At 42.1% G+C, this 288358-nt stretch overlaps 1 protein-coding gene across 1 annotated transcript; it reads left to right on the forward strand.

The window, feature by feature from the left end:
• The first annotated feature begins 46487 nt into the window (after positions 1-46487).
• Positions 46488-161905, forward strand: LOC148011692 (putative apyrase 5). The gene is made up of 10 exons (XM_087670036.1): positions 46488-46873; positions 47085-48120; positions 68875-68987; positions 69452-69559; positions 71729-71783; positions 72237-72428; positions 72789-72886; positions 122243-122439; positions 160737-161008; positions 161110-161905. The coding sequence occupies exons 2-9, from the start codon at positions 47436-47438 to the stop codon at positions 160999-161001; spliced, it is 1713 nt and encodes a 570-aa protein (XP_087526162.1). The 5' UTR covers positions 46488-46873; positions 47085-47435; the 3' UTR covers positions 161002-161008; positions 161110-161905.
• The last annotated feature ends 126453 nt before the right edge of the window (positions 161906-288358 follow it).

The raw sequence follows: 288358 nt of genomic DNA on the forward strand, positions 1-288358 counted from the left end.
AGTCAAGTGTTCAAGTTCTAGAAGGCATTTGATCCAAGCTTTTGTACCTTCCCAATATTTTGTAGCTATGATATGAAGACTTGGAATAAGAAGCTCGACTAGCATAGCCCAAAGTGCATCCATGAGAGGTTTTTGTGATAGTCAAACAGGTGTGTGCTAATGAAGATTCATACATTATCAAGTGGGGGTATTGAGCAACTCTTTGAAGAGTGAAAATTTGCTTTGGTTTCTCACAAAAGCATGGCTACTATGAGGCTACCATGAGCTCAATAGCTTGAATAATTCAAGCATCTTTGTAGAAATTGCATAAGGGGAAATATGGAGTTAAAAAGGGCCCTTTAGGTTAAGAGTTAAGAGACTCTCCTAATGAGAATAGATTTGAGGTGGACCTCCAATGGGAAAGGGGGTGGTGTATATATTTTATCCACTTCCTTTTTTCCCTTGTCCCTACCACTTATAAGCTTGTCCCCCTATGTTCCCTTTACCTCCCTCAAACCCCCTACTTTTACCATGCTATGTTAGATGTATCCCAATGGGCATCCAAAAAGGTGACCAAAAATTTGAAAACCCCCCCTCTCTCTAAAAATTTGTATTTTTCCCTCAAATCTTATTCGCATGTCATGTATAGTCAAAAAAACTTTTTTTTTGTGTCTTTCTACAACAAATACTTCTAGTTTGGTCATTCTCTTATCTCAATTCCACAAATCTTCTCAGCTTTCTATGCTCGCATATCCATAGCCACACAGCCCCTAACTTCTCCCAACTGCCATAGCCACAAAGTACCCAACTTTGCTATTTCTTCCATGGTCATTCTCTTACCTTGATTCTACAAATCTTCTCATCTTTCTATATTCACATAGCCATAGCCACACGGCCCCCAGCTTCTCCCAGCCATAGCCATATGGCATCTACCTTCTCTCTTTCTTCCATGGTCATTCTCTTTCTTCTATATAGCACCTAGATTCTCTCTTTCTTCCATATAGCACCTAGCTTCTCTCTTTCTTCCATCTCCATATCTACCACCAATATGAAGTATTCTTACTTGCATTTCTCTCCTTGTACATAGAATTATTCTCAAATCCATTCCAATGGTATCTAGATGTCAGCAAAGGCTACCCTATGATTCCATATCTACTATCTATGTACACAATATAAAGGATGAGCATGGCAAATGGGAAGGAGCGTTGTTCAAGAAGGATTCAAGGGTTTACATGCAGTCTTCAGTAATAGGGTCTCATGAAGTTCATCATTATGTTGTACTATAAAATCATTAAAGGGTAGAGTGAGTGGGTTTTGGGAGGCTTGAGATGATGGTCTTGTTGCATTAGTTCAACATGCATATAGTGTGAATGACTTGAAACTACCTCTTGGGACTACTTGATAATTCTTTCCCTCGAATTGTAAGTCACTATTTTTATGTTCTTGACTTTTCATACATTATTGAGGTTTTTAGTTCTTCTCTCCTATAAGACATTTTCCCATCGAATCTTGTTGAAGTTTAGCCTTTGAGAAGCTTGTTTGGGACATACAAAGCTCTACATGTATATGTGGATGAGGTAATGATGATCAAAAATTCATCGCAATATCTAGATTGTAAGATTTTCTTCTATGTGTTCATGCTTATAGTGTTTACATCAGTTAATTCATATGGTTATCTTGGATTGCATCATTGTTCATCTCTCAATTCTTTGGAATGGCCCATTCTAGATGAGTGGATACTTCAAATATTAAAATTGAAGATCATACATGACATTCATAGCTTGCTAAAAATTGGGAGAGCTTCAACATTAGTGGATCTTTCATAGTTTGTGCTAATTTATATTTTTGCATATATCTTCAAAACCACCAATATGCATCATTGTCCCTCCATGTTTGTTTGTAAGGACATGAATGAGGATTTTCTTAATTCCAGTTTTGAAGAAGGATAAAATGAGATGGACTGGGTGCATAGAGGTGATATCTTTTTGTTTACAATGGTGGTCCCTAGTATTACCTTCTGCTACTTGATTGTACGTTCATCATTGTACAAACACTTACCAATGTTGGATGGAGAAAGTAAGCCAATGGTTTCCCTTAGAGTTTACTGAGGACATGGGATAAGCATTTAATATTCAAATTTATATGCCAGGTAGAATGATTGAATCGGTCATAGTGAGCGAGTGGTGGAGTCTTCTTGTATTGATGGAAAGCATTTGCACAAGGAGCTTTAACTTCCATATTGGTGGTAGAAAGATAAGCTCGTTTAATTTTGGAATTTTTTTGTTTTGATTGGAACACTTATATTTTGAAACTTATTAAGTTTTTTTTTTAAAGATGGGCAAAAGAATCAAGAAGAATTATATGGCATCGAGTGCTTTGCAATAAATCACAATTTGTGTAGAGATAGGCGATGTACCAACAATTCACGATCAATAGATAGAGGGATTTTATTTTTTGATTTTTACACATGTTTTTTATTCAATAAAATTGTATATTTGGGATTTTTTTGTATATTTTTTAACTTTTTAAAAAGTTATTAAGAATTTAATAGATTTCGTAGAAACTAAAACTTTAAGTCCATTTCTTTTAGAGGCCATTCACTTGGCCTCATTTTCATTTTCTAACTCTCCAACCACTTTTTCTCTCTTAAACACCCTTGCACTTACCTCCTATACCCCTTCTTCCATGATAGATCACACTTTTACTAACTTCATGCAATTCCTTCAAGGCATGTACTTCGTTTATATCAAACATCTATTAGAACTTTTGTCCCAATACCAAATATTATGATACAATATTGTAGCATGGTCCAAGCTTGCAATATCCTATCGAATACATGACTATGTACCTTTGAGAGTTTACCATTAGCTTCGAGGATTCCATCAAGAAGTGGGTGCCCTACAATACTTTGAAGTACATCAACATCACATAGGTGAGACATAGGCATCTCGCAAATGACTACGTTGTTTTTGTGCAAATCTCACCCTCGCCTACTTCAAGCACCTCACTCCTCGAGAGGCCAATGAATATGAAATTGATCAACATATCACCAACTATCTCTCCTAGATGGCCACCTTTGTTTTATTACTTAATAAGTTGAAAACTCTCCTATAGTCATAATGGGTGCCAAGAGCACATGGGAGGCTTGCTAAAATATGTCTTTGACCCGAAGCCTTCACTAATCAATGATGCCAAAGAGGAACTTGAGGTTGAAAAAGAGGTAAAAGCTCTAGACCTTATGATTGATAGAGCTATACTCACTATGAATAGTACCATAGAAAGTTACTCAAGTGAGTAAGAGGATGCACCACCTACCATCGATTGTCACATAGATGGCATGAGCAAAGTCTTCATTAATGGTAAAGAATTTATATTTCTTCATCATATGGAGTGATTTTTTGGAGGGAGGGAGGATGAGGTGTTATCAATCTTGGCAATTACAAATAGATTCTCCTCGTGTCTAATGATCTACTTGTGGAGTACAACAACCCGAAGCTTGAAGACGTACAAGGCACACTCATGACTCTTGGAGATGCCATCGACTTGGCAGAGTATGTTATAGTTGGCACACAAGAGTTTAAAGTAGTGCAACTTGGCTTGATGTCAAGGTAGGTGCCTCTAGAAGAGCAACAAGCCCCCTTGATCAATGAATCTAAGTCAACTAAGTCAAGTATAGACTTGACCAAACCTCAGAGGTTACTACTGATGTTGAATAGGAAGTAAGTGTATCAATAGTTTGTCTAAACATTTTTTTTTACTATGCAACTACTTTGAGTTAACTTCTTGATAATGTAGGTTATGCTTGACATCAATGGCTTTGCGAGTCACCAAAAGGGTCGAGGAGCATTTGGTAAGTAAGAATGCCTCAATAGACCACTAGATTGGCCAAATCTTGATTGACAACATAGCCATTGTACATATTATTGTCACATTGAACAGATGGGCTCGACTCTCTATCTTGAGGGCTCTATCAAAGGTGCTATATGCTTTCACCATCACCTTGAATGGATACAAAATAATTCTTGTGAAACATAAGTTAGTGAAGCTTGTATTTGAAACATGCCTATGTGGAAGAGTGTTGCGAGCCATGGGTATTGGAAGAGTCATAAGTGCCAGCTACGCAACCATGTAGAAGAACATCAAGGTTGGTTTGCTATTGGAGGCTAAGAAGAGATGCAAGCAGGCCCATGAGAAAATCAAGTCCCTAAAAATGGCCTAAAAAGTCATATTGAGCCCTTAATACCAAGAAAAGCTTGTTTTTTAAAAAAGCCCATTGTACTCTCTAGTATAACACTAATATATTTTTATTGTAGTCTATCTCTTGAAACTCTTTTTTTTTTTTTTTTGTTCAACTATCATAGTGTTAAAGTGTTTTGTGAATCATTGTTACATGGTATATATGGTAATATTTTTAGACTATGAAAGATGCTAAAAATATAATTAAAAATATTATGGAAAAAATTTATTGTTTGACAACTTAGATAGCTTAGTTTTAGAGTTCTCAATTGACATTCCAAACAAAAAAATAACACCATCATATACAAATACATTAGACATTCAAGGTTTAATAAATAGTGAAGGTTTTTCATTACATATCAAAGTTCTCAAAGTGCATTTAGTACATTGTGTACTACAAAAACTCTAGGTCCTTGACATCAGTAATCTCTCTCTCCTCTTATCCTTCTAACTAATTGCATGTCTCTCTACATGATGGTCATGCGCTTGGTATAAATTGCAAATAAATATGTATTCTCGAAAAGGGAAACAAGGTAAGCTTCTACAAGTTCCTAGATAGCCTCTAGTGCTCTTCCTTGTAAGTGAAATCGATCTCTATAAGAGTGAAGAATTTCCTTCACTAACCATACAAAGGGAACTTTCTTGATCAGTAAGTTTGTGGTCTTCTAGTACTTTCGGATCTCTCCAAGGACTACCAAATGATAGTTATTTCTCCTCTTTAGCATTTACCATGGAACTCCTCTAACTAGACCTTACAATGGTTGTCTTTACGCTTATTTGGGTGGAGGTTGGGGCTTTGGGTTGGGATTGCTTGACAAGGGCTAGTTCTAGAGTGCATAGGAGGGGTACTAGAGGAGAAGAAGAAAGAGCTCTAGGTCTCTTTATTGGTAGCTTGGGACATCACATGGGCCCTTGACACTTGTTGAATACCCCTCAATTACATCTGCACTAGGCTCAAGCCTATTAATCCTACTCTGGGACCTATTGATATCATCATCAATGCTACCCTGAGCATCATTGGTGCCACCTTCTTCATCTATAGAAGTATCACCCTTAATGTTGTCCACTAGTTGTTGTCACCTTCCATATCTTCACTTACTTATTCATCTTCAAATTGGTCTTCTTGCACACCAACTGTTTTTAAGGTCTCCAAGGCTGATCTACTGAGGAGGGTCTTTGAGCCTTTAGATGGATCAAGGGGAGGGATGGGGGACTACAAGAGGGCTAGATTGTACCATTTTTTGGAGTCATCCAGTCATCTAAAGTTGGGGATCTCTTTGCCTTGCCATGGTGGAATGGTAGTGGATGTGGTTGCATGATTTGCTTGGTACAGGCCGTGAGGTGAATTAGAAGAGGAGAAGAAAAGAAAAAAATAAAAGTATAAAATAGGAAATGAACTAAAAGCGCTTTATTTATATAAAACCTAGTATTAGGGTTTAGGGGGTTCACACACAATTTTATATATGTCCATTTTGACCTTTCTTTTTGCCTTGTCATGCACCATGTTGTATGTGTATTCATTGCAAATGTGTTTTGCCACCTTTCCTTATTACATGCTTGAATTTCTTACCTAAGAGATTTGGACAATGGATTATAAGCTGAAGTTAATACCAATTTTATCCCCAACCATGAGAAGAACTCATGAGCCTCATCTACATCCACTTTCCCTCTATTATTAGTAGTAATCTTACCAGCACATCCATATCAACAAAAGGCCCCTTCCAAGAGAAACCTACATACATCCTATGTAGTCTTAGTGCTTAGAGCTCTTCCATCCATCTAATTTGTCAAATCCTCACATAAGAGCATGGGGTACCTCATTTTCCAAATTCCTATAAACATAGTGACCAAATCTACCACCCATTTGTAATGAAGAGACCAAGGATAGGTTGATTGTAATCCATCTCGATGTTTCACAATTGAGTATACTTGGCAAGTATTGCATGACTCCACAAAGTGTGCAATATCCTTGTACATCCACTATCACTAATATCTTTCATTAATCCTCTCAAATGTGCCCCAAACACCTCTATGACTAGCCCAAGACTCTCATGAAACTCTGACATTCCTTGCAATTAAGTAGCTATCACTAATGACTCGCAATGGAGCCCCTTTCTTATTCTTTGTATGCTTCCAAAGATATCCATCTTTCAATAAGAACCCATATGTCTTTCATTTAATCCTTTTGTACTCTTCTTTTGACCACTCATCTTTCTTGGATAGTGTGTTGAGATACTACCCTATTTTCAACCATTCACTTGAATATAAGTCCTCCAAAAACACCTCCATGATTGAAACATAACACCTATAATGTTTTGTCCCTGATGTTCAAGCTTTGTCAATTGTTGAATACACTTTATTTATTGTTGACTTGATTGTGACAACAACACTTCTACTCAAACCCCTTGTTTATTTAATATTGTCCCTATAGATATACTTGCATTTATGATAGTTGTACTTGCATTTAGAGCAGCTACCACTATAGTTCATGCAATAAAACATGCATTTTCAGTAGCAAAATCACCCTCCTCTTCATCTTTCATCATTCCCCCTTCATCCTCAAAGTGTGCTCTTGATAACATGTCAACAATTAGATTGCCACTCCCTCCAATGTGTGCAACTTAGGATTATGGTACTTTATGTAAGCAATCCATCATAACATGGCAATATCCAGAGTTGTACAATTAGCAATCATCCCCAACAATGGTAAGCAGTCCATTTCTATAATCATAGGCACACCAATAAAGTACTCTTAATCGCACTTGAGAGCTATTACAACCCCCCATAACTCTCTTTTCACTTGTGGGTACCTTCTTTACCTCTCATTCAACACATTCACACCAAATTTAATAGCATATCTATTACCCTCTTCATCATCCTGTCCGATTGCCCACCCAATATCAATTGTGCTTGTGTCAACTATAAGGATAATAAGTATTCATTTTGATAGTTTTCCTCCTCATACCAGTGCAGATTTTAACAACTTCTTCATAGCTTTAATGTGCTTCTTTTCCAATGAAACTTCTACCCTTTCCTCAATAGCTAATAGAGATCATGAGCCACACGTGCAAAGTGAGGAATCCATAGTTGTGTTTATATTAGTTTGTTGGTTAGCTATTACTAGGTTCTCTTTTCTTCTCTCTCTTTCTCTCTCTCCGATTATTCTCTCTCTCTCTCTCTCTCTCTCTCTCTCTCTCTCTCTCTCTCTCTCTCTCTCTCTCCTCTCATTCTTTGATATTTACATTTGATATTTTATATTTGATATTCAGATATACGCAATACACTGAATTTTGAAATCAAACCATGCCTATGTTGATAACCATTTCTATGGTTGCATGTTTACTTTGTTTTGTTTGTTAGTTGGAACAAATCAATTGCGCATGTGTTTATAACTAAATTCTCTATCTCACCAAAAAGGCTCTCTCTCTCTCTCTCTCTCTCTCTCTCTCTCTCTCTCTCTCTCTCTCTCTCTCTCTCTCTCTCTCTCTCTCTCTCTCTCTCTCTCTCTCTCTCTCTCTCTCTCTCTCTCTCTCTCTCTCTCTCTCTCTCTCTCTCTCTCTCATGGGCGTCTTTATAGTCAGATACATTGACTGGGCTGCAAGTAGCATTGTTTTGAATACATTGACTTGGTATTGTGTGTCTTGACATTTAATATTTAAATCTTTAATATGCCTATACATGTATGCTGAGCCATGCCTTCGACGAAATGTGTTGATAGTGGATTCTATGGCCATCCAATCAATATGGGATATTCGCATCGAGCAACTGGTAGAGATTATGCGTTGCATGTTCGTAGGGGTGTGCTTGCCTCCACAAGGTATGAGCAACAACAGATTGCTAGGCTCAGGGCTCGAAAAGGGATTTTAGATTATAGCAAATCCATTCATAGGGATGTTGAAAACCTATCTTTTCATTAAGAGATTCCAAGTGGTTATCATTAACTAGGCCAATGACAGTTTGGTATAGACGTGGCTAATGGTTTGCCATCGATGGATAGAATCATTAGGGGATTTCAAGCCCAACAACAGTTTAGATGAATGATGTGCCATCGGTGAGTGGTTGCAAGGGCCTTAATCATGTGATTATCAAGTCACATGTTAATAATGTTTCGATGTCTAACTGCCAGAATGGGGAAAATTATAATGGAGTGGTTTGTGAGAGTGTGTCTCACCATATTGAAATTGTAAATGGGGATAATGAGCCAGTTGAACAACATGTTGGTATAGATTTGGCTATGATCCATGTTGATCGTGTTGTGCCTAATATTTTAACATTAACAAATGGTTGTGATGTTGGGAATCACCAAATGTGGAAAATTTTGTAGCTAATAAGTCACATGTTGATAATATTGCTATTTTTAATCCCAAAATGGTGGATTGTGCTCTATTTTCCATGCTTTGCTTGCAACACAACAGATGTTCATCCAACGACAACGGTATTGCTATTTCAAGTGCTGGATGTGCATTCCATAAGGAGTCTTTCTAAAATATGTTGGAGGTGTTTAGCTAAGTTGTGGAGATGCGAGACTCGGGTGCAAGGGTCAATTTTGTTTGGAAGGCACTGCTGTCGAAATGGAAAAGTAATATTGCCATCGTTGCAACGTCCACCACAGCCATTGCATGATTTGTTGCATGGTATATACCCTTAAAGCATGATATTTAAATATAACATATGAACATACAATAGTGCTCTTGCATTTGTACCAATTTGAGCTAATGTTGACGAGCTACCTATTGTTGGGAATGGTTACACCTTTAGAGTGCATGGCTTTTTTTATCACCATGTAAGTATTCTGCTTCCTGATGTGCAAGGCCAAGATTTGCACAACTCTATGTTTATGATACCGAGCATGAGTTATCGATTGGGGTTTATGCATGATTTGTTATCAAATTTGATAGGGGAGGTTCAATGTATGATGCATTGACAAAACATATATGCATAGGCTTTTAGGTCTGTGGGTTTGCAACTCCAAAATAATCCCATGCAAGAACTAAGAATGAGTATTTTTGGTGTTCAAAGAACCAGCAAACAGCACTCTGCTCCTGCAGCACAACTGAGGTTATAGCTGTCATGCTGGGGCAGAGTGACAAGAATACTCTTGATCGTCGGGATATTCATGTTTACTCTCGGGGTGGTCGATGTGTTGATATTTCAAACTTGCATAGAGTATATATGCCAATGTTATATGTCCTCCTTTTTTCCATGGTAGATGATGGTTGGCATGTAAAGGGTCCTTACAATAATGTCAATGTTCTTATTAACATATATGAATTGTCTAATAAAAATTGTGTTACCCGAATGTAATTTTATGCATTTTGTCTTCAAGTGCGCGAATATACTAAGGTGTGAATATTGCGCAGTGGTTGACTATTACAATGATTTATTGATGATGCTTCATCGAAATCAATCAGTATTGCGATCAAAGGCCTACAAAGGCTTGGTAGGCATGGTGGGGGCAAGTGATAATAGGCCAATGCAGATTGTTGGTGCCTCAGTTAAGCAAGAGGATAGTTTTGTTGTCATCATTCACGGGTGGGCCAAGGCACATCTATCAATTATATTAGGATGCCATGGCTATAGTGCAATGCAAGGGAAAACCTGACCTTTTTATAACAATGACATGCAATCCAAAGTGGTTGGAGATAACTAATGTTTTGTTGCCTGGGCAAAGTGCTTATGATTGTCCAGATTTGATTGCTTGCATGTTTCATAAAAAACATTATGATTTAATATACACGTTGTTGTAGAAGGACCTCTTTGGAAAGGTTGTGGGCCATGTTACTGTGATTGAATTCCAAAAGAGAGGGCTACCACATTCTCATACTTTACTGATTTTAGAGCAGTCTTTTAAGCCTTCTCAAGCATGTCACTATGATAGACTTAAGTTTCCAACCTTATTTGAGACAATTTCAAAGTGCAACATTTATGGCCCTTGCGAAGGATTGAACCCCAAGAGTCCTTGCATGGATAAGGGTAGATGTACTAAAGACTACATACGAAAATTAATGGGCATGACAATGGTTGATAGTTCTGCCTATCCCATCTATCGAAGATGAAACTCTGGAAACTCTGTGATCATAAATGGTAATGTTATTGATAATCAATGGATTGTTCTATATAATCCTTTCTTGAGTAAGAAATACAATGCACACATAAATGTGGAGGTGTGCTTGATAATAGCGATTGTTAAGTATGTGTACAAGAGGCATGACTGTGCAATTGTCAAATTTTTTGTTGGGGTTGATTCAGCACAGAATGGTGGCAATGTTCATGAGGTCGATGAGATTCAAAGTTATTTGGATGCACGATATGTTTTTACCTTTGAGGCATGTTGGCAGATCTATGATTACGCATTACATGATGAAAAGCATGATATACAACATTTGCATGTGCACTTACCTAGTGAGAATTGTGGTGTTTTGAGATATAGGTAGTATACCAGATGTTGTGAAAAATGAAGACCTCCAAAAAACTACTATTACTGAATGGTTTGTGTGCAATCACATTCATCCTGAGGCTAGGGCTATTGACTATTACGACTTTTCGGTGTACTAGGTGTGGAATGCATGACATTAGACATGGACTAAGAGGAAGTGTGGGAATACATGTGGTTGGATGTATTTTGTGGTGCCTACCTGTGGTAAGCTCTACTATTTGCAGATTCTTTTAACAGAGTGTTGGAAATGTACTTCTTTTAAAGATCTGCATACTATTGATAATGTGATCTATGATACTTTTAGGGATGCTTACATTGCAAGGAATATGTTGGAGAGTGATGTGATGAGTATGTTGTGTGCTTAGAAGAAGCAGCCTCTGTGCAAACCACTCCATATATTTGTTTGTTGCAATTTTGGTCTTTTGTGAGCCAGCTCGGCCTAGCCATCTATGGGAGATATTTTTCTACCAATGATAGAGAATACCATATATAGATTGCAGTTACAGCACATGCACACCTCTCTTAGTGTCCTACAACATGAGACATCTAACTTTACACCGTGTAGGGCAAAGACTCTCTGATTTTGACGGGTTACTTGAACCTCATCAACCAAACTCACAACTACATCCTAACCTCCTTTTGCAAGATGAATATGCATACAATACATCAGAACAACATAGAGTTTTTGAATCCATGGAGGAAATGTTGAATGAGGGACAAAGAATTGCATTTCATGCAATTATGGATGTTGTTGACACAACTATTGGGGATATATTCTTTTTGGATGGTCCTAGTGGATCTGGGAAGACTTTCATGTATAAATGTTTACTTGCGAAGGTACGTACTGGTTGCCGTATAACACTAGCAACATCATCATGTGGCATTGTTGCCTTGCTTCTGCAGGGTGGTCGTATAGCTCACTCATGATTTAAAATCCCAGTAGAATTAAATAATCAATCCGTTGAGAAATAAGGCAAAAACCTAAGCCTTATTCATGGTTGTAAAGTGTGTGTTAAAGACTTGTAAAAAAGAAGATTGTAGAGAAGATAGTATGAGGAGAATAATGAATAAGAGGAGAGCATGTAGCTCCTGACCTCTGCTTGCTCCATCCTGGTCTCCCTCTACTTGAAGTTTGTCGATTGGTATCAGAGCAATCTGGGCAATTGCAATTGTCCAAGGTTTTGCCATTTAAACCTTAGCATTTATGTTTCTGTGAAAGCGTTCTTTGGAATGGGTCGATCACTAGGTGTGTGACCATGAAAGTAGAGCAAACCACAAATGCAGTTACGATGGACTAGCCAAATGTCTTGTTATGCTACTGTTGGCAATGGCTGGTCCTAATTGTGTAGCCACTTGCATCGAAGAGTAAGGTGTCAAGTTGATTGATCAACTGTTACTCAAGTCATGTTGAGATTTTGATGTGTCTGGTCTGCCTGTTATGCGGATCAAATCAACAAGAGGCCCAAAGGCAATATGAAGTTCTTCCTCCTTGACATCCGCTTTTGTAGAATTTTGTCGTCTATGTGCATGCCTTCTCCAAAACATATTCGATGTCCCTCATCCAAGGAGTCCAAAACCTGCTAAAGGGGGGAGGTTAGAAGCCAAATTGTTTGTAGGGCAACAACTCCTGATGTGAAAAGTATGAAAATACATCATGATGCATGGCATCCTAAGCTACCATTTGAAGAGGAAAAGCTGATTAATCTCCATGCATCTACTACTTCAGATAGCAAAGGAAAGCCTGGAGTGTGAGGGAGTTTCAAAAATGAGCACATGTCTTTTAAGAGGTACTGAAGTGAACTGGCAGTAGACCTCAACAACGGGGCTATGGAAGGGCCTTCAGTGTTCTTGGGTGTTTGTAGCATTGTACAAGGTTCTATTTGATCAAAGGAAAGTTGTACTACATTAATGTCTTGCAGAGTTGAAGTGTTTGGTGCCACTATGTGCTTTATGATGTGATAGAATGTTACCATCATATATGGAGCCATGAAAAGAAGAGCATTGCTTCCCTTGCACAGCGATAGACCTTCAGGCCACCCCGAGTCCAGGAACAACACTCAGCTTTCTCCATTTTGAGCAATACTTAGTGCCAGTACCAAATAATGCTCACGAATCTTCCAAACAGGCCATAACTTTAAACGACTAATTTGCTGGAAATGTTCAGAGTATGAATTCATGGCTGAATTTTCTAACCAAGGTTTGTGTGAAAAAAGGATCCCATATGATCATTCTTCCGAGATAAGCCTAAGCCTATTTATAGCACCCTACATGAGTAAAGTAAGGAGTTGACCTAGCTATTTTGTAGGCCTAGAAGGTCGATTTTATGTCATTTGTTTTGGGTGTCATTTTGGAGGCAATAAAATTATAGAAAAATTTTGGAAGATTTTGCATAGCTTCGGCTTGATTGGGACTTCATTCTTAGCACAAAAAACTGCAGAAAAACAAGAGCAAAATTGGTCGATTTTAAGCCCATATTTTGATGCTTTTTGGGTCATATGAGCACCATTTGAGCTCCATTTTGAATGTTTCTTGTTGTATAATCAATGTATGATGTATGGGCATCATGTATGAATATACATGACAGAATTTGAGCTTATGTATAGCATCCATTCTCTTGGAAGGGAATTTACATGAATTTTTTGGGCTATTTTGGTACTTTTTTGGTCTTGGGTTGACCATTTGAGGCAGTGGATTGGTTCCTGCTATTGAATGCTTAATTGAGACAGCACATATTGCTGGTGTTTCTGAAATTACAACCATCAAAATGTCAAACACAACTCAAATTACCTAGATTGTTGGAGATAAACTAGCCAAGGACAACTACAATGTTTGGTCATACAAGATGGAGAACTTTTTGATGGGAAGAGGTCTTTGGGACCTCATTACAAGAGAAGATGCATGTCCAGAGCTTCTTGAGGAGCCCACAAAAGAGCAAAAGAAGGCATACAAGGATTGGACCGGAAAGAACATGAAAGTTTTGCATTAGATCTTTATATGCATATCATAGACTTTAATTCCTCATATCAAGAAGGAAAACACTTGTAAAGAGGCATGGGAGATCATTGAGAAAATGTATGGGACATGTACAGAGGCAAGGAAGACGCAACTTAAGCAAAGATTGCATGGAGAGGAAATAACACTATTAGTGACTATGATGTAGAGATCAAACAGGTTGCAGAAGATCTTACATCTATAAATGCACCAATGGATGATGATGACTTGGTTTCAGTCACACTTAATGGACTTGGCCTAGCATATAAATCTTTGGATACCTCTATTTCAGTCAGAGGAGGCTCTATGCCAAACTTTGAAGAATTGATTGCTTTGCTACTTACAGAAGAAATAAAATTGGATTTGAATGCATCTAGTAGCAGTAAGAATACAAGTGGAGATAGTGTCTTTTATCATCAAAGAGGGTGTGGTAGCCTACATCTAGATCTAGAGGCCCATCTTATGGCCATGGTGGTGATAACTTTGCACATGGCTGATGTATCTTTGGTCGTGGTGGTTTCATGCCTAAAGTAGAGGTAGAGGATGATCTATTCCTCCACATAAAGATGGTGCATGTAATTATTGTGGGCAATATGGACATTTTGAAATGGAATGTTATCACAAGCAAAATGCTATGCCTAGGGGTTGAGAAAGGAATCAATATAACCACTATGAAGGTGGCTATGGAGGTGTAGGTTATGGACCTAAAGGTGGCTCTGTTAGAGCCCATTTATTTGCCATGGAATATGTATTAGGGAGCATGGCACACCCTCCCAATGAGGATGATTGGTTTTTGGACTCACGGGCTACAAATCACATGACTCATCATGTTGAGTGGTTTGACACAAAATAGCAAATGCAAAATGAAGAATATGTGGCTATTGGGGATGACACTTTGCATAAAATTACTCATATTGGTAGTGTGCCACTTGTCACTAGAGATGGAGTTGGAAATAAGCTTGGGGATGTACTTTATGTACCTACAATCACTAAGAACTTAGCATCAGCTGGCGACCAAATGGCAGACCAAGGAATGTAGGTGAGATTCAATAGATAAGGATGTTTCATTGAGGAATTTCGAAATGGAAGGCCTGGTAGATTGATTGCAAAAGGAAAGAAGAAATGCACGTTATTTGCCTTGGATGCAGGTACTCCCGTCATTCAGAATTCTATATATGTTGAAAGTGAGCATAGTCAAGATAAGGATGTTGAATTATGGCATAGAAGACTTGGTCATGTACCTGTAAAGATTGAAATAAATACAAAATAAATAGGTGGTTCGTGGTTTGCCTCATTTTGGTTACATTAATTATGATCATGTATGTGAGGCTTGTCACTTTGGCAAGCAAGCTAGATTGCCATTTCCAAAGAGGGGGAGAATCATCAGTTATCCATTAGAAATGGTGCATTTTGATATTTGGGGTCCATGTCAGAATGTCCCACTGAGTGGGAGATGCAAGTTTTATATTACTTTTATTGATGACTTTAGCAGAATGACTTGGGTGTATTTTATGCAGCATAAAAGTGAAGCCTTTGAAAGATTTTTGGAGTTTAAAGCTATGGTTGAAAAACAGTTTGGTTGTTAAATAAAATGCTTGAGGTCTGATAATGGAGGAGAATACATGTCATATGAATTTTTTCAGATTCTTTGAGAGATCATGGAATCAAAAGACAGGTGACATGCAAGTATACACCTCAGCAGAAATGGTGTGGCAAGTAGGAAGAACCGTATCATTGGAGACATTGCTAGGGCAATGATGAATCAAATGAATATGCCATTGACATATTGGGCAGAGGCAATGCATATTGTAGCACATATCATTGTAGGAAGAAAATTTTAGCAAATAGTAAGCTTGAAAATCGGCACTTAGAAGATATGTCTGGACCTTAGGAGAATGCAAAAAGCAGTGGCAGCTATAGTCCATGGAGTGGTAGGTTGAGGAGTTCACAAAAAAGAGTGCGAAAATTGCAAAAGGCAAGAGGCCTATGGCTGAAAGTTTGGAGGATGAATCTATGAATGATGAGTATGGCATTCCTCATGTAAAAACTTCGGCTACTAGAAGTGTAGGAAAATATGTGCCACCACATGCAAGGGCAGTTGAAACTCCAAGTAGTGCACCTCAGTTTTTGAGGAGATCATAAAGGGTTAGTGTGGGAGCTTTTGCTCAACTGCCAAGACCCACGGAATGCTTATTGTTTCAAGCGTTCCAAGCCGAGCACTAGTGGCTACCTCTCACATAGCTGACACGCCATCCATATCTATGGGTGTAGTGAGCTTACCTTCATGCCATTCGAGTTACCTCCTCTCCTGTGCACTTCGGTAGCTCCACGATCCAAGTGCAAGCTTCAAGCAAGCTTGATCCTCCCGCTCCAAGCTCCAAGCTCCATCGCCACAAGCAAGATAAGAGAAGAGAGGAGAAGATGGAGAGCTTCTCCACCCCACGGTCCCTCACCCTCACACTCTCACTCCCTCACACTCCCTCTCTCAAGCATAAGCTCAAGCAAACAAGAACAAGAAGAACAAGAAGAAGAAGAAGAAGAAGAGGAGAGCCACTTTTTGCCACACACAAGAATGAGCTTCTCATTCACTTTTCAACTTTATATACAAAACCCTAAATCCCTTTTGGGCGGTCATCCCCTTATCCCCTTTTTTACATGCTCACCGTGGCCTAGGTCCTTTTTCCCATTGCCCTTTTATCTTCCTAGCTTCCTTCCTACCGCCCATCTACCTTTACAAATTGCACGGGTGAGAGCCCGGCGCTCTTTAAATTAAACCATGATGTGCTTGCGCTCTTTTACAAAAGTATTGATTTGTGCTTTTTCTTGTGCGCCCTTTTCCTTTATTTAGGACTTTTTTGCATTTCTTGTGCTTCCATATTTTTCTTGGCGCACCTTCGTCTTCCGTTTCACTTTTGCCTTGGCCTTTGTCTTTTGCTTTAGCTTTTTTAGATTTTTCACCTTGTTCTTCTAACGGTTAACATCCTGGGGGAGTGCTAGTCCCATGGCACTCACCGTCGTATGTAGCATGCAGAGCTTGCACCAAAGACGTGGGTGGAAGGAACTGTTGTGGTTTGCCTTGGAGGAGTTTCGATGTTGGTGCGGATGAAGGTCGTTGGTGGCACTTTGCTATTCTTATTAGCTGGTGATATGATTGTTATAGGTGGTGATAGGGCTACTCTTTGTTGGGAATGGTCACTCATAGTTGGCATGGGTGTTGGTGTTCTTGGGATGCTCATGGTGGATTCTGCTCGTGATGATTCTCTGGTGGTCTTGCATGATGAAGTAAAGGACAAGAGTTCAGAGTTGAGTGTTGATGTAGAGGTGATGGAGCTTTCGTTGGAGTCTTTAATACCTGCAATTGGAAAACCTCTCATGTGGTCTCTCCCTAAGGGGTAGCTAGTCTTCTCATCGTGCACAAGACATATTTTGATTAGTTTGGGAGACAGGTCGAACTCTAAGCAAGCCTGGAGTATTGTCCTGCACTTGAGGACCCAAATCGTGTATAGGTTATAGTGTGAATATTAAGTGAGTACACGTGCGTATTTAGGTATTACTTAGTTAGAAGACTATCGGCTTGGTTCCTTGTATAGCAATGGGTCAGTGAAGCAAATGGCTAAGTTGATAGAAAAATTTGTCGATGAAGACAGGGAGTACACTTGAAGATTGCTTGAGACATCATTATGGTCTTGTCAAGGCAATGTAGCATAATTGAGCTCCCTGATGTCTTAGCTTTTGGTAACTAGTGGCTACTTGTAGTGCTTGAAAAGTATGGTGTACTTTTCCATTATCTTTCATGCCTTGCTTACCACTGTTGATTGTAATGGCATTGAGATGGAGTGCAAAAGATTTGTGCAAGTGGTTTAGGGTGACAGGTCTAACCATAAGCGAGGCGAGCTCCCTAGGTATGTCCTGTCCTTGACGTGCCCTGAACAATTGTGGGGGATGTACAAAGGGCAAGGGGATTAGGGATGGAGCCAGCCAACCAAGGTCACTGGACGTACCTAATTTGAGGACCCCTAGGTGCGGTGTTGTGATCGTGTGTGCTTTTTTTTTTTTCCTTTTCTTTTCTTTTTTTTCTTTCTTTTCTCTTTTTTTGGTGGAAAAAATGAATACAATCAATGCCATACATTGAGGCTGTTAGCCTTTCATTTGGATTGAGAAATGTTGAAATTCAAATGCTATGAAGAATGGATATTACAGAGATGATTGTGTCACCAACCTTGATGTTAGAGGAACTGTTATTTAGATGAAGAGATACACTTGAGATTTTGCAAACCTCTTTGTAACATGTGAGACATCGAACAATTGAGGTAGCACTTGGAGTGAGCTATGCATGGACAAGGGCAGAGCTTCTTGCGAATTGAATCCTGGATGATGAAGAGACGTTCGCCCTTGTTGAGAGTGTGGCTCCTACCCGAACATAGAGTTTGGCCAAGAAGGAGGAGGTAATCGATGATTATGCTTTGGCCATGCTCAGTTGCAATATGTGCTTTCTGCAGAGGTGTCCTTGGGTTCTTGTCCAGTGGCACTTCCGTCATGGCTTTTGTTTCTTGGTATTCTTGTCACTTCCTCCATAATGGTTCTTTGTGGGGTTGGTGGTCTTGTGGTGACTTGGATATTAAACGCTTCTAGGCATTGACCTGTGTCATTCTACATTCACTTGGAAAGGCGTGAGAGTACATGCAAGTCACATGCTTCAACCATAATAAAAATGTCCAGCTAAACAAGACATCGCCAACCTGAATCCCTTAGTTTTGACTTGATGCGTATCACCTGCACTTGGTCATCATTGCTCATGGGGTGTGTTGGCCTTTGCTTCTTTTGGTATTATTTACACAGTCACAAAACACGTTGTTTATTTATGTACATGTTCATGAAACCATGTCACTCTGAGAGGATAAAAACCAATTGTAGAACTCAGGATTGTACTCGAGTGTGGCACACATATCTAGCTTCTGTGGTAGCCTACTTAGCAATAATAAATATTTGGCAACATCGAGTAGCATGGTGCCTTATCCGAGTCTACTGGAAACATGTAGCTCCTCCTCAATGAGAACTTTATCAATCAAAGGGCTCTCTAGGCTAGTTCCAGCTAGGTCCATACCTCGAACTATAGCTAGAACTCGAAATGAAGTTGGTGCCACATAGGTCGGGTCTCTTTGGAACCACCATTTGGCTAGTCGCTCCTCTGAGACTGTCATGATTTGGGCTCCAAGTTCGGCCATTGTAGCGCGGTTTTCAAACCAATGTTTTTCAAATTGGCTTCTACCCTCTGATTGTCACTTTAGTTGCTCTATCTCTAAGAGATTTGGCTGGCATAGCATTTCATTAAATGTCACGGTTAAGCATAGTTCGTCAGCCTCCTCGTCAGAGATGAGTGGCATCCATTCATGTAAGAGCTTGTCATAATGTTCGTCAAGATATTCTTGCTCTTCCCATGATAGCGGATAATGCAAATATTCCTCAAGCTGCTCCCTAGGGAATGTGCCCATGTCTGCATGAACATAGACACGTGCAAATAATTTGAGTTTAGTGTCCCACTCGGTCAAGCACTCTCCGACATCTCTATGTTCTATGAGGGCTTGCTCGGTTGCTATCTCATGCAAAGTTCTAAGGGTTTCCTTAGGCTTTAGCATAGCTGGGGGCTCAGGCCTAGATGAGCAAGATTGATCAATGCCAGGATTGCTTATGCCTTCGAGGTTTTCATGTTTCTCCTAAGGCTTTACGGTAGTTGTGTCATGGTTCTCCTCGAATGTGACCGGCGTGGTCTTAGCATCCTGTTGTGACAGTGTTTATCCACTCTTGATTGATCAATGCGAGTTTCTCTATCGGTGGATTGAGTGTCGTAAGCAATAGTTGATGGTAATTGTTGCTTTGATGTATCAGAACACATGGATGTGTCTGAGATCTCACTGCTGTTAGGAGAGATGGCAATGGGTTTATCTATGGATGAACCAGACACTTTGTTCATCATCTCTTCAGTACTCTTGGTCCTAATCTTCTTGTCGTCTGCAGTAGCTTGCAACTATCGTTGTTTTCATTATTTTCTTCTCTTTCTCTTGGGCACTAGAGGTGTATCCTTTAAGGACTCAGGATCCTAAACTAGATCAATAGTTGATGTGCTTGGTTGGGCCTTAGCATTCTCTTTTTGTGGCATGTCATCATGGGATTTTGCTACGGCCTCACTAGGCTAGACAAACTTGCTAGGTTATGAGGGTTCAACTACCTCTCTTTTTGGAGAGTCTAGCTATCCAGCTAATTCTCCTCTGTTTAGCCCCGCATTCGATTGCATTGACAGTTGCTCTTGGTTAGGCATTTGCTCTAGATTTTTGTCCTTATCTATTAGAACCCGCCTCCATTGCTTCTTGTCAAGGTGAGTGTTGTGTTTAGAGCTGTTGTTCTCTTGCTCTGGAGGTTTGGGCGACTCTAGTGTAGAACCATGGGATGGTTTAGAGTTTTTGTCATGTAGGCTTGGAAGAAACCAATTGAAGAAGTCAGGGTTGTATTGATGGGAAGCATAGAGATCTAGGATTGCAGGGTCTTGAGTGAGGCATAAGACATATGCACTGACATCAAGTATTGTTAACCCCAACACGAAGAAAGCAAAAGAAAGCGGAAAAGACGCAGGGCAAAGGCGGAAAAAAAGGTAGCCCGACTGAAGAAAGAAGAGGAAAAAAGACCAAAAGTGCAAGGGCAACCTTAAAAGTCCAAGGCAAATGCAAAAGGGGAAAGGCGCATTTTAAAATAAAAAGGCGCACCCTGAAATCTTGTAAAAGAGTACCGAGCTCTCACCCATGCAATTTGTAAATGTAGACAGGCGGTGGAAAGGAAGCTAGGAGGATAGACAGACAATGAGAGAAGGGGCCTAGGCTAATGGCCGGCCATGTAAAAAAAGGGGGATGACCGCCCATGGAAATTAGGGCATGTATATAAAGTTAAAAAGTGAATGAGAAGCTCATTCTCGTGTGTGGCAGAAAGCTTCTTCTTCTTCTCCTCTTGTTTCTTGCCTTCTTGCTTGTGCTTGAGAGAGGGATTGAGAGAGTGTGAGGGAGTGAGGGAGTAATTGTGTGAGAGTGAGGGATCTTGGAGAAGAAGCTCTCCATCTTCTCTCTTCATCTTCTCCTCCTCTCTTCTCTTCTCTTGTCTCGTGCGTGGCTATGGAGGATGAAGCTCATGGGAGAGGGATTGAGGTTGCTTGAGCTTGCCTCAAGGATCGTGGAGCTGCCGGTGTGCAAGAGAGAGGAGGGTACTCGATCGAGCATCAAGGTAAGCTCACTACACCCGTAAGGTAGGCATTGCGCGTCGGCTATGTGAGAGGTAGCCATGGCTGCTCAGTTCGAAACACTTGAGCAATAAGTGGTCCGTAGGTCTCGGGGTAGAGCTTGAAGAGCTCCCACATTTTGGTTCCGTTGCCGGGACCGACGGAATTGAGCTTTGAGCGCCGCATGCATCAGATCGAGCATGGAAGTAGGGTTTGTAGCCTGAACCAGTGCTCGAGATAACTAGGAGACTTAGGAGGGTTTAATCTGAGGAAGAGGTAAGTATTTGGGTTTGTTGGAAGCATTAGATTAGGACTACTGTTCTGCATTTCTATTTTGCATATTGGCTGCACTAGATTAAGGTTAGATTAGGGTAAGACCAGAGAAAATAGAGGTTCTAGCTGCTGCTGGAAACAAGAAAATAGGGGACCAGATTCAAGTTTCTGGGTGAAACAGGGACAGGAAACTGGTTGTAAGGTGTTGCAGTGCTGGGAAAGAACCTTAAGAGGCCTGGGAGGCCAGGACAGACCTCATTTTCTTAGTTGGCTTTGTTTGTGTGTGTGTGTGTGTGAGAGAGAGAGAGAGAGAGAGTTTCTGGTTCACAGGACGAGGAAACGCGACTCCGATTCTAGGTGCATTCATTTCGTTCTGCTTCAGGTGAGTCCAACGTGTTCCATTGGCTCTTTAATCGATCATGGGAAGTTTGTGGTGATGAGTGCAACAGGCATTAGGAAGGATTCAAACATGCCGGAATCGCGCCCGCCGCCGATGCAGTCGAACCAACCTACAGTGGTCCGATCCCCAAAATCGGACCACTCAAATTCTGGAGTCGGACCGTCCAACTCCCAGGATCAGACCATCCGGCTGAGAGAGAGTCGAACCAGACTGGTCTGATTCCCAGAATCGGACCGTCCTGATCGGACATGCCACGTGGCACTCGGACTGCTCCTTATAATCGGACGCTCAACCGTCTGATCTAACCATCCTTCGAACCACTTGGACTAGCCTGTCCGATCAAACACCTCGTCCGATCGAAGAAATCGGACCCACCCATGTCCGAATCGGACTAGTCCAGAATCGGATAGTCGGACCAGACTGGTCCGATTGCCAGAATCAGACCGTCCGACTCTCAGAATCGAACCATCCGACTCTCAGAGTCGGACCATCCCGGTCCAATTCCCAAAATCGGACCATCTTGCCAAAACACAAAGATAAGGATCTTTTGTTGACCTGACCCCAGGACGCAACCTTGAACACCCCCAGAACCCAATTTGGCCATTAGAACCTCAGAGATTAATCGAACTCAGGGTGCGGAAAGACTATATAATAGTCGGGAACCGAGTTGAAAACTCAAATTAGGCTAAGAACGTGGGTAGAAACAAGGTGGAATTTGCATTAAACTCTTTCTGCATCGGCATTTCACTTTTGTGCTCCACTAAACCTGTACAGCAAGAAAAGAGAAAAGCCTGTTTTTGCACCAAGCACCATGAAAGCACTAAGCACAACGTCTAAGTAAGGATCGACGCTGCTTTCAAATAACAAGGAATACATCTGGATACCTAATAACATTAAGGAACCCACTAGTAGGAGGAGACCCCAAGACTTAGACAGGTGCCTGAGCGCCCTACTAGTAGTACCTGGAGAAAACACAAAGACACGGGAAGCAATAAGATAGAGGAGTGGAAGCTGCTGGAGCTGATTGGATTCATCGACAATCTCGTGGAGCTGGAAGTAGAAACAATGTCGAGATTAAGAGGCGATCAAGGGGAAGACCAATTAGACTTAGGAGAATTTCCAACTTCGGTCCAGGAACTGGTACACGACTACGATCTACTCACCAGGACTGAGACCCAAGGTAGACCTGTAGAGGAAGTGGTGGCTAACCTGGAAGAAGAGAGAAGAGCTATCAAGAGAGCGTTGGAAGGCATAATTGCCTACAACCATAAGCAAAGGGCTAGAAGGCTGCAACAAGACGTGGATATGTACGAGGCTAGACGAGTACTAGACCTAGCTAGGGCAGCCAAGTCTGGACCGAATGTAGAGGGAATGGGCAGCAGAGGTTGGCATGACATTGAGTGAACTGGTGGCAAAGCGACTCATTCACAATACATCCGTGGAGCAAAGTGCTACTGCCCTAGCCACCGCGCTACTGTCAAGATTGGGAATCATGCAAGGGGCTAAAGGGTAGGCTAGAATCCCCATAGTAGCGAAACAACTAGCTCGATACGAACCTAGCAGTGACCCGTACAGCTTCATGGAGCAGTTCAAACAAGTATGTGAGGCGAACGGTCTTACTGACCCTGCGCAACGAGCTCAAGCCTTCGGCCTGTGATTAGGCGACAAGGCAAGGACCTGGTAATCTAGTTTGGATGATGCAGAACGTACAAACTTCACTCATCTTAAGGGCCTCTTCATCAAGTGGTTTTCGGAGGCAGGGTATTCGGACAACCTCATTGTTAGGTTGATGAATATCAGTCAAAGGGAGAAGGAGGACGTTACGGATTACGTTACCCAGGTGCGCAGTCTCTATAAGAGAATCCATGCTAATGAGTGACCTACCGAGAGGGTAGTGTCTACAGTATTCATGAACATGATTCGAAGCGAGGAGCTCTACAAGGCTTTGGCCATTAACTCCACCTTACAACGAGACATGCTAGCTCGAGTCTTCAAGGAGGCAATACGCGTAGATGATCAACTCAGGGAACGTAGCATGAGAATTACCAACCGAGATAGTGTGAGCCAGAGGGACCCTGAGAGATCAGCCATCTTAGGGGAAAAAGTAACTGCTAGCGCGCAGGACAAGGGAAAGAGTGTGGACCACGACCAAGGGATGGCAGAGATGAGAATGGAGATTGCGCAATTGCAAGAGCTCGTTAGAAAGCCTATGAGATTGCATGTACAATGTGTATACTGCGGTGGCAATCACCTCCCAGTGGAGTGCCAAGATCCTAGATCTCGACCGTGCTCAAACTGCGGTAGATTCGGACATGATGTAGCGCATTGCAGAATCCCGAGGAGACTCCCATATACGTAGTAGTACAATCCTCCATACTTAGGTAATAGGCCACCTAATTTCTTTGGCAGGGGAACCCAGTTAGCTCTTCCAGCACCAACTGGCCCAAGACATGTCGTGCCTAGGTTGGAGATGAACCCAACTGGTATACCCAGGCCACCAGGGCCTTTTGTGACTCACCCACCTAGCGATGCTCCTGTTCACTTTATGGAGGAGCCTAATGAGGAAGAGACATATGTCAATCCTTATGTATCCTACAACGAGGAGGGCAACCCAGTCCTGATGGACTATCGGCCAGTGCCGGTGATGGCTTTAAGAAGAGGACGAGGCAGAGGCTTTGGAGGGCCAAGCCAGGATCCAGTCACATGCTGGACTTGCGGCCACCCAGGCCACATTTCATCACGCTGCCCAGAGCGGGAACAAGCTAACAAGGACAAAGCGGATCTCCGATGCACAGAGTGTGGAATCACACATCTGTTTCCTGACTGTCCTAGGCGGAAGCCATCAACGAGCACTGCCAACATGCCATCGATGCCTTTGGGGCTCTTTGGAGTTGAAACTTTCGGTAGTGAGGATACGCCCATCCCACTACATGCTATGACGCGAGCTCAAACGAAACAAGCAGGCATCTCCTTTCCAGGGCCAAGGGACCTTGATGCAACCTCGATAGGGAAGAAAAGCTGGAGGAGACGGAAAAAGAGAACTGATGCAAAGATAACCCTTAAAACCGAGGAAACGACTACGCTGGTAACGAGAAAGAGGGTCACAGACGCAGAGGCATAGACCTCGGCTCCTAAGACAGCAAAGCTAGGGAGTTCCAAGTTAGGGGAATATCCCCATCCCAAATGGCAACTCGAAGCTATAGCCAAGGTCAAGGAGTGGGTCAAGGACGCCCAAAAGCACCTCGAAGATGCTGAACCCATATTGGAAGACCCTATGGACGACTTCTCCAGTGTTAGCACACGAGTCTCACCCTCAAAACCATAGGCTGGGATCATGCCTGCACCACTAGGAGCGACTCAGCAGCAAGGCCGGGGGGAAGCTTACCAGGGCAGACAGAATGCATGGCCTAGAATTGCCAGCCTCAGAGGAAGACAAGGGTCCAATAGCCTCCTCACAACTTTGCTATCCACCCCAGTAACTCTAAGCCTGGAGGATCTGCTTAGGCAAAATCACTCCTTGTGGCAGGAGTTAAAAGACTCGATCGAGGGACACGCAGAACTTGCGGGTACTGATCCGCAAGATCACGATGCAGTTATACAGATCCCAAGTCTAACTCTACACGTAGATCCTAAGTCTTTGCACATCAATGCTTTTTGGGAAGGCACTGAAATGCACGCAGTTTTGCCCGTCCTAGCCTTAGGAGACATGACTCAGAAAGGAATTGTAGACACATGTGCCGGTGTTAGTGTGCTAAACCATGTGGTCCTAGAGGCATGGGGAAACCCTCCCGTAGAGACTGCTAGATTCAATGTCACGCTAGCAAACGGAATGAAGGTAAGACCATTTGGAGTCTTAAAGAATTGGCCGGTAAAGATTGCCGGTGTGCAATTCTCGGTAAACTTCATTGTCATGGAGTGGATTACGACATACTATTAGGCCGACCTTGGATGAGGAATGCACAAGTCATAGAGGATTGGGGCAATGGATTGATTTTCCTAGGGAACAGAACTAGTGCAGTGAGGGTGGAGATGGACACTTGGACGACAATGCCTGTTGACCTGGCTGCCATCTCCGCCATGCTAAAAGGTGATACTCAAACAACCAAGCCCTATGGATCGCTAGCTAGATATATTCCTTGCCCTAAGGATGAGAGGGATTGGATCCATGTGCTGGCAACCATTGACCTACCATTCTCGAATGAGGAAGGACCACATCAGCAGGCTGCTAAAACCGCTACCGTGCCAACTGAGGAGCCAGTTGTGCCGCTTTGCATGATGGTAGGAAGCTCGCTCAACCCAGGCAAACCGGCCTCGTCCTGCATCCCCAACAACAAACTAGAGCTTCAGGAGATCGTAGAGTATCTGACCGATAAATTGAACGGCAATTTGGCCGCTAACTTAAAACCTCTCCGTGACCTTTTAGCTAAACCAGAATGGAAATGGAACAAAGTCCATGACCTGAACTTGTTATATAACTGGGCTTTAGTTACTGACGACAAGGAGAGTGAAGAGGGAAGCTTAGGGGATGATGAGCAGTCAGAAGGACAGGACCCGGACGATGAGGAGTATGAGGACTATCGCTCTACGTCAAACGCACCAAGGGAGACTTGCCAGTCCACCTAAGGTGCAGGAGGCTAAAAGAGGAGGCCAAGAAGCAAGCAAGGGGCTCGAAAGCGGAAAGGCAGAGGAAACCACAGGATCTACCCAAACGGTTTACAAAATTTAAAAAGGGTGACAGAGTGGTGGTCCTGCTAGGTGCAAAAAGACAAGGTCAGACTAGTGAACCGATAGAGGAACCCGCCAACGTCAAAAAGGTTAACTTGGCTGGGAAAGGCGAAAAACCAAGACCGATGTTCGTTGCAGATGACTTGGCGGAGGAGGAAGAGACCAAATTTGTTGCGCTCCTGCAAGAGTACATTGACGTGTTTGCCTGGACATTGGACGCAAACTTAAGGGAGTCGACCCTAGGGTCATGACTCATAACATCCCAATGATTCCAGATGCAGTGCCAACAAAACAACGGCCTTACCCCATGAATCCTAAAGACGCCCATGCAGTGAAGGAGGAGATTGATAAACTCATGAGGGCAGGTTTCATATATGAGATCGAGCACACGGACTGGGTGTCACCTATCGTGATTGTCATGAAGAAAAATGGAAAAATCTGAGTGTGTGTAAATGCCACTATGAAAAGGGATAATTATCATTTACCTTACACTGAGCACATGCTGGAGAGGTAGCAGGGAAGGAAGCCTATAATTTTCTAGATGGTTTCTCGGGTTACAATCAAGTGCAAGTGCACCCCGACGACAGGCATAAGACTGCCTTTGCCACCGAATGGGGCGTATTCGCCTACATTGTCATGCCTTTTGGGCTAATGAACGTACCTGCAACTTTCCAGCGCCTAATGTGCACTATCTTTAAAGACATGCTTAGGCGCGAACTGGAAGTGTTCGTAGACGACCTATGTTTACACTCTAGTTGGGACGAACACTTGAAGAAATTGAGAGCTGTCTTTGAAAGGTGTAGGCTGTACCACCTCTCGCTAAACCCCTTAAAGTGCCAGTTCTGGGTAAAACACAGATGCATCTTGGGGCACGTAGTGTCAAGGAACGGCATTGCCACTGACTTTTCCAAAGTCAGAGTCATTGTTGACCTACCGCCACCCGACAACTACAAGGGAGTTTAGTGCTTCCTGGGACACACTAGATATTATCGACGATTTGTGCTAAATTATGCATTAATAGCTAGACCTTTGTACAAGCTATTGATAGTGTTTGAGTGGACGGAGGAATGCCAGCATGCATATGAAGAATTGAAAAAGGCTCTTATGACTGCACCAATCTTGCGAGCCCTAGACTAGAACGTAACGTTCCATGTGCACATAGACGCCTCTAAGTTTGCTATTGGAGCCGTGTTATGCCAGCCTGGTGAGCATAACTTGGATTACCCGGTGAGTTTTGCCAGCAGGCAGCTCACATAAATCGAGATGAACTATTCCATGACAGAAAGGGAGGGGTTGGCCATGGTATTTGCGGTAAAGAAATTTAGGGGCATTACCTGTTGGCCACTCCCTTTGTCTTCTTCGTTGACCATCAAGCCCTACTGTATCTTGTGAACAAGCCTTGCGCTACGGGGCGCATAGCTAGATGGTTACTCCTTTTACTGGAGTTCGACTTCTCTCTGGTTGTACGCAAAGGAAAGCAGCACTACATGGCTGACCACATGTCCCCCATACCCACAGGAGAAGCTGTTGGATAAGGCGTACCTGATGATTTACTGGACGTCCATCTTTTTAACTTGTCTAATGAACGAGAATTGTTTAGAGCGGATCTGACGCCATATTGGGCCGATGACATAGTGCAAGTGCTAGAAAAAGGACTACCAAAGCAACCCATTGAGAAGGCCAGGCTGAAGAGACTTATCCTGAAAATTCAGCCCTACCAACTGATAGTTGGCCAACTCTACAGGCTGGGACAAGATGGTTTATTGCGCAGATGCGTGTGTGAGCATGAGATGCATGACGCATTAAACGAAGCACATGGCGGAATCGCTGGAGGACACTTTAGTGGGGACACAACAGTCCGAAAGGTGCTACAATCCCAACTATGGTGGCCCACCCTATTCCGCGATGCAGCTAAATTTGTAAAGCACTGCGATGAGTGCAAAAGGACCAAAGTGCCTATGCAAAAGGACAAGATGGAGTTGACCCCTGTCATAGCCCAACAACCCTTTGAAAAATGGGGCATCGATTCTATTGGATCTGTTAGTCCTACATCACAATATTCCCAAGCTCGATACATCATAGTGGCAACCGACTATTTAACGAAATGGACAGAGGCACGAGCCACGAGGAAGAACGATGCTAGGACCACCGCAAAGTTCTTGTGGGAGCATGTCATTTCACGGTTTGGTTGTCCAATCGAACTTGTAAGCGACCAAGGCACACACTTCATTAATGAAGTGATTACCCACTTGCTCTCTACTTTCCTAATAATTCATCGGAAGTCCTCTCCCTATTACCCTCAGACTAATGGCTAAGCCGAATCCACGAACAAAATCCTAGTCAATGTGCTTACAAAAGTTGTGTCTACTTCGAGAAGTGACTGGGACAACAAGCTAATGGTGGCCTTGTGGGCCTATCGCATGGCTTATAAAATGGCTAATCGCATGGCTTATAAAATGGCTATAGGATAGACGCCCTTTAGGCTGACTTACGGAACTGAAGCCATTTTGCCCGTAGAATTCTTCATCCCTAGTTTGAGGCTAGCAGTCGAGGAGCGTTGGGAGGGAAGAGAGGCTTGGATCAACCGCTTAGTAGAACTTGAGCACTTAATGGAGACCTGACTCCTCGCCACTCACTCTCTGATTTGTGAAAAGGCTCGACAAAAGATGTGGTTTGACAAGCACGTCATGCAGCGAGACTTCAAACAAGGGGACCTTGTTCTGCTATACTCGGTAAAAGGACATAAACAGAAGATGAAGTTTCGGGGACTAGGGCCTTTCAGAGTACACGTGATCGATAGGACCGGGAATGTCGAGTTAGAGACACTTGACGATGAGGGAATAGGCTTTTTTAATGGCAGCCGCATTAAAAATTACTATCCTCCTTCACATCCATTACATGAGCCACCCATGCTAGAACCCCCACTGAACGTCCGCATGGCTACTGTAACTGGCCTGACAGATCAGGACAAAGAAGCAGTGGCACCGGCATACCTGCAGCTCACAGTTGCAGCAGGAGCGGTGTATTCTTTCGATGCCTTAATTGATGAAGGTGCTGACTACAACATCCTAACACATGACCATTGGACACACATTGGTCAACTGCAACTACAGCCCACTAACGCTAAACTCACCCCATTTGGGGGTACCGCTTACCCACTCCTAGGGAAATGCAAGGTGGTTGTTTCCATCGAGTTTGAAAGTTTACCAGCCTTCTTCCATGTGTTACCTGACACTAAGGACGCTGGTAATGTATCACTATTAGGTCGCACTTTCAAGAAACAAACCAACTGTAATGTGGATTACAACCTAAATCACATACATCTTGCTATCGGCAATGTGCGCATAGTGACGACTTTCAGCAAGGGCTGCCCTAACTCCCCCACTTTTACGAAGCCGCTGGTAGAAACCCCTATGACCACACTTCAGCCCGAGTCTAAACAGACGGAAACTACGGCCTCGTGCCAAATTCTCAACCCCAGACCCATGCCCACCAAGAGCGCTCACAAGGCCAAAGAGTCCAAGTTTCTATGGGTGCCGAAACGGCAAAAACCACATCCAGGTAAACCACCTAAGTATGATCCTAAACATCCAAATTATCAATCGTCCTGACCTAAGAGGCAGTCTAGGCGCTATTGATGTAGACACACAACCACGCCGCGTTGGATTCCCAAAGGCCTCTTGCGGGCACAAGGATACCACGAGGGCAATCCCTGGATTTGGGTGCCTAAAAATGGCCAGCTAAGAAGCTCATCTACAAGCAATCTCACCCTAACGAGAGAGGTTTGCACAAGTGGTGCCCAGAACACAGTTAACAGGCCAGGGCCAGTGGTGGCTAGCAAGCCTCAGCTCATCTATCCACCAAAGCAAATGCCCCAGGCCTTAAACCTACCTAATCCTGAGAACTTACAAACCACGATGACTGCTTACTCAGAACCGAGTACAACCCCCATGCCTCTAGAGCTTCCTACAGCATCTCAAAGTGCTTCCCATTGCGAGGCCCGACCCGTGACACCGATGAGAAAGTCACAACTATCTAGTCCAGTTGCACCAGCCCCACCAGAGGGTCTTAAATCTTCGTACGCAATATGACCTTTCCTCTCTTTGGCTAAGGACCTTGCCGCAACTTTTGGGGATGATTTAATAACCTGCATTAAAATGTTAGATGAAACTTTCACTACATTTGCTAGAAGCTACGAGAGGCTAGACCTAGGTCTTCTTGACGAAATGCTTGCTTCGGATGTTCGTGCATTACCATGCACTTGGGAGGAATACGAACTTATGACCACTAAAGTTTCCAAAATTGCTGTCGAATTGATAGCAAACGATGAAATCTCGAAGGATCGGGCTGCACTCAAAAGACTTATCACTTCTTATCGTAAGCCTCCACGTTCTGCTCTTGAACAGGAGCTGCAAGAGCTCACGCAGATGGCAAGCTCACCTTCCATATTCTTGCAGCAGTGGTTTATGCTAAGGATCCAATGGGAGAAAAAAGGTTGTTGCATAATGACCAATGCTGAGCAACGCATGGCAATCAAAACTATCGAATATGACCCCACTTACGTGGCACCTATCTCGTTTAGGGTCTTGGCCATCACCCGTGATCAGCATTTGGACGCCCACCCCTACATTGACCAATTCCTCACCAAAGAGGAATTACATGTTGCCAGTCGCCTCAGTACCCGAGATCTCTTCCACGACGTTTTGACCTACATTTCCCAAGTCTCCATCCAACCATCTACTCTGGATTGTCATGCCCAACTCAAATACAATCCAAACTTCTATGATTGGCTATTGGCTAGGTAAGTCAACCCATGCGAAACTGTGCTTACCTCGCCCTTCCTGTGCTAATCCTAGGAAGGATTCTTTGAAAGATTCCTAACGGAGGGGGAAGCAAGGTGAGCAAGAGCAGAGCAAGGTAAGCAAGAGCAGAGCAAAGATGAAAAGTTATGTTATCTAGCTAGCAGATTGTTATAATTAAGAAAGTTTCTATGGAAGAATATTGCAGAATAAAACAATAGCAATGGTCAAGCCTCTAAGCAATTGTACCCACTTTGGGCCCATATATTTTTCTCTCAAACTTAGTTCTAATTAGAAATAAGCCGATTGTTAGGCATTAATGTTGGCATGGTGTGTTGACAGGTCACCACCATGGCAGGACAGGATAAAGGAGACAAACTACCATCCTCAGAAGAGGAAATGACCAAATTCGGCATCACCATCGAGACGCACGGATTCAGTCACTTCACTTTCAAGCACACACTGAATTTGGACGAAGCCATCATGGAGGAACTCGCGATCAAAGACTTAGTGGACAGATGCCATCTCCACAAGTATGTGGAGAAGGTGGGGCAGGCGATGGATTACAGCATGTGCGCAGATTTCCAGAGAAATTTTGACAAAAGTAGGAATTGTGGCACCGTCACAATAAGGACAGGGGAGCAAGAAAGGAGAATCGAAGTGCCCCTCAATGCAACAATCGTAGAAAAGGCCCTGGGGCTTGTGCCAAAGAAAGAGAGAAGGCCAAGGCGAGACGTTTACACCATGCTAGGGGTCAAGAAAGAAGCGGTGCATACTGTGGATGGAATCAGCTTGGCTGACATCGCAGACCCAGCGGTGAAACTACAAGCAAAAATGATCCATACCCTCTTCTCGGGCCAACGTTACAATGCGCTGATGAACATGATCGGGGTCCCACTATTGGAAAGCATAGCAGCAGGAGCCCCTGAAGAAATAGACTGGAATGGATTCGTACAGAAGATCATTCAAAGTTCAGCTGCCCTCCTCACTCCAATAGAAGCACCAGCAGAAGGAGAGTCCCCTGCCTCAACAGCGCGCTCTGCAAGGAAGAAACCTGCATCAAAAGCAGCTACAATCAGATACGGGGGCATCCTGCCAGCCATCATAGATGAAGCAATAAAGAATGAGGGCGTCATGGAGGAGGAAGTGGCGCATCAAAGCTCAGCTCACCACGAAGGAGGGGAATCAAGCGAAAGAACAGTAAGCGACAAGGGAGAGCAGGAAGTGCCGCCTCCACGAGCGACCAAACCCACAGAACAAAGCAAAAGTGATAGGAGACAGAAGGAGAAGAAAGAGAAATTAAGTAAGGAAGAACGGGCTGACATCAAAAAAGCTAAAAAAGAGTCTTGAAGGGCCGAGGAAGAAAGGAGGAGGAAAGAGGAGGAGGAGCTCGCCAGAATAGGAGAGGAGTCAAAGAAGGCGGAAGAGGATAGGAAAAGGAGGGCAGAGGAAGAAGCCGAGGAGCAGCGACTCAAGGAACTGGCCGAACTGGCAGAAGCTACCCGAAGGTCGGTAGAAGAGACCCATGGGGGCAGAGAACTCGAACCCGCAAGCCCTGGCCATAAAGCCGAAGCCAGCACAAGTGTGGAAGCAGCACCGGTGGTCATAGGCAAGGGCAAGTCCCTCCTACATCCACTCCCTCCCTCCTTTGTGCCAACAACAGCTGAAATTACGACCGCAACCGCTGCACAACCCACGCCTCCTCTCGACGCGGCACAGCTCATGACCATGGTGTAGATGCTAGTGAGCAAGGTGGCCGAAATTGTCCCTGAAACTTGATTAAAAAGGCCCGCCACCGCGCAGATGTAGAGTCACGGCAAGACCCCAAACGACAAAGGCTGGAGGCTCGACCACCACGCCCAATACTCCCATACCTGTCGTAGACTATGACGCATATGTGGCCGAGTTACAGACACAACTGGACAAGGCAAAAGAAGAAAAGAAGGTGGCCCTGCTGGAACTAGAGAAAGAAAAGGAGACGTCAGCGGCCCTCAGGCTAGAGGTCTCAAGGCAGGAAGCTGACAGACAGAGAGAGATAAAGGCCCTGCAAGACCAGCTAGAAGAGAAAATGAAGGAAGCCCAAACCAATGAAAGCCGCCTTAGGCAAAGGTTAGAGGATGAGGAGCAGAGCCTGGTGGCGGAACAAAGGAACCTAAAACTATTGATGCAGCAATACAGTGATCTCCAGCAAAGGGTGGCCCAAGTGGAAAAGCTCTACCGGGAGGTTCAAGAAGGCGAAGCCACTATTCCACAAGAACTTACCGTGGAGCCCTAGTCATGGTATGAGCAAGAAGAACAGAACAGGCTAATCAGGGAAATTGAATTCCTGAAAAATGAAGGGCCGGGGGTCTCAGCAGAGCTGAAGCAAAACAACTGCAGGATGAAGTGCAGAGCTTCCAAGATGCGCTGGAGACCTCCCAGGAAGACGTGGAAGCCCTCATGGCCATGACCTTTAATCAGAAGAGGCTGTTCCGCGTTGAAATCTAGAGCCTAGAATAGTTGGTACAAGAGAAATTAGAAATCCTGGCCGAAGCGCACCACAGGCTCAGCATTGTTGATCAAGCAAGAGGGATCGCTGAAGAACAGCTCGCTCAGAAACTAAGAGAAAGAAACCACTTATGGTTTTTATCAAATGAGCAGCAACATGTATTAACCACCCTAGCGGGCCAGCTAGAGGAACAAAGGCAAAAGATGGAGGAGAGAGCCATGGAGTGGGAAAGAAAGAACTTTGACAGGGTGAGGGACTTAACAGAACGCCTTGCGGTGGCAGAATGTGAAAGAATGCTGGCCGAAGCTAGGGTTGAGGCTGCAGAGATAACCACTAAGACCCAACAACATGCCTTTCTCAACACGGTGCTCCACGTGACACAAGCCGAGGGCGATGATACAGTGGAACAGGTAAAAAGAAAGTTGGAGCTAAGCATCCGGGCGCTAAGATACGGCCTTTAAGAGTGTGAGCTTCCAACAAGTACAGGAATAATTAAAGAGCAACAGTTCTACTACCTGCACTGTACGGGCCTTTCCACTGCGGAGCTCAAGGAGTTGGGTTTTCAGGAGCAGGAGCAGCCACCGCCACCACCACCAGTTGTTCCTCCTATGGTAGAGCGAAATGTCGAAGAGGGCCCGGACTTCGAGCAAGATGATGGCGAAGAGCCACAAAGGATGCCGAGTCCGCCTCAACCCGAGATCCCACAGGAGGAACCTGTCGATGCCAAGCTACCTGAACACATAATTGCAGCAAGGAGAAGGAGGCAAGAGTTAGCAGAGGAGGCCCAACGCCGAGTATGCGTACTTCCACGGCAACTTCCTAAGGAGCCCATGCCACTGAGAAATGATACACATCCTGTAGATTGGCCCCAGGAGTTGGTCATATGGTGCCAGAGAGAGCTACATAAGAGGCCATTAGAGCTTTCATTCGCTTTTCCACGCTCCATGGACCGGGCCCTACCTTTAGGAGTCATAGCCAAGATCAAAGATCTGGCTAACGAACTCGCAAACAGATGGATGGAAGATAAAAGCATAATAATGACCAGGTGGAGACAAGAGCCACGAGAATACTGGGAAGACAAGGTCGGTCTGGTTTCCAAATCTGTCCAAGGCTACGAGGCACAGCCGAAATGGCGGAGGAGGATTTGGGACACCAATTTTGATGCCTGGACCACATTTTGTAGCTCCCTCCCCGAAGAGCGTAATGATCCCATCTACATGCCCTACCCCCGTAGGCATGGAGTGGATTACAACAGAGATTTGCATGGGGATTTTTACTTCCCGAGAATCTATAATGTAAATGCTAGAAGCCCGGAGGAGTGCTTAGTATTTAGGGTAGAAGATATGCTTCCCTCCATAAATCGTTTCCTTGTAGATTTCTCTTCCTGCCCCGATCCAGCATTCTTAACCGCTTGTAATTACCTCCGACTTCTCAAATTCCTGCTACTCCAAAAACCTGCAGCAGAGAAAGCCCATCTCCCTCCACTCTTTTTTTATCTTAACCTAGGAATAAATAGTAGAGCCATGACGAGGTTGATGATGTGCGCTACTCTCCTCCCAGCCTTCTACTTAGGGCTATTAGAAAATATGAGTGACACCCATTTTGCAAGGTGTAATCACCCCTTTTTGTCCACCACTCCTCTAAGAGCTAGAGCCGGTATTAAGGAATACCTACAAACTCGCGCATTTTTATGATAATGCCCGCGACCGCCCCGTGACTAAATAGGTGCCCCATACCTTGCCCGATGTACTCTCTCTCATTCACCCAAAAAAAAAAAGAACAGAAAAGAACAAAAAACAAGAGAAAAGAAAAGAAAATAAAAGAAAAGAAAAGGAAAGAAAAGAAAGTGCTTGCAGTCTTCATTCACTATTATGGTGCACCATACTCACTGCATCTAGAGTCCTCTCTAGCCCCTCCCCCACTTCACACTTAGGGCACATCAAGGGCAGGACTTTCAAACCTGTCACCCTGAGTTTTGCACCGCACCTCAGAAGCCGCACAAACTGGGTCCTCAAGTGTGGGACATTACCAAGGGCTTGCCCAAGGTTAGACCCATCTCCCAGTTCCATTGGCACGGGCACCATGCACTACACAATGAGACAGACACACCCCCTAGGAAGTGCACCACTTTTCTTGCAGGTTATGTTCATGTTTCAAGAACGGGCTGCTTGGCTGAAGGCGATCATCTACTACATCCTCCAATGACAATGAATTTTTCCAGAAGTCGGACATGACTCCATTACTGCAACTTCAGGAGCTTCGCTGCGAAGGTCTCAATGGCTCAATAGATTTCATGTTGACAACCATCCGCCTCTACTGATGGGCTGCCATTGGCATAGATCTTGGAACCTCACCGTCCGATGATCCATGCCCACTGCCTCAAGATCTACGGATCGCTTATTAGCACCACAAGCCTGAAGACTTTCAACTCAAAACTAAAGATCCTCTACTCCCAGATAAGGGTTTTTAGCCCAGGCCACGGCTTTTCAAGGCAAACAGCGTTCAGGGGGTTTCTCCAGAATAAATCCCTCCAATACCATCCTCCTAAAGGTTTGCTTATTGTTTCAAGTGTTTTGGATACTCAAAAGACGACCGGCTCCATAGGGGCGCCAGAACAGTGAGAAAGATGCCGAGAATTGTCAGAAAGACTAAAGCACGCTGGAATCTCTCCTAGTCATCGTCATCAAACTCCATCACCTCTCATTCACAAGCCTCAGTGTCCTCTACCCACCAGTTACACCTAGCAATAGCATCATCTATCCCACTACTTCCCACCGCAGTGCCATGGGACTGGCACTCGTCTAGAAGGGGGGTAATGTTAACCCCAACACGAAGAAAGCAAAAGAAAGCAGAAAAGACGCAGGGCAAAGGCAAAAAAAAAGGTAGCCCGACTGAAGAAAGAAGAGGAAAAAAGACCAAAAGCGCAAGGGCAACCTTAAAAGTCCAAGGCAAATGCAGAAGGGGAAAGGCGCATTTTAAAATAAAAAGGCGCACCCTAAAATCTTGTAAAAAAGCGTCGGGCTCTCACCCGTGTAATTTGTAAATGTAGACAGGCAGTAGAAAGAAAGCTAGGAGGATAGACGGACAATGAGAAAAGGGGCCTAGGCTAATGGCCGGCCATGTAAAAAAAGGGGGATGACCGCCCATGGAAATTAGGGCATGTATATAAAGTTAAAAAGTGAATGAGAAGCTCATTCTCGTGTGTGGCAGAAAGCTTCTTCTTCTTCTCCTCTTGTTTCTTGCCTACTTGCTTGTGCTTGAGAGAGGGATTGAGAGAGTGTGAGGGAGTGATTGTGTGAGAGTGAGGGATCTTGGAGAAGAAGCTCTCCATCTTCTCTCTTCATCTTCTCCTCCTCTCTTCTCCTCTTGTCTCGTGCATGGCTATGGAGGATGAAGCTCATGGGAGAGGGATTGAGGTTGCTTGAGCTTGCCTCAAGGATCGTGGAGCTGCCAGTGTGCAAGAGAGAGGAGGGTACTCGATCAAGCATCAAGATAAGCTCACTACACCCGTAAGGTAGGCATTGCGCATCGGCTATGTGAGAGGTAGCCATCTTGCTTGTGCTTGAGAGAGGGATTGAGAGAGTGTGAGGGAGTGATTGTGTGAGAGTGAGGGATCTTGGAGAAGAAGCTCTCCATCTTCTCTCTTCATCTTCTCCTCCTCTCTTCTCCTCTTGTCTCGTGCATGGCTATGGAGGATGAAGCTCATGGGAGAGGGATTGAGGTTGCTTGAGCTTGCCTCAAGGATCGTGGAGCTGCCAGTGTGCAAGAGAGAGGAGGGTACTCGATCAAGCATCAAGATAAGCTCACTACACCCGTAAGGTAGGCATTGCGCATCAGCTATGTGAGAGGTAGCCATGGCTGCTTGGTTCGAAACACTTGAGCAATAAGTGGTCCGTAGGTCTCGGGGTAGAGCTTGAAGAGCTCCCACAAGTACCATGCTCCCTACTCCTAGCCTGCTAGCCACGTGTAGATCTTCTTCTAGAAGCACTTTATCATACAAGGGATGTTTTTGGATAGTGGTAGAAAGCTGGACATCATGGGCAGTTGCCAACACTCTCAATGAGGTCGGGGCAACGTACATGGAATCCTGTATTGATATCCAAAGGGCTTTCCTTTGCTCAGCAAGTGTCATTAGTTGGTGGCCAATTTTGGCTACCAAACTTTGGTTGGAGTACCAATTTTGTGCAAAGTTACCTTGTCCTTTCCCTTTTCGTTTGATTGCTTCAAGCTTTTCCTTGTTTGTCTCACATAGAGCTGTATAAAATGAGGGTATCAAGCGTAATTCTCTAAATGTGGCTTTTGGGATGTCCTTCATGACTTCTTCAACAATAGCTGCATAGCAGAAACAAACATGTTGCTACTCATACCAAGTTAGTGGTTCAGCTATGAGCTTTGTGTACTCTGGTGTTGGCCTTCCAATGTCCACATGGATGTATGCAAGTGTGATGGCTATTAGCTTGTGATCAAGCTTCACCATGCACTTCATCTCTAGTTCATTGGTCAGATGCGCCATTTCTTTGGCCAAGTCTTCGAGAGATTTATCCTCAAGCCTAGGCTTTAGGTGCTTTGGAAGGATTGGAGGTGTCAAGGATGTTTGTTGTGACATCTCTTCCAAAGGTGAATTGCTAAGGACATGTTCCGCAATGGGTGTTGTCACGGCCAAAGGTTGTGACTGTTGTGGTCCCTGATTGGAAGTAGTGGCGGCTAGTTCAGTGGACTGGCTACCATTGGTAGACTGCGGTGTCAAGTCCTTAGACAGATCAGAAGTGGTCATGTCTTTTGTTGCCCTTTGCGCATTCACTTGTGCAGGTTGAGCAGCGGCACGAGGCTGCTACTACCGTGCTTCCCATGTCCATTTAGGTGAAGAGGATGTAGGAGATTTGGGACTCCTACATGGGCTTGGCACTAACTGGAGAATTTGCTCGTGATTGTTAGACGATTCTGTCATTAGCTTTGTTGAGCAATTAGCCTTATCATGAGCAATGTTGTGCCTGTGGTGCTCATTATCCTTTTGGGAAGTCAAAGGTTCCTTGGGCACTAGTGGACCTTGTGCACGCTCGACAGTTACCTTTGATATCTGCTGGCTAAGCATGCTAGGCTGAGGATCTACTTTTTGATAGGTCATGTTTGGTTTCTTGATTTCAATCGTGAGGGGCTCAATCACTCCAATATTTTTGGTTCGAGACTTGGATTTTCGTTTAGGTTTCCTCCTACGCCTCTTTGCTTTTGACATAATTTGGGCTTCTGACAGAGGTTGTTTAGCAGGGGGTTTTGGTACCCAAATCCTTTGGTTGCCTGTATAATACCCTTGAGCACGAAGCAACGCCTTGGATATCCATCGCGGCGTTGTGCTAGCTCTCCATCGATGCCTTCGCCTATAAGGCTTGGGCTTCTTTCGTGGTCTTCTACGATATTTGTAAGTCCAAACCCTATCCTTGGCCTTGTCTCCTAACCTTTTTGTTTCAAGTATGGCCTCGCTCACTAGTTCTCTCCGTTCAACCTGCGCTTGTATCAACTCTTTCAACAACTCCTTGCTCTCATTACTAGGCTTGCTTGGTATATCAAAATGCTCCTTGCCCTTCCCTTGAGGTTTGGTGAGGTCACCCTTACTAAAGGTCGTGATTATCCTCACACCTGGTAGTGTTAGGTGTATCCTCTGTGCTATATAGTTGGCTTCACAATTCATTGCCTTTTTGAAGGGCCTTCCTAGGAGGATTTCCTTTCCACAATTCTCGCTATTTAGAGGAACATAGAACATGGCTGGCAAGCTTTCTGTTTCAATAGTTACAAGGATTCTGCACTTCCCTAGAAGTGCTTGTGGGGGTTTCCTGTAAGGATTAAGAGTTGCATCAGTCAGTTTGAGCTCTGGTTGACCTAGTAGAGTCCATGCTTTGTAAGTTAAGATATTGAAATCTGCTCCTTCATCAATGAGAGCATCAACACTATACTCTCTTTTTGCGGTGAGTTTGACCCTAAGATAAGCAGGTGGCACTATGTCTTCATCTTCCAGGTCTTGGTTTATAGCTTCAAGCCTTCTGATACATGTCTTTGAGTCCCTAACTGCACAATCAGACGTGGATTCTCTACTGAGGTCTTGGGTCGTCTGTGCAGCGCTGCTCAAGGTACATCTATCGTCAGGACTGTCATGTCTAGTCATCCTCGCATTGATAGCTTGATGATGTTGCATTCTGCTTTGAGTAGACACAGTTTGAACACAATGTACATGTGTTCTTGTGGTGTGGCCTTTTTTCCCTTGATGGCTAGATTGGCCTGTTGAGGTTCTAAGGTCTTTGTTTGTCTTTGTTTGGGTATGGGCTTCTGTTTGCTACTTTGCAAGTAAAGATCTATGCTTGTGTAGAGCCATTACTACACTAGGGCCTAATCTGGAGGACTTGTTCCGGCACGCATTTTCTCTCCAGCCTATCGGGGGAGGTGCGGAGGGGGGAGAGCCCCCTCTGCGGGGGTCCTGGGGGGGGGGGGGTGTCCCCCCTGGCCCGAAGGGCCGTTATAGTAAATACCGTGCATGATTGGGAGGACATCTAGTAGCTAATTTTTGAACTATTTGCTATGGATTTTAGCCTAGTGATAGATCTATGATGTGCCTTTGGCTCTATACGATTTATGGAGTCTATTTTGGTGGTGGCAACTTAGTTTCTAGTCAAAATGGAATTCTGGAAAAATTGCAGTTTTTGGGCCAAGTCCCAAACTCTGCCGACTGAGGGCCGAGGGCCGAGTGGGTGTGGGCCGAGGGCCGAGGGTTGAGTGGGCCAAATGGGCCGAGTCAGTCGGGCTGAGTGAATTGCTTGGACGGGCCGAGCCGATATTAGGGCCGAGTTGTCTGGGCTGAGGGCCAATTCTGGGGTTCGACCCAGAATGGCCGTCACTCGGACGGGCCAAATGCGGTGCAGTTTTGGCAGATTTGACGAATAATGCTTCGTTTTTTATGTTTTTGGTCTTGCGGGGTCACACAAACTTCCAGAATGCAAGAATAGACATGAATGAAGGATTCTATACCCCTGGAATAGCAAACAATCTCCAAAGTACAAATTGGCAAGCAAATCAAACCCTCTTTCCATATTTTGACTGCAGAAACCCTAATGCTTATTTTCCTCTTTTTTTTCTTTGTTTTCTCCTACTCTAATGCATCCAAATCACAAAGTAAATACCTACACTACTCCATCTCACAACATAAATCTCAAAAAAGCAAAAAACCTACTTGCCAAGGAGATTGAATACCATCTTCAACCCCCTCACTTCCTATCTATCTCAAGCACCGGTTCGAGGAAAACCCTACTTCAATGCTCGATGTGAAGCGGGCAAGCACTCAAGGCTTGAATCCGTTGGTCCCGGCAAACAGAACCAAAATGTGGGAGCTTTCGCTCAACCGCCAAGACCCACGGACCGCTTATTGTTTCAAGTGTTCCAAGCCGAGCACTAATGGCTACCTCTCACATAGCCGATGCGCCATCCATATCTACGGGTGTAGTGAGCTTACCTCCATGCCGTTTGAGTTACCTCCTCTCCCGCGCACTCCGGTAGCTCCACGATCCAAGTGCAAGCTTCAAGCAAGCTCGATCCTCCCGCTCCAAGCTCCAAGCTCCATTGCCGCGAGCAAGATAAGAGAAGAGAGAAAAAGAGAAGAAGAGAGGAGAAGAGGGAGAGCTTCTCCACCCCACGGTCCCTCACCCTCATACTCTCACACTCCCTCTCTCAAGCATAAGCTCAAGCAAGCAAGAACAAAAAGAAGAAGAAGAAGAAGAAGAAGAGGAGAGCCACTCTTTGCCACACACAAGAATGAGCTTCTCATTCACTTTTCAACTTTATATACTACAAAACCCTAAATCCCTTTTGGGCGGTCATCCCCTTATCCCCTTTTTTACATGGCCGACCATGACCTAGGTCCTTTTTCCCATTGCCCTTTTATCTTCCTAGCTTCCTTTCTACCACCCATCTACCTTTACAAATTGCACGGGTGAGAGCCCGACGCTCTTTAAATTAAACCATGATGCGCTTGCACTCTTTTACAAAAGTATTGATTTGCGCTTTTTCTTGTGCGCCCTTTTCCTTTATTTAGGACTTTTCTACATTTCTTGTGCTTCCATATTTTTCTTGGCGCACCTTTGTCTTCCGTTTCACTTTTACCTTGGCCTTTGTCTTTTGCTTTAGCTTTTTCAGATTTTTCGCCTTGTTTGTCTAACGGTTAACAGTTAGATATCCTGTTGATAGATTGACATATAATGGGTTCATAAAGATGCATTATGCTTATATGATTTCTTATGTACAGTATGTGGAACCTACTTGCTTTGAGGAAGTAGTGGAAAGCAAAGATTGGAGACAAGCTATGGACGAGGAGATGGATGCATCAAAGAAAAACAAGACTTGGGATTTAATGCAGTTACCTCATGGAAAAAAATCAATTGGTTGCAATAGGGTGTACAAAGTCAAGTGCAAATCGGATGGTTCTCTAGAAAGGTATAAAGCAAGGCTGGTTGTAAAGGGTTATGCACAAACATATGGATTGGATTATGAAGAGACATTTAGTCCAGTGGCAAAGATGACTACAGTGAGATCAGTGATTGCTTTGGCTTCTATATGTGGCTAGAAATTGTATCAAATGGATGTGAAAAATGCATGCTTGAATGGGAATTTAGAAGAGGAAGTGTACTTGGATCAGCCGAAGGGCTTGTGAATCCTAAATACCCGCATGATACATGCAAGTTGAAGAAGGCATTGTATGGACTGAAACAAGCACCAAGAGCTTGGTGTGAGAGGATTAGCAGATTCTTGTGCAGCATGGGATTTCAGCAAAGTATGGCTGATTACTCACTCTTTGTGAGATATACAGAGGATGGTATGGTTGTGATTATCATCTATGTTGATGACTTCATTATTATAGGTACACTTGAGAAGGAGATTGCTGAAGTTAAGCATGGTCTTCATAAGGAATTCGACATAAAGGAACTTAGTTTGTTGAGATATTTTTTGGGCATTGAGGTCATTGATACACCTCATGGTATTTGGTTGGTACAAAGACAGTATTCCTTGGATATGTTGGAGAAGTATGGCATGACAGGATGTAAGCTAGTGGATACCCCCTTGGATCAGAACATCAAAATAATTGATGATGGGCAATATGTGGAAGATGTGACTATGTTTAGAAAAATGATTGGTAGTCTTATCTACTTAACCATTACAAGACCAGATTTGAGTTATGTTGTTGGATTGATAAGCCAATTTATGCAAAGACCATGCAAATCACATTTGGATGTGGTGAGGAGAGTTATAAGGTATGTGAAGAAGACAGTTGGATTTGGCTTATTCTATGAGAAGGGAATAAAGCCTACCTTGTTTGGGTATATTGATGTAGATTGGGTAGGTAATCTTATGGATAGGAGATCCACAATTGGTTATGCATTTTCATTTAGATCAGCCATGGTAAGTTGGAGCAGCAAAAAGCAACCTACAGTTGCTTTATTAAGTATAGAAGCTGAGTATCGAGGTATTGCATTGGCAGCATGTGAGCAAACATGACTGAGATTGGTTTTATATGACATGGGGATTGAAATTGACGTTGGAGTCATCATATATTGTGATAACATTAGCATCATTATGTTGGCAAAGAACCCAATCTACCATGCCACAAAACACATAGAAGTGCACTATCACTTCATTAAAGAGAATATCATTGATAGAGAGGTTGACTTGGTCCATGTCAAAACAAATGACCAAGTTGCTGATATCTTTACCAAAGCATTAGGTAAAGATAAGTTTAAGTATTTTAGGAGTGCACTTGGAATATTATCTTTGCAAGCTCATTTTGAGCTTGAGGGGGAGTGTTGAGAAATAAGGCAAAAGCCTAAGCCTTATTCATGGTTGTAAAGTGTGTGTTAGAGACTTGTAAAAAAGAAGATAGTTATGAGGAGAAATGAAGAAGAGGAGAGCATGTAGCTCCTGACCTCTGCTTGCTCCATCCTGGTCTCTCTCTACTTGAAGTTTATCACGATCCATCTATAACATTATTATTCAAAGTAACCTTGCTTAGTTATTGAGAAAGTCGAGCCTTATTTTGTGGGATGAGGCTCCTATGACCCATTGATATGCATTTGAAGTGGTTGATAGAACTTTGAGAGATGTTGTGAGTTGGAATAAGCCATTTGGTGGAAAGGTTGTTTTATTTGGAGGGGATTTTAGGCAAGACTTGCCATTTGTGATAAAGGGAACATGTGAGGATATTGTTAATGTTGCATTGTGTTACTCTGATTTGTGGCATTACATAAGGGTACTAAGGCTATCTAGGAATATGCGAGTGTCAACAACTAGTAATGTAGTGGACAATGGGTTCATCTATTGGATTCAACGAATAGGGGATATAGTGGGTATTACCAAAAACTGTGATAAGTTGTGTGTTACACCTAGCATGGTGTTGAAAGGCAATCTATCGAAACCTTTGATTGGTAGTGTCTACATTGATGTGTCCAATGTGAGTGACTACATAACGTATTTTAGTGAGCGGGCTATACTTGCCTCGTGGAATACAAAGGTGGCTACTTTGAATGATCATGCATTGCAACTAATGCCAAGGGAGGTTAGACAGTATTATAGTGCACATTCAATTGTAGAGGCAGATGACTCATTTTTGTACTATGTTAAGTATTTAAATACATTGGACCTTGGAGATGGATTTTCTCCTAATTTATTATTGCATAAGATAAATGCACATATTATTATTCTTAGAAACCTAAACCTAGGCAGGGGTATGTGTAATGGTATGCAGTTGATATATAGGGCTTTCAATAGGAAAGTGAAGGATGCTAAGATAATAACAGGGAAAAATGTGGGCCAACAAGTTTTTATTCCTCGGATTACTTTTATTTCAAATGCTACATAATTGCCATTTACTATGAAATGGAGGCAATTTCTCATCTAATTGGCATTCGCTATGACAATCAACAAGTCACAGAGATAGACTTTGTTCATTGTTAGGCTTTATCTAAAGGCGCCAATATTTACACATGATCAACTGTATATTACATTTTCAAGGGTAAAATCTTTGCATGGTGTGAATGTCCTATTGGGTGAAAAGGATGGGGATATGACTACAAACATTGTATACAAGGATGTACTTTGAAAGGTGCAATAATGTGCATTGTTTCTTTGCGGAGATGTAGTTATTAATGACCATGTAGGGACATTAGTTTCGGCATACATTAGAATTGCTCTCGGTGCCATATTTGGTTAGCATATACTCTCTTGAAAGTGAATTGTTTTTCATATTTCACAATTTATTTGACTTTTGTAGATGCCTACCCTAGAGTGGGACTATTACCCAACTTCTGACTATCAAAGGGAGCTACAATGCATGTTGCACACAGTAAAACGAGTGATGATATCGTAAGGACGCTTGCAAGAGTCATTGAGCATTTATATGATGATGTTAATATTGACATCAAGCTTCTAGTTTTTATTAAAGTTGTACATTGTAGGTACATACAATGTTTTCGGGTGCATATGTACGAGGTTGACCATAAGAAAAGGTTTCAACGCTCTCATACTAGTAAGATACCGAGGCATTTGTTTAAGTATGGATTTAAGAATTTGGGTTGTTTTGTGATGCTACATCAACGTCTGAAGTGTTTTGCTTGATGATGAAGATTTTGCTAATGATTCCTAAAAAAAGAGGAAGCTTTGTTTCTATTAGGCATCTTGGAGACATTGTCTTTTTTTGTTGGTATCAACCATTTACTTGTGATGCTTGGAAACAATTGCATGCCTTATACTTGGCCTTCGTGGCTTGCTAATGGAAGGTAGGATGTCTTATACCTTCCCATCATATCATGATTATGGATAGAGGCTAAATATATTGAAGCTTGGCTTTACTTTACTTGTGAGTGTCTTGCTTGGAGATAAGAATGATTCCTAAAAAAAGGAGCTTCATTTTGACTAGGTCTCTTACATAAATTCTTTTTGTGGTGCTTGGTCTTTGTTTCAATTATGACCCATTTCAGTATAACATTATTGTTTCTAAATATCGCACAAAGCAAGCATGTGATTCATTACATTCATGTCAAGAGGAAAGTTTGTAAGTATGGTTTCTATGTCTGGCATTCTATATTACAAATTTTATAAACTACTTTTAGTTTTAAGTTTGATGAGAGAGAGAGAGAGAGAGAGAGAGAGAGAGAGAGAGAGAGAGAGAGAGAGAGAGAATAAAATAAAACAAAAGGCAGAGATGGAGAGAGGAAGAAAGAAGATTTATAGAGAGGCCGATTACACGCTGGGCTAAGAACGGACAGGAGGTGGAAAAAGAGGCGTCTGTTGCAATACGTGTCAACAGGTCATTAGATTCGATCTTCACGATCGGTAGACACTTCTGAGCGGGGGATCTCCCCCGCCCTGAAATTCGAGCGTGCCCAATGCACAAGAAGACAACACATTTAGTTCAAAAAGAGAATTGTGAGATTGATAAGACTTGAACCCCCACCAATCCCCCCACACCTCAACCTTATTACCAATGGTCCAAGTCTGTTTTGGTGTAATTTTTGGGCGTAGTTTAGTGTGTAACCAAAGCAATGGACAACTTGCACATAATCTAGCCGTTTGAGGCTATGTGTAATCGTCTAGAGAACTGGGGGAAAATTGAGAAAGAACGAGATAAATAAAATATATTGGAAATGGAGAAGGGAAAGAGGAAAGAGAAAAAAGAAAAAATAGATTATTAAGCGGCGACAACTTCTCTTGCTGCGAAGTGTGTGCGGAAATTGGAATGCTAGTATTACATTAACCATATTGATACTTTACCAGAACCATCTTACTACATGAAGCATGTCTTAAAATGGCGGCCCAACGCTATGCGAAACACCGACCGATTTTACTCTCTTTGTCTTAATGCGATGCCATTTATGGCACATTACGAGATAGCGTCACAGGTAGAGCATGCACATGTGTGTTTGCGTGTTAGAAAATACAGGCGTGGGGCGTCTCTCGGGAGGCAGATTGAATCATGATTGGTCGAACTTATGCCGAATGACATGAGAGAGAGAGAGAGAGAGAGAGAGAGAGAGAATTCAGCCTATGAAGAGGAAGAGTGAGGAAGACATCTGCACAGCGACGAGCGATTGTGCAGTCATGGGTTGATATAAATTCTGAGTGGCTGATCCGCCCCAACAGAAGAACCCACAGGCCTTCTTTGGGAGGAAACGCAAACGAAAAAGAAAGTGGCGTGTCTGATGAAGAAAACGCTGCGCAACATTTCTTCCCCCTGCTCGCTAGCCTAAGACATAATTTGGTATTTCTAAGTTCTTTCCATGTCGATCATTCAATGGTGCACGTAAATTCTCAGTTCTCATCAATCTCTGTCTGCTTGTTTGCTTATATAATCCGCCAGTGCAAATCATGCATATTACTGTTCGCAAATCTGTTATGCATTATGACATGCTACTGCAAATCTCTCGTGTTTCTTTTTCAATCACGGTGACATGCTAAAACTCTGATTCCAGCTGAAACCAAGTTGGCACGGGGAGACATTTTGCCCTCTGTTTCTTGTGAGCAGAATCAGGGCAATTTTCGTTGACGACTTGGAAACAGGGGTGCTCTTGTGCATATTCAGAGCTTTGAACACAGTAAAAGGTCGATTTTCTTTGATGACTTGGAAACAGGGGTGCTCTTGTGCATATTCAAAGCATTGAACACACAGCCTGAGCAAAGGAGCTGGGCACTGGGGTGGAATTTGACAAACGAATTTGTCTCTGTCAAGTCCTGTACGTTCCATTTTGTATGCTAGAGATCTCCAATCAGTTATTCACGTCAAGGATTTGCCTGGAAGATGATGATGTTGAGAAATTAGTTCCATGCGCCGCTCAGCTTCTGCCCTTGGTGCTGCATCCTCTTCCATTACCTCCTCCCCAAAGCATATGGATTTTAATAAGCCGTCTAAGTTCTCTCCACGCATCGGATCACATAGTAGCCTCTCTTTCCCTTTTTTACCCCATCCGACACAACTTCCTCCACGGGTGTCTGTTGCAAAGCCTTCGAGCACAACCAATAGTGGGCGTATCACATGTATCTGCACTGCTCTTCTTCTCGTCGTCTGTTTTTCCATTTACACCTTTTCTTTTTCAAGAGGACTTCTATTTTCCACCCACTTCCAAAGCTTTAAGAACCGGGGATACATGATCATTATTGATGCGGGCAGCTCTGGCTCTCGGCTTCATGTGTTTCAATATGTCAATGAAGGTCCTCTTCCGTTAGTGAGCTTTTCAGGACAAGAAGGTTGGTCGTTGAAGACAAAACCTGGGCTATCAGCTTATGTCGAGGAACCAGAAAATGCAGGTCAATCTCTAATAGAGCTTGTCAAGTTTGCTTCAACAAAGGTGCCTGAAAGGGAGAGGGCATCGACAAGAATTTATTTGATGGCAACAGCTGGTTTAAGAAGACTGAATCAGGAAATTCAGGATGCCATTTTAAATTCTTGCCGCATGTCCCTCAGGACATCTGGTTTCAGCTTTCGAGATGAGTGGGCATCTGTGATAACAGGTCAGTTAAATGGCAGTTTGGCCTTACACTCCTCCTTTTTTCTGAAGTTTTTATATTTTTATGAGTTACACTCTTAGTTAAAATTGAACAGCCTGGTCATTTTTCTCTTACCTCTCTAATTAAGCAATCAGGTAATTCTTGTGGTCTATGTGCCACAAGGTCTTGGCCTCAAAGGCAGTCGTAGTCAAACTTGGCCTTCTTGAAAATATACACTGTCAGTCCCACCAAAAGATTGTTTTTATCTACAATAGAGGGCTTGAAATGTAGTCATGATAATTTATAATCATTGCTTCACATGTCAAAGCTGTTCTTTTCTGGGAGCTATATCAACATGATCTTTTAGATGTCGGGGAGAGTGGTGAAAGCCATATGGGTGTCAAATAATGATATAGAATCTGCCTATGGTCAGTGGGAGAAAATGATATGCATTGTCGAAACCTCTTTGGCCCGATGCTGCAAGCCCTAGCCCATGAGCATAATGTCAAAGCTGTTTTTTGTACCATATACTGCCCTAAACATTGGCTTAAGTCATTTGTTAGAAGGTTAGTCATGGCTAGTAAGACCTCAAAGCTTTTTGAAACCTTTGGGTAGACATTTAGTTAAACGTTCAAAGATCTCTAAATGGATATGACTCAGTGTATGTTAGGTTGGGCCTTTGAAAGTCCTTGTAACCATGTCTATGTACAATTTTTCTCGGACTCCTAGTAAATGTATTTTACTTTGGCCTACTTATGCAAGTTGGGCTCCTAGTAGATGTGAGATGTTTATAGTGCATGCAACATGAAACAAGAGGTTCATCTTGGTCAAGACATGTTGAATTAGTCTACTCTAGGCCTTAGTAAATGCCCTCTACCTTATGGAGTTAAGTTGAAGGTCTTGTCTTTCTCTCCAAGATAAGATTGCAAGAATCTCCTTAGCTTTGAGGGTATTGCCTTTTGTCCAAGATGAGAGTACAAGAACCTTATGAAACAGCCTTGAGAGTTATATTTTCTTGTCCTTAGGAATACAAGAACAACCTACATGCTACAACCAATATTGTATGGGCCATGTGGCAAGTAGGCAGCCATACACTTTTTCTTTCCAAGTATTGTGTTTACATAATCTATTGCATGCATGCATAGTTTCATTGTCCATGGCTGCTTTGGGTTGTAGTAAATTGTTAGCAAGGTCTAATTTCTTGCCAATACTTCTCAATGCACATTGAGGTTTTGGAAATTTTATGCAACCTTGCTTCCATGGCAAAAAAGCTGAGAGCTTCCACAATTGTTTGACACATCTTTCACCTCATATGTATCATTTGTAAAACCAAAAGTTGATAGTCACCTTATTGTGTTAAAAAAGTGGTTTTCATTAGGAGCTGTCCATATTGATAGTTCCTAGAACTCAAAGCAATCTCAAGGAAATATTTGTAGTGTAGAGTCGATCTATGAGATCATGCATTTTGGGTAACAAATGTTTATTCTTGATGATCATGTTTTAAGACCTTTCTAATCCATGTAGAAGTGTATAGTGCTGTTCTTTTTTGGTGATAAGAATTGGCACACCCATAGAGACTTACTCGACTCAATAAAGCACTACACAAGATAGTTTTGTGATTGCTAGCTATCTTGTTTCCCTCCTCAAGTTGAGCCTATAAGGCTGTTGAGAGAAGATAGCTACTCAAGGTGCCTATCTTGTGATGTAACTTTTCACAAGAGTGCGAAGTGCCATTGAGTAATGTAGATGGAAACATGTCATCATATTTGTAAAACAGTGGATTCATATACATTTATATAGTGGAAGCTAACTCATTATTGCTAGCTTCTTATTATTGCCTCTTGTTGTGCAAAAGGGCGAACAACATTTCATTTGAGATTACTTATCACAAGTGACCAATGGCAAAATGGCCATAGGAGTTGATGATCAACTCCTTGATGCTCCACATATTCCATACTTGCTAAGAAGCTTAGCTCTTCAAGGCTTACTTATTGCCTCAATGGGCTAGCAACATAGCCCAAATCCTTGAAGAAGGTCTACTAGAATGACCAATAAAGAAAGTAGGACTAATGCCGCATAAGGTTGTAGAAATATACACGGGTGCAAAGAGAATATTTGCGTATTTCTCCACCTCGAAGATCTCAGTCTTCGTCAACCTCAAGGGCAGTCTCCATGGTCTGCAACGTGAAATTTGTGAAAACAATTGTTGAAATCAGGGCCAATAAATAGGCTAGGAAAAATGCCAAAAATAATGCAGGTTCAATGCAACCAATTGGACATCAGCTGTCCGACTATAGCAAATTGGCCGACTGTGCCATGTGGCACTTGTGCTCCCTGACGCTTAATATACGGACTTAATCCACGCGGACTGCTTCAAGAAACTACTACAAAACTTCTCAGATATGAAACTACGTGTCTAGGGAATACTAAACTCTAACACCCCCTCTCAGATCCTGGATACGGTAGAAGGCTAAGGGATTTGGAGTGCTATCGAAGTAAAGCCTGGGGAAATGCCTTGGTAAACAAATTTTCAAGATTGTCCTCTGTCTTGCAATAGACCAGGGAAATGGTCTCATTCAGGATCTTCTCCCGAATGAAATGGTATTGGATCTCAATATGCTTCATCCGAGCATGAAACATAGGATTCTTGGCCAAGGCAATGCAACTCTCATTGTCGCATTGTAGAACAATAGGACATGTTTGCGGATAGCCAAGCTTTTCCAGGAGCTTGTGAAGCCACATTGTCTCACATGTAGTAGAAGACACTATCCGATACTCCATCTCAGTCATCGAAGAGAGGGAAACCGTGGGTTGCTTCTTGTTGCTCCATGAAGCAGCATCGGCACCCAAGGTAAAATAATAACCTATCGTGGACCTCCGATGATCCATATCACCAACCCAATCTGAATCACTCCAACCTGTAAGAACCAGGGCCATAACACCTATACCAGCGAGATAATAGACCCCAAGATTAGGAGTCCCCCGTAGGAACCGTAAAATCCTCCGAGCAGCTTGTCAATGGACCATCCTGGGCTTAGTCATGAATGCGGCCAACACACCTACAGCATAACATAAGTCCAACACAGGTATTAAGAAGCTAGATCAAGGAGCCAATTGCTTATATTGGGTAGCATCCGCCAAAGGAGAATCGGAATAAGCTGTAGCCTTCCAATTCGGATCGATAGGAGTTGTAAGAGACTTGCATCCCTCCATCTCACACGTAGTCAAGAGCTCCTTACATACCGCTGTTGGGAAATAAAGATCCCCCTCAGAGTTTGATAGATCTCATGACCTAGAAAGAAGTGAAGAAGACCCATATCTGTCATTTCAAATTGCTCATGAAGTGCTGTCTTCGTTTGCTCGACCATCTATGTATGGTCACCTATCACAATAAATTCGTCCACATAAAGGACAAACGACACACGACCTCCACTTGAGGTGTGTACATACAATTGGGGATTAGCTTTGGAATGCCGATACCCTAATTTCTCTTGGAGAAATGAGTCAATCTTCTCATTTGAAGCACGAGGAACCTGCTCAAGGCCATAGAAAGCCTTTTGCAATCTATACACCTTACCATTAGAATAACTAAATCCGGGAGGTTGCTCAACATAGATCTCCTTCAACTCCCCATTCAAGAAGGCAGACTTCACATCTAGCTGACAGACTGGCCATCTCCTATGGCTAGCTAAGGCAAGAACTACGCGAATAGTGGCTATTCGAGAGGTAGGGGTAAAAGTAACATGGAAATCAATGTCTAGGCACCGTGTAAAACCTTTAGCAACAAGGTGGGCCTTGTACTTGTCCAATGTGCCTTCATTGCGGTACTTAGTCTTGAAGACCCATTTGACTCCAATGATTTTCTTATGAGGAGGCATGGGCGCAAGATACCAAGTGCCATTCCCCTCAATGGACTCCAGCTCTCGCTCCATTGCTTTCTGCCAATGATCATATTGTAAAGCCTCCTTCACGGAAGTGGGCTTTCGATCCTACATGACACGAGCATCAAACAGTAATTAGTGTAAACAAGCTCAGTGTGGTGTGCTTGGTTCCTCCGAGAATGCTGCGGGGCCATCCTGCGGCTCCCACTCCTCAGGGACCCCTTCAATCCTTGCATCACAAAGAGTGTCACGAGCCCAATGAGAGGAGGAGGCCGTCGCTTTCCATCTGTTGAAGTTTCGGGAAGATCCACGGATGGCGGGGGAGCAATTGATGAATTTGGTGGCTAAGAACTAAGCTCCCCATTCGAAGAAGGATCCTCAAGAGGCACAAGCTCCAGAGGAATAGTCGTTGGTGCTCAACTATCACCGGGATCTCCAAGAACAGGGTGCTCCTCACCCCCCTCGAGGCCGGAACTTCCACGAACTAAACATCACGACTCGAGTAAACATCCCACTTAACAAGATCATACAGTTGGTACCTTGAGATTGTGAGCTGTAGCCCACAAACACCTGTTGTTGTGGAAAGCTACCTCAAATTTGTCACGTAGTGTCTTCGGGTGGTGAACATAGGCATCACGCCCAAAAACCCTGAAATAAGAAACATTTGGCTTAGACCCAAAGTACGCCTTATATGGAGTCATACTAACAACAACGGAAGTAGGAGAATGACTAAGGATGTGATTTGTGGTAGCCATAGCCTCAGCCCATAGACACTGAGGTATCTAATGATGCTCCATCATGGTACGGGCCATCTCGATCACACTGCGATCCTTCCGCTCCAAGATGCCATTCTCCGTAGGGGTATTTGTATTAGCAAACTCTTGGTGAATACCAAGATTTGCACAAAAAGGAGCAAGCTCATTAGAAGCAAATTGTCTGCCCTTATCCAATCATAAGGTCTTTAGCTTTCGGCCTGGTCGGTTCTCCTCAAAGAGCCACCAATCCTTAAAGTTGTTGAAAGCCTTCAACTTTAGCTTCAAGAAAAAGCCCACATCATCCTGTTGTAAACATCCACAATTAGCATGAAATACAAGCTCCCTTGAAGGGACTCCGTTCTCATCGTTTCATAAAGATCGGTAGAAACAAGCTCCAAGGGTGGTAAAGACCGCATCGAAGCCTTGCTGGGAACAATATCATGAGTTTGCTTCCCACGGATGTAGGATACACAAGGCTACTAGCTCACCATAATATCTGGCAAACCTCGAACAAGCTGTCCCTTGGATGCCTTTTGAAGGTAATCATAATTGAGGTGGCCAAACCGAGCATGCCAAAGCTCGGATTGAGTTTGTGAGGTAAAAGAAGAAGAGAAGTCAAGGCAGAAGAAGACCGCAACTTGTAGACTCCATTTTCCTCATAATCTGAAGAAATAACCTGTCTCGATCCACGATCAAGAATCCGAAAAGAATCCTCATCAAATTCGACCAAGAGGCCGAGAGCACAAATCTTGTGCACCGAAAGTAGATGATACCCCAAGGCTGGCACATAAAGTACCTTGGATGTATGGGTACCACCACGTCCATTTGGAATAAGATGCATGTTGCCCCGTCCTTGAATAGGAATAGAGGAATTGTCACCAATGAGAATTTGGCCATGTGAAGGCCACAAATGAGCAACACCTGCTGAAGGAGTCATGTGCCATGAGGCACTACTGTCAACAATCCACTCTAGGTGTATGGGGCCATCAATGTAGCATTAGAAGCCGTCAGGGTTAAATCCTCAATCACCTCCAAGTGGAGGTAAGCAGTTGATGAGGGAGTAGCCACTGCTTTGGAATCCTTTGAAGATTTCTCATTCTTCTCCTTCTTCTCCTTCTTCTCCTTCTTCTTTTTCTCCTTGTCGAGGCTATCCTTCTTCCAATGACTTGTTTTGCCACAGATGTGACAAGTAGACTCATTTTCTTTGTTCTTCTTAGATTTTTCCTCCTTTTTCTTCTTTTGGTCCTTCCTCTTCTTCTGAGAGAACTAACCAACCAAGGCCTTAGATTGAGAAGCAATGGTCCCTGTCAATTGCTCCTCTTGGTCCAAGACCATAGGAACCAACTCTGTTAAAGTTACGGGATCTAGAGCATGGCAGTGAGTTATGGTGGATGGAAGGAGAAGTGTGGACTCATGATGGAGAAGACAAAGACACTGTTTGTTACACAAGTGAATTAGGTTCCAAGATTGAGACTTGGACTCATAAACACAATCTTGCGTATGTGGACAATGACACTGACACTTCACTGGAAAGAAAAGAGTACTATCATTGCTTAAGAAAAGGAAGCAAGTACAATGCTTTATAGGAAAGTAGGAAACTGCAGTAGGCACCACTGTGCATATGGGATAGGTTAGCCTGCATGTCCTTGGCTCTGAAGCTCCATACAAAGAGGGTGTTTAGTGAGTGTGATTGCTGATTCTCAACACCCCTCCTCAATCACAACTAGAAAGGCACAAAGTGTGTAGAGGCTGTAATGAGAACCACCTGCAAAGTGTGGGCACACCACAAACATGGTAGACACCAGAGGCTATCGTAGAAAAGGCTAAGTGTGGGCACCAAAACATGATGGACATCCAGAGGCTGTAACAGGGGCCTCACAAAGTGTATAGGGACTGTAATGCCAAGTTACATGAGGAGTTTACAAAGCTTATGGCAGGAAGCATTAGGGCAAGGAAATACAAAACTAAAAAAGTCTATCTGAATAGAAGGACTGATGAGGTTTGTCCTTCTCTTGGTGGTTTTCTTCTTCTTCTTCTTCTTCTTTTTTCTTTGCTCCATTTTCTTCTTCTTCTTTGACTGCGACTAGATAGGCCTTTTGGGATCTCTTTCCTGCGTGGCAGAACTTCTCGGTGTGTCCGGTCCTTTTGCAGAAGTCACAGAAGAGCTGATCCTTCTTGCCTTTGTACTTGTTGCCAACATATAATGCATGCTCATCTCTAGAGGTACTTGGTTCTTCCTTAGTTTTTAGCTTCTTTTCCTCTTCTAATAGTGATGCTTGGATATCAAAAGTTCAGGATTTGGCATGTTGATTAAAGTTGTTGATACATTATTATATTCAGGAGGCAAACTCTTAAGTAGAACATCGATGCAAACATCTTCGTCCATTTTAATGTTGATTCCTGCAAGTTGGCTTAGGAGTCCTTCCATGTAATTTAGATGTGTGGCAAGTGACGTGCTGGACTTCATTTCAAGCCTGAAGAACTCAATCAGGAGACCATACTTTGATGATTTAGATTGTGCACCGAACAAGGTGTCAAGTCTCTTCCATGTATCCTGTGAAGTCTCACAGTTATCCACATGGTGGATATAACTGTCGTCTAGCTCGAGTTTGATAATGGCCTGGGCTCTGTCATCATTCTTTTGCCAAGTAGTTGCAAGGTCCACATCCCGAGGTTTCTTCTCTTTGCCATTTGTGATGGCCCAGAGACCCTTTTTTATCAAGATGAGCTTGATGCGGGTTTGCCAGGTGTGAAACCCGACTCCTTTGAATCGAGCATTTGGAGAGTCTTTTCCCATGTTGAGGTTGCAAGATCAGCAGCAAATCAACACCAGAATTCTGAGATTTTATCAGTAGAAGAGCAGATTGCAATGTGTCAAGAGACACAGTTAATGACAGTGTGAAAACACACTATGTCAGTGTTGATGTTAAGCTTGATTCTTCTTGTTCGGGATTGTTCGGTCGTTCTTCAATCTTCTCAGGTCCTTCCCCTCCTTGATTTGGTGCTGGAACAGTAGCTCAGAGTGGCAGTGGGTTTCTCCAGGTGGCAGGAGAGAAAAAAATGATGAGATTTTTGAGCTTTGATGAAACTGGCTATGGCTGACAGTTTAGGGTTTCAGATAGGGGCCTGGTTTTTTTTGCAGATTGCAGGAGCTATGGTTGATCATTTCCAAAACTTTTTTTATGGAAATGAAGCTTACTTCAAGCTCTTCAAAAGCCCTATCCTCCTCGTCAAGATCGTGGCCTGTACGGCGCGCGCAGAGTGGACGAACAGGCACGATGCAGTTTTGGGCAGCGATGTCGAATGTCTGCAATGCCAGGGCTGTAGATCACCAATGTGGTCGATTGTTGTGCCAGGAGGGAGCGCCCTAAGTAGAGGAAGATATGTCTAGAAGAAAGTTCATGAAGATATGGTCTACAGAGAGAGATATGAAGGCTCCATGGAGGGTATGTCCTGCAGGTCACAGTTGAAGACTATGGCAGTGACTGGGAATTTTCACAATGCTGAGCTTCAGATAGCCAAATGTCATGGATTGATGTGATACAGGGAAGCTTTGTGAGTTGGGGAATACTTTTCCAGAAGGAAGCTCCAAGAGATTTGACCTGTGGAGTGAGATATAAGCAGCTCAATCTGACAGGGTGCTGCTGGCTATGGCTGCCATGGAAGCTTCAGTGAGGGTAGAGTTGGGAGATGAAGTCATGGGATGGAACTAAGCTGACCAGAGATTAACATGAGCTGAGAGAGAGCAGTTATGGTGGATGGAAGGAGAAGTGTGGACTCATGATGAAGAAGACAAAGACACTGTTTGTTACACAAGTGAATTAGGTTCCAAGATTGAGACTTGGACTCATAAACACAATCTTGTGTATGTGGACAATGACACTGACACTTCACTGGAAAGAAAAGAGTACTATCATTGCTTAAGAAAAGGAAGTGTGAGAGCAGAGGATTGAGGTACAGCTAGATTCAGTAGACAGTGTGAGAGTGAGAGACAGAGTTGAAGCACAACACCCAAGAGAATAGACTAAATGAGTGTAATCTGAAAGTACAAAGTACAACCCTTAAACCTTAGGGTTGTAGGGGGGTGTTGACACCCGACACACACTAAGTGCCCAAATGTGTGTAACATAAGCACATAAGTACATACGATAATAAGACCATAAGTCTGGGGGAAAAAACCTCTCCTACCGAGAGTAAAAAGTGCCCCAGTGTCCTACTGATCACCGACACTCCCATATGAGCATAGGCGTAAGTAAGGCGTGAGTAAAATACCCAACAAACCCCCTTGGAGTGAAGAGTGATCAAGAGTACAAGGATCATCCGCCACCAAAGGATATCAAATTTAAAGCATCGCGAAATGCTTCAAATTTGTCACGAGGAAGAGCTTTGGTGAAGATGTCTGCCACATTACTGGTGGTAGGACAATAGACAAGGCTGATATCACCTGCATGTAGCCTCTCTTTGACAAAGTGATAGTGAATTTCAATGTGTTTCGTGCGAGGATGAAACACTGGGTTCCGTGCCACTGCAATGGCACTCTGACTGTCAGTGAACAATGGAGTAGGCTCAGTAACAGATACATCCAAATCAGCTAGCAAGTGTCTAAGCCATACGCATTCAACTGTGGTAGTGAAAGCTGCCTTGTATTCAGCTTCACATGACGATGTGGCAACAGTGGATTGTTTCCTGCTAAGCCAAGAAATGCAAGAAGTGCCAAGAAAGAAACAATTGCCACTAGTAGAGTGACGCGTATCATAATCACCAGCCCAATCAGAATCACTGTAAGCATGTAACTGCAGTGGTCCCCCCTTGGCATAAAGCAACCCAAGAGAACGAGTACCCTGCAAGTAGCAAAAAACACGCTTGATAGCTTGCCAATGTGACATACGTGGCTGATGCATATACCTGCTCAAAGCTGAAACTGCAAACTGTATGTCCGGCCTAGTATTGCATAGATAGATAAGACATCCAACTGCAGGAGCATATGTATGTATATCAAACAAATCACTGTCATCATGTAATGACAGTTTCAGTCCAGGTTCCATGGGAGTAGTAACTGGCTTGCAATCCTGTAAGCCAAATTTCTCAAGAAGCTGCCCAATATACCTTGACTGTGATAACCCAATACCTCGAGCATTATGTATGAACTGGATGCCCAAGTAGTAATGCAAAACTCCCAAGTCAGACATGTCAAAGGTTTGCTGCAAATTTTGTTTGAATGCTGAAATCTGATCAGCATGTGTTCCAGTGAGCAAAAGGTCATCAACATAAAGACATAAAATCAGCATAGATCCCCCTTCTTTACATACGTAAAGGGTAGACTCAGATGAGCTGTTTAGAAACCCCTGACCAAGCAAGAAAGCATCTATCTTTTCATACCAAGCTCTAGGAGCTTGTTTTAAACCATATAGTGCCTTTTTGAGCTTGCATACCAAATGTTCTGAGCCTTCAACTGCAAAACCAATGGGCTGCTGTACATAAACTTCCTCCTGAAGTTCCCCATGTAAAAATGCAGTCTTGATATCTAGCTGATGGACTGTCCAACCATAATGTGCAGCCAAAGCAATCATAGACCTGATGGTCGTCATACGGGAAGTAGGAGCAAATGTCTCCTCATAATCAATGCCCTTTTTCTGTGCGTAGCCTTTAGCTACCAGCCGTGCCTTGTATTTATCAATGGATCCATCTGCTTTTCTTTTCAATTTTTAGACCCATTTTGTTCCAATGGCTTTCTTCCCAAATGGCAAGGACACCAAATCCCAAGTTTGATTCTTAGTAATAGAATCTAATTCAGCTTGCATGGCTGCCATCCAATGCACACTGTGTTGTGCATCCTCATAACATTCAGGCTCTTCATTATCAAAAGTACTTGCTGCCATAATAAACTCCATGGTATGTGCTGAATCATGCAAACGAGTTTGCCTTCTAGTACGACCAGTCATGGGTGCATCCAAAGGACTATCTTGCATAGTCTGCAAATACCATCTAGGTAGCTGTCTAGCATCCTGGCTGTGTGCAAGCTCTTGCTGAATTTCTGTTTCAGCATGATGCTGAATATTCCAATCAGCCAATGGTTGAATTTCTGCACTTTCCATAGGAGCAGCTAGCTGAACATTAGGTTCATTTTGTGAACCTCCAGCTGAATCACCAAAAGTAATGGGCAGCAGCCCTTCAAAAACATCACGGGCAGCCTGATATGTGTCCAAACCAACCAAGGATAATTCTGATTTTTCATCAAAAACAACATCCCTGCTGACAAAAACCTTCTTCGTAACGGGATCATAGAGTCTGTAGCCTTTGCTCTCATTGCTATATCCCATAAAAATGCACTTAACAGCCTTGTTGTCCAATTTTCTTCTAAGTACCTGTGGAATATGGGCATAGGCAAGACACCCAAAGGTACGAAAGTGACCAACAGAAGGTTTACGGCTGTTCCAAGCCTCAATTGTTGTGATGGTCTTCAAGGCTTTGGTAGGGTATCTGTTCAAAATATGGCAAGCACACATGACTGCTTCCATCCAAAAACTATGAGGCAAGCTCTTTGCCTTCAGCATACATCCGGCCATCTCCATGAGTGACCGATTTTTCCTCTCTGCTACCCCATTCTGCTGTGGAGTATAAGCTGTAGTATACTGATGTACTATGCCCTTCTGCTGCAAAAAAGAATTCAGCATAGAGGATATGTATTTCCCCCCTCGGTCCGAATGGAGAGTCTTAATGTGGCATCCAGATTGGTTTTCAACAAGTGCACTGAAAGCCAAAAATGCATCATACACTTCTGACTTCTTTTTCAAACAATAGACCCAGCAAAAACGTGTGAAGTCATCAATGAATGTCACAAAATAATAACAACCACCCAATGACATGGTCTGCATAGGCCCACAAACATCTGAATGCACCAAGTGCAATCTGGTTTTTGCTCTGAAAGCAACATCACGAGGAAATGAGAACCGATGCATTTTCCCCAAAATGCATCCCTCGCATAAGTGCTCAGGAGGTCTCTCCAAGAGAGGTAAGCCATTCAACATCTGAGTATGCTGTAAAAGCATCAAGCTGCCCAATATACCTTGACTGTGATAACCCAATACCTCGAGCATTATGTATGAACTGGATGCCCAAGTAGTAATGCAAAACTCCCAAGTCAGACATGTCAAAGGTTTGCTGCAAATTTTGTTTGAATGCTGAAATCTGATCAGCATGTGTTCCAGTGAGCAAAAGGTCATCAACATAAAGACATAAAATCAGCATAGATCCCCCTTCTTTACATACGTAAAGGGTAGACTCAGTTTACATGCCCTAAACGAGCATGCCATAACTCTGCCTGTATCATAGCAGGAGTAAGAGTGGATGTTAAGTATGCTGACTGATCTACTGAAAGAGCATCCAACTCATATAAACCATGACACAAAGATCCTGTCAAGACCAATGTCATGCATTCTTTTTCTCGAACCATGCAACGGTCATCATCAAAAGTGACCTGTATACCACAATGTGCCAAAGAAGAAATAGAAAGCAAATTCTTCTTTATTCCAGGCACAAACAAAGCATCCTGCAGGCGGAGAATAGAGCCATCAATGGCTGTGAGCTGAATCTCCGCAATACCACGAACAGGGTATGATGCATTATTGGCACACTGTACCGATTTCCCAACGGGAGGTGCACTAATTGAAGCAAACAAATCTCTGCGAGATGTGATATGTCTAGAAGCACCACTGTCAAAGAACCAAGTGTCAGCATCCTCTGTAGAGCTAAGTGCTCTATCGGCCCAAGAGATGTCATAACTGCAAGTGTAAAAACAATAGTCCCTGTCCACAACAAAGGACGCGGACTCACTAGCAGTGGAAGGAGTAGTAGAAACATACATTCTTGACTCCTCCTTCTCTTTGGCAATGCGCTTTCTGCACTCAGTGATATAGTGGCCGGGCTTCTTACAATAATGACATTTTCCTTTCTTTGCTTGCGTCTCCCCTTGTGACTGATTCTGCGATGTGCCCGAAGTGCCAGAACTCTGTGGAGCATTTTTCACCTTGCTGTTCTTGCCTTTCTGTCTTGCCACAAAAGCCTGCTCAGAGACTATAGCATCCACACCACTATTTTTCCGTGTTTGCTTCTCCTCTAGAAGCAAGCTAACCAGCTGAATAAAAGTGAGTGGGTGCTCAGCAATCCTCATGGTGAGGTTCAATGCAGTATGAAAAGACAAGTACGAAGGAGGTAAGGAATTCAAGGTGGTGGATATCAACTGTGCATCCGAAAAATACTCATCTACATTCATGAGCTGCTCCCTCAAGTCCTGAATCTTGTTTAAGTGATCCTGCATAGAATCACCTTCATGCATCTTCAGAGTTTCCAACTCTTTCTTCAAAAAAGAGATCCAAGTCTCATTCTTTCCTGCAAACATATGCTCCAAAGTCAACCATGCATCTCGTGAAGAAGATGCCGAACGGATATGAGGTATGATGGACCGCTGAACTGCCAGAGCAATCAGCGACAAGGCCTGTGCATCACGGGTATTCCAAGCTTTTTGAGCTGCAGTTCTTGGAGGAAGTGGCTGAGGTGGAGCGGGCTGAGGTCCCCGTTGTCCACGTGCGCCTTGGGGAGGAGGAGTAACGGGAGCCACAACTCCCGGTCGAGTTTCCTCTCCACTGACATAATCCCATAAATTCTTGGTCACTAATACATTTTTCATCATGAATGACCAAAGGGAATAGTTGTTTCCGTCCAGTCTGTCCTCCTTGGATACATACGTAAAAACATCACCTCCCTGATTTGCCATGATGACAAATTTCCAAAGACAAAATGAGCAATGTCAAAGCAGTACGAATTGGAAATCTGCAAATTTCCTGAAATTGCAGCAAATACGTTTCTGCAATTAATGTGCAAGGACGTACTCTGTCCGAAAACAGTCTTTTAATGCACGCTTCCCAAGGTGCAAACAGTGCACTGCAACACTGTTATGTCAAAATCCCCAAAATTTTTGCCAAAATTTCTGTCAAAAACAGTCTTTCTGTGACTGTATCAGCAGTCCAAATGCAACTGTCTTCCAAATACACAAAAGCCCCAAAATTTCTGACGATCCAGTCCAGAAATTTGCATGAAATTTATCCCTGCACTTGTTCTGTGCTTGCTGTGTGTGAACCTCCGCTTCCAGAACTGTGTTCTGGGCTGAATATTAAAAAAAAATTTATTGAAAATTTTACCTGACGTGGTCGTCAAACAAGCAGGCTGCACGTGTGGTCAAAACGATGGTCTGACGGGCGCCGTCTGACGAAGTGAGCAGGACGTTGACTGGCGGGCCAGTGTAGAAGGTAGCGACTGACGTAACGTTTTAAAAACGGTGGCAGGCGGGCAGGTAGGCTGCGCGAGGTCTGACGGGCGTCGTCTGACGAAGGGCTGCTCGTGGTCAAACAGGCGACGTAGGTGCTGACGTGGACGATTGCAGGCGGACTATCGAACAATCTCGAGGAGGAGTCAGGCTGTGCAAACCGTATGACGTTGACGGGCGGACTGTCTACTACGAACTTCTAACAGTACTGACGATGGGCTGTCAGGCGCTGACGGGCTGACAGACTGGCCACTGGAGCTGGCGACTCGGGGGCAAAACTGGCGGGGACCCCTGGCTGCTGACTGAGGACCGCTTTGATACCAAATGTGAGAGCAGAGGATCGAGGTACAGCTAGATTCAGTAGACAGTGTGAGAGTGAGAGACAGAGTTGAAGCACGACACCCAAGAGAATAGACTAAATGAGTGTAATCTGAAAGTACAAAGTACAACCCTTAAACCTTAGGGTTGTAGGGGGGTGTTCACACCCGACACACACTAAGTGCCCAAATGTGTGTAACATAAGCACATAAGTACATATGATAATAAGACCATAAGTCTGGGGGAAAAAACCTCTCCTACCGAGAGTAAAAAGTGCCCTAGTGTCCTACTGATCACCGACACTCCCATATGAGCGTAGGCGTAAGTAAGGCGTGAGTAAAATACCCAACAGGAAGCAAGTACAATGCTTTATAGGAAAGTAGGAAACTGCAGTAGGCACCACTGTGCATATGGGATAGGTTAGCTTGCGTGTCCTTGGCCCTGAAGCTCCATACAAAGAGGCTGTTTAGTGAGTGTGATTGCTGATTCTCAACAAACTCTTCCCACCAAAGAGTCTTAGATCGCCTTGAAGCAATCAAGGCAAAATAAAAACCATTGAAACAGGGCAGTAACTATGAAAGAAGAGTTATCGTCATGTTTTTAGAAATGATCACCTTCTTTGCATTTTAAACCTGCATTTGAAGCTCCCTCAACTTGTTGATATGCTCCCGTATAGAAGACTTGTTGACACTCATGGTTTGCATTTACACTTCCAAAGAAACTTGCTTCATGACGGTCATCCGATTGTATATTTGATCAAGCTCTAGCCATCTCTCTTAGGCCATCGTTAAATGCTCAATATGAGAGAGAACAACTGTAGTACATGAGAGAAATAAAAATGAGCAAATGCGAGCATTGAGTTTATCCCAATGTGCCTGAGCCTTTGCTAACTCCACCTTAATTGGAAGAGAGTCTTGACTCGTCTCGTGAAGGACAATGAATAGCCTCCGTAACAAGCTCTGCCAAATCATAGGACTCCAGAATGGCAAGCATCATGACCTGCTAGATGCGGTAATTCTTGCCATCGAGCTTTTGATCTGATGGAAGAGTCGGTAGGAAGGGGACCTTTTGGTCCATGATTGCCTAAAACTCTGTCTTGGCCTTAGAAGACATCTTCACCTACAATGCTTGCACAAAACACAAAAAAGCAGCCCCCTCTGATTGTGAAAATACAGCGTGCTAGGGCTTTTGTTCGCTCGTCTTGCTCCTCCTTCACCCACCGGAGGCGAAGAAAAAGTAAAATCTGCACTTGAAGGCCCAACATGCAGCCTCTTCCTTCTCTAACAGCAAAAACCAGCAGCAACTTCAGCAAATCTTCTCCTTTCTTGCACACCCATGCTCGCCTTAGCCTTGTTCTGATGCGCAGCCCTCCTGCTCACACTTGAATGCTGAAAATGCAGCCTTGGGTCATGCTGAAATCTCCTCTTCAGATGGGTCCACCTTAGTCTTTCAATGCTTTGATACCATGCCAGAGTGAAGCAATGTGGAAGCGAATGATCAAGACAAAGATGAATAGAGAGAGAAGAGAGAGAGAAAGAGAGTGAAACGTAGAAAATCTGCAGTGAAGTATGCTGTATAAGGATGCAGAAATATACATAGGTGCAGAGAGAATATCTGCGTATGTCTCCACCTTGAAGATCTCAATCTCCGTCAGTCTCCACAGTTTGCAGCCTGAAATTTGTGAAAACAGCTGTTGGAGACTGCTGAAATCAGGGCCAATAAATAGGCCAGGAAAAATGCCAAAAATAATGCAGGTTGACTGCATTTAATGCAGCCGACTGGACAGCAGCTGTCCGACTGTGCCACGTGGCACTTGTGCTCCTTGATGCGTGCAGTATGGACTGAATCCACATGGACTGCTTGGAGAAACTGTTGCAAAACTGCTCATATCTGAAACTGTTCGTCCAGGGAATGCTAAACTCTAATAGATTAGGCCACCATCAATCCTTGTTTTGCCTTGGTCAGACTTGTATACTGCACTCTTGTTTATCGTGTTCATTATTTGGCAACAATGATCTTGATATTGCCTTGCTTGAAGATGACCTCCATTAAACAAAATACAAGATTGGAGTTATTATTGTTGACTAAGGGGTGAACCATGTATCAATGGTGACCATGATCTTTGCATTTAATAGGCATGTGTGAAAGACTAGTTGATTGTTGTGTTGCTCAAATGTTGTGCTGCTTGATTTTAGTCTTGGCTTGTTTTGTCTTGTCATCAACTGGGTGACTAGATGTTAGATTGCCATTTTAGCAACTACGATTGCAGTTGTCCTTGGTCCTACTCTCTTCCCCCTCTTTTCCCACAAAAAACCTTGCTAGAACTATGGCTGTTCTCAACTGCGCTACACCCATTCAAATTTGAGTGTACAACCAGCCTCTTGATGATTGCCACAAAGCTTCTAGTCCATGGGAATTGATACTTTAACTTTGCATATTTACCTTCTCTCTAGAATTGTCTTTATTCTTAGAGTATTGTCATTCAAGAAAATTGGAGAGCTTGATTGATGCCACAAAGAAGACACTTAAAACCACCAATCAGAAACGACCTTGTCACCTTGTGAAGAATTGTCTTTGCATCTTGAGATCTGATTTGAATAGAGGCATGCAATTGTGGATTGGAGAATTTCACCTCCATATTATACACCTAGTTTGTTAAAATAGTAATGAAGATTAGTAAAAGAATGACTAAGACAATGCACAAACTATAAACAAGAACAAGAATCCACTATGATAAACAAAGTGTACAAGGATTGAGCTCTAGCTTGTACACTCCATAGGCTTTCTCTCACCACATTAAGATCTAACAAGTATAAGGCAATGAATTAAAAAGGTGGAACGACCTATAGTAACTGATGGAGTCTCGAGAAAAGTTTCATATGAATTAGAGCTTGGGGACTTGGCCGTCTATGAACTTGTGAAATGACTGGTAGGAACTATAGGCAGTAAAGAATATCATCAGTTACTTGAATGACACTAGGTCTATGTGCATATATATCGGAAGGAAGGATGCATTTGTTCTTAGATGTATAGAAGCTGATTTTGCAAGGAGTGTAGACTCTAGGAGGTTTACTATAGGTTTTGTCTTCACTTTTAGAGATGGTGCGATATCTTGGGTTTCTTGATTGCAGCTATGTATGGCTTTACCCACCACTAAGATTGAGTATGTTGTAACCATTGAGGCTTGCAAGGAAGCTACATGGCTTACTTGTTTATTGAGAGACTTGGGCATTATAGGAGAGGTGCCTACATTATTGCACTATGATAGTTAGAGTGCCTTTTAGTTAGCATAGAATCTAGTCTTTCAAAGTTTCATGCAATAGAGAAGCACATTGAGGTAAAGTATCACTTCATTAGGAAGGTTCTCAAGGACAAGTGCATTGAGCTTGCCAAGATCTATACAAATGATAACCCAATAGATCTTCTTCGAAGAGTTTACATTCTAAGCACGTTGCACACTGTAGAGTTTTGATGGGCATTGGATAGTATTTTCACTTTCTTCTTATACTGTCATAAAGGTGCACTAGCCTTAAAGTGGGAGGTTATTGGGGTAAAGGCTAATGGCCAATAGTTGGGTGTGTACTCATTGTAGAAGTACACAATGTACAGCTGTATATAAGTGAAGATAACAAACAATGAGGGTACCATTTATTTTGTACCCACATAACTCTCTTGTATTATCCTCTCTCAACCCTCTTGCACTCTATAGCATCTACCTCGCATCCCATCATTGCTTCCCCGGTCATCAAGTTAACCATTGTGCACCTCTTATAGCCACACAATCTCCATGGATGGCTTATCATGACACTAGAAATTTTCCACTAGAGCATAAGCATGCTGTTTGGATCTTCCCATGTGAGAGCACATGAAAGCATCATGTTGCTTGTCCCATAAGGAACTTGGGTTGGACACCCCAAGCCATGGTTTGGAGTCACCATAACATGTGGGCTCGACAATGCACATCAAATCCATTGAACACAAAAGAGCATTATCGTGGCCTCTCTCCACCCTGTACTTTACTCCTTTTTGGCTAGGAGCATATGAGGCTGTATAGCATCACTATAGCCAAGAACGATCATTCACTCGAGCTATCAGTAGGCTAGAATTACCTCCTTGTGATCTCATGCTCCAACAAGTTTGGGAGCAATGACCATAGTTGTTTTGAGGTGCATATAATATACTTATCAGAAGTCTGCAAACTTGGAGTATGTTATAGGGGTCTAAGATGTAGCACTTTTTAATGGTAAAACATTAATAAACTCCTTGAATATTCAGTAAAGTGCCATTTTGGTGTGGTACTTTTGTGACTCGTGCTCCATGTTTTAAAAGAGCCTTGCTTTATGTCTTATAGACTGTTGTTGCCAGCCTGACCTCATAACTTGTCTGATTGCAGCCTTATCAGAATCGCCCATGGGTAAGCTCTCTCTCTCTCTCTCTCTCTCTCTGTGCGCCTTTAGGCTACAATTGCAGAGTGCAGTGAGTCATAACCAACATGTATTGCTAAGACTTCCATTTCATATTACTTAGTCAATATCTCTTATTGAGCAACCAAATCCTCACATGAATTAACACTTAATTTTGGCATTCATTACTCTCACAGTCATTTCTCATTCAGATCAAATTATCTTCACTCATCTTCAGCACTCATCCTCTCGCTGCCCACAACCCAACTGGGGGACATCATTAGTTTGGCTTCTTCAAGTGTTGCCCATTTTTTGCAAGGCTTTCATCAGCAGGCACCAGGTTTGGAGGACCCCTACTGCATCATCTTCATCATCGGGAGTCCTCCCAGATGCCTATGACCTTTGCCCCAGGCCCCGGACTGGCGACCTGTTTCAAACCCCTGTTTCTACCTTTACATGGTCAACTTGCTGCCTAGCTGTTCGAGGTGATCTGCGGACGTCATATACCTCAGGAACTGTGTTTTGCTGCAGTTACAAGCCGCTCAGCATACCAGCACTCCTCTCAAGCAGTCGCCTTCATCCATCATTCTGCATTTACTGTTTGCAGGGTTGTACTTGCTGTCATACCTGTGTTTTCCAGACAGGCATGCTGCCTTGCTGTTTGGCCTAGCAAGCTGCCTTTGTTTGGAGCATTGATGACATCAGATCAGCATATTTTGTATTTCCAGCATTCAAGCCTTCATGTACTGCTACCATTCAATGAATGTGCACATTAGGGCCTTGAGTCCTATAAATGAGACTCGGCTGCCCTAGTCCCAGAGTGTCCTTAGTGCATTCGCACCAAGTCACTTCATGACCACTATGACCAATGCTACTAGTGCCCATCTGGATGTCCAAGGATGTAACACTTTCCCCCTTATGAATGATCGTTGTCCTCGGTAATATTCTTAGGGATGAGGTGAGGGAAATGACTCTTCAACAAATGTATTGATTCCCAAGTAGCCTCCACCTCTGGGTGGTTTTTCCACTTGACCAGATACTTGGGACAAATAGTCTAATGGGATCATTTAGTCCTAAGGTCCAGAATGAATTTGAGTTTGAGTGGAATATATTGAGCGGTATCCTCGAGCTGCGGGACTTCCTCAATTGGAATAATCCGTTCACCTTGACCTAATCGTTCTTTCAAATGACTCATTTGGAACATAGGGTGAACTCGGATCTCGGAAGGTAAATCTAGCTCGTAGGTTACACTACTTATCTTCTTGGTAATTTAAAAAAGACCACAATACCATGACGGTAATGTATAACACTTGCCAATAGTCATTGAATCCTACATGCCCTCTTGGAGGTCTTGAGAGAGTATAGTGTTGGTCAGCATGAAACGTGGCATGTTCTTGGGCCATTTTAATACTTTCCCTAGTAGTTGTCAACATCTTTTACATATCGTACAGAAAATCGACCATGGACTACATTTTCATCTGCTTGAGTGCTACAACAATTGGTGGTTTTGGCTCGTAATTGTATATAAGCATAGAGAGGCTATAGCTAGTAGTTGAATATTGAGCATTGTTATAAGCGAACTCAATCTAAGAAAGATGATGCTCCCAATTGGATTGCCTATGGGAGACATGCATGCAATATATCTTCCATGGTTTGATTTGTCCTTTTGGTTAGTTCATTGATTTCAGGTTGCTCCAAGGATAACATGGATAATTAAGTTTCTAACTTTTGGATAATTGTTTGCCAAAAATGGCTAGTAAACTTAGGATCCTTGTCATTGGCTATTTCATTGGGTGAACCAACTATTGCCCCTGCGACCTGAGAATTTGGTCATGATGTGTAGCAGATCTGACTACTTGAATTGAGTTGCATCAGCTTACAGTTTTAGAGTGATGGACAAAATCATTAATCTTGTAAGACATTTTCGGTAAGCAAGGTGTGGAAGCTGTTTGGTGAGGTTTCACACACTTCCAGCCTGATTTTCTGTTTCTAATGTGTGTAAATGTTTTGCACTTTATTTGGGTTTGAAAGTATTATGGGATCAGAGGAACAAAAAGGCATGTTTTTCCCAATAAGGTGACATTTGTCCCTCCAAACAGGAGTAGATGAAGGGGTCTATGCTTGGGTGGCTGCTAATTATGCTCTTGGAAGTCTTGGAAGAAGTCCACAAGATACTACTGGAATAATTGAGCTTGGTGGGGCTTCTGCTCAGGTTTTCTCTCTTGGCTTGTCCTTTATTATTCACTCTTTTTACTTGTGAAAACAGATGAAAGTAGGAAAAGCATGGCCTCACATGGCTAGAGCAGGTCAATATGCATTTGATCGTGAATATTGCATTATTTCCAACCTAATTATTGTCCAATCTTGAAACATTCAGTGTTGACCAACTAATTGTTTTACAAGATGACAAGAAGGCCCTTTAGGAGCTATTGCATTTTGAGAAATAAGACTCTTATCATGTAAAATAGCTCTCCAGATACCTCCGTTCGCTTGCTAGCATACCCGATTTTCTCTTTTGATTTTTGTATTTCATTGCTTGTGAACTTTGAGCTGTAACAATTCATCTTGTTGAAACTAGGGAAAAGTTAGTGGCAGTTTCCAATTTTATGCAATAATGTTATTGTTGACTCGATCTACACTTAGCTGTAATTCCTGTAAGTTGAAATGGCTTTGCAGGTAACATTTGTACCTGAGTTAACCCCACCCCCTGAATTTCTGCATACCTTGGAGCTGGGGGGGATAATTTACACCCTCTACACACACAGCTTTCTTCACTTGGGCCAGGTTTGTCTTCCAACTTCTGGGATAGTTTACCCCCTGTATATGCACAGACTTGGTCAGGTTTCTTTTCTTTAGCATTATAAGGTAGCATTGAAGCAGATTATTTTGAAGAAATTTTGCATAAGGTGGTGGCTTTAGAGCCATGGACCTGAAAGGACAGTCACTGACCATGTTTTCTTAATATAAAGAAGAGGGAGAGGGAGATGGGGGAGAGGGAGGGAGAGTGTGCTAGATGATGGCATTGAGGTTTACCACAAATTTCAATGCGGGACTTGGATGCTGGGCCCACGGCCAATTGGCTGTTTAACTGGTTCTTTATCAATATAGTATGAGTTGTCACAAAAAGAAGACATTAACGACTATCAAAGGCTAGAATGGCTAATGAAACCAAAATGGTAAATACAGCTGATCCATCGTATATGTTGTCATGGCTAAAGAAATTAAACAAAAAGTAGAGACAGCTGTGTATACAAGAGTTCTCACTTCTAATGATATGCTAAATGTTCCACCAAGCACATCTATAATGGCCATTTTCTGAGGTGCATGTCTTTGGAAAAATCTCGTTGTCACGCGCGCACGCGCGTGCACACATTTTTTGGTGAAACGAGTTGCATGTCTTATGTATCGTACAATAAATATTATGTCCAGTAAGAATAAACACATGAAGCATAGAGAAAAACTTGAATTCGTTAGTGGCCAAGAGAGAGAAATCAAACAAAGACTGCTGAATGATCTTTGAAAGAAAGTGTAAGTGCAAAAGATGGTCTTCAAAAAAGCAATGATTGTGAGGATGCTAAACTGCCCATAATGCCACTATCTCATCCAATCAAAGGAGTATAAGTAAGACCTCAAGGCAACATGGATAATACCAAAGAGCTAGAAGTACTTCTCTAAAGCACTAGTGGGAAAGTGATCTCTCAAATATTCTGGCGTATAGTTGAGGAGGGACTGAGAGGCTGGATAGCCCCAAAGAACACGATGTGCTGGCTATGTGGTCATGGACATTCTGTCAGACAGATTGTGCGGTCTATTGAATGTCATACTTCTGACACTCACCCCTGTACATATTCTGCTTCAAATTTCAGTCTTCAGCATTCATTCTGTTCAGTGACCCTCCCACCCTGCCTTACTTTCTCCACTCTTCATCTCAGCCTGTGCATCCGCTTCTACAGTGTTGCACTTTGGCATTAGATATCATCCAACAATAATATGATGAAAAGGGCTTGAAACAACTAAGTTCTCCTTGAGTTCCTGTGAAGTCCAAGCTCTTGTATGTTGTATTTGTAAATGCTGTTAATGTACAGAAACAGTTGATCAGAGAGGCAAATAGCTACATTACTCTTGGAAATGGTGTTTGCCTTGTTCTCTTCACTTGCATCCTTTGTTCTGAAGTTTCTCAATTGCTATTCTACAGACTACACTAGCTAGAGCTTTGAGAACTTTCTCGAGCATGAAAGCAATGTAACATAGGCCAATACCATCATGGTCCCAGCAATATGGAATCTCTGAGAACCTCTTACCATTGAAGTACATAATGTAAGGTGGTATGATGTATTCGGTCCCATTTCACACAGCCATAATAGAGCTACTATAATGCAAGGAATAACATGTGGAGCCTGGAGGACTGATTCGCGCTGAATGGATGATATTATTGAAGCACAAACGTACTCAGATGTGCCACTGCTTTGCATGTGATTCACTGTTGCTGCTCTATCTTGGTGGGTGCAATAATGTATAGTGGTTAATGAGGCATTGAATCTTGGGAGATAAGGGCCAGGAAGATGTAAGCATATCTAGGATCTTAGGAGGGGTATTGTATGATTTTTCGAGTAAGCCCTAGTATAATCCACATTATGGGTCTGAACATAGGTGATGTGCTGTGCATATCAATAGGGCAGCAGCATGGCATGGCAGGACATGATTATACTTACTAATGACATTCTAAGGTACTACGCTTGCCTAAATATCATGAGATGTGATGTGAATGCCTATTACAGGTCACTTGAGTATGAAGAAGATGGGTATAGGTTTCAGTTTCTTAGCAAATGTCAAAGCATGGGATGCATTAAGCAATATGAATTCAGCAGTGGGGAGGTTTCTGCCTTTTAGATTAAGTTATTTCTTTCAGTTTTTAAAAGTTGCAGCTATATCAACTTTGTTGTATGAATGCAGGAAGCTGCTTGGGATGGCCTTGTACAGCTGCTCGCTTCTGGAGTATTAAAACCATGTATGACAAATGATCTACGGCTACTGTTTGCTTGGCCTTTTTGACATAAAAATTTCCAACCTCTGCATGGAGGATTAGGAGATGAGAAATTGACAGTTTTTTATTTCTTGTGTGGGAGTTCCAAGAATTTATGCAAAGTAGGAATGGACCATTTTTTAGTGGTGAGAAAAATTGTGAGTTTCTATCCAATAATCAGTCAGTATGCAGGAAATATCACACTTGCTTACTTGATGGAGACACCAAAGTTGGAGCCTCTGTTCTATTTAAATATGATTTAATATTGTTTAGTGTACCATTTTGGGTTGCATAAAGTTGATCTGAAGCCGGTAAAGTTGGCATCTTGTGAAGTTTCAGATTAAAAAAAATCAAATGGTTATGTTCAGATTTAAATGGCATCTTGTGAAGTTGCAGAGAAAAAAATAAAATGGTTATGTTTGGATTAAAATGCTGCAGCCTTATCATCTGTTGAAGGAGCTATTGTTGATCCATGTACCCCGAAGGGGTTTGTCATGAGCCCTGATGAGCTTGCAAGGATGTCAGACACATTGATTGATGCAGATCATATCAGAGTTTCTTCTGTTCAGTCGGCTGGAAATTTTTCGGAATGCCGCAGGGTTGCATCTAAACTACTTCAAGTTGGCCGAGGTAACTATGTCACCTATCTATTGTTGCTACATCAAAAAGAGAAGTTTGTACATAGAAGAATAACTAGATGAATTTTTAGGATCAACTCATCTAGCCTTTAGAATGTGTTCAATTGCAATCTGTAGTAATACTTAGTATCATGGTCACATGCTGCAAGCTTTACATGGAAATTGTCATGTTTTTTTTCTTATGCCTTACTCTTACTTTGGGGCACAAAAGGCACGGGTACATCTGTCAGTAAACTAGTTTTATGATACATGGCTAGTTGGTGGTTTGGACTTTTAACCATTGGACTTATCTAGAGTCCTGTTGTTGTGAAGCTTTGCAAGCAACTTGAACTTTTCATGGTCTGTGTTGTAGACAATTGCTTATATCAACGATGTGCTGTTGGAGCCATATATGTGCCAGAGTTACGAGGAAAATTCTTTGCAACTGAGAACTTTTTCTACACATCACAGGTGCTTTTAAACTTTTTGGAAGGAAAAGCTTTTGATATTGTGTAGTAATTCTAAATTTGCTTTAGCATGTATTGGATGCTGCATCCACTAGTTCAATTAGGTGTTTAATGTGCACTGTTATATATTGTTTGTTTTTTTGAAGTCCGAGGCTATATTTGTTGCAGACCTTAGTAACCAATGACATAGCCAGAATTCTCTAATTATATGTGCTAAACTTCCATGCAGGTGTAACAGCATTCAGCTTAATGGCTACAACTTTGTTCCAGTGACAATATTTGTAGTAGCACATTTTTTGTTGGTCGGTTGCATGGCTGATAGTTCTTCAGGATCTTTGTTATATTGCCAACATCTGCTAGGGGGTGATGCAAGTAAATAGATGAGTCAAGGAGGCTATGTACATGTGGATAAGACTCACGAACGAGAGGCTCAGAGACCTCTCTCTCTTGATGTGCTACTTTCCCCCAGCCACCTCCCAATTTGCTATAGTAGGATAGGAATTGCCGTAGCAGACATTGGCGAGTTCTCTAGCATGGGAGGCATATAGAGCCAGGAAACCCACTTAACTTGTCTGTTTTAATGTGGAGAGAGTGATCGGCTTGCGGAGATACTTCAACAACGAGTTTGCATGTCTACCTCCTTTATTTCAACATTTGTTGACTGCAGATTTTTGTGTTCTATTGTCTCTTTTCTCTCTCGTTCTCTCATGTTCATTGTCTTTCAGTCTTGTCCATATGCTTGCGCATTCGCTGCACTTTGACACAGTGTCAGAGGAGTGTTGAAGGGCTGATTGATTGTGGGCAGACTTGAAAGAGAGATTTCAGCGTGACAAAAGTTTGTGTTTTCAGTGTTCGAAGGGTGAGGCAAATAGGTGAAGCACGTGAAAGAAGTGAAGTTACTGTTGTTTGCAGGTTTTTACTGTTCATGAAGGAGAAAAGACTGCGTTTTCATTGCCTCAAGTGGTTGAAACAAGTATGAAATAAGCGGAGGATGCCCTAGTAAGCATCGTTTGCAGAGTCAGATGGGACTATACTTGTTTTTGTATATGTTATTCAGGTGACATTGTCTTTCAAGTTTGATGTAGAGTTTAGGCTAATGTGGATTGTAAGGTCCCCGTGTTATTGGCTCTTCTTTCAAATCAGAAGCTCGATGGGGAGAATTAACGCATCTGGCGGGTAATGCTGCTTGCCATCCTGGATTCCTATGATTTAGCAGAGCTCATAATCGAGGCTATAGACCGTCCTATAGCTCATGATGCTTCCAAGCTTTCTGTTGATGAGAAAGCTAAGTTGCTCAAGGTATCGGCACATTTGGATAAATTGAATGCTTGCATTTGCTCTTTTCTCTCTCTCTTACACTCAAACACTTGACAAGCTGACTGTGGCTTGAGAGATGTAGCTAGAGTTGGATCAAATGTACAATCAGATAGTCGCTATGAAGTGGATATCTCTGAGGGTTTATAGATAGACTTTGAGTTCCTACAAGTTTTCTTTTATGCGGGAGTATGCCAATAAGCTTCGGCAGTTGTAAATGTGGATTTAGAACGCAAGGAAGGTGATTGCCTTGGAAGACATGGTGATAACTCTCTTTTGGTAGTTACCATCCCTATTCAATGCATTCTATTCCACCTTGATTGCTTCGGGATAAACAAATATCCTTAAGTGGGAGGAGTTGGTTTCGATGGTCCTAGACCAAGAGGAACAATTCAAAGGTTAGAATGATCCCAAGTCAGAGGTGTTGACAGGTTAGTCTTTCCTATAGAAGGGAAAGAACAAGAACAAGAAGAAGCAGAAGAATGAGAAGGCCAAACAAGATAAAGGCAAGGAGTTTACTTGTCACATCTGTGGCAAGATAGGTCATTGGAAGAAGGATTGCCTCGGCAAGGACAAGAAAGACACCAAGGAGAATAAGACTACAAAGGACATAGGAGCTGTGGCTGCTCCTTCATCGCCCGCTTTCCTCCATTTATAAGTGATTGAGGATGCTCCTTTGCTGGCCACCACTGATGCGGCGATGTTGTCTCCCTAGTCTCAGCAATCTTCTCATACAACATAGTATAGATATCTCTCTCTTTGTGTGGAATGTTTGGCATCTCTTTGCATTTTGTGATATCTATCTTGTTGGGGTTCACTGGGCGAGGCTCGATTGGATAGTTAGTTTTTTTGAGCAATCATAGATTGCAATGGCAGCAGACTAATCTCTCAATTTGTTGTATAGAGAGTTTATTTTTTTTCGTAGTATGGAGCAAGGCCCATGTACTCCAATTTCTCTCATAAGGCCTAGAGCTACAATCTTGTGAGAGAACTCTCATTACAATGTGTATTTGAAATAAGACAAGCTAGAAAATTCAATGTTTATATAGAAATGAAAAAGCAAATTGTATTATGGGAGTTGGGTAATACCTCGATGCTATATTTTTTCCACCAAGAGACTGGTTGTATCTAGTCGCTTTTTACTCTATAGTGCGTGACTTGAATACACTGCTCTGATTGTAAAAAAAAAAAAAAAGCCATTCCTCCTCTAGTTTCAAAAGCATATCATTGTCGTCTCCCATGAACTTTTATACTCATTTTATCCATCCTCTAGCTCTTTGTTGATATACTTTTGCTCATTCCTCTATAAAGAATGAAGGATATGTGCAACGACATGGATGAGCCTATGAAACCAATCCCAACATCAATTCCATGTCTTTCAAATCCCTAAATTTTCATATAAAAAAGAAAAATATAATGAAATCTCAAATTTTTAGAGAAAAGAAAAAACTGTCAGAAGTGGAGCAGTGGTGGAAGCATAAACATGTGCTGAAATAAACTGCTGAAACTCAAGACAAAAAGAGAAAAGAAAAGAACACGATACAGATGAGAACTCAGATGTATGCACGGGAAATGGAATCCATATATCTGAACACGAGACAGTCGCATACAACAGTGAGTCACTGGATGTGTGGGCACTGGCACTGGCACTGGCTCTGGCTCCTCTCTCCACAGAGTCTGCAGATGGTGAAGGTGATGATAATGACTGAGGAGCCACTGAGTATAAATAGGCTGAAAAGTGGGGAGCAATAAATGCTGGTCGGCCAGCATTAATGCTGGCCGACTGGTGCATAAAATGCTCTGCTGGCATAAAATGCCACACCGGAAAAATACCTAAAATACCTAATAAAAATGCCCAGCCCAAATCAAGCTCAGATTCACACATGAGCTGACAAATACTCTGCTAACACCCTCTCTCAGATCATGGGTGATCTGATACAATACAATAGTACAATGAAAAGGGATCAGAAACTATAGAACCACCAAGTAGAACCATGGATACCCAAGCACTGGGTGATCAAGCCACCACCAAGGTGCCTCGGAGAGAACCTGATGTCGATGTCGATCGTACCAAACACCGGAAAATAGAGAAGATCATAGAATGTCTCTGTGTCCATCACCAATGTCTCGCAGTAGCATACAAGACCATCCTGTCAAAAATGCCCCTGAACATAGGTGACCATGGATTCCCCGCCTTTGGCCAGACCGCCAAAGTGTCCCCTCATGTGAGCTCCAGACGAAAGCCTCCCGCTCTCTGTCAGATAACCAGCTCATCATGAACCTGGATGTCAATCCCAGCTCCAGGATTTGAGTCCGCCAGACTGAAGTCGATGCGTCAGGGATGTCCCTCTCTGGAACCTGTGCACCTGTATAAAAGTATAGATGAGGCGCGGCTGCCCCATCTGAACACCCACTCACACTCCCTCTCTGGCACAAGAGAGTCGTGAGGGATGACCTCATCACCACCACTAGAAAGCAGCCGAGGAAGGGGCCACCAAGCCCTTCCCGCGATCTGAAGAAGAGGATCCCTTCCGCGCCTTAGACTTCACCTTGGTCGGAGGATCTGAGTTGGAGTCTGATGAAGGAGAGGACTCATCGGTAGAGTCAACAACCCGCTTCGTCTTCTGCTCCTTCTTCCTAGAAGCCGCTAACGTCTTGCAGTCCTTCCGCAAATGTCCCTTTTTGCCACAGTGGTAACACTGGGCCTTCGACTTCTTCTTCCCCTCTCTGAAGCTACATAAGCCTCGCCTCCATAATGTGTCGGAAGCCGCCCCTGTAATCTCAAAGATGTCTCATGCTCAAAAAGCATCGAGGTCATATGTGTAAAACTGACAGGAGTCGATGATGTCTGCGCCCACAAAGCATTGGCCACTCCATCAAAATCTGGGGGGAGCTTGTAGAGGACCGTTTCGACGAGATGCACCTCGGGAAGAGCAGGTTGCATGTGCCGAAGCTGGTCCTGTACCTGCGTAATACGAAGAAGAAAAGACTGAATAGTATCTTTTGGCTCAAACTTCATCTGTTGGAGCTGGCCATAAAGTGTGACTGCCCGCATGGTGGAAGGTGCCTCGTACATCTGCTGCAACTTCTGCCATACTTCAGGAGAGGTCCTATAGGAGGTAACCGCTGGTAAGACCGCTTTAGAAATACACCGAACCAACACCGAGTAAGCACGGGCATCGTCCGAGTCCCATGTGAGCACCGCTTCCTCATGGTTGTCCTCATCAAAGTCTTCAGGAAGAGGAAAAGGACGGAGAGGTCGAGCAATAGCGCCACAGACGATGTACCATAACCGCTTCTGCACAAACCAAGCTTTCATGACAGCACTCCATGTGAGATAATCAGGTCCATGTAACTTATCATCAGTGGAAGTGCACGGAGGAGCCATATGGAGAGGATAAGAAGAGAAGTAGAGAAGAGATGGAATTTAGAGAGGAAACACAGCCAAAACACAAGCATAGACTGCAGAAAATGAGAGTTCACATGCAATATAACCCAAAATCTGATTAATAGAAGACAAAATCTGTTGCAGAAAGTCAAAAAATCAGTCAAAAACTGCCAAAAACAGCAAAAACGGCCTGAAGTAACAGTCACCCAGCCACGAGAGATGCTGAAGCAGCAAAATGCAGGCTGTAAGCTGGAGAAAAACAGGTAGAAAACTGTCACCAGCAGCTGCAGATGAAAAACGGAGGCAGTAGAAGGTGCGTAGGCAGCAGGCGATGGTAAAACTGCAGAAAACGCAGGTCAAACAGGTTGCATGTAGGAGCAGCAGCCGCCAGAGCAGAAAAGGGGAAAACAGTCTTGAAATCAGCAATAAAACACAGCAGAAACACAAATCCTGAAAACTGATACCATGTCAGAAGTGGAGCAGCGGTGGAAGCATAAACATCTGCTGAAATAAACTGCTGAAACACAAGACAAAAAGAGAAAAGAAAAGAACACGATACAGATGAGAACTCAGATGTATGCACGGGAAATGGAATCCATATATCTGAACACGAGACAGTCGCATACAACAGTGAGTCACTGACTGTGTGGGCACTGGCACTGGCACTGGCTCTGGCTCCTCTCTCCACAGAGTCTGCAGATGGTGAAGGTGATGATAATGACTGAGGAGGAGCCACTGAGTATAAATAGGCTGAAAAGTGGGGAGCAATAAATGCTGGTCGGCCAGCATTAATGCTGGTCGACTGGTGCATAAAATGCTCTGCTGGCATAAAATGCCACACCAGAAAAATACCTAAAATACCTAATAAAAATGCCCAGCCCAGATCAAGCTCAGACTCACACATGAGCTGACAAATACTCTGCTAACAAAAACAAGATGAAAACAAAATTTTATCTTACAAAATCTTGATTCTAAAAGAAAGTGTGCTCAAAAGTTAACAATGTAGTATTTATGTCCAGGGCCTCTCTAATTTTGTCCATGAACTCGTAAAGAAAACAGATGGTGCTTCCTTCCTTGTTTGTCAATGTGAGGACACTATACATGGGATTTATGTTTTTCACTAGGCTACTTGCGTCCTTCCACCAATCATCTTTCATGACAATGCGACAAAATGCAATTGCCTTGGGATCATTTTTTTACTCCTAGTTTTTTCACTCACTACAAACAATAGTGCAAAGTAAATCGTGTCGCATCCTAATAACCCTTTCTAAGACAACAAACCTTGTCTTGGAAGGCTTAAGAAGCTCTAAATCATTGTTTTTCTCGAGAACCTTGGGTCTCTTGGAAACAAAATCCATGATACATGCAGTGGAGAAAATATAATCCCACCCAAGGTAGTTTCGGTACATCCTCAATCATGAGGTCTAGGATATGTGTAGCACAAGGTGTCCAAACAATGGTAGAGAATACTTCTTTAAGCAGCTTTTCCATGGCCATACAATTTGATTTATTATTTGTAATTACACGCACTATACTTCTTGGACTTATATCAATAATTGCTTATCGTAGATGAGACCGTATGTATGCACTTCTGACGATCGTACTTGCAACCGATGCATCTATGGGATGTAGCAACGTAGTACTTTTGCAAGAAGAAACCAATATGTTGTAGACATTTCTCTTCCGCACATCAAACGACCCATCACATAGCATTGTGCATCCCTACTTCTCCCATGTTGCCTTCAAAGGCTCTAGCTCTTTCATCAGGGCTTCTTTCTTGTAGCTAAGCTTCTTGGTATGCTATATCTCATACTTCGGACCCTCCTATTCATACCCAATGCGAGAGATGGCACGAATTGCTGACTCCATTGAGGAGGGTGAAGAATGTGAAAGGATAAATCACATTGTATGAATAATCCTTGCCTTCTGCAATGATGCTTTCATGTCTCCTTGCTTGTGTATGGGTAGTGCAGTTCTCTTAGTTGAGGGCATAGTCCGTACGAACGAAGAACTTGCAGCTTGTGACTCCTATATAGAGTTAGCCTCATTGTCTGCATCAAGAGAGATGCTCTAAGATGCTGGAATTGTTGAGAGGTTTGCCTCTGGCTCATCATCCCATGCGTCCACTTTGTCAATGGGAATGCCCAACATTTGGGCTTTCCATGACTTGAGACTATCGTACACATTTTTGGATACTCTTGAGCAAGACCCAATCCCAAAGCCTTTGTTCGTGAGAAATGAGCTTTTAATCTTTGTGCCACACTGTGATGACACTTTGCACAAAACTTGCATACCCATTTTGTTGTCCCACTTCCACCATATCTTGAAGTATTGATAGTAACATTACTCCACAAAGGAGTACCCTTCCTCAACATGACAATAATCTGAGTTGTTTAACAATTAGAAAAGTATTTAATAAACCATCTTCCATGGATATGGGAACTTGGGATCGTGGACCATGGTTGTGTGCACTGGGACATCATGTGTCCAATCTGTAAACCAATTGAAGAGGAAAGGAAGAGAGAATAAGAAAAGAAGAATGTGAATAGGAAAATAAAAAATAGATAATTCTTGAATCCTTACTGTACCTAGAAGGTCGTCCTTGTTAGGTTTCGGAACTTGTGAGTTGTGTTACACGTGTTTGGTGTGATTCTTAAATAGATTGGGTTCATGGGCAACAATCACAAATCTGAAATCGGATTGCTTTTGTTGGCAGTAGCTTGTTATGGTTCATGGACATCAATTACCCAATTGTTGTTTGCAAAGAATACGAGAAGAAGAAAGAGTAATTAGTCATGAGTCAAGACTTACCATGTGCAAGAGCAGGCCAAACAAATAACACATGTAGGGTGGACACAAGGGCAATCACAAATCACTCACAATTGACAAATGCAGCTTGCACGATTCACCAGGAACAAAATCGTCAATTCGTCTAGTGTCCAAACTCCACTTTGCCACAATTGGATCGTCCACACTCCACGATTGAATCTTGATTCATCAAGACTCAATTCGTCAAGGCTTTAAATAGGAAATGCCTTGGTGATTGTTGTTTTTTAATTTCATGTGGTCGGACATCATTAAATAAAAAACGTCAAGTAAAAAACTAAATGTCTTTAAGAAAAACAATGATTCATTGGACTATATTAATTAAAAAATGCTAAGTAAAAAAGGAAAAGAAACATCTAAACAAAACGACAACTCATTGGACATAATTAAATAAAAACCGTGAAGTAAAAAAGGGAGATGTTTGCGATAATGGTTTGTTTCTTTCATGAGTGGTTGGAGTCAGACATTAAAAAAAATTAATTAAAAAAATGAAACATCTTAAAAAAAAAAGGGGCATTTAGTGTTTGGGGGTTGAATACGAAATCAGCCATTTCTAAGGTTTATGAAATGGGTTGATATTTGCAATGTTTCCTAAGGTTGGGAAATGCGTTTCGTGGCAACTATGTATGCAGCTGATTTCGGATGGGTAAGTGGTGCTTAAACATGTTGTCCATATCCTCAATTGATCCCCTACATCGGTTGTGGTTGGTATGCCACCTTTTGAGGCTTACTTTGGTCAAAAGTTGTTATGCTTATGTCACGCCTTGAAGAAAAAGTGGGACAAGTTTGAGCCAACTTCCAAACAATAGGTGTTTGTAGGTTATAGATTGCAGTCCCAAGGATATAGGCTTTATGATGCCGTTTTATGGGATGTATATATAAGTCGAGATTTTTGGTTTGTAGGGTTTTCAGCTATAGAGGGGGGTGTTGAGCATCCCGTACTTGGTGATCTAGGTGATAGTTGGGCACTTGATCTTGTGCCTTTGAAGTCTCTGCCTATTGAGGCTCTACCATCAGTGAATAAGGAGATTACTTTACCACTAGATTCACCCGTTAAGCTGGCATTGGTGGATATTTTAGAGACTTTGGCAAAGGTAGAGCGGTGGGGGGAGTATTGGCCTCCTCCTTATTAGGTATGCGATACACTCAGTGATGTTGGGATTGACGGAGTTTCTGAGGAGTGGCAGCCCCGCAAGTTAGCCCACGGCGATTTGGGAGGAACTAGGCATGCTCCAACGAGCTTATTTATACTAGCCATAGTTTGATGTCTCGTGCAATGCAAGATAGAGAGCACACCTTCGTGAAGGAGGCTTTACAGTCACAACCTTGGAAGAAGGCTATGGAGTAGGAGTTGGATGCGATTGAGCAGAATGGCACTTGAGATCTTGTGCCTTGAACGGCTCATTAGGTGACTAGAGTCAAATGGGTCTTTAAGACTAAGTACCATATTAATGGCACTCTAGATAAGCACAAGGCGTTGCTCGTTGCAAAGGGCTTTGCATAGTGACCAAGGGTGGATTTCCATGATAACTTTGCACCTACAGCTTGGATGGCTACCATTTTGGTCCATCTTTTCACACTAGGCTTTAGAGAGGGTTCATGTGCATCCGGTTGTCGTGTTCTTATCACTACATTCTAGTTACTGTTGAAATTTTCTCTAAGTGCTTTCGTTATTGCTTTGAACTTGTGCCATCCTTGTGAGTTTGTATTTTTGACATGCTTTTTCCCTAAAGATCCGTGTTGTTCTTCATCTTCTTTGTATCCCTCATCATGGCTTTTGCGGTATCTCCTCTTGATGGTCAGCTTGTAGACATTCTTTACTCATCTATGCATGTTATGTTGGACACTTGTTGTATGGAGATTCAAGTTTTGGTGAGGATGCTATATCTTGGTGCTTTAGATGTTCTAGTTCAGAGAGAGGTGACATAGGGAAGTAAAAGACCAAGTCTCAATGCTCTTATTGTGGGAAGAAGGGACACCTCCAAAAGGACTTTAGGACATTAGTAGCTTTGCAATAGGAGCAGGAGCGGATGGTGACAAAGGGTGATGACTCTCTTGGAAAGTCTTCCTCATCTCCAAGTCTAGGTTTAGGCTCCAACTATGTGGCCTCGATGATGGCTGCATGGGCCTCCCTTCTTGGTTGCTAGTATAGGTGATGCAAGAGAACCCTCACAACTCTCCAATCTAGAGAGGGAGCGTGAGAGGATGGTGAGATGGGATTGGTGAACCTCATCTCTATACGTATATAGGTACATGGGTTCTAGAGGGGAATCTTCTTGACATTGTAGTGATCGGAAGGCACGAAGATTGAGATAGTCAGTGTTTGTTAGCAGCAACAAGATAGAGAGTGAGAGAGAGCAGAGTAGAGAGTGTACATGATTTGTGGGTACAATGGCGAGTGTACCACTTCAGGTTTTTTTAGATAGATATATATGTGTAAGTACAAGTGCTAAGGGTGTGTTCACACCAAGGTACATTAAAAGACACGAGGGCCTTTATTCCCAACAACCTCCCACCTAAAGGCAATGTGCCTTAAGAGGAGAAAAGAATCAACTAAGTCTAGGTATGTATAAAGCTGAAATACATATATCTATCCAACTCCGATCATCTGTCGGCAATGAGCAAACCGCTCTGCTAGAAGACCCTTCGTGAGAAGGTCTGCAGGATTATCATCTGTATGCACTTTGGCAAGCTCAATGTACATCTCTAATGAAGTGGTACTTTATTTGTACGTGCTTCGTCTTCATATGAAAGACGGGATTCTGTGCTAGCATGATAGCACTCTGACTGTCACAATGGAGAATAGGAAACTTTGTAATGCCAAGCTCTCCCACCGGACGTGAAAGCCATAAAGCCTCTTTGTATGGCTTAGTGGTAGCCACATACTCTGCCTCTGTAGTAGACAATGCAACACACTTTTGTAGACTGGAGATCCAAGAGACTGCTCCTCCTGTGAAAGTAAACACATACCCAGAAGTGGACTTTCTGCAATCCGCATGACCAGCATATTCTGCATCCGTAAAGCCAACAACAGATGCCTTCTACTTTCTAAAGTAGATGCACAACTCCTTTGTGCCTTTGAGGTATCTCATAATACCTTTCATTGCTTCCCAATGCTTTTTACCAAGGTTTGCCATGTATTTGCTAACCACTCCCACTGCAAAGGCAATGTCAGGACGTGTAGCGACCATAGCATACATCAAACTGCCAAAAGCTGAAGCATATGGTATCTTGGCCATTTCAACCTTCTCATCATCAGATGTAGGGCTGTCCTCTGCACCGAGTTTCACATATGGAGGCAATGGAATGCTAATTGTTTTTCCCCCTCTCCATATTGAAATGCTGCAAAACCTTGGAGATATACTCTTGTTGAGATAGATATATCAGAAGTGGTGCAACAATGGAAGAATAAACAACATGCTGAAATAAACTGCTAAAACACAAGATGAGAAAGAATGAACATAAATACAGATGAGAACTCAAATGCATGCTCGAGAAACGGAATCCATATCGAATACGAGACAACATACAACAGTGAGTCACTGGCTATGTGGGCACTCTGGCACTGGCTCCTCTCCCCTGTGAAGAATCCACAAGTGATGATTGAAGTACACAAAGAGGAGGAGCCCAACAATATATAGGCATAAAATGGGGGGAGCAATAAATGCAGTTGGCCAGCATGAAATGCTCCCCAATCCTAAAAAGGGCACCAAAAAATGCCAGAAAAATACTACATGAAATGCCATAGCCTTTGCAGCACAGACTCACACGTGAGCTGACTAATCTGCTAACACTCTCTCTCAGATCAGGGGTGATTTGATACAATACAATAGTACAATGATGTGGAACTATACAACATAGAACCACTAGAAGAACCATGGATATCCAAGTAGTGAGTGGCTAGCCCACCACCAAGATGCCTCGGAGAGTATCTGATGTCAGTGTCGATCATAACATCACCACTTGAAAATAGAGAAGAATTAGAGCAGCTCTCTGTGTTATGTCACCTTTCGCACTCAGGACATACAAGACCAATCTGCCAAACATGTCTATGAACATGTGACCATGGAATCCCGGCCTTTGGCCAAAACGGCCAAAGGGTCCCCTCATGTGAGTCGGACGAAAGTCTTCCTCTCTCTGTCAAGTAACCATTCCATCATGAACCTGGATGTCAATTCCAGCTCCAAGATTTGTACTTGCCAGCAGACTTCGGTCGATGCATCAGGGATGTCTCTCTCTGGATCTTGTGCATCGGTATAGACACATAGATGAGGCACGGTTGCCCCATCTCACCACCCTCTCACACTCCCTCTCTGGCATTGGAGAGTCGTAAGGGATGTTCTCATCACCACCACTAGAAAGCAGCTGAGGAAGGGGCCACCAAGCCCTTCTCACGATCCAAAGAAGAGGATCCCTTCCATGCCTTGGACTTCACCTTGGCCGGAGGATTGGAATCGGAATCTGAGGCAGAGGATGACTCGTCGGAGGAGTCCACATTCTGCTTTGTCTTCTGCTCCTGTTTCTTCCTGGAAGGCGCTAACTCTTTGCAATCCTTCTTGAAATGACTCTTCTTGCCACAATAGTAACACTAGGCCTTTTACTTCTTCATCTTTGAACCCCTCTTTGAAGCTGCAAGAGCCTCACTTGAACCTCCATAATGTGATGGAAGCCTTCCCTATAGTCGCAAAGTAGCCTCATGCTCAAGTAGCATGGAGGACATGTGAAGAAAACTGACAGTAGTCATAGATGTCTGCGCTCATAAAGCATTTGCCACTCCATCAAACTCCTGAGGAAGCTTGTAGAGTACCGTACCAACAAGATGTGCCTTTGATAGGGTAGACTGCATAGTGCGAAGCTGGTCATGGAGTTGGGTAACACGAAGTAGGAAGGATTGAATCGTATCTTTGGATTCAAACTTTAGTTGCTAGAGCTGGCCATGGAGAGTAACGGCCCTCATGGTGGAAGGAGCCTCGTACATCAAGTGTAACTTCGACCATACATTTGAAGCTGTTGTACAGGAGGTGACTGTTGGTAGGACTTCTTTGGAAATACGCCGAAGTAAGGCCAAATAAACATGGGCATCATCCGAATCCCATGTAAGCACTGCCTCCTCATGGTTGTCGTCATCAAAATTAGATGGAACAGGAGAAGGTTGTCGAGGACGTGCCATAGCTCCACCAACCACGTACCATAATCGCTTTTGAATAAACCAAGGCTTCATCACCCCACTCCACGCGTATTAATCAGGTCCATGGAGCTTGTCATTAGTGGATGTGCATGGAGGAGCCATCTGGAGAGGATTAAGAAAAGAAGTAGAGAAAAGAAGGGATTGGGAGAGGGAACATAGCCAAATCACGAGCACAGATTGCAAAAAGCAAGAGTTTACATGCAGCATAACCCACATGCAGTATAACCTAAAATCTGATCAAAATAAGACAAAAGCTGCTGTAAAAAGTCAAGAAATCAGTAAAAAAACTGTCAAAAACGGCAAAAACGGCCTGATAGTATAAGTGCCCAGCCAGGAGGAGACGTAGAAACACCAAAATGCAGGCTGAAATGGATGCACAGGCTGTTTGGATGCTGACGTCAGCAAAAAACGCAAGCAAAACTGGTCGCGTGATTGGAGCAATAGCTGCTTGATCAGCAAGAGGAAAAACAGTCTTGAAATCAGCAAGAAAACACAGCAAAAACACAAATCCTGAAATCTGATACCATGTCAGAAGTGGTGCAGCAATGGAAGCATAAACAACATGCTGAAATAAATTGTTGAAACACAAGACAAGAGAAAGAATGAACACATACAAATGAGAACTCAGATGTATGCTAGGGAAATGGAATCCATATCGAACACGAGACAATAGCATACAACAGTGAGTCACTGGTTGTGTGGGCACCCTAGCACCGGCTTCTCTCTCCCCTAAAGAATCCACAAGTGATGATTGAAGTACACAAAGAGGAGGAGGAGGCCAGCAATATATAGGCATAAAATGGGGGGAGCAATAAATGTAGTCGGCTAGCATTAAATGCTCCCCATCCCTAAAAAGGGTACCAGAAAATGCCAGAAAAATACTAGATGAAATGCCAAAGCCTCTACAGCACAGACTTACACATGAGCTCACTAAATTGCTAACAAGATAGAGCAATCCTTTTGACCTATCTCTAAGTATTTTCATGCCAAGAATGTGATTTTGCATTCAAGGCATGAGTATCCCTGCCAGCAATCAACATGTCATCAACATACAGAATCAAGATAATTAGGCTGCCATTTGCTGCCTTCTTAGTGTACAAGCAGTGATCCACTTGACTTATGGAAACCTTGAGACTGCATGAATGTATCAAATTTATGATACCATTTTCTTGGTGCTTGTTTCAACCCATACAAACTCCTTTTGAGTTTACATACCATCTTTTCTTTCCCTTTTTCCACAAACCCTTCAGGCTGCTGCATATATATATCTTCATGCAGATCACCATGTAAAAATGCGGTCTTTATATCAATCTGTATAAGTTCTATATCTTCAATTGCAACCAAGCCCAAAATGGTTCTCAACGTAGTCATCTTGACTACAGGAGAGAAAATTTCATCAAAGTCAATTCCATGCTCCTGCTTGTACCCCTTTGCAACCAATCTTACTTCGTACTTTGGTGAGGGATCTGAAGTGACCATCTCTTGTAAACCCATTTGCATGGAAGTGTTTTCTGCCCTTTAGGCAACTGCACCAAGTCCCAAGTGCCATTTTTCTCAAGAGATTTCATCTCTGACAACATGGCTTTATACCATTTCTTGTTGTCCTGTCTATCCATTGCTTCCTTGAAGCAAGACGATTCACCACAGTCTGTCAACATGACATAATCAGCCACATAATTTGCACCAGGAACAAATCTATCAGGTTGTCTAGTAGCCCTAGAAGATCTCCTAACCCAATGATCATTATTTGCTGGCTGTTCTTGCAAATTTCCATTTTCAGCATGCTGTCCTGGCATTTCAGCCTGCAAATGAGCATTAACAGCTTGCTGTCTTGGCGTTCTTGCACATGTAGTGGCTCATTATCATGGGCAATAGTTGGCTGATCATTTCTAGCATGATTTTCTGCATTTACAGATTCATTTACAGCAGGTATTTGCTGCTGTACAGCGGGCACATTTTGCTGTCCAAAAGGTATTTCTTCCTGGAATACAACCCTACGGACCTCCTCAGTCTTTTCGGGTTGTTTATGCATGCGATCTTCTCGAAAGATAACATCATTAGTGCATACTACTTTCCTTTTCTCGGGATCCCATAATCTATACCCCATTTGACCCTCACCACCATATCCTAGGAAAATGCATTTACAGGACTTTGGCTCAAGTTTGCTACGTTTTTCTTTACGAATGTGCACAAAAGCTTCGCAGCCAAACACTTTTAGGTGAGTATATGAAGGTGGCTTGCCCGACCACGCTTCTTGGGGAACCGATTAATTAAGTGTACGGCTGTCATAACAGCCTCTGCCCAAAAACCATGGGATAATGCAGCTTGAGACAGCAGTGTATGGGCCTTATCTTGTATGATGGTTCGATTCATATGCTCTGCAACTCCATTTTGGGGTGGATTATGAGGGGCAGTGAGCTCCCTCTTTATCCCTTTGTTGTCACAAAATGCGTGAAAGGCCTTGGACACATATTCCCCGCCATTGTCAGAGCGAAGATACTTAAGTGTCTTACTTGTCTGATTTTCAGCCAATGCTAATAAAATTTTAAACTTGTCAAGCACTTCATCCTTGCTATGAATAGGATAAACCCATACCTTCTGTGTAGCATCATTGAAAAAGGTGACAAAATATTTCTTTCCCCCTAAAGATAATTCTGGCATCTAACATACATCTGAATGTACTAGCTCTGGAGGAGAAGATTTCAGCGAAAGAGACTTTTTATGAGACGTCTGTGCATGTTTACCATAAACACAATGATCACAATGCTCAAAATCAACATAACGAAGACAAGGCAAGTAACCCAAACGAGAAAGCACTTTCATTCTTGTTTGACTCGTGTGTCCCAACCGGCCAGCCACAAGGAAACACTTTGCTGCTTGGTCACGGCAACAACACGATTACGCACACTAGATACATGAAGTGGATGCAAAGTATTATTCTTGCAACCTCTGGGAATAACTCTAGATCCCTTACAGATCTTTCATTTGCAATCACCAAAGGTGGTATGAAAACCATGGTCATGTAGCCATAGTACGGAGAAGTTTCGGAAGCGGGGGAAACGGAAATGAAAAAAATGGGTAAAATTTTGAAATTAGAGAAACGGTGTTTCGGATTGTACACTTAAAAAATAGAGTAATATGTGGGTATGTAAAATTTAAATATATCAATGCCTACAACAACATGTATTCAAATTTCATACAAAACTTTGAGTCTTCATGTCATATGATTGAAATCATGATTCATTACACATTTCACGAGTCATGATTCACGAGTGAAGATTGAGGAGTCAAGACTGAGGACTCAATGGTTGAAACTTAAGACAATTTAACACAAGTAAGACTCAATTTTCAAAACATAAGGTAATAAAATAAATTAGAATTTATGACTCATGAATAATCTATGATCTAAAGAGCAGTAAAGACTAACATTAAGAACAATGGAACAAGAATCAAGATGTATAATAAGTGAGATCAAGATACAATGATAGTAACTATGTTATGTGAATAATCTGTCAAAACTTCAAAGTTCAGTGAGGCTATAAGTATCAACATCAATGAACAACCGACAACTCTAGTCTGGACTTTGCATTGCTAAACTGACTTCTGTATATCATGAGTCATTCGGACTTTGAGGATCTATGCACCATCTCCTCGTCCGACTCCGAGGAACCTGATCGAGAAGTTGATGAAGCAGCCTTAGCCTCGTCCTGAGACTTAGGCTCTGACTTTGCCTGTGATGCACGACTACATGTGGCCCTCACTCTAACCCTTCTCTGTGCACGAGTCTCATGCACCGATGCCGATAGCTCCTCATAGAGCATGGAGTAGATATCTTGCTCCTCTTGTGGTATCTGCGGAATGTCACACATCTTCTCTATATTAATCTTGTCAATATTCACATGTAAAGGTGAACGAGACTAAAATATATTATATGAGAGAAGATTCAATATGTTCAATGTTCATACATATCACAATTTACAATCCAACTTCCAAGCAAATTAGCAATGTCAAGTGTCAAGGACTCAAGGTCAAAAAGTTAATTATACATAATACTAATCATTACTGATTTACCCGTGAAGGCTCAGGGGACAGAGCGGTTCTCTCAAGAAGCTGGAGATTGCAATGGCAAAACACTAAACGCTCCAACTGGGCAGTTGTGAGCTTGTTTCTCTTTTTGGTGTGGAAGAGGGTCCATGTGCTCCAATTTCTCTTAGTAGGCCCTGAACTACAATCTTGCGAGAGGACCCGAATGGCAATGTGTTTCTATTCAAATTTAAGAGATTGAGGTTAATTAATTGACAATTGCTAATATATATGCCGCAAAATCAACATTCGAGTGGGCAATAGATTACAGAACTTGTTACCTAGGTTGCATAATGCATTAGATAATCAAGATTCAAAATATAAAAGTCACCAGTCACATACCAAAGTAGGAGCACAATTGCCGTATTTCTCCCACCAAGAGACAGACTGAAGCTATGCTGTGTCTCTCGAAGTCTAGCTATGGTCGGCCAAAATGAAGAGAATGATTGTGGAATGCTAGCAAATCATTCTCTACTCTTCTCATTATATCTATATCATTCCTTGTGAGGCGCCTCATGTACTCCATGAAGCCCTCCTCTAACTTCTCGCTAGTATATTGCTCCTTGCTACGCCAAAGGGGATGCAAGATATGTGCGAGAGCATGGATTGGTTTATGGTACTAATCCCATCATGCATTTCACATTGCACGAATCTTATCAACTCTATAGATAAAATAAGTTAAAGACTTAGAAGTTAGAATAGTGATAAATCATTAAGGAGTCGTTAATACCAAAGAATTATATGTGTAAAAGTTAAACAAAAACTTACTTGTCTTGGGGCAAAAAGCTGTTGCGAAGCAAGGCCTCGCCAATTTTATCTATTTACTCATATAGAAGTCCCAAAGTACTCCCCTCTATATCAGTGATGCGCAATACAGCGTAAATAGGAGTGAGACTTTTCACCCATGCCTTTGTCTCAACCCACAAACTCTCATTTAAAATATTGCGCCTAAAAGCAAGAGCCTTTGGAGACTCTCTCTCACTCCATGGAAGCCATTCCTAGCATGCAATGGTATGTATCAACCTCTCCAATACAATAAACATATAAGCAAATCTAGTGGTGGAGGGCTTCAATAGCTCAAGTGTGCTATTGGCTCGAAACATGCTTGTGGCGGATGGCCTCTTTTTCACAAATCTTACCATGCTTGTTGCCGTCTTGAAATTATTATCCACCCAAGATATTTGCCGAACATCTTCAATAAGCAAGTCAAGGCAATGGGATGCACATGGAGTCCATACTATGCTAAGAAACTTCTCCTCAAGCATACATTCCCATAGATACACAAGTGCTTCCATTATCTGTCACCACCTGCACCACATTTTGGACTCCTATGTCCATGATGACCTATCACATGTGCTCCCAAATGAAAGCTCCTGTGATGGTAAGACTTGAGGCAGAGGCATCGATAACCTTAATGAACACAGTGCCTTTACATGAAGACACGAAAACATTGTAAACATTCCTTCAGCACATATTTGACCATCCATTGTATAATATTGTGTATCCATATTTCACCCATGTCTCCTTCAAGGGCTCCAATTGAGCCTCTATGGATGCTTTCTCCTTTCGAAGCTCCTGTGTGCATAATGCATCTGCGGATGGACCTTCCCACTCACACCCTATGCGGCTTACTACCCCGATTGTCTTCTTCCATTGATGTGTAGTGGTCGCATTGAAAGGGATAGCACACCGAATAAATAAGCGTGTGAGTTTCCTAGTTGCCTCCACAATTGCCTGTCTTTGAAGTCCTGCATGGATACTTGCACCATGCAAGGAGCCGTTTTGCCCACCACCACTAGAAGATGGCAACGGGGTCCTTTTTGCACTTGGACTCGATATGGATATGGATACACTTCTTTTTGATGCTCCATTGGCACCTTCAATTTAGCTAGCGCCACTAGGTCCACTAGCCTCTCTTTGCCCCACTTGTGCTTCATTAGCCCAATGTGGTGTTGATTCATCCTCTTCTAGCTCAATACCCATACACTTTCGGCACCAAAGATAAAGACTAACTTTTACTTCTGCCGGCACATTTGCGCAAGGCCCGATGTCTTTGTTGGGAACGCAAGCTAAGTGGTTTTTCATGTGCGTTACACTCCTCGATTTCTCCAATCCACAATAGTTGCACCGCCACTTCTTTGATCCGTCGGAGCCCTTGTATCCCTTGATTGGAGTGACGTGTCTCCAATATGGATCCGATGCCATGATATGTATACCTCAATGATCACTTGTGGAATGTGGCGGTAGATGAATGCACCCGTCGTTTTTCTTTCCCCCTTGCCGGTGTCTTCAGCCCGCAACCTTGAACTCTTGTATCTCAAGGATCAGGATAGGCGTAATGAGTTGGAGAGTGTGTCGTACTTTGAATGGATCCCAAATCGTAGCAAGGCAGCCTTCGGATGTCGAACACTAGCAAACACAGCAGTGAAAAGCTGGATCTGATGCAGACGACAATGAGGAGAGAGAATATGCAGTAAATGTAGGATGAGAGAGAAAACAACCAAACGCAGGCTGCAGATGCTAGGCGACAACAAAGGAGAGAAAATTTGTCAAACGTAGGCGAGAGAGTGTAACGACAGCTTGCAGGAAGCAAATGTAGGGTTGTGATGAAGTGGCAGCTGTACTGCAATATGCTTGTGCAGGAACAGCAGTCGCCTGGCTGGGATCAGCTCCAAATTGCACGAAGAAGGTTGGAAATCAAGCGCTAAGTGATGTAGACAGCAATGGACAGCTCAGGCTGAGATGTCCTCTGTGAACGAATACTTGAAATCTGCAAAAACGAGATTGAAGGCTGAATGGAGAGCAATATACTTATTTATAGAAAGTTTGGGCCCTTCCAAGTGGGTTTGTGCTTATCGGATATAGAAACTCTCTAGGACCGCGTTTCTTTTAAATAAACTAGGTTTCTTCATTAATTAAGCAAGTTTTGGGGCTGTTTAAGTAAAGCTAATGCCTTTTTAGCTCAACACCCCCTCTCAGGCCCAACAACGGCGCCACGAGAAAGATCTTTTATCCCAAGGCATTCCACATCAAAGTAGCTAGAGCATCAGACAAAGGGTGCACGCAGCTGCCCAACGGCCTAATAAGACTACATAGGCGATGGCTATCTTACCAAGGGAGCCCAAGTGATCACCCCAGATAGGACTGGGCATCGGACAAAGGGTGCACGTTGGCTGCCCAGTGGCGTACCAAGCCCTATAAAGGCGGATGAAATCAGCTATGGACTGTTTTTTTTGTTTGTTTTTTTTTTTTAATAGTTTGAGCATGAAGTGTGGGGTTTAAATCAGTTTTCGTCCTATTGAGTATCCGTGCCCCAAACGGGAGAATGATAAAGGATGGTCAGACCCAATACCTTCACAAAACAAGCATACTATCCCTACCATTACTGGGTGTCGGTGAAGAAGAATAAAGCTAAGGTGTGGATATAGCAAATATGTGAAGCAACCAAGACAAGCAAAGCAAGCAAGTAAGCAAGCTAAGGAAAAACTGCCTTGGAGACTTTCATGGGTAATGCCACGTATATGGCGGATCCAGAGTCGACCACTCCAAAAGACCAAAAAGGGATAAGTGTGCACAGATGCATGTTTACATGAACAGAATGCCAATACATGGGGTAATGCAAAGGGTGATGCAAGATGTCATGCTCACGCAAGATGCAACGCAACGGTGCCACGTAGATAGTGCTCTTGCAGGGGAATTGTTCACTTGCCCAAGCGCCCTTTTACAATCATATCATCTTGACAGTGCGGATGAAGTTACAAATGTCCATAATACAATGTAGAAGAATAAATGAATGAATGTCTTAAGAAAAACTGTAAGCATCATCACTGTTACTATTAAGAGAAGTAATCGCTCCCTCTCAAACTGGAAGGGAAAGCAAGAGAGAATCACTCTCCCCATCAAGGTGAAAAAGTAGGGGAGAGTGTACCCAAAGCGATCATAGGTAACAAGTACTGAAGAACCGGCCGGTTGACCGCTTTGGTCAAAATATTTGCAAAATTGTCAGATGTAGGTACAAACTCTAGGCAGATAGTGCCTAGCTCAACCCGCTCTCTGGAAAAATGGAAGTGGACTTTCACATGCCACGTCCGTGATGTAATGATCGGATTCTTGCAAGGACAATGGCACTTTGGTTGTCGGAGTAGACAACAGTGGGAGAGTTGCATGGGAAATGAAGTGCAGCTAGTAAACTCCTCAGGCAGATGGCCTCGGTGGTGCCATCGAAGAGAGCCCGGTACTCAGCCTCGGCCGTGGAAGCTGCCACCGTCTCCTGGTTACCGCTTGGGAACAACATGAACCAACCGACGATAAAAAAACAAAGGCAGTTTAGACAGGAGAGCAGCACGGTGCATCTCAGATTTCAACAAGACCTCAAAAAAACCTCGGGGCCCAACAAAAATCTCTTCAACACATTCCCCTTGTAGCAGACTGTGCAGCCACTGGCGAATACGGGAAAGCAGCGGGATTCGATCAGTGAAGAAGAGTATCACAGCGCGATCATAAAACACTGAAAAGGAGCGTAGGACAGTTTTTGAATCCACAGTGGCTTCTAGAACATCGTCAGGTGCAGAGTCAGAAAAGACTTCCTGATTATGTTAAACATAATCGCCAAGCAGAGTGTTGGAAAACTCCAGCAAATGCTCCCAGTCAACATCCTGAGAGTCCACAGAATCCGAAGCAACCTGAGCATAGGAACGATCCTGATGAACCCCTGTCTCTTTCGAAGTATGCTTGGTACGTTTACCCGCAGGCTGGATGTCAGGACCAGGGGGCATCTCTTCCGTGCACGGAACCATATCCTCAGGTTCCTCAGTATCAGAATCTGGGCCAAGTGCTGCCACCGTTTGGTCTATGAAATCCAGATCCAGACCAGCCATCTTGTATCACGATTGGATCTCAAAGGAGGACTGACGCGCGGTGGAGAGCGGGAAACGCAACCTTGTCCTCCGCAGTCACGACCTGTCCCAAGAGGGCGCGTGGCAGGGCACAACCCTAACAGTGCAGGGGCAGGAGGGTGGAGCACAGGGCGGACAGTCGATGGCAGAGGGGGACAGTCGGGGGTGCAGGGCAGGGGCCAGGCGTCAGCCGAAACCCTAACACACAGGGCGAAAGGGCGAAGTGCAGGCGAAACGGAGGCATAGAGTCCACGGGGCTTCAAAGGCAGGCGACAGTGCAGGCAGCGGGGCAGGCGACGGGGCAAGCTTTGGGGCAGGCGACGGGGCAGGCTTTGGGGCAGGCGACGGGACAGACGAGGGGCGTCAGGAGCAAGCGACGGGGCAGGCGACGGGTAGGCAGGCGTCCGAGGTAACACAGGGCGACAGGACTGCAGACGGCAGGGTAGACGGACACAGACAGACGGCGTCGAGTAGGGAAACGGCACGCAGACGGGCGGCGTCGAGCAGGTCAGGCGCGCAGGGCAGGGAGGCGGAGGGTAGGGCAACGCGCAGGATAGGGAGCCGCCATCGTCGACCTTCCGTTCGCCTCTCTCTCTCTCTACATCAATAATCTCTCTCTCTCTTCCTTTCCCCCCCCGTCCCCCCCTTCTTCTCTGTCTTCATTTTTTCCACTTCTCTCTTCCTCTCCCTATCCCTATTCGCAATGCCGAAAACCCTTCATGAAGCTTTTGGTCTTTATACTACAATTCTTGTGAAGGGCTCGGGCAATGCAAATTGCTATCGTTGGACTTGCAAGTTTTGTGGGAAGACAATTCTCTCTCTCCCTCTCTCTCTCTCTTCCCCCCCCCCCCCCCCCCTTTTCTCTGTCTTCATGTTTTCCACTTCTCTCTTCCTCTCCCTATCCCTATTCGCAATGCCGAAAACCCTTCATGAAGCTTTTGGTCTTTATACCACAAATCTTGTGAAGGGCTCGGGCAATGCAAATTGCTATTGTTGGACTTGCAAGTTTTGCGGGAAGACAATGACTAGTAGCGTGACGAGGCTTATCATCCACTTGATCAAGGTGGGTGGTCAATGCGGCTCATGTCCTTTCATTCCTCAATCCGTAACGGATGAGATCATGAAGAAGTACTCTCCTCTCGCTTGTCAAAGTGGCCATGTATTATTGAGGATGGCAAAAGGGTAAGAGGAGGTGGTTCCCCCCAACATAGAAGTGGATGCTTCTGAAACGCCTTCCTCTACATCTACTCCTATACCTTCTAGCCCATGTACCTCAACTATCTTAGGCTCTGCTGCCATTGTTGAAAGTAGAAGGCCGTGTAGGCAAGTCTCACTACAAGAAGCTAGAGGTGGTGTTTCTGGTTCTCTGTCTTTTGTCAAAGAGAGACAAAGGAATGCGGGAATAGAGATTGCATGTACTATCATTAAGTGCAATCTCCCATTCCACTTGCTTGGAGTGGATAGGTGGAAGAGAATGGTCAAAGCCATTGTTGTGGTTGGTCCATGTGAGGGGGGGGGGGGATATGGTGTGAGCTACAGCCTACAATGACATGTGGACCAAGAAGCTGGATGTGAGAGAGAGAGAGAGAGAGAGAGAGAGAGAGAGAGAGAGAGAGAGAGAGAGAGAGAGAGAGAGAGAGAGGAGGGAGGGAGAGAGAGAAGAAAGAAATAAAGAAAGATATATTAACGTCTACATAAGGCCAATGTGGCCTATGAGACAAAATCCAGAGTACGTCCATGTCTAATGTCATCTCATCAGTAAGGTAAAGATAACATTACAAATAAGTGGGTGGCCTATGAAACAATACTGAAAATAACTATACGATGGGACTATACTAGGGTTGAAGCATGTGTAGTGTTGTTCCATCGATAGAAAAGAAAAAGGAAAGGAAAGGAGAACCAGATCTGATAGAACCATGTACAAAAAGTGTGGTGGAGACTATGGGTTGTAGCTGATCTCAAGATTTGCACATGATCTCAGCTATGATGCAGTCCCTAGCTGCTTCATTGATATGCTTGGTAGTGAATCTTCGGTGTCTCGTGATAATGGCTCTAATCCGACTGTGGTGTGGTCTCCTTGGACGTGGTCTTGGTAGACAGGGTCGTTGTGCTCGACGAAGGGAAATGACTCAACCCAATGTGACTCCACGGTGTGGCCTGTAAGGTGTCTGGCAGGGTGACTTTGTCTCTGCTAGGTTGGTAGTGTCAGTAGGGTCGGCTTTGTAGAAGAAGTCTGTCACTACTCTTTGTATGTGTCCCTCTGGGTGAGCTGGCCTCCTGTCTCACAGTAGTGCAGTTTGGTGCCTCTCGAGTTCCAAGAGGAAGAGACCTAGGCATCTTTGGAAGAGGCAATGGTACCGTCCTTGTATGTCATAGTATACTGTGCATCTCCATATGTAGCACTCCTCCGTCTTAGGCTCTTGACCACAAAATTGGCAAGTCCTATCCTTTGCTAGGGTATTTGTCCATCTGTCTGTCTCCATATGAAGCCAATGTGAGGAGGTGCGAATCTGTCCGATAGCAACCCGTATGCTATGGGAGAGATGGGTATCCATATATGCTGGTCGAATAGTGAAACCATCATTAGAGAGAGCCAAGAAATGACTCCTGTAGAACTCCATCCTCGATCCTAGAGGGAGTGGTGGATGGATCCATGTCCTTGCTGTCTCAATCCTGAAGATATTAGCTCTGATCACCTGGTTCAACTCTGATCGACTGAGAGAAAGTGTAGGGCAGTCAAGGCTATAATCCAAAGGTGGAAGACGGTCAATATCCAAACCATGTAGGCTCATCCAAATAGCCATTTGTGAAAACCGATAGTTTTTCTCGCCTCTTGCTGCTAGTTGTCTAGATGAGGTTAGTGCCAATCTAGAGTATCTATGGCATGGAAGTTCCCATAGTCTATGCCAAAAGGTCACTATCCTGAAGAGTGCCTCCATAACTATAGGTGTTGCCCCTAGCTCTACTTTGACAATGGGATGTGGGGTGGAGGGCTTACTCCTAATCATGCGTGCTATCATCATGATCAATGGCCTTTCCATGGTATCCCAACCATCATAATAATCTCTCTACACCAATCTGATTAGTGAGTCGGCTAAGACGCCTCTAGTACAAGCTGCAACCCCATACCTCTGCTCCATATAGTAATGTAGTTGTGACTAGGTGTCAAACAACCAGAGTTTGGTGCGGGGCTCCTGGAACTGTATGTGAGCACATTGACTCTCTAGTGCTCCTAGTGTTGCGTATCCACATGCTAGACGTGCCTCGAGAAACGTGGGCCAGAGAAGGTGACTCCCAAATATTCATATTCCCTCACATGCTCCAATATGTCTCCCCTAAATGTAAAATGGTACATAGATCTAGTCACGCATGCTGCTGCAGTATTGAAAACCATGGTTTTGGTCTTCCCAAGGTTCATTGTGAGGTCTTTATCTCTACAGAAGATGTGCAAAGCATCTAGATGGCACTGCAATCCCTCCGGTGAATCTGAAATGAGAACAATATCATTTGCATACAGTAATATCGGTATCAGCACCCTTGCCAGGCTGACTCCAGCTCCTCCTCGGTCTATGTAATCAGACACTTCATCTATGTATAGACCAAACAATGTGGGTGAAAGTGGATATCCTTGTTTCACTCCTATGGTATTGTCAATCCTCTCTGATAGCCCCCCAGGTGCTCGTACATGACTTGTCATTGCTTCATATAATGCATAGACACCCCATCGTATACCCTCTGGTACTCCAATGTCTTGCAATCTCTGCATGATGCGTGTACGAGGCACTGTATCAAAAGCTTTGCGAAAGTCTACAAAGCAACAATAGATCCTCTCGTCTCAAGCTCGTCGACCCTCCTGAATAATGGCTCTAAGTGTGAGAATATGGTCCAGTGTGGTATATCCTCATTTGAAACCTGCCTGTCCTTGTGCTCTCTTGCCTTGCATTTCAGCCCACTCATTGAGTTCATGCTCCAATATAGATCCATATATCTTGGCCAAAGTATGACCGATCATGATAATCCTGTAGTTGCTAGGAATTAGGAGATCACCACTTTGAGAGAGAGAGAGAGAGAGAGAGAGAGAGAGAGAGAGAGAGAGAGAGATCTCGAGCCCATTTGTGCTGGATGGGCAAAGTATGGTTGCGGCATACTTTCCGATGGATGTAGCGATCAGAAGAAATGAGGCATCATCAACATCCTTGTTTCTTCACCTCTTGGCACATTCTTCTTTCGGGCCATGGATGCAGGGTAGAGAGAACAAAGAACTCTGTGCACATTCATACACTCACATATTTGCCAAGCTATCATTAAGGTAATTTTTTTATGTTTATGATTCGATGATTTGTTACTTATTTTATGTTTCAATATTCATGAATCATAGTTCATTTTATCTCTACAATGTTCATAAACCTCTATCTCTTCAATCTCCATCATGATTCATATATCTCTATCTCCATGATCCATGATTCCATCATAACTCAAACGTATCCCCTCTTTTACTTGTGCCATGTAGGTTGGTGTGACCAATATGGTGCAAGTGGTCACTGACAATGCTTCCAATAGTCGAAGGACACGTTGCTTGCTTGAAAGGGAGTTCTCATCCATTGTATGGACCCCATGTGCCACCCATTCCATTGATCTTCTCATGGAAGACATAGGGTCATTGGAATGGGTGAGAAAGATTGTTGGGGACACTTGTCTCATAGTAGATTTCATCACCAAGATGGTAAGGGTCTTGGCTATCTATTGCACCTATAGTGATATAGAGTTAAAGAAACCCTCCAAGACCCATTTTGCCGCCATGTGGTTGCTTTTAGAGTGACTATATGACGTGCAAAACAAAATTCTGCAAGTCATTGTCTGAGAGGAGTTCAAGGCATGGCTACAAGAGGAGCCACTCTCAAGCGTGGAGGAGGGCAAAGCCATTTAGAGGCTTTGCTTGAGAGAGGCATTTTGGAATGATGTGCGAGTGCTAGTCATTGCTATTACTCCCTTATATAGGGTGTTCTACACATGATTGACATGGTGGGCGCTACCTTGGGGGCTCTCATGCATTTCATGAAGGAGGCCATTAAAGAGATCAAGGCATGTAAAGTACTAGATGTGGAGGACCCAAGGTAGCTACACTCGTTTTTGCATAAGTTAATCTATATCTATACTACTATATTATTTTGGTTGTGGCTTTAGTAATCACCAAACCACCAAAATCTTTCCGAACCTGCTAGTAGTTCCCAAACCTGATTTCAAATTTCCCCCTAATTTCTCATTTATTAAGGCCTTCAATGCATCCACTTTTTTAGGTGGAGACGCCTCCCTCTCCCTTGCTCTGTCCCCCATTTCTTTTTCTCTCTTAGATATAGCAAAGCGTTCTCTCTCTCTCTCTCTCTCTCTCTTTCCCCCCTCCTTTTGTGCTTAGTTGTGCAAGTGGAAACAGGGGGTGGGGACTGGCAAGGAATGTCTTTGGTGCCTTTGATGACAATAGTAGAAGTAGCTTGCTCTCTCTCTCTCTCTCTCTCTCTCTCTCTCTCTCTCTCTCTCTCTCTCTCTCTCTCTCTCGCGCGCGCGCGCGCTCTCTCTCTACTCCCAATAGTGGCGGGATGGTTGGTAGCAGAGCTCTTTCTCAAGGGCTTCTAGGGCAAGAGTTGCAAGCAATTTCTCTCTCTCTCTCTCTCTCTCTCTCTCTACACACACACACACACACGCATGCACGCTAAAGCTGGAGGCTACAACACAAATGGATGGGGTGGCATGTTTGGCTGGTGACCTACGGAAGTGATGGCTAACAGGAGGTTTGCTGGCGACCTATAGCAGTAGTGGCTATGGGAAGTAGTACTGGTGGCCGAGGTAGGTGGCAAAATGATAGCATGTGGGGGCAATACGTAGTAATGGCAGGGGGCAACACAAAGTGGGGGGGAGGGGGGAGCAAGTGGAGGGCAATCTTCTCCAAGTAGGCAGATGCTTCTTTTTTTTTTTGTTGAAGATAATTGAATTAAGAAGTAAATATTTACATTAGAACATCAGGTCAGCAAAGAAAAAACAGACACAAATGAAAGTCTTTCCCATAATCCACGAACGAGCTGATATCCGGTGTTGAGTCACCGAGGACCACACACAGGAAACAAAACTCTAAATTTGTCGAGCAATAGGGCAAGAGACAAAGAGATAAAGCAATGTCTCATCACATGTAGTGCAAAATATACAACTACCAACAAGATCTTGCAAGCACGCAACACATCCCCAGTTGGACGATCCATAATAAGTAATCTCCACATGAACACTTTACCGTGATAAGGAACCTTAGACTTTCAGAGTTGGATGAATCTTTCCTGCCACTTCTTTTTGTTACCCCGAATATGCCATAATTTATTAGCCTTTCCAATGACCCATCTCTTGGCCTTCACCATCTGATGATATATTTGATTAGTTGACCTTTTGTCGAAATCATCAGGAAGCACAAACATCCAATCTTGCCAGGGAGAGGATGGTGGCTGTAATGCAGGCAAAGGAGAAAACCTCAGAAGCTTGTCTTGTAGGACGACCAAATGTCATGATATTCTCAAGGCACCCGAAAGTGCTGACAAATACGCCAGAAAGAATAAAGACCTGGTTGCCCAGGAATGACACCATCAAGGACTGTTTGCAACCCCAAATGAGCCATTCGATTAAACGTGTCTCGCTGCAAATCTTTATCAGGCCAATCCAACAATGTGGAGGTAGCCAATACTTCTCCTTTGCAACGAATTCTCCTCCTTAAGAAAATTAGGGGGGCGCCAAACTGCAAAACGTAACATCTCTTGCCAAGATGCGATCAAATGAGAAAGGAGAAAAGACCGAGAGACCTTAATAGGCCTTGTGGAATTAAGCACATGCCACACCAAGAAGGGTGAATAACGGTGCTACCATGAGAGATGCCAATCCTTTCTATTTTGTAATATCTGACCAAGGATAACTCTCCACATATAGTGCTTGCAAAAGAGCTAGTCTCAAAGGAGCCATATGCAAATTAACATCCAATAAAGCTGCTCTCCCCATCCTTTTAGGAGTAGTCACATGCTGCCAAGAAATCCACATCTGCCCTAACGATTCCCTTTTTTTTTCCACAACATGAATCGGATAGGTTGAACTGATTCCAAAAGAGACTTCTTAGTCCAAGGAAGCAATGGCAGAAAAAACGAAATCATACTGATCACGATGCATTGAGCAACTTTAAGTCTCACATGAAGAGGCCAGCCTTGAGATTTCCAATACATGAACCAATCATTAATATGGGATGACATCTAATCAAGCAAGGCATGGGGAGGTGCATCCACACCAATGTCTGGTTATATCTCCCTTTGAAATCACAACTCCATACCAACCCAAGGCTTGCAAATCATTCTCCGTACAAGAAAGCAGTGTAGATTTTTGAGCATTAATATGAAGTTGTGATGCTGAAGTAAAAAGATTTCATGCAACCATTGTCCGATTAACATTAGTGTGACCAGCCTTAAGGAAAATAAAGGAATCATCAACCAAAGATTGACCCAAAAGTTGAGCATCACTGGGAAGAGACAAACCAACAATCTTACCTTGATCGGCCATCTTATCCAACAATGAGAGCATCGGGTGAGTGACTAAAGCAAATAGCAAAGGGCTGAGAGGGCAGCCTTGCCGAAGAGAGCGAGGCAGGGCAATTTCATCTGCAATCCCTCCATTAAGTGCAATACGAGCCACATCACCCTCACTAATGGTATCAACAAGAGAAATCATGCAGGGACCAAATCCCATGGTGGACATTAGCTACCGCAAAAAAGACCAGCTAGCACGATCAAATGCCTTTTCAAGATCAAGCTAAAGCACAACAACTTGCTGGCTTGAGGCTTTGGCATAATCAATCCCCAGTTGAACATTCAAGATATTATGCATTATTTTCCGACCCTTAATGAAACCATATTGACGTGGACGAACCAAGTGCGGAAACACGTTTTGCAATTTGTTGGCAATGATTCTAGAGAAGATTTTATATAAAGAACACATAACAAAAATGGGTCTCCATTGTTTCAAAGAGGTCAGAGAAGGAACCTTAGGCAATAATTGAATGACAACTATCTTCCAATTTGAAGGCATCATACTAGAATTCCACACTTGCTGACACAGGCGAATTAATGGATCCTTAAGCTGCTCAACATGGGCTGAAAAGAGCTCATTAGGAAGCCCTTCCCAACTAGGGCTTTTCCTTTGAGAGGGTACTAGATCTCTTGGATTGCTTTATGCCAAGGGGGGACCACTGCAGTTACATGCTTACAGTGATTCTGATTGGGTTGGTGATTATGATTCACGTCACTCCACTAGTGGCAATTGTTTCTTTCTTGGCTCGTCTTGCATATCTTGGCTTAGCAAGAAAAAGTCCACTGTTGCCACATCGTCGTGTGAAGCTGAATACAAGGCAGCTTTCACTACCACATTTGATTGCATATGGATTAGACGCTTGCTTGCTGATTTGGATGTATCTGTTACGAGCCTACTCCTTTGTTCAGTGACAGTCAGAGTGCCATTGCAGTGGCACGGAACCCAGTGTTTCATGCACGTACGAAACACATTGAGATACGTTCACTTTGTCAGAGAGAGGCTACATGCAGGTGATATCAGCCTTGTCTATTGTCCTACCACCAGTAATGTGGCAGACATCTTCACCAAAGCTCTTCCTCGTGAAAAATTTGAAGCATTTCACCATGCTTTAAGTTTGATCTCCTTTGGTGGCGGATGATCCTTGTACTCTTGATCACTCTTCACTCCAGGGGGGTTTGTTGGGTATTTCACTCACGCCTCACTTACGCCTACGCTCACATAGGAGTGTGGTGATCAATAGGACACTAGGACACTTTTTACTCTCGGTAGGAGAGGTTTTTTCCTCCAGACTTATGGTATTATTTGGTATGTGCTTATGACACACACTTACGGGCACTTACCGTGTTCGGGTGTGAACATCCCCCTACAACCCTAAGGTTTAAGGGTTGTACCTTGTACTTTTAGTTTACACTCTTTTAGTCTATTGCATTGGGTGTCGTGCTTCACTCTCTACTATCTACTGGTTTTCTGTGCTGAGCTTTGATCCTGTCCTCTCTCACACACTACGCTGAAATTTTCATCTTCTTTCCATCCACAAATTGATGGACATTTTGAAGAAGCAAAATTGACTGTTTTAAATCTATTGAAGTGTTATGTTTAAGATCACTACTTGCTATTGGTTGAGTATGCATACAATAATACAATGCACTCATCTACTGGCAAAGCACATTTTGAGATTGTGGAAGGTGGAAAGAAACTGCCTCCCATTTTGCAGACAAAAGATAACATTTTTGAAGTAGATCATTATGTAAAAGATTGGGAAAAAACATATAAAAAGGTCAAGTATGCCTTAGAAAAGTCACAAGCTAAACAGAAAAGAGTTGTTGATAGTCATAATCGGGAACTCTTGTTTAAAAAGGATGATTGGGTCTTATTGCATTTGAAAAGGCACGTTTGAGAAAACGGAAGGGCAAGGAATGTCTGTTTCCAAAGCTGAGTATGCATTACTATGGCCCTTTTCAAGTCTCAGAGAAGATCAATGATGTGGCATATAGACTAAAATTGAGGGTCCTATCTGGAGGGATGGAAGCATGGGCTGTTTTTAGGGATAATGCACGTGCGTTTTCCCGACAGTATGGCATTCACCATGCTTCTTTTTTTCAAGCTGAATTGCAGTATTCACAAACTTTGTTGGCTCACTTGTTGTCTTTGTATGAGTTAGGGGATACTACTGATGACTTGCTTACATACATTGAATGGTTGAAATGTAGAGTTCAATCTCTTTAGGAGGAGGAATATGCTAAACAAAAATTGCTGGCCCCAACAGAAGCTTTGCATGATAATAACTGTCAATCTCATCAGTTTTTTGCTTGTTAACGTCAGAAATATGCTCGGGAAAATAATGTGCGTTTGTTGGATGCGCAAGGTGTTATGGTGACTGATCCTGCTTCCATCATTCAAATGTGCATTGACTATTATAAATCTTTGTTGGGTCCATAGGATATTCTTTCTGATGTTGTTCACTCTGCTTGTCGATACATTTGCGATTTGGTTAGTAATTAGGTTAAGTCTAAATGGGTTGATTTGATGGAGGCTGATATCTCAAAGGTTGAAGTGGAGGATGTGTTGTCCCATTTGCCACGAAGGAAAAGCCCTGGTTGGGATGGGCTTCCTAATGAGTTGTTTTTAGCCCATGCTGAGCAGCTTAAGGATGCATTAACTCGCCTGTGTTAGCAAGTTTGGAATTTTGGTAGGATGCCTTCAGGCTGGAAGATTTTTGTGATTCGATTATTGCCCAAGGTTCCTTCTCCGACCTTTTTGAAACAATGGAGACCCATTTTCATTATGGGTTCTTTGTATAAAATCTTCTCTTAAATCATTGCCAACAGATTGCAGAAAGTATTCCTGCACTTGGTTCATCCACGCCAATATGGTTTCTCCTTCTGTAAAATTATATTGTTGCTTAATTTTTCCTTTTGTATTATTAAACTATTGTTTTTCCATAGGAAAAAGAGCCTTTCTCTTCTCCAAAATTCACCAGCTACCATGAAACTAACCCCCTTATTAGCACTCCAAAAATATCTAGCTAGTGTGCCACCTAAACATAGATATACCCCTACACTATCTCTCATCTAACTACAAACACTTTGTTTAATGGAGATGAAAAATGCCCCAAATTCATTGATTTGCTGGTCCCTTCACTTGAATTTGACTGAAAATAGCTTCAGCCTTGATGACTAAGTCTTGGAGCTTTCAACTTTTGGCACACCTCTTGAGGTTGCTGCTAAATCCTAATTTCTATGCAGATTAGGGTTTACAACAGAGAAATCTGAAATTGCTTAGCCTCTGGTGATCTCAATGCTGTAATCTTCAGAGTAAGGCTGTAGAAAGGCTGGGAGATAAGAGAGCATGCTAAGGAGAGATAAGATTTAGACTTTCTTCGCGAAAAACTAAGAAAATTAGTCATTTAGTGCTGTTGCCCTGTCAAACAGCCATGGAAGCTATCACCTACAGCTTAGGACTACCAAACTGACTACTGTCCCCTTTTATATGCTGTCATATGTACCAGAAGGACCTTGGGGTGTTGCCACCTGCTCTTGGAGGGTTCCAAACTGTCACATCCTGTAGGACTGATCCTTATTGACTGTGAATCACATCAGTAGCCTCTCCCTGCTCTCTAACAACCTCTTTCTCTCTTGCAATGGTTGGAATAGACTTCACTTCGACTGAAGGGAAAAGGGAAAGGCAAAGTTAGATCATTTGCCAATTGAAGCCATTCTCTAATCTACCAGCCCCTAAAAACGTTTTTACCACTTGCATGGGCAAGTTTTGTTAAGTGGCTCCTCTAATTCCATTTTTCAGCATTATCGATAATTAAATATTAATTTTAAGTTTTTTAATACTAAAAATTGATCTAATAATTATTTTGGTGCAAAAAAAACTGATTGGTCAATAATCAAATCGGCTAGGCGACTCCCATTTTTGAGTGTCTTTGCAGCATCTTTGACCATCAAATTGGCATTAGGTATATTTAAACACTATTTCTCTAGTGTTAACAATGGACACTTATGGCTAAATGAATGACCTAGGCTAACAACTGGCATCGGATACCTCCAAGTACTTGTGCAGTATAACCTTTAGCAACTTTTGCCCTTGACATCTTGTGATTTTCTCGATTTTCGGGCTCCTAAATTTACTTAAATCTCAATCACACCTCACACGTGCAACATTTACTCAACCATGCGATTAAAAATTAATCCATATGTTAAGTGAGGTTTCAAAAATATATGTCCTCATGATAGATAAAATCATCCACATAAAGCACAAACAATATGTGCCCTCCAACTCAGGTGTGGACATACAATTGGGGATTGGAAGAGGAATGCCGATACCCAAATTTGCCTTGGAGGAAGGAGTGTATTTTCTCCTCTGAAGCACATGGAGCTTGTTTTAGGCTATGAAGGGCCTTTTGCAACCTGTACACTTGTCCATTTGATGAGAAAAAGCTAGGAGGTTTCTCAACATAGATCTCCTCCTTCAAATCACCATTAAGAAATGTAGACTTTACAACAAGTTGATAAACTGGCCATCGCCTACGGCTGGCTTAGGCAAGAATGATCCTAATGGTAGCCATCGGAGCTGTGGGTGCAAAGGTGTCATGGAAATTTGCCCTTGCTTGTTGTGTGAAACCTTACAATAAGTCGGGTCTTGTGTTTATCTAGGATGCTGTTACTGTGATATTTGATCTTGAAGACCCCCTTTATACCAATCACCTTCCTATGAATGGGCCTAGGCACAAGATCCGAAGTGCCATTTTGCTCAATAGCATCCAACTCCTGCTCCATAGCCAGCTTCTAGTGCTCTGACTGTGAAGTCTCCTTTACGAAGGTGGGCTCTCTATCATGCATGGCATATGTCATCAGGCAATAGTTAGTACAAAAAAGCTCGGTGGAATGTGCTTGGTTTCTTTGAGGATGCTATGGGGCATCTTGCAACTACCACTCCTCAAGGACTCCCTCATCCCTGAATCATGGAGTATGACTTGAGCCCATCAGGAGGCCAATACTCCTCTCACCGCTCGCATTCTGATGAAGTCTTTGAAATATCCATCGGGGCCAACTGAATGGGTGAAGTTGGTGGTGAAGCAATTTCCTCCTCCACTGAGGGTGGAGCCTCAATAGGCAAAGGCTTTGATAGGATTGGAGTAGGTGCTCAACTGTCAGGGGGAAGAGAGAAACAAAGAAACATGAAGGGAGGCAAATAAAAAAGGAAAAGAGAGAGAGAACAAGGGGTGGGGAGAGAAATAGAGGGGGGGGGATAGATAAAGATAGAGAGACAAGGAGAGAAAAGGAATGGGTTAAGAGAGGTGGAGGGAGGCAAACAAAGAAAGGAAAGAGGGAGAGAAAGAGGAGTGGGGAGAGAAATAGCAAGGGGGATAGATAAGAATAGATAAATGTAAAGAGAACGGGAGAGAAAATGAATGAGAGAAGTAGAGAGAGAAATAATGGGACAAAGAGGAGGGAGGAGGCAAACAAAGAAAGGAAAAGAGAGAGAGAAAGAGTATTGTCTTCTTGATTAGATATATTGCTCTAGTGTTCACCACTATACATTTGTGTGCTCATATAGTGTTCACATACTTTAATCGTGTGTTTATTCACTGTGTGCCTATGTACCATGCATCCATCTTGTGCATGCGTACACCATGCAATATCCATCGTGTTGGTTTGTGCACTTTGCATCGAACACCTATTTCTTGGAATCTAGTTGAAACTTGTCTCTCTTTTTCTTTGGGATGTGAAGAAAGGCATCACACTTTCTCCTCAAAGATCAAAGAGTCCTTAAAATGTGAGAATGCTTCAAACTTTAAGGCCAAGAAATATGCTCATGTCATCTTGCTAAAATTATCAACAATAAGCATAAAATACAACTTCCTTTCGAGGGAGTTTGTTCTCATGGGTCCACATAAGTCCATCGAGACAAGCTCCAAGGGCTCCTTGCCTTGTCGTGAAGTCTTGTTGGGAAGAGCTTCTCTATGCTACTTGCCAAGAATACAAGATACCCATGGCTGGTGGCTCACCCCAATCTTTGCCAATTCATGTAGTAGCTAACTACGAGCTGCCTTCTGAAGGTACTCATGGTTGAAATGAGCAAACTGAGAATGCCTTGAGTTTGTGAAGAAAGAAGAAGAGAAGAAAAGGCAGAAGAAAATCACATCTTGTAGATTGCATTTTCCTTATGTCTTGTACAAAGAACTTGTCGAGTCACTCCATCAAGAACTCGGAAGGAGTCGTTATCAAACTTGATCACCAAACCAAGAGCACATATATTGCTCATTGAAAGAAGATGATACTCTAGACTTGGCACATAGAGCACCTTGGATGTGTGGGCACTGCCTTACCCATCCGGAATAAACTGCATATCACCCTTCCCTTTGATGTGGACTAAAGAATTGTCACCTATAAGGATTTGCCCATGCATCTAACGCATACGGGTAATCCCATCTAAAGGAGTCATGTGGTGAGAAGAGCCACCGTCCATAATCTGCTCACGAGACTATGGGGCCATCATAGCTGCATTAGTGGATATTGGAGGAACATCCTCTATCACCTCCAGATGAAGGAAGGCAGCCAATGAAGGGGCAGCCACTGCTCCCAAGCTCTTTGTAGTCTTCTCCTTCTTGGTGTCCTTGTGATCCTTGTTAGGGTAATCTTTCTTCCAATGATCTGTCTTGCCATAGATGTGGCAAATAGACTCCTCGGCTTTGTCTTGTTTGGACTTTTGGGAAGATTGACCAATCCAAGCCTCCAACTTGGGAGCATTTTGACCTTTGATTTGTTCCTCTTGGTCTAAGTCCATAGGAACCAACTCCTTCCACTTAAGGGTCTTTGTTTGCCCTGAAGCAATCAAGGTGGAGTAGAATGCATTGAATTGGGGCAGTAATTGAGAAAGAAGAGTTATTGCCATGTCCTCTGAGGTAATCACCTTCCTTGTGTTTTGGACTTGCATTTGCAATTTCCGAAGCTTATTGATATGCTTTTGCATGGAAGAAGACTTGTTAGAACTCAAAGTCCTAATGTAAACCTCTAGGGACACCCTCTTCATCACAGTCATCTGATTGTACATTCAATTTTAGCTCCAATCATATCTCCTGATTCATGGTCAAGTGCTCAATGTGAGCAATGGCGGCTGGAGAGAGAGAGAGAGAGGAAATAATGAATGTGGGTATCAATTTGTCCCAATGTGCTTGTACCTTCATCAACTGGGCTTTTTTATCTGGAGAGAGAGAGAGAGAGAGAGAGAGAGAGAGAGAGAGAGAGAGAGAGAGAGAGAGAGAGAGAGAGAGAGAGAGAGATTTACGAAAAAAAAGAGAGAGAGAGAGAGAGAGGAACCTGTAAGAAACTGTTTCCGACATTCATCCTCCTCTCTCTCTCACACGCGCATACACAGAGAGAGAGAGAGAGAGAGAGAGAGAGAGAGAGAGAGAGAGAGAGAGAGAGAGAGAGAGAGAGAGAGGAAACCTGTAAGAAACTGTTTCCGACATTCATCCTCCTCTCTCTCTCACACGCGCATACACAAACACAGAGAGAGAGAGAGAGAGAGAGAGAGAGAGAGAGAGAGAGAGAGAGAGAGAGAGAGAGAGAGAGAGAGAGAGAGAGAGAGAGAGAGAGAGAGAGAGAGAGAGAGAGAGAGAGAGAGAGAGAGAGAGAGAGAGAGAGAGAGAGAGAGAGAGAGAGATGAACGGACAGACGCGATAGCGGAGAGAGAGACGATGACGTGCCGTGACCCTTCTGCTCTGCAGCCGATTGACTTCACCTGCTTCTGCACGTCGACCTACCCTGCGTCTGCACCACCCATTTGACCCCTCTGACCCGTCGCGTGACCTGCCATCCGTCCTACCCGCCATCAGGCACGCTCGTCGGTCCTGTTCCCTATCAGACCCGCCATCGCCTGCCAGACGCCGTTGCCTGTTCGTCCTGTCCGCCATAGCCTATCAGACGCCGCCCTCGCCTGTCCGCCATCGCCTGTCAGATGCCGCCCTGATCTGCCCGTTTTGCCACCAAGGGGAAGCAGCCCGTCACACCGAGGTTGCCACACAGCGAGCGTGATAGCGTGAGCCAGCAAAGGGAACGAGCCCTTCTCGGCCTGTGGACGTGCCCTCTCTGCATAGCGGCCGTCTGTTTCTGCATGCACGATTCCTAAGCCCCTTCGCCAGTCCAGTGCTGGGTCCGTTTTGTCGGAGAAAGAGAGAGAGAGAGAGGCTTGCACGTTTCTACCTCCCGTGAGATCTTCACTCGGCCTCTGACCGGCATACGCAGTGATACAATATGGCTGATTTGGATTTGGCTTTTATAGATCAAATGGTGGCAGCTCTTGGTCCGGATTCTGATACCGAGGAACCCAAGGATATGGTTCCGTGCATAGAAGAGATGCCCCCTGGTCCTGACTTCCAGCCTGCGTGCAAAGGCACCAAGCATACCTCGGAAGAGACAGTGGATCATCAGGATCGTTCCTATGCTCAGGTTGCTTCTGATTATGTGGACTCTCAGGATGTTGACTGGGAGCATTTGCTGGAGTTTGCCAACACTCTGCTTGGTGATTATGTTGAACATAATCAAGAAGTCTTTTCTGACTCTGCAACTGAAGATGTTCTGGAAGCCACTGTGGACCTGAAAAATGTCCTGCGCTCTTTTTCAGTGTTTTACGAACGTGCTATGATACACTTCTTCACTGGTAGGATCCCACAGCTTTCCCGTATTCGCCAGTGGCTGCATAGTCTGCTACAAGGGGAATGTGTTGAAGAGATTTTTGTTGTGCCCTGAGGCTTTTTTGAGGTGCTGTTGAAATCTAAGACGCACCGTGCTGCTCTCTTGTCTAAACTGCCTTTATTCTTTGATCGCCGTTTAGTCCATGTTGGGCCATGGCGCCCAATGGCAGATTTTCAGCGCCTGCTGCAACGTGAATGCCCTGTGTGGGTTGAAGTGGAAAATTGCCCGGCTGTCTATTGGCCAATGTTGAAGGACGCCATGGCCGCAGTGGGCACTGTTCTGGTCCCTCCAAGTCTAAGGGCCGTGAATCGTAACCGGTTGTGTATGTTATGGGACACTGCTAGGAAAACGCCTGCTTGGTTACGTCTCAATTGCTCTGGCATGCATTCTTTACACTTTTGCTTGCAATGGGGCAATTTTGCAGGACATTGCTTTTCGTGTGGAAAATTGGGGCATTTTATGGCTGAATGCCCAGAGCAGCACCACACTTTAGATGTTGAGCATGTTGCATTGCCCATGGAAGATATGGTGTGTGATGCTCCGTTGCATAGGTTTCGGGTTTGGATTCTTGTGGCACTGACTGGGTTGAAGTACGCGCAAAAAAAGGCAACAGGATTGTTGCTGGTATGGAAGATACTGTGCCTTCTGTCCACAAGATTCCATGCGTACTTATATGCGCAGGAAAGAAATGTTGTCTTCCGAGCACGCTGCTCTTGCTATGGTTTCCTCTGCCCCCCGTCCACAACCCACTAGGAGAGTGTATTCGGATCGTCCGAAGGGCCCACTTGCTAAGCTGGCTTTTGATACAAGAGGCAACGTCATTACCCCATGGGATCGTCGTTATCCCCGTTCCATCCCCAAGACAGCGGATATACCGTCTATCTCCAAATCTGGTCGTCAGAACTCTTTTGCCGTGTTGGCTGATTTCTTGGACGAGGGAGTCTTGGACATTCTTGCAGAAAAGGTCAAATCGAGGCAAGCTGTGCCTCGTACCTGATTTTCCTTTGAATACACATGAAAATAGCCACGTGGAACGTGCGAGGAATTTGTTCTCGCCACAAGCAACATGCTGTGTGGATGGTATTGCATGAGAATCAGTGGGATGTCTTGTGTGCTGTCGAGCACAAGAGTCACGGTGAAGCAAGAAAAGTTGTGGATTGCCATGGCTTTCGTTTGCTCTATGCAGGGACGCATGCCATGCATTATTCTGGTGTGCTCATGATTGTACATGAAAAATATCAGCTTGTTTTTATTAAAAATGATGTACATGGCCGCTTTGTGGTGATTGAAATTTTATTCGAAGGAGAGATCTTATGGTTACTTGGCCTCCATGCTTCGAATGATCCTTTATCTCACCGGGAGCTTTGGTATACTTTGCAGACTTCCTTGTCACTTGGCAGACGGGGCTTTTTTATGGGGGATTTCAATATGTGTGTTGATTCTTTGCAGTCCACATCGGAGCATTCGGTAATGGATGCGCCGGAAAGTTGTATGTGGCATGAGTTGGCTCTTGTTGTTCTTAAGCAAGATCTCTGGTCCTGGCTACACCCGTCTTCTACAGGGTTTACTTTCCATTCTGCCCAGTATGCAACAACATGGTTGCGGTTGGACCGCATATACATCATGCAAAATGATGATTTCCTTCTTGAGATGCTCGAAATGAAAGTGTTGCAGCAATATGCCTTGTCGGACCATTTCCCTTTGCAGCTTGAGCTGCTTGCACAACCCATTGCACCTTTTCAACAATTTTTGGAGAGACTCCCTTTGCGTTTCAACTCGTCTTATTTGAAGCATGCAATCTTTCAGGGCTATATGCATCAATTGATTGATAGATTCTTATCGGACTTCTCCTCTCAGGGCACTGCTTCGTTTGAACGATTGCTCTCTAATGTGCAGCGGGTTGCTCGGCAGTATGGGATCCATCATGCCTCTCTCTGTCGGCGGTGTCGACAAGCAGCGGAGAACTTGCTGGCTTTGGTTCGTTCTCTGCTGTGGTGGACACTCCAGATGATGAATTTCTGCTGTCACTGGCAATGCGTGTGGCTGATCTTATTAAAGAGTTTCAGTTGAAATCTTATCAGTAGGCCAAATTGCAACATTTAACGGAGACTTTGCAAGATAGTGCGTGTCAAACTTATAAGTTCTTTCGAGCTCTCCATGCCTCTCCTGCTCGAGAGAATATGACTAGACTCCAGGATGCAGAAGGTCACATGGTCCTTGATCCGCAGACTATTGTGCATATGTTTAGGAATTATTTCATCAACCTTCTTGGTTCCACTTCTCCACCTTCAAGCCAAACTACTCAGGCCTGTTCAGTTTTTTATGACCTGGTCCGCTATCAGATTCTGCAGGATATGCAAGCTACTATGGAGTCAGATTTTTGTGAGGCGGATGTTATGGATGTTTTGTTACACTTGCCCAAGGATAAAAGTCCTGGCCGGGATGGTCTCACCAATGAGTTCTTTGAGGTTTTTGCTACCCAATTGGCAAAACCATTGACGGCTTTGTTTCAGCAGGTGTGGGAAACGGGGATCATGCCTTCCTCTTGGAAAGAAGGACTTATTAAACTGCTTCCAAAAGTTCTTTCGCTGTCTATGTTGAAACATTGGGGCCCAATTTCTTTGATGGGTTCTATGTATAAAATCTTTTCCAAAGTAATGGCGAATCGACTCCATAAGTATCATCCTGCCATTGTGCATCCTCTCCAATATGGTTTCATTAAGGGCCGAAACATTCTGCACAATGTATTAAATGTGCAACTGGCGATTGATTATGCAAGGCATTCTAATCAGGAGGTCGTACGGATTCAATTGGACATGGAAAAGGCTTTTGACTATCTGGACTGGTCTTTCGTTGCAGAACTTATGTCTGCTATGGGCTTTGGTGCTCGGATGTCTTGTCTGATCTACACCATTAGTGCTGCGGCATCATTGCGAGTCATGCTGAATGGAGGCGTTACCGAGCCATTTGTCCTTGCCCGCTCTGTCAGACAGGGGTGCCCTTTGAGCCCTCTCTTCTTTTCCCTTGCGACTCATCCAGTTCTTTCGATGTTATCTCATATGGCAGCTTCTACTCAGTTGGTTGGATTGTCGCTTCCTTCTGGACAGCACTAGGATAACCTTCGCAAAAGATTAGATGTTTGGGCTCTCTTTGGTTAGGCTTCCGGTCTTCGCATCAATGCTTTGAAATCAGCCATTCTCAGCTGCACGGAGTCGGATTTGCAGTCATTGGACTGGCAGGGTATGGTTGTTCCCCGTGGCTCCATTGTCAGGCATCTTGGGTACCCTTTGGGTGTTGATATTCCCCCAAAGCAGCTTCTACAGTGGATTTCTCAAAAACTGGCGGCTAAGTTTCTGTATTGGAAGTCTCAGGCTTGGCCCTTCCATGTTCGCCTCAAAGTAGCCCAGACAATTATGTTGCCAATGCTCACATATTTCTTGCCATTGCTGCCCTGGACTACTACTACACTGAATGCTCTTACTCAGTCTATTCGTTTCATGCTATGGAAGAAGGATTCCTTGCATGCAGGCATTTCCTGGATTTCTTGGTCGCATGCGTGCACCCCCAAACGCATGGGTGGAGGGGCTATTTTGGATGCACAAACTTACATGCTGGCACTCCGTTGGTCTCTTTTCCGCGCCATGTGCTCGGATCATCATCCCTGGGTCGTTATCGCCCGTTATTTCCTTGAGGATCACGGGCTTCTGCATGGTAATACCCAAAATTGGAGTTCTTGATGGCATGTTCTTAATGCCTTCAGTTCTTCTTCATCTCTGCTGGCCCATTTGGTATGTTCGTGGAGATTGGTCCTCCGGAAGGCTCAGTGGCATCCAGTGGAGGACCGCTTAGCCTACTAATTCTTTTCAATTGGAATTGCTGACAGTCTCGCGGTTACTTTCATGGAAAGGGAAACACGAGCTTTGACCAAAATTCAACCGCATGGCATGTTTGGGCTTAACTTCATTCGCAGATGCCACGCTTGCCAGTCGCAATGTGTTAATATCATTTCGTACAACCAGGAGGCTTTTCAGGATCCCTCGTGGATACAGGCATTTATGGGAACAGCTTTTGATGGTACTTCAGAGCAGACAACCCTTTCCTGCCCTTGATTCGGATCGCCCCTGGCAGGATTGGGACTTTGAAGGCCGGCTGAATTTAGGCAAAGCTTCAGCTAACCAGGTGTATCATCTTCTGATTAAAGATCATCAATGGCTGGTTACTAAAGCTAATACTCTATGGGGATTGCGTAAATCCCGGTCATGGTGGAGGGCAACTGTGATGGAGGGCTGGTTGAACAAGACACCCTTCAAATATAAGGTCTTTCTTTGGAGGGTGATGATTGGTGGTCTTCCGCTTGCTTCAGATCTTTCCAAGCGACGAATCTCCAACGGCAATTGTTTCTTTTGCACCACCAGTGTGGAATTTGCCCGTCACCGATTTATTTCTTGTTCCATCGCTAAGAAAATCTGGTCATTCTTGTCAGCCGTTTGGCGAGTGGTAGTTGGCTTCTCGCTACGCCCCTTTGATTGGGTTTTTGTGCAGTCGAAATACCCCACTATCAGTAGGCCAAATTGCAACATTTGACGGAGACTTTGCAAGATAGTGCTTGTTAGACTCATAAGTTCTTTCCAGATGCCTCTCCTGCTCGAGAGAATATGACTAGACTCCAGGATGCAGAAGGTCAAATGGTCCTTGATCTGTAGACTATTGTGCATATGTGTAGGAATTATTTCCTCGACCTTCTTGGTTCCACTTCTTCACCTTCAGGCCAAATTACTCATGCCCGTTCAGTTTTTTATGATCTCGTCCGCAGGACATGCAAGCTACTATGGAGACAGATATTTGTGAGGCGGAGGTTATGGATGTTTTGTTACACTTGCCCAAGGATAAAAGTCCTGGTTGGGATGGTCTCACCAATGAGTTCTTTGAGGTTTTTGCTATCCAACTAGCGAAACCATTGACGGCTTTGTTTCAGCAGGTGTGGGAAACGGGGATCATGCCTTCCTCATGGAAAGAAGGACTTATTAAACTCCTTCCAAAAGTTCCTTCGCCGTCTATGTTGAAACATTGGCGCCCAATTTCTTTGATGGGTTCTATGTATAAAATCTTTTCCAAAGTAATGGCGAATCGGCTCCATAAGCATCTTCCTGCCATTGTGCATCCTCTCCAATATGGTTTCATTAAGGGCCGAAACATTCTGCACAATGTATTAAATGTGCAACTGGTGATTGATTATGCAAGGCATTCTAATCAGGAGGTCGTACTGATTCAATTGGACCTGGAAAAGGCTTTTGATTATCTGGACTGGTCTTTCATTGCAGAACTTATGTCTACTATGGGCTTTGGTGTTCGGATGTCTCTTCTGATCTACACCATCAGTGCTGCGGCGTCTTCGCAAGTCATGCTGAATGGAGGCGTTACCAAGCCATTTGTCCTTGCCCGCTCTGTCAGACAGGGGTGCCCTTTGAGTCCTCTCTTCTTTGCCCTTGCGACTTATCCAGTTCTTTCGATGTTATCTCATATGGCAGCTTCTACTTAGTTGGCTGGATTGTCGCTTCCTTCTGGACAGCACTTCATTAGTCAATCCTTGGCTGACGACAGCTTTATGATTTTGTGTGCGGACAAGGATAACCTTCGCAAAGCATGAGGTGTTTGGGCTCTCTTTGGTCAGGCTTCGGGTCTTCGCATCAATGCTTTGAAATCAGCCATTCTCAGCTGCACGGAGTCGGATTTGCAGTCATTGGACTGGCAAGGTATGGTTGTTCCCCGTGGCTTCATTATCAGACATCTTGGGTACCCTTTGGGTGTTGATGTTCTCCCAAAGCAGCTTCTACAGTGGATTTCACAGAAAGTGGCGGCTAAGTTTCTGTATTGGAAGTCTCAGGCTTGGCCCTTCCATGTTCGCCTCAAAGTAGCCCATACAATTATGTTGCCAATGCTCACATATTTCTTGCCATTGTTGCCCTGGACTACTACTACACTGAATGCTCTTACTCAGTCTATTCGTTTCATGTTATGGAAGAAGGATTCCTTGCATGCAGGCATTTCCTGGATTTCTTGGTCGCATGCGTGCACCCCCCAAACGCATGGGTGGAGGGGCTATTTTAGATGCCCAAACTCATATGCTGGCACTCCGTTGGTCTCTTTCCCGCGCCATGTGCTTGGATCATCATCCGTGGGTCATTATAGCCCGTTATTTTCTTGAGTATCACGGGCTTCTGTATGGTAATACCCAAATCCGGAGTGCTTGTTGGCATGTTCTTGATGCCGATTCTCGGTTCTCCAGTTCTTCTTCATCTCTGCTTGCCCATTTGGTATGTTCTTTGAGATTGGTCCTCCGGAAGGCTCAGCTGCATCCAGCGGAGGATCGCTGATATCCTTTCGTATAGCCAGGAGGCTTTTCAGGATCCGTTGTGGATATAGGCATTTATGGGAACAGCTTTTGATGGTGCTCCAGAGCAGACAACCCTTTCCTGCCCTTGCTTCAGATCATCCTTGGCAGGACTGGGACTTTGCAGGCCGGCTGAATTTATAAAAGGCTTCAGCTAACCAGGTGTATCATCTTCTGATTAAAGATCATCAATGGCTGGTTACTAAAGCTAATACTCTATGGGGATTGCGTAAATCCCGGTCATGGTGGAGGGCAACTGTGATGGAGGGCTGGTTGAACAAGACACCCTTCAAATATAAGGTCTTTCTTTGGAGGGTGATGATTGGTGGTCTTCTGCTTGCTTCAGCTCTTTCCAAGCGTCGAATCTCCAACGGCAACTGTTTCTTTTGCACCACTAGTGTGGAATCCGCCCGTCACCGATTTATTTCTTGCCTCATCGCTAAGAAAATCTGGTCATTCTTGTCAGTCATTTGGCGAGCGGTGGTTGGTTTCTCTCTACGCCCGTTTGATTGGGTTTTTGTGCATCCCAAATACCCCACGCCGACACAACCAAATATGAAGATTGTGTTTCACTTTCTTCGATATTGGGGCTGTTGGCATAATTGGACCGTTCGGAATGCTTTTCTTTTTGATTCCGCCTATAATGTTCAGTGGCATATTGCTAGGCTTAAGGGTCTCCTGTATTGGCAGATAGATCTTCTTCGGCACTTTGACATGCTCTCTCGGGAGGACTTACGTCCCTGGCATATGGCAATTTCCTCTGCGTCTTTGCCATGACTTTGTAACTCTTAGGTCGTCTGGTTCTTATAGAGAGACAGTGTGTTCTTTACACACGATGGGGTAGAGCCATCGTGTATCTTGTAATCATGTAAACTTGTACCTTTTTCGTAATTAATACAATTACCTTTTACGAAAAAAGAGAGAGAGAGAGAGAGAGAGAGAGAGAGAGAGAGAGAGAGAGAAAGAGAGGAAAGAATGGATGCGGGTATCATTTTGTCCCAATGTGCTTGTACCTTCATCAACTCAGCTTTTTTAACGGGTTGTAGGATGGTCTATAGCCTCAGTCACAAGCTTTGTCAAATCGTAAGACTCTAGTATGGCAAGTATCATTATGTGCCAAATGTGATCAATGACGGCTAGAGTGCAAGAGAGGGAGGAAAGAATGGATGCGGGTACCAATTGGTCCCAATGTGCCTGTACCTGTACCTTCATCAACTTAGCTTTTTATTTGCAGAAAATTTGGAGGTATCACGGGTTGCAAGACGATCTAAACCTCAGTCACAAGCTCTGTCAAATCATAAGACTCTAGTATGGCAAGCATCATCACGCACCAAATGCAGTAATTCTTCCTATCAAGCTTTTGATTTGAAGAAAGGGCCGGCCATAATAGCCTAAAACTCCGTGTCCATTTTGGTCCACACTGTAAATGGAATGACTTGCACAGAAACAAGAGCAGCCCCCTTTGACTCTACGCATGGTGCTGGTGCTTTCTAGGGCTTCTTCCACTTGTCCTTAGAATTTCAGTTTGCCAGAGGCGATGAAAACTTAAAATTTACTTCAAAAGGCTGAAAACACAGCCATTCCTCCTCCACCAAAGGCAAGGATCTACAAAAAACAGCACTTTGTTCCTTTGTGCTATACCTGTTGACCTGAGCCTTCGTAGGCTATAAACGCAAAATTTTATCGTGAAAAATCCTCCCAATCAGGTTTGCCCATGATCAATCAGCCCTTCTACACTGCTTTGATACAATGTTAGAGTGCAGCGAATGCGGAAGTGTATGGACAAGATTGAAAGACAATGAGCAGGAGAGAAGAGGGAAAGAGAAAAAAGATAGAAGAACACAGAAATCTGCAGTGAATAAATGCTGAAATGAAGAGGGAAGATGTACAAGGGCTGTTGGTGTGTCTGCTTGATCCAGATCTCTCTCACCAACATGAAGAATTGAAGTGAGGATGGCAGGTTGCACACAATTAAATAGCAGAAAAAGAATGCATCAAAATAGGCAAGTTAGCCAGCCAAATTTGGTCAATTGCTGCCAAATTTGACTGACTCCCGAATCTGGCCAAAATACCACTAAAATGGCTGCCATATTGCTATAATAAATGTTAGCTTGCTACGCGCCATTGGACTGCATATCGAGACGGCCCAAAAACTGGTGCTTGCTGAAAAAGATGCCTAGATAATTGATAGCATAGGTGCAAGTCCCTCTGAGAGAGCTGACTGTAAAAATTGTTTTGTGAGAATGCTAGTCCAGGGGAGATGACGAATCACTAACAAAAATATGGACATACAAGATGGGACAGACGAGCACCTGTCCGTAGGTTAGAGAATGTAGCAGGCAGCTGAGCGTTGATAATGAGCAAGGAGAAGAGCAGCAAAGTGCATGGCTCAACAGTTGCTCATGCGGTGATGGCAATAGCTGAAAGGTATGCTTTGATACCATTGTTAGGTTAGGGTTCGGCAGTGCGCGCGAGCGCGCGCGCGCGCACACACACACACCCCCACCAGTGGACAAGTGAACATCAAGAGAGAATAGAGTGTTGGAATGTTACATCCACTATGCGAGAATTGATATGAAAGTACAATCCTTAAGGTACTAAGTATTACACCCATTGATGGATGTTCACATAGGGAAAAAACCCTTCTCTAGCTAGAAGGTGAAATTTGCTTGTGGATAATGGAGCGTTCACACTAGAACTTAGAAGAAACATGATAAGTGTAACAACGTCGATTGTCCAAGGTTAAGTGATAAAGTGTGTATTTTCAGATTGGTGTATTTAGTGTTGCTATTATTTGAGGCAAATGAGGTTATCACTACCCTTGCCAAGAAGGAAGGTTGGTTTCACTTACCAAGGGATATAAGCTCATCCCGAATCTCCATCTTTGTGATGCGATCCTTCATGGTCAGGGAATCTTTGATAGGAAGTTTTCATAGATTCATCTCAAGGGTTATCTTTTGGGTAATGTCTTGACTTGATAAAGAGACACAATGGAGTCCAATTTTTTAATGCATAGGGGTAGTCCATGAAGACAACGAAGGTGGATGAGGATAGAATCATGGTAAAGAGAAATGGAAGCTCATGAAGAGGAATGACTAGACTTGTGAATTGAGTAGGTCCCATAAGATTACCGAATCAGTGTAGATCCAGTCATTGGATCCATTAAAGAACTGGGAGTAGGGAGGATAGTGTGGTCCTCGAGATCAAAAGTATCACTACACTCGATCTTACACGACCATAGGGCCCAAGTCAAGCTATTGAGCTTGTCTTTCTCTTGGGAAAGAATAGACACGTGCACTTGTGTAAATGTCCTAAACAATGTAGTATGCTTAATAATTATAATATTTGTTTGTTTTCAAGATTCAATATTAAGAAATGGAGAAGACAAACACTTAAAGATGAATATAACAATGTACAGCCATGGAAATGTGAAAGTAATGAAGATTAAATTGACAGTTGAAGATAGGCAGCAATCACCTTCCCCCCCTTTACAGGTGGAAGGAATGTGCTTTTACTCAACCCAAGTCCTTTAGGAAAGAGCCTAGTTACAATCAATGAGAGAATAAGGAGTAGTTTTTACACACCAGATCATGTAAAGATGCACATGCACACATGCATTGCTTACTATGCAATAAATCAACTGATCTCTTTACAAGATGAGAAAGAAAGAGGAAAAATGAGCTTTCTCTGTTGATGAATAATAATACATCGATATGGCTTTTTCTACTCGAAATGGAAGAAGAGCTTGAGGAGGGGTTGGAATGAATTGATAGGTCAGCTATCTTGTAAAATAACAACGAAAGAAGAGAGAATATGGAGGCATTTGATGATGGGTGAGCCGAAGATGATGATGTAGATGGATGGGGCTAACTTTAGGCTAACTTTAGGCTATCTCTAGCTGTTGTAGAAGAGTTTACAATCAAGAAAATTGATGTAAAATGATAAAAAACAAGCTCTTTTTATAGGGAAAGGGGAAAACTACTAAAAAGGGAAAATGAAGTAGCACAAGATAAGTGTCCAGCCACATGTCATGAGGTGTGATATGTGGTAGGACACTTAGAAACTTGTGTGACAAGAGTCCTGTTAATCGTCTCTTCTCTATGGCTTTCCTTTTTGGATTGAATATTGTCAAGAATAGAAGTAACTAAATTTACTAAGCACTGCTAGAACACAAAATTTACTTTTTTTAGAATGTCATCCCTATTTTTTAGGACTAGTATTTTTAGACCAATCCAAGGTTTCTAAAATTTAGGGGTCCCCAAATATGGGTGTCACATGAAAGCACTTTACGAGTGTTACAAAAATAGTGTTGAAAACTTATGAGTTTTCGATAAAAAGATATGTACATTTAAAGCTTCCAGTATACATGTGTGCATCGTATAAACATTTCATTATCTTGCCATTTTGCTGATTGTAATTGTGAGTTCTGGTGGATCTAGCCCACACTTCAAGGCATTAATTCTTTTTGTGTGCAAGCTTGATCTTGATATGCTTGAGTTATAGTTATAGGTGCCCAATGGGGTCATATAGGTGGAAGTGTGCACTATCTTTTCTTTAACCCACTGTGTGGGTATGCCATAACTCATGACCACTCATTAGTGGTCAGCTCTAATTTACTTTTGTTTGTGCCTAGTAAGAGCGAAGGCAACAAATTTAATAAACAATTAAATGTGCAAAATTATGGAAAGTATATAATTTTTTTTTTGGTTGTGTTATGAAAGACCTTTGGCTTTTATTTAGCTGTCCTCTCTTGAAAAGCTTCTTTATATGGATGAAGAATGTCTGGATAATGCTGGGTTCCTCTTGTTTTGGTCTTATGTAAGGCTTTAGCAGACTTACGTGGAAAGCATTGCATTTGGTTCCAACAAAAAAGAACTGTTTTTCTGTGCTTTATTTGTATGAACAAGTGGAACAATCTGTGTACTTGCTGAAATCTGATTAAGTGATCCACTTGTGTTGATGCAGTTCTTTGGGCTGGTCCCAAGGGCAACGCTTGCAGATATCCAGTATGCTGGACAGCACTTTTGTGAGGAGGATTGGACAAGACTGCTAGAAAAACATAAAGGTGTTGCAAAGGAAGATCTACTCAAATACTGTTTTTCTTCAGCGTACATTGTGGCTTTGCTCCATGATAGTCTCGGAATGGCAATGAATGATGACCAGTAAGCTTTCTCAACAAATATATGAGTATATAAGATAGTAATGCTTATGAAATTTCTGAATTAGTGAAAAATCTGTTGCTTGGACAAGTTTGATCTACTGATATATTTGTTGAGTTCTACTGACCTACAGTTATGTCTGGTTGTGGATGTTTGATCCTTTAAAAAGCAATAGCTTGGTTTGCAGTTGCTCAAAAGTAAGGCTGGTACCTGGCCTTTTGCAGATGTGGAAAAAGAGCACATGATGGTTGCCAATTATTTGTACCTCATGAAAAGGAACACATAAGTTGTGCCTTATTTAAATTCTCTGTGCACCATTAAGAGTGAAGTTCTTACAAAATTATTTATAACTAGAAGTTATGGTTTACTAAATTCATTGGAGTGATGGCCTTATAACCATGGTTAGCAGATTGAAAGGCAAATACAATTTCCCTGAAGACATGCAAGTTCAAGCTGGGCTGACTTGATGATATCTACCACCATGAGGAATGCGCTTGACGCCCCTTTGATTTGCTCATCACAAAATGGATCTGAGAGTTTACATCAAGATGACATATACCTGCTTGGTCTCACCAGTACTGCTACAAGAGCTGACTCCATAAGAAGATGAGATAGGCATGCTCTTTTCTTAGCACTATGAGGATACATAAGGGTTTTGCTAAGAAAATGCAGTGTACAAACCAATTGAGAAATAAAATCAGAAAATGAAAATGGAAAAATGAGAGAATGAATGCTGAAAACAAAACTTCATGAAAACAGAGTATGCTAGGGGTGTGATACAAGGAATGCTCAGAGAGCAGAGGGCTGTCCAACAGCGTCTGTTGTGGGAGTAGGGCTAAGGGATCTGGAGGGGTGTGACGTAATCCAGTTGATCCCAAATGGAGCAAACCACCAGAGCTTGATTCCAAATCTGATTAGGGAAGGCCAGGCAGCCATGATGGCAAGGAGAACTGCCAAGCACAGCAGTTTCTGATCCGTGGGAGTTTGTTGATGCTGAGGAGAAGTGTCGATGCAGCAGTACTTTGGCAATGGAACAGTTAAGGTAGCTATGCATCACCAAAATGATGATGAACAGCAAGGTGACACAAGAATGCAAAGCACAGTAAGCTGGAAGCTGATGTAGATGGCAGGCAGCTGTATCGCAGGGCAGGAATGTGAAACTTTAGCTACCAATAGTGTAAACTTAGGAGCTGATGATGATGATGCTAAAAAATAGAGAATGATGACCAGCATAGCAACAGATTGCTGGTTCCTTCTGTCCGTAAAGTTGAAAGTAAGGAAGTAGGTACAGCAATGGTGATGGGACTGTTAAGGAATGGCCACTGGTGATGATGATGTGAGAAGGGCTGATGGCAACTTATGAAGCCGTGAGAATAAGGGTTGAAAAGAATGGTCATGCCCATGATCCCCCTTTATATATGTAAACTTTTTGAGCTAGTTGCCATACCCAAAAACTCTGGAGACTCATAATTTGAAAAAGTTTTATCTAGGGTATGTTTTGCAGAGAAATTAGCCCGCAGATTGAGATTATCTTTTAGACTGATTCTGAGGTAGCATAATAGGCACCCCATATAATGAAGAAATTTTGGATTTTGAACTCCTTATAACCTAGCCACAAAAGGCAAGGGCCCCAAACTAGACGATGCTGAGATTGTTGCACTTGATAAAGATGTAGTTGCAGATTCTCATAGCAAAGAGGCTTGTCATTGATGAAGACATGACCACCCACTTTGGCTCTATGGCTTTGGTGTTAGCTTTGGCTGATTGGTACTGGTATAGTTTCTCTATACTAGCTCATTAGTGTTGGTGAAGCTCATTGGTTCTCATATTAGCATCAGTACTAGCACTTTTAACAAGGACATGGCTCAAATTGTTAATCATACACCATAGGGAAGACTCAACATTGGTCCATCTCGCTTCTGTAATTGGCAAGATCAACCCACAAGAAACTTTTTCTCAATCAACATCCTTGTGTCCCCCTTTGCACTTGAAATCATCTTCTATGAGTAAGAGGCTCAACGTGGGACCTCCATTGGAGAATAGTGTCGGGTAGATTATTCAACTCCAGTCCTGTGTGGAGACTTGCATGTCGAATATTTGGATAAAGTGGATTAAGCAGAAGAGAACTAGCTCAAGGATGTTTAACAATCACATAAAGCTGCTCAATGCGTCATATGGTGCTATAAGCCTATACAGACATCTACCAATCTGACTCGTTTAGTTGGCTATGGTCCCTCTTTTAAGTCTTCATATTTGCAAGTTTGTAAAGAAAACCAGACCCATGTGAAGTCCAAATTATACTTTTGTGTCATCATTAGCCAAAAAGAGAGTATCTATATATGAAGCAAGCTGAAACCTCCATTTAAGTAGAGGGTATGTTGAGACTCAAATGATTTGCCCTCCTAAAAATAGGACTACCCAAAGTCTATCCATCATTAGCTTGTGAAGTGATGTCCAACCATGGAGATAGGCTGGAAAAAGTCTTTGAAACTATAGCCATAGGCTGCAAAGCCACAAGGTGGCTAGCTGCTAGCCTCCATATGTGCTGCACAATGGTAGATTAGACCAAGTTCCATGCAATAGTTGCACATGTCAACCAATATTTATGGTAGCACTTGTTAGAAAAAACAAATCTTTTTTGTTATATTAGCCTTTCAAGTTTCATGTAACTAGTTTTCCAAGTTGATGTAGTAAAGTGCAAGGTGTGAGAATAAAGTTTAGATAAGACATAGCTGCTATATAACGATCGGTGGATGTGGCTTCTAGGTGCATGGTGTAGGGAGTTCTAGGAAGATGATCCATGGCCATCAGTGTTTGTGGAGGATGCTGATGATGGGGTTAAATACCAGCTGTCTAGGTTGTTGAGGTACCTCAAACATTGATAGTCTAGGTCATCAAGTTATCTCGAACATTAAAGAATATAGTTCTGGTACTCTTGGCAGCTGGTTGAGCAATGGTAGTCTGGGTTTGTCTGTAATTTTGGTTGCCACCACCTTGAATCCCTTGTTGGGGATTGCTCAACATTGGAACCTGATAATTTGAACCAACCATCAGATAGTGTATGTGAAAAGGAAAAGTGAATGGTGATGTAGTAGAAGAAGTGGGTGGAAAGGGTGGATTTTGAAAGTGAGATGTGGATGAAGTGGATGTGAATGCATTAAATTGATTTTTTGATTTTAATGGTTGAAATTGAAATGTGAAAGAAGATGAAAATGAAGAAAAAGATGATATGCCAACTTTAGAATGACCTTGGGAAACAAAACCTAAAGGAAAAAATGGAGCACAAAAGGGTTCATTGGTTTTGTTAAATATGTATCTCTTCTTGTGTTTACATAAAGATGCTAGTCCTCTTTAGGACTTAGTGTTATGAATTGATTGAAGAATTCCTTTCTCTTCTTGATTTTTTTAAAAATCTTGCAAAAAGATAGAAACAACCAGAGCTGATATAGAGGTAAAATCAATATACTTGAGATAGGAGTAGATGGAGGAGAAGAGAAGGTAGGCTTGTACTCTGAACTAGTTTCTTCGATAGGACAACTGTAGTCCTAAGTCGAGGTCTTTGTTGCAAAATCAATAGATCTATAAATTGAACCTAAAGGGAAAAAATCAACATTACCTTCTAGTTGTTGTTGGACTTTATGCATGAGAATCAAATCAAACAATCTCATATGGTCAGTAGGCTCCATGGTAGTCTAACATCTCTCTCGTGTTGGACCCTTGCAGAGCAACTTGTGAGGCCCACTTTTGCTTAGGTCTTGGCAAATGCGATGATGTGTTTGAAGTTGCCTTCTCTCTCAAAACTTGTTTCTTGTGACAAGCTCTCCAATCAAAGGCCTAGGTCTCCTCAATGAGCACCTAGCTCTGATATTATATAAATAAATACTCATGTACAGATAACAAAACATAGATTGATAAAAGAACTTAGTAGGTTTAGGGTGACTCAAAGACAATGAACACCAAAGATGAATGAATGAATGATGAATAAATATAATGCTTAATGGAACAAACACATTATGCAGACTGAATATTGACCTCCAAACTCATGTGTCTAGGACCAGAGCAAAGAGTTGAGTTGGAGAATGTGTTGTGCTTTGACGGTTTCAGAAACATAGTAAACAACCTTGGAAAGTACATGCCAATAGCAAACATAGATATGAGAGTGTCTTGATCAGTGCTAGATGAAGTTGGACAGCACAAATAGTGAGCAAATACAGATCTGGGATTGTTTGGATCAGTGCCAGATGAGAGTGGGCAGCACAAATAGTGAGGAGTAGCGAAAAAACATTCTTGATGGGCCAAATGATAGCTATTATGGCAAAACTTGGCTCCATTGATGATGTGGCACATTGTATGACCAGGCTCGGAAGTAGATGCAAGTGCAGAAAATGAAGTTAGCAATCAGCGGTAGTAGACCTGTGCCAAATGTAGGTGGAAAGTGGTTTGCTGAAACAAACCTTTTGTATGTCAACTGTCACCAAGACATCTTGGCTTAATGATTCAAATTAATTTTCATTCATGGCAATTTATATTCTTTGAGTGATTCAAAATATAGTTAAATATCCATCTTTCTATATTTAAGGGTAGCCAATGGCCAAAATGCCCTAGAATTATACTTGGGTTGTTAATGTCATAGTATTCTGAAATGGAATGGCTATTTTAGCCTGCAACGTGGATGGGGAAATGGTGTTTTGGAATGTTACAAAGGACGGACAGATTGGGTTATCTAGAAAAAAAACATGTTCTCCTCCAGTTTTGCACTTAGTCTTTGTAATTATCTCCTTATCTTTGAAGTTGAAAGTTTGGAGCGGTGTTTTCTAAGTTTTAATTAAGACGTTTCAGATTATCCACTAAAATAAATACATTATTATGTAGGTATGTGAAATATATCAATGCTTAGAACAATATATATGCGAATGTTATGCAAAAGTTTAAGTCTTTATGTCATATGATCGAAATCATGATTTATGACACGTGTCACAAGTGAAGACTCAATGGTTAAGATAGTTAAGACTCAGTTTTTAAAAATTTAAACAACAAAATAAATTATAATTTATGATTCATGAATCATTTGAAGACTAATATTAAGAATAGTGGAACCAGTATGCATAATAAGTAAAATCAGGATACATGTAACAGTATCATGTGAATCATTTGTTTAAAGTCCAGTGAGTACTAGTAATAGTTAAGACAATTAGGACTCAATTTTTGAAACTTTAAACAATAAAATGAATTATAATTTATGACTCATGAATCATTTGAAGATTGACATCAAGAATGGTTGAATTAATATGTATAATAAGTGAAATTAAGATATATGTAATTGTGTCATATGAATAATTTATTCAAAGTCTAGTGAGTACTAGTAACTATTGAGTATCAATATAAATAAATAATCATGATATTATCATGTGCATGTGTAATACCATTGGTGATTGGTAATTGCAATGCTTTTAATCATACGACATGAAGACTTAAGTTTTATATGATTTAGGTACATGTTGTTGTAGGCATCGATATATTTACATACCTACATAATAACCTATTTAATTTAGTGCACAATTTGAAAGGTCGTTTTTATGTTTTCAAAATTTGGTTGAAACTTTGAAACTCTGGTTTTTTTTATTTTTGTTTTCCCTATTCTTGAAACTCCCTTGTACTATGGTTGTTATTAAGAAGATGTCCAAGAGAAATTACAAGTTTAGTCGGGTTGTTAGATTGACCAGAAAGTCTAGACGATTAAGACTTTTTCACTTGGGTAGTCACTTTTAGTAGAAGCCAATACAATAAGTGGTTTCAGAAAGCAAAATTAGGTACTCATGATCAAAGATATAAACCATGAACTAGTAAACCCATACAATTAAGCTTTTCAGAATTTAAATTTAGTGACTTCTAAAATTCAGAAGGTTACTATTTTTGAAAGTTGCTCAAATGAAAATTTAGTTCGTATTAAAGACTTTAAAGTTTCGCAAGGAATAGTTTTGTTTTTAGTAGCTATCTAAAATTCTTAACCATTTGAGAGATTTTTGGAGTAGAAGATTTAGAATTTTTTTAATTTAGAAAAGTGACATGTGATATCTAAAATATAGGATATATGTCATTTTGAAAAGATAAGTGTCCTTACACTTGTCATTTTTAGTAAACACTTGTCATTTGTAACCTCTACTTTTTACTTTTGAGCACGCAAGTCCCACACCTATGTATTGGAGGTCTCTTTATTTGGAATAAGCTCTCATGTTGAAATTTTAACCACATGCTTTGTACTCTCCTACCTATCTCTTATTCAAGAAGCACTTTTTACTTAACTTGATCTAATCCAAGTATTAAAGAAGAGAATAAGTTTACTGCCCAGAGTTTGTAGAAATTAGGGTTTCAAAAGTTCTAATTTTCAGAATTACAGCAAATTAGCCCTTGACATATAGTTCAAACACTTGGTGCCCGTGGTTTGTGTCAATAAATTCTAGTAAAGGTGGAGGGGCTAGTTTCTCTCTCAACGTGGTGTCAACTCTCTATTTTCTCTTTCTCTTGCTCTGTCTTCTGATTTTCCATGGTGATAATTGATTAAGTTGGTTAAGTTCAAAGTATTGTCATTTTCACATTTTTTTCTACTCTTATATCTGCACTAGTAAGTACAACTTACAGGATGATGTAGATAGGATGATAATAGTTGCTAGCAAGAAGAGAGGGGTTGGAGGTAGGTGCGAGCTATGGATATTAGCTAAGACTAAGATATGCTTTGTAGCCGGGGTGTAGATTATAGAGAGAGGTGTTAGAAATCTATTGGGTTGAGTGATGGGTAGCCTATCTATTTGTGAAAGTGTGGATGTTTCTAAATTCAATAATTACCTAAAATTTTATTAAAAGGGGTGTATTTCTAGAGAGTGTTTGTCTTATAAGTCGAACCTTAGGAGGATCCACACTTCCATAAATAGACATGCTACCCACCATGTTCTCAAATGGTAATAAGCCTAAAATGTATCTATGCATATTTGAGCTTAGTACAATTTCCAAATGGTAATAAGCCTAAAGCCTTATGGAAGGCTTTAAACTTTTTAGTTGAGAGAGATTTAGTAAATGCATTTGTGAAATTGTCTTGTGATAAGGATATCAACTAGGTTAATCTTCCTTGTATGGAGCCTCTCATTGATATAATGATAATACACCTCAATTTGCTTAGTGTGAGCATGAAACACCGCGTTTTTTGCAACTAGTGTGATGCTTTGATTGTACTATAGATAGAAGTGGTGAGGACTATTCCATAGCAAGATCAACTGAAAGGTGTTTGAGCCATACACATTCCAATGTAGCTATAAATGCTGTCTTGTATTCAGCTTCATAGTCAGATGTTGGGTCATTGTAGATTGCATATAGCTTAGTGAAGAGATACATGAATCACCAAGTATGAAACAATTATTACTAGTGGACACTTGCATGTCGAAAAAACCAACCCAATTAGCGTTTGTGAATGCATGGAAGCAAAGAAAATTGCCTCTAGGATAGGAAAATCCCAATGAGTGAGTGCTTTTAAGATATCAAAAGATACGTTTAATTGTTTGTCAATAATTAGTGTCAGGGATACGCATGAGCCGTGCCAACTAAGAAACCTAAACTGAATATTCGGTCGTGTATTACACAAGCATAATAGGCATCCAACAACTTGTGTAAATGTGGTGAAAAATGTGAAAATGAATTCTTTGAACTAACCAACTTGATCAATTTTCACCATGAAAATTAGAAGAGAGAGAGAGAGAGAGAGAGAGAGAGAGAGTTGACACCATATTGAGAGGAAAAAAAGACCATTCTCCTTTACTAGAATTTATTGAAACAAACCATGGGCACTGAGTGCTTGAACCATATACAAAAGGTTTGATTTGTTGCAATTTTGAAAATTAGGATTTTTGAAACCCTAATTTTTGCAAACTTTAGGCAACAAGCTAATTTTCTTATTTAATGCTTGAATTAGATTAAATTAAGTAGAAATTGCTTCTTGGATGAGAGACATAGAGGAGAGTACATGCGATTGAAATGTCAGCATGAGAGCTTATTTCAAATAAAGAGAGATACCTCTAATATATAGATGCAGGACTCGAGTGCTTAAAAGTGAAAAATAGAGGTTACAAATGATAAGTGTTTACTGAAAATGACCAGTGTAGGGACACTTGTTTATTCAAAATGACACGTCCTATTCTAGATGCCACATGTCACTTTCTAAAGAAAGAAGCTTCTAAATCTTTTACTCAAAAAATCTCTCAAATGGTTAAGAATTTGAGATAGCTGCTAAATATGAAATTGTTTCTTGCAAAATTTTGAAGCCTTTGACATGAATAAAATATCTAGTTGAGTAACTTTTAAAAATAGTAACCTCCTAAATTTTAGAAGTTACTAAATTTAGATTTGGAAGAGCTTCATTATATAGGTTCACCGGTTCATGGTTTATTTCTTTGATCATGACTATCTAGTTTCACTTTTTAAAATAATTCATTATATGTGTTTTTAGTCAATTTGACGATCTGAGTATAAAAGTGTTAGTCATTTTGAACTTTTTGGTCAATGTGACCGCTCGACTAAACTTTTAATTTCTCTTGGGCATCTCATCAATGATGACCCAAGTTTATTATAGGGCGTTTTGGCCATTAGCCACCCTTAAATAGAAAAATGAACATTAAATCATATTTTGAAATACTCAGCTAATACAAATCACCCTTTAAAGTATATGAGCATCAAATTAATTTGAATCATTGAGCCAATATGTTTTGGTAGCAATTTATATATAAAAGGTTGGTTACAACCTGCTAATAGGAAAGAGCATAAAATGGATTTTTTGGATTCTCAAGTGTAAACTTGTGATATGTCTCTATCAAAGTAGAGATAGGCTTATGGCCTTGCATCTAAAAATGTTCAAGGATCTATCCAATGTACTTAGATTGTTGCAAAATAGTACCGCTCTTAACTGTAATGAACTATATTCCAAGATAGTAGTGCAAATGACCAATATGTAGCGTCTCATGGGACCCAATCAATAGAATATTGTTCACATACAGAATGAAAGTCAAAATATCGTTTCCATTCATGCGGAAATATGGGATATATTTTCTTGTGTCGTGCCCTAGGTGCTGGTTTTCAAACCATACAAAGTCTTATGCAGTTGGTACACCTTGCCCTTTGACCCTTTCTAAACAAAGCTAAGAGGTTGAGTGACATAAACCTCCTCATGTAAATCCCCATTCAAAAAAGTAGTTTCCACTAGTGCTTAATCTCCCCTTCAGCTAGAAAAGTGTCAAATTCTTTTTTTTAAAAAAATGGTTCACTAATTGTTTCTTATACATATCACTTCTTGTGTTTATATAAAGGTACTGGTTCTTTTCAGGACTTAAGATTATTATGAATAGATTGAAGAATACCTTCCTCTTCTTGATTTTCACCAAAATCTTGTAAAACAGAAGAAACAATCAGAATTGATATAGAAGTAAAAGCAATATACTTCACATAGGAGTGGATGGAGAAGAATAGAATGTAGGTTTGTACTTTGTGCTAGTTTTCGAATAAGACAAGTCCCAAGTGGAGGTTCCATTCTTTCTATAAAATCAATAGGCCTATGCATTCAACCTAAAGTGGAAAAATTAACATTGCCTTCTAGTGCGCACACACACACACACACACACACACACACACACACACACACACAGAGTTATGTCCTTGGATATCTGGATGGCGCGAGCAACATTGGTCACAGTGGTCATGAAGTGAGTTAGTGCGAATTCACTAAGTATACTTTTGGATTAGGATGACAGGTGAGTCTTATTTATAGGACTCAAGGCCCTGTTGTTCACCCTCTGTGTGTGATTACCACTCTTGGACTCTTGGCCTATGGGCCAACACATCGGTACACTGGGATGGTGTAGGCTCATGGTATGAGATGCCAACCCTTGGAATGCGGTCGTGACCTAGAGTGCCGCTAGCTCCCAGGCTTGAGGGTGAGTCTATTTGACTCTACGATTGGGAAGTGAGTTTCCTAGGAGTGTTGAAAACACATACTCAGGTGGTGTAATAATGTAGGAGATGGAGATCTCTAGACAGCAGGGGGATGGTTGAAAACAAGCCACCTAGGGTTGGATGGTGATGGGCTATAGTCAGTGATGGTTGGATAGCAGATGGTAGGTGGTTGATGGCTGAAATTTGCATGGTAGAGTGAGAAACTTGCACAAGAGGATGGGCTGAATGGTGGGCAGCTTGTTTGTTGATAGACACAAAAGGATGCTCCCAAATTAGGGTTTTGCTTATGGAGCATAGAAACTCTCTAAGACAATGCACAATTTAATGAGACTTTTGATAATTTACATGTGTTGGGGTTGTTTTAAGGAGCTAATGAGTTTATAATGCATTTTTATCTCAACATTTGCCATTAGGCTCAAAATTGAAACTGAGAAGGGATTAGAGGAAAATCTTAAGCCCTTGTTTACCCCAAGGCATCCCACCCCAAAGCAACCAAGGCATCAGACGAAGGGTGCATGTCGGTTGCCCAATGACCTATCAAGACTATAAAGGGGATGGTGAGCTTACTAAGGGAGTCCAAGTGATCACCCTAGAGAGGCCAAGGCATTGGACAAAGGATGCTTGTCGGTTGTTGAGTGGTTTACCAAGACTTGCAAAGGCAGATGAACCATATTGAATTTTTTTTTTTTTGTTTTTTTGGAAGAAGATATGGTTTGTAGTTAATCAAGTGATTGTGCTTAAGGGAAGAATGAGAAAGGGATGCTTAGATCCAACACATCGCAAAACAGACAAGCTATCTCAATCACTTGAGGGTGCTATTGATGAGTGGAAGGGTGATGAAGTAATGTAGTAAAGAACGATGGTTGTGTAGTGGAAAGAGTTGGTGGAGACAACTCATGATTTGCTCAAGGGTACTACACACAATGAGATGAAAAGTAGTGTGCTACATGATGAGAATGCGCATGCAGGAGGTCCCACTTGGATAGTGTTCCTTGTGGGAAAATTGTTAACTTGCCCTAGTGTCCTAGTACAAAGATGAAGATGATCTTGCAATGCAAAGGGGAGATACAACAGGAAAGGGAGGCCGATGTCGAAGACAAGTGTCAAATTATATAAAATACCAAGAAAGGGTAGGAACCCCCTCTTAACCTTGGATGTCGAGGTCGAAGGAGGACAAGCTTGTTGTTAGTCTTTGTGTGGTATTGACAACCATGAAGATAGATGAAGATGAGGATGAAGCACCTTGACTGAAGGAGCAAGGTAGAAGTCACTGCCGTGATAGCATTAAGAGAGATGCTGCACGATTTACCTCAAGAGGATAAGCCTCCATGTTGGTAGAAGAGCAAATCTCCTAGAAAGATGAAACCATGAAGGAATGTTGCGCATTCCATGTCTCGAGCCCAAGAAAGACTGATGCAAACTTTGATGTTGAGTTCTATATTGAAATACAAAACCTTGCAGGAGATATCGGAATTTGCAAAATTTAGGTTAGTGGTGAGATGCTTCAAATCAAAACAAAACTGTTGGGAATAAAGGGTCACCGTGCCATTTATATGTGCTTGGGTGTAAACACACCGTTAGCACTCGTATTTACATATATCTATCTAAAAACCTAAAAGAGGTACACAACTAATGGCACCCACACATAATGCATCTTACACTCTCTACTCTCTATTGTTGCTCACTTTCTCTTTGTGTGTGAATGTGTGTGCGTGTGCCATTGCCATTGTTGAACATTACATCTCCACTACGTATACACCACTTCAAACTGGTGTCAGAGTTGAAGGTCATCGACACACATACTTCTCAGAGTTCACTAGCAACAGGCAAGTCACAGGTCGTAGGATGCTGTTGATTGCAGGTGTTAGGTCGCACGTCAGGCATCAAAGAGGTCGTAGGCCCGCAAGTCAATGCAGGTGCTTGACAGTTGGGCGGTAGCTCCCAAGTTAGCGTAGTAGCCGTTGACAGTCAATGTTTTTTTTTCAAAGGTTTATCCTTGGTAAATTTTGGTGGGCCATTACATGCATGTTTGACAAATTTGAAAGATTGTGCATGCACTTACTCTCGGAAATTTGGGCTTTTGGCGTATGCTTGAAGATTTTATTCAGCTGAGTAAAATTTGTGGAATTTCACACATTTTGGTTTCAGAAATTGATGCTTTTCATGTATTTGTGGAAATTGTAGTGGGATATGTACAATTTCTTGAAAAATTGACACATTGGATGCTGCACAATTTGGGGCTTTTGCAAAATTTGTGTCAAATTTGGTCTTGGTATGTACTTGCAGTACAATTTCTATGCAAATTGAGCACATTGGACCCCGGACAAATTTTGGCAAATTTGGATTGTGGAATCTACTCGGATTTACGTTTGATGAAATTTGAGTAGTCTGAGTAGAGAAAGTATTGGGCTTTTGACCGTGCGAGTGGATGCATTTGGAGCAGAAATTGCAGCTAAAATTTGGGGCTTTCTCATGCAATTGATGTATTAGCATGTGGCACAGCTGCAATTACTTGTGGAGTGCTGTAGCACACATTTTATGACTCTGAAAATTGACTTGCAGATCTGAAATTTCTGCAACTACTTGTTTTTTCATTGCTGGTTGGTCATTTGTGTGATAGTTGGGCTCACATTTGTTGACTTTTTGAGTCTCTTTTGAGTTGTAAATTATGATTGACAGTAGTGATAGCAGCAATCTTTTGCACATCAAGAAGCTTGAGGGTGCACACAACTTTGCTATATGGCAGAAGCAGTGCTATAATGTCTTGATGCAGAAGAAATAGGTGAAGCCCATAAAGACAAAAGGGATAAAACCAACAACCATGGATCAAGATGAGTAGGATGAGTTAGATGAGCTTGCATGCTTTACTATAGAGCTTTCGTTGTCAGACACTTTACTCTTTAACATAGAGAAATCGAAATTTGCTTATGATATGTACCAAAGGCTTGAGGAGCCATATGCTCTGAAAAGTGCAGCAAGCAATGTTTATTGGTTGAAAAAATTGATAGACCTTCATATGAAGGAAAGTACAGCCACATCTGTACATTTAAATGAGTTTAACTCTATTTTCAGCCAGATGATTGCTTTGGAGTTTCACATTGATGAGGAGTTTAAAGCAATATTTTTGCTATGCATTTTACTTGAAAGTCGGGACACTTTTAGGACAACAATGAGTAACTCCGATGCCATGTTGTTATATTTAGAGTGGAAGATCGAACCGTCGCGTCGCCTACTACTCCCGCCTCCCTCATGATCGTCGCCTGCGTTGGCGCCCCCTCCCCTGCCTGAGTCCTCACCTTGCCTACTTGTCGCCCCCGCCAGTCTTCCGCCCTGCCCGTCGCCTATCCTGTCCGACGTCCTGCCTTGGCCTGTCGTCGCTTGTCCTGTCTGACCTTCCGTTCTGTCCTGCCCTGCCTTGCCCGTCGCCCTGTCCTCGCCGCCGCCCCGCCCTGCCTGTCGCCCCACCCTACTCGTCGCCTTGCCTTGGCCATCATCCTGCTTGTCGTCCCCCCCCCTCTCTCAGGTAGCATCGCGACATGATTGTTTGTCCTCTCAGTAGGGACGCGCAATGGAAACCCCTGGTCATACGCCGGCGCACTTAGCGAGTGCCCCCCAGTCAAACACCTTACGTGTAGTCCTCTCTGAAGAACAACTCTTAGCCGTCCGAGCTAAGGAGTTGGAGCTAATGGAAATAATAATTTATGGTTAGGTAGTAGAACATTCCCCAGCCAGGGGCCAGCTTTGGGACTGGCTATACTCCATGCTGCGCATCGGGATAGCGTAGATCGAGAAGGCGGTCCTATTGGGCCAAGGGATCTTCATGGTCCGGCTCAGCTCGGTGGACGCAACTCGCGAGTTACTCGCCAGCTAACCATATGCATCCACGAGGGGGGTCATACACATGGTCCCTTGGTACAGGGGCTTTATTGTGGAGGCATTTGCACTCCACAACAGGTTTCTTCGGCACCCGGTCACGCTTCTTTTCCCCGGCCTGGCAATTGAGTATCGCCAGTTGGTGGAAGACTTTGAAAGGCTTTTCGGCACTATCCTTCCCATGTTCTTCGTGGATGTAGTGACAGCTGCAGGAGTCCCAAAGGTACGGGTGGCAGTGAAAGAGGTCAAGAATATCCCACAGTTCCTAGAGATTGAGGCGGGTGGGCACTCCTTTAGGCAGTAGGTCATTGTGACGGGGCAGCCAGGACAGTGTTTGCGCTGTCACGACTTTGGGCATTAGGCAGCAGGTTGCACGCGTTTTGGAGCCAAGGTGGCTCTGCCGACAGGCCCACAGGTGGACGCTGATGGCTTTACACGGGTTCAGAGACGATAGAGAGGGAGACGATAGAGGGGGCGCAACCTTCGTCTCAGACCCAGTCTCGGCAGCAGCAGGGAGCAGGTGGGCGTGGTGCGACACCCCCTCGGCAGAGCACTTCTCAGCCCCCTCTTGCCCCCCTACCTGGCAAGACTGCAGCCTCCCACATCCACAACCCGCGCCACAGACTACCTCTCCTGAGTCCCTACAACCCCCACACCCACCTCCCCCCATATCCCAGGCCCCCCCCTCCCCCCTATCCCCGCCCCCCCATCCCCACCCCCACTGACCCTGGCTCACAGCCCCCAACTCCCAAGACCACTAGCTCCCCCCCACACCCGCAATGTACTTCCGTCCACCCCACCATCCCTCGATCATCCTCCCCCCCACCACCTCTCGTACCGAGCACCTCCCCTGATCCGCACCTGTTTCAGGCGACCCCCCCAGCCTCCCATAGGAGGTGATGAGCCATACACGGCTACATCCTCTTCGCACCAGCAGTCCTCCCCCTCCCATACAGCCACCAATTCATCCATCCCTGCCGCCCGTCACACCTTTCCGAGACAGGCACACCTGTTGCCACAGGAGTTATTCTGTAGTGGCCCATGGTCTTACTTGAGAGTTGCGGAGCGCGGAGAGTTTCCACTACCTCTAGAGGTGGGAATCTTCGTGGTTCGTAAGTCAAGGAGAGGCAAGGTTCATCTACTAGCACCATCGGATGGACCAAACTATGCCTTCTTTCTTCAGTCCTCTCACTTTGGGGAGTGGACGACGACACAGATAGAGGAAGAGTTGAAAAGTCAGGTGGCGGACCACACCTCCCAGTGGATGGAAGGACTAGCACTGTTGGCACAACAGTGGCCTGGTTGTATGATGGACATTAACTAGTGGGCTGATGCTGAGGTCCCTCACCTGAGCATTATCTTTCAAGTCCCTCCACAGTGGAGAGCTCTGAGGGATGTGATTGAGTGGCCCCTGGTGTAGGCGGCCCGTTTCTACCACTGCACAGAGGCTCGACTCTCAGCATGGTTGATAGATGCATTGATAGTACCACGTGGAACTTCTATCACCCCGTTGGTCCGGCGGAGGACCACCATGGGGGAATGAAGCTCGCCATCTAGATCGGCGGCAAAGCGTACCTGTATGCCTCATAGATCCTCCTCGTCATCAGCAGCCTCCACATCAAACAGATTTTTGTTCGGACAGTCACACGTTTCCCCATCAGCTTACATCTTGCATCTTGGAATGTGAATAGCCTCCACTACAGTGGGACACGTGGTTCCAGGAAATTGATTGTTTGGCAGGAGTTGCAACCTGCCCTTCCCGGACGGATCGACATCTTACTTCTACAGGAGCACAAGCTCACCCCCACCCAGGCCTAGCGGGTAGGGAAGGTACTCCCAAGCAGCTCATACACTTACTGGGAGCACGCCATAGGTGCCCACGGTAGGAGTGGAGTATGCACCTCTATTGGTCCGAGTCTTACCGCTTGTGTTCGAGACCACAGGACGATAGTGGTAGGGAGGGTGCTATGGATCAGATTGGATATTGGGGACTCGTGCCTTGGAGTCCTTAATATCTATGTCCCTACAGAGGTTAGGGCACGTAGCAGGTTCTAGGTGGAGATCGTGGAAGGACTCCCAGAGGTGGACTCTAGGATTGTTGGAGGAGACTTTAATAACCTGGAGGCTTTGGAGGATTAGCAGGGTAGAGGGAGAAACTACCAAGGCATGGCTGGGGAGGAGCAGGAGGCATGGGAGGTGTTTCTACTGGCAGTAGGAGCACGCGATGCCTAGAGAGACCCTGCCTTCCACAGGAGGGAGAGGTCGCTCGACTTCTCTTGGGGGTACAGGCGGCTAGGTGGAGTCCTGTTGGAGCGGTTGGACATGTTTTATGTGGGAGAGTGGGGTGGCTCTCGGGGAGGCCAGATTGGGCTGTTGGTGGGCACCACGTTGTCCGATCATTGTCCGGTTCTCCTGACACTAGATTCCCCAGCATCTGCCCTAGACTCATGATCTTGTCGGATCCTTGACTCGATCTACTAGAGGGAGGAGGTGACGAGACAGATAGAGCAGATTTGGACCAGAGAGTGGGGCAAGAGGGGCCAGATCGCAGAGATTGCAGAGGCCCTAGCTGAGTTGAGTAGGTTTTGCCAAGAGGCAGCCATACAAGCCAGGTAGCAGAGCTAGGAGGAGGAGAGAGCACTCTGGCGGGACCTTGCAGCCACGCAGAGAATATTACAGGTGGCACCAGGGGATCCCACTCCACACACAGGAGGTGCGTGCGCGAGCAGCCATTGTTGGCTTAGAGGACAAGCGCTCTGAGTTCTCTTTCCACGATGTGCTGGGAGTTTACCTCTGGAGATCAGATATGCAGCCTCCGAGATCAGTATGGGAGGACCTGTTCTAGCTCAGACGAGGTGATGGAGATTGCTACTGATTACTATCGTCGCCTCTTCCAGCAGGAGACAACCTCAGCTAGAGAACAGCGATGTAGATAACAGGCCCGGGATAATATCCCATCCCTCGTCACAGAGGAGATGGGACGCTCCCTCCTAGCCCCAGAGAAGGAACTAGAGGAGGCTTTCCATACACAAGACGGGCAGAAATGCCCGGCAGAGGATGGCCTCTCTAAGGCTTTCTTCGCTACCTTTTGGGAAGTGGTGAAGGACCCCCTGCTATTGGCCTTTCAGGAGATCTTCATTCAGGACAGATGCCAGGGAGTCTATTGGCAGGCCTTATCAGTCTTCTCCCCAAAGGGGGAGACCGGTTGGAGCTTTCCCAATGGAGACCGATCACCTTACTGTCAGTGGTCTATAAGGCACTGGCAAAGATGATTGGTAGGCGACTACGCCCCTTGCTTCCGGACATTATCCACGACACGCAAACAGGCTTTGTCTAGGATAGGAGCATCCTGGACAATGTATTCACCTTCTTTGAGGCGACAGAGTGGGCCCAGTACAGTGGGCAAAGACTGGCTGTACTACTCTTGGATTTTGAGAAAGCCTATGACAGGGTGGACTGGGATTTCCTAGAGGGCACCATGGTAAGGTTGGGTTTCCCCCAGGCTTGGATTTCCGGGGTCTCCGCACTTTACAGATCGGCCACCAGTAGGGTTCTTATAGGACGGAGGCGAGGGGAGGAGTTTCGGCTGGAGAGATCGGTCTGACAGGGTTGTCCCCTGGCCCCGTACCTGTTCCTTCTCTTTGCAGAGGCGATGTCTCACTTCCTCAGGTCACGTGTGAGCGGTTTACGTGGCCTCCGACTTCCAGTAAGAGAGAAGACCGAGCTGTTAGACTCAGAGTATGCAGATGACACAACGCTCTACATAGAGGACGACGAATTGATGCTGGAGAGAGTGAGGTTGGCTCTTGAGGTGTTCTGCACTGCAGCGGGAGCAAAAATCAATTGGTGAAAGTCGGTTGGTTTACTCACAAACCCGGACTCTAGCACGGAGTGGGGCGTCCACCTGGGATTTAGATGGGTGAGTAGAGGACAGACCGTTTGGTACCTAGGGTTTCAGGTGGGACTCGACATCACTCCCGCCCAGCAGTTTCTTTCAGTCCTCGATTCTATTTGGAGGAAATTGACCTATTGGAGCACGGCTCGCCTCTCACTAGCCGGCTGAGCCCTGGTTGTTAACCAGGTCCTCTTAGCGACGGCCTGGTACATCGCCTCGTGTTAGTGCTTCTCCTCCTCTTGCGTAATACAGCTTCGCCACGTAGTGTGGAACTTCCTTTGGTCCGAGTTAGACGGCTCCAGGGATTCCAAGGCCAAGGTGGTGTGGGCGACCATTATACGACATCGGTCAGAGGGAGGGCTTGGGATTATAGACCCAGAGTATCTGAGTATGGCCCTCTTGGGCAAGCTAGTTGTCCGCGGTCTCACACCGGGAGGGCAAACCTGGAAGATCCTATTGCAGGAGGGTCTTCAGGACTGTAGGCCGAGGCTTGGTGATGAGTGGAGGCCGTCCCTCAAATGGATCTTCACGACAGCCCAAATCCCCCCCCTTACCCCCCCCCCCCCCCCCTTTAGATCACCCTTCCTATGCAGCTTGCTCCGTGTGTGGCAGGGCCTCTGTAAGGCCCTTATCTAGAGTTAGATCACCCTTCCTATGCAGCTTGCTCTGTGTGTAGGAGGGCCTCTGTAAGGCCCTTATCTAGAGTCCCTCAGGCTGCCAGGAGGAGATGGACCGTCAGCCGGTTATTTGGAATCCCCATGTCAGGGACCGGGAAGGGGCACAGATCCGGCGAGCGCCCCCACATCTAGTGGGCTGGTTGGGAGGCTGGCCTGGCTGGTACAATCAAGACATGGCGGGAGGTGTATAGGATGGCAGACGTGGAGGTGCTGAAGCAAGCATCAGGCTGCCAGCGAGGAGTGGAGTTGAGGAGAAGGGAGATACACATAGTGATACCTTAGAAGTGGCTTGCTTCCCCGATTCGAGAGCCGATAGAGCCCGGGGAGGTATGGGCCGCTAGGTTTTCACTAGCAGGCATCCCCTTACATGTGGCAGGAAGAGTGGGTGGCGCTCCACCTGGGACCTTTTTCACAGTGCAGGAGGGAGGGCGTCTGGCTCTTGACAGAGGGCAGCAGGATGAGGGGATAACTGTCCTTTCATGGAAGAGGATCTGGGTGGTTGGCCTTCAGGGGAAGATATGGCGGCTGGACCCTTTGGTCTTTTGGCAGGAGCTCAGAGAGTAGCGCCTTTGGATGTGGGAAGGAAGGCCACTTGATGAGCTGGAGTGGGATCTGAGAGAGTGGCTTTGGCCGGCCACTGTGGTTGCCAAGAAGCCACCGAGGTTCGTGGAGTACAGTGCCAGGATTGGCAGACACGTATTGATGCAGGAGGACATGGATTGGGCGCCGTCATGTAGCAGGCACTGGGCGGAGCACAGCATCACGGAGCCGTTCCGACAGGCCTTCTGGCGCCGCCTATGGGACAATTGGAGGCCGAGGAGGGTGTCGTATTTTTTATGGTTGGTGGCACATGGAGGCTTGGCGGTGGGAAGCTGGCTTGCCCAAATGTAGGAGGGAGTTTGTAAGTGTTGGACATAGCAGTTGATGGAAATCCCAAAGCACTGCCTTTGGTCGTGTGAGGCGGCACAGCTCATGTGGAGAGGAGTATGCCGCATCTTGCGCCGCATAGCACCCAGTCTTGGATGTATCTCTTGGGGTGCTTTCTGTTGGTAGGCGGTCAGCCAGGGCCGTCACCTTCTGTATGAGGTCGGGATGTAGGACACGATATTCAGGATCAAGGCAGGGTCGTATGCAGTGGTGGGTTTAGAGGCTCTATCCATCTGCCAGGTACTTGAGCCCACAGCAGACCGCTCTGAGGTATGGGAAATTATAGGGAGTCTCACTGGTTGGCATATCTGGAAGGCACGGTGTTAGGTAGCTTTCGGCGAAGAGAGACCTTTAGTATATGCGACCCTAGCGGAGCTCTGGACCTCCATCATCCACTCCCTTCGAGGCCAATGGGATCAGGTGCTGGGCGAGTCCAGGGCTCGTCAGGAGCTCCGTGGTCATTTCATGCGCACTTGGGGCGGCCAGGACCTGTTCTTTGTGATGCAGGCAGGCAGCCCCAGATGGCGATACATCCCTTCCTTCCCCCCCCGGCGGCTTCTTGCCCCTATCCCCCCCCCAGACCGCCTTGAGAGGCTTGTATATATGATGTATCTGTGACTTTCACCAGCTCGAGCTTGGTCTGTTGAGCATGAACACTTCTTTGTATTCAAGTTTTTTCTGGAGTAATATAATTAGCCATACCTTATTTGCAAAAAAAGAAAAAAAGAAGAGTGGAGAGTTCTTTACTCATGGAAGAGCTTAGTACACAAAATAATTCAGCAAACAAGTCTTCCAATGCATTGCATAGAGGCAAATCCTAGTAGAAGGGTAATTTTGGAAAACGAAGCATACAACAAGTTTTGTGGGAAAAATGTAGTGTGTCATAATTGTGGTAAGAAAGGGCATTTCAAGTGCGATTACTTTTAAGTGGAAGAAAGAGAAGGGCAAGGGCAAAAGCACTGATGATAGCAAAGATGAGAAAAAAGACAACCAACATGCAAAGAAGAGCAATGTGAAAATAGAGGCAGTCAATGTAGTCAATCTCACGAGAGTGACAGTGAGGTATTCTTTGTTTCTTCTTTTAGTGCACAATCATTGATTGCAGATTCTGATGATGACATGCATAGTTGGATTCTTGATTCAGGTGCTTCATTCCATGTAATACTACACTGTGAGTGGTTTTTTGACTATAGTGATGGTAGACATGGTGTTGTCCACTTGGGGGACAACTATACATGTGACATTGCAGGGATTGACAGTGTACAATTGGCATTTCAGCATGGTTTAGTGTTTACTTTGCATTATGTGAGGCATGTACTTAGCTCAAGAAGAGCTTGATAAGCATAGGGCATCTAGATGCTGAAGGTTATCACACCACTTTTGGGGATAACAAATGGAAGATATGTAAGGGATCTAGGATTGTTGTTAAAGGCTCTAAGAGTGACACTCGGTATCCATTACATGTATCTAGTGTGTGTGATCATGTTGTCACCATAATTGAGCAACCAAGTGTGTCTTTGTGGCATAGCCGAGTAGGGTACATGAGTCAAACTAGAGTGAAAGTGCTTTCTCGTTTGGGTTATTTGCCGTGTTTCAGGTATTGATTTTTATCATTGTGATTATTGTATATTTGGTAAGCATGCTTAGACATTACATAAAAAGTCTCTTTCATTGAAATCTTCACCCTTAGAGTTGGCACATTTAGACGTATATGAGATGCCAGGGCTGTCTCTAGGGGGAAAGAAATATTTTATCACATTTGTTGATGATGTCACATGCAAAGTATGGGTTTATCCAATCCGTCGTAAAGACGAAGCATTAGATAAGTTTAAAAAATTCGTAGCATTTGTTGGAAATATGACCAGTAAGACATTAAAGTGTCTTCGTTCTGCCAATGGTGGGGAATATGTGTCAAAAGCCTTTCAAGCCTTTTGTGACAACAAAGGGATAAAGAGGGAGCTCATTGCCCCTTATAATTTGCCCCAAAATGATGTTGCAGAGCGTATGAATAGGAGTATTCAAGAGAAGCATACTTGTCAGGTACGAAAGGTATGATACGGTACGGTACGATAAAATATGGTACTGATTGGTACCTTATGATTTTATAAGGTATGGTACGATATTAGTACGAAAAAAAAAGTAAGATGTTTTTTTTAAATAACAAAAATCATAAAACATTAAATGATAGATCATAGAATACATGTTTAAAGTGGAACTAGCCATTTCATTACAAAATAAGATGAATACATGAGGATGATCATCGCGGTCGCATGGGCTACGCAAAACATACGATACAACTACAGTCTACAATCTAGGTTATTTGATACAAAAAAAAAAGAGAGATCTATGTCATATAAATCTAGATGAGGCATCACTATCATCATTATAATCATCATCAGAACCATCTGAGTGCTTATTAAGAGAGTCTGAAGATGACTCCTCGGCATCCGATGATAAGACACACTCATACTCATCCTCACTGATGAGGTTACCGTCATCATCAAATGATGGCTCCCTAGGTGGCGACTGTATAGGCAAGGGGGGGATGTCATCATGAGGCACAGGATGTGAGCTACTAGAGCCCCGCCTTACATATGTTTGCAAGCCACTTGAACCACCCCTCCTCGATGATGGAGGGCGTCGAATGACCATGCCCCTGCTACCACCTACTCGAACTCCTCGCCCACAAGCACGCTGACTGCGAATGTCACGAGTATCTGCTGCTATAAGCTCTCTATAGAGCTTTGTGAAAATCATCTCCTCCTCCTCGTCCACCTCCTTATGTATACTCGGAAGAGTGTCGCTCGTCAACTTAAATGTATCAACATTCACCTACACAATGCAGTGAAGCATGTAAGATTGATCATTGATCATTGTAAATGCTAAAGTCTAAATTGTAAAGAATAAAGTTTAAACTTTAAAGTTCAAAGTTTAAAAGTCAAAACAACAAATTTTAAATGTTATGGTTAAGTGTTTAAACTTTATTTGCTTTGGACTACCCATGCTCATCATAGCCCTCATCATGCGTAAGTTAGTGGGGCAATAGACTAGCCGCTCTAACTGTCATGTGCTAAGCCGATTATGAATCTTTGTGTGAATGAGAGGATAGGCACTCGAGTTTCTCTCACATGCACCCAAAGAGCAATCCTAGGCAAGGACCCTTACGGCTAAGGGCTGAAGGGTCTCTAGTGCATATCCAAAGTTTTGCCACCAAAATAAAGGCTTCACAAGTGACTCTCTCCTCCAACAAGTAGGAGAAGCAAAAGCCATATGTCCTCTCTGATCTGCATAGCATCCTAGCTTCTCTAGCACTGCATTGTGGTCATCCACAAGAACCACACAAGTTAAATAAGCAAGCTGGTCTAAATGCAACTCTCTATCATCCATGACCGCCGATGACTTGTAGGCTGGATGTACCAATGCGGCAAAACCATGGATGAGCTTATACATCCATGCCTATCTCCTCTCTGCTATCTCTAAAATATGTGCACGCTGTGTCTCTGTGATCACTGTACAAGCACGTGCCTCCGTCAATGCCGCTCTAAAGAAGTGAACGAGAAGGCCCATGGTGGACCCCTCGCAATCACTTATATGTAACACCCTATAAAAGGGAGTCACGACAATGACAACGGCACGGACTTTTTGCCAAAGCTGCTCATTAAGGCACAAGCGTTGCATGGCTTTGGCCTCCTTTGTCTCATGCTCATCCCACTCATTTCATAGAGTGGACACCACTGTCCCGCACCTCATAAAGGCGCTCCAGCAACAACCACATGTAAGCAAAGCGAGTTGAAGAAGGCTTCTTCAACTCCAGTGTGCTATGCTCACGATACATCGCAAGCACCTTTACCTTTACTGTGAAGAATGTAACAATTGATGTAGCTTTGCGGACCACCCTCTTCACCCACTTGAGCTTCCCAATGTCCTCCATGAGCAAGTCCAAACCATAACTTGTACATGGAGTCCACACAATCGTAGGGAACTCGGCCTCAAGCAAACAGCCCATGCGCCGACAATTCGATGCTTTGTCGGTAACAACTTGCACCACATTTGAGGGGCCCACCTATAACCACAATTTACAAATTACAAGTTATGTATAAATCAAATTTCAATCATGAATCATGATATTATCATAATGAAAGAAAGTGAAATAAATTTAAAACGCAAATTGCAATGTATACCTCAATGGTAGCTTGTCGAATGTGGCGGTAGATGAATACGATCGTTGGGTCAAAGTTCAAATAGTCAAAGAGGGGTTAACGGTCAAAGAGAGAGCTGCCAGCTAGAAGGAATCCAAAGAGGGATGGGGAGGGGAGTGCATGGCTGGAAAAGGGGGTGGGATGAGGTATCCAAGGCTTCCCACCCCCCAAAAAGTGCCATGCAGGCACGCAGAGAAAAACCGGAGGCGCAGAAAACGTGGGACGCGCGATTTAGGCGGCGAATGTGATGCGGTCGAAATAGGCGCAAAATCACATACGAATTCGTACGGATACGTACCGTACAGTACTGTACGGTTCGTACTGTACGAACCAATCTGTACCATGTACAAAGGCAACTATGAAGAGAAGGTCCATACTATGCTGTCTCATGTTGCATTACCTCATGGATTTTGGGCAGAGGCTGTTATGACAGCTGTACACTTGATAAATTGGTCACCGAATAGATCTTTGGGAGAGTCTTCCTCAAGAAATGTGGTCGGGTAAGCCACCATCTTATGCACACTTGAGAGTGTTTGGCTATGAGGCTTTTGTGCATATGCGCAAAGAAAAATGCAGGAAATTGGTACCAAAGTCTTGTAAATGCATTTTTCTAGTATATGGTGATGAGGGTGAAATGGGGTATAGATTATGGGATCTTGAGAAAAGGAAAATTGTATGCAGCAATAATGTTATCTTTTGGGAAGATCGCATGCATAAACAACCTGAAAAGTCTGAGAAAGTTAGAAGGGTTGTGTTCCGAGAAGAGATACTTGTAGGATAGCAAAGAGTGCTCGTTGCACAGCAAGAAATACTTGCTGTAAATGACCCTAGAAGTGTAAGGAATGATGCTGAAATTGATTAGCAAGAAGTTGTCCATGATATATCACAATTTCAGCAAGAAAATGTGCCATTAGAAGAGTTGGAACAAGTAGGATAGCATACTGAACCATTTGAATAGCAAGCTTTAATGCAGATTTGTAGGCTGAAGAGCTAGCAAACACTGATTATTGGGTCTGTAGGTCAACCAAAAATACCAAACAGCTAGATAGGTTTGTTTGTGGTGCAAATTATGTTGCTGATTATGTTATGTTGATAGATTGTGGTGAAACGTCATGCTTCAAGAAAGCAATGGACAAAGAGGACAACAAGAAATGACGTAAAGCTATAATGTCAAAGATAAAATCTCTAAAGAAGAATGATACTTATATACCAAGAGTGAATGGTATCATAAGTTTGATACATTCATGCTATTTCAAGGATTCAAAAGTAGTCAAGTGAATCATTGCTTATATACCAAGATAACAATAGATGATAGCCTTATTATGTTGGTTTTGTATGTGGATGACATGTTGATTGGTGGTAGGGATGTTCATGCTTTGAATACATTGAAGTAGAATCTACATAGCAATTTTGACATGAAGAATCTTGGTGAGGCAAATCACATTCTTGGCATGCATGTACTTAGGGACAGATGGACAGAGGTCTTCTTTAGCTGTCACAGTAGGAGTATGTATCCAAGATTTTGCAGCATTTCAATATGGGGGAGGGGAAGCAATGGGGGTACCATTGCCTCCATATGTGAAACTTAGTGCAAATGACAACTCTACATCTGATGATGAAAATAATGAAATTGCAAGATTCCGTATGCTTTAGCTATGGGTAGCTTGATGTATGCTATGATTGCTACATGTCCTAACATAGTATTTGTGGTGGGAGTGGTTAGCAGATATCTTAAGGGCACAAAGGATTTGTGCATCTGCTTTGGAAAGCAGAAGGCATCTATCATTGGATTTATGGATGTAGACTATGCTAACTATAGGAAGTCTACTTCATGGTATATATTGACCTTCACAAGGGGGAGCGATTTCTTGGATTTGTAGGCTACAAAAGCGTGTTGCATTGTCTACTACAGAGGCAAAGTATGTGGCTGCCACTAAGGCATTTAAGGAGGCTTTATGGCTTTTATGTGTGGTGGGAGAGCTTGGCATTACCGAGACCCCTGTCCTCCATTGTGATAGTTAGAGTGCTATCAAGCTAGCAAGGAACCCTGTCTTTCATGCAAAGATGAAGCACATATAGGTGATGTATTACTTTATCAAGGATGTACTTGACAACAAAAGCATTGAGGTTGTCAAGGTACATACAAATGATAATCCTTCAGATCTTATGAAGGGTTTTCCAACAGAGCGGTTTGCTCTTTCTGACAGATGATGGAAGTTGGATAGTATATGTATTTAACCTTACTTAGTTGATTTTTTTCTTCAACCTTAAGGCATGCTGGCTTTAGGTGGGAGGTAATTGGAAATAAAGGGCCACTATGCCTTTTATACATGTTGGGATGTGAACACATGCTTAGCACTTGTACTTTACATATATCTATCTAAAAACCTAAAAGAGGTACATAACTAATTGTACCCACACATCGTGCATCTTACACTTTGAACTTTCTACTGTTGCTCACACACACACACACACACACACACACACTCTCTCTCTCTCTCTCTCTCTCTCTCTCTCTCTCTCTCTCTCTCTCTCTCTCTCTCTCTGTGTGCCATTGCCATTGCTAAACCTCGCATCTCCAGTGTGTATACACCACTTAAAAAAAAAACAAAAAAGGCAAGCTAAATGAAAGAAGCTGTGCAATGAGTGTACATGTATGAGTGAATATAGTAAAAAACAAAAGAAGAAAAACCTAAGAACAAAGTAACCTATGGGCTTGATACATAATCCTAAGGAACTAAAAGGTCTAGAGGATGCTAGCCTAGGTACCTAGGGAGATGCTGGCCCCAGGATATAGCTATCATTGCGTTCTTCCATGAGCAGATCTTTGCCAATGACACATGAGGAGGTGGGAAAGTGGTCCTAGATGGAGATGTAGGAAGAGACCTCGGAATAGATGTAAAGAGTGCTATGGGAGAGGAGCCAATAGACCAATTAGTTAATTTTGTCAGGAGTAGTGAAAGACATGGGCTACTAAGGTTGTTCATTTGCCACATATACAATGGCAATTGTGCCAGGAGAAGCATACGGGGTAGAAATAGAAGGCATAGTTTAGGTAGATGGTCCAATAGGAGTGGAGGCAGTTGCAGTAGTGTGCTATTGTTTCTTAGGTATGAGACCTTGTGCCTTAGTATGACACTCCTTGTCCACATGGCCAAATCTTTGGTAATGTGTGCGAAACCTATTCTTATTAGGGAGTTGTTGCCAGATGGGTTTAGTTTCTTTGATTCTGTGGAAAGAAGGGGTGTTACCCTTGTTTTGAGTTGCCTTTGCATCTTAAGAGTTTTTGCCATCTTCGGTTTTCCCTCCTGAGGAAGAGGTAACCAGATGCCTCTTTGAATAAGAATGTGGGGAGGACTTCATGTGGACTTGATCATGTAGTCTCGCGTAACATAAGAACTAACATTCAAACTCATAGAAGATTGGCAATTGGGATAACAAGATGATATGCTAGATAAATTTGAAATACTTTTTAGGAAGCTTGTTAAAAAAGAATGTAACTTGATTATCATTTGACTTTGGTGAGCTAGTAGTGGCAAACTCAATGAGTAACTAGCTATGTTCGGCTAACTTGTCTTTAAGATCATTCCCTTCCTTAAGGGTCATGAAGCTCAAAGTGGAGATTGATATGTTGAGTGCGATCTCGCATCACATAGTTGTTCATGAGATGACTCCAACGCTCAGATGTGAGGGGAAAATGTTGTAATTGAGAGTGAAACTCAAGAAGCAATCCATGCATTAACTCAACATTGGTTGCCACATTGCAGGCTCTCCATTGATGGATGTGATCAAGGTGAGCCAATCGAGGGTCTGGTATAGGGTCTAGACCAATGACTAGGTTTCAAAGACCTTGAGATTCAAGCACTTGTTGCATAAAGTTTAACAAAATGGTAAAATTCGACCCATTAAATAAGTCTTATTTGTAAAGGCATTCTTGGCTGTAGCGACAAGCGTGTTAGTGCTGTAGAATGAGACAAGGTGGGTAGGGTGGAGGAGTAGAGTACACTTGGAAATTAATCCAAGAGTGGCCACTATGCATGCATGAAGTGTGCAATGGATCCAAAAGTGGGAATGGATTGCTGGCTAGGCATGGGTATGGTAACTACATGAGTAGCCCATTGAGGAGGGATAGGGATGGGGTAGAGGATGGGAATCCTTGTATGGGAGTGACCCATGAAGTGTGTCATGGGGACGCTGAATTTTGAGATACTGTAATCTTACCAATAACATTTGATTAAGATATTGATCAAATATGCAAGGTTGTTTAGAACATGTGATGCACATGGCACTTATTTCATGGTAATAGACCAAGGACTTCGAGGATGTAGTGGGTGTCAAAGACAAAAGTTATAATAAGTTATGCTTGACAAATACTAGGTGGTACCTATTGTCAGATTTTTGACCTAGATTAATTTATTGGCCACTAATGTCAGTGGTGACATTAGAGAATAGAAGCTAATTAATTAATGGCCGGTCTAAGGGTTAATAAGTGCTTAGGGATACTTGGAAGATAAGTTGGCCTAGCCAATTTAATTATTGGTTGGTGTAAAGGGAGGTGAGCCCTGAAGTGGAAGCACGGAGCGGAAGCAAGAGCTATGGTGGAGAGAGAAAGAGAATGTGGGAACTCCAATAGTCAATGTGTGACCGCCCTTCCCATTATCCAAATGTCATTGAAAGAATAAAGAATGAAGTGACACTGATGGGCACCTACCACTTGTAGTGTACAAGTGTGTAGGTATGTGGATGCTGTCAATGTAACTAATACACAGCAGCTAGGCACAAGTGCCTTTATCCCCAATAATCAGCCACTTAAAGGCACCTTTACCCCCAACAATCAGCAAGGTACATCGAAGAAAGAGCCAATACAATAACATGATTTTCCAAATGTGGGTAGTCTGTATATGCAAATGATGCTAGTGGGGCAATTGATGCATAGCAAGGCCAACTTGGAAGTACCAATCTAATGCTTTTTGGATAGTAGGGTATGCATGCAATGAAGGGGCAGCCAGGGTACTTTGGTGGTGGCACTAGTTTCCATGCCATGGTGACTCAGGGACCACATATGGGGATGTATGATACAACTCCTTATCATATACAATAACCAATGCATAGTGTGCAAGGCCCAGTCTGTCCTTGTATAGCCAGTAATATGCATAATCCCATGTATAATAATGTTGGCATGATGTTGGGGCATAAAGTGGCAGTTTTAGCAAGATTTTGGCCATGTGGCATGGTTAGATAACAATGGCCAATGTTGTGACTGTGATGCCTTATGGAAATTTCAATGCAGTATGCTTTTCCTTCGGCGCAATGCAGTGCAATCGAGGATGATTGTGTGGAGAAACCCTTCACTTGCAATTTGTGTTTTGTGTTTTGTGTTTTGCGTTTAGGGTTTCACAGTGGACAACCCCAAAAAGGGGTTGGGCGCCCACAGTGGGGCACCACCCTAGATAGCCGACGCCCTCCCTTCGAGCGCCATCCTAGATAGTCTCTTGTCTATTTGCCTTTGTCACTCATTCTTCATGGCTGATTCATTTAGTCCGTCACCTCTTCTCTCTAGCCTCCCCATTGCCCTCACACTCCTTCAGGAGGACATTGTGGCTTGTAGTTTGTGGTTGTCTTCATTATCTTCCTTGTGCTATAGATGTTTCCTTGTATCACATTCACTCCATGATTCAGATCTTCATCATTCCATTCATTAGAGTTTCTTCTTTCTTCTCCTCTCTACTTAAGTGTTTGCCAAGTTCACTCTGTGTTTCTTCTTGCAAACCCGATTGTCTTGCGGGTACGTCATCTTTTGACATGGTATTAGAGCAGGATTTGCTCAAATAGCGGCAAAGATCCTCCACTTTTGTGATGGCAAAGACTGGTGGTGGTTTGGGCATCCACTTTTCTTATTCCGCTGCATCAACACGTTACATGGCGGTGGCTTTCCCTTGCACCTGCTGTTTCAGCTTCCTGATAGTTGGTGGCTCCTCCATGCTGTTGGCACCTCGACCAATCTGGTGGTGGCTGTTCTGTGCAACCTGGTAGCTCTTTTTGACCAGTTGGAACTTGTATTTTTAGTTGGCAGTTCCTCCTTCTCAACCAAATCACACTTGTTAGCATTAAGGGGACTTTAGATTCAATTAGCTAAGTAGATTGCCACCTCTTGGACAATCTACTGTTGGACATGAAGCCAGTCTTAGGAATAAAGAAATTCTAAATCACTTATCAATGTCTTCGCATGAATTCAATTTTTACTCGAGTAGGATTAATTCCTTCATGTGAAATTGTTTTCCCCTTAAATAGGCTACTATTTTTTTACTTAAATATGCTACTATTTTTTTTCCTTAAATAGGTTAAATTACTTAATGGATTACCTCGTCATTGTTAATGATATTCTTTTGCAAGATTTGTTTTAACATTTGTAGTAGACAATATTGGACAACAAAAGCATATCCACCTTGACAAAGAGGGAAGGCATGTTCCCTATGATCATAAATAGAGAATTATGCTACCTCTCCACCATTCAGATCTTCATCATTCCGTTCATTAGAGTTTTTTCTCTTCTCCTCATCTCTTCTCAGTGTTTGCCAAGTTCACTTTGTGTTTCTCCTTGCAAAACCTATTGTCTCGCTAGTACCTCGTCTTTTGTCAGACTACATGGATTTCAAGGGGGAGATCTATCTCGAGGAGATGAAATTTTGAGATACTCTAATCTTGCCGGTAACATTTGTGTAAGGTAATTTAGCCCATGTGATGCACATGGTAGTTATTTCATGGTTCAAGGACCTCGAGGAGACAATAAGTATCAGAGTTAAAAGTTGTAATAAGTTATGCTTGACAAGTACTAGGTGGTACTTCATGTTTGATTTTGATCGAGACCAATTTGTTGGCCACTAATGTCAGTGGTGGTAACATTAGAGACTAGATGTTAATTAATTAATTAATGCCAGTCTAAGGGTCAATAAGTACTTAGGGATACTTGGAAGACAAATTGACTTGGCCAATTTAATTATTGGCTAATGGAATGAATTTTTCGAGTACTAGAATAATTATTAAATGAATTTTCAAAATTAATATTCTAAATATTAATTTAATGAGCTGAATAATGCTGAAAAATGGAATTAGAAGGTTATCATTTGGCAAAACTTGCCCATGCAAGTGGAAAAAACGTTTTTGGATGTTGGTGGAAGTCTATTGCAGCCATTGTGAGAGAGGAGGTTGTTAGAGAGCAAGGAGATATTGCTGATGTGATTTGTAGCCACCATGGACCAATCCTACAGCAAGTAATAGAAATTTCCATCCCTCCAAGAGCAACTGACAGCAGCCAAGGTCCTTCTGGTGCAGGTGGCAGTATACAAGAAGGGGTATCAATATTTCTTGTGGTCCTAAGCTATAGGTGATAGCTTCCATGGCTGTTTGAGCAGGGTAGTAGTAGCTCTCCAACATTTCTCATGATGTGAAATTTCTCTCTCTATAACATTCTCTCTTATCCCCTAGCCATCTCTTAAGTTATCTCAGCATTTTCTAGCAGTTTGAGCTATCAGAGGAAGAGATTTATCTCAAATTTTTGTTGTAAACCTAATTTATAGCAGAAATTAGGGTTTTGACAGTGGTATTCAGATACTGCTCAGAATTGAGGGCCTAGGACTTGAATTTGAGCAGCTGAAATTAAGGTTTTTTAGAGAGATTCAAGAGGCTAGCCAAGCAATGTCAGATTTGGGGCTGAATTTGTCTTTCAAGGAGCAGATTGAAGACCAATCCCCAAGCAAACCAAGGGGTAAATCAGTTTGGAGGCTTATTAGTTAGTTGTGATGGCAAGAGGCACTTGGATTAGCGGAGGAGATCGAAGGATCTTAGTTGTACTTCTTCCATTTGCAATATAAGATAAAGAAATACTGCAAGGGTGCCAATTTTGGGACCAAATAGGGTGCCCATTGTCCAAGATTAAAATAGTAAAATATGCAAAGCTTCAAGAACAGGAGAAGAAGAACTCTTTTGGAAAAGTAATCTCAGTTTAAACTATCTCCAAGTCCTTTGAGCCTTCATCAACCAAGAACCCTAAAATTTTACCTCAAAGTTAGTGGCGAGTTGCTAAAGTTGGTCTAAGTACCTCCAACTTGTCTATGGCTTTTGTGGGATCTCTAAAATCAGCCTTCCGTTCGTGGATGGGTGGTAAATCCCTGATTACAACTTAATTACAGCAGCTAACAATAAATGCAAATCTGAAAATACAAATTTACCTACTGATCTTGAACAATGCACACTTGATTGGCCTCAAAATTGGCTCCCCTTTTGGTATTTCTTTAGCTTTATTGAAGAAAAAGTTGATTTAGAATGGGATTCTCCTGATCCCCTTCTCAATCCAAAGTCCCCTTGCTGTCCAAAGGGACCAACAAGTCTTCAATCTGATTTGCCCCTTGATTCGGGCACTTAATTGGCCTTCACCCACCTCATAGATGATGGAAATGCCCCAAATTCAATGGTTGGCTAGTTCTCCACTAGAATTTAGCCGAAATTCACCTTTAGCCTTGAAAAATCCAAGTCTTGGAGCTTTCAATTTCTGGCACGCTTTCGGAGGCTGTTGCTAAGCCCTAATTTCTGCTGCAAATTAGGGTTTACAGCAGAGAAATCTGAAATTTCTCAGCCTTTGGTGATCTCAATGCTGCAGTCTGGGGAGCAAGACTGTAGAAAGGCTAGGAGATGAGAGAGAATGCTGAGGAGGAAGAAAATTCGGACTTTCTTTGCGAAGAACTGAAGAAAATCTGTCGTTTACTACTGTTGCATGTCTCAACAACTTGTAGATGCAAAGAACTGAAGAAAATCAGTGATTTGTTGTTGTTGCCCATTCTCAACAGCCTGTAGATGTCACTTGTTGTTGATTGGTCTTCTCCTCCCCCTGGCTACCTCAGAAGGTCCTCAAATGGCTGCAAATCAGACCAACAGCAGCTCCTCCCTCTCTCTTGCAGGTTGAATATTCTAAAAATGCCTCTAAAGACGTTTTTTAGTCTTGCATGGGCATTTTTGACAAGTTGCAGCCTTCCCAAATGGTTTTTCCAGCATTATCCATAATTAAATATTAATTTTCAGTCTTTAAATATTGAAAATTAATCTAATAATTATTTCGGTGCCCTAAAAAATAATCTGACTAGCCAATAATAAAATTGGCTAGGCATCTTCCATTCCTGAGTGTCTCTGCATCATCTTTGACCATCAGATTGGCGTTAGTTACCATTAAATGCCACTTCTCTAGTGTCACTAACCGACACTTATGGCCAAATGAATGACCTAGGCCAACAACTAGCACTAGATACCACCAAGTATCTGTGCGGCATAACTTATAGCAACTTTTGCCTTTGGCATCCCATGATTTCCTGGAGTCCCGGGCTCGTAAATTTACTCTAACCCCAATTACACCTCACATGTGCAACATTTACTTAACCATGTGATTGAAAATTAATCCACATGTTAAGTGAGGTTTCAAAAATACATGTCCTCGTGATAATCTCCAAGAAAGGTTGCCAACACTCTGTGGTATCCCATCACCGCTCTCTACAGTTGTTGTCCTTGCTGTAGCTATTTGACTAGGGTTTTTTTTTTTTGGGATAAAATGTTTAGTTTACGTGAATTTTATGCTTGTTGTAATTAGTGCTTAATCAGGTAATTTACCACCTTATCTGAGGAAGGCTGGTTTTAGTGTGCGACGATGCAATGTTAGTAGAGGATGGAAATTCTTATGTTTGAGAGATTGATGGAAGTGAGTGTTTGGTGGTAGTGACAGGGATACCCATCACAAGTGTCACAAGGTAAAAGGATGTGCTCTCTTGTGGATATGTGAAAGGCACAATGTTAAATGTGGAGTTTCCCTTCACGATGTACCAAGGTGCAAAGTGGTATTCACTTGAGGATAGGTGACATGCGGTGTAGAGAAAGCAAAGGAACTAGGAGCAGAGATGGAAGACCAAACTCCCAATGTATTAGATGCAGAAGTGGAGTGCAATCCTAAATTATTGAATGCAAGAGAAAGAGATTCGGAAAATGAGTGTGGGACGGGAGAGTAATGTGAAAGAGTAGTGCCAACTCCATGCTTAGAAGAAATTGAATGTACAGTTCAAGGTATTTCTATAGCTGTCTATCTACGTCTAGAGCCTCCTTGATTAAAATTGACATATTGAAAATTATCCAATTTTTGCACCCCAAAAAGAGAAACAGGGAAGGGTTTATATTCATATGACTCAAAAGGGGTTATATGAATTTGATATTGGGCGTGGTTGAGATGAAAAAGATGGTTTTCCAGCTGTCCCAAATGCCATATGCTCTTCTTGATTGGAGAGGTGGCTAGCCTCACCAATTGGTCTAGATGTGTAGGAAAGCTGGGAGGAGGGATGTAATTGTCTTGAAGCTTGGAAAAGGAGAAGAAAGTGAAGATGGAGGTGAAACATCGTCTTTCTCACGAAGTCCATAGTACTTTCAAAGGTCCTCCAATGATAGGGAAGCTTGATAAGACATAGTAGAATCTTGAGAATGAGTATGAGACATTGTGAAATGGTTAAGTGTCATCCTTGTATCTTGGCCAAAACCAAGCCTCCACAATACCATAGGATTCTCTTTAAAAGAGCACTGGCTTTGTTATTATGTGAAGATATGTTAGGGTTTGTGTAGAGAAATCACATAATGTATGATCACGACTAAAACACACTAACTTAAGACAATAACATACTAAATACAAAACTCAAAACTCAAACTCAAAATATAAAAACAAAAACACAAGTAGAGAGAGAAGAGAACTTTGAAGTAAATGAATCAATGTTGTAGATGAATGGAAGAGTGTACAAAATGCTCAAGGGCAGAGCATGAATGATGTTGACGAGTGATGTCCAGTGGAGAGTCAAGACTAACCTCGAGTGCTATAACCGCTAGTTGAAGTTGTTAGAGTACTAAATGTGGAGGGGCACCGAGCTAATCACCAAAATGCAAGTGTCTAGAAGTTGAAATCTAGTGAATGCAATAGTGTACCACCTTGACAAGTTGAGAATTGATCACATGAGGTAGAGAATTGTCAGATGATAGTAGGAGAGGTGTGTGCTGATATAGGCTGCTAGATAGCAAAAATGCAGGTAATGTAGCAGTTAGTTGGTGGGAGAGACGACAACAGCCTATCACTTGGCACAAAATGCTGAAAATGCAAGTTGATCAAGTGCTATGATGATGTAGCAGATAAGACCTCTAGATAGCAGGGGGATGGCTGAAAATAGGCCATTTGGGGCTAGATGGTGATGGGCTGCAGTTGGTGATGGTTGGGCGGTAGATGATAGGTGGTTGATGGCTGAAATGTGCACATAATATAGTGAGAAACCTGCACAAAAGGATGGGTTAAATGGTTGGTAGCTTGTCTATTTATAGATGCAAAAGGATCCTCCCAAATTAGGGTTTTACTTATGGGACACAAAAACTCTCTAAGAAATGTGCATCGTTTAATGAAACTTTTGGTAATTTACATGTTTTGGGGCTGTTTTAGAGAGCTAATTAGTTGTAATGCATTTTTAGGTCAATGTGTGTATGTGAGAGAGAGAGCACTCTTTGTTGGGTAGGCTAGTTGAGGAAGGGGAGATATCTCTTCCTAGTGGTCCTCAGCTTTTGGGTCAATATTTGGCAAATGATTCCTTTATGTTTCTTAAGGCTGATTGGACCAATTGAATCAGGCAAGGCTATTTCGAGTTTGTTTGATTTAGGTTTGGGCCTTCATATCAATGCTTAGAAATCTACATTGATTTCTTGTACGGAGATTGATTTGCACGTATTGGGTTGGCATGGAGAATTGAGAGATGTTTTTGAAGTCAAAATTACCTTGCACTCATGATTCCCATTAGCAAGGATGTAGCTCCTTGGGCCTTGTTTGATTGAAATTTGGATGTTTGCTGAGTTCATGGCAAGTTTATACGTTGGAAATCTTAGGCTGGCCTCTTCATGTGCAGTTGAAAGTGGCTTAATCTATCACGATCAGTATGGTCTCTTATTTTTTACCCTTGCTTCCTTGGACCAAGAAGTCTCTCTTGGAATTGGTGCGGTCCATCCGCTTTATGTTGTGGAAAAAGAAAGGGAATCATTTAGGTGAGGTGTGGATATCTTGGCAGCATGTTACTACTTCAAAAGGGTCGGGGGGAGCTGCTTTGGTGGATGTCAATCTCCATATGATAGCTCTAAGAATGGTGCTCTTGTAGGCCCTATGTGTGTGGAGTTATCCTTGGATTGATGTTGCAAAATTATTCATAGAGATTGGTATCTCCCATGGTCACACGGTTATCCCATTTTCTTGGTGGGATGTGTTGAATTCTACGCAACCTCTTATAATTTCAGAATCCTTTCTTCTTACTCATTTGATTGGCTCATGGTAGGAGATTCTGTGCATTACAGTTTGGTGGCCTCCTAATCTTCGAAAGGAGGCTAATTCCTTACAAGTAGAAGTGGTGGCCATTTTTGGTTTGCTGGATTGGATAGATAAAGAATTACAACAAGATAAGTCTAATCGAATGGCTAGATTGGGGTTGTAGATGGTACGTGATGGTGTCATTCTTGGGCAGTCCTGTCTCTATTATTTCCATTGCATATGCCAATACTTTTAGGTGCCTAGAAGCTCGATCTTGCAAGAGTAGTTTTGGCAATATATTGCATTGCTTGCTTTTCGACCTTCTTTCCCTTGGTAGGATTGGACGTTTGTGAAAGCCAACGATTTCTAGAAAAGGTTAGCTAATTAGATCTACCATAAGATAGTAGAGGATAAGAGATGGGTCACTAAGAAAGCCAATAAAGTTTGGCATGTTTAGGATAGTAGAGGGAAGTGGTGGGACATATTTCTTCAATTGTGGTGGTCCAAGATTTCTTATTAGGGGAAAGTTTTCATATGGAAGCTGGTTATTGGGGGTCTTCCCATTGGGGATACGCCACGTGCTTACAAGATCTCCGATGGCCATTGTATCTTTTGCATTGCATATGATAAGACCTTGATTCATCTCTTGATCTCTTGCCCTATTGCAATATAGATTTGGAGTTTTGTTTCTTGTGTGTGGACGTCTATGACTTAGTAGAGTGGACACCCATCTGTTCTTGGATCATTGGCAAGTTGCCTTTTTTGTCCAGTTTGCAGTCATCATCCCTGGCTCTTCCATTTTCTCAGATGGACAGCTCTTTGGCACATTGGATGCACCCATAATGCTTTCAGTTTTGATTCGGCCTTGAGTATCGGTGGTCATGTGGCCCGTGTTCAAGGATTACTGCTATGGTAGATATCTTCCATGGTTTCGATGGACTTGGTCCTTCTTGATGTGGTTGCTCCTTGGTTGCATATTGTTCTCTCCACACTTTTGTGCTGCCAGTGGCCCATACGATATTAGTTAGCGTGTCGTATTTTGGTGGCCTTTTGATCTTTCTTCATGATTCTCTTTTTTTGTTCTTGTAGCATTATGTTTTTATAGTTTTTTGGCTTCATGAGTGTTTGCTGCCAGTCTTTGATTGTACTTGGATGTCCAGAAGGCCTGATGTAAATATTTCTATACATCAATTCAAACTTCTTAATGGGGGGAAAAGAAGAGAATGAACAGAATTAACTGAGGTTGATGGATCTCATGCCAAGACCTGGACTGGAACATTTAAAATGAGAACTACTATCTTTTGAGTGTGGGCTGGCATAAATAGGTAAAAAGACAGAAATTGACAGACTAGCATACATGTCCTTATCTAAATGTCGGGTCAGACCATCTTGGGTCAAAAATAGCAACAAGAGCCTAAATAAAAAAACCCAACCAATGAGCTGAGGACCTACAATAAGACATGTGAAATGGAAGAGGGGTACATAGGGACATACTCCAATTTGAGAGTTGCCAGCTCAATCTATGTATGAAGGTGGTAATGAAGTTTGAACCCTGATGTGCTTGGTCCTTTCCAATGGAAGACTAGGTTCTGAGCCAATGCAATGGCACACTAGCATTGAACTAAATGACGGTGGTGTAGAAATATCATTGTAAAGCACTTCTACAGGGGGAGAAAGATCCCATGCACATCCTGTGCATGCGACTTTTTCAGAGTTGCATATCACAAGTTCCAACCCTTATAGCACCCACCCAATCTCACACACAATAGGTCATCATCAGGAGTGTTATCTAAGAAGAGAAGAGGACAGATCAGAGCCATCATCCCTTCTTATAGGAAATCCTTGCTGTGAGACACCTTAGCCTCTCTACTTGGAGTATTTGTACAGCATTTACCATTGATGATATTGTGTTGAACAGATACTGCCCAGGCTTGCACCTTTGGTTAGTAGGACTACATCCCATACGAGGTGCATACTTTCTTCTTTCCTTAGCTACCATATGATAAAAGAGCATTTTCAGTTGTATTACGTTCAGGTCTCATATAAGGCAGTTTGGCCTTTTGCAGTTGTTAGTATATCTTCCATACTCTTTCATTCATTCTATTGTCTCTCTGGCCGTTGCATGCATGATGTCCTACTTCTTTTTAAGGCAGCGAAAAACAAAGTGGCTAATTATACTATTCGGTATACTGATTTTTATAGATGATATCTTGGCCTAAATGGAGCCACACTGTATTACTGAAGTTCTTAATTTTTTGTGATTCTTTCAAAATATCTGCTTTTAGGTTTTCTTGAATATGAGAAGAGGCACTGGAATGTCTTCTCTCACATCCCCTGCACCAGATTAGCCTGTACAAAGAGCTGATTATGAGTTGTGGCATGTGCAGAGTTGTGTTCACTAACCAGGTGGGAAAAATTTCACTGGATTGGGCTCTAGGTGCATTGATCGTAAAGATGAAGGAAGATGGCGTTCCTGAAACTTCAGCAGATTTGCTGGAGGACTACAGAACCATTTTTTCATTTTTGACTGTATCATTCTTCCTTGGTCTCGCAATTGTTGTTTTTTATTGGTGGCGAAGACCAAACACTAAGACTATTTTTGATTTGGAAAAAGGTCGATACATCACAACTGTTTCTCGGACACAAAAATAGAAGTCAGGTAATTTCTTAGCATCTTCATAAACTTCTCTACCAAAGTGATACTTCACCCTTCACTCTTCTATGTGAAAGAAAGTTGACTATGACATGTCTATTTAACAGAAATTAAACTACAGAGCATGTAATGGTGGGAGTGCCATCTGCTTCCTTAAGGCCCTGTGTTGGTTGTACGACACAGGGAACATGAAGGCTCTCTGGAAGCCTCAACTTCAACCTGTCACATGCATTTTTGCTCAGTCAACTTCAGTTTTTCCTGGCTAAAGTGGGAGCAGTGAAGTTACCAAAGCAAGTTATCGCTAGCTTGCGATGAAAAGGAGCAAAATGTTTCTCAGAGAGAGAACATGGGATGGTGAAGATCAGTGTTGTATGGACTACATTGTCCCAGACATGGTATAGATGCCATGCAGGAAATGGCAGCTACTGAGACTGGTACATGGGATGGTGAAGATCAGTGTTGTATGGACTACATTGTCCCAGACATGGTATAGATGACATGCAGGAAATGCCAGCTACTGAGACTGGTACATTGTATCACATTTTTGTAAACTTCAAACCAAGTTTTGCAAATGGAGCAAGAGATTCATAAAGAGCCCTTCGTAATTCTTTAATATCCTCAAATCCCCAAAGGAAGCTTGCACACACATGCACATCACACATATGTGCGCATGCATACTCACTTCTGCATGAGGCCAGAGTTCATTATCTTGACTTCATTACCTCAAATGTGCACAAGGAGAGATGCATATCCACACACACACAAAATGAATCACAATATATTTTTGTAGAATCGAATGAATGATGTGGATAAGACTTGTACACAACTCCATTGCACTCCTAAGTAAGGTGATCAAGCTCACTATGTAGAACCTGTAACCTGTAAGCAAACAAAATAAAATTCAGTGGAATCATGAACAATTGCAGCTTGCGATTACAAACATTCAGGGTTAGTAAATCAATGACTAACATATGAGGAAGAATGAAATCTTTCAGCAAATTGATGACTAAGGTTTGCTTGGCCAAAATGCAGTCCTCGTGTTGTTGGTTTATTTCTTAGTTTTCTGGTTTACCATTCTATTGTTCTAGAGCAATTCAAGCAGTGGGCCAAACTTTTCTTGTAGGATTTACTTGTTAAATAACTTCTCGATACACCTCACAAAGCTTTGAAGCAGCCATTGCTAATGACACATGGTGTTTTTTGCATACCACATGATGCTTATTCTTGATTAGTCTAGCAAAATAGAGAATGGCATGAAACTTTATATAATGAATTAGAATGCTCTAGCTAGGAGTCACACTTAATACAAATCTAAAAGAAGCAAAGAGAGGTTGGTTACCCCATAAGTCCAAATGTCATTACGGCATGTAGCAAGATTCCTAAGGATTATGCAATGCATATAAGGTGAGTAAGCCTAACATAATTCAAGCATATGAGCCTAGGAAGTGGATCCCTAATGTGGCCCCTAGCCCATGCCCTAATGACCCTAAATGACCTTAAGACCTAAAAGTGGTTCACTACAACGTCCTTTCTCTAAATATGTTTGAGATTTGTAAAATACAAATGGTGTTTAGTAGGAAAAATACAAAAAGACAACAATTACGAATCAAGCATGGCTGAAGTAGTGATGGGTCCACTTAAACACTTGTGATGGAGATGTTCCCCTCTTAGGTCTCATGAAAATTTGGCATCTTGCTCGAAGTCAATGGGGCTATCGAGTAGGTCAAAAACTATTGGACCATGTGGGGTAGTGCCCATTTCTCTTGGATGCCAAGTTGTGGACGAGTCCCTAAATCTCAAGATGGATTTGTTGCTACCTTGGTCCACAATTGTAGTGCATACAATTAGGGTGCCTTGAGCTCTCATTTGGACTCAAATGCTATGAATGTCATCTCGATGTGATTCATAAGTATTAACATCATCGAACAATGGCTCATCATCCCTTGGGTGTGACAACTCGATTTCTTGGAGATTTGTAATTATAGGCCTAAATTGGCACAACATATGGTGTAGACAAGTGTGATGTCTTTGCTTTAAGTATTCTATAGTACTCCCAATATTGAAAACTAGTACATAATACTAGCATGATTATTTATTTGCATGTGATGTACCGTTATCACCTTTGCACTCTAATGAACTTGAGAGGATAAAAAGTCCCTATCATATACACATTTGGTCTAGTGTAGATAAAAGCATCTAGTCTACACATGTAGATACTATTCAACCTCTTCTCTCTCATTCTCTCTATGGTTTCCATCATTCCATGCTCTATGCTAATGCCTTGAACTCTCCATGAAATTTGTATGATAGTTAAGGTGGGATATATGTTGAAGGGTTGGTACCTCAAGCTCATAGCCTCTTATGATGCCCATATCCAAGTGTCTCTAAGTGCATATCTTACTACTCGCTCATGTTGTCAAGTAGACTCCTTTGCATACATATCCCCATGCGCTTGAACTACAACATAGTGTCTAAATAGAAGCATGGTCATTATAACCTTAAACTCTCCTTAAGTCATCACAATAAGAGTATATGTCTCTATCCATCATGTTTTAGGTCATCTTGAGCACCTATACTATCCACATCTCTCTAGATAGGCATCAAAGTTTTGGATGCTTATGCCACTCTTTATATGCTCCTCATAAGCAATATAGAAAATATATGACTTGGGGTCTCTGGATTCCAATATTTTTCTTCTTCGTCGTTCGATTCTTTACTAGAAGTTTCTAGCATATTCCGATTCCTAATACCCGCCACTATACTCATTATCATAGTCCCTACTTGAGCCATGAACATTGTCCTTCTCATAGGCATAGTACTTTAAGCTGTAAGATCACATTAAATCATACTCATCAAATTGGGGCTATCATCTACATAATCTTTGCCATATCCACCATCTAGCTCTTCCCTTGCACATACCTAGAGAAAGTGCCATGCCAATCTCTCTAATCCATACATGAATTATGGGTTCGGTTCTCACAAAATAATACATCCATAATAACTTGATGTCTATGAAGTTTTTTTAAAAATCCAAAAGTAATCACTAAAGTGTTTCAAAAATAGTAATCCACCATAAAATAAATCTAACACTTGTGCTTTCACTTTGCTTTGACATTCTTTGACTTTACCTTTACAAAATATTATTAACAATCTAATATAAGGATCATGATGAGCCCAAGAAAAGGACATAACATCTATACATTGGAAAAAAGCCTAAAATGTGAGTCAACGAATAAAAAATTGAAAATTGGATAGAATATATTATTCTTGTATGTGTCAACTATAAGAGTCCAACTTCGAGAGCTCTTATTTTTGCTTCCATCTTATCTAGTGGAGCATGTCGCAAGAGTGAGAGAGTGCGAGAGCGAGGCAAAGTGTATGCGGGACCATTGGAAAAGCTCTTCTCCAACTACTATGCTATTCTTTTCTTCTTCTTTTTATCCATTGATGTGACCCAACTTTCAATTTTACTAAGACTACTTATGTTAAATGGGATGGAGGGAATCTAGGGGTGCATCCTCCTATTTACGAAGGTGGAATCACACTTGTAGGCTACCATTTGGGGGTCGCAATATTTTTACCTCATGTTCTATTTAATGACACTTAATAAATGGAATGTTGTCTGTGTTGTATTAATCTCTCTCTCCCCCCCCCCTCTCTCTCTCTCTCTCTCTCTCTCTCTCTCTCTCTCTCTATTTGTCTTGCATAAAGATCAAAGTATTCGATCAATATGCAAGACAAAGTGATGACTTTGATCTTGATTTACTAGTTGCATCCTAAGGAGGAAACCTCATTGAGTAATCTAAAGTGTAAGGTAACCATAATTTTGAAGGGTAATTCATTCAAGTGGTGGAGATCACTTCTTATGCAAGGTAGAACACTGTTAACATTGGTACAATTTAAGCAAGTGTTCGCATTTGCGTGGTTGATAGTGAACTTCGAAGTTGATGTAATTTTTTCTTGGCATAAGTTGGATGCTTCTCAATGCAAAAACTTGGAGTAATACAATAAAATATTTTAGGAGGCATTGCTGCTCGCCACTTGCTAGAAAATAGAGAGGAAGTATTGTTGTGGGCTCCCTAGAGAAATTCAGGACTTTTGCATTGACGAACATGTCTTCATTAATTAAAATTACATGTGTAACAAATGTGTTGCTATGAGCTAAGTCTGCTACCTTCAAAGGAACGATGAGAAACCCAAAAAGAAATCTTCTAAGGTCGAGAAACCCTTTGATTGAGGCTATTCTACTTTCAATCACATGATGGATATAATTTTTAGAAAACATAGAGCATTTGTTGTTGCATTCATTGATGACATTGTTGTTCATTCAAAGAATGAAGAGGCGCATCATAAACACTTTGACATAGTGTTTAACAAGCAGAGAAAACATTGAGTGGTCATACATGATAATAAAAAAACAAGTTTTCTTACATAAGATTCAATTTTTAGGCCACATTATATCAGCTGATGGTATACACATGAATTCTACTAAGATTGAAGCAATTGTATTTGTGGCCACCCTTGAGAAAATGTACATGAGGTCCACAATTTAGCGGGACTTTACTTGTATTATAGATGATACATTTGTCATTTTGCTAAAGTTTATACTTGTCTTACATATGATATATTTGTCATTTTACTAAAATTTATACTCCATTGCATTCTTTGTAAAAGAATATCGTACCCTTTAGATCAAAAGTAGTGGAAATTTCAACATTTGATAAGTTAAAAGAAAAGATGACTAGTGCTTGTGTTGCCATATCTCAAGAAGTCGTTTGTTGTGCAATGTGATGCATGTGCTAATAGGATAGTATTGTTTTGATGCAAGATGGCATGTCTTACATATAAGAGTCATGTTTTCTTTGGTGCAAAGAATAATTTGCAAGTTTATGAGAAAGAATTTCTTGTTGTAACTCATGCATTGTGTACATGCAAACACTATCTGCTTGGGGTAAGAATTGCTTGTTGTAACTCATGCTCTACCTTGAGATGCTTGGGGTAAGAATTGCTTGTTGTAACTCATCCCTTTGAGAGGGCGGAAAGAAAGCTCTACCTATCTTGCACACAAAATATATGATCTTTGAGGCTACCCTAGCAAAGTTAAGGGATGTGGTGTATATGCCAAAATTACCCCCACATTAGAAGATACACAATCATTTTTATGTTAGCTTATTATATCACCAAGCCAGATTGTAACTACATAGTTGGCTTGGAGAATTAGTTTATGCATGTGGCTTGTAAGCCTCATTTGGACAATGTGAGACATACCTTGCAATATCTTAAGGCCACATTAGATTATGGTATGACGCTAACTTGATGGTGCAGTCAAATCTCTTCTTGAATGGATATTAAAAAGTCTCATCAACTTTGAAAATCTTTTGAGGGATAAGAGAGATATTCATTGATGTTAATATCAATAAGTGAGGGTATAGAGATAGTGAGTAATTTGATAAAATGCCACTAGGTTTAGTCAAGTAGAGCCCCAAGAGAAACACAAAAAAAAGGGGGAATCTATTGCAAGAAAATCTATCTTGTATAATCAACAAGCATGTTTTTCATATTTGAATCGACGACAAGAAGAAAAAACCAACACCAATCCTTCCAAATCTTCACGCAACATCATATAACAATTCTTCCACAAATTTATCACAAGAGAACTTTAATACATTCTTTATATTCTTCATCAAAAGAATAGGAGAACACAAAGGAATTCTCCACTTTGAATGGAAATCATCACATAGTATTAATCTTCAATAGTTTTATAATCTTCATAATCTCTCTCTTGATCTCTCACTCATAGATACATTGTTTTGTATGAAAAATTAGTGCTCTCTCTCTCTCTCTCTCTCTCTCTCTCTTTCTCTCTCTCTCCCATACATGCTCTCTCTCAATAGTACATTGGAATAATCAAGAATAATCATCCATAGCCCCTATTTAGCATCAAATAGAATCATGAACCACCATCAATCAACTTCTCAATCACTTGCATCTTCATCTTTAACTCCATGCAAGAAGGATAAAACGCATGTACACCATAGAACATATACAAAACTCACATAGACATAAGACAATGTTGTCTAAATGGAACATTCTCCCAAAAAATAAAGATCAAAGAAAAAGATTTTCATTAAAAGGATCATTATATCTAAGAGAGTGTTCACAGGCTACGTAGGATGAATATATTTTTTCTTGAACTTCATACTCAGCTTGAGACGTTTCAGACTCTTGTTCTCATCCACAAAATGTAGAGGCACATTCTAAAGAAACTGTAAACAACACATCCTTTCCAACAGGATAATAAACCTGGTAGGAAAAGCTTGTGCAAAATAATACAGGACATCCATTTGGGCAATAGTCACACCCTCATTAGAATTAATCATCAAGTTCAAAATACTTTTTCGAGTATTTAGGTGAGACTGCTAATGCATAAAAGCAAGATACCAACAAAAATGAGATGCGAAGCATATCAAAGTATCCTTGGAAGAACAAGCATGTGCTCTAGCAAATTGAAGATAAGAACTAGAACATTGCGCAGAAGTGTTCCAAGAACCAAGAATGATAGGCCAATTAAACATTGGTCCTATCAAAGAATCATTCAATGTCCACTTCTATCGAGGGAGGATATCATTGTTATATTTAGGAGGATCCATAAGTGATTGTGGAGGAATGTTAATATAGTCAAATGGAGATGATAAGGAAATAAGAGGGGAATAGTGAAGAGGTGGGAAAGATAAATCATAAAATGAAGATATTTGAAGGGATAATGATGATTGAAAAGAAGGTAGACATTTTGTTAATAGTATTTTGGGAAGGCTGCAAAAAGCATAAGTGCGGGCTACTATTTTGGATTATGGACATCATCAGAATATCATGGATGTATTATTTTGTGAGATCCGGGCTCAATGCAAATTGTATTTATCACGTGCAGTTGTATTTGTTGCACCCGCAAGCGTTGTGTGGGTTGCGCACATGTATTTATGGTTAGGTTAGGATATGCTTGGTCTATTTAGGCTAAGGTATAAGCATGCTTCAAGGATTGACCGGCCTAGATCCCACTAAGTGGGTAGAACACCTAAGAGAGGGTGCAAACACTAATTCACAGTTGTGTAAACCCTAAACGCAAAAGGGACGCAAATTCTAAACGCAAAATAAAAACCCTAACCCTAATCCTAATTCTTGGTCTATATAAGGGTGGGAGGTCTTAGTTGTCTTTACCCTTTTGGCACGTCCATACTACGGAAGCTCTATCAGTGTGACTACTCAAGCTTTCTATTTTATCTTTTCATTCTATCATCTTACTTCCATTGTGTTGAGAGTGATTAAGAGGGAGAGAGTGAGAGGTATGTTGAGCAAGGGACTGAGGGAAGGTGAAGCTCTTCGTCGTTGTCTTTCTTTTCTCTTTTTCTCTACTAGCTCTTCAACTTGTTGGCATTGGTTGGTGGTGGATGTGAAGGAGCGATGGCATTGGATCGTGTTGATCATGGTCGTGGAACCATCTTCGAGCCTTCGAGTCATCAAATGCAAGAAGGTAAGTTAGGTGAGTTCACTACAACTGAAAGCTAGTCTTGTGTTTTTGCTTTCTTGGGTTGGAGAGAAGAATGCTTGGTTAGTTAGAGCGGAGTGTTGAGAGACAAGGTGAGAGATTGTCATCGAAGTGAGGTGCAGCTTTTGAAACAATAGAAGCCCATCCAAAGTCCTGACTGTTGGTGCGTTTGGCTCAACATATTTCTAAAGGGATTCTGCTATAAAAATAGAAGGAAGAGGTGGGACAATAGGAGTAGGTTCAATAGAAGTAGGTGAGGATATAAGATCAACAATAAATGGGCATGTAGTAAAAATTGGAAATTAAGGGGAAACTATAAGGATAAAAGATAAGAGAGGAAAACTAACTGGATTAGATGTGAGGATGGCAATATACAAGGGTAATCGATAAGAAATTAAGGAATATGATAGGATATCATGAGGATTATATGGATAGATGGAACATCAAAAATCAAAAGCTAAAAGGAAATCTTCAATGAATAAGGGATTGTTAGCAATATGGTTCAACACTTGGGATCTCAATGACTGAATATCTGGCTTATGAAAGACACTTCATCGACAGCGAGGATACATAACATCATCCTCCAAGTGAGGATGCTAAGCATAGCCTCTACACCACAATGTTTAATGATGATAATTCTTCAGCCCATTAACCAAAGTCATTTCAGTAGAAGAAAAATCAGATCTCCTACATAAACATTCATGCCCTCCTCATCAAAGATGTGCAGATCTCCTTGAAGATACATTTTAGATAATAACTAAGCCTCATGAGAGATTAACTCATCAACAAATCTATCAAACATTGCCTTGAGTAAATTTGTAGAACACATGTTTTGCCACCCATCCTCTAGAGGTTCTAAGTCCACATCACTCAAGGAAATGCACAACACAAAGTGCTGTTGTGATGGTGAATCTAGAAGGATGATGGAGGTGACACCAATTCAACATGGTGGACAAAATTTTCATGAAAATAATTCATACACTATTGAAGGCGCTCTACCTTAGCAAAAAACCCACCACACAGTTTAACCTTCTGTTGCAAATGATCTAGCTCTTCCTTAGAAGATAACAAAGAAGACATCACCAAGGCTAGAGGAGGAACAGAAAGAGTAGCAATTTTCTGGTTAAGTTCTTCAATAAATTTCTTTTGCAACTCTATAGTTTCTTGGGAATGCTACAACTGGCCCTCACATATACCAAGCTTAGGAGTTGATTCTATCATTTTCTCAAGAGCTGCACTTTTTACCTCCATCAAAGTTGTAGTTGCAATCATTTGTGTATGGATATCACTCAAAGCAATATTTTTAGAGGCTAAATCCTCTAGAGCTTTGCTAAGTTGACTGGTTAAAGAGTGCATCTTGTCTTGCAATGAGGTATACACTCATGTATAGATTGTGTGAAGACATGAATTCATGGAAGTATCCAAAGTAGATTGAACTTTGGGGATGGGATGTTGGTTGGGTGGGCCATTCTATTATGAACTAAAAATTGGAGAGGAGGTGTAGATAGGATAACAACCAAATGAGAAGAAGCAAAGAAACTACTCACTAGCTTCAATGGAGTAGGAGTATTTGACGGGAATGCAAATTTGTTGCCATTTCTAGGAGTGAGCGTGATTGTCACTTTTGTAGCGATTGAGGAGATTGCTACGTATGGGATCCATCATTGATGAGGATAGAAGGATCCCTAGGAGATGGGGCCATTTGGCACTGCTCAGCCTTGGATTATTGTGCTTGACTGAGAATCAAAACTCCATCGGACAAACCTCACAAACACGTATATATTCAATCAAGTGTGTGGAAGAATATTGATTGTGGTCACCATGTGTAATCCAGTCCAAGCATCACCACCATAGTGTAGGGTGTAGTCACACTCCAAATCAACACATGTGGATATCGACATCCTAACATATAGTCAGGATCCAAGGTGCGGAGATAGACATAGTCAAAACAATATGGAGATAGAGACGATATACTCAATCAAGAGTTTCAAAGTGCATATTAATATCTAAATGCGATACAATGGTCTCAATAGAGACAAGACTAACAATATTCAAAATACTCAAGAACAGTATGTGATGTATAGCCTTTTCATAGATTTAGGAACACAATAATACAACAAAGAATGATAGTACTATTGCCAATGATAATGATTAGATCGAGTTATCCAACAGATGAACTAACAAGGATGAACCAAAAAGAGGGAATGACCATCCCCTTGCTTGGGTGAGCCTTTTCCTTTTATAGCCTGCTACCAACTATAATATTCTCTTTGTCCTTGTGATGTGTCCATGGCCATAAGTGCTGTTGCAGCCATCTACTCATCAATGTGCCACTAGTAGTTGCCTTGCTTTGAATTCCGCCGCCTTGTTTTAAATGCCGCTAACTGCCATTGCCCTTAAAAAAGTACAAGTTATTCAACAACACGTTCACCAAAAGTAAGGCTTGAATGGGCTTTGAACATTTAAGCTCGATACTTAAGCTTCATTGTGCACACCCCTGTGTCTAGCTCAATTCTCATGAGCTAGTTTACTATCTCCCTGTCAACTTTCAAATCTCTCATGCTTTTGCTTCAATTTTGTAAGACTATTGGCCAAGTTATCTAACATTGTATTATTCCAAGAAAGAGAGTGGAAGAAAAAAACACACAAAAGGATACGGGAACGAGAGAGAGAGAGAGAGAGAGAGAGAGAGAGAGAGAGAGAGAGAGAGAGAGAGAGAGAGAGAGAGAGAGAGAGAGAGAGAGAGAGAGAGAGAGAGAGAGAACAAAAATAAGAAAAAAGAAACAAAAGGAGAGTAAAAGATCCATGATTAGTTAGGTGCACTCACATTCCATTGCACTATGGGTCCTCAAGTATGAATGCATCTAGTGGCTTCAGTCCCGATTGTCTTTGTCTCTAACCCCCTAGCCCTTTTTCCAGCATCTCCGACATTTACCTTCGACCATATTATGGGCCTATTACACTTTTTTCAAGGCCGCTACCCAAATGAAACCTTACAAATTGGCTTTTGTCCTAGAAGCCATCACACCTTTGGAGTATGTAGTACCCATTCTATGGATCGCGGTACAAGGATGGCTCATCCCAAAGAAATCTCTTCCCTTCCAAATGGAAGCTCTCGTTGAGCTAGGATCCACAATGCTTACATCTTATCCAAAGTCCAAGCTCTAAAAAGGCATCCAGTCGATACTCTTTCTAAGATACAATTGGTCTAGAGGGGCCATGGTCTTCAAGACTTTGATGGCAAGCTATCGACCAAGTTAAAATTTTGATTGAGTAGATTCTTTTGGGTATTGTATGATTTCAGTAGTAACTCTTTCTACATGACTAACTTATAGAGAAAGCTATTACCAAAGCCTGTCAATAATGGATTCTAGTTGTGCCATTATCATGTTGATAGCTTCTAATGTCCATTTCCTATCAACATGGAATCCCCTACAATTTCATAAATTTTTTTTGGACATTTCACCCCACTAGTTGCCTGCCTTCAAATATACTTGGATTGAATAGTTGCTTGTTTAAGTGATGTGGCATTTATTTATAAAGCCCACTCATTTAATGATACCCCGAACAGTGGCATGGTATCTTGGAAAGATCATCTTCGCCATGTCCTTTAATGGCCTATTCTGCTAACGTGATGAGCATGCATTGGCCACAACACATTTGCATTAACTCAACAACCTTTTAAGGAAGTTTCTTCCTCTCATCACCCTTATTTGTCATCTTACACTTGTGATCATCACCTTGCTTTGTTGATCTTATTTCACTTCTTCTACGTTCTCTGTCTATCCATCTTCTTGGTCCTTGCTTCCATGGCTACCTTCCAACTCACAATCGAGGAAGTTTTCCCTCCTAGCCCAAAGACTATCATCGCCGAAGTGCAACACTCCCTTGAACTCAACCACTTCATTACCTTACTGTGGAGCACTACCCTAGTTCATCCCGATACACAATCAAACTTGGAGTAGCTCATCTTAGGCTCCATCATGTACATCCAAGGTCACAAGTATACCCTATCCACCAAGTGGGCCTAGGAGAAGTTATGCCTGCCTAGTCATGGCAACCCCAACCCTCCACTCCTCTGTGTTGAGAGATAGACATGTGAACCCTATGTATGCAAGTGTGGATAAGGGTAGCTAGGTGTGAATGAACTAGAGGGCAGGGGGAAACCCTAACCCTAGCGATACACAGGCTATATAAATAGCCTAAAGGTCACTCTCAATGAAGAGGAGAGTGTACTAGTTGTACTTGTGAACAACTCACTAAGCAAGATTTTCTTCTTCTACTTGAGCTCTCTCTCTCCCTCTTGTGCACATTCCCATGCTCTTACTCTGATATTTCAACATGGTATCAGAGCCATCTATGATCCAACAAGCTTTCTCCAACTACATCCTGACCTAAGTGCACAAGAAGATCTCATCTTTCTCACTTTACCTTCTTCTCCACCATAGCCAGCCTTGACCACCTATTAGTGGAGGACCTGGGGTGAATAAAAGAGAGAATATTTTTCCCTTATTTCTTCCAAATAGTTTCTCCCTAGCTCAGGGCACTTCAGCATGCCACAAAAAACTGCAACATTGGGTAGCCAGAAGGATGCCACTACCAAAATTCGTGAATCTAGCATAGATTTTGCTGAGGTCAATTTAGCTTGATGGCACGGCCTGTTGTGGGCATAATCATTTAGGATATCATGGGGCTTTGTTAGCCCCCTTAGTGGGCCATCTCCACCTAAAAGGGTTTGAGCTAATTCCCTTCCTAATAGTTGATGCAATCAAAACCCTAACTGTAGGTCACAGTGGTAGCCATAGCCACAAGCTTGACTTTCTTGCTTTTTTCATTTTTTGTTGACATTAACAGTGATTTTAATTACTGAATCACTATATATAGAGTCAATAATGACATGTAGTCTTCATGTCAATGATCGTTCTTCATTTGATGGGCATCACTAAGCTTGCCAAGATGAATACTTGACATCTCAAGTAGACTTAACCTTGAGATGAGTGCTTGTTAGCACTCAAATGGATTTAGTGTCATTTGTTGTTGCTGACTTGTGATGAAACAAGAATATGGATGTAATTGAAATCTCTCCAGACTCTTCTCCAAGTGTCAAAATTCTCGATTGACCTTGTTCGCCACTAGACCACAAGATTGGGAGGAGCTAGAGGTTCAATCAAAGTTCACTTCATTAAAGCCCAAAAATACAATTAAACCTAAGCCAAGGGTTGTCCAAAGGAAGGGACCACCAAAATTTTATTTTAAAGTGCTCCACATGTATGATTTTCAACCTTTTTCATCATTACAATTTTAATTCTACATAGTTGTAAGGTTTTGTGGAATTTATGAACACAAAGATAATTTCCTTCAATTGGTTTGTACTTATTGGCCATTGTGTAAAGGACTAGACACTACCATTCCCTAGGGAAATCGGTAATACCTTTCTATAAGGCCATGGCTTATGCCAATTCCTAAAGATCAATTTTTTTTGCTTGGAGTATAAATGGACCCCTAGGAGGAACACCAAGAAAATGGAGAATCCATTGCAAGAAAATATATCTCGTATCATTAACAAACATATTTTTCATATGTGGTATGACCTCAACAAAGAACACCAAGAACAAGAAATCTTCACACAACCTCATAGTAACAATTCTCCTACATCTTTAATTTGAACAAAATCAATTATGCTCTTCATATTCTTCATAGAATTCATCAAGATACCACAAAGACACAAGATAATATACCACTTTGAATGGAAATCATCACATAGTATTCTTCTTCAATTGTTCCATAGCTTCTCTCACAATCTCTCACTCATAGATACATTGTTTTGCATAGAATTGGCTCTCTCTCTCTCTCTCTCTCTCTCTCTCTCTCTCTCTCTCTCTCTCTCTCTCTCTCTCTCTCTCTCTTGTTTAATGAGATAATAAAGAATAATCATTCATAACCCCTCTTTGGTCATGGATACCCCTCCCAAGAGATGATATGAAAGGCTACCAGGACCACTACAGTGTCTCTTCGTAGCTGCATAGTGTCACTGTCACTTCAGTCTTTACTTCAAGTCTTCAGTAGCTACTTCTTCGAGATAATTTGAACTTATAATCATTTCTTTTCAAGATTGGAAAATTTTCCCAAGCTACACATTCATCCATCATCACACTTACAGAGGCATACATAAAATAACAGAACAAAAACATAGGCTTTACAGAAGATGAACATAGGGTTTACAGAACCATACAGAAGGTAATTAGAAAGCCTTGAGCTCAACTTAAATCATTCAAAAAAATCAAGAATAAATCAAAAAGCTTTTAGACACTCTCAAACTTCATCAATCATTATTCCAACCCTTCATACAAAACAAAATAAAGCAAAACAGAAGCTCAATAGACTCAAACATAACCAATCAGACACTAACAGGACATCAGTAGAACATGTCAGAACATCATATCTCCATTATAAAACATCCTGAGCTTCTCAAACCTAATCAACCTCATCTAAAACACTCCCAAAAAATTTCAAAACAACTAAAAATAATACAAAATCCACCAAAAATCAGCCATTCAATCCACAAAAACAACAAAAATCAACCCAAAAATCAATTCATTTCAACCCTCAACATATCCCCACACTTAATTAGGGAGCATCCTCTCACGACCTAGTAAAAAGAGAATATAAGTTCAAAATATAGCTCATCTTGATGTTCTTTAGCATCTTTAAGAAACACCATCCAAACACGACCCCTACTCATAACCTATATTTAATAAAAAAATTGTAATGAAAGGAAAACAACTTTATCCATTATCTCAACTTTGAAAGATAAAAAGCATGATAAACTATTAAAGAATATAAGAGGTTCTACATTTTTGCATCTTGAGCTATCCATTTAGCATCATCATCACCATGAATCTTCAAAAAGATATCCTCTTGAATGGTGTTGAATCTCCAACCACCACAACCCCATCATACAACAAAACAACCATCACACACACACTTACACAAAACAACCATCTGAATGGCACTTCCAAAAGAGAGATATCATTATGAAAAATCAAAAAATTTACATTCATGGGTATGAATGAAGATGATCCCTTTTTAAGGCTTGGTGATTACGGAAGAGATCCATAGAGAAGGATTTGTTTACAAAAGTTTTGGGAGGATTTTGGAAAAATTGCAAACTACACACCCTCTCCACCAAGACAAGGTATCTGCTAGGTAAATAAAGAGCATGAAAGTACAAGATATCCAAATTTTGAGGATCAATAGTTATATTCACATTCACGCACAGCTTTGGTTTTGACTTTTGATCATTATGTGAATGCCTATGCATATATGCTAGACACCAAGCTAAGTGAGCAGTCAATCTCACTGAAGGATCTAAAGACTGTGAATGCTGTCGAGCAAAATAAAGATAGTTTCAAAAAGCTTGAATAGCAATTTTCCATTATCTTGGAATTAATGGCCAATTGAATCTCCTGCACTCCATCCTCGTCTTCTAGAAATCTTCTGATCAAAGCATGTGCATATCCACTAACCAACTAAGGTGGATGAGAGATAGAAGTAGTAGGAGAGGGAAGAGGAACCAGTGAAAGAGGATGAAGAGATGAGTAAGCAAAATCATAAAAGGAAGAATGTGCTAAAGAGAGATTAGTTGAGAACTTACGAGAATTTGTTAAAAAGGATGTTAATAAATAGGTTGGAAAAGTGGAAGGAATATTTATAGATGGGGAAGGACAAGACAGAGGAGGGAAAAATTCTCGATCCTCAATAAAAGAACACTGAGTGAAAATAGAAATTTGAGGAGCACTTTGAGATTGAAAAAGAAGAGGAAAAATAAGTGGCGAGTTAGATTTATAAAGGGAAAGATAAGCATCATATCTATGGGTCATCTGCTAATAATAAGATCAGCTAGGAATTGATGGACCTAAAACAGATCGTCAATGGTAAGCATAAAAGAAAGATGAATCAAAAGAAGGTTGTTTTGAAAGGTGAGCAAAGAGGTCCACACCCTCAATTGGTTAGTGTTCTGCACATGAATAGAGGGTTTTTTTTGCCATTGATTCAGGATCACAGAGTCAATCACTATATGCCAAGAGGTTTCAGGGCAATCAACCACTTTAGAAGAATAGGTTGGAACATTTGATCAATCTGCAACTCCAAATATTTGACATATAATGTAGCTTGTAGTACCACATCCCCTACATATCAAGCTAAATCTTCATCATTTGAAACTAATAAATCACCTCTCAAATGCATATAAAACATCAACATAGTGTATGTAGTCAGAGTCTTCAAAAACCATTCTAGCCACTTCAGTCAAAAGATCAATAGACCAAGCTCCACTCCAACCTCTAGAAGAGAAAAATCCATCATTGAAAGCTTGATATAGAAGGCCAACTTGTGTTGTTGATAATGAACAAAGAAAGAGTGGTCTAGAGGAACAAACTCCTGAAACTGCTCAAATGAAGGCCACAATAAATCCATTCTAGATTGAAGTCTTTCCACCTTGGCTTGGAATAAGGGGCATAAGATAGCATTTCTTTGAAGGATCGCAAAATCCACAAGGGATAAGGAAGGAACTGCTAGTACAGTAGGACTCTACAAAGTAGAATGGGATTGAACCAACTATTCCTTAAGTTGTTGAATTTGAATGTTGCTCTATTCTAGGGTGGTATTAGCTGATTTAAGCTCTTATGTTTGGGCAGCTATCAAAGCTTCAAGCTCTTGAGACTCTTGCGACAATCTATCCCTCTCCTCGATTATAGTAACCACTTGAGTTTTAGTGTCAGCCAATTGAGTTTGCAAACCAATAATCTCCCATTTTTGAGTATCAATAATCTTAGTTTGCTCCTCCATCTAGATAAAAATATTAAAAAATATTTCTTGAACATAAGCTAACTCATCATTCACTTTATTCAACTCTTCTTTGGTCTACTAAACTTCTTCATAATAAGAAGAATAGAGCTGTTGGATATAGACAGTCATTGTTTGAGAGTTCAATAGAACTTTGAATATCTTTGCATAAGAAAGAAATTTTATCTCCTACCACAAAGCACTATACAGAGGGAATAGAAATATTTAGAGTACCATCTCAATGTGCTTTGAAAAGATTCGGCATTGTGAGGAAAGATAGCAATAGCTGACCACTAAACTGAACAGGAATGGAGGCTGGAGGAGATGGGGCTAATTCAACCACTCATTTAAGGTGCTTCCTTTGAATTATCAGAGGTGAGAGGGGATTGGGATCCTCAATGACAACATTAGTGCTTTCACTAGGAGGAGGAGGAACCTTTGGAGGATCAACTGGTAAGGTAGGAAATTTCTTTTGAGGGGTAGCATATGCCAAGAAAATAGAAAGATAGGATCCAAATGTGACATTAGTCACATTACCCCTTGTGGCTCTGACAAAATGTTGAACCATCTTTGAAGAGAGATAAGAACTCCAATCAATAGTAATTCCTTTCAACACCATTTGAGAAGCTGTGAATAACTATTGATTTGAGAAGCAGTCATGAGACACCAAAGGAATGTACTGGACTAGGGGAGGAGTACGAGGCACCATTTAGATGGTTTACAAACACCACACTCATACACAGACAATCATAAAGAATGCTTGCAAAACAACCAAAATAATAGGAGATAAGATATCGACGGCAAAAAAAACTCACACGGATTGGATCAACTGATTGACCAACTAAGCAATCCACATCCTAAGGCATGACCTTTACACTTATACAACCAAAAGCTTCATGTGATGCATATATACAAGCACCCAATATCCCTGTATCAAGTAGAAAAGAAAAAGAAATACACACAATATTCCTAACTCTAATCAAATAACTAATGAAAATACCAAACCAAAATCCAAATCGACTAGGGAGGACCAATACTCAACTGACCAAGACTACCATTAAGGACTTCAACTAACTGCAACGTCACCCACCCCACATAACGTGTTTATTAAAGGGGGAATTTGCAATGTGAGGGGATAGAGGGAATTTAATTGTAGGTTCATTTTACAATTAAATTATCAAAGGGTAAAATTTTTAAATTAGGTGATGAACCTTAATAAGGAAAAAACAGTTTATTTTATCCATTAAAAATTTATGAAGTTAACAGTGCTTATTAATATGCCTGGACTACGTCTTGACTTTGGGTCTCTAAATGCAAGTTCATTTTTATCAATTAATGCGTGTATAGCACTTTTTGTTTAGTGCGAGCACTTGTGATGTCATGTTGATTTTATTAGAAATTAAGAAGTGTGCTTGGCACACGAAGCACGTACTTTGTGAACGATTGGTTCTTTTTAATTAAGTAATAGGTGTGTTTAGCATGAATGCGCATGGAAAAATATGATCAATTATTTGTGATGTTTATGCCGAAAAGAAAAATAAGGAAAATAATGGAGTACCTAGAGGAGGGTGTGTATGGAAGTACAATCAGAATGCACTATCAGTAATGCACATGATGCAATCACAATAGAATCCAACAAGTAAAAAAAGTTTGTCGATATAAGTGAACCAAACCAAACACCATGGAAATAATTTTCAACAAATTATGCTATATTTTTTTGTCATATTTTCATTCAAATTTATCCATGAAATGTGTTGAAATTTTTTGTAATATGTGTTTCGGTTGGTTTGTCAATTTGGGATTTTTCTATGAGTTTTTATCTTTTTTCTTAATCGATTTTGATAGGGATGTGTGCTTAATATATATTTTCTCTTTTTTAATTTAGAAATTCAGATTAAAACCAACCACAAAAGTCCAATAGATTTTTCAAAAATTTTCTATCCATTTTTGTGGGTTGAAAAAGAAAATTTCCAATTAATATTGATAATTTCACCATATGTGAATATTTCAAAAATATAAAGGAAAGCTAGTATGATTTTTTGGAAAATTTCAAACAAATTTTAAGCATTTTGGACAAATTTTCATGAAATTGAAGGTTTTTAATTATTTATAATTTTTTGTTGGCATTTTCAACTAAGAAAAAATTTCAGTTTTTTTAGAAAGGATGAAATTGTATCAACAAAATTTTTAGAATTTTTTCATATTTATTTGGATTTTTTATGGTTTTATGTAAATTTTAATGGGATTTTTAGTGTTTTTCAATTTTGAAAGATGAAAAAAGTAAAAAAAACATACCCAAAAATGGGTTGCGTATCACCAGCATGTGAACATTAGTAAGCACACCACCCCATGGATAAAACCTGAACATGTGTCCTCGTGTATGAACGACTACAATCATGAATACGCGCAACAAGGTCCAAAACCCCACACGCTGACAAAACCTTAAGAAAGATACACACACGAACAACACATGGGAATAATGGGTGGTCACGTGTAAAGAGACGAGGGGAGTTGTAAAAAAACTAGAGGAGGGAAGGTGAAATTTCTATGTGTTTGTTTGGGTTTTGTTTATTTGTTTCATTTTTTTGCGTCTTTTTTGTTGTTTTAAAGAAAAAAAAGATGTGGCATGGGGTGCGGTGTGTTGTGTTTATGGTTGTATTGTTATTGTTTATGCATATTTATGTATTTATATTTATATTTATATCTATATATGTGGATGGGTGTGGGTTGTTTGCGGGTGTTTGGGGTATTTTATTGATATTGTATTTTAAGGTAATGCATTTACTATTTTTTAAAAATTTAAAATTTGAAAAGGGGGGGGGGGGGGGGGGGGGGGAGAGCACCTTAGTGGGTGGTTGGGCGGCCGTTTGAGGGGGTCACATTAAGGGGGGGGGGGGGGGGTGGTGTGGATGGGCAAGGTAGGGAGGACCATTAGGATGGCCAAGATAGGGAGTGGGCAGATAGGGAGCTGTGGGCGGGGCGAGTAGGTTGATTCTAGGTGGGCGAGTGAGGTGGTTCTGGGTGGGCGAATAGGGTGGTTGGGGAAGGGGGGGGGGGGGGGGGTAGTTGGAGTAGGGTGGTCGAGGACAGGGGGGTTTAGGGGGAGGAGAAGGACAAAACGATGGGAGGAGAAGGGGCGAGTACCAGCCGGGATGACCAAAGGCGGGGGTGTGGGTGAGTGGCAAGATTCACTGCATGCGATGGCAGTGGCAGGCTTCACCACATGTGGTGGCAGTGGCGGGCTTCATCGTAGGAGGCAAGGATGACGGGCTTCACCATTAGGCGGTAGCAATGGTGGCAAGCTTCATCGCAAGCGGCGGGGACCGGGGAGAGGAGAAGAGGGAGAAGGGAAGGAGGGAAGTGGAGGAGAGGGGAGGGTGGGAAGGGCCACGGAAGGGGGGAGGTATTAGGGGAGGGTGGACATTGGAGGGGGGGGGTTGTTAAGGGGTGGGTGCCCATGTAGGAGTGGGGGTGGGGGGTATTGGGGGGGAGGACACATGGGGGGGGGGTGTTGTGTATTTTGTTTTTTCGTGTGTGTGTGTGTGTTTTTTTTTCGTTTGTTGTTTTGTTTTTGTTTTTTTGTGTTTTTAAAAAAATTAAAGGGTGGGGTGTTGTTATTAGGTTTGTTTTCCTGTGGTGAAAAATGAACCCCTCGTCTCACCCCTGTCTCGTTGACAAATGCGAGCAGAGAGTAAACATTTTGCAACGACGGAGGCATCATGGAAACAAAGTGTTCAGGTAGGAAAATGACATCAATACGGATGCACCCATGTGCAAAAAATCACGAAACGCGGGTGTTTGCATGGAAACATGAGAAACGTGAAAACATAAATCACAGAAAGATTAATAACAATTAAATGGAGCACCGGATGAACAAACAACAAAAATGAAAAATATGTGAGAGGAGAAGAGGAAGAGGGCAGAAAAATGACATGGGATGTTTGTGGACAATTAAGGGCATTTGCATGGGAAAAAAGTAAAAAGAGGGCTTGAAAACACACACACAAATTAATATCGATAAATCCGTTGGCCAAAATGAAGGGCAAGAAAAAGGAAAAATAGCCATGATGATGTGGAGACTGGTCTGTCACCTTAGAACGCAATTTCGACAGGGATAAGACCCGTTCACATGGAAAAAGCAAAAAAAAATAAAAATAAAAACAAAGTTAGAAATTAATACGAGAAAATCTGTGCATCAAAATAGAGCGCAATAAAAAGGAAAAATGTCAAGGGAAATCTGTGAGATAGGGCTATTAGGTTAAAATGGAGTTCTTGTGGCATTAGGGGTGTGCACATGGAAAAAATAGGAAAATTGAGTTCATAAACACACAAAAAAATTAATAAAATAAAATTGGTGGGCTGGAACAAGATGGGAAAAAAAGGAAAACTGTGCAGAGGAGCAAGCTGGACAAGGTTATCAAATCGTAATTGAATTCTGAGGGGTTTATGGGCAGGTACATACGAAAAAACTATTAAAAACACACATGAAAATACCCGAAAATATGAAAAATTTAATAGCGGATAAACCATACATTGGAATGATGGAAAGTAAAAAGGAAAAATTTCAAGGGGGAAGGTATAGGTTAGGGCTATATCATCAAATTGTTGTTTCGAAGTAAAAAAGATGCATTCACATGAAAACACGTGAAAGGGGCAGAAAATGTTTCAAAAATTAATAACTCAAGATCTGTGGCTCAAAATTGGGGGCCGTAAAAAGAAAAGCAGCTAGTTTGAAGGAAAAAACAGGGTTGTAAGGCTAGATTGTAATGTTGATAAACGTAGGGTGTGCTCACATGAAAAGACATCAAAATAAAGACGAAAGACAAATGGTCAAGGAACGACCGCAAGACGGGTTGAAAAGAGGACGGGTGGGTAGGAAAGGGACCCTATCATGACAAAAATTGGGATATGGTATGTTCAAATCATCTCATAGGGAGTTTTCCAGGAGGGTATGCAAAGTAGATGCCCAGGGATGCGTCCCCACACTAAAGACCTTAATAGATCAGATTGACTGTGTGATAGGGGCCTAACACTTGATCACAACCCATACTTGTATGTCCCCACACTTAAAACATGACCGACTCTTGCAATCAAAAGGGGTAGGGTTAGAAAAACTTGGCCTGATTTTGCAAATGGTTGAGGGGAACTATCACTGACTTGTGAAGAGTTGCAATCATGGGCAGGAGATATCAGAATTTGCCATATCACACTTGTCCAACATAGCAAGGACCATCCACTAGCACCTAGGGAGGTAGCTTTGTTGATAAAGCATTGGTTAGGTTGTCAGTGGGGCGAGGCATACATCACTCAATCCCGACACTCACTCATGCTGAAATGATAGATCAGTCGCTCACCCCATGACTCACATCACTCGAAAAATAATGATTGAAACCCATAACTCACATCGAGTTTAGAGATCAGCACATAGCATGGGTTGGAGGGAGTATGCCAATGTGCACAGTTGATGGCATATCAATGCATCCCAATCCATTTGGCATAGGTGCAAGAAGGAAGGCTAGGGAGCCTTATTGTATAGTGCGCCAAAGAGAATGGGGTGTATCATGATGACGGAGGAGGCCCAGTCCCATGTGTGCATAGGGAAACAAGAACGTAGCTATCTCCAGGTGTTGGAATGTCCCTCAATCCTCACCTCTTAGTTGATGAAGGGGAAATAAATCATGCAATCCCCCCTCTATCTCATGTGCATTTGATGATTACAAGAGGGCAACTGAGTTTTGCACATCCTGTTAATTGAATCCTCACTGCCACTTGTGCGAATGTTGTATGTCTTGTGCGCAATTGATGATACTGGTTGGCGGATCAATAGGGCTCATGAATTCAATTCCCCACTTCTCGAATGGCTTTAGGGGAAGGATGGGTTGCAGTGGCATGGCGCTAGATTTGATAGGATTTTCCATTCTTTGACCTAACACATCTTTGCAGGACTTCATCTTTTACTTTCTTGTATAGATCACGACCTAACAGGGTGTAGGGGGCTGATTCCAACAGAAGCTTCTTATTCTCACAGCCAAAGATACCAATGGGATATTGTTGGGTTGCCAATAGGTTGGTTGTGTTTGCAATACCCCATGGGGTAACAATTTCGATTAGGAATAGGGAAGCACTTGAAAGGTTTGGGTCATCCTGCTCTTCTTCATCGCTCTAAGGGATTCGTGATAGATGATCAACCCAAGATATGGGAGAGACTCGGTTTGGTAACCACTTCAAAGTTGAACTCCTGAAATAGAAGGAGCCATCTCATCATTCATTCCTTCACATCGGCCTTGTTCATCAAGAAGGAAAAAGCTTCATGATCCACATAGAATTTGAAATGCATCAATACTAGATATTTTCAAAACTTCTCCAAGGCAAACACCATTGCCAAGCACACGTCCAAGTTCTCCTTCAGTAGGCCAAAAAAGACCGATAGTTTTTCTTCTGGAAGATTGCCCACCTTCAAGTGATGTTCGGTACCATCAACATCCACAAATGTTAATTGATTTTCTCCTTCCACTTCATGGATGAATATCCCATGCACGGCTTATGGGTATAGATCCAACTCCTTCAAGGGAGTAGTCTCCTCTTGTGATGATTCACTGGAGCCAAATTCCTCTTTCAATGGAGACTTAGCTTACTCGATGGGAAGCTGAAAGAATATTAGAGCGATTTTGGTTTTGGTTTGAGGATGAGTTACTTCTTGGCTCTAGGACTTGTCTTTCGAGGATGCATTTGAACTTGTGGTAGTTGGCAAGTGCATCGTCATCATCTTCTCGTGAGAAGGGTGGATTAGGGTGGTAAGAACCATTGCTGAAGGAAGGCTTATTCTTCTTAATCCATTTCTTATGGATATGTTGCACATAATGTGACTCATTAGCTAGTCCAAAATATGCCAAAGTCATTCTATTTAATAGCATGGGACTTTCTACTTCTGAGGCTTCTGGAACTTCTTTCTTATCTATGCCTTGTGCGAGTGTAATAGATTCTTCTATCTCGCTTTCATAGTCTTCTCCTTCAGTGTCATCTCTGTACTCTTCAGATTCTATTTTTACCTTTGTGGGGGCTCTGTGAGAGAAGAACAAACTCTCTTTTATGTCCTCTACTTTTGCTTTTGTTTCTATCTCTGCCTTTGCATTTGTCTCTAGCTCTACTACAGCCATGAAACAGGGAGAACAATACATCCAAGCTTCTATCTCATTGTCACACGTGATTTCAAAAGTCAATTCAGGTTCAAGCATGAGGTATTCACCCATTGACAAAGACTCGACTTCTTTTGGTAGTTGGCTTATAGTGCCTCCACTGTTAGGGACTATGCCTCTATTTTCTTGGGAAAGATATGTTTGATGGTTTCTTCAACTCTCCTAATGTGCCATCTATTACTTCATTAGAAGAGTCTGTTACGACTTTTATGGAAGTGGATCCATTGCCTTTTTGCAATCCATACAACTTCATCACCAACTTGTTGGGTCCTCTACCTAGGGTTAGGGTTCCTTTGAACGAGTCTGTCTATGCCCTTGCTTAAAAAATTCATGGCCTTCCAAGCAGCAGAGGGTATGAGATCCCATAGGAATTTGGTTTGACCACCAGATATGTCAGCCAATAATCCCTTCCTGCAAGGGTTTTCCTCACATATGGGAGAATGCCCAAAGGCTTGATTCTAATTTGGTCTACCAATCTGATAAGCCACTGCATAGGCTACATTCCTTGAAAGCCTAGATCTTTTATTGTCACATCCGTCATTATGTTCACTAATGAACTTTCATCAATCAATACATCTGCAATAAAGCATCCTTCAATCCACATGCCAATATCTAGGGTACCAGGATCCAAGAAGGTGTTAGCTACATCCACTTCTTTCACAGGCTCTCTAGGGCTTTGTTGGACTTGGTTGCTATTGAGGAAGCAATCCCTAGGCCTCTTCTTCTCATCAGTGCTTTTGAATTTCTTTTGGCAACTCGGAGACAACATCAACAACTGTTGGAATGCTAAGTTAGGTTTAAAGGTGTCTAGGTCTTTGACCAAGTCATATTCTTTGATATGATCTACGGGCTTTTCTAATCGGCTAGGGAATGGGGCCATGCCCACTTTTATCTTCCCTTTTTCTTCCAGGAGTAGAAACATCTTCACCTCTTCTCCTTTAAGAGGTACTTTGGCATCCTCTATCTATTGGATCTCTATTCCTGTCTATATAGCTCTTTGTGCTACTGGAGGGCTCTCTATTGAACCATTTTGTTTTGTACTATCTTGCTTTTTGTTGGGAAGGTTGAACTTCACTGTCTTGGTAGAGGGAACGTTCTCCTTTGGAACTATGGTTTCTCCTTTCTTTGCACATGTTGTTGCAGCAACCTCTAATTCCACCAAATTGGAAGTAGGTTATTGGGTCTTCTGTTGAGTCTCTAGAGTACCTATTACAGGAGGAGCTGGACTTGGATAGTATTTTGCAGTGTGGCCTTCTCCTTTGCATAAATTGCATAAGAGTTTATAGTCCATAGACCTTCTAGGGTTTGGACAGTTTGGTGATATGTCCCTTTTCTCCACATCTGTAACACTCCACCTCTGATCTTTGGTCACTACCAAACTGTTGTCCTATGTAACTCTGAGAGGGAAACCTCCTTGGGCCAAAATTAGGACCGAACTCCCTAGGCTTTGGTTCGATATCTTAGGTTTAAGAACTTAATTGTAAGAGATCTTGTTGTCACTCGATGGTAGGATGATTGTTGTGATATCCAAAGCATCTTCTTGAAACGTTCGACTCTACCTAACTTTTCCTAATTAATGTTTTGTTCAATCTCTTAAGAGAAGCTCTCAGCTTACCCAGACCACCCATCCGTAGGATGGATCCATCAAGGATCTCGCCCACCCGCTTTCCACAAATTATTTTCTTTAGTTTTCTAATTACCTATCACATTAAGTTATGGCATATAAAAGCATCTTCATTAATTAACTCGTTATCACAAGTTCCTTCGTATAATTTTACGGCACAACACAAAGATAGAGAAAACAATCTTTTGGCAAAACATATTTTGCGAAGTTATTTACAATGATTTTTTCCTTCAGTCGTTCACCAGACAATCCCTTCTGTCTCTATGCAGAAGAAAAGAAACCCTCCAAGATTTCCGTCCCTTCACTAGGACTGAGGACTCTAGGATCCCATCATCCTGATTCGTATGAGGGTCAAGCAATTCCTAGGAGCAATCAAGAGATTTACGGCCAGAGCCCCTTGGCACTCTCACCTCCTCTTGCCTAATGGATTTCTCACCAAGTGACATCTCCCCGTCAGGGCCATCCAAAGGTCCTTGCAGTGGTACAAAACAATCCCCCTTGGAGCAAGGTTCCACGTCTAATCGTGGGGGAGGCATCTCCCTGTCGGGGCCGTCCAAAGCTCCTTGCAGCGGTACAAAACAATCCCCCTTGGAGCAGGGTTCCACATCTCCCCGTCGGGGCCATCCAAAGCTCCTCAGTGGTACAAAACAATCCCCCTTGGAGCAGGGTTCCACGTCTAATCGTGGGGGAGGCATAGCACGATCCTTCCTCTTATTATCCTAATTATATATTTGCAATCAGATCTAATAGCTGCAAGCACAATCAATCTTTCTTGTGCAACCATCAATTCATGCATAAATAAAAAAGAAATAGCAGCAAGTGTTTTTAGCATAGGAAGCAGCCTCACCCAAATCTAGGGTTTCTCTTTTAAGGTCCCACCTTATTCTTAGGGTTTCGACTCCTACTTGAAACTCTTTTTGGGATCCGTAATATATTTCGTGAATTTGAAGTCTATTTGATCCTTATGAAAAATTTGGTATTTCTGCCCTAAAAGATAATATGGGCATTTATACCTATGGCAGGCAATTCATGCACTACCTTGCCCTAACCCACACTTAGCAGGATTTCAAATTCTTTTCCAAGTCAGTTTGGACTTTAGAATTTGTATCGATAAATTCTTATCAATGTCCAACAAGTCCTATAGACTTCCGATATTTATTTAATTTTCCGATACTGATAGTTTTAGGGTTGTCGAGTATTTCATAGTTGTTATTGCTTCAACATTCTTGATATTTTAGCTTAGGTTTTCTTGTTGATTCATATGTGGGTCAACTCATGATATTGACACTCTCACTAATATAATCAATAATATTAATATTGTGTGTGTTTTCAACAAGAAAATAAGTTTTATTTTATTCTACTCATATTCTATGGTTTAATCGACGATGTCCACAAGCATTTGTAGAACTTTCAATATCATCTAGAAATATCAATTTTCATTTAGTTATGTCCTAAGTACAATGCTGATTGTATTTTTTAAAACTTTATTCTAAGCAATGCAAAAATCATAAGTGTAAATTTTCTTTCATCTTTTAGACATCGAATTATATTACTACACACCTAATTATGATCACATGCGTTACTAATGAAATAACAATAAATATCACAAAATAAATCATAATTACGATATTTTCTTAATGATAGGCATATAATAAATTTTCAAGTGAAAGATTCTTTTCACTGAATAGTTAATTAATATATTACTTAGGTTATTTTCCTAAGCGGTAGTTCATATGCATTTTCTTTAGAACAGGTTTATAATCGTTTAAAGCCAAATATAGCGATATGCTTATAAAAAATTAATTTTTTTCAAACCAACGAGATGTTACCACTATCAGGTCTGTAGTAATGGGGGTTTCGCCAATTCCTACCTCATCATTTTCTTTATCAGCTGCGTTCCTTTTGCTTCCCTTACTTCAAATAGGCTTTTTGAATTTCTGCAACCTTGTGGAGCCATGGATGCTAGGCGAAATTGACATGGTAGTTCAAGGAGAGTTAGTGGTCGTCCAAAAAAATTTATCCAGTGTTTTGCTTAACGGTATGGTCATATGGGACGAAGGCATAACAAGGGGTAGAGAAAATGAAAATGATGTAAAAGGGGGATATTTTCCTCTTTTAAGCTCAAAGCTTCAATGGATAAGAGAAATAGAGAAAATTTTCCATCATCAGGAGATCTTCCTTCTTGCTTTCTTTGTGAAGGAGAGGGGGTGTATTTATAGGCATGAGGGGGAGCATGCAGTCCACTCATTCTTTTTGCTACCTGTCAAGAGTCAATTGAGCTTTATTACAAATGCATTTTGATTGCCTATATGTTGCATGGTGGCATGAGGATGATTTTTAAATACTTTCTCTCCCTCTAGGCATAAAAAACGTCATGAATTTTGACATATTTTTTCAAAGACGTATTTTTTTCTTCAAAAGGACTTCATCTGGCAGTTTTTGGCCAAGTTACCTCATGAATTATCTAGTTTATAAAGTCATGTCATACTCTTTGATACTTAACTCACTCAATATCATGCTTGTTCTTCCGTGTTCTTTGTTTACCGGTTAAGGCTTTTGTAATTTGTCTTGCGGTTACAAAATCAATGTGATTCACGATGCATTAAATGAAATCGAGAATGCTAATTTAAAAATAATGCGAAAAAAATTATATGATCAAGCTGTCATAATATTATTTATGAGGTGTCTTTGCTTTTTTTTGGCCCTGTTGACACATGACAGCCCCCCTCTGCATCGTCCGCCAGTTGGCGGCGTGAGTAGGGGGAAATTTATTCATTTTTCTTTCAATTATTATTATTTTGTTTAATTAGGGGGGGAGGTCATATGGCAGGAGGGAAGGGAAATGTTAAAAGCACCATCCAGTCTTATTTAGATGAGGAGAAAAGAAGTCAAGGAGTCCTCAAAAAAGAGGAGGAGACAAATCAAGATACTACCAAGTTAGCACTAGAGCACAACCAGCCACCCTAGGAAAGCCACCCCCAACTCACCCAAGAGATCCACCTCCACTACTAGCCTCCCCACCAAACTCGCTCTCCCCAAATCTTTGGGGAAAAAGCACTAAGGAGAGGAAGAACCCTCCCAAAACAAAAAGTTCCCCAACCTCACTCACAAGTCTAGATGGCACCTCCTCTACTGCTACCCCATCCTCCACAACTCTTTCCCAATAACTCATTCTCTTCCCTCTAGATTTTAGCTGGGAAATGGTGCATCAATCCCTTAACTTTGCCAATGGGTTCTTGATGTGGTAGCAATACTAGCATTAGGAGCTCACCACCCAAGTAGACTGCCTAAAGTAGGCCAACACTGCCCTCTCTAACTAGTTACATTAGAAGAATGCCACACTCTACAAACATCAACAAAGGCTAGAGGCATGCCAATAAGCACAAATGGCCTTTATAGATGGCATTTGTACTAGAGTGCAATAGATGGAGAAGGAAACTGTCTTTCTTTGTGCACATGCAATGGGAGAAGAGCACCTAGATGATGAGACCCAACTTAACATGGAGACCATTGAGGAACTCCAATAGGATTATGACAAGGAGTGGTTTGTGACCACTAGAAAACACTTGAGTAGGAACTCTAGATTTCCATGACAAAATCCTACTCCTAGCTTCCATCCCTACCCATCAAATCTGATGAGTCAAACACGATTGCCAGGTCCATCCCTTTTGCCCAAACTTCAATCCACTACCACTTTGCATGTCCACCAGTAGTAAGGTGAGAGCACCCTTGCTAGTTTTGCCTCATCTCACTCACACTCTACTCCTATCTATGCTACCAGGTTCAAACTTGTGGCCCTACCCTATTGAGATGGCAAGCTCAACATGTGCAGATATTGATGATGGACCGCGTGGCTAGATGAGTCTGCATGTCTACACTTAGCACATTGGTGGTCATTATGATACTCACATGGACACTGACTTATCACTTATTATATTTAGTTTGTTACACCTATCTACAACTGGCAAATATATAATGCCAATCGATTAGTGTAGTTGGTTATGCACTGCTTGACTTAGAAGGCCACTTTCCTTTATGTTGTATCTTATCTATACTTTGTGTACATTGTATAGTGTGTGGAAGAAGAATAATAAACCAGCAAGAAAACATTTTGGCCTCCATCTCTCTTCTTGTGTTCTTGAGTGAGCTTCCTCTTGTGTATACAGTGTGTGTTTGGCACAGCAGCTCAAGTAAGTCCCTCCACCATGTGATTCTTGACATGGTATCAGAGGCACACCACTGAGAGAGGCTGATTTCGAAGGTTGAAGCGAATGAGAAGAAGCAAGGTTTGAGCAAGCAAGCAACGGGTAAGAAGCCCTTCCATTCTTCCACTCTCTCTCTTGGATAGTGCCTGCGGAGGCATCGAAAGCAGGGTCGAGCAAAAATCTTAGATTGCTATGAGATTTGATGTGCAAGCAAATCACTGTATATTCTACAGATAAGCCCTTTGGAAGCTTGCTGCAGTAATTTTGGGCGTCTGAGGCCGTTTCAGGCCCCGTTTTAGAGCCGCAAGGTTGCAGACAACAGTTTTAGGGTACATTGTGATTTCGGCTGTATTGACCGAAAGTGGGTGCACAGGTTATTGATTGCGAATCTGTAATTTTTGAGGTATTTGCAGGAAGCAAACATAAGGTTTATCTGCAAACAGGTTGCAGATTACATGTGCTATTGAGCAATCAGTGAGAAAGGTTGCTTGGTGTATTGCTGTGCACGTGTTGTGAAAGATTGCAGAAGACTAGCTTGCTGTGTTGTATCCTTGTTTGTGATAATAGCAGAGATCAATGGAAATCCCATTATTGAGAAGCTCGACAATAACACCTACCCGTCATGGAAGTTCCATGTGACGAACTTCCTCATTGGAAAGGGCCTTTATGAGTTTGTCTCAAGTGAAGAAAAGGAGCCACAGCTGGGTATTCCTCCGACTGCAGATGAGTTAAAAGCATGGAAAGAGTGGAATGTGAAAGACAAAAAAGTGATGTACTGGCTATCTGCAGTCATTGATAATACTATGTTGGGACATATCAGGAATGCAGAAACTTCACATGCATCTTGGACAATTTTTGAGAGCATGTTTTCAGTAAATACAAAGGCACAAAAGATTCAACTCAAGCAAGAATTGAATGCCTTGAAGAAAGGGAAAATGTATGTCAATGAGTATGTGTTGAAGGTGAGGAGCATTGCAGATGCTTTAGCAGCGATTGATGCAATGCCGGATGATGATGATTTGGTTTCATCCACTCTAAGTGGCCTTAACAATGAGAAGGGATGTAGATTATTTATTACTTCAATATATGTACGGAATCCATTTCCAGATTTTGATGAGCTGATCTCTCTCATGATTACTGAAGAGATCAATATGCAGGGTGATTCATCTGAAAGAAATGGTGAACAGGTCCAAGCATTTTACTCGAGTTCAAGAAGGGAACGCGGTAGATCCTCTTCGAGAGGCCGTGGTATGGGACGTGCTGGCGATAACCAGCAAAACAGGTTCAATCAACGATTTGGTGAAATGCAGGTTTCTAGAAGCAGAGGAAACTTTAAAGGCAGGGGGAGTTCTAGAGGAAGAGGTGGATGGCAGAATAGAGGTTTTGGAAATTGTGCTATTGTTTGCCATTATTGTGGCAAAACAAGCCATATTGAAGCCCATTGCTATGCAAAGAAGGATGATATTTGTAGTGGTAAATTGCAGCAACGAAACTATGCATCGTCTTCACGACAGAATGAAGACAAAAATGAGTGTCTGTTTGTTATGCAACATATGATGAATGCAGTTATAGGAAAGGGGGCACATGATGATGTATGGTATGTCGATTCAGGTGCATCTAATCATATGACCAGTCATGTTGAATGGTTTGGAGAGATGCAAGACTTACAAAACCCAAGTTATGTGCAGACGGGCGATGATTCATGCCACTCAATTTCACACATTGGAAAGGTTCCCTTGTCCTTGTATGATGGCCAAACAAAGAGTTCGACAGATGTATTACATGTGCCATCAATTACAAAGAATCTAGTATCTGTTGGCCAAATGGTAGAGCAGGGGTTGTAGGTCCGATTCAATGCAAAAAGTTGTTTTGTAGAAGACTTTAATGATAAGTGCAGGTTGGTTGCGAAAGGAAGTAGAGTTGGCCGAATGTTCACTTTAGATGCTGGAATTCCTACAACGGATGTTGCTATGTATGCTAAAGGAAAAGGAGTAGTTGCAGATATTGAAATATGGCATGAATATATTGGACATGCAAATGTGCAAAGGCTGAAATTAATGCAGTCCAAAGGACTGGTTACAGGGTTGCCTTCTTTTAGAATTGCAGAATTGCATAAAGCCTGTGAAGCATGCGAGTTTAGTAAGTAGGTGAGACAACCCTTCTCGCATGATAGAGAAGTGAGCAGAAATATACTTGATGTAGTACATATAGATATTTGGGGGCCTACACAGAATGTATCTCTTGGTGGTAGCAAATACTTTGTCACATTTATTAATGACCGTTCAAGGAAGCTATGGGTATATTTCATGAAGGAAAAGAGTGATGTATTTGAGCACTTCAAATCTTTTAAGGCAGCTGTTGAAATAGAAACAGGCTTAAAAGTGAAGTGCTTGAGATCAGATGGAGGGGGAGAGTACATCTCTAATGAGTTTGAGGACTCATGGGATAAAGAGGCAATTTACTTGCAGGTATACCCCACAACCAAAATGGTGTTGTAGAAAGAAAAAACAAGCATATTGCAGAAGTTGCACGGGCATTAATGGTTGAAAAGAATATGCCCAAACATTTTTGTTCTGAGGCTGTCCATATTGCTGTCTACATTATGAACAGAACTCCCACAACTGCAATTCATGGGATGACTTTTGAAGAGTGATTTACTAGCAAGAAACCCGACGTATCGCACTTGAAGGTATTTGGATGTGTTGCATATGTTCATGTGCTAGATAAGCTACGGAAGAAGCTTGATCCAAAGGCTGAAAAATGTATTTTTATTGGGTACTTTTTAGAGCAGAAAGGGTATCACTGTTATAACAGGGTATCACTGTTATAACCCTATCATAGGTGAGTTTAGAATGAGCAGGAATGTTATCTTTGATGAGATGGGCAGCTAGTATGAATCTACTAGTGATGTATTAGATAATGATAATGATCAGGATAGCTATCTGCAAAAAGAAAAACAAGAATCACAGAGTCTTAGTGGACCAAAAACATCATATGGTACTATACCTACAGTGAGCCCTCAGTCTGGGACACTAAGGAGTAGTCCAATATCTTCAAGTGGATCTATAAGTGTTGTAGGGAAGGACAAAGGAAAGAAGAAAGTGCTGGATGGTAATGATGCATCTACCAGTCATTTGGGATTTGATGGAGATTCTAGTGGTTCGGAGAGTTTGGATGATGAGCTTGGCATTCCTTTAGTTAGGACACCAGGTGTACAGAGAGCTCATAGTAATGTAAAGGCTCCATTGAGTGATCCAGTGGTACACAGATCTAACAGGGTCAGATACCCTGTTAAAAGATTTGGTTTTGAAGGTTATGCAGCTCGCCATTATGCTTATATGGTGAAACTAGTTGAGGATGTTGAGCCCACTTGTTTTGAGGATGCTGTTGGTCATGCTCATTGGGATGCAACAATGGATAAGGAGATGGCTGTATTAGAAGACAATAAGACTTGGGATTTGGTACCCTTACCTAAGGGTAATAAAGCTATTGACTGTAAGTGGGTTTACAAAGTCAAGCATAATGCATATGGTTCAGTTAGCAGGTATAAAGCTAGGTTGGTTGCAAAAGGCTATGCTCAAACATATGGCATAGATTATGAAGAGACATTCAATCTAGTTGCTAGGATGACAACTGTTAGATGTGTGATTGCCTTGGCAGCAACCAAAGGTTGGAGTTTGCAGCAAGTGGATGTTAAGAATGCCTTCTTGCATGGTCAATTGCAAGAAGAAGTGTATATGGAGCAGCTAGCAGGTTATGAGGATTTAGAGCATCCCACATATGTGTGCAGGTTAAAGAAGGCGCTCTATGGCCTAAAGCAAGCACCTAAAGCATGATCTGACAAGATTGTCAATATTGATTTTGTATTTTTGATGCCGATCACTCACTTTATGTGAGAAAAGGAGATACAGGTTTGGTCATCATAGTCATCTATGTGGATGACTTGATTATTACAGGTGACAGTGACAATGGGATTGCTGAAGTTAAGGACTTCTTGAAGAAGAAGTTTGAGATGAAGGATTTGGGTGAGCTGAGATACTTTTTTGGTATTGAGGTGATCAGATGTGATGAGGGTATATGGCTATCCCAAAGGCAATATGGCTTGGATATGTTATCCAAGTATGGTATGACAACATGTAAGCCTCTTTCAGTACCATTGGAGAAAAATGTGAAGTTGAGTGCTGACGTTGGGGATGAGATAGAAGACCCTACTATGTTCAGGAGGATAGTAGGGAGTTTGATTTACATGACTATCACAAGGCCAGACTTGAGCTATGTTGTTGGTCTTATCAGTCAGTTTATGCATATGCCTAAAAAGCCTCATTTGGATGTAGTTAGACGTATATTGAGGTATGTGAAGTCCACTTTACATTATGGACTTTTTTATGAGGCAGGTAAGGATGTACAGGTCTTTGGATACAAAGATGCAGATTGGGCTGGTAGCATGTCAGACAGAAGATTTACAAGTGGATTCATGTTTTCCCTTGGTAGTGCAGCAATTACATGGAGCAGCAAAAAGCAACCTACAGTTGCTTTATCAAGTACAAAGGCTAAGTATAGAGGTGCTGCTATGACAGCATGTGAGGTGGTATGGCTACAAAAGTTATTAGGTGATTTGGACGTGGAGGGAGATGGTCCAGTTGTCATTCATTGTGACAACATGAGCAGCATACAGCTAGCTAGGAATCCAGTGTTCCATGCTATGACAAAACACATTGAGGTGCACTACCACTTTGTGAGAGAGAAGCTACTTGTAATATTTCTAAAATAAAATATTATAAGGCCCTAGATCCCGTGCGAAAGAAATTTGAAGTAATCTCTCGCAACAAATAAACTTTGGCCTAAGTGCTCCATCCTAGTGTATTGACAATATCATCCCTCACGTTGTGCATATGAAACCGTGGCCCACAAAACTGCAAACCACCGTAGGAACTCCCCCCCCCCCCCCCCCCCCCCCCCAAGAAAAAGGTTAATGAATAATTGCAAATTTTTTTATAAACTCCCTCTCATTTACCCATTGCATGGCGGGGGGAGAGAGAGAGCGTGTTGGAGTTATGGAGGGGCATGGGGAGGAAAGCATGCAACTACCACCTATGTGGCCACCCCCACACCCCCCCCCATCTCCACCTTATATGAAGCCCCCCTCCAAATCTTCAAGGCTAGCATCGTCTGGGCCTGTTGCCATGCTGTCAGCTGCTGCCATGCCATCAAAACTGCCACCAGGCTGCCCACACCATCAGGCTACTGCTGCCACCATCATCATCATCATCCTCATTCAATTCATCATCATCATCCTCACCGTCATCACCCATTTCCTCCTCATCATTATTCACAACATCTCTGTGGGTCAGAAGCTTGAGAAGCTTCTATTGAAGCTCCTCTAGACCGAGTTCACCCGCGACTTTTGGGATTCTTAGAGCATGTCCTGCAAGGCGTCTTTCCTATGCCGCGAAGGAGATCTCGGGTAGTAGTAAATTCGGAATTCAAAAAAAGGGACCAAGGGAGAGTTCGTTGATTTGATATTATTTTCGTTAATGGCTCCTAAGCAAAAATCGAGAGGAGCACATGCAGGAGCTTCTACCCAAAGCATGAGAGTGGACAACACCCCGATATTAAATGCCCAGGTTCTGAACTGTATCTTTGCATGGAAAGGATGCATAAAGCATGTTTCAATCCACATAGAAAAACTTAAAGGCATTGGAAAATCTATATATTTTTCTTTGATGTAAAAAGTTCAGCTGCATGACGAGGTACTTGCATTGCTTGCACTTCCGTTGTCAAGGGTAGTCGCATTTTGAACATATGTTACACGAGTTAAAAGGATGCACTTGTGCAAAGATGTTCTTGTTGGATCGCGCATATAGATTAAATGCATTTTTGAGATGTTCTTACGTGTTTGGAGGTTCATATTGTTGAAAAGGAAGGGGCATATAGCACTTGATGCACTTATGTATTAAATTCCTTGCTCTAATCGCATATAGGATAATTGTAGAGGGTCGTTTAATTATGAATAAATAGTTGCAATGAAAGGAAAAGATCTATGAACTTGGAACAAAAAAAACATATAGTATGCATCTTGCATGAAATGATAGATACAATTTAGGCTAAGTGAAGTAGTAAAGGAAGGATTAAATCAATGATGTATTCATTGGCATCTGGATATGAAGGGATGATGCATTCAAGCACAGAGTTCTTTTATCAAAGTTCGCAATTGGGAAAGGATGCATCTTCATTAAAATACAAAAGCTTTGAATTCGATGCATAAAGCGTTGGGTTTATAAGAAATAGTTCTGAATGTCAATCATTATCGTATAGGATAAGGAAAAGAAAGATCACTGTAGTTCCTATAGTTGCATAAAGGCAAAAGGGCTATGGTCTTGAAATTGCATATCGCCATGGAATGATACATCTCATGCATCTTGCAGTTACTTCCATCTTTTAAGGAAAGCTCTTGCAAATTATAGAGGGAATTATTTGCATCTCTAAATGAAGGATCATCTTTATTTGTAAGATAGTTAGATCAATTCAGTAAATCGCATGTAATTGTGTAGCTCACATGAGATTCATAAAGGCGTGAGTAGTTAGCATACGACGATCACCTCAATGTGCTAGGTTAGGTTAAGTTATGTTAAAATTCTACTTAGTATCGAATTTAGGATGCCAATTAATATTTTTTATCTTAAAGTTCTACCCACATTCACGAAATGTTAGGGTTATCAAAACAACCATGCAAGAATGATCTAGGATTCTCACCCTAAGGATCAGATGACCAAATGCTAGACTTCTGCAAGGAATTTAGGGACCCTAGGGCCAAAACGATTATCAGCCTAGTAGGGTTAGGGTTTTGGATTGGGTCAATGGGACTCCCAAACCCTATACCTTGATCAAATGTATTCTTGATCAAGAAATACTATACGATGAGAGATATAATCCCTCAAGTTAAGGTACTAACACCTATCTCGTGCAACAAGCCTACAAGGACATATGCTTTTGTGTCTAAACCACAAGATAGTATTGCTACACCTTAGACCAAGTTTGGCAAGTTATAATTACAAATATATTCTCTAAGAAATGAGTAGTCACCCTACTACAACACTCCCTCTTGGGAGCTGAATTGTCTAGCTTAGGGTAGTGGTAAATTGCAGTAAGCAAATGGACCAATCAAGTTAGGACGACGGGGTTGTGCAGGATCTATTTGACTATAGTATAAGGAAACCTAAGGTAGTGACAATTTGGGGTCAACAGGGTATAAGCCCTAACCCAAGGAAAAAGGGTAAACAAGCAACCTATCTTGCTAAACCTTTGGGATCTTGCCAAGTCACGAATGATCCAGGATTGAATGCTGGGAGTATTCGGGAAAAAAGAATCACACCTTAACAGTTGGCCGTACGAACGACCATTGGAATGCTCGTGATTGTACACTTAGGTGCACTGCTTGTACTTCTTTGCTCAAGGAACTAATTCAAGAAAAACAACTAATGCTTCAGGTTAAAATCCTGGAGGGAGAGACAGTTTCAGTTACCTCCGACTGTTTGCCTGACCCTATCCAAGGGGGTTGTTAGTCGCGCTGGGTACGTGGACCGAACCCGTCGTGAGAGGTCTCTCTGTGGGTGCTGCTTGGAGCAGGAGGATGCTTGGGTGCCAGGGGAGGGTCTGGCTGTAAATTCCTTGCCTCCGGATCTTGTACAAGAGGCCAACGTGACTCGAGATGGGATCTCGAGGTCCATATACTAGTCAACGGGCGGAACTTAGAGTAGCGATCCTTGAGGATTACTGGGATAGCCTTTGGGTAGGATATTTGATGTATTCCAAAGACTATGATAAATAAAGATCAAATGTTGAAAAATGAACTTGCTCGAGATTGTTTTTCTATGTCAATGCCTAAGTTATGTGAAGGAACCAATATCTAATTGGTTAATTAAGGAAGCTGTTTTTGCATGTCAAAATAAATGTGGTAGGTAATTAGATAACTAAGCAACCTGAGGAAAGTGCAGTGGACGTGACTTTGGGTCCGTCCTACAGAAGGGTGGTCTCGGTTAGCCAGGAACTTTCCTTGAAGGAATTGATAGTGAAGTAGCGATGACTTAGAATCAATAGATTTAAAGTCCCAATTTATGCTGTTTTAGGGGAACGGAATGGGACTATGCTTTATGGGTAGAAAGGTCGAGCTTCGCATCCCTCTTGTTTCCCATTCTCCTTGAACCAAGTGTAGTATAAATCCGCTTCGACCCTAATGTTTCTACGCAAAGTGGTTCGTCGGGGGCTCGATGCTAGCTACTTCCTAGAAACTTGACTAATAGTAAAATCCTGATTCAGGTTGATCCTAAGTGGAAACCGCCAGATGCTTCCACTTCATGGTAGACTCGGGAAGACCTTGATCGCAAACCCCGTGACATCCCTTGTGAGTGCCGAGCGGCACTTTCTAGACTCTCTTCCTGATGGGCTGTTAAGACATGTCCTACAAGTGGACAGGGGGACACGTTACAGTTGGTTTCAAAGCGAACCAACGGGATCTAATATTTACAAGGGAACTTTATGGGGGAAAGTAGAGCAATGTTTCCATTAAGAACATCTCCTTACTTACTTATGGAAACTGAGCTGCAGAGTCGCAAAGCATGGAACAAATTCTTGGTGTTCCAGGTTATGTTTATGATTGCAATGTGTGCTTTGGATTATCGACGAAGGCTAGGCATGATGAATATTCTAGACCGCATCTACAATCCTTTACCCTTGTAAATGGAACGAAGATGGACGGGTGAATTAGGAATATATTACATATAGCAGCCCACTAACTTGCGTACCTTCAGACCAACTTGAAGAGAATCAAGTGGATGGAGTATTTAAAGATCGTGAAGCTGTTCATCTTTGTCGAGGCTCACGCAAATGCAACCTTGCATGTCGGGGGTCGGAAAGTCAAGCAAAACAAGTATGTGTACGAAAAAGTGACTCGAGTGATCCCTGCCAGTAGAATCAAGGTGTTGGGACGTTATGAGAAGAACGGGTATCAAAGGAAGGGATACCCCAAGCTTCCTATGACCTATCGATTCCTAAAAATCCATGACCCCTCTCCGTATTATTACTCTGTCCCCATAACTGAATGTAACACAATTCTATTTTCCCCAAACTAATGTGCCAATCGTCTTATTCTACTTTCCCAAAATAAATGTACGCAAAAGGGCTATGCCCTCATGAATGAATAAGATTTTTTCACTGTCTATCATGGCTGTAAGTTTCAGTAAAGGAGTTGAGTGATTGGGTCACTTGACTAAAAGTTGTACTGGGGCATATTAATGTAAAACGTTTGGCAAGTTTTTAACGTAGAGAATCTTATTGCCCAGGTGCAACCCCAAGTGCAGATTCCTAGTCCGACCCCTGCACTAAGTACAACTGTAATTCAAGAGAAAAAGTTCCTTCTCAAACAAATTAAGCCACCTGAATTCGATGGTAAGGGAAGGACTGTTCAAACTGACGCCGAGGTTTGGATCGAGTCCATGGAGGATTATTTTGAGGCAGCAGGAACTGCACCCGCTAACCAAGCTATGCTCGCCAAACTGAAGCTTACCGGCGAAGCAAGACTTTGGTGGAAATAATGGTGTAGAGACCAAGGGATCTCAGAAGGGTCAGTCACTTGGGAGAAGCTTAAAAAAGCTATGCGAGGGAGATATATGCCACCTACCTACCGCACACAGAAGATGAACGAATTCTATGAATTGAAGCAGCTTTTTGATGCATATTATTCAAAGTTCGTCTCTCTCTTAAAGTACGCGCCACAAATGGATATGATACAATAGGTGTCAAAGTTTTGTGCTGGGTTAAATCCACCCATAAACACCTGCTTGGAATCAATGCGTCCAATAGACCTACAAGACGCACTCATTCGAGCTACACCAATAATACAAGAGGTGCAGGCCAATCCAAGGAACAACAGGACTTGGTCTTATAGGGATCAGAACAAGGGAATGTATAGGTCTCAGGCTAAGAGAGCGCAGGGCCAAAATCAGGGACCAAGGAAGAAAGCTAGGGCCAACGCCGTCAACAACTTCGTTCCTACACAAGGTAATGACTGCAATCTCTGTTGCTTCCATTGCAAAGAGCCTGGACACTTCAAAAGGCAGTGTCCCAAGCTTAGTAGAGGACAACGCCAAGGGCCATTCCAAGGAACCGTCCATGGCCAAGGAGCCACCGTCATGGCCAGAGGGAGAATCTCGAGTGTTGCCAACGAGGAGCTGGGTGATGAAGAAGATCCATCCATGGAAGTTGACATTGAGAGGGCAGCGGTTCATGCCGCTCTTCACAAGAAAGGCCCGAATTGCCAATTCTCGGTGATTCAAACTCCATCGGATTATCAAGGTAAAAGCTTCAAAACCTTGATTGATTATGGCAGTACACATTTCTTCATTTCTCCAGTCTATGCAAAAAGATTAGGGATAGCCACAATAGATGCACCTACTTTACTCGTGGAATTAGCAAATGGTCGAGAGGTCTCTCGTACTAGGCAAACTGCTAAGGTGAAATTCCTACTGGGTGGAAAGTCGACTTCGGTCAGATTAAGGGTAATGAACCTAGGTGTCCATGAATGTTTGATCGAAATAGATTGGTTAATATCCAATGATGCCCACATTCACTGTGGAAAGGGCCAAATCTCCTTTCAAAATTCTGAAGGGAAACTAGTTACAACTCAAGGAAAGGCTGGTAAGCCAAAAATTCATATGGCAAAAGCAACACGGATAATAAAAGGAGTTAGGAAGGGCCTACCTGTCTATTTGATTAAACTAAATAAGCTAGATCAGAATTAGGAGTTTAGGGAAGAACCTTCATGGTTAAAGGAATACGCAGACATATTTCGTGAAGAGCTGATAGAACTTCCTCCTCAAAGGGAAATCGATCACGAAATCAAGCTGGCACCAGGAGCTGTACCAGTTGCAAAGAGACCATATAGGATGTCCATCACAGAAGCGATTGAGCTGAAGGAGCAACTCAAGAAACTGTTAGACCAAGGCTACATCCATCCTAGCCGTTCGCCATGGGGAGCTCCAGTGCTATTCCAGAAGAAGAAAGATGGAATACTTCAGCTATGCATTGACTATTACAGAGGGTTGAATCAATCAACCATTAAAAACAAATACCCCATTCCAAGAATAGATGAACTTCTTGATCCTCTTCAAGGTGCGAAGATATTCTCTAAGATAGATCTTAGGTCTGGGTATTATCAAATAAGGATCAATGAAGAAGATATTTCGAAGACCACATTTAGCACAAGGTATGGACACTTTGAATTCCTATTCATATCGTTCGGGCTGACAAATGCTCCTGCTACCTTCAATAGGTTAATGCAGGATATGTTTAGGCCCTATCTTGATGACTTTGTACTCGTCTTCTTTGACGATACCCTAGTCTACTCCAAGTAGAAAAAAGATCATGAACCCCAACTTCGCATTGTTCTTGAAACAATGAGAGCACACAAGCTTTATGCCAAGAAGAAGAAGTGTGCATTTTTCAAGCGACAGATTGAATATCTGGGATTCATTGTATCAGCGGAAGGAATTCAGTGGATCCAGCCAAGGTCAGAAATATTCTGGAATGGCCAACACCAACTTCTGTCAAAGAAATATGTAGTTTTCTTGGATTGACAGGATGCTACAGGGTCTTTATAAAAAACTATGCTTTGATTGTAGCGCCTGATCTCAATAAGGAGTTTGAAGTGGTAATTGATGCTAGCGCACTTGCTTTAGGATGGTACTTATGCAAGAAAGTCATCCTGTAGCATATTCTTCAAGAAAATTGAAGAGCCATGAAAGGAATTATACTACCCACAACCTGGAGCTGTTGGCTATCATCCATGCTCTCAAACTTTGGAGACATTACTTGCTAGGTAACAAATTTTCCTTAGTAACGGACCACAAGAGTCTTAAATGGAACTTCTGTTGAGTGTTGAAATGACTTGTTTTTTGGCTGATTTTTGTTGTTTTTGAGAGCTGAATGGTTGATTTTATGAGATGATTGATTGGTTTGGAAGTGGTTTGAGAGTGTTTTGGATGATATTTATTGTGTTTTGGAAATTCATGATGTTTATTAGTGGTTCTGTGATGTTCTGATAGGTTCTTATTGGTTCTGTATACCTTCTGTTTTGTTCTGTTTTGGTTTGTTTTGTTCTGATTGTCTTCTGTAAGGAGGGATGGAGTATTGATTGATGAAGAATGAGATATTGTGAAAGCTTATTGAATAGTTTGTGAAAGTTTGGAATGGTTTGAGAGTGAGTTATTGGTTTTGATGACCTTCTGTAACCTTCTGTAGGTCTTCTGTAGAGCTTTTGTCTCTGTTCTATTCTGTTCTGTTCTGTTCTGTACTGTAGCTGTTCTGGTACTGTTCTGTGACTGTTCTGTATACTTTTGTATGTGTTCTGATGGATGAGAGTGTAGCTTAGTAAAGTTTTCTAGCCTTGGAAAGAGGTGAATACAAGTGCAAAAGAGCTGAAAGAAGTGGAAGAAGTAGCTGTTGAAGACTCAAGTGAAGACTAGAGTGAAGTGACAGTAGTGAGCTATGAAAGGACACTGTAGTGGCTCTGGTGACTCTTCATATCAAACATACCTCTTGGGAGGGGTATCCACGACCTAAGAGGGATTATTGAGAGTGATTTTGAGAGATTGTAGTGAGGATATGATGTATTATTGATAGAGAGAGAGAGAGAGTCAGAGATAGCCAATTCTACTCAAACAGAGTGTTTGTATATGAGAGACTGAGAGAGAAGACTATGAAGATATTGAAGATGAATACTATTAATGTATTTCCATTCAAAGATGGTGTATTCCTTTGCTTTCTTTGTTCTATTGATGGATTTTGTGAAGATATTGAAGAATATGATTGATTCTATTAAATCCGTGGGAGATTTACATGATGCTGCATGAAGATTTGTTGTGCCTGGTGTTCTTTTCTTCATTGTGATCATATGAAACATGATAAACAAGCTTGTTGATATTACAAGATAGATTTTCTTGCAAGAGAATTCCCTTTTCCTTGGTGTTCCTCTTGGGGCTCCATGTTTTTGGTGCGCAGCCAGGGAAACTTGCCATCAACAAGCACTAGAAGAGGCTGAAAATGAAGGAAATGGCATTGCCAAGAAGAGAAGAATTCAATGGATGTTTGTAAAGTTCCTTCTTCTACTGAAGAGTTGGAATTTCTCATAATCAAAGCCACTTTCCACAAGAAGTTCATCCCACAATGGCGGAAACACATCACCATCATGATGCATGCTCTATGTGGTGGACAGTTTCCTCTTCCTGTTGAAGCAGCAGAAACTTGCATCTTGGTGGCAAACTGTTTGGGAATAAACTGAAGAGAAAAAACAGAGAGAATGACCATCCATGGAAGATTTGGCATTCATTGAGAAGTTTCCAGACAACATCAAGTGGGAGATTGTGAAGAAGCTTTAGGAGTCTTGGTCTGTAGAGGTTCACAAAGACAAGAAGGAAAAGAGTTGGAATTTGTTCATGGACGCTCAACAGCAAGATACATGGGATGCTTGGTGTACTGATAGTCTTCTATTTGTTCAATTAGCAACCCACTGGAAGTTGGTAGACAGAGTGTTTTTCACAACATACACTGTTGAAACCATCAGAAGCTGGCATTACTATGATGATGGCACCACCACAATGCTCAGACGTATGCATTTTGACACCTTCAGAACCAAATACCTTCCTCTGTGCAGTGGAATGAAAGCAAAATTCAGGGACATTGAAAAGAAAGAAGTAGAAGAAATGTTGGCAAGAGAGTCCTCCAGAGACTGAAGCCTTCTGTTAACCCTCTGTGGAGCACTAACAACATAGTGGAGCCAACCCCCTGATGAATGACGCAATAAAGAGGCAAGCGTTAGAACGAGTCCAGAGGTACGTGAGAAGAGAGAAAGTAAAAATCAAGGCTGAGAACGAGCTCGCAGCAGAAGCCGTCTTTGACGCCCTTGCAGAACTCTTTACAGAAGCCCCAATGGCACATCAAGCCCTTCCTCCTCCTACTGGAGGTCCACTTCCAAGCCAGATCCGTCCTGGAAATATTGATGACAGGCCAGCGAATGTAGTCCCATTGCCAGTTTTTAAGGGAGAGTATAATGAAGACCCCAATCTTCATGTAGCAGAGTTTATGGTAGCATGTGTGGCTGACAATGCCAGAACCCCTGAGCATTGGTTGGCAATATTCCCTGCCACTTTCAAGGGCGCGGCGTTTCAGTGGTATGAGAGACAAGCAGCACGAACTTTTGGTACATGGGACGACCTAAAGTTGGCCTTCCTCACTAAATTCAGGCGTGAAGGTTTTGAAGAGCGGATGAGAGAGGAATTCATGAACCTAAGTCAGTCCTCAAGAGAAAGAGTAGAAGCTTATGTCTCACAAATGGAATCCATCCTGAAGCGATGGACTAACCATAATCTAGATGATGGCATTCAAAAGGGGGTGTTTCTCAGAGGATTACAGCCAGAAGTCCGTAAGTTTGTGGAGCTGCAAAGGCCAGCCACACTGCAAGCTGCAACAGAAGGTGCAAGACTGTACGATGAAGTGGAAGCTAGATTGGCGATGAATACAAGAAGAGGAGTCCTACCTCCTCTGATGCCAGGAATGATGTATCCACCAAATGCAGTCCCAGGAACTGTCCCCTACCCTTACCAACAGATGCCCCCAGTATCATAGTACAGTGCACCAAATCCACAGTGGCCACAATCAATGCCTCACATGATGGTTCAACCACAACAACAATGGTCCCAACCAATTTCCTCAATGCCAAATCAGCAGCAACAGTGGAACCCTACCAACTGGAGCCAACAGTCAACAATTCAAACAGGAGCTCTGAATTAGAACCAGAACAGAGACCCCTTTGTACCAGCCCAACCCGTTTATGCAGTGATTACAGAGACTCCTCAAAACCCTCCTGTCAGTACGTTCGGAGGAGAAAGCTTGAAGGATTACTTATCCAACTCAGTTGCAAACATAAAAAAGGAGTTGATGGATGTGATTACAGAGCAGCTACAGATGCTGAAAGTGAATACTGTCAGCATATCCAATGTTGCAAGAGCAGGAAGAGATGTGATGCGGTCAAATACTTGGTGTGGTAAGTGTCATCAAGCCGACCATTTAGCCACTGAATGTACATGCAAACCAACTATTCCTGGGGCCTTCTGTTCCTACTGTTTGCGGAAGAACCATACAGAGGACATTTGCTCCCTAAAGGAGATGCATGATAGGAGAAGGAAGGAAAAAGACGCAAGATTCAACTTGCTGGAATCCAAAATGACAACACAGGATATTGGACCCAAGCTTAGAGAGTTTGGTCCTAATTTCAGACCCAGAAGATTTCCTCTCAAAGTTACAGAGGAAGACAGTCTGGCGGTGGTCAGAGATCAGAAGTGGAGTGTTACAGATGCGGAGAAAAGGGACACATCTTACCAAATTGTCCAAATCCTCGAAGCTCAGTGGATTACAAGACCTTATGCAGTCGATGCAAAGGAGAAGGCCACACTGCAAAAGACTGTCCAAGCCCAGCCCCAGTAAAAAATAGTGCTACTGATAGTCTGGCCAAGGCCCAAGAGCCTACCTCCAACTTAGTGGAATTGGAAGTTGCTGCCATCACTCGTGCAAAGCAGAAGGAACCACTTGTCCAGAAAGAAAATAACCCTCCTGCCAGAACAGTGAAGTTCAATCTTCCACCAGAAGAACAGAATAGAACAGAGCCTAATAGTGCCGTACAGAGCACTACAGTGCCACAGAGAGTTACAGAGACAGTTACAGAGACAGGACCAGAGGTTCAGGATACAGAAGAGGAGGACGTGCCACAAGTGGCAGAAGAAGTTCCTATAATTCCTATGTTGGAAGAAAGAGGGAAAATGAAAATGGGTGTTGCCCCATTCCCTAACCGGTTAGAGAAGCCAGTGGATCCTATTAAGGAATACGATCTAGTCAGAGATCTAGATACCTTTAAACCAAACCTCACATTCCGACAATTATTGATGTTGTCTCCCAGTTGCCGAAAAAGGTTCAAAAGTATACTGACAAGGAGACGTGGTTTAAGGATTACTCCCTCAATAGCAACAAAGTCCAACAAGGCTCCAGAGCCTGTAAAATAATGGATGTGGCTAACGCCTTCCTAGATCCGGGTACTCCAGAGACTGGCGTGTGGATAGAAGGCTATTTCATTACAAATGCACTGATTGATGGTGGTTCATCAGTGAACATTATGATGGATGTTACAATGAAGGATTTAGGACTACAAGGTGTGCAACCCACCCAATGGCTCATCAGACTGGCGGATCAGAGTAGGATCAAGCCTTTGGGCATTCTCCCATATGTGAAGACTACAGTGGCTGGAAAGGATTATTGGCTAACCTATCTGGTGGTGAAGCCAAACTCTTATGGTACATCCTATCCTCTGTTACTGGGCAGACCATGGCTTTTTGAAGCCCGAGCAAGGACGGATTGGTTCAAAGGAACCTTGACCTTGGGTAGAGGACCCAACAAAGTGGTGCTGAAACTGTATGGTTCTCAAAAAGGACATGGATCCACCTCCTTGGAATTATCTTCTGACTCCCCTAATGCGGCTACAGATGGAACATCAGCAGACGAAGATGCTGTCAAACAGATCCTTCCCAAGAAGACAGTGGCACATTCCTTAACAGTGGATACTGTAAGCCGACTTCCAAAAGATGCAAAGCCATTATCAATGGGTGAATACTTCCTGCCTGAACCCGGAATGACTTCTGACATCACTTCTGACAGTGAGATAGAATCATGGATGTATTTCTCTCCCTGTTACATGGCCATAGCAGAAGCCGAGACAAAAGCAGAAGAGGAAATAGAGAATCTGTTCTTCTGTTACAGAGCGCCTACAAAGACAGAAGCAGAGACAGAGACAGAGACAGAAGCAGAAGCAAAGACAGAAGCAGAAGCAGAGACAGAAGCAGAAGCAAAGACAGAAGCAGAAGCAGAGACAGAAGCAGAAGCAAAGACAGAAGCAGAGACAGAGACAGAGACATAAGAGGATGGATATGAGATGGAAGAAGAAGGTTATGAAAGTGAGCCAGAAGAACCTATCCCACCTGAAGAGGATATATATGAAGAAGAAGTTCCAGAAGCTTCAGAAACAGACGAGCTCATGCTATGGGACAGAATGGCAATGGTACCATTTGGTTTGGTAAATGGATCTTCTCATATGCAAAATCTTTATAAGAAATGGATTAAGAAGAACAAGCCGTCTTTCAACAGTGGCTCATGCCATCCTCACCCATCCTTGCCAAAGAAAGATGATGATGATGCACCGTGCCAACAAGCACCAATCCCACCAACCCAACAGGCATCAGAGGGTCCCTGTTATGTGACGTTCCTGGATGTGTCATCTTCAGAAGAGGAGTCTTCAAGCCAAGAGGTAATTAATTTGGAAACCAAACCCAAAACGGCTCTAATCCCATTTCAACATCTTAAGGGGCAACCTAAGTCTCCACCAAAAGAAGAAGTTGGTTCTAGTGGGACATCAGAAGAGGACACCACTCCCTTGAAGGAGTCGGATCTGTATCCAGAAGCAGTCCGTGGGACCTTCATCCGTGAAGTAGAAGGTGAAAGGCAGTTAAACTTTGTGGATGCAGAAGGCACTGAACGCCACTTGAAGGTGGGTAGCAGCCTCCCAGAAGAGGAGTTGTCAACCTTGTACAACTTGTTGAAAGAAAATTTGGACGTGTTTGCATGGTCCTACAAAGACCTAAAGGGGATTGATCCCACAATATGTCAACATCATATTGACTTGGAGCCTGATGCCAAGCCAGTACGGCAACGACAGAGGCGAATGAACCCGAATTATTCCACATTGGTGAAAGCGGAGCTGCTGAAGCTTCTGGAAGCCGAGTTCATCTATCCAGTGGCAGGCAAATAGTGAATGGGTTTCACCCATCATGGTTGTACCTAAGAAGAATGGAAAATTGCGAATATGTGTGGATTTCCGAAAGCTTAATTCCAAAACAAAGAAGGATCACTTTCCTATCCCTTTCACAGACCAACTGTTGGACACAGTGGCAAGACATGAGCTTTATTCCCTTCTGGATGGATTCAGCGGATACAACCAAGTCCAAATCGCAGAAGAAGACTAGTCCAAAACAACCTTCACCACAGAATGGGGGACCTACGCTTGCCGAGTGATGCCATTTGGGCTCTGCAATGCCCCTGCTACTTTCCAATGAGTCATGATGACCGCATTTCAAAATCATCTGCATGATTTCATTGAGGTATATTTGGATGACTTCTGTGTCTATAGTTTGATCCGTGAGCACTGGGAACACCTGGAACAATGCTTTGACCGATGCCGGGAGTATGGGATTTCCCTCAACCCTGACAAATGCATCTTTGGGGTCTCTTCTGGAGTTCTGTTGGGCCACATTGTCTATGCACAAGGGATATCAACAGACCCTGCAAAGATCAAAAAGATCGCAGCTCTGACCGCACCTACCAACCTCAAACAGTTGAGGGGATTCCTAGGCCATGTGGGTTACTACAGAAGGTTCATAGCTCATTTTGCAACAAAGGCAACCTCCTTGCACAAGCTTCTGAGGAAAGATGCAGAGTTTACTTGGACGGAAGAATGTGACAAAGCCTTCCACACTCTGAAGCAGTGTCTGATTGAGGCACCCATTCTGCAACCTCCTGATTGGACAAAAGAGTTCCATGTACACACTGATGCATCAATTGAAGGCTTAGGTGCTGTCCTTTGCCAGAAGGGTTCCTCGAAGCTAGATCAACCGATCTATTATGCAAGCCGAAAAGTCACTGATAGAGAACGGAACTATACAGTGACAGAGCTTGAGTGCTTGGCAATGGTGTTTGCCCTAGAGAAGTTCCGCCACTACCTCCTATCCACCTACTTTAAATTTTATGTGGATCATGAGGCCCTGTCCTTCCTGATGAACAAAGTAGATGTGAAAGGACGAATGATGAGATGGCTCCTTTTATTCCAGGAGTTCGACTTTGAGGTGATTACTAAGCCTAGTCGTTCCCATGTTCTGGCTGATCATCTGTCGCGTATCCCACAAACTGCAGACGAGGAGCAGGATGATCCAGACCTCCCTGATGCTTCCCTATTCTTGGTAGAAACTATAACTCCCTGGTATGCAGACATTGCCAATCTGCTGGCAACCCAACAGTACCCTCCTGGCATTTCTAGTCGGGAGAGGAAGAAGCTTATGTTAGAATAAGCCCCCTACACCTTGCTAGGTGGCGCACTGTACAAGAAAGGCAAAGATGAAGTGCTCAGAAGATGTGTTGCAGGAGAAGAGATTGGGATTGTTCTGAAGGCTTGCCATGACGAGCCATGCGGAGGTCACTTTGCAGGAGAAGCCACAGCTAGGAAGGCTCTGCTAGCAGGATATTGGTGGCCTACCATTCATAAAGATGCCTATGATTACTGTAAAAGATGTGATGCTTGTCAAAGAATGGGGAAACCCACCAAGACAAGTGCCATGCCACTGCAACCTATCCTTCCCTTAAAGCCGTTTGAGAAGTGGGGCATCGACTTCATAGGCCCAATCGATCCTCCTACCAGAAGGAAGCAGAACCGATACATCCTCGTATGTACGGATTATGTTACAAAGTGGTGTGAAGCTAAAGCTCTAAAGCGGGACGATGGTAACAGCGTGGCCCTGTTCATGTATGAGAATATCATCACCCGTTTTGGCAGTCCCTTAGAGTTGGTAAGTGACAGAGGCACTCATTTCCTTAATAAACTCATGGAAGAATTGACAGAGTTGTATAAGATCCGCCATCGCAAGTCCACTCCTTATTACCCCAGAGCCAACGGCCAAGTCGAAGTCACCAATCGCATCCTCTGCTCGATTCTGACAAGAATAATTGCCGCACATCGTTGTGATTGGGATGATCGACTTACAGAGGCCCTCTGGGCATACAGAACCTCCCATAAAGCAGCAACAGGATAGACACCTTTCCAGCTGGTGTATGGTACAGAAGCTGTTTTTCCTATTGAATTGGAATTACCCTCTTTGAGAGTGGCTATCAAAGAGCGTTTGGGGGACGATGATTCACTGCAACGCCGTCTCCTGCACTTGGAATGTTTGGACGAAGTTCGTAGGATGGCTCTACAGTGCATGGAAGCCACGCAAGCTCGACGCAAGGCTTACCATGATAGCTTCATCAAGCACAAGGAGTTCAAAGAAGGTGATTTGGTCCTAGCCTATGATTCACGATTTGGCAAGTTTCCTGGCAAGCTCCAACAGCGGTGGATGGGCCCCTATAAGGTACTTGCCGTCAACCCTAATGGCTTTGTCCAAGTGCAGACCGTTGATGCCTCTGACGATCCCTTCCTGATCAATGGATATCGCCTGAAGAAGTACTTCCCTCCTTGGGGATCTTGACAATTACGGTCACTTGATCCTTTCCCTCGTTGGCACGGCACTGTCCTTCTTATAATGCTACTTCTGATAGCCGTTCTTCAACCACTCCTGATGAAGTGGACGCAACCCTCTGTCTCCTCAACCCTACCTTCCAGCCTTGATCTCTTATCCTCTATTTTTCACCAGCGATAGTGGCGAGGTGGGTTTTGACAAATGGTCTTTCTACTATTCCCTTGCTCAATTTGAAGAAAAAAAAAGAAAGAAAAAGAAAAAAGAAAAAAAAGAAGAAAAATATACATATCGGTCATGGGAGAAAGGACTAAGGTCCCTGTCATGCCGACCTATTCTTCGAGAAAAGGTGGAAACACCCTCGAGAATAGGGGAAAACAAGAAAAAGAAAAAGAGAGAGAGAAAAAAAAGACAAATATGTTATGAGAGAAAAGGAAGCAATTCCCTGTCATAGCAGGCCTCGTTCCAAGAAAAGGTGGTAAACACCCTTGGGCGAGAAGCTGGCTGTGGAAAAGGTGGCAACACCCAGCAGTCCAGAAAGCGGATTCATTAATTGATATCCCCAGGATCCAATTTCGAAGCTACCTCCCTTGGTACGCTGTGTCCTGGGTCTCTCTGCAAAGTGTCTACTTGTTCTCTGGAGACGACATGTTCCTATCCAATACAATATTCGATTTGATGGCTACCTCCCTGGGTACGCCTCTTCAACGAAACTCACGACGCGATCTTCATCGACAAACCCCTTGAGTGACGTGAGCTTTCATCCTAACCGGATGGGGACGTGAGTATGGGTTGCCTCTGTAACTATCAACAATGAGTGAGACAGAGGGTGGGGCGAGTGACCAGTCTTTTCCCTTCAAATCAAATGAGAGGTGAGAAGTGTGAATGAAGTGTTGCACGCAGGGATGGGTCTCTCAATGCACAAAGCACGATTTGTTCTGTGCACTGCACCATAAGGCTCCCTGGCCTTCCTTCTCGCACCATATGCCGGCACCGGGCGGGATGCACCGTTGCACCATCAAATGCGCATGAGGCATACAACCTTTGCACAAGTGATCGTGAGGATTACATCAACGTGTTTCAGGAAAAGGCTGTCCTTCTGTATTTATCAACAGAGCGTGAGACAGAGGGTGGGTTGAGTGTGACTGGAGTTTCTTTAATCAATTACCGAGAGGTGAGATTGAGGGATGTTATGACACTTGGAGTCAGGTATGTTCCCGTTTCCCTATGCACCCACGGGATGGGTCTTTGCCATCATCACAAGACACGTCACCCTGTTCTGTACACTGCACTGTAAGGCTCCCTTGCCTTCCTCCTTGCACTTAAGCCAGACGGGTTGGACGCACTAATGCACCATCAATTGTGCACCCTGGCATACTCCTTCTGCACCATTCCCCCTTGTCGATTCCTCAACCGGGTATGAGATATGGGTTTTAATCATTTTTCCTCGAGTGATATTAGTCATGGGGCGAGTGACTGTTCTTTCATTCCAATTGAGTGACTGTGAGTTGACTGCAACATTCCTCATCATCGACAACGAATTTCCTGCGCTTCCTTTAATCAGCTACCTCCCTGGGTGCTGCCGCGTGGTCCCTTCCATGATGGACGTGTGTCGAGAAGATGCCTTGGTACCTCCTCCAGAAGCCGACTACAACACTGGACGTGCCATCGACACTCAACCTTGCTTCTTGACGAAATGGGCCAAGTTTTTCTAACCCTCCTGCTTTGGTTTCTTCGTGACGGTCATGTTTTAAGTGTGGGGAAGTTAGTGGATGGTCTGTGGCATGGTCCTAGGTCCCTATTGCTCGGTTAACCCTATCCGTTAAGGTCTTAAGTGTGGGGACGCGTCCCTGCGCGTCTACATTGCCTACCCTTCTGCATATGCCTTACCCTGCTCATGCCTCTATGCCATGCCTTGTTGTTACCCTAATGGGGTCCCTTCCCACCCACCTGTTTATTTTCCACCCACCTTTGGGGCTGTTCCCTTGTAGTTTTCCTTCATTCCTTGCTTTTGAAGTCCTGCCATGTGACTGTATCCTACGTTCACCGAAGTCCAAATCCAACCTTATAGCCCTGTTCCTCTCTTTGAACTGACCATTTTTCCTTTTTACCTACCCCTGTTTCGGTGAATGGTTTTTGCGTCATTAATTTTTGAAGCATTTTGCACAAATTAGCCGGTTTTCCATGTGAACGCGCTTTGCTTGCTTCGGAACCGTGATCTAACATTATAGCCCTGCCAACCACTTTTCCCTGACATTTTTCCTTTTTACGCCGTGTCATTTCGATGCATGGTTTGTCCGATATTAATTTTTCGATTTTTTACGATTTTTTTCGTGCCTCTTTTTGATCTTTTTCCATTTGAACCTGCCCTGTTTGCACCGGAATTCCAATTTGATTTGACAGATATGTCCCCTGTGTCTTCCCCCACCTTTTTCCTTTTTCCTTCACCCTCTTTCGCCTTCTGGATTTTTTATTATTAATTTTTAAATGTGTTTTCGGGTGTATTTTTGGAGTTTTTCGCATGTGAACCCCTCCTACTTCCACCGGAACTGCGGTTTAACATGATAACCCTGTGCCACTCCTTCCTACAGGCATTTTTCCTTCTTACTGCATGTCATTCCGGCGAACGGTTTGTCCGATATTAATTTTCGATCCCATTTTTGGGTTTGATTTTTGGGTTTTTCCCACGTGAACGCGTCTTATCTCAATCGAAACTATGTTTTGCAATGATAGGATTGTCGGGCACGTCTTTTTGCACAGTTTTCCTTTTTTCTCCACCTTGTTCCGATGCACGGATTTTCCGATATTAATTTTTACTTGCGTTTTTTGAAACGTTTTTTGTGATTTTTGCGCGTGACCGCCCTTTAACCCCCCCGGAACCTCCGTCACATATTTTCCTTGTTTTTCTCCTGTCGTCTTGCCCACTTTTTGTTTTTACGCCATTTCGTTTTGATGATCCGATTGGGAGTTATTAAATTTTCTTTATTTTTATGTGTTTTCTCGCGCGCCCTTCTTGCGCGTGAACGCGCCCTTTTTCGATTTTACGCGTCTTAATGCGCCTCGATCGCCTCCACGTTCCCCGTCGTGACGTTCGGGCTCCCATTCACTCCCGTCACGGCAAATTTTTTTACCCTCGCCCCGCGCACGCGCGCGGGACGAGGGGGTACGCCCCTTGCATGGGCCCCTGCCCATTAACCCTTCCCTCTTCCCCTTGGGCACCCCCCCCTATGCCCTACCCACCCCAACCCTACCCCCACCCCCCCGCCCCCCCCCCCCCCCCCCCCCCCCACCCTAACCTCCCCTTCCCAACTACCTTCCCTCTTCTTCCCCCCTCCCTACCTTTATCTCCTCCTTCTCTCCTCCCTTCTCTCCTCCCTCCTCCCCGTCCTTCTCTCTCCCCTCTTTCCCCTCCCTCTTCCCCGCCTCTGCATGCCCCTTCCGCCCCGCAGGCCGCCTCATCCCCTCGTCGCCTGCTCTGTTCCTCCCAACCGTCTGCTGCCCCGCCCGTTCCGGCCGCCCTGCCCTTGCCCTGCCCTTCTTCCGCCAGACGCGCCCCTCCTCGACGCCCGCCAGTGATGCGCCTCCCCGCTGCCGCCACTGTCGCGCCCTCCCTGTCGCCCGCCAGTGACGCCCCTCCCCGTCGCCGCCAGTCGCGCCACACGCCGGGTCGCCGCCGAACGTTCGCCGAGGCCGCCGCATTCGCTGGAGCGCCGCCCGCGGTCGCCGCTGCCGCCACCGACGCCGCCCTCCTCCTCTTCCACCTTCTCCTCCTCGCTAACTAACCTAAGGTTAGTTTTCCTAACCTAACATTTGTTTAACTAACCTAACATTCGTTTTACTAACTTAACCTTAGGTTAACTAACTTAACCTAACTCCCCCTCACTAACCCTAGTTAGGTTCACCCCCATTAACCCTAGTTCTGTTAACTAACTTAACCTAACTCCCCCTCACTAACCCTAGTTAGGTTCACCCCCATTAACCCTAGTTTGGTTAACTAACTTAACCTAACTCCCCCTCACTAACCCTAGTTAGGTTCACCCCCATTAACCCTAGTTAGGTGCCTAACCTTAACCTTAACCCTAACCCTAACCCTAACCCTAACCCTAACCCAACTTAAGTTAACTAACCCCCTTTAGGTTAGTCTCCACTAACTTGCCTTATCTAACTTCTCTGACTTCCCCTAGACTACCCTAATACCATCTGACTAACCTGACTAGACCAGATTTGACTTACCTGACTTATCTAGACTACCTTGACTTAGCTGACTTACTTTCAACTTACTTACCAGACTAAGCTGATTTACCTGATTTACTTAATTTATAAATAAATTTCCACATCATAAAAATTCAAAAAAATTTCTAAACATTCCCTTTGCTTTTTGCCAATTTTTGGAAATTTGTCAGCTGGAAATTTCCACCCCCAAAATTTCTGAAAATTACATATTTTCCAATTTATCCCCCAAATTACCAACAAATGTAGAAAATTCATTTAAAAATAGTATAAAAATCCTACAAAAATTCTACAAAATTCTAAAAAATTTCCCTCACCCCCCTTGACCATTTTCCATTTATTTTTCACTTTAAAATATTATCATACATGGTATCCCTATTGTTAGAAAAAAATAATAATAAACAAAATAAAAAAACCAACAAACGGAAATTAACCATAAAACTCTCTATTTTCTTTTCATACCCTAAATTATGGATATTTCCTCCATGGCTGAATTTTCATTTTTTCCCTTCATCACATATTCATGTGCTATATCTCTTGCTTTTCTTATTATTATTCTTAAAAAAAACAAAAAACAACACAACAAAAAACACACAACAAAAAACAAAAAAACAAAAAACAAACCCTAAATAATAACAACTTAAAAAAAAAACAAATAAACGACACCACACTATAAAACCAAAACAAACACACCTAAACTATTACCCCACTCCCCTCCACAATAACACCTTAACAATTCATTTTCAATCAACCATCCCACTAAGGTGATGTCTTTGTTGTTCGTCTGTGGTCTTTACTTTTCCTTTCCTGGATTCACTTCTTTTGGGGGACTCTTCCGTGTGCATTTCTACATTACATACACACCCCTTCCAGGTATTTATTTTATGTGCTTTATTTATTTTCATTTCCCCCTTAATCACAAATTAATTGTTAAAATGAACTCTTTATTCACCCACCGTTTCCATGCGCATTCACGCTATACACACACATAATTTTTAATTAAAATCAACCCGCCGTTCACTTAGCACGCGCTACGTGCGCTACAGAGGCACTTTAATTTTTAATTAAAATGAACCAGCCGTCACATGAGCACGCGCTGGCAAAAAAGCGCTCCACATCACCTTAATTTGTAATCAATGAACTTGCATTTAGAGACCCAGTCTGGGTATCGCAGTCCGGGATTCGAATTAAAGCACTGTTTTAACCTAATAATTGGTAATTAAATTTATAATAAGGAACTGCCATTTTCTTGCTAAGGTTTATCACTTAATAAAACTTCACCCATTTCTTAATAATTTCTTACAATCAACCCTTCATTAAATTAATCCCCCCTCACTGCACTTAAATTTCCCTTTTTAATGAACCGTTTCGTGGGATGGGTATGCGCAGTCATTAGAGTTATTTCCTTGGTCAAACACTGGTTTATCAACGATGTAGTCTTGATATGTGTCGGATGTGGTATTATTTTGGTTTACTGTCTTTGTTACGGTTACGGGTACGGTATGTAGTTTTTTCTTTTATTGCCTGATACGGGGTTCTGGTTGTTTGTTTGATGCATAGCATGAAGCTTTCGGTCGCATATGTCTAGAGGTCATGTCGAATTTTTTCTAGGCTGTGGTTTGCTTGGGGTTAGTTGGTCGCATCACGTTTTATTGGTTGTTCTCTTATCCTTGGATTTTTGTATGTTGCTTTGCAGGCATTCTCCTTGATTGTCTGTGTTTGTGGTGTGTGTGTAACCATCTGAATGGCACCTTCTCACGCTCCTCCCCCTATCTAGTACGTCCCACTAGTTAGTAGGGATTACTCTTCCCTACTTACTTTTGAGCCTCTCACGAAGGCGGGACTTGCTGCTTTTGTGGCTACTTCTTTTCCATTTCTTCCAGAGGATCCGTCGTTATGTGATGAGTTTCTGGCCTCTTACAGCAAGAAGACAGGACTAGTCCAGGGAATTTCTATGACTTTGACACCTCGAGGTTTAGGGAAGGCTCTGTCTCTTCCCTCCAAAGGTGAACCTTTTGTTACCACTTGTCAGCTTTTCTCTAATGAAGAGATTCTGAAGCTGTTGCAAAAGCAGACAAGGGAAATGCTGGATGTTAAGAAGGTGATCAACTCTTCAGGAGTTTCCTTTTCTATGATCACTGATCCCGTATGGAAGACGATCTGTCAGTTTCTCCAGGACAGGTTTATGCCTGCCAAAACGCCATCCCAATATTTGTCCAAAGAGCTTTTTACAGCTTCCAGGATGGTGTTGAAAGGAGTTGCTATTGATTGGAGCACTTACCTCCTCATTAAAATGGATCAACATTTCGTCAAAGTCACCAGGGGTAATGTTACCAATGTCACATATGGATCCTATTTGTCTACCTTCTTGACCTATTCAAGTTTACAGAAGACTGTGCCTCCACCTCCTCCATCAGATCCCGTACCTCCTCCTCCACCTTCAGATGAGTCAGAGCCCATTGACATAGAGGATGATGATTCTCCGCCTCCCCTGGTCCTACAGCGCAAATGCTTGAAGCGGGTAGCAGATAAAGCTCCTTCAGTACTTCCTTTAGTGCCCATCCCTGCTACCTCTGGCAGTGATCTTCCTGGGTATCTTACTTGTAATAACCTATTCAGAGCACATCGAGAAGGCTCATTGGACATATCAGTTCCCTCCCTGAACAGTCTAGTCTCAGGAGATGCGATTCCTTTCCTCTGTAAAGATATTTAGAGTTCCATTGAGTTGTCAGTGACAGCCTGTGTTTAATAGCTGTACGCGTCTTTTTATGAAGAACTCATGCAGTCTAAGGACCAGTTGCATAAGGCAACATCTGAGTTAGCTTCTGCTAAGGATACCCTAGCAGCTTTGTTTAAGCAAATGGAACAACAAACCCAACTGGTTGCCACCCAAAGCGATGAGATCTCTTCTTTGAAGATCCAGTTACTAGAGGCTCAATCATAGGTTACTAGCCTTTCAGAGGAGAAGGAGAGGATGTCAAGCGAAGCGAAGGAGTTCCAAGCTATCTTAGATGACAAACTTTCAGCTTTACAGATTGCTAATGACACAGTGGCATCCCAAGCCTCCCAAATCAAGCAGTTGCACGATCAACTCGCAAAGTCCCGCTCTGTTCCTCCAAGCCCTAATGTTCCCTGATTCCTTCTCTTTCACAGCAAGACTTGGCTGCTCTTCAGAGACATGCTACTTTGGGTCCTCTATTCCAAGATAAAGTGGAAAGATTGCAGTCCAGAATGGACTTGTTATGGTCTACATTTGAGCAGTTTCAGGAATATGTTCCACCAGACCATTCTTTCTTTGTCCACTACCACTTACAGAAGTTAGTCTTCTACATGAAGCTTTCCACGATGGATTTACCTCTTCCAGAGGATGGCTGGAGTGGAGCTTGGTCTGCTGAGTTGTTGATAGAGATAGTCAGGATGGTGTTTGAAGATTCTGTCACGCCAAATACCATGTTGATGTCATACATGTATCTACGAGGAGACTTGTTAATTCCAGATGAGGTGGATATGGCATGGTATGTGGGGGATGTGGTCTTACAGGCTGTTTTGTATATCAATCATTTGGAGTTGCACATAGCTGACATGTTCCAAAGTTGTTCCTCCAAAGTGGCTGATTGTCATGATAATTCCTGGCATCCCATGATTGATTATGTGGTCCTGAATCAAAGACAAAACACAACTTCTACCTCTGCCCAGAGTACTAATCAATTGAGGATGGATCTCTTAGCCTATCTTTCAAAACATAATCCGTTTGATGCTACCTTCTTTGATGCCTATCATCGACGATCTCTCTTAGGACCTTCTGTTCCTACCCTCCTCTATTACCAACAAATGGCTCACCGATATGCTATATATATTTCCCTTTGTCAATCTAATCCCATAACTATTTTACCCCTTCTTTTCCAACCTTCATCTTTTCCTCAAATTCCCATTTTTACATACTATTCCTTTATTGAGGATAGGGTATTTCCCCTTCTCCACCCTGTCCTTCTCCATCCATTCATGTACCCTCCACATTTCCTATTTATCAGTTAACACCCTTCCTTAGTGATTCCCTCCAAATTTCTGCCACTCCTTCTTTAACCTTTTCTTCCTTTTATGAATTTGCTTATCCCTCACTTCATCCACTTTTCCTTATTCCACTACCCTCTCCTAACACTTCTATATCTCAACCACCTCAGTTGGTTAGTGACTGTGACGGGTTTGATAATCAGATTTCCCGAAGAAGGGGATGGAGTTCGGATGATTCCCTTACAGGACCTTAGATCAATTGGCCAGTAATTCCAGGAGAATGGACAGCTGCCAGTCAAGCTTATCAGAACTATGTTCATTTTGCTCAGCAGTATTCACAGTCTGCAGATCCCTCAGTGAGATTAACTGCTCACTTTGCTTGGTACTTGGCGTATATGCATAGGCACTCTCATAATGATTCCAAGCCTATTCCAAAGTTGTGCATGAATGTCAATGTGAGCATTGATTCCCAACAGCTGGATATATTGTATTTTCATGCCCTTTGTTTGCCTAGCAGATACCTGGTCCTGTTGGAAAGGATGTGCTGTCTTCAGTTTTTTCAAAATCCTCCCAAAAACTTTGTAGATGAATCCTTGTCTATGGATTGTTTACGACAACATCAATCTTTCAAGAGGGATCATCTTCATTGATACCTTTCCAATGTATGGTGGATGCTTTTTAATGCAAATCTCTCTTTTTGGAGGCGTTATTCAGATGGTTGTGTTGTGTGTAGTGTTTGTGTTGTGAGTTCATTTATGTCAAATGAGCGTGGTGGTTTTCTATTGGATTGGATTTCGTGTGCGAGCTACATTTTGGAGAATTGTGGTGCTGGGGTCGTGGTTGCAGAGTTGAAGCTGATGCTGATGAAGAAGAAGAAAACTCTTATATCCTTTACAAAATTTGTTATGATTTTTTTTAGTTTGATAAGAGGTGTTAATGTAAAACGGGTTTTCCTTTCTTTGTATTTTTATATCAGAACCAAAATATAAGTTGGGGTCGTGGTGGATGGATTCTTTTTTAGAAGATCATTGGAGATCAAAGTTGCGCTTTTACATGCACTTGTATTCCCTTTTTCCTAGGTCGCGAGGACGCTTCCTTATTAAGTGTGGGGATATGTTGAGTGTTGAAATGACTTATTTTTTGGCTGATTTTTGTTGTTTTTGAGAGCTGAATGGTTGATTTTATGAGATGATTGATTGGTTTGGAAGTGGTTTGAGAGTGTTTTGGATGATATTGATTGTGTTTTGGAAATTCATGATGTTTATTAGTGGTTCTGTGATGTTCTGATAGGTTCTGATTGGTTCTGTATACCTTCTGTTTTGTTCTGTTTTGGTCTGTTTTGTTCTGATTGTCTTCTGTAAGGAGGGATGGAGTATTGATTGATGAAGAATGAGATATTGTGAAAGCTTATTGAATGGTTTATGAAAGTTTGGAATGGTTTGAGAGTGAGTTATGTGGTTTTGATGACCTTCTGTAACCTTCTGTAGGTCTTCTGTAGAGCTTTTGTCTCTGTTCTATTCTGTTCTGTTCTGTTCTGTACTGTAGCTGTTCTGGTACTGTTCTGTGACTGTTCTGTATGCTTCTGTATGTGTTCTGATGGATGAGAGTGTAGCTTAGGAAAATTTTATAGCCTTGGAAAGAGGTGAATACAAGTGCAAAAGAGCTGAAAGAAGTGGAAGAAGTAGCTGTTGAAGACTCAAGTGAAGACTAGAGTGAAGTGACGGTAGTGAGCTATGAAAGGACACTGTAGTGGCTCTGGTGACTCTTCATATCAGACATACCTCTTGGGAGGGGTATCCACGACCTAAGAGGAATTATTGAGAGTGACTTTGAGAGATTGTAGTGAGGATATGATGTATTATTGATAGAGAGAGAGAGAGAGATCAGAGATAGCCAATTCTACTCAAACAGAGTGATTGTATATGAGAGACTGAGAGAGAAGACTATGAAGATATTGAAGATGAATACTATGTAATGTATTTCCATTCAAAGATGGTGTATTCCTTTGCTTTCTTTGTTCTATTGATGGATTTTGTGAAGATATTGAAGAATATGATTGATTCTATTAAATCCGTGGGAGATTTACATGATGCTGCATGAAGATTTGTTGTGCCTGGTGTTCTTTTCTTCATTGTGATTATATGAAACATGATAAACAAGCTTGTCGATGTTACAAGATAAATTTTCTTGCAAGAGAATTCCCTTTTTCTTGGTGCTCCTCTTGGGGCTCCAACTTTACCCAGAATGAGCTCAATATGAGGCAACATCGATGGATCAAAGTGCTAGAAGAATATGATTTTGAAATCAAATATAGGCTTGGAAAAGAGAATGTAGCTACCGATGCACTCAGTTCACAAGGCATTTCTAAATTCTCTCATTTTACAAGATCCATCAACAACGGGGTCTCTAGTCACAAAGGTATCAATGCCAAACAACCCGATTCTTGAGCTAGCAAAAGAAGAGGCATATCATGACCCAGTCTATCAGAAAATGCTAAGGGAGATCCCCATCAAGGATCAAGACCCGAAGCTAAAGATGAAGTATCAAGAATTCTCCATCAATAGGGTGGACTTGTCTACTTTAGGACAAGATTATGTATCCCGGCAAGCCAATCACTCAAGCAGAAGATATTTTGGGAAGCCCATGACTCCCCTTTCTCGAGACATCCTAGTTATGCCAAAACCCTTAATGCGGTCAGGAAGAGCTATTATTGGGATAGGCTCAAAGGTGACGTTCTCAAATATGTCACGGAATGTTTGTCTTGTCAATGCATTAAGGCTGAACATGTCAAAATGCTAGGGAAATTGCAACCACTTGACATTGTTGAGATATCGAGCTCCACTCGTGATATGCCAGGGTGACCGTTGTGCATTTATGTCACCGACTTGTTAGTTTGCAGATGCGGTTGGTACACTGCCCATGAATAATAGCTAGATGACAGCTATGCTTATCTACTCTAGTTCGTGGCTCAGTTAGTATGCCACCTTAGTTAGTTGAGTTTGGTTTTGAGACCCATATATAGGGGTCTTCTATTTCTATGTACTTGAGTTCTTTTTGGCTTACACAACTAAGAAGAGGAAAACTGTTTTCAGCCTCCACCTTTCTGTGTATTCCCCCATTGTGCAAGCAAGAAAGCTACAAGTGAGACTCCTTCATTCTCTCCCACAATCTTGACATGGTATCAGAGCCTTGTTTGTGGTAAGGAGCTCAAGAAAGCAAGCCAAGTTCGCGGTATCCTGGTAAGAGGACCAGTGTTGCTTTCATTCTTCTGTTTTGGGAGCAAGTCTCTGCAGGTAGCATAGTCGGAAAGTGCAAGAGTGCATTGTCTCAGATTGAGAAGCCCTTCGCGGTGTAGCAAGAGGGCAGTATATGTTGCGGGATAGGGCTTTAGCCCATGGTTGCTCTGTTTTTTTTATTTGAGGCCATTTCAGGGCCTGTTTTGGAGGCGTAAGTTTTCTGTACGCACTCAGGAAAAGGCCCAATTTTATGCTGCGCGACCACTGTTCTACAGGTCGGTGAATAGTTACTATAGAAATTGCAGCGTATGCCTGTGCTAAGAGACATTGGGAGTTACAAAATCATCCTTGTTGCCTGTTGATGCAAAATCGTCACTAGGAAGTGACTGTGTGGTCAAATACAACTTTCGTCAGTTTTGCAGATTTGCCCTTGTGAGGCTGAAGTTGTGTTCTTTGCAGTGAAAGAATTTTTTGCAGTGTTCTGTAATGGCGTCTGATTCTCTTTCACCAAAATGTCACTGAAAAGCTTGACAAGAACAACTTCCAAGCATGGAAGTTTAGAATAACTTTTGAGCAAGCCATGGGAAAAGAAAAATGGGAGAAAGCCATGGATGAAGAAATGGATGCCTTGGAAGCAAATGCTACATGGAAATTGGTACCTTTGCCTAAAGGTAAGAATGCAATTGGCTATAAGTGGGTTTATAAGGTGAAGCACAACGCAGATGGTTCTGTGAACAGATACAAGGCAAGATTAGTAGTCAAGGGGTATGCACAAACATATGGCATTGATTATGAAGAAACATTCAGTCCGGTTGCAAGGATGGCAACCATAAGAGCAGCCATTGCTATGGCTGCATCAAAGGAATGGTCTTTACATCAGATGGATGTAAAGAATTCCTTCTTGCATGGTGATTTGCAAGAAGAGGTATATATGGAGGAGCCACCAGGTTATGTGCATGCTGTTCATCCTGAGTTTGTTTGCAGGTTGAAGAAAGCATTGTATGGCTTGAAGCAAGCACCTAGAGCATGGTCTAACAAGATAGGACAGTATCTTGTCAATATTGGCTTTCAGATTTCCAAGGTAGTTTTCTCACTTTATGTGAAAAAAACAGAGAAATGTATTATGCTGCTTGTCATTTATGTTGATGATTTGATTATCACATGTGACAGTGATGAAGATATCCTTCATGTGAAAATGCTATTGAAGCAGAAGTTTGAGATGAAGGATTTGGGAGAGCTGCGTTATTTCTTGGGCATTGAGGTGATTAGATCACCAAGTGGGATATGGCTCTTACAGAGGCAGTATGGATTGGACATGCTGTCCAAATATGGGATGACAGGCTGTAAGCCTATTTCAGTTCCTTTGGAGCAGAATGTGAAGCTGAGCGCAGATGTAGGTGAGCTTCTGGAAGACCCTACTATGTACAGACGCATAGTAGGAAGTTTGATTTATATGACTATTACCATGCCAGATTTGAGCTATGTTGTTGGATTGGTAAGTCGGTTTATGCAGGCTCCAAGGAAACCGCATTTAGATGCGGCTAGACGCATACTCAGGTATGTGAAGTCCACATTGCAGTATGGACTATTTTATGAGACTGGGTTTCAGATACAGTTGCATGGATACACTGATGTTGATTGGGCTGGTAGTATTTCTGATAGACGATCTACCAGTGGATATGTGTTCTCTTTTTGGAGTGCTGCAGTCACTTGGAGTAGCAAGAAACAGCCTACAGTTGCCTTGTCGAGCACAAAGGCTGAGTACAGGGGCGCAGCAATGGCCGCATGTGAGGTAGCTTGGTTGCATAAGCTACTTTATGATATGCATCAGCCTACAGATGGGCCAATTGTCATTTATTGTGACAACATGAGTAGTATACACTTGGCAAATAACCCAGTCTATCATGCTAGAACAAAGCACATTGAGGTGCATTATCACTATGTGCGGGAGAGGGTTTTACTAGGTCTTATTGATCTAGTTTATGTCAGCACAGAGGATCAGATAGTTGACATATTTACGAAGGCATTGGGCATAGAGAAGCTGCGCAAGTTCAGAGACCTACTTGGTGTGCAGGAATTGGGATTCAGATCAAGGGGGAGTGTTGAGATATCGAGCTCCACTCGTGATATGCCAGGGTGACCGTTGTGCATTTATGTCACCGACTTGTCAGTTGCAGATGCGGTTGGTACACCACCCATGAATAATAGCTAGATGACAGCTATCCTTATCTACTCTAGTTCGTGGCTCAGTTAGTATGCCACCTTAGTTAGTTGAGTTTGGTTTTGAGACCCATATATAGGGTTCTTCTATTTCTATGTACTTGAGTTTCTTTTTGGCTTACACAACTAAGAAGAGGAAAACTGTTTTCAGCCTCCACCTTTGTGTGTATTCCCCCATTGTGCAAGCAAGAAAGCTACAAGTGAGACTCCTTCATTCTCTCCCACAATCTTGACAGACATTCCCCAAATGAAATGGGAATTCATTAGTATGGACTTTGTTGTTGGCATGCCCCAAGTTCAAGGAGGTTACAACTCCATTATGGTTGTGGTAGATATGCTCACCAAGGTTGCACATCTTATCCCTATTAGGACAAACTATAAAGTCTCAAACATTGCAAGGTTATTCATTAAGGAAATATTCAAAATACATGGGTTATCCAGGAGAATCATTAGTGATTGTGACTTCCTCTTCACATCACACTTCTGGAGGGCTATCTTTGAGGCCATTGGGATCCAACTCTATTTCAGTACAGCTTACCATCCCCAAACCGATGGTCAAACAGAATGAATCAACCAAGTCATTGAAGATATGCTTAGGGCACACTGCTGTCGCAAACCCAAAAAGTGGATTCAATATTTGCCATTGGTTGAGTTTTCCTACAATGCTTCTTACCAACAAACCATTCAGGTGACCCCTTTTCAAGCATTGTATGGGCACGATTGTCGTACTCCTTTGAGATTTTTGGATCCAACCTTGAGGGTTGAAGCTTCAAAGCAGATGCTAAAGACATGGATGACCAAATCAAATCAATAAGATAGGACATCCAAGTTGCCAAAGACAGACAGAAGGCTTACACAGACTTGAAATGGCAAGACAGATCCTTCGTTGAAGGTGATATGGTCTTTATTTGTGTACATCCAAAGAAGAGTTCCCTATCCTTGGGTGAGTGCAAAAAGCTAAGTCCAAGGTATTGTGGAACCTATAAGATTCTCAAGTGCCTAGGGCCTAATGCTTACAATCTTAAACTCCCTGAATACCTAAAAGCTCATAATGTATTCCATGTCATCCTATTGAAAAAGTATGTGACTGACCCTAGTCACGTGCTTGATGATCAACAAATGTAATGCCTAGCCAAGGAGTCCTTGAGCTACAACCAGACAGAATCCTAGATGTTAGGGAGAGGCAATTGAGATCTAGGACCTTGAGAGAATACCTCATCTAGTGGAAAGATTATCCCGAAGAGGATGGCACCTGGATGGATGAACGTTCTCTCAACCAACAATACCCCCAGATCTTCTCGAGATGAGGACATCTCGATTCCTCTAAGGGGGAAATGTAATATTTCTACAATAAAATATTATAAGGCCCTAGATCCCGCGTGAAAGCAATTTGAAGTAATCTCCTGCAACAAATAAACTTTGGCCTAAGTGCTCCATCCTCATGTATTGACAATACCATCCCCCGCGTTGTGCATATGAAACCGTGGCTCACAAAACCGCAAACCACCGTAGGAACTCCCCCCAAGAAAAAGGTTAATGAATAATTGCAATTTTTTTTATAAATTCCCTCTCCTTCACCCGTTGCATGGCGGGGAGTGAGAGAGTGTGTTGGAGTTATGGAGGGGCATGGGGAGGAGAGCATGCGACTGCCACCTGTGTGGCCACCCCCCGACCTCCACACCTTCCATTCCTAGATATGTCGCTGAATTTTCGCTTCAGTTGTGTTTTTCTCGCATGAGTGACATGCCCATAATTCTTCATCAATAAGTCCCAAGTAGCTTTTGGGGAAGTATAATTTGCAATTTGCATAGCTTTTGTGTCTGACACACATAAGGATAGCCAATGCAAGACCTTGCTAGCCTTTTCCAACCATATCCTATTGACATATGATTTTTTGATGCCGAGAAGTACTTAAAAATAGCCAAAAATTCCAAATTTCAAGGGAAAAATAGACTTTGTCGAAGGCGGCAGTTGCAATCAGTACGATTTTAAGTGGCAATGCTCGAAAGTGCTTAAAAGACCCATTGGACAACAGTTGGTGAATTTTCATAATTTTTTGGCATGTCAAATGAGACCTTGGGAGATGCCGAGCAGTGCAGGACTTCAAGACGTATTGCCAGAATTTTTCAGACTTTGAATTGGGTACAGGACGATGAAATGGGGATGCCCGTGAGGCTAAGGCCAAATGTCAAGTGGGAATGGACTTAATAAGTCCCAAAAGTTATGACCTTTGGGGGACTCCCAAAGCAAAAAAAAAAGAATTTGTGGGGGGGTGCCATTTTTTGCACGCAGTCAGAGAGAGGGCGCCATCATCCAATGATTGAAGGAGAGGCTATCGAGGCTGTAAACAACCCCCCCAACTGATCTTATGCATGAGATACACTCAATCTTTACTCCTATCACTTTCTTCCGCTCGTCAAATGGCTGCCCGGTTGTGGAGATAAAAAACTAGTCTTTCTCTCTCCTGCATAGAGACACTTCATGTGGCAAGAATCAAGATGAGAATCGGGTGATGGATGCTTGTTGGGGAGGCACGGGATTGTTCCAAGAGGCTAAGGAGGCTGAAGACTAAATATCCATGCTGAAATCCATGGTTGGTGGGGTGATACACAATCCCAATTAATTCTTCAAGAAACCCGAAACACGCAAAAAGGCGGTATGCTCTGTTTTGTGAAAGAATTTTACTTATTTTTTATCGTTCATGGTGTGCACATGGGCTGAAATTTTATTTGAATATTCCTTGCATTATGCTTGAGGGCTGCAATCATTATTATGTAGAACACGTATTGATTTACAGTAATTATAAATTTTCAAAACCCAAAAAAACACTAATTTTGATGGAAATGGATAGTTTCTTTGATTTTGAGTGGGAAAAATTGAGTGGATATGGGATAAAATGAGGCAAAATGCCGAATTTCAGTTCAAATGATCAGAAATCAGAAAAAACCAAAAAATACATACTTTTTATTAAAATTAAATAGGAAAAAAGGAAAAAATAAGTTTCTTGCGTTGGGAAAAAAATGACAAAAAAAGATCTATGTATGTGAATGTCTGATGGGGCTGAAGCATGAGGTTAAGCCTCAGTTTTGCCCTTTTCCTTTGTCTTAAAGTGTGCATTTATTGCTTTTACATACAAAAAATGACATAAAAGGACCTCTACATCTATGCACCGTAGCAAAATTTAAACTATGAGGGGAGGATGATGTTATACAATAGTTAAATCGCTGAAATAATGAAAAGTCTGATTGTTCTCTTTATACATAACATTTAGGATATGGTTTATTTAGAAATAATGGATCTAGTAGTACGAGGTTTGCCTTGGTGCTAGGTTCCTACAACAAAGCATTGCATATTAGTGGAAATTCATTAAAAGGGTTGTTTCTACACGACACATAGGATAATTTTATACCATAATTGTTTGTGCACAATAACGCATACACCATTGCATGAATCATACTCATGGTATCTATTCGTGGCATGCGTAACACTTGGTTGAAGTATAAATGACCCACGTTGGAGAGAGTAAGACACCCAAGCTATAGGTCTAGACGGTGGGTCCAAGGGGACAAGTAAGTGAGGATTGGTACATTCCTAGAATGATATAATATTGGTACCAAGAGTGGAGTCTATTTTGTGTGTATTATATGTGTTAGTGATGCATTGAGGGGCCAATCCCCAAGGTGTAGGAGGGTCGCAGTAGGGCTATGGCAATCAGCGGAGGGGTGCCTCCTATGTTGTTCTACATGGTGAATTATACCAAAATGTGTAGGTTCTCCCTCTAAGAATTCTGAGAAGGTTAAGGGTTGGACTACAAAACATGATACAAATGTAAAATGTATGTATGATGGCAGGGCAATGTGTCGTGTAGACGCTCCTGACTACGAGGCCGTGGGGTTGTCTTGTGCATGTTAGAGGTCCGGTTTTAGTGCTATAGCCAGTGCAGGCCCATTTTAGGTCCCATCAATGGTGCGTCTGCCGGGAGTTGCCAACAAGTGGTGGTTCTTGAATCTAGGGTTTTTAGGGACCAAATATTCGATTTATGTCCTCTGACAAGGACCGTCAAGTCGAAATACAAAAAGCAGAATGTGTTGAGAGGGCTAGATGGTGGTTGGAGATTGTAAGGCGATATTCTCCTCAAAGAAGCAGCCCACTACGCATAAGCGGTAGTGGTTCTAGTAACCTAAGTGTCATGAGTAGCTCTTTGAGTGCAAATGGAAGTCTTGGTACTTCCTTCTTCCAGTTAATCAACCCACTTCAAGTGGGGGTGTAGTTGTACCTACGCAAACTCCCATTGTCAATCCGATTGTAGCTATGGCACAACCCATCGCAATTCCAGCAGGTACATCAGATTTACCAGCATTAGGAGCACCATTGCCCATTTTCCATGGGTTAGCTAAAGAAGATGGAGAACTCCTTATTAAGGAGTTCCAAACGCTCATGTTCAACTATCGAATCCAAGACAAAGGACCTAATGATGTTCTTCAACATGATGTTAAAAGGAAGAGTGACAGTATGGTATCATGGTCTAGAAGTCAGAATCATAACTAGTAGTGTTCAATTCTTTACGGCTTTCCGTAGAGAGTTTTCCCTTGAGAAGGGTGGACAATATTGGTTGTGTGTCTTTAATGTAACACGCCAAGAACCAAATGAGAATGTCCACGCCTATGCCAAGAAACCAAAGCAAGTTCTTCACAAACTTAATGCTTATATTCCCATTCCAGTAGCTACAAAGTTGCAATATTTCCTACATGGATTGGATTTCAATATCCAAGTGTAGCTTAGTAGTGTCGCTTTGGTTGACATTGACACTGCTATTACCCAAGCAGAAGGAGTAGAGTCACGCTTGCAAGCAGCTTATGCAGCAAAGATAAATTGGAATGGTACTAATTTGGCCTTGACTAATGGGAGTTAAGGGGACCCCATGTCAACTGTGAATGGGAGAGGGAGTATCATGCTGAATTTACCTTTTTCCAGCTCCTCCTAGTATGACTATGCCCATGGCTAGTTAGACAGGCCCACTAAGTGGTGGAAGCCAAACAATGAATCCTAATGTTGTCTCAGTAGGTCAGGAACCAATTCCTAATCAAGTGGTTAGGCCGATGGGACGATAGATAGATGATCACGGCTATGAGTCGAGTGCCTCTAATTTCCTTGGTGAAGTTAAAGACATGATGAAGCACTATACCGATATGATTTTTGAACAATACAGACAAATAGCTGTGGACATCAATTTTCTTAAGAAGTAGCAAAATTTGATAGGGAGTCGACACCTGAGGAGGTGCCCCCTCAAGATTCAGCTGTAAGTGGTGTGGTGTGGCCAACATTTCCCTAGGAATTGTTTGAATGTTAAATGCGATATTTGTGAAAAGTCTGGCACTTAGCTACTACTTGTTGGAGTAAGATCAGTTCTCTCCAACAAGGGAGTAAACAACCAGGTCCAGTTAACCATCGTACACAAGGGAATAATCTCTAGCAAGATAAGGGACCAAGACAAATACTACAACGAGGAAAGGCTACTGTAGAGGAGTTGCCTCATGGTAGTGGAGCCAGTCTTATTGAGGTTGTACGTGTCAATGATGCTAAAACTTCTAATCTACGAGCCGTAACAAGAGGTCAAAAGATCAAAGAGGGTGACGAAGGAATTGTAAAACCTATCGAGGGAAGCCCTAAGCAAGATGCTAGGGAAAAGTGAGTCCCGAATCCTGATATGGAAGGTGGACCTTTAAGAATTATTGGTAGTAAAGTTGATCCCAAGAAGGATAAAGGATTGCCAAGAAAGAAGATAAAGGCTAAAAAAGAGGCACCAAAGCCAATTGAAAGACCAAAGGAGAGAATGGTTTGGCGCAAGAAGAGAACTTTGGCTAACTACCACGACTTTGAACTAGCAATTTCTCTTTGCGAAGTTAAACCAGACATAAATCTCCTACCATTGATTAAACTTTCTCAAGGAGTACACAAGGAATTCAAGAAAATCCTATGTGTAAGGTATATTGTAAAACCTTTGGGCATAGCTAGAGTGGGAGAAGATTGGTTTGATCATGCTGAAAAGCATTGCCCTAGGGTTCCAACGTATGTGGATGGAATATTAGTGGAGCATGCTATCATGAACACTGGATTCTCCATCAATATCATGAGTTCAGATTTGATGGAGAGGTTAGGTCTAGAGATCCAAAAAGACAGCTCCACACTTCTTAGGATGGCTGATGATAGTCTAAGACAACTGGAAAGTTGCATCACTAAAGTCCACGTTACGATTGCGAGTGTGGAATGCTATCTAGAATTTAGGGTGATAAGGTTTGCAGGATGTCCTAGCTATCGAGTTTTTCTAGGTAGGCCATGAATTCTACGGACAGATTGTCAAGTCAATATACCCGCTGGTCGAGTGATTCTAGGTCAAGGTGCCCATCGTGTAATAGTGGATACTTACCCTGAGTCTCCTCGGAGTGAGAGAGCTCCATTATCCTTCATTGAACTAGAAACAATAGATAATCCATCTAGTAGTGAGACATCATCGAGTGATGGATCTAAAGAAGGGTCCACTATAGAGGATATTTATCAGATAACCTTGAATGAGCCGATAGAGCCTCAAGATCGAATAAGAGATGCAAACGTTATTGAGTTGGACCTTGGCATGCCCAATGATTCACGGCCAATCACATTAGGTTCCATGCTCAGTTTGAAAGAGAGAGAGAACTATGTGTTCCTGATTCAGGAGTTCCGCGACATCTTTGCTTGGAGCTATGACGAACTTAGGGATATTCCTCCTAGTCTGGCTGTGTATACCATTCCTATAAAGGAAGGTACTCTCCTTGTACGTCGAAAAGTAAGACGTATGCCTTTTGAACTAAGGGACAAGTTGTTTGAAGAGCTTCAGAAGTTGCAGAAGGTGGGCTTGATCTTCCCAGTTCAGGATACTAAATGGTGTTCGCTAGCTGTGATTAGAAAGAAGAATAATAATCAAGAATTTAGAGAGTTAAATAAACAGAATGTTAAAGATTACTACCCGTTGTCATTTATTGACCAAATTTTGGATCCATTGGTGGGTAGGAAAATATATTCATTCATGGATTTCTTTGTAGGGTATAACCAAATGGCGATATTACTGAGCAAGACAAGCTAAAAATGACATTTATCACTGTCTTCGATACCTTTGCGTACCATGTGATGGCATTTGGGTTATGTAATGCACGTGGTTCGTGGCAAAGAACAACGGACAAGACCTTTGGTGGCATCTCCCTAGAGGAGTTGAAAGTATTCATTGATGACTTGGGGGCACCCACCATAAGAGAAAGGCAATTGATTATTTTGCAGAAGTGTTTCTAGTGTTGTAAACAATTTTGTGTAGCTCTCAACCTGCGGAAGTGCATCTTTGGAGTGCCTTATGGGCTATTGTTAGGCCATGTGGCCAGTTCCATAGTAGGGATTTTCACTGACCCTGAAAAAATCAAGGTCATAGTCACCATGAGTCTACCACGTACTCCAAAGGAAGTGCATAGCTTTCTGTCATTGGTAGGGTATTATCGGAGGTTTATCAATGCCTTGGCAGAAAGAACGTTGCCACTCACAAACCTATTGTCCTTTAACTGTCAATTTGCATGGAGTGATGCTTGTAAAGTATCTTCTGACGATGTGAAGCACGAGCTTGCCAAAGCACCTATTTTAAAAGCACCTAAAAGGGGCGAAATGTTCTATATATTTTCAGCAGCAACCATGTATAGTATTAGCTGCTACTTATCCCAAATTTGGGAGGAGAAGTGGTACCATCCGATAGCTTTTGTTAGTCAGAAGTTGGGTATATCGAAAATTAACTACACCTATATGGAGAATTTGTGCCTTGCGATAGTATTTGCGACCAAAAAGTTCAGGCACTACATTCTTTATGAGAAGGTAGTTTTTTATACGAAGGTGGAAGGGCTTCGATTCTTGTTGAATAAGTTATAGCTACCTGATCGTTTAGCAAAGTGGTTAATCACTTTGCAGGAATTTGATTATGAGATTAAGAGCAAGCCGCCAAAGCTTTAGGGCATTGTAGAGTGTCTTGTGGATTTCGGAAAGCCAAAAGAGGTCTCAGCTAAAGGAAATGATATGGAAACTTTGTTCAAGATTAATACGGCGTCTATTCCCTCGTGGTATGCTGCTATAACGCACTATCTTTCTAGGGGAGAGATTGGAGCTACTTTATCAAAATCGGAGAAGAGAAAAATTAAAAAACAGGCGTTGAAATTTTCCTTGATCGTAGGAACACTATATCGATAGGGTGTTGATGATATCTATCATCGATGTGTGATGCCTGACGAGGTTCCATTTATATTGGAAGAGTGCCATGACTTCGCTTGTGGAGTGCACTTTGCTGGACGGTTGACATCGCAAAAGGCTTTAAGAGTTGGGTATTGATGGTCGTCCATTTTCCAAGATTCATTTGAGTATATCAAGAGATGTGATACATGTCAAAGACATGACAATAGAGAGAATAGGAAGTGCCCACTTATGCCAATTATGGCTACCCTTCCATTTGAGAAGTGGGGCATTGATTTTGTGGGACCTATTACCCCATCGTCTACTACTCACAAAAGATACATTATAGTAGCAATTGATTACTTTACAAAGTGGTCAGAAGCATGGGCGACGAGGTAGGACAATGCAAAAGAGATTTCCAATTTTCTACTTGAGCAAATCATATGCCATTTTGGTCCACCAAAGGAAATAGTATCGGATCGTGGAACCCATTTTTTGAACAAGGTAATTAAAAGCCTGGCTAAAGCATGGAAAATTAAGCATAATAAGATGACCCCCTATAATCCGCAAGAAAGTGGACAAGTTGAAAGTACCAGTAAGCAGCTTGTGGGTATCCTATCCAAGATAGTCTTTGAAAAGAAGCGGGACTGGGATACAAAATTATATATGGCTACTTGGGCGTATAATACAATGTTTAAATGAGCCACTAGCCACACTCCATTCAAATTATTTTATGGGGAGGAGTGTGTCTTGCCCTTAGAAATTGAGTTGCCAACCATTAGAGTTGCAATCAATCATTCTTTGGGTGATGAAGATGCCCTATTTGAGCGGTTTACGACTATAGCCCACTTGGATGAGCTTAAATTACAAAGTTTGTTACACTAGGAAGTGGCTAAATGTCAGATGAAGCAGTTGCACGATCTAAAAGTGAAGAAATATACATTTAAGAAAGGGCAGTTAGTTTTATACTATGATGCGCATAGGGAGCTATTTCGAGGAAAGCTGGAACCTAGATGGGATGGCCCTTACAAGATAGTTCAGCTAGGTAAAAATAATTCCACGGCTTTATTAGCTGATCTACAAGGAGTGGAATTTAAGAATAAGGTTAATCTTAATAAGATTAAACCTTATTATTTCTGATTATGCTAATGTGCTAAATGCATTGCAGGTCTATGCTAGGGTTGATTTGAGACCTGCAGGAGAGCTTAAACTAGTTGATGGAGCGGTTAATCCCTTATTTGGAGCACCCATATCTCGAGCAAAGATATCATCAAGGGAAGCTTATCTGGTGGAGAAAAGAATACAAAGTGATTGAGCAAGAAGATGGTACCTTTGTGTAGGAGATCAAAGTTTTCTACCATCACTATTTGTAGATTTTGACAAGCATCCCTGTTGAGTTTAATGAAGAAGGTGGGATGGAGACGTCAGTTCACCCTCTCAATATGTTGAATTTTGACTATCATAATTACGAGTAGGAAAGTTCTTGATGGCTGGCTCTGTAAACCCATTATGGACGTACATGTTATACTTTGATGGAGCATCTCGGGGGCCTAATAAAAAAGGGAGTGTTGGAGTAGTTATCCGAGATCCCCGACATAGAGTTACAATGAAATTAGCGGTTTATCTCAGGGTTAGGATTCACTAACAACATGGCAGAGTATAAAGCTTTGATTATGGGACTGAAAATTGCCAAGAAAGGTGGTATTTGGCGGTTGTTGGTAAAGGGGGATTCCCAAAACTGAACTTAAATAAACTCAATGGGATATACACAGTTCAGAATTCCATCCTTCCTATGTATCATCACATTGCTATAACCCTACTTGATGAATTTGAGAGCATATCTCTTCAGCTCATTCCACATTATTGGAATCAGTTTGTGGATTCCTTAGCTAATTTTGCTTATGAAGAGGATCTCTTCTTCAATTGTGGTCCTAGTCTGGATATTGTTACTTGATGCATTTAGTTTAGGGATGAGAGCTCTATTTTTCCCCTTGGAATGGAGCATATTTTCATATATCTACCTTCTTCCAAGGAGGGGTTTTCTTGATCTCTTTAGGCCAAGAGGGCCAGTTGTCTTAAGGTTTTAATGATTTATTTCTTTAGGCCAGGAGGGCCAGTTAGTTTTGTCGTGTCATGTTTGATTTCTTTAGGCCAAGAGGGCCAGCTAGTTTGCAGTGAAATGTGCTATTTCTTTAGGCCAAGAGGGCCCCATGTCCGTTTGGTGCAGGTACAATTAATGGTTCTTTGTTGTAGTGATTGCATCATACAGGTTGACGAAGTTGCTGGAAGGAGCCTTTACTGCGAAGGAGCTTCTTGTGGCCATTCCAGGTGGTTTCGTCCCTTTTTTGAGTCTTTTCCCTTAAGTAATTAATGATATTTGTGCGTGTAAGGGTTACTTTCTTTTGTTTGTTGGGGACCGGCAATTGAGACATGAAGTCCCAGGTTTAGGCCCTGTATGTCTGGGGGAGGTCTGAGTAGTCATTGCCTCCTACAAAGGCATTGTCAGGCATTGAAAGTCCTATTTTAGAAGGCATTTCTAGTGACCCTGTTCTGTTGACCTGCTAGGCGGCCATTCTAGGAGTTCTTATTAGTTGTGAGGCAGTTAGAGAGGCCTATTAAAATAATGATGGAAAGAGGCAAAACCCTAAATATCTGAAAGACAATATATGAATATACAGAGGCGTGCAAAAAGGGATTCTAACCCTTGGACACTCCCTTGTTCTTGGAAAGAATTGGAATTTGTGTTTCTCATGGATTTTGAGGCCACTAAGGAGCTGATTGCCACCGATGTTTTGCATGAACAAGTGTAGAAACAACACCTCATCACCTCATATGACAAGCACACAACTTATGCCAACAATCAAGAAATAGAAGACTTGAAACAACTTGAGGAAATGGTACACTCTTCGCCTTTGATGGGAATCAAAACATTGGAGCAACTTATGTCGCTCCAACCTCTTATATGGTATTAATGACCATTCATGACCAACCCATGGAAGAGCACATTCAAGAACACCCCTACTTAGATTGCATCCTCACCGAAGAGGAGGAACTACACATTGCTAGTCGTCGCGTAGACTCCTGTGACTTCTTGCTCGATGTCCTTACTTACATCACCTAGGTAGGCATTCGACCTTTCCACATGGACCAGTATGCTCATATGGAATATAATTCAAACTTCTATGCTTGGCTCATGCACAAGTAAAACACTATGCCCATGCTTAGAATGCCCTCTACACTCTAACCTTCAATCCTAGGAAGGATTCTTCTCAATTCCAAGGAGGCAGGGGTAAGGGGATAAGGTGAGTCAAAATCAAATCAAACACAGAAGGAAACAAGAAAATGAAAAAAATACCTTAAGAGCCTCAACCCACACCTAAGAACAGAAGAGGAAGGAAAACATTAACTCGAGATTGAGGAAAGTGTTACAAAAATTTGAAATAAATCTTGAAGGGAAAGTCTATTTCTGTACTAAAAATGTTTCAATTCCGCAAGCATAAAGTCTTTTCTTTCAGCAAGTAACTGTTTTGGAAAGCACTAATGGTGAACCATGGTTCATGGTAGGAGTTGAAGATGTCATAGCAAGATTGAGCCCATCGTATTCCCTTCATAGAAGAGGAAAGAGCAAAGTACAGCCTCTCCCTTGAAAATTGGACATACAGCTAGCTCAAATTCAAGAGCATTCACAACATCGAAGAGGTGCTAACTAGGGAAGAGGTGCAACCTTGCCAAGCACATTGAAAATTTTGGGAGACTGACCACACTAAGTGTATGAAATTCCTGAGGACATATGACCCCAACAAGGAGAGTGGGACAATAACCGTGGGAAGTGTAGAAGGAATCAAGTAGGTGCTCATTAAGGCCTTTGTGGAGAAGGCACTGGGATTGGAACCAAAAGTGAAAAAGAGGAAAAAAAAAGATGTTTATGCCATGTTGGGGATGAAAAAGGAGAGCATCTTGACAAAAAATGGCATAGGCATCTAGGACATCCCCAATGCAAAAGTCAGATTGCAGGCCAAGGTGATCCACTCCCTCTTCTTTAGCCAAAGGAACAACTCACTCATACATAGGATCAATGTGCCCGTGCTGGAGAGCATGGTGGCTCACTCACTAGATGAGGTGGATTGGAATGGCTAAGTGCAGAAAACTATTGATCAATCCACTAGAGAACTAGCCCTTGGAAGCATGCGGACGGGTGGAGAATCTCCAGTGTCAAAGGGAGTTGAGAGGAAGAAGCCCTTAGCCAAAGCCCCGTTCATTGGATATGGAGGAATCTTAACCACCCTTATCCAAGAGGCGATAAAAGAGGCACTGGACGGGGAAGAAGGAGTGGATGAAATGCCTAATAGGTCACCTCCTCGTCATGACAAAGAACAATCAAGCGAGAGGACAATTAGTGAAGATGAGGGAGAGCAAGAAGATCAATCTAGCAAAAAGAAAGCAAAGACAACCAAGAAAAAAACCACATGAGAGGGGCAGCAAGAGAGAATGGAAAAAAAGGAGAAGGAAGAGCTAATAAAAGTGCAAAGAAAATCCAAGAAAGCCGAAGAAGAGATAAAAAAACAAGGAAAAGGCTGAAATGTAGAAAGTAATGGAAGAATTGAAAAGGGTAGAGGAAGAATGATGAAAGAAGGCAGAAGAAGAAGAAGAAGAGTTGAGAGAAAAAGAAGAAGCGGACTTTTGGCACAAGCCGTGCACATGTCTATTAAGCAACAGTGCAGGCATGAGGAGTTAGCAGCAATGAGCCTGCCAAGGCAAGTTGGGTCGAGAACTAGTGGCCAAGCATTAGAAGACATGCCTCCACCCCTCCCAGAGGGAAAGAGCAAGGCCACACTCCACCCAATCCTGCCTACCATCTTGCCAGATACCCAGACTATCGCAACAATGCTAGGTACCCCAATCATAGTAGACGCCAGTAATATCATGGCATGGGTGCAGTTCTTGGCTGATAAGACACATATCCCAATGCCCACCTCCAGTGTAGGAACTCCAACAATAGGAATAAAAATACTCATAGCTGCAGATGCCGAATCTCAACAAAGGAGGAGAAGCGATCCGTAATGACAAAGCTGGAAACAAAAAGGGAAATGTCAAATGCCTTTTAACTAGAAAAGACACGCCAAGTGGCCATGCAACAAAAAGAAATCCTGGCACTAAAAGCGGAGTTGAGGTCCAGGGAAGACAAGGAGGAACGGTGGCGAAAAAGGCTGGAAGAAGAGAACCAGGAGCTAGTCAGAATGCAAGGGGAGTACAAACTCCTAGCTTGTAGGCAAAGCTCGAAACGTAGATGAGAAAACTCCAAGAGCACATGGAAGAGCTTGCCGCACTGGAAATAGAGAGAGTGCAAGAATAAGATGAATGGAAATAAGAGAGGGAAGAAGTAGAGTTTTGAAGGCAAAGATAAAGAGAGGAACAAGCAAGATCAGAAAATGAGATTGAGCGCTTGATAGAAGAAAAAGAACTTGTGCAAAAATGGAAAAGGCATGAGCTGATGATAGTGGCCCTATCACAAAGGCAAAGTGAGGGCTTGGAAGAGATGAAAAAGAAGGCAAGGGAATGGAAGGCCAAGAGCGAGAAGAAAGTGAAGGACCTAGCGAGCCACTTGGCCCTTGCAAAAGGAAGAAAAATACTAGCAAAAAGCAAGGCAAGCACCACTCAGGCTAATCTAGAAGCCCAACAACATGCTTTCCTCAACATAATCTTAGACATCACACTCTCTGAGGGAGGAGGAGGTAGTTGAGGTGCTTAAAAGGAAACTGGAAATAGCCTGCAAGGCGATTAAACAAGGGTTCTGCTCCCAAATCTAGGACACAAGCCTTAACCTGATTGGGTAGGATTAAAAAAAAATCTATTGAGAGTGGCTTAATGCCACAAGAGGTTGGCACTTCGGGACTCCAAGAAGAACAACCATAGGAAGTAGGAGCAGGGTCAAAAAGCCATGACGGGGCACAAGGAGATGGGGAGTGGATTCCACCACCTCCCTCACCACAACCAAAACCCCCTTAAGAGTAAGATGCCACAAAAGAGAGAAGGCCAAAAACTAAAAAGAAGAGGGCTAGAATGCTTGATTAGGCATGCAAAAGGGCAAAAGTGCAACCACTTGCAGTTCTAGAGCCTCTCATCCCACCAAAAAGGGATTCCTCACCCATGAACTGGAACACGGAGCTATCAGTTTGGGAGCAGTAGAAAAATCACCTCCAACCCTTCGATTTGACCTTCTCATACCGAGTGGCCCTGAGCAAAGTATTATCCACCGAAGCAGTAACAAAAGTAATCGCCATGGAAATAAGGCTTGGTGACCGATGGCTCGCTAAAAGAGAGAAGAGTCCAATGGCTTGGGGGAGAGAATCCCCAGATTACTAGGAAAACAAGGTCGAGGAGGTACCCCACATAGTGAAAGGCTATGAATCCCAACCTAAGTGCAGAAGAAGAGTCTAGAATGGCAATGTGGATGTTGTTTTGTGGCTCTCTACCCTTCGAAAAAAATTCTCTGACCTATCTACCATATCCTCGGAGGGTGGGAGTGGATTTTGACCCTGACATCCATGGTCGATACGACTACCCGAAGATCTACAACATCAATGCCACAAAACCAGAGGAAGTGCTCGCCTTCTCAGAGCAATATTTATGGGACTCTATAGTTCATTTTTTGATGGAATTCTCCTCTTGTCTAGACCCCTCCTTTGTAACAACATTTAACTATATTAGATTACTTCGAACTCTCTTCAGGCAACCCCTTGCACTAATAGAGTACCATCTCCCTCTGCTCTTTTTTGACATTGATGCAGGAATAGATAGATGCGCCATGACTCAGCTAATGCTGCACACTACTTTACTCCCGTCATTTTGCATAGCCCTCCTTGAGGACATGAAAAATAGCCGTTTTACTAGCTATAGCCATCCATTTTTGTCCACCACTCCTCTCCATGTTAGGGTAGGCCAAAAAGGGTATACTAAGTAGGCACTTCCTTAGTAAATCATTAAATTCCCCTATCTCCCCATCTCACACTCAAGAGCCCGAGGAACAAATCCTCTATTTTGTACTACCCCACCAAAGGCAAGGGCCAAAAGAAAAATAAAAATGCAAAAAGAAATCACCATAGGCATAGTGAGCTGCACATAGACTATAGTCACTACACCTACGGGTTCTCAAGTTAGGCATGCTCGGTAGCCTTGGTCAGCCGCGGCTCCATGTCTAACCCCCTAGCCCCTTTTTGACCCCACACTACCATGCTTAGGGCACTTCAAGTGCAGGACGTTCCTAGGGAGGTAACACTTGCCTATGGTTAGACATGTCACCCTAAGCTACCCACATTGCACTCCCTTATGCACACACTGGGTCCTCAAGTGGGGGACAACACCTAGGATGACCCAACTCCAGTTCCACTAGAAATAGAACAATGCATCACACGGTAGAGCAGACACCCCTAGGTAGTGCACCTTCTTTTCTTTTCAGGTAGAAAAACAAAGGTCCCAACCACCAGCTTCAAAGGCCCCATCATCCATGCAATACGTCCCCAGCCTCCACCACCTTAACCAGACTATCCATTCTTCCCAAGCCCAATTCCCCTGAGACCCCATCAACATTGACTCACACGTCCATACTTTCTCATCGAGCCTTTGCCACCCAACTCAAAAATGCAAGTGTCCTAGAACCAGCACCCGTTTAAGAGCAGGGCCATCTTATGCAACAATATCACCATGTAGGTGAAACACTCCCTATCCTTCTCAGCCAATAATCTATCCTTTTTCATCAAAGGCTACATATTCCCTTGTAATCTTATCTATATATTTGTCAAGGCTTGATGAACCCCTACTAATCCTTGTGTGACAAGTTTATATGTGTATCCATACAATCCTTCATTACCTTCACAAACAAACTTTACAAATGATGCAAGCCCTTCAAATTGTGGTGGCCTTTGAGTGAGTGCATCGGGTGGATAAATGCACCCATCAACCCAAAGGTCAACATTTTCCCCCCCTGCATTTCTTTCTCTCTCTCTCTCTCTCTCTCAACAAGAATTGATCAAAGATATTTAAACACATTTATACAGAAGCTTGGTTGGTGAAGAACAATAACATCATCTTATCTTCTGCCCTAATTTACTCTTTGTCACTCTATCACTTATTTTCTTAGTTCATCTCACACATGCCTCTCTCTCTCTCTCTCTCTCTCTCTCTCTCTCTCTCTCTCTCTCTCTATGAATTGATGCTGAAGGATTAAACAACAACTATGAATAATAATAACATCACAGAGATTTAAAAAATAAAGATATCTCCATTATCACTTGATTGCTTGTAGTATATATTGTTGAAGAGGAAGATATCTTATAGCATAGTACTAAAGAGGAAGCTTGCTTATAGCATGGTAGAGAGTGTTGTAGATAGATATTATTTGATTTTTTAGCAAATGGTATCAAAACCACTCCTCAATGTTTCTTAAGAAAAATCCGTATGCAAGTAACCATATTCTGGAGGAAAGGAGAAAAGTACACAAAATTTGGGACAAAAATAGAGCTTTTAGAGGGAATGAAAAAATGCCCAGAAATAGGCATATACTTGTCCAAAGAAGATAAAAATTTACAAGGAAACTCTCAAGTTAAAAGATGTCAGTGGGTAAAAAATAACCTTAAAATATGATGTGTACATCATTTTGTATTGGTTTTTAACTTTCGCTCTTTTAAGAAGCGAGAATGAGAATGATTCTAATATATTTTAATGTTGAAAGGTCATGAGGGCATTAAAGAGTTATATACTAATGATTGGGTCTGTTTTTAGAGAAAATAGAATTTTATTTTTTTAATTATGAGGATTTTGAGAAAAAGTGACATTATCCTACAGTTTGAGAATAAAATAATAGGTGAAATCTATTGAAAATACAAATACAAGATTTGCTTGATTGTAGAAGATATCTTATTATAATATTATTTTGGAATCTCTTTTTAGAGAGAGAGAGAGAGAGGTGAGAGAAACCCCTTAAGGGGCAAAAAAGAGAGTCCATATTTCTTCTAATGTGTGAATGATTGAGGTATGAATGATATTTGTTGTGAATGAACTTAGGTGTGAATGACCTATTAATGTGAATGATTGAGGTGTGCTAATGATCTCTAGTGTGTAGGTGAAAGTGTGTGTAAGTGCTAAGGTGCGAGTCTCAGTATGCAAGTGCTAGTGTGTGAGTATGAGAGCTAGTGTATGAGTATGAGTGAACTCAAGATAAGTGATCTTAAGCTAAGGTGGGAGTCTCAGTATGCAAGTGCTAGTGTGTGAGTATGAGAGCTAGTGTATGAGTGTGAGTGAACTTAAGACGAGTGATCTTAAGACAAGTGAACCTAGGATGAATGAACTCAAGACAAGCAAACTGAAGATAATTGAACCTAGGATAAGTGATCTTAAGACAAGTGAACTTAAGAGAGTGATATCAAGCCAAGTGAACCTTAGGTGGCTAGGACAAATGAACTCAAGATAAGTGTACTAAAGACAAGTGATCTTATGACAAGTGAACCTAAGATGAATAAACTCAAGACAAGTGATCTATGATAGTGGGAAGTGAGTTGTAGAGGGAGCTCGCGCTCAACCGCCAAGACCCACGGATTGCTTATTGTTTCAAGCATTCCAAGCAAGCTCTAATGGCTATCTCTCACCTATCCGATGCGCCTTCAAACCTAAGAGTGTAGTGATATTACCTTGTTGCTAAAATGACTTGCCTTCTCCCTCATACACACCGGTAGCTCCACAATCCTAGATGGTGGCTCAAGCATTCTCAAGCCTCCTCCATCGAGCTCCATCCACCATAGCCGTGTGCATGTGAGAGAAGAGAAGAGAAGAGAAGAGAAGAGAAGAGAAGAGGAGATGGGGAAGAGCTTCACCCTCTTGATCCCTCACTCCCACACACTCACTCCCTCACACTCTCACACTCCCTCTCTCAAGAGCACACACACAAGCAAGGTGAAGAGAAGAAGAGAAGAAGAGAGGACTCTTGTTAGCCACACACCAAAGAATGAGCTTTCTTTCACTTTTTGAACTTTATATACAAACCCTAAAATCCCATGGGTACCATCCCTTTTTACATGACCGACCGTTGTGGCAAGGTCCTTTTTCCTATTTGCCTCTTCTTGCCTCATGCCTTAAGCTTACACCCATCTATTCTTTTACAAATGGCACAGAAGGAAGCCTAGCGCTCTTTTACAAGAGTTTTTAGAGTTTTTTGAGATTCCTTCCATTTAAAATTGCACTTTTTACCTCAGCTTAGCTTTACGGGCTGCTTCTGCACCTTTGCTCTTTTTTTGTCCTTTTTCCACTCTTTGCTTCATATTTCCACTATCTTGAATTGAGATTAACATTAACCCCCTTCGAGATGGGTGCCGACCCCATGACACTTCGAGCTCTTTGTTGTGGAAGGTTGGGCTTTGGGAAAGTGATTGCTGGGGTGATGATAGGGCCACATGTGGACTCCGTTGATTGGGAAGCTTTGGTAATGATTTGGATGGAGAACCCAAGGTATGTCGAGTGGATGATGGGGGCCTCTGAAGTTAGTTGTTTGCAACATCTTGTTGTACTTGAAAGGAGAAGGTGCTCTACCTAAGGGGAGTGTCTACCTTACCGTGCAGTGCTCTGTGCTTGTGCTAGTTGAACGGGAAGCTGGGTCTAACCACATGCAAGCCTGGGTGATGTCCCACACTTGGGGACCCCATTTGTGCGAAGGGAGGTGTAGTGTGTGTAGCTTAGGGGGACAGGTCTAACCATAGGCAAGTGTTACCTCCCTAGGTATGTCTTGCCCTTGAGGTGCCCTAAGCATAAAGTGGGGAGTCAAAAAGGGATAGGGGGTTATGAACGGAGCCGGCCGACCAAGGCCACCGGACGTGCCTAACTTGAGGATCCCTAGGTGCAGTGATTGTGAGCTATGTGCCGCAAATTGTGTTTGGACGTGTTGTATGCTCCTTTCATTGTTATTTGCTTGCTGACTTTGTGTTTGGCCTTCTCTTTTCTTTTCTTTTCTTTTTTAAAAAAAACTTTCTGAGTTACATGATTCGGGTAGTAGCTAATTGCTAGTTATCATCATCAGAATGTGGTGGGAAAGGGGGTTTAATGGAGTGACTAAAAAATTTCCAACTCTACATGTAACCACAAAATTGTTTACATCGGTGCTGAGACTGGGATGCTTGGAGTGAGAGTGGTTGTTTTGTTGGTGGCCACCAAGAGGGGTGGGATGGGATGGATGGGAGCCTTACTCTTGCCTTCGATGACCACAGACGATATGATTTCAGGTACATGAGTGCTTGAGCCATGTCCCTCATCCCTGGGTGGACTTAAAGCCCCTAGGTCATTGAGTCGGCTTTGTTGTTCTATGGACCGGAAAATTGCTTCGGCCATGTCTTCCTCCTCCTTTCTTCTCGACTTCACCTCCTTTTTCATAGCTCTTCTCTCTCTCGTCCTTTGTTTTCCTTGATTCTTCTGCCAGCTTTTTAGCTTCTTCCTTCTCTTTATTCTTCCTCTCTTCAGCCTCTTTTTCTGACTCCTTCTTGGCTTTTATGGCTTCCTCTTTCAACTCCTCTAGCTCTTGCTTTTTCTTCTTCTCCCTCTCTTCAGCCTCTCTTAAGGATTCCCTTTTGGATCTCTCTAGATCTTCTTTTTCCTTCTTCTTGCCCTCATCTTATTTCTTTGTTTTATTTGTCTTTCAAGTGGGCTGATTGAGCCTCCTAATCCTCCTTCTTTGTCTTAGATTCTGTCATGTTGCTCGATGGCTCTTTCTCCTGGTGGATCAACAACCTATCTAGAGTCTCATCCTCTCCTTCTTCTCCTTGCTAAGCTTCTTTTATAGCCTCTTGGATGATGGCTGTTAGCACACTTCCATATCCGATGAAAGAGGCTTTCGAGGAAGGTTTCTTTCTCTCGGTACTTTTAGAGGTTGGGGACTCTGCGCTGCCCGGTCTGCTACCCAGGCTAGTGCTTTGGCTACTTGATCTATAGTCTTGCACACGTAGCCATTCCAGTCTACCTCATCCAACTTTCCTTTCAGACTTTTTACCCTTTATTTCAAATTTTTTGTGACATTTTTCCTCAATCATAAGTTAACATGTTTCTTTCCATTCTGCATTTAAGTGTAGACTAAGGTTTTTATGATGCTGTGTTTTTTCTTATGTGTTTATGCATTTGCTTGATTTTGATTGGTTCTGATTTGACTCACCTTACCCCCCTCACCTTACCTCCTCTCCTTCCGGATTTGAGAAGAATCCTTCCTAAGATTGAAGGTTAGTGGGCCAAGGGCATTCAATGTACGAGTCGAGTGTTTACCTTTGCATGAGCCAAGCATAGAAGTCTGGATTGTACTCCAACTAAGCTTTGCTGTCCAAATTGAAGGGTTGGCTGCCTACATGTGTGATGTAAGTAGGGACACCCATTAGGAATTTGCCAGAATCGACACGGCTAGCAATATGTAACTCTTCCTTGGTCAAGAGAGAGGCGATCAAGGCAAGGGGTGTTCTTTGATGTGCTCTTCCATGGGTCGGCCACAAATAGTGGTTAATACCCTATACGAGCGACATAAGTTGGGTTATACATTGATGTCTTGATTGTGCGTTGCTGCTCAGTGTTGGTCATTATTTGGCATCCTTTGAGTTCCCATTGCAATCAAAGAGCGTACCAGTTCCGTAAGAACGGGGATCTAGTTGCAGCAAGCTGTTTCAACTCCTCAATTTCTTGGTTAGTGATAGTAAAAGTAACTCGCTTATCATATGACATAATGAGACACTGTTTGATGGCTTGCTCTCTAGATATCTCGGTGTTGAGCAACTCTACAGCTGAGTGGGGTTCTTTGACGAATGAAAATTTGAATGTGTCCCATGAACAAGGCATTGTACACGAACTTCGGTTGCTAAGGGCTCTTGCAACATGTCCAAGTCCAAGCAGTCATAGCTCAGGGCCAGTGACATGAATGTGGCATCTAAGCATCTAAGGCAAGCAATGATGTCATCCCCTATGTCTTTGGCTAGATTTGTGGCCAATGTCAAGAATGATTTCTGTTCATAGGAGGGTCTATGGCCTGCAGGTAGTTGGGGTTTGACAAAACTAGAGAGTTTGGCAGTAGATGGTTGCGGTTTCGGTTTTTCTTGAGATTGCGGTTGGGTCCCTTGCATAATGGGACTGCTAATGGGGCACTACTACTTACAAATACAGCTTCTTGAGTCTTGGCAAAGTTTTGTGGTACTGGTTTGGGAGTCGCAGGCTGATATTTGGGCCGATAGACTTGGTTGGTCTTCATGGGAATAATCAGTTGTGAGTTTATGGGCTTGGTGTCTCGAGGTTTATGCGGCTTTAGGCCTTGACATGTTGTATGGCTGGGTATGGTTAAGCATGAGGGTAGCATTTGATCAGTGCCTTTGGCTATTTTATCCTTAGGGATCCATATCCAGGCATTACCCTCATAATAGCCTTGTGTTTGCAATAGGGTCTTAGGAACCCATCATAACTTGACCATATGTCATTTGTAGCTTTGTCTTGGCCTAGTAAGTTTTGAGATTGCATTCTTAGCCTTGCAAAGGCATGGCCAATTGCTCCTCAGTGGCAGGCTTTGATGTTTAGGTACCCATTTGAAATGGGTTTCATAGGCATTGGCTTTGGCCTTAACGGGTTGTTGGCATAGAGGCTTGGCAGGTTGTAACAAGTCACAACCCCCCTCCTTAGACTTGGCTGCATGTGTTTCTACCAGTGGCTTTGCGGATCTCATAGGAGTCACGCTGCCCTTGCTAAAAGCTGCTACTATGTGGGCATTGCCAATGGCTAGGGCTGCGAGTCATAATCAACATTGCAGTGAGCTTGCTTTTTAATGGTTTGACCTAGTAGTGACTCCCTGCCTACATCTTTAGTGTTTGGCAACACATAAAAGATCATTGGTATGCTCTCAGATGACTTGATAGAAACTGTGGCCCTGCACTTCCCTAGGAGTGCATATGATCAGCCCCCATATGGGCTTAGTTTGGCAGTAGTGGGCTGTATTTTTGGTTTGCCAATGTGGGGCCAATGATCGTGGGTTAAGACATTGAAGTTTGCTCCCTCATCGATCAAGGTATCGAAAGTGCATGTCTGCTTGGCAGCGCCGTGACGCAGAGGTAAGTAGGTTCTACGGCCTCCTCATTTTCATTGTCAATCTCTATGATTGTGGCTACTCGTACCTTGACAATGGGTTCCAACATTGGTGGTTCATGCAGAGGATGCATGGGAGGATAGTACTTCTTGATGCGACTACCATTGAAGAAGCTTATGCCCTCGCCTTCCAGAGTCTTGAGTTCGACATTACCAATTAGTCTGATGGCACAAACCTTGAAAGGCCCTAGAACTTTAAACTTCATTTTCTATTTATGCCCCTTAACAGAGTACAAGAGCACTAAGTCTCCCTGTTCAAAGTCCCGCTGCTTGAGATGCTTGTCAAACTAGCTTTTGCGTCGTGCTTTCTCACATATGAGTGCATGGGTGGCTAGAAGTCGATTTTTCGAGAGGCGTTCGAGTTCAACTAGACATTCCGTCCATGCTTCCTTCCCTTCCCATCATTTGTGAAGTGTGATCCTAAGGCTAGGAACGAAGAACACTATAAGTAGAATTGCTTCAGTTCCATAGGTCAACCTAAAAGGCATTTGGCCCCTACATTTGTTTTATAGGCTGTGCAGTAAGCCCAGAAGGCTGCAATCAACTTGTTATCCCAATTATTCCCCATTTTTCAAAGGGTTGTCATGCAATTATTGGGGCTAGCTCCATCTGATCCTTGCAAATCGGGACCTTTTTCTGCTAACACTCATCACAGTGCTTAATGAATCATGGTGCATCACGAAAAAGCGTAGGCCACCATAGTTGAGATTGTAGCACCTTACAGGCTATCGTATATCTACTTAAGTGTCCTCCAGCAATTCCATTCTGTGCCTTTAAGAGCGCATCGTGCATCTCATGCTCGCATATGCATCTACACAACAATCTGTCTTGCCCTAGCCCATATAGCTGGCATGATATCAACTGATAGGGTTGGATTTTGAGATAATTCGCCTAATTCAGGCTTTTCCTATCGATCATTCAAGTAGTCCATGCTCAAGCACTTGGACTATGTTGTCTACCCAATATGGCATCAAGTCGGCTTGAAATAAATCTCTCTCGCTAGATAGGCTAAACAAGTACGTGTTTGGCAACACATCGGCGATGCCTTGTCCAGCGGCCTCTCCTGTGGGGATGCGTAACATGTGGTCGGCTATGTAGTATTGCTTTCCTTTTCCTACAACCTCAAAGAAGTCGAATTCTAAAAGCAAAAGGAGCCATCGAGCTATGCGTCTTGTAGCACAAGGTTTGTTTACTAAATATAGCAAGGCTTGATGGCCCAGAAAGAAAGTGAAAGGCGTGGCTAATAAATAATGCCAATATTTCTTCACGGAAAATACCATGACCAGACCTTCTTTTTCTATTGTCAAATAGTTCATCTCAGTCTCAGTGAGTTGTCTGCGAATAGTCAAGATTGTGTTTGCCAGGTTGGTACAACACTACCACCACAACAAATTTCAAAGCATCAATATGTACATGGAAGGTAATGTTCCAATCTAGGGCTCATAGAATTGGTGATGTGGTCAGAGCCTTTTTCAATTCCTCATATGCGCATTGGCATTCTTCAATCCATTCAAATATAATCATCAGTTTGTACAGAGGTCTAGCAATCAATGCATAATTCAGCACAAACCGTCGATAATACCCCGTATGACCTACGAAGCATTGAACTCCTTTATAGTTGGTTGGGGGTGGAAGATCAACAATGGCCCTAACTTTTGAAAAGTTTGTGGCAATGCCATTCTTCGACACCACGTACCCTAGGATGCATCTATGCATTACCTAGAACTGGCACTTAAAGGGATTCAGAGAGAGACGATATAGGCGACACCGTTCAAAGGCTACTCGGAGTTTGTCTAAGTGTTCTCTCCAGGTCGAGTGAACACACAAGTCGTCTACAAAGACTTCTAACTCTTCATCAGCATTTCTTTAAATATAGTACACATAAGGCGCTGAAAGGTGGCTGGATCGTTAGTCAACCCGAAAGGCATGACTATGTAGGCAAAGACACCCCACTCAGTGGTGAATACAGTCTTATGCCTATCATGCACCTGCACCTGATTGTATCCAGAGAAGCCATCTAGAAAATTGTAGGCCTCTTTGCCTACCACTCTCTTGAGCATGTGCTTGATGTACGGCAATGGGTAGTTGTCCCTCTTAGTGGCAGCATTCACCTTCTTATAATTGACCCACACTCTAATCTTTTCGTTTTTCTTCATTATAATGACTATGGGTGACACCCACTCTATGTGCTCAATTTTGTAGATGAATCTCGCTCTCATCAGCTTGTCAATCACTTCCTTGACGGCATGAGTGTGTTTTGGATTCATAGGGTATGGTCGTTGCTTGATTGGCACTACGTCCGTGCGTCATGGGTATGTTATGAGTCACTACACTTAGATCTACCCCCTTAAGCTCTTCTAAGGACCAAGCGAATATGCCTATATACTCTCGCAAGAGAGAGACGAGACTTATCTCCTCTTCCTCTGTCAAGTCATCAGCAATAAAGACAGGTGGAGGTGTCTCCCCTTCTTGGGCTAGGTTCACCTCCTTGACTTTGGCAGGTCCCCCGATGGGTTTACTTGCTTGCCCTTAACGTTTGGCACCCAGCAGGATTACTACCCTATCACCCTTCTTAAACTTTGTAAATCTCTTAGGGAGGTCCTGTGGTTTTCATTGCTTGTCTACTTGTGCATCCTTAGGCTATTTTGCCATTTCTTCCTTTAACCGTCTATGCCTCAGATGGACGGGTAGGTCCCCCTTTGTATGTCTAGTCTTGGAAGGCCTAGGTATTTCTGGGTCACTCTCTGAACTTACTTCCGACTCAGAATCAAACTCCTCATCTTCGTTAGAAGAGGTAGTCTCTCCCGGTGGTCCTAGCTCAGAGGGTAGCTCTATTCTAAGCATTGGCGTGGCACCTGGTTGGGTTAGGCCTACTTGTTCAAAGTCTATGCCTCCTATATGTTCCAACCAAGTGCGGTCACAATCCATGCATATGACCCCTTGCTCTATCTTGAAGGTGTTCTTTCTCTATGTCTTGGAACCTGCTCATATTTGTTCTATCTCTCATCCTTCAGTGTCATATCATATGGTATCTATCTTACCCTCACTCTCGTCATTGAAGGAGCGGCAGCCTTCGTATTCATCATCAGAAGTATCTTTGTCTGACTGCTTGTCGTCTCCTAGGTCTCGGTATGTCTCATGTCTTTGATCGGGGACTAGGGCCCAATTGTACATGAGGTTTAGGTCATGCAACTTGGTCTATTGCCACCTTGGTTCATCCAAGATCCTAGAGTGGCTTGAAATTTGATGTTGGATTGCCAGCTAGCTTGCCGGTCAAATACTCTAAAATCTCATGGAGTTTCCTTTTGTTGTTTGGCACTAGGAAAGTGATAGGGTTGGGTCTTTTGCAAAGATTTCATGCCATCATGCAGACCGGTATGTGTACCCTTGGGCTTGCCGATCATTGTAATGGCCTGTTTGTACTCCTCATTATCTAAGAACGGCAGGTCGATGGTAGCAAGGACATGAATCCAATCTCACTCGTCTTCAAGACATGGGATATACTTAGCCGGGGGCTCGTAGGATTTCTTGATTTGAGCATCACCCTTAAGCATTGCGAAAATGGCGTCGAGGTTGACTGGTGTAGTCTTCTAGGAGTCCATTTCTACCCTTACGGCTTCTGTTCTATTGCCTAGGAAGATGAGACCATTCCTACAATCTTCGATCACTCTGGCATTGTGTATCTAGGGTTGGTCCAATAGGATATTGTAGTCCACTCCCTTCATGACTATAAAGTCAACTCAGAATTGGACTCTTACGATTTTCATTGGCAAGTTTTTTAGCACCCCGAATGGCTTCACTTTCATTCCGTTAGCTGATGTGCCATTGAGCCTAGCAGTCTCAATAGGTGGGTTGCCCCAAGTCTGGAGCACTGCGTGGCTCAGTACACTAATTCCAGCCCCTGTGTCTACAATCCCTTTCCTTGTTGTGTCACCTAGGGCTAAGATCGATAAGATTGCATGCATCTCAGTGCCTTCCCAAAAAGCATTAACATGCAAGAACTTAGGCATGGAGTGCAATGTCAAACTCGGTATCTGCATCTCTGCATCATGTTGTTGTAGATTTGCAACAGTTTGCTCTCGTGATCCTTCAACCCATCTCTCGATTTTGGTCGAGGGGATGAGACTAGCGTGCTTATGCTGGAGAGATCCTTGATCTCATCCTCTAAGATGGGCTTAGCATATTTCAAGTGTTCTTAGGCCTCCTTTACCCACTCCTTCACTTCTCAATGGCCTCTAGTTGGCACTTTGGGTTGGGGTACTCTCAACCTTAGCACTTTCCTTTTCAGCCGTCTTTGGGGCTGATGTCTCTACCTCAACATCAGTGACTTTCTTTCCACTAGATAGCATTGTGGCTCTCAATTTTGAGCGTGACTTTAGCTTTGGGTCTCTTCTTCCTTCGTCTATGACTCTTCTTTCCTATCGAGGCTGTGTTAAGATTGTTAGAACTCTGGTAGTGATATGTCGGCCTACTTCGTTTGTGCATGGGTCATGACATACAATGGGATAGATGTAGCCTCCCCATCATGATTCTCGACATTGAACAACCCCAATGGGATGGATGGCACGTTAGCTGAACTCGAGGATGGTTTTCTCTTTGGACAATCAACGAAGAGATGAGTGATTTTGCACTCAGGGCACCTTAGGTCAGCCTTGTCTCTATTTTGTTGCTTCCTTTTAGGACAATGTGATGAGACGTGTCCTGGGTGATCGCAAGTCCCATATATGATTGGTTCTTGGTTCGTGCGAGACATAAGGGCATATGTAAGTCTCTTCCTCATTTGGCTCCTCCACGTAGTGAATTGGAGCGTCGCTCGGTGGATGGGTCACATAGGGACTAGGAGGTCTAAGTATTCCAGTAGGATTTATGTCCATTCTAGGAACAATTGGCTTAATGTCGTTTGGCATGAGAAGGGCCAATGGGGCTCCCCTTTTGAAGAATTTTTGCAGCCTATTTTCTAGGTAAGGTTGACCATATAATTGTGAGTATGGAAGTCTTCTAGGCAATCTACAATGCGCAACATCGTGACCAAACCTACTACAATTAGTGCAAGGTTGTGACCCGGGGTCTTGACACTCAGCTGGTAAGTGGTTTCTGCCATAGTACACGCATTGAACATGTAGGCATGTTTGTTATCTTAGTATCTCCTACATCTTGGCTATTTCTATTTTCATGTCAGCCAATTATTGGTTGGTGTCCATGGCCTTTCCCTTATCTTAAGTACTTGTATCTGATCGCTCGCTGGATACTAAAGCTCTCTCCAAACTTCTAGAGTTGGTCTCTTCTTGGTTCAAGTTCTTAAAGCTTCTCTCCTTCAATTGGTTGTCTACTTGAATGGCTTCTTCAAACACCCTAGCTAGCGTGTCTCGTTGTAAGCTCGAGTTTCCTGCCAAGGCTTTATAAAGCTCCTCATTTTGTATTCCACTGATGAACAACGTTGACACTACTCGTTCGGTCAGCGGTCTTTCGCCCATCGGGATATTCTCTTGAAGAGATTCCTTACGTGGGTCACATAGTCATGGATGCCCTCTTTTTCTTTCTACTAGACATTCATAAGTTGTACTAGCAGGTTGTTAGAGTATTCAGGCTCAGAAAATATCTTAATGAAGAGGTTTTTGAGGCCATTGAAGTTCACTCGCTCTGCGGCATCTAGACTGGTGTGCCAAGTCTAACCCTTGTTGGCTAAGCAAAGCCCGAGTGCTTGAGAGCATTGAGTCAAGCTGGTGAGACCCTTGGCCTCGCAATCATGCTCAAACTGCTCTATGAAGCTGTATGGATCGTCATAGGGCTGGTACTTATTGAGCTACTTAGTGACAACTGGTATCTTAGGCTAGCTCTTGGAGCATTGGTTTACCCCTAACCCTGCTAGTAGTGACGTTGCTAACGCTGCAGTGCTCTGCTTTGCTACTGTGTTGTCTATCACTCGCTTCATGAGAAGCTCACTCAGTGGCAAGTCTCATTCTAGTGCTCTCTCATGGTCAGTTCGATTAATGCCTACTAGGTTTAGCACTCATTGTATCTCACACATCTCTGCATTCTGCCTCAGGCTCCTAGTCTGCTAGTCTCAATTGTATTCCACTATGCCTTGCGGTGCTTTGTGGGCTAGCTTTCTTTCCTCCTCTAGATCAGCCATAATTGCTCCTATCGTTCTATTGTAGTGCTCATATCGAGCGTGAGAATCATAGCTATTCACCAACTGTTGGATTGCTTTGGGGAAAACTGCAAAGTCGAGTTTCTCGTTCTGCCTGCGGTCTGAGCTTTCTTCTGACATGGTTGTGTTTTCATGCTCCACCAAGCTATCAATAAGGTTAAGCATGTCACGTAGATCCACGTCTCTATTACTGTTCGCTTGGTCCTACATTGGGCTCTTATTGCTTGTCTATGTATTGGGATCTTCTTTTATTGGTGGGCTCCTTCAAGTTCTTTTATTTGAGTGAGTTCATTAATTATTGCATACAATCCTCAAATTACCTCCACTCAGTGTGTGTGTATTCTTTTTGGTACACTTGTGCTCAATCAAGCTTTCAGTTGTTCTTAGGTGTACGTGCTTGAAATCAAGGTAAGTGCGGAGAACAAGTGTCTAAGTGACTTACACACTCTCGTTTTGTCTTAGGCATGATAGGCTTGTTTGATCAATTTTTGGCCATCTTGAAAGGTTTTAGGGCTTCTTGGTGCGTCGTCTTACTCATTTTAGGTTTGTTTTGGGGTCTACGACTCCATTGGTTGCTGTTTAGGCATTGACTCTCTCAACAACCTACTCAAGCTACTAAGTGGTTGCGTCTTGCAAATTCGCCTAATCCTTGTGGGGGCAGAATTGAGTTATGGGCATCGGGAAGGATCACAAAGGTTTGCGTGGTTGAAATCTAGCTGGGTCTGCTACAGTTTTCCAAAAAAATTACAAAAATCTGACTCAGCCCAACTCGTCCGAATTGTAGGGGCCGAGTGGTGGATTTGGACGTGAGGACCGAATAGGAACAGCGGCCAAATTTGCGGCTCGAATGGCCAAATGGACGTGGTCGAGGGCCAAGTCAGGTTAGTGGCTGAGTCAAGATGGGTTGAGTAAAAAAGGGCCGAGTGAAAATGGCCGAGTTGGGCGAGGACCGCGAATCCAAACAAGGCCGAATGCTATGTTGGGATGGGTCAAGTTGCAAGGGCGGAGGGCCAAATTTAAAGGTGTTGACCAAGTTGTCCATTTAGACTGGCCAAATTGGCCAAATGCAAGAGGGCCAAGGGTTGATTCTGGGACTTGGCCTAGAACCAAGCCACTCGGACGGGAGAAGTTGCATGCGGCATCATCGAGGATTTTATTAAACCAGCTATCCAAGCAATCACAAGGCACACAAACTTCTAGATCACAACAAGGACATAGGAGGAAGGGTTTGATATACCTGACACATGCGAAGAACTCCCCGATGGCAAGATCGAATCGAATCACCAATGGAAGCTCTCTCTCTCTCTCTCTCTCTCTCTCTCTCTCTCTCTTTCTCTCTCTCTCTCTTAATGCTAGGGTGAAAAATGAGCTCTTCTATGGTCTCTTAGCTCTTAAACTACTTCTAGGGCAAGGCCTTGCTATCCCCAATCACTCACTTGCTGACATTAATCATTTCAAACACTCTTTTTTTCCAGTTTACTCTAGTTTGTGCCCTGTTTTGCCCTGTTTTATAGTAGTAAACCCTATGCTTTTCCAATCCGATTTCTTAATCCTAACCTACAGTAAATGCAAGAAGAATTAAAAGCAAGTAACTGAAATGATTTCCCATTCTTTTCCAATCATCAAACAACCAAAATAACCAAAATACTCACTTGTATCAAAGATAAAAAATCCCAAACTTCCTACCTATCTCAAGCTCCGTTTCGAAGATGAATCCCTTACTTCGATGCTTGATATGAGGCGTGCAAGTACTCAAGCTTGAATCCATTGGTCCCAACAATGGAACCAAAATGTAGAGGGAGCTCATGCTCAACTGCCAAGACCCATGGACCGCTTATTGTTCCAAGCATTTCGAGCGAGCTCTAATGGCTATCTCTCACCTAGCCGACACGCCTTCAAAGCTAGGAGTGTAGTGAGCTTACCTTATTGCCAAAATGAGTTACCTCCTCCCTCGCACACACCGATAGCTCCACGATCCTAGATGCTAGCTCAAGTAACCTCAAGCCTCCTCCATCGAGCTCCATTCACCATAGCCGCGTGCGCATGAGAAAAGAGAAGAGAAGAGAAGAGAAGAAGAGAAGAGGAGATGGTGAAGAGCTTTACCCTCTTGATTCCTCACTCCCACACACTCACTCCCTCAGACTCTCATACTCCCTCTCTCAAGAACACACACACACAAGCAAGGCAAAGAGAAGAAGAGAGGACTCTTGTTAGTCACACACCAAAGAATGAGCTTCTTTTCACTTTTTGAACTTTATATACAAACCCTAAAATCCCATGGGCACCCATCCCTTTTTACATGACCGGCTGTTGTGGCAAGGTCCTTTTTCCTATTTGTCTCTTCTTGCCTCATGCCTTAAGCCTAACTCATCTATTCTTTTACAAATGGCACAAGAGGGAGCCTGGCGCTCTTTTATAAGAGTTTTTAGAGTTTTTTGAGGCGCCTTCCATTTAAAATTGTGCTTTTTGCCTTAGCTTAGCTTTAGGGGCCGCCTCTGCGTCTTTGCTCTTTTTTTGTCATTTTTCTGCTCTTTGCTTCATATTTCCACCATCTCGAATTGAGGTTAACATGAGTGCGGGTGTACAATTTGTGTGTAACTATGTGAGTATCAGGTTGTGTGTGTAGAAGATGGGGCTGTTTTTGGGTATCTAGTATGTGTGTTCATAAATATGCGTGGTTTGTACAATTATGTGAGTCAATGGAGTTCTATGTTAGGGTTGTAAATGGGCTTGAGTATGGCATGAGTTTGGGGTTTTATATGTAAAGAGGTGAATGTTTGGAGTGTGTGAATGAGTGGCTAAGTCTATGTATGGTGTGTATATCTAATGTGTAGAGTGTATGAGTTTGTGTTTATGTGTTGATTTGTGTAGGTTTTGTGTGCATATGTGCATGGATTTTCTGCATGTATGTGTGGGTATGTGGGGTGTAGGTGTGTGACACGTGAGTTGAGCTAAATGTGATATGTGGTGACTGTGTTTTTGTGTGTATTAGTTTGTTTGAAACCTATGAATGTAAGATGAATGTACAAGTAGGTGAGGGTGTAAGTGCAATTACTAAGTTTATTGTGTGTAGAAGAGACCTATCTAGATCCTAGTATCCTAGTGTGTGGATGGCGCAAACTCAAAGTTGTTTAAAGACCAACCTAGGGTGTGTGTAAATGTGGCTATGTGCTTCATGTATGTTAAAATTGTGGATCTAGAGTATGGCAGATACTATGGTAGATGAAAGATGAGGACCAAACTCATGATGACATAGACAAGTAGAGAGAAACCGTTACACAAGTTAATTAGGTTCCAAGATGGCAGCTTGGACTCATAAACACAATCTTGTGTAGGACTGACAAGGTCAAGACACTTAAGTGAAAGTACAAAGCATCATGACATTGTATTCATTCCATGTTAAAAGTGATAGTCATGTACAATGCTTTATAGAAGTTTGGTTGTTCCACTCTCCTCACTGTGCATATGGGATTTAGTACAGCTCTTTCTGGAGCATACATCATTTGTCTATTTCTCAAAACCCCCCCTCAAATGATGAGTCCCTACACTTGGTGGATTTTGCCCCCCTTACATGATAACATGTCCCGGGAGACTAGCTCATAGGCAGCGTAGTCAAGTTAAAGCTTGAGACTTTACATCTTTGGCAAGGGTATTTACAAAGAAAATCCACTAAGGGAAACATAGAAATCCACTATGGGAACAAATTCCTTTAGAACAATCTGTCAGAGTTGTTGATGGTAGCGGAAGCATCTTCTTCTTCTTCTTCATTCATGACTTGACTTTGGTGGTGTTCATTCTACATCTGTTGTGCTCTTTTCTCTTGTGAAAGAATTCACTAGCAATATGGCTAGTCTTACCACAATAATGACATTGCATCCGACTTCTGTTGTCGGTGTTGAATCCTCGACCTCTTCCTTTGGGTCCAGTAGCTCCTTTGGTGTATAGGAGATTTTCCCTTAAGCCGATCTCTTTTACATCTTTGCTTTTAAATTGGCTTTCTCTATCAAGTAGTGAGTGCTCAATGTCTTTGAGTGAGAGACTGGGAACATTACTTAGGGTGGACACAAGGTTCTCATATGGATCCTTATTTACACTTGCAAGAAGTACGGCTATTGCTTCATCTTCATCAATATTCTTCTTAAGAGTTGCAAGTTGGGTTTTTAAGATCTTGAACTTATTAATGTATGTGGTCATAAAAGCACTGACTTTGATATCTAGTTTATAAAACTGCGTGAGTAATTTTACCTTTGAATTCTTTTCTTGGGTACCAAACATCCTGTCAAGTTCCTCCCAAGCAGTTCTAGAATTTCTAATGCCAAAGATATGATGTAGCACATCATCACTTAGTCCCCAAGCAATGATGCCTAGTGCCTTGTTATTCATCTTCTTCCATTCTTTGTTTTTGAGCTGGTCCTCTTCAACGAAATCGTCATCATCATCTTCCTTCTTGCTATCTGCATCATCTTCAAACACATCCTACAAGTCCTTTCGCATAAGGTGATACATGGTCTTCTCCTTCCAAGCATGAAAAAATTCACCATTGAATTTAGCTATTTTCTCAAGCTCTTCCATGTTGATAAGATTCAATTAAGCAACAAAAAAAATATTGTATTTTAATGTGCCAAGAGACACAAGAGGATCAATGTCAAATTGACACTAGTTGAGTATTAATGGATACTAGTCGGTACTTGATCTGCTTTCTCTCACGAACTTTATGGATGACTTCTGAGCTTCCTTGGGCACTTCCAGAATTGTAATGAACTTTAGAGAGTGATCTCAGTGATTAAAATCATTGTTGATAACTTCAATGAGAAGAAACAATGAAAAATGTCAAACTTTGAAGCTTTGGCTATGGCTTTCTGGATTAGGGTTTTGACCCAAGCCTGGTTTTTCATTGATTGCAGGAGCTACAGTGGATCATTTTTAAAAAAAAATTATGGAAATAAAGCTCTCTTTATTCTTTATAAAAGTCCTATGATCATCGTCTACATCATTGCAAAATCGTTACGTGCAGAGCACATAAACGTAGGCAGGCACATTTTTGGATAGAACTGACAATTTTTGGTAATGCTGCATTGAATGATGAGTAATGTTAAACTTTGAGTCTATACAAGGGAGTGCCTTGATGTTAGAAGGATATTCTTAGAAGTAATTTTGTGAAGATATTGCCTCTAGAGAGAGATCCAAGTTCTCCATGAAGGATATGTCCTGCAGGTCACAGACTGAGTTTATGGCAGCAAGTGACATAAGTGACAATGTTGAGCTCGAAATAGGGCAATGTCAAGTTCTTATGTGATGCAGAGAAGCTTTGGAAGTCAAAAAATAAATATTCAGAAGGGAGCTTGGAGAGATATGCCCCGTAGAGAAAGTTATAGAAGCTTGAAAGGAGATAGGTGCAAGCCTGGCTATGGTTGCCAAGATAGAGCAAGTGGAGATGAGTTGAGAGATAAGCTCATTAGGCTGACTTGAGGTTTAAGAAGGACTAAGAGAGTAGAGAAGGGAGGCATGCCATGCTTGACTGGGCTCTAATACCATGTTAAAATCATGGATCTAGAGCATGGCACATGCTATGGCGGATGGAAGATGAGGACCAAACTCATGATGACATAGACAAGTAGAGAGAAATTATTACACAAGTTAATTAGGTTCCAAGATGGCAGCTTGGACTCATAAACACAATCTTTGTAGGACTGACAAGGTCAAGACACTTAACTGAAAGTACAAAGCATCATGACATTGTATTCATTCCATGTTGAAAGTGATAGTCAAGTACAATGTTTTATAGAAGTTTGGTTGTTCCACTCTCCTCACTGTGCATTTGGGATTCAGTACAACTCTTCCTGAAGCATACATCGTTTGTCTATTTCTCAACAATGTAGTGTCGTAACTTATGTTATGCACTACCACAAATGACCAACTATCCTGCAAAATGCGCCACTTACCTTAGTGTGGCCCAACTATCCTAGGAGTAATTAATGTAGATAGGTTATTTAATTAAACTATATGTGCTTTAACTAATCTATATGGTTACCTAAGTATGTGTGCAAATAACCTAAATATGTGTACAAATTATGTGACATTGGGAACTATCCTAGTACATAATTGACTAATTGGGTAACAAACCTAGTGTAAGAGAAGCTTACCTATGTGATTAGCCTAGCATCTGTACATTAGTGTTTGCTAACTTGACTAGAGTGCATATGGATGAATTGATGTGTGTGTGTGTGTGTGTGTGTGTGTGTGTGTGTGCGCGCGCGCGCGTACATGTGTGATTGTGATGTGTATGTGTATGTGTGTGTGTTTCACTACAAGGATATAGGGGCATAGCGAAGGGCATTTGCGACATAGATTAGCAGCGTCACTATTTGCATCACAAATGCAATGCAAATAACAATGGTACTCTGAGAAAAAAAAGCGGGTGAAACCCAAGCGCAGTATTTTGTTGCAAAGAGTTTGAGAGAAAGCAAAAGAGAGAGTGAAAGAGATCGCAGCTTTGGGAAAGAGAGGGAGAGGAAAAGAGAAAGAGAGAGAAGGAGGGCTTCTCACCACCGCCACTGCTACCGCTATTGTTCACAAAGAAGAGGAGGAAGTGCACGAAGGAAGAAGAGGAGCTGTTACAAAGAGGAGACAAAGAATCCATCCTCGGGCCTTTGCAGTGAGTACACTGCCTCATCTTGGTTTGTTCTTGTTCTTTCTTCTTTTCTTTTGTTTGTTTTTCTTGGGAATGAGATGCATTTAGGGAGAAAAAGAGAAAATTAGAGAGAGAGAAGAAGAAAGGAAACAAAAGAGAGAATGAGAGCTTGAGAGAGAGAGAGAGAGAGAGAGAGAGAGAGAGAGAGAGAGAGAGAGAGAGAGAGAGAATAAACATGAAAGATAACAAAGAAAGAGAGAAAGAGAGAGGGGGAGGGACGGAGAAATGAGAATGAGTGAGAAAACACAAGGGGGTGGAGAGAAATAAAGAGAGGGGCAACAAAGAAAGAGAGAGAGAGAAAGAAAGATCGAAGAAAGGGAAGAGAACATAAAATGAAGAGCGCAAAGAAAGGTGGATAAATTGTGTTAAATTAGTTAGAAAACTAAAGCTGCTCTTCGAGGAAAAGGGGTGAAGGGGGTGTTTGAATTGCCCATGGATTTTTTATACATCAAAGTTGATGCCAGGAGGCATATTCCACGGTGGATTCCATAAAATTTTATTATTACATAGGCTCATACACAAAGTGGATTCTTTGTGCGAGAAGTCGATAGGGATGTCTATCCTTTTCGGGCGTTTTATTTATTTTATGTGTACATGGGTGATTCCATAGCGGGTGATTCCGCAAAATACATATTTAAGTTAATAAACATTTATGAGTTTAGAGTGCGCACTCGTAATAAATTAAGGTTAGGATTGATTTCTAACCAATTTATTTATGTAGCTGAAGACTGCTAGGTATTCACTTTTGTCGGTTTAATTGTATTATTTTTCTAACAATTGTGAATGCTTTAGTTGATGTGTAGAGCGAGCAGCGGTGGCAGTGGGAAGCATTGGAGGATAGCGTCTATTCAAGTTATCGTCAAATTTTGATGGGCGCGTATCTTAGGCATGGCGCCTATATTTTGTTGTGCTTATTTATCAAAGTGTTTGATATTTATTTATTATTTTTGTATACGCATGGGCGCACGATTTAAATACTTGTATTGGACATTGTATTTGGGTATCGCCTGACTTCTTGGGCGCCCATTAGCTTTAATTCTTTATTTGTACAAAAGCAAACTCAAAAGCTAAAGCATGCTATTTTATAATTTAGGCTATTATTTGAGCTTGAAGATGAATAATATATAAAATATATGCTTTGTGGAGCGCTCACACAAGGCGTGGGGGGAGATTGCACCCAATTGGTCTCTTGTTCATGTCGTGCAAGCTTTCTTCATTGATTTTTGCGTAAAAAGTAGAGTTCTTTTGTTCTTGGGGACCTTCTAACACTCACTACACGTGCATACGACGTCCGATCTGTGCACCAAAAGTGGTCCTCGTTAGCCAAGAGAATTCCATTAAATTTTTAAAATGCTAGCTTAGGTCAAGTTAGGAATGATCGAATGTCAACTATCCTAGTTTGTCATCCTAGATCCAAATCAATGTTATTTTAGAGGGGCTTAAGTTGAGACTATACTTATTAATAAAGTGGTTGATGCATATTACTCCCCTCATTTCTTACACTCTCTAAACCAATGCAAAGTTCTACTTACGTTTGAGAGATGATAGTAAAGTAGTTATCTTAAGCTAATATTAGATAACCATGGTAGGAGACTATAGTCAAGATTAGGGCTTCCTTTAGGTTGATCCTTGTGGGGTTGAGGTGAAACTTTCCCTACAAGGTAGACTTAAGTAGTTTGAGGTAATAGAGTTTGATTATTACAAGGGAGTTTTGAGCAAAAGTTACATTGATTACCTCTTGATCATTTGTGCCATTAGGATTCGATGGATAGACATGTTACAAATATAGATATGTACCTAGATATGACTATAGTCTCTAGATTCGCAAGGCCATCCACTCTCTAGAATTTGAATGAAAAGGGATCAATTTGTGTACACCTTAGATTGACTTTATGATCTTTCTACATTATGAAAGGTGTTGGATATGGAATTGCATTTATTGCTTTATCAATGCCGATCATCTTCCCTATATTAGAACAAAACTTTAGTAGATATAGTGGATAGAAAATCTAAAATTTGTTTAATGTTTATCTTGAAGGAATCTATGGTTAACCATACTATTAATGTGTCTAATTTTCATGTATCTAAAATTGTTATGTGTCGTAAACCAAGACGTTTCAGTTAACGCTAATTTTATTGAGTTATAAGAGAAGAAATCCCTTCCCAAACAAGTTTTTTTAAAAAAAAGAGAATGAGAAAAAAAATCAGTTATTTGTCGTAACGTAGACAAAATGGAAAATGATGATGGTCATGATATTCAAGATCGTGATGCATATCTTAATTAGTGTGTCCTATGTCCTTGCTCTTCATGCAAGCTGGCAATTAGATGAAAGCATCACTTGTCTTTAGAGCATGTACGACGCTTCGGTAGGTTCTAATCAGAAATCATTGATAAGATGATCTCAGACTTTGAGCAAGCGGTAAGAAAAATGTATATCAATCATGCCTTATATTCGCAAACTAATTGAATATCATATATAAAAACATTACACGTGACTGTTAAATTTATACATGGAGGTGATGTCTCATCCCAAGAAGGAATGCACCTACTGCGGCCAGTTAAGAGTTCACGGGCGTGCGATTGATGGAGTGCCTGAGCCAATCCACCACTTGGAAGGCACGACCTAGTCTACACCGTCAATACCAGAGGAGACATGTAGCCTTTTAGACTTTCCTCCAATCTTGGAGCCTGAGATGGATGCAATGGTCGATGCATTGATGCCCATGGATACCGAGACATCTGATTCGCTAAGAGAGAAAGCATCTATACCATTATATGATGGGTGCCGAGTCTCTCTCTTGAAGATGCTGCTTGCACTCCTAAGTGTGCAAGCAAAATACGGGTGGAGCGATGCAAGTATGACCGAGTTGTTCAGGTACATTCTACATATGCTTTGTTGATTTCTTTTCGGTACCATTATAAAAAACAATTGTGGTTTTTCAAGGTATCTTATAATTTCTTTTCAGGTTTCTAAAGTATCAAATATTACTACTTGGAAATACTATGCATGAGTCTTGTGATGATGCATGACATGCTTTATAAAAGCTTGGCATGGACTACAATAGTATCCATGCATGTGTCAATGATTATGTGATGTTTTGAGGTGAGTACAAGACTATGGAGACATGTTCAAAGTGTGATGCTCACAGGTATTGACAGGACTTGCAAGGGCAAACCATCCCTTAGAAAGTTCTTAGACACTTTCCACTTATCCCCTATATACATCACATATTTCGTACGTCGGGCGAGCTTGACAACGTGGCATGCGTAGAATAGATCCACATATGGAGTCCAACGAATATTAGCAGATTCACGTGTATGGAACCACATTGACTCTACCTTTCCAGTGTCTATGGAGTGTGACTATGGTTGTGTGTCTGTGTCTGTGACTATATTTGTGTATGTGGGTATGTAAGACTATGTGTATGTGTTAGTGTGGGAGCAGAGGAGTGTGCTTGGTAAGGTGGTTAGGTTACAGTGTGTGTAAAGGGCGTAATAGTATATAAGTGTGTTGCACATATTGGAGTAGTGAGGAAATGTGAATGAGTATGCATGCAAGTGTATAGAGTTTAAGGTGTGGGTATTGAGTGTACGGGTTTGCATGTGGTGTAGGGGGTTTAAGTATATGTGAATGTGGGTTTGGACAAGGGAAGTATGTGTTTTTTGTGTGTGAGTTAGTACATCTATGTAGAGTGTGTTAAGGCAAGTGGAGTGTGAGTGTTTTGTTTGCAAGTTGTGTATGAGGTGTGTTTATATGTATGTTGTAGAGTGAGCTATAAATATTGTGCATGAGAACCAGCTGTAGTGTGTCATTGTGAACGAAAAAATATCATAATGAGTGTGAATGAGCGACTGCCTAGTAATGAGTGTTAGTGGCTGGATACTAAGGCAATGACATGTGAGTGAACGGCCACCACCGCGACTAAATGATTGACGACTATCCTCCATGCACAAGAGGGGGCGAGCAGATGACCGAGCATGAGGCAACTGCCCTACGTGTACAGGCACGAGACAAGTGCGTGGTTGACAGGGCCACATTCACGAGATGATGTCAACAGAGTACAACACACAAGGTGCAACTTTCTCTACTCGAGCATGAGAGGGAGGTGCGGCATGGATGAGCGTGAGAAAGGTGAGTTCGTGGGGTCACTAGGGGCTGAAGCTGGTACTGCTCGAATGGCATGGATGAGCACGAGAAATGTGAGTCCATGGGGTCGCTAGGGGCTGAAGTTGGCAGTGCTCGAATGGCACACCAAACCATGAGGCTGCTCTGGTTGCCAGCATGGCAATGATAGACAATGCCACACTCAACTACTTGACGACATAGGCCAATCACTGCCAGCTACGATGGAGCAATCTGCTAGGCGGGCGTGAAGGTCAAGAAGTGGGGAAATGAGTCAGTCCATAGACCAAGACGTGGATAAGAGCCCGAGACACGGTCACAACCCGAAGGAGCTGGGATGTTGTGCATCACAGAAAGTACTCAGCAATGTCTAGCATGTTGATTAAGGTTGTCATGGCGGGTGTAATCTGGGAAGACAAGGCGATATATGAAAAGCAAGGGCTATTCGTGTGGATCGAGGCAGCATGAGTTTACAACGACCCCCAAACTACAACCGTCGCAGCCACAAGAAAACACTAAATTAGTCAATCATGCAAACTCACATGCAGCGAAATTACGTGCACAGTCCTCGAATGCCATTGTGATACTTACTCTTCAAACAACCCATTTTGTCTGATGATGTTGGCGCTCGACGTGTTCGTTTTCAACCTCAATTGTCCTGTTTGACATGGATTGTGAACATGCACCTGTAATTTGAGGCTGTAGGTCTATTGCTTCTCGAGAATGGGTAGCGGCCTCCCACGATCGAAGAAGAGCCGCCGTTCATCTCACACCAGAGAATATTTTCCGCAACTTGACACATGGTAAGAAGTAAGCGCCCATAAGGCGTGGCCAAAATGATAGTCATCAATGCAATATGATTGCAGCCTCAACATTCATAGATGAAATAATTATAGGTCATGCCATTACAAGGATATAGGGGCATAATGATGGGCATCTGCAATGCAATGAAAAAAAACGGGCAAAACCCAAGCATAGTATTTTGTCGCCAAGAGTTTGAGAGAGTGTGAAAGAGATCATGGCCTTGGGAGGGGGAGAGAGAGGAAGAGAGAAAGAGAGAGAATGAGAGCTTCTCACCACCAATGCTACTACCGCCATCGCCACATTCGCAAAGAAAATGAGGAAGTGCACGAAAGAAAAAGAGGGGCCGTTGCAAAGAGAAAATAAAGAATCCATCCTCAGGCCTTTGCGATGAGTACATTGCCCCCTTTTGGTTTGTTCTTATTCTCTCTCTTTTTTTTCCCCTTGAGAATGAGGTGCACTGAGAGACAAAGAGAGAAAATGAGAGAGCGAGAGGAAGAAAGAAAAATGAAGAGAAAAAGAGAGAAAGAGAGAGAGAGAGAGAGAGAGAGAGAGAGGTGAATGAGTGAGAAAACATGAGGGGATGGTGAGAAATAAATAGAGGGTTTATTGTAAAGAGGAGACGAATAATCCATCCTTCTCTTGGTTTATTTTTGTTCTTTCTTCTTAAAAAAAAGAAAAGAAGAATGATATGCATTGAGGGAGAAAGAAAAGAAATGAGAGACGGAGAAGAAAAAAGAAAATGGAAGAGAGGGGCAACAAAGAAAGAGAGAGAGAGAAAGAAAGATTGAAGAAGGGGAAGAGAACATAAAATGAAGAGCGCAAAGAAAGGTGGATGTTAGTTAGAAAACTAAAGCTGGTCTTCGAGGGAAAGGGGTGAAGGGGGTGTTTAAAGTAGATTTGTTATATATCAAAGTGGTCTTGGTTAGCCAAGAGAATTCCATTAAAAATCTGAAATGCTAGATTAGGTAAAGTTAGGAATGATCGAATGTCAACTATCCTAGTGCATCATCTTAGATCCAAATCAATGTTATTTTAGGGGGCCTGAGTTGAGACTATACCTTATTAATAAAGTGGTTGATGCATATTAATTTGGATGATGAGTGTGACCGAGCTGTTCAGGTACATTCTAAGTACGCTTCATTGATTTCTTTTTGGCACCATTATAAAAAACAATTGTGGTTTTTCAAGGTGTTTTATGATTTTTTTTCAAGTTGCTAAAGTATCATATATTACCACTTTAAAATACCATACGTGAGTCTCATGATGATGCATGGTATGTTTTATGAAAGCTTGGCATGGACTACAACAACATCCATGCATGTGTCAACGATTGTGTGCTGGTTCGAGAAGAGTGTGGGACTATGGAGACATGTCCAAAGTATAGTGCTCACAGGTATTGACAGGTTTTGCAAGGGCAAACCATCCCTAAAAAATTCTTAAATACTTTCCACTTATTCCCTGTATACATCACATATTTCATATATCGGGCATAGCAAGCTTGACAATGTGGCATGCACAAAATAGATCCACAGATGGAGTCTAATGAATATCAGCGGATTCACACGCATGGTACCACATTGACTCTACCTTTCCAAGCTTTGCACGAGAGCTAAGGAATCTTCGGCTCAGTCTTGCTATGGATAGCATGAACCCATTCGGTCTCCACTCAACTTCTTACAATGTGTGGCATGTAGTCCTTGTTAACTATAACATCCTGCCATGGCTTTCTACAAAGAAAGGACACCTGATCCTTAGCTTGCTTGTTCCTATCGCTACAAAGTCAAGAATATGGACATCTATCTTCATTCATTAGCAATGAGCTTAAGATTTTGTGGGAGGAGGGGGTCGCCGTGGAAGATATGAGCAAGCGTGATGGTTGACGGTCCACCAATATATGCGCCATTCTCATGTGGACCATGCATGGCTTTTTGAGATTTGGGGAGTTCTCAAGTAAGTATGCTTTCATTCTTATTGGTCATACCTATCATAGCTCATTCAAGTTTGTGTTCACTAAATAGGGGTGTTGGGACAGGTCTGGTTATCTCAAGTTATCATGCATATCCATTATATGGGTCATAATTAGACTCCCGAAGGTCACAAACCATGAAGAAGATGGTATATCAAGGACATGCCTCTTTCTTGCCAAAGATTCATGAATTGAGGGAAGGTTTTCTTGGACAACATCCAACACGAATGGACGTTGAAAGCTAGTACGAGTTGAAAATGGTCTACACAGAGTCACATCCAAATGGAATGAGACGATTTTCAATTTTCTATGAGTTGCCATATTGGACCCACTTACAGATCAATCACTTGTTGGATCCCATGCATATTTCAAGAATGTGGGCAACTTACTATGGGACCACATCACATGAAAGAGAGATATTGCAGGGGTACCAATAGATTTGAAGGAGGTAGGCAAGATGGGAGCGCTTTGGCCACAATTGAGTGCTGATTGTCACTTGCAACTACCTTGGGATTTTTGGGTTTTGTCCACTAACTAAAGAAGAGCGCATTGTGAATTAGCAAATTATCAAGTCTATTCACACTCCAAAGGGTATGATCATTCTCTCAGATCCGCTTTTTCTAAAGATGGCCAACTATCATGGCCAAAATCCCATGAGTGGCATAAGATATGTCACGTTTATACTACGAATGGATTGTAAGTTGCATGTGTATTTTGCTATTTGGAGTCTAGTCTGTTATTGTAATGCTTCTTCATTTGTGGCAGTTTGTACTACCGATCGTTGTTGGAGGATGTCTCACTCCAGAAATACATGGGGCATTTACAGATTGTCAAATTTAGTGCAATGGATCTCACAGAAGGAGATCAAGACATCCTCTATTGAATCCACAAGGCAGGGAGCAGTGGAGACGGCCTGTCTCTTTGAAAGTACCTTCCCACCAGCATGCTCATGATACAAACCCACCTCCTCGCGCATCTTGTAGATGAAGTGGAGATTGTGGGACCTATCCATACATGATGGATTTTCTTCTTGGAGCGCTTCATGAAAGTGAATCATTTTTGTATGTTGCACCATGCATCCATGGAGATGTGGCTCGCTAGGTACGAGCAAGCTAGGAAAGATAGGAAAAAGAGTGCGATCAAATTTTTGATGCATTATATGCCATCGACCAATTCAATATTCCAAGGGCATGGAGGAGATGCTACGGTTTATGTCTATGTTATGGCTACATGGAGCTTTGATCATAATCTCTCGCGAAAGGGTGGAGGTCTCTACTGAGAAGTGGAATTCTTGAGGGGATGTAGTCCAAAAGTGACCACATGTTTTATAAGGTGTTGTATCTAGATTTTATATGTGACAACTAATCTAACAATTTCAATATACAATACAAAATATACAATGCGGCGTGGTTACATGGGTTATATTTCTGCGTCGAGGGTATCGACAAAATGTGCTCCATAACGGATTGTGGTGTCATGGCAAAGTTCGAGAAAGAGAGCCACGACGAGCCACAAATCTAAACACCGTTATAGATGAGTTGGAGTATTTTGGGAACTTGCAAAGTATTATCACAATGGATTACTATAGCTTCTTCATGATCATATTCGATGTGCAATGGTTCAAATTAGTACTGGAAGAAGCCGAGGCAACCGTTTGATAAGGTCCATCTAGATTTCTCAAAATAGATTTCGAAAAAAGATGGACAGATCTGCAACATGCTTGTCTTGCCAACCCATTGTGAACAGGTGCATGAAGAACTATTTTTTTAAATTTTATTATGACATAGATATGTCACAAATATTGAATCTTTCTTGTATGTGATTTTGAACATGTAATTTTCTATCCAAACCCTCAACAACCTCAATGGTAGTATGATATGCCTTTAGCTCCCCGAAGTGTGAGAGTGTATGACCAAAGCAATGTTCCTAGCGTAAATGAGGACAGTATGCAGATGGAGGGGTTGATATTGCAAGGGGTGGAGGTCAAAGATGGGTTGGAGCATGTAGAGGAGGCAGAATCGGGTAACGAGATGGAAAGACAAGAGGCCAAGAATTCTTTGAGAACGAGCTGGACTAATCTTTTTGTGGTGACCTATCTATCAACTTTCTAGTGTATACGAAATTATGCCAGGAGATCGACATGGGACCATAGGCTACGTCATACTTAGAGAATCCACGTACTCAATTTGTTTATGAATCACTTATAAGGGTACTCTAGAATATGCATTTTAAGTAACATCATTTTTTTAGAGTTATATTACCATGCTTTCCTTGATTCTTTATATTGATTATGCTACCATCACTTTATGTCTGTATATCTCAAGGGCATGATTAGAGGTAGGGGTTGTAACGTGCCCTTTCCCAAGTAGGTTTTTAGTGGTCCATTGAGAGACTAATCTAAGCAATATTGCTTGGCACTCCCATGGAATGTTACGAGGTTTGTCACCTAGGGTTTCTCGAGTTCACCTCTCAAAGGAACATTTGTGACCGAAACCACTAGGATTGACCTGAAACTTGGGTCCCTAGTGGTCAAGGACTCCTAACAGCATTCTAGCATCGGGTCCTAGACATCCTACTTTATGCAGAGATACCCAAGCCAAAGTTGACCCATGTCGCACTTAGTCCCATTTCGGTCCCCTAAAACAATATGAATCACTAACAATACCTAAAGGTTGCACAACTGTACAACCTTGTGAGAAGCCTCCCAGCTCTCTTGGACCACCTTTTCGTAGGATAGACCTGTCGGGGATCCCACCCACGTGCTTCCCTCAATAGGTATTCTTTAGTTATCTAATTAGGTCCTATCATATTTATGTGTGACATTTAAAATTAGCTTCCTTAATTAAGCCTTTTAGGAAACATGGTTCGTTTTGTGTAACTTATGGCACTTACACGAAAACAATTTAGACAAGTTTCTTGGAAGTAAACATTATATTATCATTTTAACTAAGATACAAGTCTTGTCCAAAAAGGAATATTCTCGCAATTCATGAGGATGCCTCTTATTTCCTCCAAGTTTCGTGGGGAGGCCTCTTATTTCCTCCAAGTTTCCACCCTTGCACTAGTAACAACGCCTTGAGAATCCGTCTCGAGTCACGTAAATCGTTTGAGTAGGACCCAGAGGCAGGAAATTTATAGCCAAAGTCCCCCCTTAGCATCCAAGCATCTTCCTACGTTCAAACTAATCCACGAAAAGATATCTCATGGTGGGTTTGGTCCATGTTTCCATCACGGTTACTTAGAACCCCCTTGGCTAAGGTTGGCAGCTAGTTGGGGGTGGTTTGGTGTGCCATCCATGAATTTAACCTAATTCATTATGCCAATTTCTTTTGTGAGTTTGGGTTATACAATCCTTTCATAGATGGTGTTCCTAAATTTACAAGCACAAATAACAGTGAAGGCGAGTGCTCAGGACATATACTAAGGTGGAGTTTCTATTTTTGAACGATTAGTGTTCACTCTTTTAGGGTCTTTCTTGCCTTGGTGTCAATTGCCATGACCTTCTGAGGAATAAAGTATAACCTCATTCTTATGTTATAGGAGTGAGCAATTACACTATTGGGTTTATATCTAATAGTTTTCAGATGGTAGCTGCCCTAATTTGCTAGCCTTTAGTCCAGGGTTCTTGTCTTGGGATCATATGTCTTAAATAATTCAATCTGGGATTTTAATTGGTTATTTGGTAACCATTTTTCTCATTGGAACCTTATCGGGGCTTCTAAGTTTACCCTAGGGTTTCACTCCCTTAAGAATTCATAACATAAACTTTTGTTCATTCCTCTTGCAAGCCAAGAGAAAACTAAACCCTTTGCAATCCTTGAGTCATCGCAAGCATCAAACGACACGTGGTGAATGGTCGTCCCTTTTTACAGATCCGACACTCGAGTTTTCTTGTATTGATATCGAGTTGTATCATGGTTAAAAAAATGATATCCCTAAAGGAGTTATTGAACTTATCGCGGCTAGTTGCTAGGATAGAAACTCATGAGCATATTTACTTGATTCTAGGTCAATCTATGTTTGTAGCATTGATTCTACAATTAAACCCTAGCCTTACTTATCATCTAGGACTTCATTTTTCAAACTGCCTCTTGCAATTAATTTTAGCAATTTACATGTGTATCCTAAAACTATCTTTTAAGATGAATCCCTATCATGTAGTGCAACCAAAACTGTCCACGATGCCACACAAATCTAGATACAAGTCTTTCTTGAGTTGATGATGCAATGTAGAGCTTCTATTCTTGGAAATTCATTTCAATGAATTTATGCAAATCATAAATTGTGACTTATATTTTTCTTTGTGTGAGGTACATGAATTTGTCATGCCTAATGTAAATGCAAGCAAAGTCTCTCTAATGGTTTATAGGATGCCATCGCTTTACATGGTCTTGCATATTTATATATTGGTAACCTAAGATGCACTCGCAAAAATTCGTGCCTAATAATCAGCTTAGTATTGCAACAACCCATCGATGCTTAATCAATTCATGGCAAATCATGATCATTAAGCCTTTACAACTACCTTTCCAGTTATGCAATTTACATGATGCAAAAGTATGATTTCTTTCGACGATGATTAGGCTTTACTATTCTATTCATGGGGCCAGACACTGTAATGGTGCCTAGTTTTGGAGTGTCAATTTAGCATTTATGCCCGATAACCCATTTGTGTTAGCACTGACATCTTTACCCAATCCTCCTTCCATGGTTGTGGCCTTTCTGGTAACTTGGGAGAGTTTGCGCTTTGGGGCCATTTCAGAGCTTGGAATGTGGGCCTTCTCTTCTCTTAGAGCACTCCTTTGTGCCAGAGTTTCCTACGCTTTGCCTTGACTTGCACAACATTTTGCCACGTAGACAGGTAGTTGATAGAGAGATCACAGGAATCGCAAGGAAGGGAGGAAACTTGTATCCTCTTTTCAAGAGAGGGAAGGAAGAATATTTCCTTGAGCCCTCTTCTCTCTCTCTCTCTCTCTCTCTCTCTCTCTCTCTCTCTCCTTCACAAGTTGGCAACAGGGGGGAGGAGAATAGTGTGCTATCCCTTGATTAAGGAGGGGATTTTATGGGGGAAGATGGGCATTAATTGGGGGGAGGGTGCTATGATAAGGGATCCTTAGCTTAACAAGGCCCCCAAATTACCCATCCCCCTGGGCTTATTAAGGGGAAAGAAGGAATAGTGGGGGAGGGGGGGATTTGGAGGTGGCACACGTGTGCCCCTCCTCCCCATCAGCAGTATCATCATCATCTTCTTCTTCATGAATGTCTTTGTGATCTTTGGCAGCTCCATTTCCTGCCACATCATCTCCCCCTTGTCTCCTTGATACGCAGTCATGATCTTGTCCTTCACCTTCATTGACTACAAGTACATCTCCCTGTCCCTTCGCCAGCTGTTGGTGGCATCGATAGGAGGGGGAACAAAAGAAAATTTTTGTTTTAATTTGATAAAAAGGGGGGTCTTATGGTCCCAGAAATATTACATACTTCCCCCCTTAAGGAATCAAGATGTCCTCATCTCGAAAGGAATTGGGGGTATTGTTGGTTGAGAGTACTCTCATCAATCTATGTTGCATCTTCTTCTAGATAGTCCTTCCACTAGGTGAGGTACTCTCTGAGAGTTCTACTCCTCAATCTCTTTTCCCAAATGTCTAGGATTCTATCTAGCCAGAGCTGAAGGACTCCTTGGCATGTCATTACAACTTGTTCATCATTGAGTACATGGCTAGGATTGGATACATATTTCTTTAGTAGGCCAATATGAAATACATTGTGAACCTTTACATTCTCCAAGAGTTGGAGTTTGTAGGCATTGGGCCCTAGGCACTTAAGGATCCTATAGGGCCCACAATACCTTGGACTCGGTTTCTTAAATTATCCCAATGATAGGGAACTCTTCTTGGGTTGTATATTAATAAAAACCATATCTCCCTCTTTGAAGAGTCTCTCTTGTCTATTTAGAACTGCATAGGCTTTCTAGCTATCCTTGGCGACTCTAATGTTTTATCTAATGGCCTTGACCTACTCATCCATTTCCTCAAGCATTTTCTTGGAAGCTTCTACCCCTAAGGTAGGATCTTAAAAGTTCAATGGAGTAAAGGCACACTTTTTCTTCTTAGCATAGAGCTTATGTGTCCTCATAGTTTCAAGGACGATGCAAAATTGGGGTTCATGATCCTCCTCTTCCTTGGAATAAACCAAGGTGTCATCAAAGAAGACAAGTACAAAATCATTGAGATATGGTCTAAAAATGTCTAGCATTAGCTTGTTAAAGGTGGCAAGAGCATTAGTCAAGCCAAAAGACATTACTATGAATTTGAAATAACAACATATCAGGGAATATGGAAATTTCCCATAAGTTTGGGACACGTGGTCAAATCTTTGGATTTGTCATAACTTGAACACTATAACTCCAAATTGAGTGCTCTATAGCTCAATAGATTCCATTTTGCAAGTGCTTTCCAATGATAGGTCACATAATATGGATTTGAGAAAGTTATGGGCATGTTATCCGTGTTCCACCTTTTTAGTATTCAAAAAATGGAAATTGGGAGATCCCCAAACTCACTAATATTATATTCAATGACCATATCTAGTATTGAATGACGTCATAGGAATATCCTCTTCCTTAACATGGATCTGGTAGTATCCTGACCTCAAATTGATCTTGGAGAAGATTTTTGCTCCCTGCAATTGATCAAGTAACTCATCTATCCTTGGGATAGGATATTTATTATTGATGGTTACTTGGTTCAGGCCTCTATAATCTATGCAAAGGCGAAGAAAACTGGAGCCCCCCAAGGAGAGCTATTGGGGTGTATGTACCCTTGGTCCAATAGCTGTTTGAGTTGTTCCTTTAACTCACAAGCTTCAGGAATGGACATCTTGTTGGGCCTTTTTTCCGATTGGTGCAGCTATTGGTATTAGCTTAATCTCATGATCCACTTCCCTAGGCAGTGGTAATTCTATCAATTCTTCTAAGAATATATCCGTGTACTCTTTTAACCATGATGGTTCTTCATTGGACTCCTCTACCTATTCGTCTTGTTTAGCTTGATCAGATAGATGAGTAATCCTTTTCTTATTCCTTGAGCTATTCGCATTGCCTTTGCTAGCTAAATCATTGATTTATCTGCTTCTCCTTGTGTAATAACTAGCTCACTTTTAGGATTCTGAAAGGAGACTTGGCCCTTCTCGCAATGGATGCGAGCATCGTTTGGGAGTAGCCAGTCCATCCCAAGTAGGCACTCATGGACTCCTAGATTCATTATCCTGAACTTAATAAATGTGGGCTCATTTCTGAGTAGAAATTCCACCTTAGCAGTTTGTCTCGTGCAAGTAATTTCTCACCCATTTACTAGTTCAATAAGCAAAGTAGGTGTAGCTATAATGGCTATCCCTAACCTTCTTGCACAAGCTGGTGAAATGAAAGAATGAGTATTGCCACAATCAATCAGGGTTTTGAATTTCTTACCTTGGTAATCCGATGGTGTGTGGATCACTAAAACTTGGTGATTCGGGCCCTTTTTGTGGAGAACGGCATGAACGGATATCCTCTCAATCTCATCCTTCCATGGACAGGTCCTCTTCTCCATTGATTCTCTTAGTGGTGATATTAGAAGTTTTTGCCCTTTCTGTTGCTGCATGCCCACGGCCACGGGTAGTCCTGGCTTGGCCATTGAATTTTCCTTGACGAGGATCTTCATCAAGCTTGGGACATTCTCTTTTGAAGTGCCCAGGTTCATTAAAGTGAAAACATTGCATGCTTTGGTCACTTTTTTGAGTGGGGACAAAGTCACTGCATTTGCTCTCGGCTTCTTCCATCGGCCTTGACTCTATCCTTGTGCCCCTTCAAATTGAGCTTTCAACATCCCTAGATTTTGGTCTTTGTGAGACCAAGGTCTATTATTCCTGGATTTTGGTTGGACTTCTTTGGCAATAGGTCTCACTCTTATCAATGCATCTTGTAAATCCGAAGGACGCATTGATTCCAACTAAGTGTTCATTGGTGGATTCGTCCCATCACAGAACTTCGAGACTTGTTGGAGAATACTCATTGTCGGGGTGTATTTTAGCAGGGAGACGAATTTCGAGTAGTACGCCTCTAGAGACAAGCCCAACTGTTTCAACTTGAACAAGTCATTCATCTTCTGAGTTTTGTATGCAAGTGGCATGTACCTTCCTGGGACTGCTTCCTTTAGCTTATCCCAAGTTATTATGCTTTTCGTGATTGCTTGGTCTTTACTCCATTGCTTCCACCACAGCCTAGCTTTGCCGGTGAGCTTGAGCTTGGCAATCATAGCCTAGTTTACAGGTGATGTTCCTACGACACTGAAGTAATCTTCCATGGATTCAATCCATACTTTGGCATTAGCTTCAACAATCTTTCCTTTCCCGTCAAATTCTAGTGGTTTGATTTGTTTGAGAAGAAACTTCTTCTCTTGTGCCTCCACACTAGGCTTAGTGTTTGGGGACAAGATTCTGATTCTACATTTGGGATTGTATCTGGTTTCCAATTTAAATCGTCGCGTTAAGATTGCATTTACACATCTTCACAACTTATCTCAATGCGTTGAGTATTTTTCATCAATCATTAGGGCCAAAAATGCTTCAAAAAATGCACTTTTGTTAATCACAAGATTAAGAAAAGGGCCAAAGAGAGTTTGCCACGTGTGAAAGAATATGGTATTCTTGTCTCCTCCTTTTTGGAGATAGTAGAGTCGACTACGTGGTTCTCTTCTCTCTTTTAGCCAAAATCTCCAAACTCTGACATGTTTTGATGGTCTTGAAGTCCTTATTTAATTATAAAATCTGACAAAATTGGTTATGATAACAATGTTGTGAAGTTAATACTAACTTTTTTTAAAGTCGGGAGCTTTTGGCGCCCCAACTATATTTTCATTAGTCTTTTCACTATTTCTTCTTTGTTCATTCATCTTTCTCGGTGAGCTTCTTTCTTTGCTCATTTGCCTTTCTCAGTGAGCGCTTTTCTCTGCGATTTCAATCTAAGTATGGCATCCAAAAGGCGCCCATCTCGTTTAGTAAACTCCTGCACTATTTATGGCCAAGGAGTAGACAAAAAATGGGAGCCCAAAACCTTTTGCATAAACGATTGGGTGACCATGTTGCCCTCTTGTGAAGGCTCTCACAAGGTCAAAAGAAGAAAAAGAGAGGATATAAAACATCACTGGAAAGGGCGTATCATTGCTTTCAAATTACACACGAAGGGTGGTTAGTTAAAGTGCAACATGTTTACATGGCCAGGGATATGCACTTATCTCCTAATGAACGTGTTTGCCAGCAAACACATTGTAAGTCTTAAGTTGATAACATATTTGATTTTTTTAAAATTTAGGCAAGTATTAATATTGAATTCTTTGTTGTAGATATATTTCGATCAACAAGTATTGAATGGCAACCTGTGGAGAGCTTGAGTGGAACTTTGAATGTGATTCATAAAGCGTTTGCAGACATTATATATGCTGATGAGACCATCAGTTCTTTCAGTGAGAGAAGAATTTTTATATATTATGCACAATATGTGGTTCCATCTAAAGAGGATACATATGGACGTATCGAGGATTTGCCATTGCCAAGGCTCTTCTCTCTTATTTGGGAGGTTCCTGATAAGGCAACCATGCATAGTTTTAAATTCAAATATGTCAAGATATTCAAAATTCCATGACAACTGGAAGGATCTCAAGAAGAATACGCCTCTCATGGTTTATCCCCTTACATATCTTTGTGGGTTGTTTCAAAATAGCAAACTTACAGAGAACAAAAGTATCTTGGCTAAGTAGAAATTTTACAAGCACAGAACTAGATAACATTATAGGGAAGCTTTGGAAATCTAGAGATGTTGACCATAAGGGCGACACCATGAGGTGTATTGTATGCCCCCAATCCTTGTCTCTGTGTTATAATATAGCACGACAAACTCTTGCTTTGGGTTTTGATTAGATACAAACTTAAACTAGGCATGTGTATTCCCTTGGATTCAGATACAGATTGCATGCCCTTCAATCTTAAGGTGCAAGTTATAGAAAAGGAGGTAAATATCACTTCCAATTGGAATCTTAAAGATGTAAGGGATACCTTGGAGATGCTAGACTGTACATCCCCAGAATATAAGTTCAAAGTAAACGGTAAAGTAGTAGGGAAAAGAGTTGAACGCTTTTTCTCTTGTATGAGTTGCTTGCCTCCTTCAATTGTAAGCTTCGAGCCATAAAATTGAAAACATTACATTGGACAGAAAGCTTTTCATTGAATGGAGAGTTACAAAATTGAAGTGTAGATATACAAAGATCTTGCCATTTGTATCTATTTGTCTTCTTTCATCATTGTAACTTCTTCGTCACTTTTTGAAAAGATAGATCTTGCAGTTGCAGTGGCTTTTTTTTTGGCTGGTTGAAGAATTTAACTTGGACAGGGGCCCTCTTCTCTTGAGGGGGTAGATGAGAAGATGGATGAGAAAGTGTTGGCATTTCTGTCTTTGTGGAGCTTGCCTTGCTTGTCTTTCTAGATGACTTGCCTTTTGCCTTACTCTTAGTTAATGATTTATGTGGAGGAGAGTCGGGGTCGACTAGCGTGACTGCCCTATCCAAAATTAACTCAATACATCTCTCTCTTATCCACATGTGTATGAATCGGGGTAATCTTTGCATTGCAAGGAAAATTGTAATAAGTTGTAAGGTGAGTGATAGTTCGTACTTGTAGGGAGTAAAAACAAAGAAATGGAATGATTATAAAATTTGATAATAATGTTGTTGCTCAAAATCTAATAACGTTGCTCAAAACAGAATGTGAAAGATACTTACATTAACCCCATCTATCTTGAGAATCTTTGAATCTATTGTCCTACAAACATTTGAAATTACTCTCCATCCACAAGAATACGCATCATTTTGTAAGGGCACTTCTTGTAAGAGAAAACTATATGGTTTTTGAGGATCAGCAATATTCTCATATGTAGTGTCCAAAAAGGTTAGCACCAACCTCCTAGCACTGTCAATGGAAACATGTTATAAAAAAAGGACAATAAGTAAAATAAACAATAAACCAAAAAGTGAGGATTTGTATTCAACGCACATTTTTGCTTGACCGTGGAAACCCCTAAGAGGGTTCATAAAGATAATTTCTCAAGCAAAAATATCAATATATATTAAGCTCCAATATCCTCTGCAAAGTAAAATGTTGGTAAGAAATGCATACTATAAAGAAGTATACATTAAACCCTTTGCAAAATTGCATACCTTTCAACGTAAGGAAAAAAAATATGGTAGTTTGTAATTGGATCGAACGATCTAAAAAATAATTCTATGTTTGAACAAGAATTTTGAAAACAATTCCACTGATAACAATGGATCAAGGATAAATATAGTTTTAGAGATTTCTTGGCTAAGAGAAGAAATCAACACCCTAAAACCAAAAGCAAAACCAAATGAATGTCAATTGCAATGAACAAAACAACACTATCATTCAATTAAAAAAATTTGAACAAAAAATCCTTACCTTATGCAACAAAAGACTACTGAATTTGACAACTAAATATATTTCTTAACAAACATTCCTTTGTCCTCAGGGGAAATACTAAGATAGTCTTCTGAAGAAGTGCAAGAGACATTCACAACCATTTGCCCATATACCTCATCCATTCTCTTCAGATTGACAAGACCAAGGACATCAATTTTTCTCTTGCAAACTTCATTCTCTGACTCTATAGTCTCTTGTGGTCGTTCTTGATGGGCGACTTCTTTAGGTTCTTGATAGGCAAACACTTGTTCGGAGGTGGTCTTTGCAGGGTGTAAATGTGTCACGTCCTCAATCACTGACCGTTTCGCTCTCCCAAACAATTTTGGAGAAACGTTAAGGATCTCAAATGCTTTTTTATCACTAGTGGGCAAGGGCCTCAATACCTTGTCGAACCTATACTTGATTCTACTAACCATACTAAAGTCTTTGTTCATCAAAGTCATTCTATGAGCGTGGGCAGCAGCAATGTAAGCATCGTTCATAAAATCAATAACGAAGTCTTCAACAGCCTCTTGAAGGCAAATAATGGCTGCAAGCTGCCATTTTTTTTGCATGCCAACTTCAATGGACACCCTTAATAATCTAAAAGAAATATCTTTGACAACCCTAATAAATGTTGTCTTTGGAATCACATGTTGAGTAGCTCTTTGTGCCTTCCTTATCTCACTAAAACATTTCTGAACATAAAAAAAATCTAGACTTTCTCTTTCTCTTCGGCTTGGAAGGGTCTTCTTCTCCATGGGGATAAGAGGGTCCAGGTTGCTCTGTCTATTGAATAGGGGCTCTAAGGGAGGTTGGAAACTTAGCAGTTGTTGTAGGGTAGGACTGTACATGATGAAGCTTACTCTGGGCAGGAGAAGACACTGTCTCTGCACTAGATTGTTTAGATTCCATGGCAGGAGACTAAGGGAAACCAAGGGTAGGTGGGATCTCAGGATGGAACGATTAAAAAAGCTGAAAGCCTTGTCTCCTCCTCACTCTCTTTGCTGTCTATATACACCTTCCTTGCAGTCTGCTTTGTCCTAGCCATGAACCTGCAGAAAAATGAGACTTGTTAGAATATTTAAAAGCTATGAGTAAAAAATGAGACTAGTTAGAATATTAAAAAACCATAAGTAACCCAAACAGAAATAACAAATACGGCGCGATAGGAGAAAAAGCCCGGGTTTGAAGTGAAGCTCCTCGCGCCGTATTTGCGGATGACCGATATGGCGCGATAGGGAAAAACTGTGGGTCAAAAATGTAACTCATCGCGTCATATTTGCGATAGGCTAAAGCACGGTTTAACTGATACGACGCGAATGCAGTGAAACAAAGTTTTAAAAAGTAACCTCTCACGCCGTATTTGTGGTGAACGATACGACGTGAAAACAACGAAAACAGTGAAGTGCGGATTTGTAGTGTTCGATACAACACGAAAACAATGAAGCGCATGTTTAAAAAGCACCTGCTCGTGCCATATTTGCGGTGACTGATATGACATGACTATGTTTAAGCGCAGGTTAAAAAAACAACTCCTCACGCGATAATTGTGGTGACCGATATAGGGTGAAGTTGATCTCGACGTGGCTGTGTATTCGTGCTTTGGATTTGAAAAGTGAGCCACGTAAGCTACAATCGATCTTTTATAACTGCGGGATCCGTGACATGTGGCAGTGTTAAATTGGCTAGGTTTTGTGCAGGCCATCCATGTGGCTGTCTACGTGGCATCGCACGTGGCAAATATTTTTCGCTCTATATAACACGGTGGTCAGGCATTTATGACTTTTTTTGCAAATTTACAAGCTTTTTTAGAGTTGAGGTCCACTTTCAGTGTTTCTTATGTAAATTTGCGCAATTTTGTTTACCCCTTGATATGAAGCGAGGAGATATTGTTCTTGAGGTCGCTTGGCCAAATTCGTATCGTATCATCAATTAGCAAATACAAAGCAAGAAGGCATCGCTCGTGAAGTGGTTGCACACTTTCACGCGGTATCGTACTTTCACTCATGTCTGAACCTAAGGATGTTGTAGATCCCAAGAGCAGGTAACCCCTTCTAAAAAAAGAAGAAGATCGTCATCAGGGTCAACAAGAGCTTCTGGTTGTGCTGCCTTCTCCCCTGAAATTTCCACAGCTTCCTCCCCTTGTTCAGCAGAGCAGTGTGGGAATGCCTAAGAAGTCTCCAATCAAAGGCAAGTCACCATTGAGGGTTTCTGGATTCTCTCAGATCACAGAGGTTTCTCCATCTGAAAGGCTCCTAGACTTTCTTCTTCAAAATGGCATGGAGTTATCTTATTACGAAATTGCAAATGATATTTTCAACCCTGACTGGGATATTAACCATGTATTGAACTCATGTAAGAATTTTTTCTTAGAGAAGTTTGCTGAGTTTGAAAGTCTTGCATTTTCAGTGGTTGAAAAGGATGCAAAGGAATATGTTCACATACCTATTGGGAGCTCACCTTCAGAGAAGGCTTCATTTTCAAGAAAGTGTATATCTCATTCTCTTGACCGATTTTGTACCTCAAATTTGTTTTGTTTTGCTCATTCTAGGAAATGCAGGCTTATGTCCAAAACAACTGCATTCATTACATTGTCTCTTGTTAAATATCCTGTGAAATTTGATGAAAAATAATTAGAAGGTCCAAAATGTTCCAACTTTTTCCTTTTGGACAAGGTAGCAAATGACAAGGATGCAGAGGAATGTTTGGACCCTGAGCAAGAAGCAAATATTCATGCTGGCAAACTAGAATGTTGCCCAATTCAAAGCTGAGACCATTATTGAAGAAAACCATGCAAATGCAGATCTTGTTTGTGCCTCTTCTTTTTATATTGTTGCTTCACTTCCAACTTTCCCTATCAAGGACAAAGAATACATACCACTAGCAGACATTTAAAGGCTCTTCAATCTTAGGGAGGATTATTGTTTAGCCATCATTGCAGAGGCTTCTAATGCTGCAAATGGCATTGTTGACGTCGAAAAAGAATCGAAAGAAGAGTTACTTAAACTTGACACTGAAATTACGGATCACAAGTTTATTGAAGCAGGGGATGCCCTTTCTCTTTGTTTTCATAAGGCAAAGAATGCTGAGGAAGAGTATGGGATTACTGAAGAGGAATTCCACGGCCTTTAAGACCGACTTGGAATTTCCCATTTTGGAAGAGAAGAGTTGTAATATGTTAAAGAATTGGAAGATACCAATGAGGCACAATCATCAATTAACATATGGAATCCAACTAAGCTAGAAAATGATGAAAATCAATTGGTACTATTATCTCAAATTTTGTAAGATGTATATACATTAATATGTTTGATTTCAACATTCATTTGACATTTATATTTTTTTACAGTTGTGTTGAGATATGTGTAATCACACCTAATTCAGTCCCTTTGTATAGGACAGCTAGGCTAGGAAGATGCAATCCATTCTATGAAGAGAGACAAAATCCCATATGCACAGTGGATGTGAAGTGCTACCAAAGAACTCTATATAATGTTGTACTTGACTATCACTTTCATATGAGATGAATACAATATCATGATGCTTTCCTCTTTCAGTTAGTGTCATTGTCATTGTCTGTCTAATACACAAGAATGTCTTTATGAGTTCAAGTCTCAATCTTGAAACCTAATTCACTTGTGTAACAGTTGTCTCTTCTTTGTCTATGTCATCATGAGTTTGGTCTCTACCTTCCAACCTCCATAGCATTCCCATGCTCTAGATCTGCATCTTTGACATGGTATCAGAGCTAATTGAGCATGGCACAACTCTTCTCTCTGCTCCTACAGGTCTCCTCTCAGCTTAGCTCCAGCTTAGCTTGAGTACATGAACTCCATTTCCTCACTTCTGCCATCTCGCCTAGTTGGTAGACATAGCTAGACAGGACCTACAGTCATTTGAGCTCCTGGATCTGACAATAGATGCTCTATCTTGCCACGCTTTCTTCTAAGAATCTCCTCCTCACTTCCAAGCGCTTCTATTTATCGCATTACATTGCAACATTGGCCTCCCAGTTGTCCAACATTGCAAAAATTTCCTCTCGCTGCCAGATCTATGCCTCTTCTTGTTCGTACCATCTACACCATCAGCACATGACAAATTTCACCCCGTGACCATGGGGCTTTGGAAGGCTATGACATAATATTTCTATCCATGTAAAAAGTTTGGAAAATGATCAAGTATACAGCCCACACAGAGGAAAAAACCAGGCAGTTGTAGAAAACCTAACACGGTCCACCATAGCTTTGAGCTTCAAGCTCAAAAATCCATCAGTTTCTCTCTCCTTAGGACTCAACAAAGCCCTTGCCACTATGATTTGATCAACTTTCCCATCAAATCATCAAGGAGGGGAGATCTTGAACATTTGGAAGAATTGAAGACCAAGCCACCATAACCACTTTAATTCAAGCTTCTTCTTTCACTTCAAGCTCTTGCTTCTTCTCAATCAACTGAAGCATTTGTTACTCAGATCTATTGTCCCAGCATCAAATCAAGGAGGGGAAGAACCTCGAAATATTGAAGAAGGATCGACGACTTTAATAATATGGAAGAAGATGTTTGCATGTTGATTAAAGTTGTTGATACATTAATATTGAAGGAGGGGAAGAACCTCCTGAATATAATAATGTATCAACAACTTTAATCAACATGCCAATCCTGAACTTGTTGATATCCCGGCATCATTGTTAGAAGAGGAAAATAAGCTAAAAACTAAGGAAGAACCAAGTACCTCTAGAGATGAGCATGCATTATATGTTGGCAATAGGTACAAAGGCAAGAAGGATCAGCTCTTCTGTGGCTTCTTTAAAAGGACTGGACACACTGAGAAGTTCTGCCACGCAAGAAAGAGGTCCCAAAAGGCCTATCTATTTGCAGTCCAAGAAGAAGAAGAAGACCACCAGCAAACCTCATCAGTCCTTCTATTCAGATAGACTTTTTTAGTTTTGTGTTTCCTAGCCCTAATGTCTCAAACATAAACTTGTAAAACTTCTCAATTATCCTTGTACTATAGCCTCTATACACTTGGTAAGGCCCCTGCTATAGCCTCTGGATGTCCATCACGTTTGTGGTACCCACACTTAGCCTTTTCTACGATAGCCTCTGGTGCTTTGCCATGTTTATGCTGTGGCCACACTTTGCAGGTGTTGCTTTTACTAAAGCCTCTACACACTTTGTACTCTTGGTTGTGATTAAGGAGGGTTGTTGAGATATTTGCAATTACACCTACTTTAGTCCCTTTCTGTAGGACCGCTAGGCTAGGAAGATGCAGTCCATTCTATGAAGAGAGGCAAAATCCCATATGCACAGTGGATGTTAAGTACTACCAAAGAACTCTATATAATGTTGTACTTGACTATCACTTTCATATGAGATGAATACAATATCATGATGCTTTCCTCTTTCAGTTAGTGTCATTGTCATTGTCTGTCTAATACACAAGAATGTCTTTATGAGTTCAAGTATCAATCTTGAAACCTAATTCACTTGTGTAATAGTTGTCTCTTCTTTGTCTATGTCATCATGAGTTTGGTCTCTACCTTCCAACCTCCATAGCTTTCCCATACTCTAGATCCACATCTTTGACAAGTTGGAGATTGAAGATTTTGATAACTTCTTGGGACGGGGTAAAGGGACAAGAGTTGGTATTAGTTCACATAAAGGTGTTGCACTTTGCCATTACTTAGCAAGGATTGATCTGCATGTTTTCTTGGTATTTCATAACATCTTCTCAGATGAAGCAACATGGCCTATACTATGTATTAAGGCACTTACAAGGCTACTTGGTTTCTCTGGGTTACAATACAATGCACACAAGGTGATGCTTTTGGAGAAGACTGCGGCAATTAGGATTTTTGGTTATGGTCTTGGTTTCTCTGCTTCTAGAGCAGGATACTTTCTGGCACTCTCATCTTATGCTTTGGCAGCAAAATTGAACTTATATAAAATCAATAGTTGGCTACAAGAGAAGAAAATTTCTGCGTTATAGAGAAAATATCCCGGAAAGGGAGGATGATGTAAAGGCTCCTGAGAGCTAGCTTTGTACTTTCCTTTCTCGAATTCTCAGTTTGAAGTATTCATTCTTTGAAGTTGTCGTCGAAAAATACTATGAATTCTTAAGTTGAAGTATTCATTCTTTGAAGCTGTCGTCGAAAAAACCAATTGAATAGCTCCTTAAGAGCATTGCTTTTTGTAACTCCACCTCCATGTCTTGTGCTTCGAAAAAAACTTGTACGTGCTTGATAGTGAGATTTTTCCATGCCTTGGCCTCTATAAGTTGCGAGGGGGCCTTGCTCCTCCACAAAGTAAGGCCCATGGATATGAAGGATGTGCTGCAAATTCATAAGAGTAACAATTAGTTTCTGCCAATGGAAATTTTATTGAAGAAATCTTGGATTAAATATTCTCTCTTACCAAATAAAAAGTGATATCTTTTTCTCCCCATGACTCCTTTATTGCCTAAACAAGATTTGTAATCGAACATTTGAACTCTTCTGGATACGTATACGATTTCATTTGTTGCTTGAGGAGCTTTAGGAAGACATCAACATGTCTCCAAACCTCCATCCTTAGAAATGCAAGTTGTGGTGTGGTTGCAACGTTTGTCGCTATCCCACACAGCTCTTTCCAATGCTCCCAAGTAATGCTCACATGTTTTCCTGTATGGTTACCTAAAAAACGTCTAGCTTTTGAGCCTTCCATTGAGACATCAACCACAACATCTCTTGTTTTCCCTAAAAGTATTGGATCTTTTCTTAAATGAACTTGACCTCCATGAAAACCCATTTTAGAGAGTAATGCCTCACATTTGTCAATGCACTCATTCAATAAAGACAAAGGCTTAATTGAGTATACATAGTCAAGATGTAACTTGAGAAGTTTATTAATAATTCTAATCTCTACATGCAAAGTACATATATGAACATTAGTAAGAGGAATTGAAAGAATTAGATCCCATATATCTTCCTTGTTTTTTTTAAACCTTAGATCTATACAGTCTCTAGTTGGGGCTCTTCTTACAGGGCGCAAGTTGCTCCAATTTTTAGACCCAACACTTTCCATGCAATAAATACAAGGATATTTTGCATTTGCCCCATTACATATTCCAAGCATACATTTTATAGTTTTCAAGTCAGCGCTCATGTGCCATTCCACATTAAAATTACCAACCCCATCAACAACCAACATTTCTCCTTCACTTTGAGACTTAATAATGTTTGGAATACCTGTATGAGTAAACAACCATTTCAGTGTTTCATGATTCTCAATTGATACTTAAGCTGCACCAACCCACCAAATCTCCATCTCAGACTTGAACTTATGCACTGGTGCTTGACCCCCACCATTGCTGTATTCCAATGCTCTGTTCATGAGCAAATGTTGACTCTTTCCATCTTTTGTCCTTTTTGCATCAAGGCAAACTTTAAAACACCATGACATTCCTCTAACGTGAGTCTATACATGTGAACCATTGCAATCTGCACTCTCCTTAGATCAACCCATATATTGTTAAATACATTGTATTCAAAACTAGATTTTCTTTTTGTCTTTTCATATGGCATAGATGCTTCCATATGAATGTATTTCCCGAAAACTTGTGGAATCTTACGATTCATGGCAGTCCTTGCAACCGATACTCCTAGGGCTCGAGGTAACCCAAATGCATTTATTCTATTACATTTTAGATTTTTAAACCATAATCTTAAGATAGCCCGATAACCTTTTCGACTAATGCCCATAGTATCACATATCTCTACAATTTCATTTGGTTTTACTGTGTCCTTTAAGTCCTTCACTAATTCTTTGAGAGTTGGGTCTCTCAAATCCATATTTTGAGGTGACCTAAGAATCTTCAAAATATCATTCTTATTCATGGTCTCTTTTAAAAAATTGATTCTCTCCTCACTCTCTCGAATATTTATACCAGACATGTTGGAGACATATTTTTTTGCAAGATTCAATCTTCTTTTCTTTGCTCTCACACACAAGCTAGTTATATTTTTTAATGGTCTCTTTCTCTCTCTTAATCCTATTGGAGTTTTCTTTAAATGTGCTAACTTGTCTGGTAATGACTTATTAGCATTTTTCAAAACTTCAATCTTATTTGTAAGCTTAGAAATGCTTGTCTGTGCAATAAATAATGCTTTTCTCATTTCATTCATCTGAGCCATGTATGTGTAAGATGCATAGTATAAGCTTTTACAATACCCAAGCATCCCATTATAACCTTCCCCAACATATCTCATGTAGTCATGAATATTAAAAAAATTAGGAGGTTTACCTGTTGAAGGATCCTTTGGATAAATATTTCCATCTACCCACAAATCTATATGTTTCTTTCCTTGAGTTTGCAATCTCTTGGCCTCCATCTTATCTGTTAGTACTCGACAATGTATACTTCTCTAAGATGAATAAATTGGATCTAGTTGGATGGTAAGTTTGTATTTGCATGTGCTCGCATGTGTATCACTTGCAGAGGTGTTGCTAAACATTTTAGTAGATCAACGGTCGCAGTGATAAGAAAGTGAGCACAAAGAAGAGAATGGCGAAAGAGAATGGAGAAAGAGCGTGTGAAAAGAAGACGCGGAAGTAGACAAATGACGCGGGAGTAGACAAATCGCGATATAGGTGGACATTTCTCGAAAATAAATATTCTCCCAAGTTCCAAGACAAAAAATGGTCGAAAAGGTGACACTGACATAAATTAAATTTGAGGGACAATTAATGGCTCAGCTCTTTGATGAATTCAATATTCTCTCATTAATCACATCTGAGCAACCAAATTTGGTGTTATTCTTCCAAAATCTCAACTAATTAGAAACTTAATCATTTTCTTACAAGTGCCTTTTTTGAAGTGTTTTTGGCCCTAATGACTATGCAATAAATCAAATAAACATAAAATCCTTATTTATCCATAAAGAAGCATAAGACTCAAGTACAATTATTCGGGGATAGATAGAGATTGGCTGGGATGATTGTCTTTTCAAGTGATGCATCAACGCCAGGTTAATAATTCCCTATTGGATTCAACTACAAGGATATAATAATAATATGGATTTGGGGAATGGATTCTTAGGAAGTGGTAAGTCCAAATAGAATTAAAGTAATGGAGCGAAACAAATATCATGGCTATGAAAAACGAGGACTTTCTAAACTTCTGACCACCTCATAGATGTAGCAAGTTTGTTCTACTTGTCGGCATCTGATGTGTAGGATCGAATTCACACGTGCCTCATGGAAGATAAATAACTTGATGATCTTCAAGTCCTCCAACCATTTTAGCCTCTTTAGATTGTTTTGAAGATAGGCGAGTTGGTTGGCATCTATGTTGCAGTAGCCTGTGCTCCAAGTCCAATGCCTTTCCACATACAGCAGTGAAGGATTGTAGAGTTGTTCCAGGATCCCCATCATGTCAGATCGTCTGCGATAACTTGAAGTGTTCATAGTCATCCTGAACATGATATGAAATATGAGGAACCTGCTCCATGCCTTGCATGTCTAGAAGCTGTAACCATCCACAAGTGAGTAAAAGGAAAAAAAATGTTTCCAAGTGAAAACAACACTTCACTCTTCCCAATTTATTCCTATCTTGATTATTTTATTCGTTAGTTTGCTCTGATACCAACTGTAACGTGCCCAGTTGGCTAGGCACGCTTTTAGTGGTCCATCGAGAGACTAATCTAAGCGACACCACCCAGCACTCACATGGAATGTTACGAGGTAAGTCACCTAGGGTTTCTCGAGTCTGCCTCGCAATGGAACGTTCATGGCCAAACCCACTAGGATGGACCTGAAACTTGGGTTCCTAGTGGTCAAGGTCTCTTGATAGCATTCTAGTGTTGAGTCCTAGACATCCTACTTTACATAAAGATACCCAAGTCAAAGTTTCCCCATGCTGCACTTGCTTCAAAGAGAATGGAAAATGAGAGGGAAGCGCCACTCAACCTCTCTGCCTATAGGGTATAGTCCCATTGCCGTCCCCTAAAATGGCATGAATCGGGTTCTAATGTAACAATACTTAAAGGTCGTACAGTTGTACAACCTTGTGAGAAGCTTCCCTTTTCTCTAGGACCCCTCTTTTGTAGGAAAGACCTATCGGGGGTCTTGCTCACCCGCTTCCCTCAATAGGTGTTCTTTAGTTATCTAATTAGATCCTATCACATTTATGTGTGACATTTAAAATCTGCTTCCTTAATTAAGCCTTTTAGGGAACAAGATTCATTTGCATAACTTATGGCACTAACACGAAAATATTTT

Source organism: Lygodium microphyllum, chromosome 28 (assembly GCF_053477565.2).
Source record: "Lygodium microphyllum isolate KBCC chromosome 28, Lygodium_microphyllum_v1.1.10, whole genome shotgun sequence".
Classification (NCBI taxonomy): Eukaryota; Viridiplantae; Streptophyta; class Polypodiopsida; order Schizaeales; family Lygodiaceae; genus Lygodium; species Lygodium microphyllum.

Bases quoted from the DNA above. Each gene is read 5' to 3' on its own strand.
- LOC148011692 (XM_087670036.1), top strand. From the start codon at position 47,436: ATGCGCCGCTCAGCTTCTGCCCTTGGTGCTGCATCCTCTTCCATTACC. The intron at 68,988-69,451 runs GTTTTCTCTCTT...ATGGCTTTGCAG, and splicing joins TTGGTGGGGCTTCTGCTCAG to GTAACATTTGTACCTGAGTT. The intron at 72,429-72,788 runs GTAACTATGTCA...TCTGTGTTGTAG, and splicing joins ACTACTTCAAGTTGGCCGAG to ACAATTGCTTATATCAACGA.